Genomic DNA, 276,594 nt, shown 5'->3' with positions numbered 1-276,594 from the left:
GGTATTGCCAGCAAACTCTCATATTGACGAATATATATTATAGCGTCCTGCAGCCTCATTGACGCCTCATTCCCTGTGAAGGCTCATGTGGTTGTTGCACCATGACACCAGAGACTGCGGCTCCAATGTCGCCATGGCCCCACAGAATGATGTCGTATATATTATCCCTGGTTGTGAAATGCGATTTGTTAAAGACTATGGGATTATACACCGATCAGCCATAACATAATGACCACTGACAGGTGAAGTGAATAACACTGATAATCTAGTTATCATGGCACCTGTCAGTGGGTGGGATATATTAGGCAGCAAGTGAACATTTTGTCCTCAAAGTTGATGTGTTAGAAGCAGGAAAAATGGGCAGCGTAAGGATCTGAGCGACTTTGACAAGGGCCACATTGTGATGGCTAGACTGGGTCAGAGCATCTCCAAAACTGCAGCTCTTGTGGGGTGTTCCCGGTCTGCTGTGGTCAGTACCTATCAAAAGTGGTCCAAGTAAGGAAAAGCGGTGAACTGGCGACAGGTCATGGGCGGCCAAGGCTCATTGATGCATGCAACATGGGGGAGCATGCAACATGGGGAGCGAAGGCTGGCACGTGTGGTCAGATCCAACAGACGAGCTACTGTAGCTCAAATTGCTGAAAAGTTAATGCTGGTTCTGATAGAAAGGTGTCAGAACACACAGTGCATCACAGTTTGTGGCGTATGGGGCTGCGTAGCCGCAGACCAGTCAGGGTGCCCATGCTGACCCCTGTCCACTGCCGAAAGCACCTACAATGGGCACGTGAGCATCAGAACTGGACACGGAGCAATGGAAGAAGGTGGCCTGGTCTGATGAATCACGAGTTCAAGGTGTTGACTTGGCCTCCAAATTTCCCAGATCTCAATCCAATCGAGCATCTGTGGGATGTGCTGGACAAACAAGTCCGATCCATGGAGGCCCCACCTCGCAACTTACAGGACTTAAAGGATCTGCTGCTACCGTCTTGGTACCAGATACCACAGCACACCTTCAGAGGTCTAGTGGAGTCCATGCCTCGACGGGTCAGGGCTGTTTTGGCGGCAAAAGGGGAACCTACACAATAGTAGGCAGGTGGTCATAATGTTATGGCTGATCGGTGGATACCGCTCTGGAAAAAATTAAGAGACCACTCCAAGTTCAGAAATCAATGTTAAGTGATCTCTTCAATTTTTTCCAGAGCTGTATACACTTTTGATAGGTACTGACCACTGCAGACCGGGAACACCCCACAAGAGCTGCAGTTTTGGAGATGCTCTGACCCAGTCTAGCCATCACAATGTGGCCCTTGTCAAAGTCGCTCAGATCCTTACGCTGCCCATTTTTCCTGCTTCTAACACATCAACTTTGAGGACAAAATGTTCACTTGCTGCCTAATATATCCCACCCACTGACAGGTGCCATGATAACGAGATTATCAGTGTTACTCACTTCACCTGTCAGTGGTCATTATAGACATCAGAAATAGGCTGAAGAATTATTTGCTGTCCAGGATTATTTGTTCAAGATCTTTGTAAAATATTCTCATGATATAATTTGCCTTTGTTATAATGCTTTCATGCACATGGCAGACCTCTACCAGTCTCAAACAGGTGTAATCTGAGAAAGAATGGATGTTGGTAACAGACATTAACACTGATTAACTTTGTTATAACCATTAGTGAAATAGTTCTGAAACAACACGATTGAAATGTGAATTCATTATAGCTATTATAGCTTGGAAGCCACATAACTTTCAATTGAAATGTGTGTATCATATACTTTTTGGGTGATCCTATAGGTTTATATTGTTTATATATTTCTAATATGAAAAGTCAATGTTAATTTGTATAGATGGCAAAATAATAATATTTCTATTTCTGTGGTACGTATAAAATACAATTTTAATATGTTAGATTAGTAAAGCTAACAAATATATTTTACTGGTATGTACAGGTGCAAAATGTTCTCTGTAAGCTATAATGTCTTAATATGTATACATTAATTAATTAGGAAATGTTTAATTGTATTGTAATAATACACATTATTAACAAAGTAAATATTCTAACATTAACCCAAATTTATTACTTTGTCTTTGAATGGTTTATCTATTACTTGCTCTTAGGACACAGCAAGCACAATATATTACAGTATAGATTGTGTGTATTATAATATATTATATAATATACCAGGAAACAAATGCAATTTATTTTCATTATTTTGGTCTCTCAGTTGATTTATGTTTGTAAATCTGCAATTTAAAATGGATTATTTGATCTTTCAATACTGACGATGATTTTAAGACTAAGATTTTAAGCTTTATGTTGACCTACAAGTTCTACCTTGCTAACAAATAAATTAATGCCGTAAGCTAACACACAACGTTGCATAACATTGCTACAAAGTTGTGTGTTAGCTTATGGCATTAATGTATTCTTTTGTAAAACTGGCAACTTAAATTTTGTTAAGCTACCTGCTGACATTGTATTTGCGTTAAAATCGATTGTGCAGATCGCAAAAACTTGGGCGCAGGCGACGGTACTTGCGACGTGTTTTATGAAACGCCGCAAGCAGCTCCATAGCAAATCGCGATCACCCGTTTGGCAGCTGCTCGCGTCTGTGTCAGTCGAGAACAGGTCTTGTCGATGTCGGGTTTTGCATGGTTGCATGATTTATCAGTATTGTAGCGACGGTGGGGTTGAAGTAACAGCCTCTACCGGTGTATGGTTCAACAAGGATTTTATTTAAGGATAAGGTACCGCCTAATGGCACTTGAGAACCTCTGTGAAGTTGATTACTTATTTTAAAAAAAATAAGTAATGGTTCCTTATTCCTTATTTCTGTTTCCCTGTTTTTAATACATTTGAAGCATAACCCGGGACCCTGTAGCTGTGAGGCAGCAGCGCATCACTGCGGCAATTACGTGCTCTGCAAAGAATAACTGTTTAAATAATAATTATGACAAGTTTTTTATTCTGTATTGCTATTTTATCCAAGGCTAAAGAATAAGTAATGGATATGTACTGTGTGTAACTTTTTATCAGTGGCATACCTTCATCTCACTTGTTTAAACCTGTAAATAACACTTCTTATGAATGTATTAAAAACAGGGAAACAGAAACAAGTAACCAATCCTTATTTTTTGAGAAGCAGGAAACAGAAATAAGTAACCAATCCTTATTTTTTGAGACGCAGGAAACAGAAATCATTTTTTTTTTTTTTTTTACAAACCAGGACACAGCAATAGCTTATGGTTACTTCTCGTTTATCAATATTTCACTTTTTATAGTATTGCCAAATGCAATTTTATCGATGTATGAAAAATGATGAGAACTGTTGCCTTCGTTAGCCTATCATATCGATGTACTGAGTCGCACAATATAATATTTTTCATTGTATTTTTATTATGAAGGCAATGTAAAACAATACAGAATATCAGTGACAAAAAGCGCCAGGGGTCTGTGACAATACAGAGATTAAGTAAGCACCACTCATTGAAAACCGCATTACATTGTCATCGTATTGTCATGTTATTGTATCGATGTGTTTGTAATGGTGTTGTCCTATAAGTACTAACATTCAGAAACAATAGCTAAAATACGTCGCTACAGCCTTGTGGCAACGTTGTGTGTTAGCAGGGAGGGAAGTAAGAAATAAGTACCCATTACTTAATTCATGAAAAATAGGGAAACATAAATACCGTGAGACCGGGGGGGTGCAGGGGAGGTAAGAGCTTGCCAGAGCGGGGAGGTTGGGGGGCATTTTGCCGTCTTTTTGGAAAGATAATCTGCCATTTTTTTTTCTCGCGCACCCCTGGGAGAAAATTGACCTAACAAATTTAATACCATGCAATTAAGTAATTAAGAACAAAAAACTTGTCAAAACTTGTTTTGACAAGTCAGTGCAATTGCATTTAAATTAACTATATCATTTATATTTAGCCTATCCCACACAACATTTCTGACCGCTGTTTTAAGGTTGTATATTATTTATTTATCTGTTAAATGTATTGCTGGAAACCACTCTCAACTATTTTTAAAAACAAAATGTGATATAGTGTTGAACGCTGCATCGGTTTGATGCGCACAAAATGGTTTATTTTAGCAATACATTTTACATTGCTGAGCCACATTAAACTATTCAGTTAGTCCCCTCTATTGTCTAGACTTTATGCTCATAAAACTGAGAAAATAAATCGCATATACCATAAAAGTAAATTCCTGTATTAGAAAAACCGCGTACTACTATTATCATTTGATGTAATTTAAGGCAAGTCATCCTGTTCGTGCAAAGTGCATACAATTTCAGTCATCACCCTATATTTTTTTCCTTTTGTGATAAAAATACTTTTTGTTTTGTAGTCAAACTAGACAGCATGCAACATAACTCCCGCCTCACCGTCATGCATAACCTGTGGAAAAGTGCTTTAGGAAAACTCAGACCATTAGGTGCATGTCCAGTACATACAGTATGCTTACAAAAGTGAGATTCAAAACAGACAATAATCCCTACATTGACTCTCATCTCCTGCCATTCGCAAGTGAAACTTGAGATGCATCCATTCACAGTGCTTGGATAATGCATTCATGCAAAGCTAAGTGTGTGTGAGCAGGATCCCATGGATCCTGTTTCTCTTTCTAGTCATACATTTTCACAGTTCAGGTGTAAAGTTGTAGGGGTGGACATATTCATGTATAACTGGATGAGCATCTACATACTGAACTAAAAGGTTTGGTGTTGTGCATTCACAACAAACATTTCATATAATACATTATAATTAATTGCGCCATTACAATACTGGTGAAAAGCAGTTCAACAGGAATGAGGGGGAGGGGGAGGGATATATTGTATTAACAACGTGTGTGATTAAATTTAAAACAATACTCCTATATTATTTTGTATTTCAACATGTTTTGGTTTGTATTTTGACAGCTTCAATAGTCTAGCTATACATTTGTTTGGCATATTATTCAGTTCAGCGATCTTTTACCGCACCAACTCACACATAACTATTTTGTTATTTTATGGCACGCCTTGTGTTTTGAGTGCGTTACTACAAGTTTCAGGGATGTATCCAAAAGTATACAACGATATATTCCAATAAAAAGCACAGAGTTGCGTTTCTGTGTGAACTGGGATCTTTTGGAGAAGCGTCTATGGGGCGCTTGTAAAACAGCACACTCTTTTTTTAAATCTTGAATTAAAAAAAAACGAAATATTTATAAATGTGAAAAAAAAACCGTCTTAAGTATTTTCTAAATCTGAAAAAAACCCACAAGATATAAGTTAAATCTGTGGAAAAAAAAGACTCGAAAAACGTGTGCGCTGTTTTACTACAGTCAGGTAAACGTGAGACTTAACTTCTCTTCCGATCACATCTGCTAGCTATTTTTCATTCTGTATTCAAGTAAATTACATCTTTTTGAATATAACGTTAAAATGTACATGAATGTGGCAGACAACTGAAATGCACATACAGTATAGGGGAGACCGGGGATGAAAGGAACACCTTTTGTTTGAGCGTCAGTAACTCAGTGTTTTTTTGTGCTAGGTCTCCCAAACTTTGAAACATACTACCCACATCTGTCTCCTACAAATATAACTCACTTGGACATCTACTACACAATCACAGACTATGTGAGTTAGTGTCAAATACAAAGAGTTCCATTGTTACAACCTACCCCACAACTAGGGTGAGTTGTAACAGGGGATGGATGCAACAATGAGAGGTAATTTGCTAAAATAAGATCCACACTATACAATTTATACAAGAACTTTATTGAAGAATAAAGAAGATGCTGAACAATTTAAAGTGACAAAAACACTTATTTTTTAAAAACTTTACATTAACTGAAGAACTATTTGTGTGTGTTTGTTTGAGTGTGCGTTTGTGTGTGTGCGTTTGTGTGTGTGTGTGTGTGTGTGTGTGTGTGGACTGTATTCCTGAATGTGCCTGTGTCACAGGTTCAATCACTGTCACAATTGTGGCAAATGTAGATGCTGCCCCTGGAGTGCAGGCTTTGTGGGCCCAGAACTGACAGTTTACACACTTGACCCATATTTCTTTTGGCCCCAAGTTTGCCATGCACACAATGCAGAAATTCTCATCATCTGAGGTTTCAGAACCCTCTTGATCATTGGGCTTGGGCCTTTTGCTTGTTGGCAGATGGCAGGGTTATTATTTTTTTTTACACAATTTTATTAATTGTATGCAAACTTCCTGACCTAAAAGCAAGTGATCAGTAAACATGTTATCCCCATTAATGATGTACGACCCCTTGGGGCAATAATAAACAAGCCACAATTGTTGCTGAAAAGCTGTAAATAAATTATGTACCTCTTCATAATGGGGATAATAATTGTGGAGTGAAATATTTTCCTTAAATAAATGATGCACCCATATGTTTATCTCATTGTCACCTCTCGAGGTGTTAATCCATAGAACAGATCAGCTGCTTCCGTCAAATACTCTGTCAAGAGTTCCTCCTGTGCCTCACTGAAGACTTTCTGACTATGGTAGCCTACATGGGGCTTCTCACTTGAACCCTCCTCTCTTAGCTTCTGTGTGGCTTTACAATATCTGTACAATGTAACGTGGCAGATGGGATGGGCCTTGGCAACTGATCTCACAGATTTTCCCTGCCTGACTTCAATTGCAGCCTTTCTCAGAATGTCTGCAGGGACACCCCCGTCTGTCCTGCGCTTCCACTGCCTACGCATGCTAGAAAAAAGGTGAAAAGTACAAAAAACATTCTGAATCATCATAAGGGGATGGTTGTAACATTTTTTTTTTTTATGAACGGTTACAACCATCCCCAAAACAACCAGCCATTACATAGCTAACTGTTTAAGGTATATGGGTTTGAAATTAGCATGAATGCAAAGCATCACATTAAACTAGAGAAACGGCTACTTTAGGTGATACAAGCTGCAACATTGCATCTACAATAGAATGAACGATAGGATTGGTCAAACTGACAGGTCTCCCCTACTGGCATATATCCTTGCAGGCACTCGACGTCATTTCAACGTTGTTTCGTGGTTGAAATCGAGTGGATCAACAAAAATACAACTGCTATTCAACGTGGTTTTGGCAACGATTCATCAACGTCGAAATACACATTGCTTTTAGGTTGAACAGACGTCGTGAAAAGTGCAGATAACAAACACAATCCTTCAAACAATGTCATGTCTTCCCCAATCCCCAAACTTTAGTCATGCGCGTATTTTCAGTGACATGTTCAGAAAATGCGCAAATCTACCCCTTAAAGAGAGAAAAACAAGTTAATTGAAGCTGTTCATTAGTGAGTTTGTGTGTGTGTGTGTGTGGATTCACCACCCAAAACATCTAGGAGGAGCAGCAGCTTTTTAACACAGTGCAGGTGTATCAGGAAGGGTTATCGGGTAATCAGCCAATCAGATGCGAGAATGAACCTGTTCGCCCGGAGACGCTAGACAAGAACCTGCGTGTTACACTGGCTGTGTGGACAACATGTATTTCTAGTAAGACTTGTTTTGGTATAGGCTATTGAAAATGATGGGAATATGAATGTTTAGCTGCTATACTGTAAACATTTACAAACTATTTTGTAACTCCTCTAGGAGTTCGAAAAGCATTCGTTAATTTAAATAACAAAACACTATGACAAATGTAGTTACAGTTTATTAATAGAACATGATACTCCTTTAAATAAAGTGATTTCAACCAATAATCTGCTTGTTTGGGGGTTTCATTCTAGGTTCATCCAACACAATTGGTTGCATTTTGCTCATTAAATTGATGTTGAACCAAAGTTGACAATTCGACGTCGATTTAATTTGCAAATCCAATTAATTTTCAATGTTAATTCATATTTCTTTTTGCAATAAAAGTGTGACAGCAAGAAAACATGTAAGAGTTAGTCTAGGTTTATTCATACTCTCGCTAAAATGAAACAGTTGGATTAGCAATGCAATGCAGGGGGACGCCATTTATTCCGATATAGATAAATAAGGAGTAATTTATCTATCAACAGTATATGTATCCATACCATAGCTGTGGAAAAAGACATATAATGTAAATTGGTAAATATAAAATGTCAAAATGTTTTCATTACCTGATACTTGATACCCGACACCTGGTTTGCCACCACAGGGAGGCGCTTCTTATTACCCTCTGGTTTAGTCGCTCAGGTGTCATATTCGACCACTCCCTTACACAGATCTTCAGCTCCTGCGGGTTCTCTCATCTGCTACCCCTGCTTCAAAGCCCCTCGGAAGACACCTTTTAATGTCGCACGTAACCCTGGCTGAAGACCTGTGCACAAACTGGATCCCATAGTTCGACGAGAAAGGGCAAGAACCAGTGTCAACTCGGGATAATGGACTGTGACGCATTCAAAAGGTACCGCCCGACTCTGTTCTGTGTTAAAAAAAATCCTTACTAGAACCTATATTACAATACTGTACTATACAGTGGTTGATTTTTCTTCTAGGAACCTTTTTATGAATTATTTATTATGATTATGATTTTTATTATGATTATTATTATTAGTAGTAGTAGTAGTAGTATTGGAGTATTATATATTTTCATTTATTTGACTTGCTGGAGTGTGGGCAGGTGTATTTAGGCTCTACGTATATATTTCATTTAAACGAGCGAATTACCAAGTACATTAACAATAACAACGGATTATATTTGATGTTTATCACTGGAGGCTTCACCGTTCGATATTGTATCGCTTAACACATTAATTTTTGGTTTTGTTTGTTTTTTCTCACATTTAATACCCAGAAGATATTGTTTTCAATTAAAACAATTTGCTCGGGTAGACTACATAAAGCCGTGGCGCGACATTATTTACCTACATCATAGGATAACACCTCTTGTCAACCAGCTCCAGTAGGGGGAAGTATTTAAAAACTATCTATAAATTACGTTTTTAAATATTTAAATGATACTCCCATAACAGCTGGACATCGCATTTTGTAGGTTTGTTTACAGTAAATCTGTTGTAATCTTAAAGGTAAAAAGCAGCGGTTTTCTGTTCGTCACAAGCGTCCAGGTTGTTTGTGGATGTCGTTGTTTGGCGAAGTGAACCTGCACAGCGCCTAGTATTGGGAAAGTTAGTCTAATTAATACCCGTGGAAATGGTTTGCGGTTTACAATTTATTTTAATATTTGAATATATAGGTATGCGATAAAATGAAAACGAAAATCGAACAAACCGCATCCCATCAAACCGTGTTTTTTTGGCAACGATTCATCAACGTCGAAATACACGTTGCTTTTAGGTTGAACAGACGTCGTGAAAAGTGCAGATAACAAACACAATCCTTCAAACAATGTCATGTCTTCCCCAATCCCGAGAATGAACCTGTTCGCCCGGAGACCGCTAGACAAGAACCTGCGTGTTACACTGGCTGTGTGGACAACATGTATTTCTAGTAAGACTTTTATTTTGGTATAGGCTATTGAAAATGATGGGAATATGAATGTTTAGCTGCTATACTGTAAACATTTACAAACTATTTTGTAACTCCTCTAGGAGTTCGAAAAGCATTCGTTAATTTAAATAACAAAACACTCGTGGTGATGCAACATATCTTGAAACCGGAGTCTGGCTGCTGGCTGGCAATTCATATTTAGTATATTTTTTTTAGAGCGAAACGGCTCTACACTAAAGGATTGCCATTAAATTCGGTATTATCGAGCTTTTGAAAAAATGCAAATATTCAAATGCCACAATTCAGAGCAAACTGATTTGAAACGTGTGAATCCATTAAACGATTTGAAATAGGTTAAACTCACCGTATTATGGTTTTTTGAATTGCAGGTATTTTGTCTTTTGTTTGCAAAGATCAAAGGCAAATATACACTCACCTAAAGGATTATTAGGAACACCTGTTCAATTTCTCATTAATGCAATTATCTAACCAACCAATCACATGGCAGTTGCTTCAATGCATTTAGGGGTGTGGTCCTGGTCAAGACAATCTCCTGAACTCCAAACTGAATGTCTGAATGGGAAAGAAAGGTGATTTAAGCAATTTTGAGCGTGGCATGGTTGTTGGTGCCAGACGGGCCGGTCTGAGTATTTCACAATCTGCTCAGTTACTGGGATTTTCACGCACAACCATTTCTAGGGTTTACAAAGAATGGTGTGAAAAGGGAAAAACATCCAGTATGCGGCAGTCCTGTGGGCGAAAATGCCTTGTTGATGCTAGAGGTCAGAGGAGAATGGGCCGACTGATTCAAGCTGATAGAAGAGCAACTTTGACTGAAATAACCACTCGTTACAACCGAGGTATGCAGCAAAGCATTTGTGAAGCCACAACACGTACAACCTTGAGGCGGATGGGCTACAACAGCAGAAGACCCCACCGGGTACCACTCATCTCCACTACAAATAGGACAAAGAGGCTACAATTTGCACAAGCTCACCAAAATTGGACAGTTGAAGACTGGAAAAATGTTGCCTGGTCTGATGAGTCTCGATTTCTGTTGAGACATTCAGATGGTAGAGTCAGAATTTGGTGTAAACAGAATGAGAACATGGATCCATCATGCCTTGTTACCACTGTGCAGGCTGGTGGTGGTGGTGTAATGGTGTGGGGGATGTTTTCTTGGCACACTTTAGGCCCCTTAGTGCCAATTGGGCATCGTTTAAATGCCACGGCCTACCTGAGCATTGTTTCTGACCATGTCCATCCCTTTATGACCACCATGTACCCATCCTCTGATGGCTACTTCCAGCAGGATAATGCACCATGTCACAAAGGTCCAATCATTTCAAATTTGTTTCTTGAACATGACAATGAGTTCACTGTACTAAACTGGCCCCCACAGTCACCAGATCTCAACCCAATAGAGCATCTTTGGGATGTGGTGGAAAGGGAGCTTCGTGCCCTGGATGTGCATCCCACAAATCTCCATCAACTGCAAGATGCTATCCTATCAATATGGGCCAACCTTTCTAAAGAATGCTTTCAGCACCTTGTTGAATCAATGCCACGTAGAATTAAGGCAGTTCTGAAGGCGAAAGGGGGTCAAACACAGTATTAGTATGGTGTTCCTAATAATCCTTTAGGTGAGTGTATATCCTTTCTACATCACACGCTCGCGCGGTTCGCTTCAAAGGGCAAAATTAACCAGGTGTTACGACGAATTTAGAGACCACTATTGAGATGTGTACACATTAGTTACACTTACTATAGGATGTAAGTATATGTACTCTTACTATAGGTTATCGAACTTTATATGCATAGTGTAGCAGGTTGGGGGGCCTGTCACAAAAAGGGCTTGTTTGTAGACAGGGTGTGGTCTTGAAACACACAGTAGGGAGGCAGGGAGGAGGGTACAAAACAGGCATTGTGGTTCCCTCAATGGCAGGCACAGTGTCAAAACAAACAAAACCAAAACCTAGCTCTGTTGGAGCACTAACTAAACGGAAACCATTCCTATCTAACTAACACACAAACAAACGGTAATAACAATTATAACAGTAGGTGCCCGGGTCGGCAGAGCTGAACACCGGGCAGACAGAAGTATAACGGGTAAGGCAGGTTCATAATCAAAGTCCATAATCTAAGTTCGTTACTGGTGGGAGGTTGTCAGACAGTCCAGGGTTCAAGAGTGAGAATGGTCCAGGTCCAGAAAAAGGGTCTCACAACAGTGAATCAGTCACTCTGTCACTCTCCTGTGCACCCTACTACCCCAGCCAAAAATGCACACACTGGTCTGTTTCCGGCTTCCTTTTATAGAGGAAGTGGTGGGTGGGGCTCTGGCCATCAGGATTCCTGCTGGCTTCTGGGGTTTGGAGTCTTGGAGGAGAGGTTTTGTAGTCTCCTCCACTGAAAGATCCGCCCTGACCCCGGCCTTGCCTCTCACACTGCCACACATCCTCCCCTTCAAGAGTGAAGCCATGGGCGCACACGAAGACGGCCATACCAAGGCCAAGCCCCCTTCCAAAAGACACAAAGGGTGGGCGGGTGGGCTGAAGAGCCAAATGGCGTCTCCAGCTGTTGGATCATCCTCACGGTGGATGTGCTATTCCCCCATGTCCTGTCCTTCTCCGTTTGTCACCCATCTGATTCTCAGGTGGACTGGCAAGGTGGCTCCCACCCAGCGTCAAGTCCAGGGTAAGGACCCATTGATTCCTGGTCCTTCCAGGAACCAAGCTTGTCTGGCAGAGACCTCTCCGCTGCCACAGTATCACTTGGCTCCCCCCCAGTCTCCGGTCCAGCTTGGAGACACAGTGGGTCCTGGGCACTGTGAGGTGTCTCCATCTCCTTTGCTGTGGCCAGGAACTCGGGTCGAGGACAGGAACTCTGGTTGTCCAGGAGACCTGATGGAGGAAGCACAAGAGTCTCACCCTCTGGTTGCTGTGACTCCTCTGTCTTCCGTGTTCCCGACTGCGTTAACTGCAGCGTCTGTGGCTGCTGTTCCTGTTGTGGCTGCTCTGGCTCCTCTGGCAGCTCTCCAGATTCAGGGCCTGGTATGATCTTCATTTAGTGCAGGGGAAAACAGGTGATGCCATCTCCTGGGTTGTAGGCACCTCCTGTTCTGGTGTGGCCTCTGAGGAGACGGGCGGTGACTCCTGAAATCATCTTCTCCTGGTAGCTCCTCAGTGTTCAGGGGCAGATTCTCTTCTGCCAGACACAATGGCGGATACTCTTCCCTTGGAATGGGACGAGGAAGGCAGCACCTTTTTCTCATCTTCAGGACTCTTGAGTTCCTCCCTCCAGGACCAGGAACACCTTGGTCTTCTCCTGCTCTTCCACTCTCTCACTCTCCTTCTCACCCTCCTGTGCACCTTGCTGCCCTAGCCAAGACACGCAAGCACTTTTGTGACTCTAGTGTGTATTTTCTCTCACTAATGAAGGGGTCACCATTTTTTTCAATGGGCACAGTTTTTTATAGCCACTGGAAAATTTGGTGACTCCCCATTTAAATCAGCTGTAAGAAACTGTGCCCCTTGGAAAAATCCGGCCCCTGAAAAAAATACAATAATAATGAAAGCCCAAAGCACATTCCAAATAAAACAAGCCCAAAAAAACGCAGCCCACGACTCAAATTAAAGCATCTGCAAAAAACAAGAAGGCTAGTAAATACAAAGTGGCTGAATTTAAAAAGTCTTCAACTACAGCAAACCATGTTCAAAAGGGCAAAAACAGAGAGCGATGCTGCCGTCAAAGCGAGTTACGTCACATCCCAAGACATTGCCAAAATGTCAAGGTGTTTCTTTGAGTGTGCTTTTTTAAAGAACTGCATGCTTAAAGTCACAGCAATGTAGTGTCCAGACAAAAAGCATTTGTTTGCAAATGTCAGTCTCTCACGAAATACCATTGCTGAGAGAGTAGATGATTTAGCTGCTAATCTCAAAGACCAGCTAGCAGAAAAAGTAAGTCATTTCACTGGATACTCGCCTGCTGTTGACGAGAGCACTGACATAACAGACACAGCACAGGTATCTATTTATCTGAGTGGTAAATTCAGATCTAAATGTTACCGAAGAGCTTCTGGATGTTCCAGCAATGCACGGCACCACCACAGCAAATGATACATTTCAGCAAGTTGAGAGATGCGTGAACCGAATTAAGATGCCGTGGGAGAAATGAGTGGGCGCCTGTGCTGTGTGGTGAGAAAACAGGTCTGCTTGCTAGGATGCAAAAAAAACTACTTGAGGAAAAGTGTCCTGGGACACTGACAACTTATGATTGCAATCTACACCAGGAAGCCTTGTGTGGGAAGGTGCTGAATATGGATCATCTACAGATGCGCAGCTTGTGAACAGGCAAGGCAGAGGCCTCCCGAGGTTATTTCTAACATCGCCTAATGGTGATTAACCCTGGTTGGAGGGGCCCCCTGGGAATTTTTGCCTAGGGCCCCAACAGACTCTAGAATCGCCCCTGATCATGTAATGCACATGGTAACAAAAACTGTACATTTGATCAGGGCTAGAGGTTTAAATCGGCGCTGATTCCAGGCATCCCTTGAGGAGCTTAACGTTGAATGTGGCGATTTGCCTGATCACACAGTCTGGGCATAGTACTCAAAATGGTTTTTGAGCTATGGGGAGAAATCTGACTTTTTCTGCAAAACAAAAGGAGACAAATATTGGAGCTCTCAGATGAAAGCTGGCTGTGCGATCTTGCATTTCCATGTGATGTTACTGAGCATCTTAACACCTTAAAGTGAAGCTACAGGACAGTAAACAGGTCATAACAGAGATGTATGACCGTGTGAAAGCATTTCAGCTTAAATTACGTTTATGGGAGAAGCAAATGCAGTAAGGAAACCTTTTCTATTTCCCGACTTGCCAAGCCATCTCTAACTCTCTCAAATGTCGCCATTCCCAGCGCTGGATTCGCTGCAAAACTGAGCTTGTTGTGTAAAGAATCTGAGTGCCGCTTCTCGGATTTTGACAAACGGCAATTCAGTTTCCAGCTTTTCTCCAACCCGTTTGGTGTTGATGTGAACAATGCTCCAGAGCACATTCAAATGGAATTGATCGAATTGCAATGCAATGACACACTTTAGGCGAAGTTCAATTCCGTTGGCGCTACATTGTTTTATCCCTTATTACCAGTGACGTTACCACAGACCTCTCAGTGTGTGGAAGCGCATACCTGTGCGAAGAGCTGTTTTCATTGATGAAGCTCAACAAATCCCCCCAAACATCACGACTGAATGACAGACATCTACACTTCGAAGATCGCTTCAGCACAAACATTACACCAGACATTGACAAGCTAGTCTCACGAAAAAGGTGTCAGGTCTCCTACACAAATGAACCTCCTCCGAGCAGCATTTAGGTCAGATGTGTGTTTTGAATAATCCTAGGTGTTAAAGATGAAGTATAATTCTAACTAATTAAATTTAGAAACCACAGTGAATTATAAATAGGGACAAGCAAATATTTATGTTGCCCTCAAATGAAACTTGAAATGACCCGTGGTAAAATTGAGTTTGACACCCCTGATTCAGTCCTTTTGAGGAAGACTATTCTTATTGTTGTTTGGTTTTAGTTGGCATTAGTATGTTATGTTTCTGTATATCTTGTTGTTTGAAATACAGGAATTTACTTGTATGGTTTATGCGATAGATTTTCTCAGTTTTAAGACTATAAAGTCTGGACAATAAAGGTGACTAACTGAATCGTTTAATGTAGTGTTAAAATGAGTCGGAAGACCTTTCTAAAATAAACCATTTAAGCAACTCGTTTGCTATGCACATCCAAACACTATCACATTTTGTTTTTAAAAATAGTGGCTTCCAGCAATACATTCAACAGATGAATAAATAAATAATAATATACAAACTTAAAACAGGGATCAGAAATGTTGTGTGGGATAGGCTAAATATAAAATATATAGTTAATTAAATGTAATTGCACTGACTTTAATTGTCAAAACATAATACAAACACAACATCAACGTATTGTGAAGCAATAAGCCCTAACCCTAAGCCTAACTTGTTTCCAAGAAGACCTTGGCAGTCAACACCTCATGCTAATTGACATCCTATATGTTTTATTAAAAATAACATTTTTTTGTTTACTTATTCAACTCCACTCTGTGGATTTACCGCTCTGTTCAAGGCTAAGTTCCAACTTCCCTGTCCCTACATGACCTTACCATACAGGTTTTACAGATCCCCTGTTTAGACTGTAGTTCCATAATGTACCTTGCTGCCTGCTGTAGATTATGGCAAGACGCCACCATGCACAGTGATTCACTGTGATGTTGATCACATGTAGGCCTATAAGCCCAAACCTAGGGTTAGATCAAAACAAAACCAACCAAACAAACAAAAAACTTGTCATTATTCTGAATTACTGAGAGACATGATCTCACACAAGTTCTTCACTTTTGGTATCCTGTTTTTTCAGATCACATTACAGGTTGAAACTGAGCTACCTCGCCATCCTGTTATGTGGCATGGGCTCAGTTTATTACATCTATAACAGGGCCAGTGGCTTTCCTGAGCCAGAGGAGTATGATGATGACTCAGGGCTGTTCAATAAGCTAAATATATCTAACCAAGCTACCAGAAGGTAAGTTTGTTTTCTTATAATTGCCAGTCAGGTTAGGAGCAGATTCATTTATTTTTGAAGCCATATGTACATATACAGAATATAATCCCTAGGTCTGCTCAGGACTCTGGCTCTTGAGCACTTTCTTATTAAACTCTGCTTCCTTATGCTCCTGCCTATTTATATATTGTGAGCACTGACCTACTCCCTTCATTACCCACATGGGACTTAACTGTATTCTGTCTGCACTGGTTCATTGTACAGGCATCTATGCTCATAATATTTTGTCCTGATTTGTACTACTGCACTTTGTAAGGCTTAGAAATGTTTTTTTATGTAAACTGTGAATCACCCTGGTTAAGGGCATCTGCTAAGAAATGCATAATTATTACAATAAAATCACATACCTATTGGTCTATTCTGATATCTGTTCCAATAGTAATTTCTCAACATAGGCATATCATAGACCAATAAGGACAATTGAACAGTGTATTGGACTTAAAATTAGGAATCCAATAGTTAATGTATTCAACTTCAATTTCAAGTTATATTTGTATTTAATTGTCATATACAGACGGGTGACAAATTAAAGGAAAAACCAACATAAAGTGTCTCAGTAAAGTTTTGGGCACCACGAGCCTCCAGAACAGCTTCAGTGCTCTTGGCACAGATTCTATGATTCTCTGACTCTACTGGAGGGATGAACACCATTCTTCCAAAAGATATTCCCTCATTGGTGTTTTGATGATGGTGGTGGAGAGCGCTGCCTAACACGTCGGTCCAAAATCTCCCATAGGTGTTCAATTGGGTTGAGAAGGCCATAGCATATGATTCACATCATTTTCATACTCATCACACCATTCAGTGACCCCTCCTGCCCTGTGGATGGGGGCATTGTCATCCTGGAGAGACCACTCCCATCAGCATAGAAATGTTTCACCATAGGATAAAGGTGATCACTCGGAATAACTTTGTAATGATTTGCAGTGACCCTTCCATCTAAGGGAACAAGTGGACCCAAACCATGTCAGGAAAATGCCCCGATAGTATAACCGAGCCTCCGGACCCCCTCACTGTGGGGGTCAAGCAGTCAGGCACGTACCATTCTCTTGGTGTCGCCACACATGCACTCGCCCACTTGTCGAGCAGTCTTTATGTCTGAAGCACCTGGTATTTGTGCCCCAATAATGACCCATCTTTCGAAGTCACTTAGATCCTTTCCTCTTGCCATCTTGATCCAAAATCAATAGCATATTTATACATGCTACAGAACATGATAGGATGTTAATTGCTTAATTGTATCATGCAGTACACCTCTTTGGAGGCATCTGCATTCGATAGGTTCCTCCACTCATTTATTCAGGGTTTTCCTTTAATTTGTAAACCATTTGTATTTCTATATGTACATATGTCTTGTTTTGTTTTATTTATGTTGTTATAGTTATTCCATTGTTGTAACTTCTACAAACTGTTGCGTTTCCATAGCATGCAGTGCAGCTGCTTGAAGACATCGGAACTGTACAACCTGGAAGACTTTGTGGATGCGACAGAGCTGAGTGAAGTCAGACAAAGGAGGGAGGTGGAGTACCAAAAGCACCTGACCAGGTGAGAAAAGGTACCCCTGATCAGCAATGGAGACCCAGCATCACCAGACATAAAGCTGGCCTCCAATGGCTTGTCTGCTTTCGGTTGGGAAGGAAGACGACTCTGGCAGATGGGTTAACGGCAATCTTTAACTGCGTTCCCATTTTGCCTGAGGATTGTCTTGATAAATCTCGCAATGTCATAATTGCTGTAACTACTGCTCTACAGAAAAAGGAAGCTGTCTTTGTTTTTCACAGGGAACAGTCTCCTTTACAGCAACTCCTAGTTGCTCAGCCCAACTCCCCTCTGATGTACCCGATCCAAGGAGTTCACGCTGCTCCATTGCAGGAAACCTTTATACCAGGTACACCTTTCCTGAAATCCACACAAGCACGTTTCAGAGACATAGGAAGGGAAGCCAATGCCAGTGTACACTTTTGATGATGGCAATTATTATTATTGCAGAAGGTCCCCTTTTTAAAGAGCTTACTGAAACATTAGTTTACAGGGTGGGGGTGGGGTGAGGGTCCTCTTGACAGACATTGGTCAGCTTCTCCGGCACAAGCTAGAATTTCGGAAGTGGAACCAGAGGTGCTCTTTATATTGCATGCATTTCAATACAGACCTTAGAGCTGTACTTTAGTGTTGTGCATTAAACTAACAGGAGCCAGTAGCCAGTAAGTCCGGAGTAAAAGTAATATGACTTCCCATTTGGGATGCGTTTGTCACTCCTGGGACCAGTTGTACTAACAGGATCAGAAAACAGGATCGGATCCGGGCTCACTGGATCTGGATTATGAAAAATCGTTGTATGAAGCAGATCGTGATCCGGCTCTGCTGATCTGAGTGTTTGATCCGATTTATTAAGCAGTGTGTGCGGTGACTCAACAGTTTCCTATGGACATGAACCGGCTCGTCAGTCTCTGTGCGGCTGTTTGAACATCTACCGCTCTAATGACACAATGACAATCATAAACCTTTCAGAAAACTATACTATGCTATTGCTGATGAGAGTATTAATTAAATAAGCTTATTTGTTCACTACGTTTCCCAATGCATGTCAATGTCAGTGTGCTTGTCGTTGCCACTGGATCCGTCAAAACCCCACAAAGTACACAACCTTTCCAGTTTCTTGCACTGGTATGCGTTTCATTAACTCCTGAAATACAACAAATTCTCAAAGCCTTGTACAGCCGTGGAGCTGCTACAGAAGTGCTGAAATAAGAAATAAATACAACCCTAATCACACAAACTACAACTTACCGTTAGACACACACGCAGAATGCACAGTTCAACATTATATTGTTTATTTGAAAGTGCAAATCTTTGTAAATAATGTAAGTCATGTTTTCAGTGTTTATCGGTGCTTAACCAGACTTGTCTACATCGATAATGTTACCTACTATTTGCTGAAACCTGCCGGTTGTGAAATATCTCAACGCTAAACACAGCTTCAATTGTTTTGTATGAGGCGACATTAGGGACATAATTCACACTGTGGTACATACACTATAGTAAGATGTGCATACTGTACATACTGAAATGCATAGTGAGATTTGACTCCGCATACAGTGAGATGGGTCATCAGTCACATGCCCGCTCAGGTCCACCCATTAGCCACTAGGCCATTAAGATGTAGCGTTAGGTGTAGCCAGGGCAGGGTTTTATTTCTTTAAAAAAATCATACTTGTCTGGCAATATGTCCCACTAGAATAAGTGTATTGGTGTAGTCTGGTACAATCTCTTGTTGTTTATATTGACTTCCCCTGAGATCTAACTATGACTTCACATCTTGTCTGCAATGACTGGCTCACAAGGATGTAGGACCTGTATTAACTGTATTTTTACTTATGCACAGTATGTAGAGTATGCATCTCAGTATAGTGTATTTACCACGGGGTGAATTATATCCCTAATGGCGCCTCATATATTATCGGACTTTTACATCAATACAACAATAGCAATCCCAATTTGAATCAGGACTAGCACTGTGAGATGGTTTCAGCAGAATGCAAAACACGGAGAAACCTACAAGAACAGACACACATCTGCACTCCGATAATTAACCACTGGGTGTGATATTTGAAGTTTTCATTGGGGCGTCAACCCCAATCTTGTGCTTAACGTCCAGCATTCATCGCTTTGCGTTGCTCCTCCAAACACCAACTCTGCAGCAGCTCATTCCACCTGATGGATGGAGGATTTCTGATTGCCTTGTCATCATGGCCCAGTCATCGTTCCCTTATCCAAATGAGTCTAGGTCAAAATTAACTAAATTTACCTTCTACATACTTCTATTGGGGTTGTTTGAACTCCAGGAATAATACGCTGGGTGTCTACTAAGAAATAAAATAGCATGAATAGAGCTGCATTGCTGGAATTAGTTCATATAATGCTAATGTACAAATTAAAAACTGATTGGGTGTTTCAGGGAATGGTCAGGGCTTCTGCGAAAGTACAGTACGATACTCCACTGATACAGATGAGATCTCTTCGCAGATATTGTCTGAGGCAGGAACATCTATACTTCCTGTTGTCAGCAAATAGAGCAGTAAATTGGTCTAAAGAGGGGATGGGAACATTTAATTGTGTTTCACTACAGGAGGTGAACACATTTCACCACACAATTAAGCCTGAAAGGTTATCAAAACAATTATTGTGAATCTATGTGAGTTACTAAATACCAACTTATAAGCTTGTGTGAAGAAATAGTCCCTGGCACTTCATATATACACGAGTTTCAATATAAATGTAATTGTGTGTGTATATATAATACACACACCATACACAATCTCAAAAGGTAATTTTAGATTCAAATATGAAAAATGCTGCAATGACTAGGGGGTAGTTCTCACAACACAAAACTCATTGTTTGTTCAGCTTTGTCTGGCTAAACAAACAACTGCAATTACAAATTGTGCCAGCAGTCTTTGAAAATTGTTGGCTGAATTAAAGATCCTGTTAAATATGGTTATGTGCGGATGAAAAATATCCCTTTGATAGCCTTAATGAAAAGCAGATCAATAAATAATTATATATAAAAAAAGACAGTGTGTCAGATTGATTCTTTTCAAATTTGCACCCAGAATGTAGCTGCATTAGCCAATGCAAACACACACTGGTTTATCTCTGATCTGGTGAAGAATTAAGGTTTTGTATAATGTTATCAATTTTTTTTTCCCCTTGCCAGGTTACTCTTAGTGTCACCAACGGAGTCCTTGCCATTAAGAACTTAGACTCTGATGGCAAAGTAGAGGGGCAGAGAGAGAAGGTCCTGTCTTTGTCTGCCTCCAGGCTGGACACTCTCAATGGCCTGCTGAAGTCACTCACCTACACAAGCAGCCTGTACAGGATCAAGGGAGGTGACCTGGGTAGGCAAATTGAAGATATTAATGATGTTGGTCGGAACTGGAGACAATTACAAATGGCAAAATTAATGAAAAAGTGTTTGTAATGCATTAAGTTCCACCAAGTCAGAAACTGACTTTTAATAACACAACCTGAATGAGTTGTGCAGGAAGTGAGAAAATATTTGAATAACCTTCTTTTGCTACAGCAACGCACCTAGCCTTACATTTTATATTGTTTCCACAGTTCATGTCACATTTGAGCAGTATTCTGCTACCTTCCCTATTGTGATACAACAGACGCCCATCCCAAACCTGTCTGACCCTGGCCAAGGTAAGACTGCCTCCCTCAACAGAAATGAACTCGTATTAAAAATAAACCAACTAAGATGCACCAAATATAATTTACTTCCTGCAGGAGATGCTTAGGCATTATTTGCTGGATGACATGTTAAAAATGGCAAGCTTTTATTTAAGAGTCACGCCACATATACAAAATCTCAAGGCTGCCATGGAATCTTGCTACAGCTACATTATCTGAATTTAGATATATGCAGGATGTAGATCTTTCTTCTGTTTGCAGTAGTAAATGTAAACACTGCATCTATGTCCTTTTCCTTTACGGATGAAGTGGTGTGAAACTCCACTGTGTGTTTCGATTGCAAATATTAGATGAAGCCAAATACACAAATACTGCACTATTTTTTTATCAGAGATTTTGGTGGATGTTGAAGTGCTGATCCTTCATTTGGGCCCCTGACTGAGAATAGCATGTTGTCCAGAGATTCCAAGTTGGATTCTAGGAATAAATGTCCAGAACCTTACTTAAGCTTTTTACTCGTGTACAGTCTGATTGTTCTGTTGTAGTTTATTTGTTTAGTTATTGGTTTAGCTTTTAGAAGTACTCCACATATGAGGAAATAGAGTGGAATTTATGTTTTAGATTATAATAAGTTCCCCTGTATTTCCATAGCTGAACAAAACGAAATCTAGTTCTACAAAACTGCCTGAACACAGATCAGCACAAATATATGCTGCTACAAATGATTTCAAACTCTTTTGAAATTACTTTTTAAAATTAAAAAAATCTTTGACTAGATTGTACATGTATGTTCCATATTTTTTAGTGAACTGTTTGTCATTCCAGACATCAACTCGCAGGTGACGATCACCACCAAGACTTTCCTGAGATACGCACAGCTTGATCGCCTCATTGAGAGTATTCGAGCATTTTACAAGGATATCAAAATCATTGTTGCAGACGACAGCTTCAAACCACAGCCGATCAAAGGCTCGAACATTGAGCAATACATCATGCCCCCCGCTAAGGTAAGTCATCCTGTTCATGCCAAGTGCAGACGGTTTCAATCATCAACCTATACTTTTTTCTTTTGTGATCAAAATCCTTTTTTTTTTTTGAGTCAAACAAGATAGCATGCAACATAGCTGAACTTACTGGTGTTGTGCAATCTCAACAAACATTATGTTTGACTAAAGACACTTACATAGATTTAAATTTAGATTCTAAAAATCATGATTACCCCATGACAAACACAACTTTGTTGCAGGGCTGGTTTGCAGGCAGGAACCTGGTCGTGTCTCAGGTCTCCACCAAATACCTGCTGTGGGTGGATGATGACTTCCTGTTCACCGAGAGCACCAAGATCGAGAAGCTGGTGGAAGTTATGGAAGCCATGCCTGAGCTGGATGTGGTGAGTGAGGACTTAATTTCTGTCTTTCTTTCTCTTTCTTTCTTTCTCTTTCTTTCTGGACTGTTGAAATACTCTCTATTCCCCTCCCGGCAGGTGGGGGGCTCAGTGGAAGGCAATTTCTTCAATTTCAAGCTGGTGTATGAAGAGGGGGAGGACGGTGGCTGTCTGAGCCGGAGAATGGGCAACTACCAGAGCATTCCTGGCATCCCAGATTGCCACCTCACCGGGGGAGTGGTCAACTTCTTCCTCGCCCGGACAGACTCGGTCCGCAGGGTGGGCTTTGACCCCCGGCTCCAGAGAGTAGCTCACACAGGTAATGTGGCTACACAGCAGTATAATGACAGTGGATCAGTAACAAGGTGACAAAGTGGAGCTTCCTGCAGATCACTGGGTTTCCAACCCAGGTTCTGGGAGTCCCTGCATAGTTATGTTTTGTTATATTTATGAATTTGCTTTTCTGGAAACTTTTTGTTTTGTTTTCAAATCTCCAAACATTACATACATAAATGCAACTTTAATAAAAGCCAGGGGATGGGCAGACCATGCTGGACTGTATTACTGAAGACTGGCTTCCAAGGCTGTGATTGGTCCAGTTATGATCTTGTATGGTTAGTTGAATTTACATAGGGAAGGGACACTTTTTTTGTGGTTTTTGGTTGGTCACGGACCCCTGCTGTTCCTCACTGGCACTGTCACTCCATGTGTTTCACTAGAGTTCTTCGTGGACGGTCTGGGGAAACTACTCGTGGCTTCCTGCAGCACAGTCTCTGTGGGACACCAGCCTAAAGGACAGGCAACTGGAGAGGAGAAAAAGGTGCTGGACCAGTACTGGACATTTCGAATTGAAAAGCAGGAGGAAGTCAAAATGAAGATGGCACTATACTACTTTAAGAACAGACTGAAGTGTTTTTCACCATAGAATAAGAAAACAAAAATGATTCTGTATGATAGAAGAGATTGCTAATCCCGCCCCCACCAGTTTATGGGTTGTTCAGTACATATAAGTGTTCTTTTTTCCCTTTGTTTAAAATAATCATATAGTTTTCTTGTGCACTTAATATGGTTATATTATTCAAGGGACAAAAGGGAATGTAATGGAATCCTGTTGATGCCTTATTTTGATATGACAAGAATATCGCATGATATACACAATATGTATTGTTTTGTATTGTTGCCAGTTTTACACTTTAGACCAGTGGTGGAGAGCCAGAAGACTGAACACATCGTATAAGTTGCACACTGTTCCAAAGCTGTCATCTATATGAAAAACGCCTTGCCCCAGAAAAAAATAAAAACAAATTGTCATATACACAGAGTGAAGCTCAGGTATATTTCTGGTGCAAACTGAATTGTGCTGGTGACCGAGATGGTGTCAAACAGGTTGGACAATTTTTGTGAGACGAGCTGCTCACACTGGTAGATCAAACCACTTTGCTGCTATGGAAGTAGGATCTAAAACTTTTTTTTTTTTTTTACATTAAACAAAAGGAAATTAACTGGAATTATCTGACTTTTAATCTGGTAGGGACATGAGCCTTGTCCCATGTATGAATATATTTATTTTGGCTGTGTTGGGTTTTGTCAATTTGATTTAGTATGTGTTCAGATAAAGCATATTTTAATGTTGCAGTCTGATTTTTTTTTTTCAAGATTGCATGCTCTTTCATTGAATGCTCTTTTCAAACAAGTCAAAATCAGTGCAAGTTTCCAATGATTACCACTGGTGATCAAAATCAAGGGTGCACTAAACGTTTGTTTAAAATTAGAATTGAGTTAACTTCTGTAATCAATCAATCTGTGAAAATGTAAGCACAGAAAATAACTTTGTAATCATGTGCTGTGAAACTATGGTCAACATAGTTGTGATACAGCGTCTTGTGTGTTATACAGCAGTTTGTGCTATTATCTACTTGTATCATCCCCTTTATAAAGGCAGATTCAATATTGAAGCCGAACACCCTTTTACAAAAGCAACCAGTAGGTGGCGCTAATGCAAGTGACATTACAATCTGTCACCCACCGAATTGTAATGTAATTTGCATAATAATCATCCATCCATCTTTTCTGGCAAGACGCTATATAATTAATGAATATGTATTGGATGATAAAATGCTATCAATTTATTTACAGAATTTAAGCAATTGATCGTGTATCCATAGATATGAGAATCTTCGCGCTTTGCATTGTTTGGTAAAGTTGGAATAATATTTTATTTTGTTAGATTGACTATTGCATTTTTTAAACCAATATTCCAGGTTTCATTTAAAAACATAAATAACAAATAATACATAATAACATGTCACTTTTTAAATAAATAAAAAATCAATCCGGACTGGGAAAACAAACAAATAAATTATATATATATAATATAAAAATATAAATATAAAATGTTTACGTTTAGCAAGCAGAACTAGGCTAAGTTACCTTGATTAACTATTAGGCTAACAAGAAGGGGAAATAAGAGTTTATCACATTTTGTCGACCGTGACATATTGACGTTGTCTGGAAATAAAACCTGAAAACATGAATATTTTGCAGAACAAAGAGATGCATAAATGGAGTTATATGTGTGACAATATCATAGCAGCAGGTAACAGCCTCCTAACCCGACATATTTGCACCTGTTATTAAGGAGAATTTACCACATAAATAAACACTATTAATGCATCTTCTCGGATTGCGGGTTTTTGGCACAGGTTTTTAGCACAGGTCATATTATTATTATTGTTATTAATAATATTGTAAATTATATAAGGAGCATGTACAAAGTTACACATAGGCGCAGTACAGATGCGCAATTACTGTACAGTGGTTCGACGGAGAATCCAAAAGCACTGGGCTGCTATAAAGGGCGGATCGTGGAGCTAAAACTCAAAACACGCAAACGCACAGGCGACGCTGTTAGCGGACAGAATCAGGTCACTCTTCTGACTGTCATCATGTGTCAGATCGGTAGGCCTAATTCCCAGGATGGATACTATGGCTAATCCCAGAGTAGCCGGGTTCAAACTGTAATCCGCTGGATAAAATTGGCCAAAACCCCGAAATGGGATTACAAGATGACGCAAGAAGCAGAAGGAGATTGTTTTGGGGGTAAATAGGTTACTCGGATTTGTGAAGGAGACGTAGGGGATGCATTTCCAATATAAACTAAAGCGTTATACCCGTTGATTTGTCCACATTTGTTTGCGGTGCGATTATGATTTTTGTTCAGTGAGTTAACGTTTGTTTAGGTTGCTGATAATTTTGCAAAGCGAAACGTGTTTGTCTGAGGATGCAAAAATCCAATATATAGAGAAAATGCAGACATACGTGTGCGGGAGTTTTTATCTCGGTAACCATCACTGCAGGTGTTATCTTTACATGTGTAAACCCATTTATTTATGTGTTCAAAATATATAGTGAGAGAATTTCTACAAAACATTTTCAACATATAAAATAAATATATGGATTGCAGACACCACAATATATTTTAAATACATCCTGTGTATTTTAAATAAAAAGGTTCCACTTTTGGGAAAAAAAATAAAAAAATAAGAATCAAACCCCATCTGGCGAAAATTAACATGATTGTTTATTGCATGAGGGTTACCTGGTGACAATGTTTGTAGCACCAATAAAACTAGTTAGTTGCTGTTGTTGTCATGATGTAAAGTTAAAAGCTGATAGAGATCTTCCTCACAGCTGGTTAGGTTCCCCCCCCCCCCCCCCCCTTCTGTTTTCCAGGTACGGGATTTGAAAATCCCACAGGTCTGGTGGATGAGGAAATAATGAATGGTAGGTGACATTACAGGTGAAGTCTGACACCATTTACACTGTCAGTCTAGCCTAGCTTGGCCATCTACAGTCCAAGCCAAATGCCCTTCCGCCACACTGACTGCTGTGCCCAGTACGCACCAGGCCCTTCCTGCTCTACTTTCCAGGTTAATGGGCTTTCAGGTTGACATTTGGCCGTCTGATTACCCTGATTAGCTAATCTGATTTGTGGATTGATGAAATCAGGACCCCCAGCCCGCCCCACCTGCCATCTGGAGAAGTCCATGAAGTAGAGAGGGAACAACGCTGTCCAGTCAGACCCAGGAGCAGCAGCCGACTCGCTCACATGGTTCTATAGAAGGGACGCCGCCTCAATCCCTAGTCCTGAGCCCCCTGTACTCTAGGTAAGAGACCAGATTTTCTATTTCTTCTGTCAGTGCTGTGAGTGGTGGACTGAACTCTGATTTAGCCGGACGTTTTGACAGGGGTAAAAAATAAAGAAATAGTGGACTTACAGTAATTGATCTTTGAGTTGAGACAAGAAAAAAGACCGACCACACAAACAAAGCAGGTACATTTGACTCAGAGTTGGTGGTCTCTCGAAAAAAATGAAGAGACCACTGCAAAATGATCAGTTTCTCTGGTTTTACTATGTATACCATAGGTTTACCTATGTTTGGGTAAAATTAACATTTGTGTTTTATTCTATAAACTACTGACAACATTTCTCCAAAATTCCAAATAAAAATATGAATGGAATGGAATGGCTGCCATACATGTAGAGATGCTGATTATGCTGATATATACATTTTTTTTTTTTTTTTGGTGGGGGGAGCTCTTCTAGTTTGGTCCATAGATTTTCATCCTTTGTTGGTATTCTGTGAAAATTGCATGCTGGTGGCAGAACAGGATGTGCCTGAGAGGGAGTGATCCATGCCTTGCCAAAGAGATTATGGGAGAAGACTGAGCTCATGGACGGTGCAGAATCATTTTGCAGATCCAGCAGTCTGGTTGGGTCTGTGCGTTTCACCAGTGACTTATAACTTTGTCTGTGGAGAGTTTGTCTGGTTGTAAAAGTGGGACGGTATTCTACACTCCCTGCAATGGTTTGTCAGACTCTCCAGCCATGATCAAGTGAGCTATCGCATTTCCAAAATCAGTGAAGAGTTGCTGATATTCTGATCAGAACTTGTCTTCTGTGTTGGCGTTCTGCTGTAGTGCTGGTGCATATGTACTGTAGGCACTGGTGCATTGGAAATCAGTTTCCACATTTCTTGTTAGGTTCTTACATCAGCTGTATCGCTTGAGTGTCCCAGTCTAAATGATCCTTACATGACCTTTAGCAACATTAAAAGTGATTTCCACTGCACCTATTCTATTTACATTAAAAAGAAAACCTGGGACTTAAAGAAAAAACAAACACAGTGCCCCTAAACAAAGAGCTCGCCAGAAACATTAAGCAATACAGTAGCACTGTTCAAACCAGGAGCGCCCATGGCTGTCCACACCCTGTGTGAACTGATGGTACGACTGGGGAGTGGTTGAGATACCAGCTGCAGCAAAAGGTTGGTCTGGGAAAGTAAAGAGGAACATGATAAAAGGACAGGGAAGGTACAGGTGTGTATGTGCAGCACTGCATGAGGAACCAGAGACAGGAGGCCTGGCTGTATAAAGTGCAGAGAAATCCCCATGAGCAGCAACCGCTGTCAGGCGTCTGCGACCAAGTGCCCGGTCTGAACTCCTCAAACACACTCTGCAGGGGACTGGCCAGGAGAAGTTAAAAAAGGGGGTTTCTTTAATGATTCGAGTTTTTGCATGATTTATTTAATGATCTATTTCTTTTTTAACTCACTTTGTTATCAACGCATACATTCTGAGTTGGGGAAGGTCTTTTTGAAGAGGGGGAAATATGTTGGGATGAGACCACGTTAGCTTTCGGCTACAGCCAGTGAAGGTTTCGCATTTATTTCCTGTATTGTTGTCACTGAAGCAGAAAACAAGTTTGTTTTTGTGTCCTCGATTGGTATGTGTTGTATCATGCACGGGCTTTGGGGAAGGGGTGACACAGAATAATACTCCCATGGTGTCAGGGTGAGGCACCGAGAGTAACCAGAACTGGGGTGATATGTTTCTAATCAGCATAGTGAAGAAATGGACTGTCTTACAACATGTAATAGGCCTTGAAGTGCTTTTGGGAGACAGAACTGTGGACTAAAATCTGTACTTTGTTGAAAAAATGATTTGTCATCTTCTTCTCCTTATTGTTATCATGTGAATCGATAATTGTAAACATACAAAACTCCAGAGAGTCAAGATTTTTCCATTACAGGAATTTATGTGCTCGACCTGCATGCGCTGTTGCTCCTTTAGTGTGCCTGCGTGTGAAGCAGGTGGTGCCCAGCTTTGTTCTTTATATATATATACACTCACCTAAAGGATTATTAGGAACACCATACTAATACTGTGTTTGACCCCCTTTCGCCTTCAGAACTGCCTTAATTCTACGTGGCATTGATTCAACAAGGTGCTGAAAGCATTCTTTAGAAATGTTGGCCCATATTGATAGGATAGCATCTTGCAGTTGATGGAGATTTGTGGGATGCACATCCAGGGCACGAAGCTCCCGTTCCACCACATCCCAAAGATGCTCTATTGGGTTGAGATCTGGTGACTGTGGGGGCCAGTTTAGTACAGTGAACTCATTGTCATGTTCAAGAAACCAATTTGAAATGATTGGACCTTTGTGACATGGTGCATTATCCTGCTGGAAGTAGCCATCAGAGGATGGGTACATGGTGGTCATAAAGGGATGGACATGGTCAGAAACAATGCTCAGGTAGGCCGTGGCATTTAAACGATGCCCAATTGGCACTAAGGGGCCTAAAGTGTGGCAAGAAAACATCCCCCACACCATTACACCACCACCACCAGCCTGCACAGTGGTAACAAGGCATGATGGATCCATGTTCTCATTCTGTTTACGCCAAATTCTGACTCAACAGAAATCGAGACTCGTCAGACCAGGCAACATTTTTCCAGTCTTCAACTGTCCAATTTTGGTGAGCTTGTGCAAATTGTAGCCTCTTTTTTCTATTTGTAGTGGAGATGAGTGGTACCCGGTGGGGTGTTCTGCTGTTGTAGCCCATCCGCCTCAAGGTTGTACGTGTTGTGGCTTCACAAATGCTTTGCTGCATACCTCGGTTGTAACGAGTGGTTATTTCAGTCAAAGTTGCTCTTCTATCAGCTTGAATCAGTCGGCCCATTCTCCTCTGACCTCTAGCATCAACAAGGCATTTTCGCCCACAGGACTGCCGCATACTGGATGTTTTTCCCTTTTCACACCATTCTTTGTAAACCCTAGAAATGGTTGTGCGTGAAAATCCCAGTAACTGAGCAGATTGTGAAATACTCAGACCGGCCCGTCTGGCACCAACAACCATGCCACGCTCAAAATTGCTTAAATCACCTTTCTTTCCCATTCAGACATTCAGTTTGGAGTTCAGGAGATTGTCTTGACCAGGACCACACCCCTAAATGCATTGAAGCAACTGCCATGTGATTGGTTGGTTAGATAATTGCATTTATGAGAAATTGAACAGGTGTTCCTAATAATCCTTTAGGTGAGTGTATATATATATACATGCATACACTACCGGTCAAAGTTTTAGAACACCCCCATTTTTCTTCCAGCTCCTGTGCATAGAAGTCACATTGTATTCCTACAATGCACACATCGTTTGAAAGCTTATTATCTAGGCTACCAGCATGTTTCATTCTCAAATACATCCGATTTACAGTTTCCTGGAAGCTAATCTTTAGGGATTTTCTACCTTTCCACTGCATGCTGTGTCTTTACAATCACGTGCGCTACTCAAGAGGGGCTAAAGCAACATCATATGCTGTGCCTTGACTTCCTTCACAGAGTGTCTGGATGTGAAACTGTAGGCTTCTGTTGAGGAGGGTTGTTCTGATTATTTTCTTCTGGCCTTGGCACACATGCTATAGCCTCTCTGGCCAGCAGGGGTCTCTATCACAAGCTGTCACCCCTGCAGTTTCTTCTGTGTTGCTGATTTGATCTCTTCCCACCCCCCCCAGGGCAACATGGCTCGTGACCTGACAGATAAGGAGTTGGTCAAAATGGAACTGGAGCAGCTGCAGAAGGAGGTGAAAACCGAGAGGATGCTGGTAAGTGCCAGTTGGGGACGGCCCCATCTAACCCTCCTCGAGGTTCTCTGCTTCCCCACAAGCAGGAGACGCCAGTGCAGGATTTAAGTTGCGTAGATATGAATTCAAGTCTTCCCCGCTTTCTTTCTCACTCATGCACAGGGCTTACAGACACATTACTGTGATAGGTAAAGTGATCTGATAACAACCAGATATTGGGAAACCAATGCTGTGTGTTTAATTCCTGTATGCTTTCTCACATTCATTGTTCCATATATGTTTGGTTAGATGATGTGACTATCCAATCACCATCCAGATCTGCAAGTCTGTCTTCCAAATACAGTTTTAACTAAATGCCAGTCTCCTCTCTCTCCCTCTTCTGCTGCAGGTGTCCAAAACAGCCAAGGAGCTGGTAGAATATATGGAGTCCCAGGCTGCTGAGGACCCCCTCCTCAAAGGTGTTCCAGAAGACAAGAATCCCTACAAGGAGAAGGGGGGCTGCACAATAACCTAGCCCAGGGGGGAGCCCTGGGGATACACAAAACACACACACACAGGAACTGGCTCTGTTTCATGGTTTCTATCAGAGATGTACAAATAAAAGTAAAATTAATACAGTGTAAAAATATTAAGCAAAGCTGTTGCTTAAGTTAGAAGTGATGCATATCATAGGAGCTGTAAACGAGGAAAGCAACGCCTCACTGGAGCCTGAGGAGGATCACACCGGACGAGCTCGACACAGATTACCACACGTCTGCCTCTGAAATCAACCCCCTCTCCCCCGCCTCGGACCCTGGAGGTTTGACCCCCTGAGTTTCACATCATACTGCGTTCAGCGTATAAACATAAAACCAAATTTCCATCAGCTCCCCCCTCCCTATCTCCCCACACACCGTCTCCACAGCAAGGCTCCCAAAGTCAAAAGCTGTGAGGGTCATAATCAAGGTGCTTCCCTCTGACCCCCCCTTCTCCATTTCCCCAGCCCCCTCGCCCTCCACATCCCCTTGAGAACGAGAGCCGTGCGATAGCTCTGGGGCGGAGTGGCGCTGTCTGTGAGAGCTATTTGTTTCCAGTGTGTATCATTTGCATTTGCTGAAGATTTGTGTAAATAAAACAAACATTATCTAGCTATGCAAATTTATGCTGTCTTTTCTATTCTGATGCTGGTTCTGGGTTCTGACAAAGGGGAGGAAACCAGAAGCCAGAAGATTCTAGAAAATACCATTATCATGCTCGTCAGATCGCTGTTATTTCAGAGCATAGTTGCCCATGTATTTCACCCACACCTTCTCAGGCCTGACATTGTATGTTATGTGCATTCAATTAGACATCATCAGAGTCATTTTTTATTAGGGTTATTGCCTAGGAATCAATACAGGCTACATTTATGCTCCAGGTGCCTCCTCTTGGCTCTATTCTAAACCACAAGTTGTCTCCTGAGACCATGATCTCATAAACACACTGCCCTGCCAGGCCCCGCCCCTATACTATTGCAGGCAACCAGGCAGTTGGGGATTTGTTTAAGAAAACTGCCTTGACACAGTGTGAAAGCTGCTCACGGCCAGGTGTGCAGCGTGCAGGACACGGCAGTGAAGGACGCAGAGGGAAAATGACTTCCCCAGATTAAATCCATGCTGTTATATGGAGCTAACAAGGAGTGCGGGTCCTGTGGGTCAGTGACAGGCATGGGCACCATTCAGAGATTAAGCCCTCCGGGTCCCAAGCCAGGGCTCAGCTGCAGTGTGCTGTGCGACTCCAATCTCTTGAGCTCATTTCAGCTCATTAAATTCAGGATAGTCCTCAGCAGGTGATCCCATTAGCAAGTACATCTCTTTCAACTCTTTCTTTTCTTCTTTATCTTACTGTCTTAAACAAAAAGCTTTGAATACCCACCCACCCCACCTTAAGGTGAGGCAATGATTGGCAGTCATGGTGGATGAGAGGGTGATCCTGAACATCCAATAAGAAAGGCAAACAGGATGTTAGGGTATATTGACAAAAGTGTAGAATTGAGAACAAGGGCAGTGATGTTCAGACTGTACAATGCACTAGTTAGAGCTCATCTGGATACTGTGGACAGTTCTGGGCTCCACACTTCAAGAAAGATATCGCTGCTCTAGAGGCATTTCAGAGGAGAGCAACCAGACTTATTCCAGGTCTGAAGGGAATGTCCTACTGAGAGACTGAGCAACTGAACCTTTTCACCCTGGAACAGAGGAGACTACGTGGGGACTTGATCCAAGTCTTCAAAATCATGAAGGGCATTGACCACATCAAACCAGAGGAGCTTTTCCAGATCAGCAGGGACACACGCACCCGGGGACACAAATGGAAATTGGGCTCCAAGGCATTCAAGACAGAAGACAGGAGACACTTCTTCACAGAGAGAGTCATCACAATCTGAACAAACTCCCCAGCAATGTGGTTGAAGCTGAAATTTTGGGAACATTTAAAGTCAGACAGGATAGGATTCTTGGATCACTTAGTTATTAATGGACACCAAAACGAGCATGATGGGAGGAATGGCCTCCTCTCATTTGTAAACTTTCTTATGTTCTTATGTTCTTATCCCCCAGCAGGATGATGATTATTCCCATTGCTGACTGAGCTCTGGCCGCTAGATGTCAGTGCAGGACTGCTTTGTGTTAATGAATTGCTCAAAGGTAGGCTGAAGCTAGGCAGCAGCTGTGTCTGGGATCTGGCCCACTTTTATCCCCACAGCAGTGTGGGAGATACTCCTCACGCTGGTCCTTGTTTTTGAGGGCTGTGTCCAAACTTAGGTTTATAGTGCACTGCACACACAAAAGCACATTTTCAGTAACACCGTGGAATTAACACAAGCAGAGAAAAGTGTGCTCTGCCTTTTGTAAGATATCTGTCTAGTGTGAGGAGAGCTGTGTTTGTGTCTGAGCAGCTCTGGGACAGTCAGGGAAGTACTGTTCTGGCCCTGCACAGTGCAAACCTGTGTAAATTTGATGGTGGAAATGAAAAGAAAGAACCAACAAAAGCAGTTGACTGACCTGCACTGAGAGTGTTGCACAATGCTCTATCTTAATTACATTAGCTGATAATGATACAATCATGGTGCACTAATTGAAATGATCTTTTTTTATTGCTGGATAGACAATCATACACTAAAAACGTGGGGGAATAAAGATTAGCAATTTGTCCACCTGACATATTCCCAGTCCCCATGTACACCACTGTGTTACAGTTTCCCTCACAAACTGAACCTCTTGTTTTGTTTTTTACATTTCAGAGCATTGATAGGTTGATAACGAAGGGCAAAGTTTACAGTATCTGGAGAAAAAACAACTAACGCTAACAGATACAAATATAGATTTTAATGAAACAGCACCTGAGTGAAATTAGAAAATGTGTTCCTCAAACCATTGTGCGCTTCTTTTGGCCAGTGTGTCTCAGTCCATCTTACACAGGTGAAACAAATGCAGTACAGCATGAGGTAAACAAAGCCAAGTCAGGGCTGGAACACAGTATGGTTCAGTAGTGAGCCGCAGAACAAACATTTAACATAGTTGTTTGCGCTCTGATATTCAGGAATGGGTCATGTGAGATTGTGCTGCACTGCTGATATGGGAATAGAGGTTACAAAGCAGAAAGGTCCGGAGACACTGTCCTGACTTTTCTGCCTGGCTGCTTCCACCACTCAGGGCCAAAGCAGGAGGAGGGAGCGGTGGATGGGGTTCCCTAAGAGGGGACTAGTTTTGTAACAGTCTGATAGCAAACAGCTAAAGGTCAGAATAACCTGGTGACTGGAACGACTAATAAATCAATGACTTATCTAACCTGATTGCTTTCTGTATATTGCATGTGATAGACACTTTCCCCGCCTCACACCACCCCCTCCCCCCGTCACCCGAGCCCTTCACCTCACCCGATAAAAGGGCAACAATATATTTTTCTCCCTCAGACTCCTGGAACGTCTCCCTGGCTCCACCGATAGCCAAGTTCTCTGTGCTCTGCTGGAAGATGTGGCTCGTGCTGCTTCTGGGGGCTGGAGGCCTGGTCCTGGTCCTGGGCTTCACTGTTTACTACTGCATGATCGGCAGCAAAGTCAGCCCGTTCTCCCTGGACTCGGTGCGTCCGCCTGGGCCGCTGGTGACGGACCAGAGGCAGAGAGACAGAGTGCTGAAGCAAGGTGAGCGAGTGGCGCCTCAGAGGCCACTGATTGTGGACATTGTGCCTTTTGGCCAATCATTGATTTTTATGACACGTTACCTTATGCCAGAGATCTGCAGTCCTAGTGTTTTTCAGAGGCAGGGGAGGGTCTGGTCTTCCTTGCAACAGAGCTGCAGGTTTATGATGTGCATGATTTGTTACTGACACACTGATGTTTTCAAAGAATAAGTGTCTCGAGTGCCTGTGAACTAGAATAAACAGCCCAGATCACATGTCTCCATGGCAGATATTATTATTATTATTATTATTATTATTATTATTATTATTATTATTATTATTATTATTATTATTATTTATTTCTTAGCAGATGCCCTTATCCAGGTTGACTTACAAAATATAAGTGCAAAACAAAGAGCAAAAATATAGTGCAGTTCAAGGCATAAAACATTACCAATTCTAATTTACTGTGCAATTCAAAGAGAGAGAGAATACGAGTTGCAGTAGTCCAGGCGGGAGAGGACCAGGGACTGGACGAGCAGCTGAGTTGGGTAGTTGGTGAAGAAGTGTCGGATTCGGCGTATGTTGCTCAGAAAGAATCTGCAGGTGCAACATGCGCCGAAACCAACCCTTCATATTTTGCCACTCCTCGAGTCATAAAGTCCTTAGCGAGGAGAGTTTGTCTTTCGTGTTATCGGCAGTCCTATCTTATCTTAATTGGATTATGTACAAGCAACAGTCATAGAATCATTCACTGTCTTTGGGTGCCAGGAGTTTTCCACTGCTGAGGAAAAATGTAAATTATGCAAATGAAAAACAAAATAGCTCGACCCATTGCAAACCCCAATTGGCACTGAAGGGCAAAATGTTGCCAGCCTAAAATTCAATATCAAATTAATTTTGTTAGACTTATGCAGAATTAAGCATCTTCCTGCCATTGAATGAACCACATCCTGTTGTTAACTTTGAATTGATAAAACAGGATATCACTACAAAGGGGTTTACATGTCTGATTGAATAAGTCTTACAATGGTCTGCTGAAGACTGCTGATAGTATGAGGGTAACTTCTTGAGATTTCTTCTGCCTTTTTCCTGTGTTGCTCAGGATTCAGCATGGATCGGGTGCCATCAAACCTGAATGCCATTGTGATTGGCAGTGGAATTGGTGGGCTGACTGCAGCGGCGGTTTTGGCCAAGACTGGTAAACGGGTGCTGGTGCTGGAGCAACATGATCAGGCTGGGGGCTGTTGCCACTCCTATGCAGAGAAAGGCTTCGAGTTTGATGTCGGTAAGCAGTTTTAAATATTCGTGATGTATCCCAGATGCTGGAGTTTAGATTTTGGGTCATTTCCAACATTTGACACGTATCCATATAGATTCCAGATAGATTTGCCACATCCATGATTCTGGAATTAACTGTTTATTCTTGTTTATTTTTAACATTTAAAATATATCTGTATATATTTAGCGATAAATTATTGTTTTTACATCTTGCCAATCCGGAGAAGGCAGCTTAGGGGCCAACCTTGTCAGTATGTACAGATTTTATAGACCAGCGTGGTCAGTATATCACACATCTTGTGACTCAGAACAACTCAGAAGGTAGTATTGATTTGCATGTCTCCCCAGGGCTGCACTACCTGGGCCAGCTCCACGAGAACAGCCTGCTGCGCATCGCTGTGGACCAGATCACCGAGGGGCAGCTGCAGTTCGCACAGCTGGAGCAGCACTTTGACACCATCGTCATTGGGGACAAGCAGAACAGCCGCCACTACCACATCCACAGTGGCAAGACCGAGATGGCGGAGAACCTGAAGCGACAGTTCCCCGAGGACACTGAGGCCATTGACAAGTTCATGACGCTAATGAAGGTAAAAGGCACTAGGGCCCAGATGGGTCCACCACAGGAAGAACAGATCCCAAGCAGGTGAAGGTCTTACCCAATGCTTTTATTTGCAATATGTACAGTGATCCTGGCAGCTGCTGGACACCAATGACCTCAGGTCTTGTTTGGGGGTTATTTGAATGCTTTCCTGAGCTTACATTTTTCTATGAGATGTTGGCCTGGGTTTCTGGGACTGAGCTGGAGAAATATTGCATTTGCTACTGAAGCATGGCTTCAAGGAACTGTTTCATGGCAACAAGGAACAGCCAGAGATCTAAAACTTAGCGTTGCATTCAGAGACATCTGTACTCTGTTCTCCAGGTAGCAGCTCGAAAGACACACTACCTGGCCATGTTGAAGTTGATTCCCCTCTGGCTGGCTCTGTTCCTCATCAAGTCACGCCTCGTTCACTGCTTCTCCTCCATCTTTCGACTGTCCGGCTCCAGCCACACAGAGGTGCTAAATACACTGACCAGCAACAAAGACCTCCATGTCATCTTCTCATACTTCTTCTATGGTAAGCACCGGGATTCTTCGCATGTAGATTATTTTGTCATTTTACTTAAACTGTGCATTCAGTGTATTTAGATTTTGTCAATATTTTTCTCTTCAATATAGTTATATGTAAATGTATAATGCTGTTTAAGAATGATTTGATAACAACCCCTGGAGCCGACACATTTCTGTTACTGTTTCTTTTTTTTTCATTTTGACTCAGGTGTGCCCCCTAAAGATTCCAGCTGTGTAATTAACGCCCTGCTGCTGCACCACTACAAACGAGGGGCCTACTACCCCCGAGGAGGGGCCAGCGAAATACCCTTTCACATCATCCCAGTCATCCAGAAGGCAGGGGGTGCTGTGCTAGTCAGAGCTCCCGTCCAGCGCATCCTAGTGAACCAGCAGGGCACAGCATACGGTGAGTAAGTTATTGCATCAATATTAAAAGCCCGGGCTCCAGTCTACCTTGTTGTCTGGGGTGTCCTGTGCCAGATGTCTTTACTCATATTTGTATTGGTAAGTTCAAATAAAACCAACATTTCTCTCATCTAAACTTGGAGCACTGGTACTGTTGTCTTCTATTTACCCGTTCCCCCTCCTGGTCCCATGGACAGACCTCCTCTAAGCCATCATGGCCCACTAATCAAGCTGTGTGCAATAGTCCCTTCTTCACCAGTAGGACAGAGGCCTGATGACAGAATTGCAGTTTTTTTTAAAAGCAGACCCACAGAAAGTCAGACCAGTGCTTTCTTCTCCCTGTCTCCTTTGGCATCAGGTGTGACCGTGAAGAAGGGTCAGGAAGAGGTCAGCATCCTGGCCCCAGTGGTCATCTCCAACACTGGGATGTTCAACACCTTTGAGAAATTCCTGCCCCCTGAGGTCCAGGTCAAGCCAGGTGAGGTCATGTACCTGGGGCTCATAGTGTGTGAGCATCATCCCTCCCTAGGATCAGTAGAGCTTTCAACCCCCCTCTTTTTGTGTAGTGGGTTTGTTGCCCTGCTGGCGAAGCTGTACAGATCAGGTACTCAGAGGTGGGGGGGCTCACAGTAGGTAGAGTCAAAGAGTAACTTGATCTCGTTTGCTCACAGAGATTCGATCCCGGCTCAGCCTGGTTCGCCAGGGCATGGGCTCCTTCCTGGTGTTTGTGGGTCTGGATGGGACTCAGGAGGAACTTGGCATCGTCTCCACCAACTTCTGGCTGTTTAAGAACAACAACATGGATGAATCGTATGTAACGTGTTTGAACTGTCAACACAGTTTATACTGAAGAGCTAAGAAACACTCACATATACACAATCACACAAAAATACATATGTCAATATATACCTATATACCTAGAGGCAAGTTCAAACTCCCGTGTAGTAGAAAGGGGACAGAGTTGCTACATGGGATTACTGTGGGGGTGTCGCTTTAAAAGACGTCAGCCTCCTGGTGTTTCTTGTCCAGAGGTATCAAGCCACATTCCTGGGAATGCTGGCTCCTTCCACTCCAAAGAGCTAACGTATCTCCTTCAAATGGAAGTTGTTTCGAGGGCCACAATCCTCCTGTGTGTATCAGTCAGCGAACTCACACGTGTGCTAGGCAATCGCAGTCACGTTCACACTGATGTCACGATGCCTAAGGAATGAAATGCTGTTGTCACTCATATAAATGCGCATATGCAAACTCCTTTAAAGCTAAAATAAGTCGCAGTTGCATTTCATAGACAGTAGGTGTCAGTGATGGCTAAATTTGCCATCAAGAAAGCAAAGTCGGTGCTTGCCTGTTTGAATCCCATCAGCACCGACAGCCACACTCATGGAGAGTCAAATTTTTTGTAACATAATTAAAAAGTTATTTTGTATTAATACTCTCAAGGACATAGGAGTTTGTATTGCCCTGGATACTTCAAAGTCTTAAAATCCAGTGCTCTCACCACAATATGACCTTGGGCTTTGATGCATGTTTGTTCCCAGGATGGATCGCTTCTTCTCTCTGGACCGGGAAGAGGTGGCGGCCAACGTCCCCATGATGTTCATTACCTTCCCCTCAGCTAAAGACCCCACCTCCAGCATCAGACACCCAGGTACCCATGCACAGCCCTGCACACTGGCACACCTGCACGCACATATGTAAAAAACAACGTCTGTTTTGTATACTTTCCCTTTAACATCAATGGTAAATCCTCATCCCAATCCCACCACAATACTAGCAACACAAAAACACCTAACCATGAACAATCAGTCTCAGTCTGCTGTGACGATGGGTTATATTGAATATTGTATGGCAACTGTATGTATCTACAAATCAAATGCCGAAGAGAGATGTGTGTATGCATACCTGTAATATTGTGTGTGTCTGCCCCTGTGCTGCCAGTGAGTGTGTGCCAATGCCTCTGTGCCCCTCCAGGGAAGTCATGCATGACTCTGCTGACTATGGTTCGCTATGAGTGGTTTGAGGAGTGGAAGGACACCACTGTGAAAAAGAGAGGGCCTGACTATGAGAACCTCAAGATGGGCATCGCCAACGCACTCCTGGACTGGGCCTGCGAGATCCATCCCCAGATCAGGGAGAAGGTACGGTGTGAGCAGGCAAGGGCAGGGAGTCAGGGGGGCAACTGACCATGAAAGAAAGGGCACAGGTTTGACAGAGACTCAAGACTGTGAATCTTTTGCTCAGCCACTTTCTCTATCTCTCCATCTCTCTCTGTGCAGGTGGTGTTCATGGAAGCTGCCACCCCTCTCTCCAACATGCACTACCTGGGCGCACCGCGGGGAGAGATGTATGGGGCTGAGCACAACCTGGCCAGGTTCTTCCCTGAGACGGTGGCCAGGATCCGGGCAGAGACGCCAGTCAAGAACCTGTACATCTCAGGTAAGGGGTTGAACAGTGAATAAAATGTAGATCAGGCTATACAGCACACAGTGAAGGCTCTTGAATTGAAGGCAGCGGCGATGTGGGTTCAGACTCTGCACTGCCAGGACAATATCTTTGCTGCTCACTCTGAACTCCTATGCCGGTGTCTGTGCTGTATGTTGCAGGCCAGGATGTGTTCTGTAATGGTGTGGCGGGGGCTCTGCATGGGGGGCTGCTCTGTGCCGCGGCTGTGCTCGACCACATCATCTACATCGACCTGCTCCTGCTCAAGAAGAGACTCAAGAGGGAGAAGGCAAGAAAGCAAGCCTGAGCCCACAGCTCCATCTGCTGGACAGAGACAACATTACCGTTCTCCAGAAAAAATGATAAACACAATAGAACAGTGGCTACCGTCACACAATGTGGTTGGGAAGGTTAAAATGCAGACCTACGCAGAAATATATATTTGTTTTATTAAAATATATAGATAAAACTGTGGTGGAAAATAAAATGAAAGCAAATACTCTGTGAATGTGGCCATGGACAGGGCTGCTCTGTCCTGCCTGTGATCTGGAAGGAGACAGAGAGAAAATAATGGATCATAAGTTACCCCATTAGGAGCACAATGTTGCACTTAAGCAGCACATAACAACTCATGTTTAAACCTATATATACATATTTAAACACAAACACATTTTCACAAAGTCAACACACTGGCCAAACCACTGAATGCTACTAAGATAAACATTTATATTTTTTATTTGTCTCTTTAAATACACACACAATTCACACATACTCACAGTTTGTAGGAATGCATATAATGTTTCTTTTGTTTACTTGCCAGTCATTGTTTGTACATTGTTGTCTTCATTGTTCACTTCGTAGAGCAGAGGGACTTCAGTGATCTGAGCCAAAGTGTGGCCCCTGTGCCACAAGAAACAAAGGTGTTCAGTTCTGGTGTGTTTTGAGACATTGCATATAGTATTGGCCCAAGATGGAGTGGGCTCATTCAGGTTAATCCTACTGTATGAAATCATTGAAAAGGAAACTACTGTCATCCCTGTGTTAAAGTAGTCATAACAAATTAATATTGATGAGAAGCCATTGAAGAGACTGAAGGATTGATGGCCTGTAGTCACTCAGCCAGGTCCATTCTTGCTTCTCCAGTTCATGTTGCAAGACATATATTACTAATTGCTCCATTACTTAACACAGTTCATGCATGAGATTTAAAACACAAATATTGATTCATCATGCTAGAAATGTATACACTTAAAATAAAATAAATCCATCTATCTACTTATATATTTTGCTGTTCACCTATGTGTTTAGGGTGCCTCTCTGCATGGTTTAACCACAGGGTCTGAGCAGGCCTTGACCCCTTCAAAGATACGTGAATTTAATTTGGCATTCCTTCTTGTTGTTGCCTCAGGCCATTTTGGATTTCTTCCTGAAAATCCCTTAAAACACTGTGTGTCGGTGTGTTACATAGATGCCCAACACACTCCATCTTCACGTGTCTTGTGTGCAGCTGAGATTTTTGTAGTGCTGTGTTGGTGACCCCTAATTCTTACACGGGGAGACAGAGAGGTAACTGAGAGAAGTGGGGCGCTGTGTGCAGTGGGTGGGGGCTGCAGAACAGAGCTTCATTACAAAGGGCAGGTGCTGTGTACGTCTGAGCAAGAACAGACTTGTCTTTCCAGTGCATGGGCTGCTATAGGATTTCCAGCACAGCCCTTCAGCAAAATAACTCGACAGATTTGCTGGACTATCTTTCCATTACGGAGGAATATCTGCACATTACAGACAATTTGCACAAAGATGATTTACTGATTTATTCACTGCTGGGAACGGTGTCAAAGTGTATCATCATGTTCATTCTATTACTGTAGTAGTAAATTTACTGTGTCAAGAGGTCAAGGGACACAGAAATCAGGATCAAAGGGCTATAGAGACGGTTGCAAAATGACGTTTTAAGGTTCAGTTGGTCTGAGCTCGGTGCTAATATTGTCCACACCCTTGAACTGCTCAGATTGGACAGTGGGGGAAGTCCGGGCTGCTTTCCTCTGGGATGGATATGCATGTGTTAAGGATTATTTGAGAAAATTCATAGATTGTTTGGAAGTTGAAATAAACCTTGGATCAGCAGTAGACAATTGCTCATCCCCAAGCAGACTGTATTCTGCCAGAGGGAACAGTCACAGAGGGAACAAGGCTCTCGGGCACTTAGAACCCATCTATCAGACATTTCGATAAACCGATTTCCCTAAAGACACCTGTGAAGGGAAAAACCTAATTATGTCATTCTACCCCCTTCCCCTCTTTCCCTCCTCCCACCCCTCTACAGCCCTCCCAACAGACATGTGCACACACATATACACACACACAGACACACATGGCCCTACCTACCCTATAGAGAGAGACACACACAAATCTCTGTCTATCTAAGGAGAGTTTAAAACTGTTTTAAGGAAGACTTGGCATTCCTTTGCATGTATTTGTGCAATTTGGAGAAGAATCTGGATAAAATCAGACCAGCCCTGGCAGCCACAGTCTTAGGAGACTAAATTATACAGCCTCCTTTATTCTCTTTGACTTCCGAGGCACTGTTATCTTTTCCTTTCTTTCCATTTTTCCCATATCCAGTGTTGACTTTTTTTGGCATGTCAGAAAGCAGTGACAAAATGAGCAAACCTTGCCAATATATATACGCAATATACATGTGTATGTGTGTTTTTTTGTCTGACATGAAAATAAAACCATTGTTTATATATATGCTCCTATATCTTGGGCAAAAGCCTAAAGGCATCAGATTTCACAAGTTACCATAATACTGAAGAGAACAAGCTTTTATACTTTCTTTTTTCCAACTCTTTTTCACAAGCACAGGACAGAAAAATTGAATGCATTTTTAATATGTTCAATGCCATGTGGATCTATATATGGATGTCTGTCTTGATTGTGCTGGACTGCGCATGAACACATCCAAGTTACTGGCCTATGGACCTCCAATTCCTTTCAGATAGCTGACCTTGGGATTTCTGTACCAAACTCAATCCCTCTGCCGTGCTGAACAAAACACTGTGTCTTTGAGCTGTACAATGATGACCTTACAAACAGTCGGCTTTCTCTCCAAGTGCCACTGACATTGTGATCAGGGTCGGGTCTGAATTCAACCTTTTGTAACTGTCAGGACATTGCAGTTGTAAAGACTGTTCTCAGCCTCACATTGCCTGCTTACTTACTTACAAAACGCATTTCAATTTAATCGGATGTATGTATTATTTGTAACTTTCAACATCAACAATGTGCATATTCACTCTGTCCCCTATGAAAGACCTAAGCACATACACCTTCTGTTAAATTCAGTTCACTGTCTGACATATAACTGTGTACAAATCCACATTATTTAACAGTTGTGCAATAACAACAACAACAACAATAATATTAGCTATACAGACTCATTGTGTGATCCCCATGCTGTGATGACCTCTGGTTATTCAGGGTTGAGTGTAAACTGTTTAAATAACTCACAGACTCAAAGATGCGGTTGAAGCCTTACACTTCCCTGGTTAAGTGAACATTTCCTTACAAAATATGCAACAGATTGGCCATTCACTGTGGGGCCTTTAATCCTGGGAAGTTCAGGAGAATAATGTCTCCTCTGTGCAGCCAGCCAGTCCTGCCACCTCGAGCAGGCGAATAGGCAGGAGAGCGGCGCAGGGGGGAGAAAAGTGGGTTTTATGTGGGTAACCAACGTCTGCCAGTTTTTGTCACTTTTCGTTGCCTAGTCTTGCCAAAGTTAATCATTCCACCTGTGTGTCCTTAATAAGTTATTTCCTGCCAATATCTTGTGAGGTGGACATTAAAGTTGACATGTCGGAGTCCCTCTTATATTTACTCATAATTCATTAATTCATTGTGAGTGGCTCTAGGTGGCTATTCATTGTGAGTGGCTCTAGGTTTATAATGCTTCCATTTTTTTTTTTATTGATTTGTAACCAGATACACAATTCAAAATACAAAATGCAATGTAAGCATTACAAAAGTGCAGTACTATGGAAGACAAACCTAGAGCTCTCGTTCATGTGGTGTTTTCAGTTGTTAAGTGTTGAAATCGCAGCTACGATTCTGAGGTAAGACACTTTTAAATGACTAAAATGAGTATAAAGAATTAGAGAAATCACAGGAGTTAGGCCTATACTGATGCACCCGTACTGACACATGAATACACATGGACACGGTGAGCCAGCGCCTGACCCGGCAGACACCTGGCCAGTTCATCCTAGTGCTTTATTTATTACTATTATTGCCTTAAATGTAATTGACACCTGAGTATGAATGTTTGATTGCCAGCCCCAAAAACGTGTTAAACACACTGTGTCAATGGCTTGCAGCTCTCCCTGTCCCGGTGAGCAGCGGTATCCTTTTCCCATGATCTCGATGTCATGTCAGGGTTTTTGTTGCTGAAAACCGGGGCAGGCCAGCAGAAGAAAAAGGAGGAGACATTCATAATTACTATCTTTCCTTTTTTCTCCCCACTGTATGATTACCAATTTGGGCTACTGCAGATAACAACATCCCTGCATTAAACTCACAGTATGCAAACAAATCATTTTATTAACATAATATCAATGGCAAGCCGTTACAGAAATGCCAGGATAATAAAAAAGAGAGAGTGGTTACTTTGTTTCGTGGCAAGGAAGAGTATAATTAGCCAGTCTAAATAGTGTCTTATTCGTAGGCAGCTGCAGGCTGCAGTGGTTTGCATGGTTTTCCATTCAGAAGCTGCTTCCGCAATAGCAGAATCAAGACAAATGTGCAGCCGATTTTTATATCGTTTGACAGAAGATTAAGACAAACACATTGTCTACTGATCGTCAACTAATAGTTGAAAGAAGCCAGAAATATATTTATATATTATATATCCCTAACATGCATCAGATTCAGTTTCTAAAAATTGAAAAATAACACTACCTTTAAATAAATAAATTGAAAAGTGTAATCGAATCATTATTAAATGTGATGACTAAGATCTATATATAAATAAAACACACACACAAAACGAGTAGGAGAACAACAACAAACGAATACAATAAAATAACATACATGTGTTATAACATGTTTTGGGGCATTTCTTGTTTATTTGTTTTAGTTACTGAAATAAGATGTAGGCATTCAATAATTCAGACCAGAGTAATTACAACACTGCTCACATATTAAGATGGTTTATTTTTTGGTTTATTTTTGGTTAAACGTGTGTCTGTCTATATGTATGTGTATATATATACTAGAAAGTCGAAAGATTAGGAAAAAAACAATAGCATTTTCATTCAAATATCATCAATCTGTCCTCTTCCATTTCTGAAACGCAGTCTTCTTTATGAAAGGAGAGCTTGAATGTGCTCCACACGACAGTGAAACTGGGTGTGAGCAAACAAGCACGGTCTGGAAAGCAGAAATGTCATTATAATTCCCTGCCATTGTACCATGAGCTGCAGTACACCACAGCATGCAATTACCCGGGTTAGTGTGCACTGGTTTGCTATATATAGATGCCAAAAGTATATATAATACATAGTTTCCCTCTTTTTCTTGTCATACAGAGCAATGTTTGATGCAGAGAGGTTTTCTAAATAAAGTACCTATTTATGCGAGACATACAGAGGGAAAGGGTTATTTTATATGAACTAGCAAGACAACCCACAAGGTGAATTTCAGGTGTGCTGTCAGAATGGCCTTAACCTCTCAAGCAACTGTGAAAAGTGTTATCAGAAATGTGTTTAACTGCGTCTGGGATCATATTCTTTTGCTGCTGTTTATTTATTTTTTCTTGGCAATGTGAATCTTTATTATAATGTGTTTTTTGTTATTAACATACATCTTAATTTCTTTAAATTGCATATGAAATACTACCATCTCCTCATTTATTGATCAAATATGAGAGGTGTGCATTTTTAATATGCACAGTGAAGCACTGCAAATTGTGTAACGAGAGCTAGCAGATCTACAGTCGGGACTGGAGGGGAGGGGAGGGCTGCTGGGGACAGCACGTGTGCATATGACACACTTCCCAAAAACATTTGAATGTGTGTGCCACTCTGTAACTTTCTCGATTGAAGGGCTGATATGGATATATTCAATACAGTCACCTTTTGGAATCCAAGTATAATTGTTTTCAGTCCTTCACCGGCTGTGACAGATTTTGTTCTGCTTTTGTTCTGTTTGAACAGCAGTTCAGGTATTTATTTATTTATTTTACTGTCTCTAAATTACTAACATTTGAGCTCTAGAAGGCTATTTCTTTCAAAAGCATGTTAAGACAATGCAGGGATCCTTGGATTTAATATTCCCACTTCAAGCCTATGTAAGCCCTTTCAGAATTCATATTGGAGCTTTCATTTTAATTGCTTAAGAACTGACAGTGGATATGTGTTAACTATGCTCTGTGAGAAGATCCTCTAGTCTCCATGATCACATAAATAAATTAATAAGACCATCCTCCCATATTCTGTTTTAGCTACTGACATTGTTGTTGTCTCTGCAGTGGTAATTAGTGAGACATATTGCCCCATTGTTCATTATGCTCCTTGAAAGGATTAAGGCAGTTGAAAACGAAGAAAGAGAGAGAAAAAATAGGCATAAAAATTAGGCAGCTGTTAATGAAGACTTCTCAATGACTGAACAGCATACTTATGTCAAGCCATGCTCAGTACAAACACAACAGGAAAGAGAGCGGTGTTTGATCAAAAAAGAAGCCTCCATCCACGACTCCCCAGTTTTCCTGCGATGCCCCGTTGCAGTGCAGGGGCTCATCCACACATTAAGGAAAATATTTTCTGCACTGTGATGGGGGGAAGACTCATTTGTCCTTGCAGGCTCTTTCTCCAGATGTGCTTTTCTCCTGGGCCCTCCCTGGCCAAGTGCAAGACTCACAGCTGCACAGCCTGCCAGAAAACACAGCTGGTTTCAATTTACAAGCCTCCTTAGGAGAATCTGAGCCAACTGAGGGACTGAAGGAGGAAACGGTGTCTGAACAGTCTTAGATGGAACCTGCAGATTTTTTAAAACCATACACCCACAACCAAGTGGTTCAAATGCATTAATTGTATCAACAAATTCATAAGACAAAGAGTCTAGGGGACCTAGTGTTTTTAATTAGGAACCACCCTTAATGACTTTGTAATAAATCATTGTTCTTCATGAAAATCAGCCCTCTTTCTTTGTTCATATCAATGTACCTGTCAGCCATGGCTGATGGCCTGCTATGGGCATTTGTTGTTGTCTTGTTTCTGGGAAAAAAATATTATATTAAAAATGTAACATAGATGGTAAGAAATTTGAAGAAACCAGCTATTAAAATTATAAAGGACCAAGGAGTCTCAATATTGACATGGCATATCCACCTACAGTTCAAGACTAGTGGATAAAACAGCTTTCTACAACACTATGAGAGCAAAATGGTCCAGTCATAGTGATTCAAGCCCATTATTTCCCTGCCTGGCTGGGAACCTGCCCCCTGTTGCAGAAGCCATTCTCGAGGCCCGCTCAGCTGCACTGTCTTTTAAGATATGCAGTGTGTTTACCAAGAAGATCATGGCAGAGGCTGCTCTTGCTGTCCTTGGAGAGAAAGATGCCAGGAGTTATACAATCTAAGGAAAGAATAGGATTTCCACATGTGCTCAAGTCTGTCTGAGCCCTGTCCGCAGGGACAACCCTTTTATGTGTTAGTGTCTGTATGTTAAATATAGCTCAGAGGATTCAAGGGGGAGGAGGACTCTTATTAAAAATCTCAAAATGCTCAAAACTGCTTTAGTGTCATTAAGTATGCATTGTGATTAAAGCAGTGCTTAATTGCTCTGCTTGCTGCAATTAAATCCACTATGAAGTGTTAAATCCACTTTGCAGGATGCCCTCAATGGATAATCTTTGCTCTGGAATAACTATAGGCTTACGTCCTGTTGCGGTTGTCCATTAGGAGAACAAGAAATAGTGGTTCATGCCTTGCTAGTAAAATCTTTCAAATGGTGTGATGATTCAAGGTTATATTGACATCAGAGCCCTGGGAAATGGACCACACAACCCCAATCATCAGACTGTACCAGCTTTGAAAGACTCCTGAAAAACTGGAGCTTAAATAAATAAATAAACAAACAAACCAGCTTAAGGCTATAACACATTCACATCAAAAAGTACCAACATTTACCTTATTGTTGTGAGGTGTGGTGTGCTGAGGCCACTTTCTGCTATGGTGTACAAGCTTGTAATCTGAGATCTGCGAGCAGGTCATAGTTTTGATCTAGTCCAGGCCTAGACCTGGCAAGAAACTTTTTAACATCTTAGCGTTCAACAAGTTTGATAATGTTAGCAAAATAAAGGAGTGAATTCCGGTTCCCGACTAGAAAATGTCATGCAAATTCTGTTTGCACCCCCCCTTCTGCCAGTGTGACGATTTCTGGTTGACTTCTGGCTGTGGTTGAAGTATCAGAGGAAAACCCACCAAGATCTTGATTGTGTTGTTGTCTTGTTGCTGCGCTGAGATCTAGGCCTCGGCTGTCTGACTCAGCGCTGGGGAATGTCTTTTTGGCAGCTCCCAAGCTTTCCATTTTCAGCTGTGAATAATATTGCCTCGGACTGCGCTGCACATTTGCTTATAAATTATGTTAAGTGCTCTATCATGAGAGGAACAGCAGAGCTACAGTTTCTGAGGCCCCCGAAAAGGAAAACCAACTTTTTGTTCTCTTTCAGTGTTCTGAAGGAAAGCCTGCGAGAGGTGAAAACTAAACCAGGACACAAAAAGGAAAACATCCTCAGTGTCTAATTACCCCCAGGAGTGACTGCACACCACTGTCGTCAAAACGGAACATACACTTAGATATGCCACTCCAGCAAATGCATGTTTTTACTGATGTCATACTTAGCATTTGCAGTTGACGGGAGTCCGAATCTGTTCTTGTTAGGTTCAGACTGAAGCTTAAAGATGGTTGGAGACCCGTGTCTTCATCTGGTCTGTGTGCACCAGGAAAATGACCAGCGCAGAGGAACACAACAGCTCTGGGCTGTGGCTGATCTAACTCAGATCTGTGGCCGGCCCATTTGGATTCCCAGCTCATATTCCAGGCTTCATCCATGGCAGACTCATCAGTTCACGGGTCTATCACTTACCAGGCACTGCTGGGATCCTTTCATTTTTCACATATTCCAGAAAAAAGGAGGGGAAAAAAGTCTATTTGGTTTACTTGCAGAGATAAGATGTGCACTGTTCTGTAGACCTTTCCTGGAACCCTAGACTCTATAAGAGCTCTGTAAAGGGGCACTGCAGGTACAAATCTCTCAGCATTAAGCCGAATAAAGAAAAGCAAACCTAAGCCATAGCTTGGCCTTCTCTCCTGCAAGAATAGGGAAAATCAGCTCCACAAGCCGCTAATTGAGTACTTTGATACTGCAGGATGAGAGGGAGGCTTCAAGCTATATTAGGTCATTGGCAAATGTTTCAGACTGCTGCTCAGTATCAATATGAGAGCTTGCCAGTGCAAACAAGATCACTATCAAAAAGCTTGAGGCTCTAGGGATTTAGCCCAATGTTATTTACGTGAAGGCATGCTTTCATTTTTTCATTTTTTCTGTTGTTTTTTCTGCCAAGGTCCTTCAAATTAGACTTAATATAATTTTTCCGGCAGGGAGAGACTGAAAGGTAAGGCTTAATCCTTCGCATCAATGCTGTATTATGTGCTCTCACTGTGTGAAAACTGTGGAGGCTCTGCACAAAAACAATAGCACAGCAATGGCTGCCCTGACCAGATGCCAATCAGTTCATAACATGGTGACCACGTTGTCCAATTACCGTCTAATTCCTGTTGGCTTGTTACATGTGGCATTGAATTAGACCTTGAAAGTTAGTAAATAGTGCACTGTAAATAAATATATGTATCTATATCTATTTATTCCCTGTATGTATTTGTTTGTATGTAATAGATATATGGTTATATAAAAATAAATATATTTTTTGCCAATGCAAAAAATACATATACATATCTCTGTGACCAGGCTGGACAGAGTTGTAATCTGTCTCTCTAATTTCAGTGTGAGGCAACCGAGGCTACCAGTGTGATGCAACTGAGGGTACCAGAGCAGTATAAAATAACTGTGCAGTGCAGCATAAAATATCTGCAGTGCAGTGTAAAACTGCAGTGCAAAGTAACTGGGCAGTGCAGTATAAAATAACTGGGCAGTGCAGTATAAAATGACTAGGCAGTGCAGCGTTAAATAATGGGGCAGTGCAGTGTAAAATAACTGCAGTGCAGTGTAAGACTGCAGTGCAGTGCAAAGTAACTGGACAGTCTAATGTAAAATAACCGTATAGTGCAGCGTTAAATAACTGCAGTGCAGTGCAAAGTAACTGGGCAGTGCAGTATAAAATAACTGGGCAGTGCAGTGTAAAATAACTGCAGTACAGAGTAAAATAACTGGGCAGTGCAGTGTAAAATATCTGGGCTGTGCAGTGTAAAATGACTCTGTGTACAATAATTAAAGCCATGTGCCAATGATTGTATTAGCCCTGTGTACAGAGAGGGGTCAGTGATATACCATAGGAATAATGGTGGAAATGCTGGTCAGATGTTATCAGACTGCACACACACACACACACACACACACACACACACACAGAATGAATGAAAAAAGGAGGCCTCCAGATGTGGATATGGTATTCTGGCTGCTGTAACGGGGCTGGATTTATTTAAGTGTTTTGGACTCCAGCCCAGCTGATTTTGCTGTAGGTGTTCTTTCACTGAACCCGCCCTTTGTTGGGATATTTAACTCTAACAAGATACGGATCGCCTTCCAGCCTCCACAGACAGACAGACTGATAGCTACATGGGTGAATAAACACTGGTCTTAGTCACCTCTTTGTGGGGGGGGAGGGGCATTACTCTCACGGTGACACAAATGTTCCCATTTCTCAAGCATGAAGCTAATGCAGAGTTTTTCTTTATCTCCTATAGCATGCAGAGGTCATAAATGCATTATATATTTTGGGGTTTTGCAGATTTTACAGATTTGCCCCTATCCTAATTGCCAATATGTGAGCAACAGGAAGACCCACAAGGAGAAAAGAAAAATGGCTGAAGGGGGAAGGAAAGTCTAAAGAAAGAAAAGAAAAAAGAAAAAGGATGTTTTTCTTTGGGGGGGGGCTTAGGTAGTGATTTTTTCTTTCTTTCTTTAAGACATTAACAATTGTGTTTAATCTCCCAAATGACGGGCTGTATTTCTCACAGCTTTTTTTTTCTTTTTTTTTAAGTATCTCAGGGATCCATCCCCTCTCCATTAATCTACAACGCATTCCACGCTGGGCACTTTGGGCAAGAGCCCCGCCCTGCAACTATCACAACTGAACTGCCTGAGTTCAACAGCCTCCTTCCTACCTCCCTGCCAGCGTCAGAGGCCTCGTGTGTGTAGAGAGGGGCGTTTACATGCAAGCAGGAGGGCGAGCCGCTGGTCGGCATCCTTGCACACAAACTTTTCAGCAGATGAAGGCAATCCTGAGGGGAGGCGGGGCTTCTGCTGTGTTAGAGACAGGGGGTTGGGCTGTGGGTTCTTGCTCAGATTATGAAAGTTCAAAGGTGCAAATTCAGCGAGAAACATAACGGGATTTTCTTGTCAAATCAAACATACTGTAGATTAGTATTATAAGGCATTTAAGGACTGCATTGTCAAATACAACTGGTTTACTCGGAAGTCCTTATACTATGCACTGCAGTTCCTCTATAGTTTTCACATGGCAATAAATCCTTTTTTCCCCAAGGGGATCTGCTATAGGAGCTTTAACATTAGTACGTCTCTCTAACCACAGGTATGAAAAGGAATTACTTGCTCAATTTAGCACGACCAAAGAGGTGACCGTGGAGTCATTGATCTATCTGTACTTACATCCCTTTCCAGATTTTCAATCCAAGGGTGATTGTAGAGCACTGATGTTTGTCTGGGCAACTGGCCGGGGTGATTTCAACAAAGCTTTAAGGGGCTCCATTGCAAACCCTACTGCTAATGCCGACTAAACAAGCACAACGACTGTGGTTCTGCACGAAATAACACAGCCGGACAGACTGTCAATCCAGCTCTAATAGAACACTGTCCATGGTCATTTTTCTCCTCTGTAGAAGGGTGCTTGCATTTCTTCAAGACATACCAATTGCTCAGTTTCTCACTCTCTCAACTACAAAATGCACCCATGTACCCGAAGTTGATAGTGGAAAAAAGCGTGTGTTGAAGGGCCCGTGTTTAGGACCTCACTCCTCTCTCAACATTGACCCTGTGATTTGTCTACAGCTGATCACTGGTAATCTCCACCCCCTAAGTCTTCATTGAAGCAAGCAGAGAATTTACTTTTCTAGCAGGGCCTGTGTTTGCTTTGGCAAGTCTTCAGTTGCTCCAGATCCCCAGAGGAAGCCTAGCAGCTTGTTCCCCTGTGCAGCCTGAACATGTTTTTGCACAGGAAAGCTGGGTACTGACACAGTGTGGAGCTGACCCCGAAACACGCGGCTAGGCCTGCACAGTCAGTGATGTCACCCTCACTCAGGCTGTAATAGGAGAACTGCTTTCAGCCCCGAGAACAGAGTCTGAGTACTGCTTCTCTAGGGGGGTGGGGGAAGCTGAGAGAGAGTGTCTGCAGTTTTAAAAATCATTCTTAAAACATTTAGTGAAGGAGAACAAAAAATGGAACTTTTACTTTTCTATAGCAAGGAAACCAGGGTCAGGAAACATGTTAGGGTTAATTGGAGAGAGGGTTGTGGAGGGAGTAAACACAAACAAACAAATTAGATGAGTTTCGGAAACATTTGTATCCGTATTAACTCAGCCATCGGACTTGGACTGAACTTGGTGGTTCAGTAAACATTCACAGAAATACACAGCGGAGACTGTGGCTGAGATAGTCAATGTGACTGTTTGTGAAATTGAAGATTATTTACTTTCTTGTCAAGAATGAGGGGGAGGGTAAATAAAAAAAAATCACCTACATCAGTCCCTTTCATTCTTTCTTTCTTAGTTTCTTTCTTTCTCTTTGTTACTTTCTTTCCTTTCTTTTCTATCCCTTCTTTCTCATTTTAAGTAAAAATGTGCTTAATAAATAACTGAGCCGAGGCAGAGAAAGTTATTCTTGAACTGTGGCCAGGCTGAACTGACAAGAGTCTGGAGTCCAGCATGATTCATTCTTTCCACCCTGGATGTTTGGTCTTTATGAGGGATGGGAGTAATGCATCGGTCCTTCCCGAACAGAAAAGGCTGATCTTAAACTATATATCTTCAGCCTGCTTTTGCATTGCCGGTCTTTCAGAGCAGCAGAGTTCAATGGTTGGCATTTACCATTACAAAACACAGAGGACTTCAGAATTTCCACTGGGTGATGTACTGGCTCTGCGACTCACTGGCTTACGGCTATGAGAAACGTTCAGAGCTGAGAATGTGGCATTTGTATGATATTGTATACTGTATCTCAGTGAAGAGCATAGAGTTTTTAATCATTTTTATAATCAGAGGCAGTGCTGTATTTATATATGTGTTAATAATTAGTCTGCATGTGAGAACGTGCCCAGTCTTATTACAGACACTTACCTACCTGCTATTATCCTACATACTGGACTGTCACTGATGCAGATATTACTACTCCTAACCTGACATACGTGCTTTGACGTTAATTACGGTAATAATTAGCAACAGGACTTGTCCAGGGGTTAGCAATTGGCTACGACACAAAGCGATCGACAATAACACAAGGTCGATGTGTATTTAATATAGTCTGTAAGATATGTTGCTGTTACTCTAATATATTCTCCCCTATGACATGTTTTGCTCCGCGAAGACATGTTTTGGTTGTGTATGACACTTAAGGTCCTTCATGACAGTTTTAGTTTCCGTATGACACTTTGTGGCTATCTTGTAATTCACGTTGTCGGTCTATACCTTATTGGGCCCATATTTGCATATTGTAAAGGGGTTTTAAGGTACAAATAATGTAATACTCTTGGGAAACTGGCCCCATTATGTGCAGAACCCAAAGTGTGTGATTGCTAGTGCCTTTGGAAAAAAATAAAATAAAATCCACAACAAAATCCTCTGCATTCAGACTGGGTGACGCATTCTTGTTCAGAAGGGGGAAGTCGGGGGGTTACTCTGTTAGTGTTTGTAATGTGTTTATATTTGTGTTGCATGCACTGACCTACAATCTGTAGGTATCCTGTAAATATCTGCATTTTCTTCTGCAGGAAAGACATAAATAATCACCTGTAGCCATCTTAAACAGCCTGCCTGGTGTCTGTCTCCAGTTTAGAAGCAGCTGCCTCTGTGAGAAACCTGTTATTGCTTGTAATGCCTTTAGGCTATTAAAATTAATACATTTCCAAAGGCCTTTGAACAGACTGAATTACACTGGAGCTGGTGCTAGGCAAAATACATGTTTTAGTTTTAGTCTCCCCTCCCCTCCTGTGCAAGAGTGCGTCACCCAGTCTGAATGCGGAGGACTTGTGTTGTGGATTTATATATATATATATATATATATATATATATATATATATATATATTTTCAAAGGCCCTAGCAATCACAGACTCTGGATTCTGCACATAATTGGGGCCAGTGGTTTGGTGAAATTGTTAAGCTGACTTCCTTGAGCAGTCACTAGACGTTCCTGCGTTGTCAATGAATTCCCCTGAGGACGCTGGAAAACAAGGTAGAGTGCTTTCCACGTGGCGCACTCCACTGCAAGCCCCCCCCACTTTTAACCACTTCACAAGCTGCCTTGTATTTATTTTCTTTCTTCAGTCGCAGAGCTTTGCTGCAATTCAACAAACACACAGAAAACTTTTTTTTAACATTCGGGTTTCTCTGCGCTTGTTCGAGACAGCAGCCTTCTCCCCCCTGCAAAGGAATTGCACGGAATTTATGGAGAGAGCAAAAACAATTGTTATACCTCTTTCTTTTTATGCTTTGTTAATTGACCATGTTCTCTAGATGAATTACAATGGCAATGACAAAGCTGTAAGGCCTGATCATGTATGCCTTTTTGTCCCAGATGTTATGCTGCTAAAGCTGGAGATCTGAGTTCAAGTTAGCAATGGAAACGATTATTGTAGTCTCCAATTGAAATACATATTGATTGAAAATTCCCATAATGTTCCGTATGTTAAACATAAATGGGATGACCATACATTATCAGTGTAATCATAGCCCAGGCTGTGCATATAGTTTATCTCTTCCCCTGTGTTCAGAGTTGAGGTTTCTAATTTGTTGTGTATCCCTTCCTTCATCGTATTATTCTGGGATGTGTACAGGGAATGTGATTCAGGACAGATTCTGTATCAATATGGCAACACACACGGAAATGTTGCGCTTAAAATCACTGAGTCGTTTACTGAACATCCTTATCTAATGAAGAGACAATAAAGCTTCCCTGGGGATTATGTCTACAGTCCTGGAGTGTTTGATAACCAGAGTTGGTCTTTTATCGTGTGTTTGTTTTTCAAATGAAACCGACCATTTACCAGCATATATCCTGACTCAGATTTTGTCTTCACTTTTACAACACAAACAAACCTGCTATAACCAAAACAACAACCACAATAGTAGTAAAAAGTAATATAATATAAATTATGATTTCCCCCCCACACTTTATTATTATTATTATTATTATTATTATTATTATTATTATTATTATTATATATTTTTGTAATGATTCTATGCTACATTCTTAGTGGCAATATATATATATATATATATATATATATATATATATATATATATATATATATTTTTTCTATTCTGGAAAAAAAGACAGCAGGCATTACCATGCAGAAAAACACTGAGTGAATCGCACCAATTACATGTCCCTCCAGATTGCCTACAAACTAAACTAAGAGCCCCTGATTTGTTGTTGTTCAGCGAGAGCCTGCCGGTCCAGCATCTGTCTCCTTCAGAGGAATCCTGTAACACCCGGACAGGAGTGACTGCTGGCCGGTACTGGCTTCGCTCATGTGTTAAAGGTCTCACACATTCCGAGGATGCGTTAACGGAATAATTGTCCAAAAAAAAGGAAGAGAGAGAAGAAAAATGGAAGGAAGAAAGAGTGAAAGAAAAAGCAGCAAGACTTGTGTGCAAGAGATCGGGTTTCAGTAATATGAGATGGAAAAAGTAAGACTTGCAAAAGAAGCAATGTCTTTTCCAAACTGGATTTAAAACAAAGGATGTGCTGGTATAGGGGAGGAAGATCTGGAGGCTATGAATTTTCATTTTGCTACGTTATAATTTTTGGACGTTATAAGAGTGGGGACTTGCATTTTTTCTCCACTTCAACAATGTACATTTCCCGCTTTTAAACAGATGCAAACATTATTATTAATATTATTATAATAATTATTGTTGTTTTTACAAAATAAACCAGGAGAATGGGGAGGATGTTGGGTTTCATGCTCAGAGTTTATTAAAATAATTTGAAATAAATATGGAGACACTGTCTGATTATGAAATATTAAATAATTACTTTTCTGCAACCACAATATTATTATTATTATTATTATTATTATTATTATTATTATTATTATTATTATTATTATTATTTATTTCTTAGCAGATACCCTTATCCAGGGCGACTTACAAAATACAAGCGCAATACAAAGTGCAAAAAATAATGTGCAGTTCAAGGCACAAAACATTTCAAATGCAAATTTACATTCCAATTTACATTTTTACTTTTTACTTTTTACTTTCATCCAACAGAAGCGTGCAACTCGTTTCAATACAGCACTGTTGGGATAGCCAAATTTTGATGTTAGGTTAGTGTTAAATGAGGACAAGGGGGCACAAGAACACAAGAGGAAAATGAGAAAATAGAGACTGTATTACTGCATCTATGTGTCTATGTGAACCCTTCCCTCCTTTAACAATTGAACAAATATAGGGCAGCTCTCTCGCAAAATAGGAAACTCTGAAACCTTAGTTTAATAATAGAATATTCCTGTTTGGTCGATGAGACTTATAACTCAGTTTTAGCTGACTGTGAATTGTGAACAATTATGTACATGGGTATATGTGGAGGTATATATATACATATATATATATATATATATATATATATATATATATATATATATATATATATATATATACATATATATATATACATTATGTGTATATATATATATATATATATATATATATATATATATATATATATATATATATATATATATATATATATATATATATATATATATATACATACATATACAGCTCTCTGGAAAAAATAAGAGACCACAGCAAGTTTTTCTTAAATCAGCATCTCTACATGTATGGCAGCCATTCCATTCCATTAATATTTGTATTTGGAATTTGGGAGAAATGTTGTCAGTAGTTGATAGAATAAAACCAAAATGTTCATTTTACCCAAACACATACTTATACATAGTAAAACCAGAGAAACTGATCATTTTGCAGTGGTCTCTTACTTTTTTCCAGAGCTGTATATACACTCACCTAAAGGATTATTAGGAACACCTGTTCAATTTCTCATTAATGCAATTATCTAACCAACCAATCACATGGCAGTTGCTTCAATGCATTTAGGGGTGTGGTCCTGGTCAAGACAATCTCCTGAACTCCAAACTGAATGTCTGAATGGGAAAGAAAGGTGATTTAAGCAATTTTGAGCGTGGCATGGTTGTTGGTGCCAGACGGGCCGGTCTGAGTATTTCACAATCTGCTCAGTTACTGGGATTTTCACGCACAACCATTTCTAGGGTTTACAAAGAATGGTGTGAAAAGGGAAAAACATCCAGTATGCGGCAGTCCTGTGGGCGAAAATGCCTTGTTGATGCTAGAGGTCAGAGGAGAATGGGCCGACTGATTCAAGCTGATAGAAGAGCAACTTTGACTGAAATAACCACTCGTTACAACCGAGGTATGCAGCAAAGCATTTGTGAAGCCACAACACGTACAACCTTGAGGCGGATGGGCTACAACAGCAGAAGACCCCACCGGGTACCACTCATCTCCACTACAAATAGGAAAAAGTGAGTCTCGATTTTTGTTGAGACATTCAGATGGTAGAGTCAGAATTTGGCGTAAACAGAATGAGAACATGGATCCATCATGCCTTGTTACCACTGTGTAGGCTGCTGGTGGTGGTGTAATGGTGTGGGCGATGTTTTCTTGGCACACTTTAGGCCCCTTAGTGCCAATTGGGCATCGTTTAAATGCCACGGCCTACCTGAGCATTGTTTCTGACCATGTCCATCCCTTTATGACCACCATGTACCCATCCTCTGATGGCTACTTCCAGCAGGATAATGCACCATGTCACAAAGGTCCAATCATTTCAAATTGGTTTCTTGAACATGACAATGAGTTCACTGTACTAAACTGGCCCCCACAGTCACCAGATCTCAACCCAATAGAGCATCTTTGGGATGTGGTGGAACGGGAGCTTCGTGCCCTGGATGTGCATCCCACAAATCTCCATCAACTGCAAGATGCTATCCTATCAATATGGGCCAACATTTCTAAAGAATGCTTTCAGCACCTTGTTGAATCAATGCCACGTAGAATTAAGGCAGTTCTGAAGGCGAAAGGGGGTCAAACACAGTATTAGTATGGTGTTCCTAATAATCCTTTAGGTGAGTGTATATATATATATATATATATATATATAGAGAGAGAGAGAGACTGAGTGATCCAGTGATTGGATGAAACAACATAGAGGTCCAATTCCACTTTCTCTGCTGCCCACATGCCTCAATCCCAGCGTTTTCTGAGTAGAGCTTCACTTTGTTCCCAGAGACAGGCGTAGGAGGCAGACAAGGTATGAGAAGAAGGAAGGGATGTATTCGTTTCAACTCTGCCTCTTAGCATACACTCTTAGCACACACACGTGCCAGGCGGCTTTTGTGCGACTCTCTTGGTCTTGGCCTTGCCTACCCTGGTTCCATTTCCAAACTGGCAGGATGCCCATAAAACTCTGATAGGAGGTGCAGTGTGGGCCGAGAGATTATGCAGATTTCCCTGTGGCACACCTGACTGCTGACAGGACAGGACTGTAGGTTGGGAAGCACCTAGGGTTCCCCCTGCCTCCAAGACCAGGACAACAGTAAGGAAGCTTCAACAGCTTCACTGAATTATTTTGGAATTTAAAGTATGTTTGCTGGGGCACCACCACCTCAAAATGAAAACAATCACAAAACTGAGTGAGAAGAAAAACAACTATCCAGACATACTTGACTTGAAGTGAAAAGTTGCTCAAGTTTTACCTTGACCAGCATGAATAGGGAGAAGTCTGACTTGCAGGCTGTACCGATTTGTGCGGCAGCAGAGGTTTCTCTAAAATCCTGGCATCTCCAGTTCTCAGTGGTTGGGGAGGGGGGTGGGGGTGTGGTGGGGACGGGCGCCAGGGTGTGGGGTGTGGCCACCTGTGTGTGATTGTGTGCCAGACTCTCCGCAGTCTGGTCATGGTGTGCTGAGGGGTGGGGAGGGAAGGAGGGGAGTGCCAGGTGATTTGCTCAGCTCTTCAGACACAGGCACTCCAGCTATTTGCCAGGCAAGTACAGACAAGCAGACCAAGGGAAGGATTTCAGATGAAGGAACAGGGGCTTTGGGGAGCTTTGGGCAACTTGCCACCAGTGCCGGCTGAGACCCGGGGATGCATCCATCACAGATTATTCACCGCGGAGGTCAGGGAAGGTCAGAGATGGCCTACCTCCCTTTGGACCTTCCAGTGCTCTCAGGCAAGAGGTGCTCATTGAATGGACAGAGTGTGTGCGCTCCCAGTTAATTTAAATAATGCGTGTTGAACTGGGCAATTTCTCATTCTCATGTGGCCAAAAGTCTCTCTGCCTTGCAGCCTGTAAATTGTGGTCAGCAGCACTACGCTGCTGGCCTCTGTCCACTACAGAAGATCAGATCACAAGCCCTGTCTGCTCCATGCTCACCCTTCAAGCTGTATATGCTATGAATCTGCTGTATATTTTCCACTGCATTTTTCTTTCCCTCTATAAGACATTTTAGTACAACTCCCCGAATCATGAAAAGAAAGTTCTGTCAGCGTAAACTGTATACTCTGGTGATCCCAGTGTGAGCACAGCACTGTGTGGGGGAGGGGGGGCTGTAGTTTATGGGAAGGGTATCTGGAGAAGCTCTCTGTGAAAGGAATGCTCTCTGCTCAGTGTCTGAACATGTCAGGAGGAGAGACTAAGGCACTTCCATTGTCCACCAGCCCATTTGATTTTGCCATGAAATGTGAATACTCTACGGCTGCACAGACACACACACACTCGCACACCCACACCTACACACACAACTCTCCACATCTCTCTCTTATTAGTGTCCGAAACTTCTGTATTCCATTGCAGAGCGGTCTGCGGTGCACGATCTTATCAAGTCCAGCTGTGGGGATTTTTCACTGACAACGTTAATCAGAACTAATCCTGACAATCACAGACATGAATGGGGTTTGAAGGAATAGCCCAGGCCGACCTGAGCCTAGATCAGGCTCGTGATAGAGAGCCCATGCCGCGAGCCGTTTTCCTTCACCACAGCTTGTGTCTGTGTCCAGTTGCAGAAAGAAAAAAGTCTGGGCGTGGATGTTAGTGGACTTTCTGTTTTAAATGTCCTTACCTTCACAGCTTGTCTTCAAATCTCACTTGTTGGTCATTGAGACGCAACTGTATCCTAATATTGGGAAAATTCTTTGTAGTTATTGGTTTGGGAATGCAAACGCAAACTGACACGTTGGAAGGTAAATCAGGCAAAATGCCCAAGACAAATGCCGGCTAAAAGAGGATCAGATGCCGGGGAGTGATTCATGCGCTTGGACGAGGCACATGGTTAAACGTCAGCAACTGAGTTTGGTCACTAACAGCCTTTCCTTCATGTTTCAATCAGAAAGCAAATCAGCTCCAAATATGGGGAAGGGGGTTATCGCATAATCCAAAAAATATAACAAATCGAAAGCTTCAAGACCCAGTTGAGGTGCACTTCAATAAAACTTAGGGTGCATTTTAGTGCCCACTTTTCAGGATTAGTGTTGCTTTACCCAGGTGAATGAAACAAAACAGGGCCCCTCTCTCTCCTCCCCCTCACAGGGGCCCTGACACACGGAGAGTTAGTGGACCACCTCTCCCTGTCTGATCTCCATGTGTTCGCCAGACATCAGGTTAAGTATGGAGAGAGGTGGGGGCAAGGAGGGGGTGGGGGTCTCTCTCCCTCCACAGTTGTTTTTCTGGACAGCCAGCACTGCACTGCCTCTCAGACAGTGACTTGCATCTGGAAAAAACCTCATCCCCGACTTCTGATCCATTCAGTGAGCTCTAGGCGTCTCCCAGTGCACAGCTGATAGACTTAACAGACACTCTGTGAGCCACTACTTTATCTGGACCCAGCGACGAAATGAAAGCAAAAAATAACAGACACATAACCTTTTGGCATATCTCTCCCACCTCACTTATTTTCCTGTTGTTATTTAAACATGTCTTCTATAATTGTTTCTGTCAGCTATTTGTCCTTGGCATTGTTTTTAGGTAATCATTTTTCAACTTTCCACCAAAGTGAAAACTAGCAGCAATAAGCATATAAAGAATAGGGTAAGGTGTGTGTACTTTATTTGTTCATTTATTTATTTATTTGATCATGGGAACTGGAATATACTGATATAAGTAGAAAACTATAAAACTGTAATTGTGAAAAAATGTTGAACATATTTCAAAAAGTTTCTAAAATGTCTAAAAAGTGTATTAAAAAAATGTTAGCTAGAATAGCTATAGTGTCATAGAAATACACATTTTTAGAAAGAGACTGAACTTTTTCAATGAATATATTTGAATTGGTAAAAGACCTTGATATCCTCCGAGACAAAACCATGTTTATTTTCAGGTTCAGGGCTAAATAAGTATTTAGACGACGAAGCGCTGGGTGTCTGTGTGCTGCCGTGTTAATTGTACGAATCTCTGAGAGGAAAAGAAACACAGTTCCTTGAATGTATGAAATTATCCCAAGGTAAACATTATCATTCCAGTGTAAGTGTCTGTTAGGTTAATGATACTATTCACCTGTTCCTAGAGCCTCACTGAGGTTTGCCGCGACTCAGAAATTTGCTAGGCTGAAAATCTGCACATTCTCCGGTAGATTAGATACCTGCGCCAACTGTCCTTTTATATAGCTGTGGGCTGTGTGTTTGAGGATGCACATGTGTCTATGAAACACACACACACACACATACTAGAGGTGAATGTAGGCATAATCTGTGTTTTGTGTTCTTTTGTGGTGACACAATGGAAACGTGTCCTACGCATGTGACAGACTATGTATACAAATGTAGATCAACATATTCATGTGCTTCATTTGAAACAATATTGATTAAACTGTTCTGATTAATTACTAACTCAGCTTCATAATGACAATAAAGATTCCAGTTGATAGGACTGTGCTGAGATGGGAGGGCAAGCGAGGTTGTTAAATGTTTGACTCCTACTCCATAGCAGTCTGAGGATACACACACTGGGCATATATAGAGGGAAAATGGTTTGATATGGCTCAATGAATACTTTCCTTGGACTCTTGCAGGGATATTGTGTGTAATTGTTGAACTGTGTTGTTGTACAGCGGAGGGGGTGAGAGGGACACCTGTATGAGAGGAAGCTGCCACCTGCTTCCTGGGCCACACTGTAATCAGTCTGAGGGAGCCTTGGCACCTTGGCAAACACCTGGGGGAGCAGAGGGAAGCGCCGAGCAGGGCCATGTTTAAAAAAAACAAATGTGTCTCAAAGTAACAGAGGATTATGGGCCCTGATAGTAACTTCTGACAGAAAAGTGGGCTGGGACATTTCCTGCAGTACGTGGCTCCTCACAGACTGCTAGCCAGGCTTGCATGGGCTCTACCACAAAACACACAATGTCCAATTACATACACACCCTCGGTTGCAAGAGAGAAACAATCAGTACTTTTTAAAATCCCAACCTTCAAATTTCGGCTTGAATTATAATAAGACAATTTGGTTAAAAAAAAAATAAAGTATGCATATGTATAAAAAAAAAAAAGACTAAATCTGATAAATTTAGAATCCTTCCTCCAATATAGGATACTAAAAATAAAAGGGAAACTTGGATTTATTTATTTGTTTGCATTCACTCTGATGAAGGCACTTTAAAGTTTTCCAGGAATGTTGCCCATTGGGGAAAAAACTAACAAAACATACTTGATCCTTCACTTTCTAAAGTCCAAGCATGAGCATGCTCTTGTCGAGTATATCTTTCAATGCCTTTTTGTCATTTAGATCAATCCCATTTAGCTTCTGATTCTAATTAATTTGTTTCTAAGAAATACAGAGATTCAACTGCAGAGAAATGCAAAGAAAACAATACTGTACTGTATTTGTATTATTCAGACCTCTGTAGGATGGGGTTATGAGGGTGTAGTCTAAATGAAAGTTAAGATCACTGCAGAATGATTTTAATTCTCACTTGAGGAACAATACACAAGTATTTTTATTTTGTGTGGCATAAATACCTTACCCCCTTCAGGTAATTAAATATTAAGCACCTTTAAAATAACATATCATGGGTCCCTGCCCTGTACTACCCACCTCTTTATTTATATTTTTTTACAAATTAGGTTCTTTTACAACCTATTGACTTCAGTGAGGAGATAAGGTAGTTGGAAATCAGATGTGGTGTATTTCACTTTAAAAACGCCATGCTGCTTCTTTCAGCTGTGGTGCATATGTTTCTATTTTCCCCTCTCTGAGTTCGAGTTGAGGACGGTACTGTGTGTGTGTGTGCGTGCGTGCGTGCGTGTGTGTGTGTGTTTGTATGCTAGCCCAGTACACTCCCTCTGTTGATGTGGCAAACTGTAATGACGCAGAGACTCACTTAAGACTAGACTTAAGATTGAACTAAAATCACTGAAAGAAAAAAAAAAAAAGAAAAAGACCAGAAAAGATACCACAGAAAAGACAGTTCCTTTTCTGTTTTGAAATCCACACAGGTCTGGAGAGCCCGCTGATGCTGTATATATCTCATCATTCACCTACCTGTGACTGTCCCTTGATGTGAGAATTTGTCCATCTTGGCAGCCACTGCTGTCATATTACAGGCATTTGATGTGTCCTTCCAAATTGTGGAGCTCTCCATTTTGCCTCCGCAAAGAGTATAATTTTGATTATTTATTTTCGTGAAAGGCTGCTGACAAAACAAAACCACTCCCAAGCTGCAAGACATAAGACAACGATTTTAAAGACAATGCTGACACCATCAATTAGACTTCATATATTTGGGGGTGGGGGGGAACTACGTTAGGAAACTGAAACTGTTGTAGGTTCAGACATGTGGTGAAATTGCTCCCTCTGGTTATCTTTTGTTACTTTTATATCTATGTATACACTCACCTAAAGGATTATTAGGGACACCTGTTCAATTTCTCATTAATGCAATTTTCTAACCAACCAATCACATGGCAGTTGCTTCAATGCATTCAGGGGTGTGGTCCTGGTCAAGACAATCTCCTGAACTCCAAACTGAATGTCTGAATGGGAAAGAAAGGTGATTTAAGCAATTTTGAGCGTGGCATGGTTGTTGGTGCCAGACGGGCCGGTCTGAGTATTTCACAATCTGCTCAGTTACTGGGATTTTCACGCACAACCATTTCTAGGGTTTACAAAGAATGGTGTGAAAAGGGAAAAACATCCAGTATGCGGCAGTCCTGTGGGCGAAAATGCCATGTTGATGCTAGAGGTCAGAGGAGAATGGGCCGACTGATTCAAGCTGATAGAAGAGCAACTTTGACTGAAATAACCACTCATTACAACCGAGGTATGCAGCAAAGCATTTGTGAAGCCACAACACGTACAACCTTGAGGCGGATGGGCTACAACAGCAGAAGACCCCACCGGGTACCACTCATCTCCACTACAAATAGGAAAAAGAGGCTACAATTTGCACAAGCTCACCAAAATTGGACAGTTGAAGACTGGAAAAATGTTGCCTGGTCTGATGAGTCTCGATTTCTGTTGAGACATTCAGATGGTAGCGTCAGAATTTGGCGTAAACAGAATGAGAACATGGATCCATCATGCCTTGTTACCACTGTGCAGGCTGGTGGTGGTGGTGTAATGGTGTGGGGGATGTTTTCTTGGCACACTTTAGGCCCCTTAGTGCCAATTGGGCATCGTTTAAATGCCACAGCCTACCTGAGCATTGTTTCTGACCATGTCCATCCCTTTATGACCACCATGTACCCATCCTCTGATGGCTACTTCCAGCAGGATAATGCACCATGTCACAAAGGTCCAATCATTTCAAATTGGTTTCTTGAACATGACAATGAGTTCACTGTACTAAACTGGCCCCCACAGTCACCAGATCTCAACCCAATAGAGCATCTTTGGGATGTGGTGGAACGGGAGCTTCGTGCCCTGGATGTGCATCCCACAAATCTCCATCAACTGCAAGATTTCAGCACCTTGTTGAATCAATGCCACGTATTATTAAGGCAGTTCTGAAGGCGAAAGGGGATCAAACACAGTATTAGTATGGTGTTCCTAATAATCCTTTATGTGAGTGTATATTTTACATTCTGTATCTGCTAGAACTTGACTACAGGAGTCTGTGCTACAGCAGTTTCCAACTCTGTGCCCGCGTCCACGCAGGTCTCTGTTAGAGCTCGATGTTTGCCACACTGTTTCCCCTATTTCAGGTGAGGGATGGCAGTGAGAGCGCGGTGCGGGAAGAGGGCCCTGGAAGAGAGCGACCTGCGATTTATCTGTTACAGATGCACACAAGCAAGATGTGACTCATTAGAGCTGGAATGAACATCTAATGTATCCCAGATCTTGTATATGTCACTGCAGTCCCAGCCCACACTTGCTGCACACAGGCCATCTTTACTATCTTTCTATTTCTTTCTTTCTGCTTTCTCTTTTGTCGTCCTCCCTCTTGCTTTACTATATTCAGATGCCACTAATGTCCTCCAGGCACAGCTTCGGTCACTTCGGTCACTCCACTTTTACTGCCTTAGGACTGCTAGCCCTCTTACTGGTGCTACTGATGTCAATCAAGGATATTTGACCAGGAAAGCCACCGTATGTAACATGGTGTTGGGGGACACACAAACAGACCCCAAATAATAGAACCTGAAAAAAATGAATAAAGGGAAATATGGTTCACAGATTAGCAATCATCCGACCTGCGCAGCTGTCAAACACATATTCTCTGCACCTTTTGTCTGTGAAGTCACCTTGCAAACACCAGTTGTGGTTCACGTCTGTATACTGAGGTGTGGGGTTTCGGGTGGTGTTATAGGCCTATTTAGATCTTTTAGAGGTCCTCTGCAGACTGAGGGTGTAGGTGTGGCCTACTTGGCAGCCAGAGGTCAGAAGCTGCAGAAGGATTAGATCTGAGGTAAAGGTGAACACCAGGCATTCTTGGGTCCACTCTCAGCCAGGAATAACCCATCCTCCGGACTGCAAGGTCACTGCGCCTTTGACACTGAAGGTCAGAGGAGCCCTGGGGGTGTTAAGTTAGAGTTTCTGTCTGTTATGTGCAGGAGTTGGTGGAGCTAAGCAAAGGTTGTATTTGGGCCTCCTGAGTAGCTGAGTTGGTAAAAAGCACAGACTCAGCTCTATGAGCTGTGTTTTGCCGGTTCAATCCCAGCTCGTGTCATTTACTGATTGTGACTCGGAGGGCTCAGCAATGGTGCACAAATGGCCAGCACCGTCCAGGGTAGGGAGGGCTAAATGAGCCGGGTCTCTCATGAGCATGCCCTGCTGGCTACCTGGGCCCTGTCGGCTACCTGGGCATCTGCAGGTTTGCAATTCTGCCAAGAGTGATATGTTGTAACAATTGTAAGTCACCCTGGATATGGGTGTCTGATAAGAAATTGGCCAATAATAATAATGCTAGCTGTGGACAAAGCAGTTGAGTACATGACTTAAGTGAGGCTCACCCACTTACTACAGTCTGTTGTGTGGCTAAAATAGGCTGGTGGATCCTGGAAGAGGAAAACAAAACTGCAACAATAAGCCCAAAACTCTAAACATCCAGATGTGAGGGAACGTAGTGTCTACTTATTGACATGAACAGAAATCAGAAAACTGCAGACTGCTGTGTTTAAGACTCTCCATCGGAGTAGAATGAAATTCCACTGCAGTTCATACAAGGGGGGGAGGCTGTCAGAGACCTAGTCATCAGAGTATAGCACCCATCAATAGAGACCTTGGAAAAGAGGAGACTTTTTTATTTATTTTTGAACTGGTATTTTTGTGATGTGGACAAAAGAAATGGAAGCCCTTTGCAAGGGCTGGGCTCATTGTGTGACGGGGTGAGTATGGGTCTGAATATGGGCATATCACCTCCCCTTGGGAGAGAATTAAAGCACCAATCAGAAAAACTCAAAGCCTGTCTAAGAATTTCTTTTCTTTTCTCTCCCCTCCACTTATTTTTTTTTATAACAAAATATGTGAAGGGTTATATTGCAACTGTGGGGATGGTCAGAGGCTTCAGATCTTGACTATTGAAACTCAACTCAACAACCATTACCTACATTATTTTTAAATGTATTCACTGCTGCCTTGTATGGTACAGCTTATATAATGTGGCTGTACTTTGCCCAGCTTGTCCACTTAGTGACAAACAGATAAAGACTACCGTGGTGTTCCTCATCTCTTTTTCTTATGCCCCATCTTCCCTCTTTGTCTTTCCTCAGATACTGTATATGATCAACTTTTTCTACCAAAGAGGGTTAATTCAACCAAGCTGACACACAGGGATGCCAGAATGAGTCAACGGCGAAACCCTTAAAAAGAAAATTCCACATTTCCCTTATGATACTGAAAAACAAAATTGCCTGGCACAGTGTGTCCTGTACATGAACAGAACAAAAAGCTGCCCCAGAGATGCACACACTATTGCATTAACTGTGTGTGGGATTATGTCAAGAAAACCCTAAAACATTAAAACTCTTTTGCTCGGCAAACCAGCAAAAAATACACTGAAAGCCTCAAAAGCTAATTGTGACTTTGTCCGCTTTTATTTTCCCAAGCCTCGCCCTGCAGTGTTTTAGCCCTGTATTTCTTTGCAGTTTGCAGTGCAACCCTGTACAATGTGAGCCTCTCCCCTCTGTCAGAGTGTGTGTGTGTGTGTGTGTGTGTGTGTGTGTGTGTGTGTGTGTGTTTTCTATGGCATTTCCTCTCCAGATCTCGCCACAGAGGTCTGGTTCCCATATGAGACACAGGGCTGTTTCGCGCTCTCTGCAGCTCCACGGTTTGTCTGATGGTGGGGTATTGAGCTTTTCATCTCAGTGTTGAGGCGGAGAACACTGCAGTGCTGGAAATGACAAACAGCATGCTGGGAGTGCGCCAGGGTTAACTCTTTGAGTTGTTATGCATATTGTCCCAGTCCCATAAACTCCTGTTTACAAATGTGGTGATCAGTGATTGCTGATTGGCTTGATGTTCCACTGGAAATGTTATGGAGATGCACTAGCCCTGCTTTTATATATTGATTGGATTTTTAATAGAAAATCATAATACAACATAAATATCAGTATCTATACCTATATCTGTTTATCTATCTATCAATCTATTTATCTATGTACATACACACACAACACAAACTCATATGCAGTCACAACTACTACTGTGCTACATTTGAAACAATGTCATTTTTATCTTAATTATATTGTAGTATTTCTCTCTGTCTCTATCAAACTCTCTGTAAAACTGTTTTCTTATGGTGTGCTGGCTCGGTGGTTAATAAATCTCACCTGAAATACCAGGATGCCTCTTGAGTACATAGGCCCCCTCTACTCTCCTCCTGCTCACACGCCCTGCCCTTCCCCAAGACTGGCTCACATGGGAGCCAGATGAAAGAGGGATGTTCTTCATCACTGGTTCCACAGGGGGTGTGCTTCTGATTGGAGCTGTGAGGGGCTTACCGTTCTCAAGTCTTGAGTCAGCAGCAGCCCCTGAGATCCATAGAACTGCAATGCGCCTTCTCCTTAGTCAGTGTCTGTCCCCACCATTTCCATGCCCCATGTCTCCATTTGGGTCTTAGCTGCAGTTCCACATTCATGTTCCCTGGGGAAGTCTCCTCATACAGCCACAGGTTGGTAGGCATACTTCCTGTTCAATGATGTCAGGTGTTTCCCCCCCGCTTTCCCTCCCAAAAAGGCCATGTCATTGACTGAGGATGTCCAGGATGTCACCAGGATGTCCTGAGATAGTCAAATGGTCAACTATGGAATTGGAAGTAGAGCCTCACCTCCCAACCTGCTATTAGAGAAATGTGATGTGTGTATTGTTCTCTTTTATTGTTATTGCTTATTGTTTTAAGGTGCCCCAACAACAACAAAAATTACTGGCAAATGGCCCTGAAGGATAAATTAGTTAACTGGTCATTTTCAATTACATAAACAAGTTCCCATTGCAGTGATTGTGACACTTCAGACCGTGTACTTAAAAAACAAGTGAGTTCATCCCTGTTTTGCTGCATACATGCTGACAGTATAAAGACACATGTGGCATCAATTACAACTCTTACCCCCCAAAAAATTATGAATTGTCTTAAGGTAGAAGGAGTATTTGAGTCACATATCAAATTAACTGGCAAATTCAAAGAGTAATATTTGCATTTGTTTTCATTTTGATAACATTTTCTGTCCTGTAATTCTTCCTCTATTTCCCCACTTAACAGTTAACAGTTACTTGATATATGCTGCTCCTTTCATATTTAGATGATTCATTTGAAGATCACATCAATACTGTTGAATTGGTAGTTGCATTTTTGCAATTAGCCACTGCCATGCAAAACATTACACAGGAGACAACAGAGACTCTCATGTTGTCTTTATGAGGGAATAAATTCACACAGAATTTAAATCACAAAGCATTTGACAAAAGTTACTTAGCTGCGTTGGCTATTGCCTTGTTTGGTTTTCAGGGTGGGTGCAACAAAAGATCAGGACTAGTTTTGCTGTTAGGTTAGATAACTTGATGATGAAGAAGACACAACAACAGGAGCATCTGCAGAAAGCAGAATCAAAGAGAGAGAAAAGGAGAGAGAGAAAGAGAGGGAGAGAATGCAGCCATTAACAGTGAGACCAGCTGATTTATAACTCCAGGACAGATCTCTGGAACAATTGCAGTAACCCCCCTGGCACAACATCAGTGAAGCTCTCTCTCTGTTTTGACCTGGATCACATTAACATAATCTCTCTTTGTGCGGGCAGACATTCTGCGGCGCTACGATAATCATCACTTCCAATTAATGCCACTTAATCTCCCAGTGTTCCGCTGTCTGCATGGTGAAGAGGGGGCTACCAAAGGTAGGGTGGGCTCTCTTTTTATAGGTCTGAACGAAGATATTTGTTTTGTGACACAAATTATCTCTTTCCTGTACAGGTATAATAATAATAATAATACAAATAATATGAAATATATAATCATCATCATAGTCACCCTCATCATAGTCATAATAATAAAAAGTAGAGGTATACCATCAATTATGCTGCAGATTCACCGGAGCAGGTGTGAACGCTATGTAATGACTGTGTTTCAGTATCCAGCTCTAACCTAGTTTTGGACAACAGCATTGATGGAATATTAGTGCACCTCCTCACTCTATAGCATGACAATTCACAAAAACTGAGAGTGTACTGCAATGGTTCACGGAGATGTGTTGTGAAAGTCCTGGTCTCAGTGCTTTAGAATGGCCCTGTGAAGAATTGAGCTCCACCCAGAAATTATTTTATCAAAGCCCCTGTAGGACAAAATCATGGATACAGATACAGCCTTGTGCCAGCGCCAGTTCAGGCTCTTGGATATGGAGCAGTGTCAGCATGCTATAAAGCTTAATAGTAAGAAAAGGCTCCCTGTGATTTTTTTTTTTTTTTTTTTACAGTGGGGTCCCTCTTTGGTGATTCCTACAGGCTAGAGCTGTGGATTAATGCTCGTTTGCACATTTAAAGCACCTCACTTCTGAGCCTGGAAACCTATAAAACCAATCAAGACTCTCACAGCCCCCCTGTTGCTCTTTACCTGCCTTATGTTAACTATTAATACGTAAACTTTAATGGATGCTTTATTGAAGTCTATCACCAGGGCGCTAAACTCGGACATGTTTGATCTCCAAGGTTACCTGCTACGGCCCGAAGGCTGCAATGAACTCTAGAGGCTTTGTGTAATGAAGGCAAAGTTTTGTTGCTCTTGTATCTTTTGCTTGTAGAACAAATTTCCTGCCAGCATGAAGCACCAGCCGGACAAAACAGTTCTGACAGCTGCTTTGGATCACTGATCACTTGCTGAACGTGGCTGAGTATTACAGTCACAGACCTGGGACGTCAACGTGGTCAGTGACCATTGAGAACGTTGCCTCTGCTGTTTTGTGTGACCACAGCAAGAATAAGCATATCCTTTTCCAAAGGTGTACATGCAATGCTCATCTGTGGATTGAAGTTGTGTTCCTCACCTTAAGGTGAACCTGTAGTGATCGTACATGTATAGCCAATTCAATAGATTAGGTGTTCCTGATATATATTCAACCAATAACAGCCTACTATTTACTAACAATGCATAGTTTAAGCTGTTCAAAGTCCTTAAAATCCTGTACTGGAGCTTTAAAATGGTGCTGGTGCTGTGGCATATGTGATACATGTATATATGATGAATATGGAAACTAGTGTAAACAAAGTACTGGCAAGTACTGAGATTGTGATAAATTAAACAAAACTAGCGAAATATGCATGAGGAAATACATTCAGATTCAACAGCTGGATACTTGTATGAGCCTTTAAGGCACAGACTATTCAAATTTAGGAAATAATTAGAGTGACAGTGATAATTCGGTTGATTTTGATGTTGAATGTATACTGGCAGACATTAAACTAGGAGGGCTGAACAAAGCTGCTGGATATTCAGTGTACATGGGAATGTGTACTGCAAAAAAATGACCAAGAATGCATTTACTGCAAAGAGCATGAATTTATGTATGAGGATATTCAGCCACTAGACCTAACATGTTTCACAAACAAGCATGAGCTGGACAGTTACACAGCTCAAAAGACATCCCTAGAGATGGCGGTCATGGATGCAATGATTTAACAACTTAGTTTTGAAATATCCAATATGTCAAATTATATTAGCAGGCTTTATCACGTTCTGAATTGTGCATGCACACACGAATGGGAAACTAACTTTAATATCACTCATAGTAACCTGCATGGCGTTGTATTTAACCCTTGGAGGATGAATTGGGCGGATCTGCCCAAAATTAGGGCATCAATTACAAAGTGTTAATTCACGGGGAAACGATCTGTGATAGAGACATTAATTTTTGTAGCTGTGTAGCTGAGATTCTGCTGAAAGGGAACGTGTGGTTTTGTTTACATTGTGTACTTCCTGGCTTTTGAAATCAAATGCGCAACTGCAGAACATGGGCATAGAATGGGCATAGACCAATGCAAAGTACATTACTATGGTCTGGTGTGTCATCAGCCTAGATTTTTTACCCAATCACAGATCGTGACTTTACGGATATATCGGACAGCTATCCCGGCAGGCGTATCGTTTACTGAAGATTCCTCCTGAGGGTTGTCAGTGACAATACGTCATATTGACCTTTGAACTGGCTAAATAAATGGCAATATGGCGGCACCCTTGAGTATTACTTGACCTGAAAAGTTGACAAAGAAACTTGAACCATTGGGTTATATGTGCTTTGCTGACAATACCAGCACAATCAAAAGTAATAATTTGATCTGAATACAATGTCTAGAATTTTGTGACTACAGGTCAATGTTAAATGGTATTAACTGTTCTAGCAATGCCATTCATTCATTATTATGACCAATCCATCTTTATAAATGTAAACTGTGAGTTTTGAGGAATGTCCCTGGACAGAGAGGGTATCAGGGATCTCCCCAGGAATCCAGAATGAGAGGGTACTGTAGCGTTTGAAGTGATAGGAGTTTTCCATTGATGTGGAGAATATGTGGATCTTAGTGAATACTGATTGTCCCCTTCTCCTATGCTTGGATGCAACAGCATTGTGGTTTTCCAGCTACACAAAAAACCCTACGGTCTCACACAAGGTATGAAATCCAAGGTTGAAAACATATCAGGTGGTACAGCTTGTTCTATTGTTTGTGAAGAACCCACGATGCCTACACTGCTGGGCAAAAGTTTTAGCACACCCCCATTTTTCCAGTTTTTATTGAACTTTAAGCAGTTCAAGTCCACTGAATAACCTAAAATGGTACAAAGGTAAGCAGTAAACTGCCAGAGGTAAAAAAAAAAAAAAAAAGTTTAGGTTACCAAAAACGCACATCTCCTGTCCATAGAAGTTACAATGTATTCCAACAATGCGCACATCGTTTGACAGCTTATTCTCTTGGCTACCAGCACATTTCATTCTCAAACACATCCGATTTACAGTTTCCGTGTCGCCCGCTGTCATTCAGAGCCCGGGGGGTAAACATGCAGTCTGCTCCAGGGAGGGGGGGTCTCATTCAGACGGTCACAGATCACTCAGTTTCGATTGGATTTCTTTGCAAATTGGTTTGTTTTGTTCAGAACAACCTAATGAATAATCCACTATATATTATTTGATGTTCTATCAAACACAGAGTTCAGATGCAATTATGTAAAATCGTTGTGTATTAGTACACTGTGAGTTTTCCATCTTGACATTTTGAGCTCTCTACGGGTGTGTGTTGCTTCTACCAAAACATGGATGGTCTTATTTTGATCAGTAGACTGTCTGGTTCCATAATATGTAATAATTGTCAATATTTTCTGAGATTTTGTATTCCTACTCAGACCAAGTATCCCCCCACCCCCCCATTTCAGAATGTGGAGGTGGGGGGGATATGAAAACAAAATGTTTCATATCAGAGAATGCTTGATATCGTTATCAAGCTGAGAGTCTCAGCTTTCATGGGATACCAGATACCAACACAACAGTGAAGAGTACACATGGGATTAAAGAGAAGCACACCAATTTGGTGCCCTTTAAAGGGTACCAGAGGGGTTTGTCAGTTTAAGGAGTTAAATTTTGAGAAAGAAATGATTCCATTGTTTATTTTTTATCTCCAATTGTTTATTTGTTCAATGCTTTAATTTCAGAGTACATTGAAACTCCAGAAATGTCAATAAAAACTGGAAAAATGTAGGTGTTCTAAAACTTTTGACCGGTAGTGTATATATCTGTATGTTTTGGGGTAAGTAATGCAGCAGCATGATGTTGGGGTATTTTGCACAGAAATGCAGACCAGTTCAAAACCTCAACCCAGAACTTGATATTGAATACCCACTGGGTATTGGGTTTGTAATTTCAGATTGATGGGTGGCTCACAGATTAAGTTTGGTCTCTTTTAATTTTGCATGGAGCCTACCAGATCTGAAATGTGCAAAATACAAATGAAGACTTTGATTCAAGACTGTCTGATTAACATTGCTCAAACTGGTCCTTGTGCTATCTTTTCCAATCTGAAGGCCCGTGGAAACCTGGAGTATGTTACACACCAACGAACCACCACATGGACGACCAGAACCTCGCTTAATGAGAAAAGCTAACAAGACATTTTCCAAATTCGGGGGAAACGGGTCCCCTTTCAGTAAGTGTTCCCCTTGGTCTCTGGAACCTGTTCTAATTTCCAGAGCTAACAGGAATCATAATCATAACGGCACTGATCATGAAAATGGTGCTTACTCTCAAATTTTCCACAACCCCAAGGGATTATTAGGCCAGGCCTCAATGAATCATGGGAGCGATCAATGACCTCCTGCACATTTACAGTGCTCCCAAGCTGGGCCCTGGCTCCTCATCAAACCAGTACAACTCCCAGGGCCATTGTAAACTCACTGGGGAACCGATACACCTATTCTAAACTTGCCTTGATCTTCCAATGAATAAACCGGCGTGGGCACCAAAACACTACGCTTAATGGAAAGTCTGCTACTGTGCAGGCCTCTTTTCAGGACTTTAACCCGGACTCATTAACACTTGTGTAAAATGTCTTAGTTGCTATGAACAAAGTGCAACTTCTTTGATCTGGCAATGTTTGCTGGAGAAGGTGCCAGGAGACCTAATGCTTGATAAAGGTTAACAGATGTTTTGTTTACAAAATGTTAAGAAATAGAGAGCAAAAGAATACAAATACACAAAATACATTTCCCTTTTCTTTTCTCATGGTTTAAATTTTGGGATAAATGGTTATTCACGATTATTTGGATTATTAGGAATTTGTGTTATTCATATTAATTAAATCTCCATTACAGGCACTGAGAATTACGAGTTATAAAATAATGACTGCAAATTCATAGTGAATTCCCAAGGCACATTGCTGCCTTCCTGGAATACCCACAGGCCTCTACATTCAGGCACCGCTGATCTTCACAGAGATCTGAGTTATGGAGTTGGCACGGGTCTTTGTATATATTTTTCTGGTTTTACTTTAAGAGATTGAAGATTAAGGTGTATGACTGAAAAGGCTCCATTGATTGTCAGATATTAAACTATTGTGATGACAGCACAGACATATACCTACTCTTGCATGTCCCGAGGCTTAAATCAACAGTCACCTATCTGCTGTTTTATCAGACTTATCCACCCAACATCTGAAAATCGGCCATACTTGTTCTCACAATCACATTTGCAGAGAAATGGGCTGCCTTTCTCATTCTGGGGCTCAGTTGTAGTCATAACAGCAGCGCTCTATCAGACAGACAAACCATTTCCTCTTGGAGAAACACTTGGATTGTGTCCAGAAAATGCTGCTTTTGTCTTTTTCTTTTCCCTAGGACTTATATTTAAGAGAATCGAATTCCCAAATCATTTTTAACGTGGAGCAGGAAGACCATAAGAAAGATAGAGAAGGGGGAGGGGACAGTTTGGCATATCCCGCTCAGATGAATGCTGAGCCATTGACATGATCCAAACACATCAAGTCAACATTACAGGAAGCTGTGCAAGTGTAAGACAACAATGCTGAAATTCTCTGAAGTCACTGGAAAAGACCTGTGGACATCTGCTCTAATAATTTTGCTGTAAAATACCTCGCAGAGCGCAATAAATGAACTCAGGGGCTTGCTGCACAGAAACTGGGTTATTAAATTGTCCTCCACACCCTTTCAGGTTACAATTTCACTTACCTGTTAAAAACAAAGAACAGGTACAATTGTACAGAGTCAAAAAACAGAAGCAAACCAAATAAATAAAAAATGTACAACCCTCCTTAATATTATTATTAATATTATTATTATTATTATAATTTTTTAACATAACACCAGCAGCATCAGTAGGTAACACAGTAGGTAAATAACATTCTGCTGATTATTTGAATGCATGGTACATTGTGTGTTTTCTTTTTTCTTTTAGTTACAGTGGAATTAAATCCATTGTAAAATCTTTCGGAATAAAACCAGATGTGTCTGGTAGGCTTTTGGCTTTCCTGGCATTTAAAGAAATATTAATATGTATCAAAACAAGCAAAGCCAGTCTGGGGAATGTTTAAAATAGTTTAGTGATCGACACTTAGGCTTGCTTTGCAACAGAGGAAAGTCGATTGAAAGTTGCGTCTCCGTGTTCGAAGAGTCAGATTCAATTGGAAGCCTTAAAAGCAAACTCCCCTCACATCCCTGGAAAAACCTGAGCCCGGCACACACCCAACTCTCTCTACGAACCACGTTCCTCAGAGCACTGCAGTGCAAGGGTACGAACAAGCAGGAACCTGTCTCGCACACGTAACTGCTATGGGGCGCGTGTCAGGAATATCAAGAAGGCCTTGGAAACAGTCATCTTGGGGTACGTTCATGACCTCACTCTTAAAATGCCAGAAACGCCACCTACATACACAGTCTTGTCTCACGCATAACAAGACGTGTATTAGGAACACATGGGTAGGATCCGCCGACGTGAAGGGAATAAATCCATCTGGTTTGTGAAATTTAAGAGCTTAATTACCGATGCTTTAGTAAGTTATGTTTTGCATATTTCTGAGCTTTGATACTGCATTGCAGCACCTGATGGAAAGTCGTGACACTATGCATTAATGCATTACATCAATAATATACCTACCCCATTTGTTAGCCATACAGTAGCTAAAACCTCAGACTTGGACCACACCAAAATTTGAACCTAGGTCCAATCTGAAATGACCCGCGTCTAAGCAAATAAAACAATGCTCAAATAACACACCAATTCTTTATTCAGAACAGCAAACCCACATTGCAGTGTCACAAGAAAATCTCTGTGCAAAATGTGGGGATGATCGGTGTGGGGGTGGACTGGGGAGTCAGGGCTGCACAGTTACATCCAGCCACCTTCTGCTCTCTCTCTGGCAAGAGACCAGCAATAACAGAGGGAGGAAAGAGAGTCCAGCGGTTGTAGCGTTCAGGTCTAAACGCTGCAATCTGTGTGGGGCAAAACTGCAAGGCATTTTCTTCAGCCTGTAATTTGGGATTTATTTTGAGACGTTTATTGGGCTGGCTCCCCCCGCCAGGGAAGACGTAGAGTCGACAATTACATTTTCTGATTTGTGCTCTAGGATTTCTCTTTTAAGATTTTTTTATTTGTGTGTGAGTGTATGTGTGTATCTACCCTGCTCTTGGTTTAAGCAGACATAGGAAAGACAAGTTTTTTCTTTGTATTTCTAGAGATTGTCCCATGCTTTTGTAATCTTTTCTGCTATCCGGCAGGCTCAGTGTTGAACAATCACTCCCTGATTTACAGCAGCCATGGGTCTGATGGAGGATAAACTTTTGATTTTTAAAACTTACTAAAATTATAGGATGGAACAGAAAAATCACAAACTTTACTTATACACTCCTACTAACATAAGGGCACACACGTTAGAGACTGTGATAGTTCCCCTTCAATGCACCATGGTTACACGCTAAAAACTAGGATGTCTTTCAGATCTTTGTGCTTCACTTCCACCCCTAGGTTTATGTGGAGGAAACACCCCAATATTTATTTCATGCCCGTTTTCTACCTGTGCCTGGTCCTTTTTAGATATGGTGCTTTAAACATTTACAGTCACTTTGGAAAAATATAAGCCAAAGCAAATCCAACGCCCCCTTTAGTGTCACTACCCCCCCACAGACATACACACACAGGGCAGTCAGAGCCTTAGCATGCTTATCTGGGGGGCTCAAATTAGTACCCTTGTCCTTAATAAGGGATCAGAAGTAAACACACACTCTCTTCTGCATATCTGTGCACACCAGACAGAAATTACCACAGATACAACAGAATGGAAGGATCAGTCCTTCCTCACATACGGGTATTTTTACCTTCGTGGACATCCATCCTTTACAGAACAAATATATGTAATATATGGTAGTAATGTGTGTTTCTTCTTATATGTCAAAACTGGCCCATTGTTTTGTATATTTAAAAGATATGAGTTAAAGATATTTCAGTCAATGATCCATATATTTATTTTATAGTTTGAAAATGGATTGTAGATAGATAAGGATCAGGCTGTGGTACAGACCTGCCTAGTTCATTTGTTCTCTGGAGCATTTAGTACAGGAATGTGCTGTGAATATCTATAGTGAATAATGATATGTAGTGTTATGCAGAACTGATCCCAATTCTATAACCACTTCCCCTATCCAGGTACACTTATCTTGCTCTTCTTTAACTCACTTTTGCTCCACCTTTGAATATTTTTTGTATAATTTTGAACAATTAGTTTAATTTAATTGTTTTTGGGGTATAGCATCTGTCACAGCCTAGTGGGTAAATAGAAGTGACACTACAAGACCACGCCACCTCCTTTGATTTATACGAGAGGAACTCGTACCCACTCTCTCCCGGGCAGGCTTGACAGGACCCCGAGACAATCTCCACATGCACAGGTAAAAGGAATAACAAAGGCATCCTTACAGGTGACTGAATTTAAATGTTGGTAATCTACACAAAATCAGAGTGACCCAGCTTTTTTCTTCACTAGGATGACAGGGGCAGCCCTGGGACTGCTGTTTTCTGAGATCACGCCTTGGCTCCTCATCTGTTGGATCAATATATGGTATACAGCCTCTGTCCGACCAAAGTCTTCATTGTGAGCTGCAAAGACACAGCACCACCGTCGCAGTAGGGCCTCCAACTGTTCCCGTTGGTCCACCAATAACCTGTCAGCGCCTCTGGCCCATTCCACTGGTCCTCCCATCTCCGTAGAGTGGACCGGGCAAACGTCCACTTCAACAATATCCAGGTACTGGTATTGAAACACAACCTCCTATTCAGTGTGGATCTCCGCAGGGTCAGTGCAGTACAATCGAGTGGGTGGCCGGTGCTGGGGCACATCTATGGGGTAAGCACACACATTTAATATTTCAACGGGGACCTTACCCTGACAAACCCATGCCACCGTCCGCAACACCTGCCACTCCCGTACATCATCTAGGGCCTCGATTAATACAGAGTGAAGGGAAACTCGCTGACTTGGGCCCACAACACCATCTCACTACAGTGGGGGATTTGTACTGAGGCCTGTCGAGGCAGTCTGGCTGTCGCAAAAGCTTCTTCCCGGGTCTTCATTCTTCCAGCTGCCCCCCCGAAACTTGGCCCATTGGGTAGTTTGTCCTTCAAATAATTGTTTCCAGACCGTGCCGATCACATTCATCCATAGTATGCACTCCTGGGTATTAAAGTTCCCATCGGCTACAATGACGACCCCCTTCTGAGGCACGATCACTCCCCAGTTTCAAAGTCCAATAGGGCATAGCCAATATAAGGTATCTGGAGGCTATTAGCAGCCCGAAGCTTTAGCCGAGCTTTCTTTTGCTGGTCTCCCATAACATGGGATCCCCAAATAGTTTTTGAAAAATGTCTCACTAAATAGGGTCACTTGGGAGCCCATATCCAGAATACAAGGGAGTCAGACTCCCTCCACAATGGACCTCCACTCCCAGACAGTCTCGTACCAAATCGGGCTTGCGGACAGCAGAATTAACTCCCATCTGACCCCCTACCATGGTCAGGGATAGAAGTTTAGTGCTGGCTCAATGGTTTGTCGGGGAGGGCAATGCCTACGCAGATGCCCCTCTTGGCCACACTGCAGACAGATGTGCAGAGCCCCGCTGGATGAAGCAGGGTCAGCCCAAGGTCGATATCTCCCATCTCCACCTGGCCAGTTCTAGGGGTCACCCGTTGCTCTGGGACCTCTGCTGGACTCGTCCGCCCCAGTTCTTCCTTCAGTAGGTGACCCAGCTCAAGCACCTGCTGCCTAAGGTCCTCTCGCAGCTCTGCCCTCAATATGGCCCTCCACTATTGGGCTTAACGGGGGTTTGTTCTCTGGAACAGCAGAGGCCACAGCCTGAACCTTCACCTCTTCCATTTCCCCCCCGAGCCTTCTGTCTCCAAGGCCCACGCTTCCTGTCGTACCTGGTTAAAGGTCAATCATGAGAGCTCCTGTTTTAGAGGACCAGCGGTGAATCCAGCGACGTATTGATCACGTAGGGTTTCTTCTTCCTGGGTCGACATCTGTGGCTCCTCTTGGCACCACCTGGAAAACAATTCACGCAATCGTAAAGTGAAAGCCCCCAGAGTCTCCCCTTTATTCTGCCTGGTCTGAAAGAATAAGCCTTTGACCCGCGTGCACAATAGAGGTGGTCTAATGTCCCAAAAATCTGCTAACTAGTGGCTCTTTCCCCGAGAAATAAAGAAATGTCCCCATTTGCAAGTCATTCTAGTGCCCCATACAAAAACCCTGCCTTTTGTTGTTTGTTCAATTCCTGAGCTCTCAACATTGCCTGAACCTGCTCCTTCCAATCACTGTACTTTTCCCCCCTCTTTCCCTTTAAACTTTGGGATCCACTGGACCCCCATAAACCATGGTATCATAACGGTGCCTACTACTGTGGGAACTACAGGGGGAATCACTACCGAAGTTTGGGGAACCTGCCCATCCATGTGGAGTATCTGGGATCCTGCTGACGCTACGCCAAAAGCATGTCACCGCCTAGTGGGTAAATAGGGGCGACGTTCAGGTCGGAGAATGCCAGGGTGAGGAGGTAAAGAGGAGATCTAGGTTTCCTCACTGTAATGCAGACAAAGTTCAAAATAAAGCCAGTTCCAAAAAGTGCAAATGCCTGTGGCTCTTAATTGCTGTATTTAAAGTCTCTTAAATTTTACCTGAAGTGCTCCCACTTACTACTACCCCACTGCATACAAAAAAAAAAAAAAAAAAAAAAAAAAAAAAAAAAAACATTTACACCCTGAATGACTCGGTTTCTCAGCTTAAATACTGAAACAAAGAGCCAGAGGTGCAGGTGAAGGTAATTAGGAGAGAACGTGCAGGTGAGTCCAGGTGAAAATGTGGGCTGGTGGCGTGCACTTGACAAGAAAATCAATAAATCAATCTAAACCCAATAAACCAATTATACAAAAAGAAAGGTGATACAACAAAATAAGGAAGCAAAAAAACATACTTCATAAATAAAAAGACAACCGTGATCATAGCAAGAATCTAAATAAATAAGTGAAAGAATAATATAATAATTAATCAATTGAGTTATATATTGCCCGTCACGCCCCACCCATGACATATCTCCCAGTAGACTCTTGGGAATATATCTAAGGCCCATTTAAAATACATCCTGGTTTCTTTGCGTTGGTTGAAATAAAATGGAACATGCGGTCTTCCTTTTTCTTTCTTTCTTTATTGGATGGGAACATTCTGTTCCTAAAAACATATCAACTTTATTTCAAGAACATTTACATCTTAAGATTTGGAAATAATGCATCAATAAAGTATGTGTTTCATCTTTGTTGTCAGTATATCCTGCATTCAAAGACACAATGAGATTGTACTGTTGATGTGAGGTTGCAATATTTTCACAGAAACTACTGTTCCCAAGAAGCACTGCTTTGCACATGCCCAGATGGAACCCTTGACCAATCAGAGTTGTCTGAATGAATAAATGAAAAATCTTCTATCATTACCTCATGCAGCTTCAGTTTACTTTCTTGGGGGAAATGTAAACAGACTAAGCCTTAATCTTATCTATACAAATGTTGGTTATTAGTGCATTAATGAGTTTACATATCAAAAGAAATGGCAAATATTTCTGGGTGAACTTTACTGTTTTTTTAATTTTTTTAAAGGGCTCAGTTAAGGGCTTCAAGAGGGCAAAATAGCAAATAAGTGTTTTTACTAAAGATGAAAACAAAACTTTAAAAGTAACTTTGTAATATTTCATTGAGACACGATTGCCTGGTATTTGGCATCAGCTGTTTCTCAGTTAAAGCATCTGGTGGAGAGAGAGAGAGAGAGAGAGAGCACGCGCAGATGATATGTGAATCATTCTTTCCGATGTGGATTGCCACAATGCGCTCTGAGTTTATAAATGATCCAGAGCAGCGAGGGCCCGCACATCTTATAACACAGCTGGCCGACAGAGCGTGGGGGAGGATTTTTCAGCAGGGCAGCGTCTGTTTGCCTATAGGGGCTGTCGTCCCAAGTGCACAGACAGACTGTTGGGGTTGAGGCAGGGGGTGTTTTTCACCTGAATATCTACAGGTGGCTTTGTGCTTTAGGCCCCAGATTGAAAACAAACCCACCAATAACATATTTTCAACTGATGTCATTGTTGCTGTCTTTCTGTTTTGTTTAATCTATCTTCCCAGTGGAACCCCTGCCCTGCAGTTAAGAATTTGCAGTCATTTTTTGTTTTTCATGTACTCTGGGCCTTTATGTGAAGAATAAAAGGAAAACATCTTTATAGAAGGTACCTAAAATAATTGACTGTACTTTCTTCGTTGAAGGTTTTTAGTGCTAGTTTTCATCCTCTTGTTTAGTGTTTCAGAGCGAGACGGCCAGGCTGGACTGCAAGAGCACAGAAGAACGGTTGTACACATCAGCCTTGTGTTGTTCTGCTTCTCTTATCTGTTAAGGAAATAGCTTCTCTCCTTTTACATGCTCTCAGATTTCCACTGTCTTCTGGGACTTTTCTGAACCCCTTCTCTCTTGCTGCAGATGCCATTATGGGGCCAGCAAGGGACTGGGGCTAGGGTTTGGCCTTATCATACTTGTTTAGTTGCTGGCGTGATTTGGTCATCTTCTTTTCTGTTATTTTATGGAAGAGATCAGTAGTATTTCACTGTATTGTTACACAAGAAAGGATCTGCAACTAAAACCCTCCAAAGCATGTGCTAGCTGACTTTCAGAGCTGCGTGCCTGACTTGTGTGTTAAAAACAGCACATTATAGTCACTATCACACTCCATGAAGACTGCATTCAAATTCAGTTTGTTGTAGTGTAGTGTAGTATGGTTGTGTTATTTGTGAAAATATTTATCAGCATCGTGGCTTGAGATTCGAAGAGATAGGGGGAGAGAGATGGACAGAGGGATGGGCGTGTTGGCATGTTTATGAAGAAACATCTGGGTCTTAACCATTCCCTGGAGAAGCTGTACATGTTAACAATCCCCTCTCCTAAGCACTCATTATTTTGTGAACACTATTTATTTTTTCAAATAGATGAAAATTACAGGGCTCCTGCATTGCAGAGTTGTAGGTATTTGCTAATAAAAACACACATTGCAGACATACTTGATAATAGCATATTTAAAAAACAGAAGTCTTGTTGAATATTTGGCATGCTTTTGAGAAAATAACAAAAAAAAAACGCTTTCTATTTTGTATTGGCATCTTTTGCACACCTAAGGTGAACTGAAAATTAGGACTAGGGATAGGGATCTTTAAACATGACCAGACCATCGATGCAAGACAAATATACTGTAGCTGTATTGATTTATTTGCATGTTGTAAATGTACCTCTTTTATTATCCATTACACTTCAGATGTTATTTCTAGTTAACTTATTTTAGTGCTTTAATTTGGTGTCTCACACTAAGGAAGTAGGAAAACTGCTCCTTCGAATTCAGATTTCCATTGGAAAAGAATAAAGCTTGGTCAAGAAAGGGGAGGAAACAGCAACTTTGTTTTGACACACCTGCTTACAATCTTTGGAATGAGAACTGTGATGTTCAGACCAATCATGTCCAGCCATCACAGTCCCTAAAATGGGTGGTTTGTCAAAAACCCATTTTTCAGAGACATCATCTATTAGAACATAAGAACATAAAAAAGTTTACAAATGGGAGGAGGCCATTCTACCCATCGTGCTCGTTTGGTGTCCATTAATATCTGTGTGACCCAAGGGTCCTATCCAGTCTGTTTTTAAATGTTCCCAAGTTTTCAGCTTCACATCGTTGGGGAGTTTGTTCAGATTGTGACGACTCTCTGTGTGAAGAAGTGTCTCCTGTCTTCTGTCTTGAATGCCTTGAAGCCCAATTTCCATTTGTGTCCCCGGGTGCGTGTGTCCCTGCTGATCTGGAAAAGCTCCTCTGGTTTGATGTGGTCGATGCCCTTCATGATTTTGAAGACTTGGATCAAGTCCCCACGTAGTCTCCTCTGTTCCAGGGTGAAAAGGTTCAGGTCCCTCAGTCTCTCAGTAGGACATTCCCTTCAGACCTGGAATAAGTCTGGTTGCTCTCCTTTGAACTTCCTCTAGAGCAGCGATATCTTTCTTGTAGTGTGGTGCCCAGAACTGTACACAGTATCCAGGTGAGCTCTAACTAGTGCAGTACAGTCTGAACATTACTGCCCTTGTTCTCAATTCTACACTTTTGACAATATACCCTAAAATTCGGTTTGCCTTTTTTATTGCTTCCCCACATTGTTGCTATGTGGGTAGGCTGAGATTCTTGTCCCGGTCAAGTGGGGCGAGGGCCCTTCATCCCCCAACCCTGCATATTTGGTTTGCTGTTAGTTGGCCAGACGTGCTTTCTGTCACCACCCACCAAGAGTTTGGGTAAACATGCGGTTTGAACTTCAGCTAGAAGGAAAGCAGCTATCAAGCACTGCAGCTAATGAAAGTGGGCTGTCAAAGATTAAGTTTGTTGATTACTTGTTTTTTTGTTCTTCTGAAATTACATCTTGTTTTCCACAGTTTGAATATAGCAGCATGAGCTTGCCCACCCTCACCTGAGCAACTGATTATAGATTTTGAAATGTATAGCACAGATGGGATGAAAATGGAAAAACACAACCAACTGAGATTATCAGCTGTGACACGATTGCAACCTGAATGACACTTTGGTTGAGTCTAACAGTTGAGGGAAGATCTGTGATTTGTCATTTGTGATCAGGAGTCCTTGGAAGTGCACAGCAGGGGTGTGGTTGGAGTTTGAAGTTGATGCATGTGAGAATGCAGTGTGGCCAAGCTGGACGAACGAAGCTCTTGTCCTGACAGTGCACTGAGAATACGAATCTATCTATCCATCTATCCGTCTGTCCATTTTTACTGTGCAGGGAATAACCTTGTCCACTTGCAACAGCGGCTACCTTGGGCGTCTCGCAGCCTTCAGAGCACTTCAACTACACCTCCCAGCATGCCTTTGTTGTCCTCTCTGGGCTCTGGGCTCCAGGAGGTTGTCTTGGGAGCTGGGAGTTGGCAGGAAGAAGCAGGAAACATGTATGTGAGTCATGGCAAGGAACTTTGCAATGCAGACCGCGAACCAGACATCCCAAGTGTCTCAAAGCCCGGGGCTAAAGTGAAGTAGCAAGTCCTACATCTCTTAGAATACTGTTTTATTGTTGGAGTATTTTACATATTAATTCTCATGAATAAAATTGTTTTAAAATTAATTCTAAAAAACATTAAAAATCCTGATAAATCATACTCAGAACTGAAAACAAAACCAAGTGAATCAAGTGTAAAACAATAAATACTTAAAACTAAATCAGGTGCCAAAAGGTGAACACCAAAATTAAACTCCGTTCAATTAAAAAACAACTGGATGCATTGCAAAACTTAACGGCTAATGCATTGGATAAACAAAAACATAACAAAACCATCATGAACCAAACAAAACAATCCAATGCATTTAAAGAAAGAATAACAGTCAATGCACCAGATAAATCATAAAACAAAACCACCACAAAAAGGTATAGCTCTAACGGTTCCTGATCTGTACAGTGCTGCATGGGACAGGGCAACCTAGCTATCTGTTGTTGCTGATTGCTGCTATTTTCATAGAACTCCTCCCCCTACCCAGAATGCAGCCGTACAGCTCTTGGGCCATCCCTGTGATACGCATCCCACACCCTGTGATCACCAGCGCTCATTTCTACAGAAGATCCATTGACAGGCACCCCTAAATAGTTTATTTTGCCCCAGACTCTCATCACCCAGGGAATGATGACCTGTCCATGTAGATGGAGACCCCCACCCTTCCCACCTTGTGAGCCAAGGAGCTGCTACAAAAGCGGTGTGTGGGGTGGAGGAGGGAGGTAAAGCTGGGAATTTTTTGTTGTTGTCGGATACTTATGCTTGGCAAGGCAGAAGTCAGGCATTAGACTGGGGTTGTCCTCCTGTAGCAATTCAGTTTAAAACTCCATTAAGTATAATAATATTAATCAGATGTTGTGCTCTGTTGCTACAAACAAGGTGCCATTTGTTTGTCTGTGAAGCTGACTGATTGGTGGTTAATCTATATTAAAAAATAAATAAATTGCTGGTTTTGTTGCATTAGATAGAGGGAATGGAAATCCTTTTAAAGAAGCTGAAGCTCTGCTTTTTGTTAGGCCTGAAACAGCAGAGTGGTCCAACAGGCAGTTGAAAACCCTGACTTCAATGGAAAAGAATGCATACATTTTTTTTTCCTCCCCATTTTAATTCAAGCAGTATGTGCACTCCCTCCACTCCCCTGCCGTCACCAGTGGAGAATATATTTTTCTGATTTGGTCTGAATGGGGTGGGCAGTCCCTTCCCTCTCCTGTCCTCTCTTCTCTTACTTTCTGTCTTTCTCTTGTGCTCTATCCCTCTCTCCCCCCTCTCTATCACTCTCCCTTTCTCTACCCCTCTTTCTTCTTCTCTCTCTCTCTCTCTCTCTCCCTCTGTCTCCCTCTCTTTGTCTCCCTGCTCACAGATGGGCCTGTCTTCTCCAGGATGCGTCACAGTGCCACGTCTCACCCGCAAACCGAACCCTTCATCAGATTTTTGGTCAGAAACATTTTGGGAAACAAAAAAAAAATACTAAAGAGAAACTGGCTGGTGACTAGCACTTACAACTCTCAACTGGGTCAAATTTAAATAATAGGATCCCCCACACAGCAGCACTTACGGGTGTCCCTGTTAGTACCATGGATTGGACAAACAAGGAAGTTTCAGTGATATTCTGTTGCCAATGCATAAAACATACGCCGTCCCTGAAACCGCAAAACTCAATGACGAAATGCACCTTCATTCTCTAGCATTTGTGAGTGTTTGTATCATATCGGCACATACTTGCGATGCCTCATGCATGTTCAGAGCTCCTAACTGTGCTGCAAATAAAACAAAAAAACACATTAAAACACTATAGGATTCCATTCTAAGACTTCTGTGTTTTTTTTTGGGGGGGTTACATTTTTACCTTCTACACTCCCTACCCACACATTATCCCCCCATGACTCTTTCCATCGTAAATATCTTTTGACTTCAAAGGCTGATCTCCCAGGTCCTGAACTTTAAAACATTACACTTTTTTGTAGTGTTTGTTTTCCTGAAGCATTTTTTTCATTTGCCCCAAAAGAAGCAATCGAAGTTGAAGCATAGAGTTTACATTATGTAGATTGTGTGGTACTGGAGTTAATTGTTCATTTAGCTTTGAAACGTTCCCACAAGTTTAGGATTGGTAATGGTCCAATACAGGGGTCCTATGGCAATCTATTTGCTGGACTGGCCAAACTATGCAGTTTATTTTTGTAGACTATTTAGCCTCTTGGACAGGCTTGAGGTGTAGTCTTTTTACCCAGTAAAAGAGGTCTGATCCCTTTAATAGATTGTTTAAAAATATATCCTTCTTATTTAAAGTATTTTGAACCTGGCCTATTTCTGTTTGAATGGCACTGTGTTTAACAACCTCTGAAATGTTTATTTTCCTAACCTGCTCTGCTGTTTTGCCTGTTTGAACCTAGTCTGTTTAAAAAAGAAAAAAGTTAAAGTTAAAAAATTTAGAATAAACTACAACAAAGGCATATCCAGCGTTTGGGGCATTTCTGACACTTTTGTGTGGTTCTCACCAGTGCTTGTGTTAAGAAAAGTTGTCACAAAATGCGAGGAGTATCGTTTGCAAATACGTCCCTTATTTTTCTTCTGCTTTCTCTGCAGTCTGCCAGCATTGCACAGGTTTTTGCAAGTTTTTAATGCTTGAGGAATGAAGTTGAAGCCATTGCTGTCTGAGGTGTGGGACTGCATGTGTTCATGCACTTTAAAAATAACACATGCGCTCATTAAGGCCCACGTTTTGGTGGAGGCCTTTAGTCGAAGCCTGTTACAATGCTGGACACACTTCAGTACAGGGAGATTTTTTTCTTTACTTTTCAAGTAAAGTCAATATTATTGTTGGGATGGTGAGCGACAGCAGTTGACAAGTGGTCTCTGTATGTTTGGAGGTGCAATAATAACCTCAGAACCACAAACTTTCAACACCGCCTTTAAAGAGATGCTCAGAGTTTAAAAGCAGCTCAGAAGGAGGGGCTGGGAGCTGTCCAAAATACAGGTGGATTAGCTTCATTCAGTTTTCCTTTTACTATCGCTTGTAACCTATGTTTTCCCAGATGATTGCCCTGCCAATACCTTTCCCTTGCTACGGGCGGAGTCACATTTTGCACGTTTATCCAGAGCTGCTGTGGTGCAGAGCAGAGTAGGACTGTCTGTGCGGCCTGGTTCGAATCCCGTGCGGGGAGCTCCGACTGCGGCGGCTACACAGGGACGAAATGTGACACCCTTTAGAAAAGACAGGAGAGGAACCGCTTTGGAAAGCTGGTTCTCTTGTGTTTCTGAAAGCCTGCAAAGTGCAACACTGTTCACACCCTCTCGGTCAGGGGTCACGTGGGTATCTTCACCCTGAAACGTGTTACCTATAGGCCAGTGCATCGCAGTCCTGGTCCTTGATTTGTATTCTCAGCTGAATTATTAATATGCAATGTAAAACTTTGATTTAACTATTTGCTTGATTAAAAGCATTTTTCCCAAAACATTTTGTGGCTCCGAAGAAGTTGGATGGTGTCAAACAAACACATGAGCCAAGTTGTGTTTCTGCTCTCGGTCCATTTAGATCTTTATTTGCACGACCGGATGTCTTGGATATATATTGTTGGGCCCATACAAGAGTGTTGGTCAGAGTGCTTTGATGTGTTGGATGCTTTTATACATCACAGGCTGGTAACCCATGAAGAGCTGTTTAGACAGCTGCAGAGAAGCTGAAATGTATTAATCAAGTTAAGGACACTCTGTTTGGGAAATGTCTCAGCAACCGAACACCTAATACAGGAAGTTTGTTTCATACCATCACATTCTTAAATCTAGTCACAGAAATTAAGTAAGACCGATTACATCAATTGCAAACAAACCCAGACACACATTGCCCAAGGGATGGTTTTTTTTCATACACTACCACGGGCCCCTAGACACTGACCTAGGGTCTCGAACACATGACATTTCATTCCCCCACGTCAATTTGTTTAGGCAAGCTGTGTCTGACTGCCCGGCCCTTTCCAGGTCTCCTGCTGTTGAACGTATTTTCTGATCCGCAGCTAGGGGAAGAGTTAAGATTTATGCCACTTTTTTATTTTATTTTTTTATGTCAGGGGTGGGGGAGGAGGGCTCTCTGGTGTCGTCTTGGAAACTCAATGCTAAGAGCTTTCAGATGTTGGTGGAAAAAGAAAGAAAAAAGAAAACTGAAGGAATGGGCCACCGTCTCCCAGCCAATCCCCTATATATGTGTGAGCCTCAGCTCTCTGCAGTTGATTGGCTGCAAGATATCAGGAGCACAAAGACACGGAGCTGAATACACCGATTGGATTATGCCGAATCGGCTTCTTAGGAGGAGTTGAATGTGAAGTTGAAAGTGTTTAACGTTTACTGGTGAGAATGTGTGTTAGCGTTCAGATGAATCCAGTTCTGCAGCCAAGAGTGTCTCACTGTTTTAATTCCGACCTATAAGTAAATCCACAAAACATGGTTATATGAAGAATCCTTATCCTGGTTCTACCTGGAATCTGAGTGGGCAGATTTCCGATTTCACTGCTACAGCTTACCAGCTATAGCAATATACTTGGATAAATGTGTCTCTTTAGCAATGGATTCCCTCCTGAATAAATAGGAACAGGCAGGCAATGGGTGACGTGAGTGGATGTACTTACAATAGATCTTAATTACATTGGCCCAGTGAACTGAAACTGGCCAGGAAACTTCAAATTGGAGGCTGGTGTATTTATTCAAACTCTCTGGGATTTCCTTCCAGGGTCGAGCAGTGTCATGCCGACTTGCTATCCTGATTAGATATGGAAAATAAAGGAAACCCGAGTAGCTTCCCCATACAGAACACACATATATTTAATGTATGGTAGGAATGTACAATACTTATATTTTTCAAATGCCAGAATTGCCCCCTATATGGAATATATTTAAAATATATTTTAGGACTAGTGTTGGCATTGGTAAAAATAAGGATCACACATTTCTATTTCCGTATGGGTGTGACTGTGTGGCTTCCTAATACAGATATTTTTAAAAATATTATTTATTTTTCTTGGGATATGTGGCTTTAATCACCCAAAAAAAGTTGAGATATTAAATAAAATAAAAGGTCCCCATTCTCAAGTAGCACGCTGTGAACTAAAACATTTTCAAGTGTTGTTTTTAATCTAGCAAATGTGGAGACAGGAAATGCACATCGAGGACAGGGCAGAGCAATCAAAAGCAAAGCTCTGTGGTTCGTGTTGACAGACACACACTGAAGTTAAGAATGTGTTGCAAAATGCTTCCTTCTTATTACTACAACTCCCATTTGCGCGATTGTAAATCTCTTCCTTACATAATGTTATTCTTACCACAAGCTTGATGTCAAAGACACAATGTGGAATCACGAGAGCCCAGCTTCCTTTATTCTTCTCGCACCAAAATTAAAAAAAAAAAAAATGCAATTTGTACTTGTTATGGGGAAACATCTGAACCACTGTATGATTGCAGTAACAAAGGAGACAAAGGACTTTATTATAAATGCTAAAGGCAGGTGTAAATCAATAGACAGATCTGAAATTTATTAATTGGATGTGTGTCTTCAACTGTGGGTATTGTTCTTCATGTAATTTATATTTCAGTTAAATTTATTTATTTATATTTAATTCTCATTATGTGTACGTGTTGTAGACTCCAGAGCAGTCCATGTGTTTGATTTTATCCTTGAATCTGTTACATTGTTAAGGTCCACAGGAACTCGTGTAAGAGTCGAGGTCTCGGGACAGATGTGATGGTTATTTTTGTCACTGTGAAGATCGTTTTTACAAATTTGTTCCTTCTCTCCATCTGGGTCCTAAGCAGGCCATCTCTATGAGCCGAATGATTGACCCCCTGGAAACAGCCAGCCACAAAGTAGGGTACAGATAGCATGTGACACCCCCCTCCGTCTCCCTCTGAGAGAGAGCAATGTGATTTTTCTTCATTCTGCCTCTCACTATTCTCTCGTGCCAGTAGAAATACACAGGTATCTCTCTCACTGGGCTTCCAAACGGACATCTGAACACACTGCTCCCCTCCTGACCTGCTCTTGTAACAGTCCCTCTTCCTATTGGCCGCCCTCTGCCCGAAATGAGTGCAGTCATGGATCATTCCTGACTGTGCTTTCCTGCAGCTGAAACCAGCCCATCGGGGAATATGGCCTGTATATACACACAGACTGCTGGCTTTAATCCAGTCCCCCTCTGCAGTGATGTAAGGTCGTCCTATGGATATACTATGTTCCTGCTCAGGAAATGAGCTTGTGGTACACTGAGATCTGGAGATGCACACCTGGCAGCTGTGGACCCAGCGCAGGAATAACAGTTTGAACACATTGCATGCTTCTCCAGGAGTAGCAGCAGACATCACAACCCACTGTTTGGGAGGGTTGCTCTGAATTAACAGAGACTCCACGCCACCTGGATTTATGTGCCAATCTTAAACTGTGTGGAAAAAAGTCAGGTCAGTGCAGCTCACAGATCTATTCCATTAGATACAAAGTACCAGTGGTATATTCATAAATATGTGCAGATTTTTTTTATTGTTCTTTTTTTTTTCATTTGTATTTCAACATCGAAATGGACTTCCAATTTCCAATTTCAATTTCTGTACTGGCAAATTCCATCAACTAATTGTTTTGTGTATATATTGTGATACCATGCTGGGAGGGGTGCAGTGGCACCACCCCCGGAAGGCACTGTCACTCCCCAGATCCTGGCGGAGGTGAATTAATTAGGGGAGCACCTGATGTGCGGCACCCCTGTGAGTGGCTCCCCTTCTCGTTAAAACAGGAAGCAGGCTGCCTCCTAGGGGTCCTTGCCCCACTCTAGGACTCTGACATTTACACCAATTGGCAGAACCACACTGACCCTAACATTTATGAGAGTCAATTGGATGAAAGTCCACTAAGTCTACTTAATTGACTTGTCCAGTTGGCCTGCCAAAAATACCATGACATTTATGATGTAACACACTAACACTACAGTATATATACTTATTTTTGACAACACTGTTTAAAAAGTTAATTGAAGATTTTAACTGGATTGTGGATATAATCACACAAATTATTCTGCACAGTGGGTGTGTACTGTATCACTTCTCATTTTAAGAACAATTGAGCCAAACTGAGTGGGCCAGGAATGCAGGCTCCCAGTCCTGACGCATGATGAAAGAAGCTCAAAACGATCATCCCCGGGTCAGTGTTCACTGAACTTCTCCATCTTTACAGTGAACCCAGAGTTTGTTTGGAGATTGAACCAGGCTGAACCTGGCATTACTGTGATTGTAATGAAACTCACAGTGTGTCCCAGGCCTTCTTTGTTAAACAGGAGTTGCAATCCCGCTGTCTGTTTAAGAAGAAGTATTCTTGTTTATACAGTCAGCACTGGTGCGTCCCTAATGAACCTGAGGCTAATGTGAAGATGATTGCGCTTGGGCCAAACTTTGGCAGCACAGGAATATCGTTACATTCCTTACTATTTACTTCATGGATACTGAGGTAAAAGACAAAATGGCAGTTTATTTAATTACCTTTTAAGTATGCAAGAAATTACACATAAACAAACTTTGACCAGGTTTGTTTATCTTACCCTACTGCAATCCAACAGTTGTCGCAAAGATGACCCCAGAGGGAAAATCAAGCGCATTTCTGCAGACCTTTAAACATGTTTGTACTGTGGCACTGAAATGAACATGCTACTCCCTTGATGTGTTGGTGAGCAATTCTGTAATGCCAGAGAGGGGAGGAATAGTTATTTTCCAAAAACGAACAAGCCCTGTAATGACTGTTTGAAGATGAAAACATGTCTGGGAGAAAAAGAGGAGCACTTGAATCACTACAAAAAGGGCTTGGATTTTCCTTAAGAAAGTTCCAAAGGTTTGGCATGCAACCTCCAGACCCATGCATGCGCGCTCCTGGGGAACTCTTTAATGGCACTGCGCATCGATGTGAGCCTGGAGCATTTATTATTGTGAACAGCTCAGCGTCGAGGAACTAATGTGGTTTCCAGACAGGCTGCATAGCTCATTTTCTGAGTAATTTTCCCATATCTAAGTGGAGAGGGGGAGGGGCTGCACATGCTGCTGTATTGACACTTCAGTGTGTCGAGACGGCCGTCAATTTTCTTTTCATTTTGAATACATTTATTGCCTGTGTGTGTGCCAGGTGAAAGGTAACGCACCAAGCTTCAACAAGAAAAAAAGGATAACAGAAACTCTGTAGCTTTGAACTGAGAGGACTTAGTAGGGATTTGACTAAGGCATTCAAATTCCTGAGAGGAGTTATCCCAGATGTGTACTGCACACCCAAACAAGAAGCTATGAAATGAACAGAGGACGTGAAAGGGGGTGAAAGAGGAGCCATTTCTATACTTTCAGATGGGTGTGTTTGAGAATAAACTGGCCAATCATGCAGTGGAAGATGATTCACTGTGTTCCTCCAGCAAGCAGCTCAGAGCTCCTGGTTTCCTCTTAGTAGGAACATTTCTTATGTTCTCAGGTCTTTTTATATAGGTGCTGTTACAGTCGGATTCAAAGAATATGTATATACACTATATATACTTTTGACATGCCCCTTGTATTATAAGATCAACACGGATAGGGGCTATTGGAAGTCACAACAACAGAATTAAAGAAGGCTGTGCATCGGATGTAAACACCCAGTTCTTGAATATTATTTACATGGCCCCCTTGTCAGAAAACAGAGGCTGAAACCTATTTTCATTGTACATGGGTTCTTTCACAAAGGGTCATGCCAACCCCTTGAACTGGAAGCCAAGTCATGTCTAGCGTTGGCGTCTCTTAACATGCCAGCCTTGATCTTCACGCCTTGCCCAGCCCTGGAAACAGCCCTGTTTATACAGCATTCCTCACCTTCAGACCAGGCAGATAAAGATCCTTGAAGACTAAAGCCTTCCCTAACAGTCGTGTTTGTGGCCTGGAGACTTGAAAGGCTGGGGAGGAAAGGTAGACAGAGCTGAGAGCAGGCAGCCACCCCGAGCTCCAGCCCAGGCCACTGATTTGAGAGTAATTAATTACAGAGTGGCAGGCTCCCAGGCAGCCCATTGAGGGGATTTTCAACACAAAAACCTGTCTAATTAACACTCGCGAAGCAAGGCAGGCAGCTCCGCCTGGGGCCGTGCTTTTGCTGTGTGGTTTTTTGTTACTATTGTTTCCTCCCCAGTGTTACAGTGGAACTCAGCCAACAACGGAGGTAAAGGATAAATCACTGAGGTTCGCCAAGCTTTAGCAGTCAAGCAGTTGAGATGGAGTTTAGATAAACTGGCTGAACTTTGCAGTGCTAATGCGTAATATCTTCTGTTGGCAGCACTGCACACTGAAGCCAACTTCAGGTGTGATGTCAGAGAAATAATACAAGTTCTGATCACTGACTCAGTCGTACACCACTTATACCCGATGTGCTTTGGAAATGTTTGATTATAGTAAGATTTAAATAAAAAAAAGACATTTACAGATATTTGGGTGTGGTGTAGATTTGGAATGGTCAACCTTCATAATGATAACAGAAGTGTAGCAACAAGCCAATACAAATGTCCCATGATGACCTCACTCCCCAGGAGGAGTATGGGGGTCTGCTGACCAGTGACCACCCTGACAAGTGTTGTGTGCAGCTGTAGCGTCAGACAGATTGTGTGAGAAGATCATTCTCATTTGGGTGGCTTTATTTCTTCTCTGAAGGAATCCCTTTGGAATCCTATCGAGGGAGATTCATTTAAAAAAATGAATTAACAACAACAGCAACAACAACAACAACAACAAATGCAACATCAAATATGCTGACAAATCACTGACATTATGAAACCACAAAGCCTGAGTTGTAACCCAACATCACACGTCATATTTCCTTTTTTGTGTGTGCAAATATTCTAAACATTTCACATGCCATGCAGTTCAGGTACAGCATTGAGCCTGAAAAAAATCCCATGAAAATGTTGGATTTGTTTTTCCTCGATCTTCTCACACCATCAGTACCCTCCTCCCCCTCTCCCCCAAGCATTGGTGAGTATACAAATCATCCTCGGATTGGAGCAGCCTTAAAGGGGAACTCCTCATTTTTTGACTGCTGGTTGACATGCAGTTTTGGGTTTCCATTTGAATACCCTTTAGGGCTTCCCATAGTCCTTTGCACTGAATCACAAGAATGCATCTTTTACTAATGACAAAGAAAGACAAAAGAAAGTTTCACAAGTACAGGTTAGTTTGACCACCTTGCCTATTTTGTTGCAATTTGCTCATCCATGCTAGATTCTAGCACAGCTGTTTGGTGACCAAGGAAAAAATGAGAGAAAAAATCAGAAAAGAAACAAGAGACAATATTGTCATTCTGCCAACTGAGACTGCAGCCGCTAATCTAAACCCCAGGAGTTTCTCAAACTGAGCTGTGGACAAGATGGTGCTAATCTGTCCCCTTGCATAGGAGTGCAGAAGACATCCACTGTTTTAAAATCACCATGGTTTAGTGTTTGTAGGTGAGGTGTGTTAAAGCCCAGCCTGCGCAACAAGACTGTGACCTTATGGAAAAGCTTGCTTAGGAATCTACAGACGCATATGATTTCAGTTTAAAAACATGTGGACTCAAACATATGTCATCTGCTTTTCTCTCTCTCTCTCTCTCTCTCTCTCTCTCTCTCTGGCTCTCGCTCCCAGTTTTGGAATGTTCCATTGTAGCCTCTCCCTTTTTCTCCCTGCATATGTCACCCCCCCAACACACACACACAATCTGTTGGTCTGTCCCAAACCCCATCTCAGTCTATCCAGAACTGACTTGTGGTGCTTGAAATATGTCTCCTTAGAGAGTCCTTTTAGAAAACAGCAATTGAATCCATCACAACCCTTAATTTTGCTTTTGTAGATACATTGGATTGTACAGTGCACAGTTAAACCAGGCCAGTCTGTTTTAAGTTGCTTTAGACTGTTTTTTTAGGGTTATATGGATTATTTACTAGTGCTTAGAGTAGCACATGGGCTTCCTTAAATTGTACTTTTTTTTTTTCTGTGGACTGTAGATTACCATTCAGAAATGTCCTTGTTTAGATTGTCTAGGCCATTGCAAAGCCGAAATCTGGAGGAGCTTTGGCAATGTTGGAGAGGGTCCAGCGTGTTTGTTTATGAAGTTTAGGTAATGGAATTTTCATTATCTCTGTCTGAGGGGCTCCTTCTTAGACCGAGCAGGCGTTTTAGCCAGGGGACAGACACTCATCCACACAACTGTTGCATCCTTGCAAGCGACACATGGACAGAGATCACTCGCAAAAGAAAAAACTCCAAATAGGCTCCAGCTAGCAGTGAAGTGGAATGGATATATATATATATAATTTAGTATATATATAGTTTTTATATAACTTTTCAAACTATTTTCTCACAAACTTTCTCACAGTTTTAGTTAAAGATCAAAAAGTTTGAATTGCTCTTGCTCTTCCTCACAGCCTGTGAAAGGGCTTTGTGAGCCAAAAAAGATCATTCTTTAAATGTCTCAAGATATCCACAGCAGTGTATTTATAATTAATGGGAATTAAACTGTTTCACATGAATTTGCCTTGTCAAGACACAACTCAAGCAGACCCCTGACTGTAGTTCCCCTAAAACCACACCCCTTTCTCAACCTCCCTGCTGGCAGAGTGCTGCCGTGCTCCTAAACGGCCATTATTAAGCTCAGAGATTGCCCAGCTCTTATTTTCCCCAATTAGCTGATAATGACAGACACATCCACGCAGTGCAGGTTTAATGACAGAGGGGGTGGGGGCTGAACTGTCCAGGCAAGTCACAGTGACCTGTGCACAGTGCTCCCCAGAGAGCAGCCGCCTCTCCCAGCTGCAGGACGGCACATTCCAAACACGGGCATGTCAGTGTGCCGTACCGCTAATGTGTGTTTCGGGAAAGGTTTTGTGAAAAGGACCAGAGGCTGTGTGTGCAGCAGCCCTGGAGAAAAGCACGAGAGCGACCAATCTCTGGAGTCTGCTGTTATCTATACAAGCCTGCCTTTCTGTCTTGTCGACATTCCTGTTTTTTGTTTTTTTACATTATCCTGTAAAAGCTTCACTAAAGTAAGCTCTATGCTTTCCTGATCATTAACACAGGACTAGTATAATATTAAGGAGAGTCATCCATCCCTTTTTTTGTTTATGTATGTGTATATATATATATATATATATATATATACATAGTATTTCTTTCAGACAGCTCTGTCATCTTCCTTTCTAACCCCCCTCCGAATGCCTCTGTTCTTTTTCAACTAGTCTGTGGTTCACTGCAAGAAAACCAGCAAGCAAACGTGCAGTCATCAGTTTGCGAAAAAATGCGTTTGAGGATTGATTGTGTTCTGCTGTTTGCAAACAGCTCAATGGTGACAGAGTTAAAAAAAAAAAACGTCAACCCTCTTAAATGGTCCTGTTTCTTTAAAGGACAAGCAGCCAAGCCTTTTTCTTTTTTTCTTTTACTTTGGTGAGCTTGTGTTCTGCTACGCCAGCGGCACCCCACTTAATCTGAAGTTTGGAAAATTCAGTAATATTTTCCATCCGGTTTCTCTGGGTCTGAGCTGAAGAAGGAGGGCTAGGGACCAGCACATGCAAGGGGTGGATGTGGTTCTCTTGTATCATGGAGAAAGGAGAGAGAGCGAGAAAGAGAGACAGAAGGACAACAATTAAATCCAAGTATACACACAATAAACAGCAGGCTGTATACACTTGGGTTTAATTTTCAGACAGTTTATTCAAATGCATTAAGGGTCCAGAAACCCAAGCTCAAACATTTCTGTGGTAGCATAGAATTAAGTCATGCGTTTTTTGCTGTTTCTTTTATTTGGTAAGACTTCACATTAATGGCTGCAAAATTCACCTGAAACCAAACAGTACTGGGCATTGTTTTAATTGTGTATTAACAGCTATTTAAAAATAAATAGGCTTCCACCCCCACCTCCTATTCCACACACACACACATACACACAGTCATCTGCAGCACAATCCTTTCACAATCATCATATCTAACATTTTTTTGCTGTTTGAGGCCCTGTAAATCAGGGTAAAAGGGAGACGTCTCCATTTCTTAGAGGACACAGGGGGTCAACACAGGCAATTTTTTGAGGAAGGGAGGAGGTGCTAAAAACAGGGGGTTGTGCAGATTTGAAGAGTTTAATTTCAAGTCCTTTTTGCTGGAAAATGAAATCACCAGTGATGACATTGTCAGATTCTTTCTCGCCCAGCCTCGCTGTGCGTCGGCTCTGTAAGGGCTGCGACGGCCCATAGCAGTGACGTCAGCCCAGATGTTTTCCTTCTCCTTAACGTTCACTTTCCTGAGACCAAACTGTGTTCCCTGTGGGGTCTGACTCTCAAATGAGAAATTCTCATTCATAGAGTTCCTCAATCTGCTGTTCAGAGGTGATTGGTTATAGCCGGGGCCCAAGGAAGAACGATTTATTTATATTTGCTTTGTCTGCAATAAGACTCACTGCTTTTCTTTGGCAAGTGTCAGTGAATAAGAGTATTGTAACTGCATAAGCGACACAAAAACGACACAGACATAGGCCAGCTTTGCACTGGAGCACCAAGATTAAAGTGGAGACCAGCGCAGTGCTTGGTTGTGAGCCCTGGCCCTGCTGGAGACAGTGGAAAAACACACATAATTAAATGATTGAAGGCCACTCGCCCTGTGTTTCTGTTGCCAGCACCCGGATGAGGGCACCCACCCTGTAATTTAAGCTTGTTCCAGATGGGAAACGCTCCTTTCAATTCAAACCACTGCCTGTCTGTGTAATGGAGGGCTAATCCAGCTGAGTTTTATTACAGAGGCTTCTGGGTGCGGACCTGTTTGGCATTGTGCTCTGGGTAGCTTTTGCCATCTCTGTTTAGACACTTTGTATTGTGCTTATATTGCCCTGGATAAGGGCGTCTGCTAAGAAATAAATAGTAATAATAATAATAATAATAATAATAATAATAATAATAATAATAATAATAATAATAATAATAGATGCTACTAGAGTGTGAGATTTGTCTTCTTTTTTCATTGTTGTGGCAGGAAAGCGCTTGAGTTGCGCAGTAGTTGCTGTAGCTGGGGGCTGAGCCAGGTGTTTTGCCTGCTGCAAGACTCCACAACCTGATAGTACCACAACAGCCATCTGTAGTGCAAGATCTGCTGCAATCTGTATGTATTCTGTAATTATACATGTGCATCTTTTTAATTTAGTTGTGCTTCTCTTCCCATCAGCCTGCCTGTGTTCATTCAATTTAACATTTTTCAGTGGGTCCCTTCCCAGCCTGTCAATAATTCTAGGTTAGAAAACACTACTAATGGCATTATGTATTCAAATTGGTAAAAATCACAGGAAAGAATAATGTAATACCTGGAATACTTTGGTAAAAGATCTATCAAAAGCCCCCCCTGGAGTTCTGTGCAGCCACTGAAATCTGTAATGATCTGGGCTGGATTAAACTTGCCCTGCCCAGTGTAAATAGTGCGAGAGCCAGGGAACTGGGAATGGAGATCCAGCTTCTGTTTCTCTTGGATGCCTGCTAGGGTTTATATTAAGGATGTCCCTAGTCTTACAGTGCCAGCCGATGCAGTCTGGCCCCGTCTCTGCAATGCACCACACTTGCACACAGAACCCCACAGGAAAGATCCTCACCACTTGCATATGTCATAAGAATCGTGTAATTACAATGTTATAACAGGGCTGCTGTCCCTCAGGTCTGCTACGTGTAAGGGTGTAGCTGTACTGTTTCTGAGTGGTGTAGTGGCTTATTATGTTAATCCGATGATGCTTCCTGAGAGACCCGGAACAGCCAATTAGAGAAATAAATACGGTCTTACAGAGACGTTGCTCACTCTACCGCAGAAGGACAGAGAGGCATGGCCACATGCGTCTCTGAGATCAAGTATTACTTTTAGAGATCCTTCCACATGTCTCCGGGCTGGGGGTTCACGGGCTCCATGCAGAGCCTGACCCCCCTTGTCCGTATTCCTTAGAAATCTGCACCAAGGGAAAGTGAGTGAAAAGCCAGCCTCCGTTGGCCCTGGCTGCAGCAGTGTAAAGTGGAGAGATTTTTAAATGGCTGTGGAATTCAAACTTACAATACAAAGAAAGATAGGGCTCTCTGACCTTTTCCCCTTTGCTTTTTCAAGTCTGCCTGAGGATAGTCTTTTTCTTTTTTCCTTTTTTTCCAGAATGAGAGGAGGGAGAGAGGGAAGGGCTGACGTGTGAGGCAGCCACCCTGCAGAAATCTGTTAACAGCCACACAGCCAGACAGAAAGGAGCTGTGCGTTTTTGCTTCAGCCCCGTCTGTGTGCCGTCTAGGCAATCACTCTGTATAGTCAGTGATCGCCGACAAAAACCTTGTTTGTTTTTTTTAACATACATTTTCTCTATGCATAGCATGTTTGGGATGTGATAACATTTTTGCCTTTGCTTTCATGAAAAAAGAACATCAACAGGGAAAACATTCCAGAAGATTATGGTTTCAAATCTGATGATCTTTAAACGCAAACAGAGTTCCTCCACTGTGCAGTTTTGCGATATCTCCTCTGTCTGTTAGCTAGGGTTTGAGTCTCAGGGTCCTAGATTTGCAGAAGCGAAGTGACTCATCACAGGGAGCTTCCTATGTGGCAGTCTGTATCTGTGTGTGTGCGTGTGTGACTGTGAGTGTGTGTCGGTGCACATGTTTGGCTGGTGTGTGCATGTCTCTGTCTGTCTCTGAATTTGACATGGATGAGGAACACATATTATCAGGTAATAAAATAAAGTCTGTGAATTTTATGTGGAGAGTGCTTCTGTTCTGTCTGTCAGGACAACTCTAAAAAATAATTTTGAAATGATGGAGTCAGTACTATGAACTGAAATGAGATCGTCCATTCTTCAAGTTTCCCAACATATCTCTAAAACGACTTTTAAATATCTTGCAATGACATATGGAGGTTCATTATTTTCTTAATTCACTCTCAATCTCAGTTACATCCTTGGTGTTGTTGGTACATCCCAGGGAGATATATGAAACTGGTCTCAACTTGGCTGATTAATGATTTACAGGGACCTAAGGGAACTACACTGCATCAGACACTTGCATGATAATCATTAGTAATGTTTTTTGTTTGTTTGTTAATTAATTCCAGAGGTCTGTGAACTGAACTAAACCTAAATGGAGGAGTTTTCAAAGACTGTGTAATGTAAATATTCATTTCTGAACCTGTCCTTCTTAAAAGAAAAAAAAGCTCATGAGCTAAAATAAAAACAAGTTTTTCTTGTGTACAAATAATAGGTTAAATCAAGGGCTTAATTAGCCGAAGTGATGGCAATTACAATGTAGGGGACAGCAAGGACCAGGAATAAGACAGATAACTGTAGTGATCCTGGAACCGTGTCGCTGTGGTAAGACAGGCTGGAATACTATCAGGAAAGGATTACTCAGGCACATGGCTGTTCAAGAGCTGACAGTCCGTGGTGGAGAGAATGGGGATCTGGGATTGTGAAGTACATTTATTCTTTGTGGTATTTTAGCTGTGCTACTTCGTAAACCTGTTTTTGCATCACAGGTACAACTACTGATCTTTTTTTATTATTATAAAAGGTATAAATAAACAAAGGAACTGTTAATAGCTTGTTACACTTCATATACATTTTTTTCCCTGAACAAATACATTAAAAGACCATGAGCCAAGAGGGGCTGTTATGGGTTCACTGTTATTTTTTATTTCATTTTAATAACAGACACTTACAGTTTCAATTTGAGCAGCTTAAATACAATTTGCCCCTTTTGCAGTCTGTAATTTTCCAGGCACTTATGGAAGTAGCGAAGACAGGTACTCTTAGGTTAAAGACAAACTGACTGTCTACACTGGGAGACTCTTTTTTCTTTCTCTCTTCTTCATCAGCTTTTCTTTGTACCTCTGCCTTCGGGAAAGGAATGCAAGTTAGTTGTAACAACCGTGGTGTTAAAGCAGTATGGGCCTATTTCAGAATACCATATTTGTGGCACAAGCCATTATATACCACTGTATCTGCAATGCAAACCTATACTACCACTATAGGTGTATGCATTTCTCAAAACCCACACCACCTTTGTTAGTTTTGTCCATAAATACTGATTCAATCCCTCTGTGTGTCAATAGGCATCTGCAATGGCGTTCTGATTGAGTGTGGCTTCCACTGCATCCCTTGATACAGACTGCAGACAGACAGACCGCTTCAGTGTGAGTGCCACCCTTATGGGCTCTTCACCTGCACTACCACCTCTCTGACTGCGGGGCGGGGACGAGGGGCTGATGGGACAGGAAGGTGATCAGCACATGATCCAGATCTAAAACCAGCTATCACTTCTGCACTCTATGCAATTGTGGGCCTGGTCTGAGTCGGGAGAGCTCTGGCCAAGGCTGAGGTGACCACTGTCCTCTCAGCATCACATGACCCTGTGTACATTCATCTTCAAGTTGCATTCGAATAGAAATGCCTTAGCCAACTGCAGAGGACAGGAGAATTAAATAAAATAATCAAGGAAAACATATAGGGATGAGATTCACTTTTCCACTTTTGGGAGGATTTATTGATCCTTGTGTCACTGTTTAAGGTATCAGTCTTTCACCAGCACAGCACGTCAGCCTGATTGTCTCGGCGTACTTATCACACCTGACAGCTGGCCTGTCCAGCCCTGCCCCTGTAAGCTCCTGCAAACATGTAGAAACCCGCGGCGCAGTCCAGATGCTGTATGACTAGCCTAGGGGGGCTTCACTAAAAACATTCTCAATGCAGCTCATTGTCTTATCTCTTCATCTGACGCTTAGTGCGAGTCTGCATGTGTGCACTGATATTCCAGTCCCAGAGATGGATTTTTCGACACAGCACAGCACCTCAGCTCAACTCCTTCTCAATGACGTGTTTTAAATGTATATGTTCAGAATTTAACATTGTATCCTAATCCAGACATCTGAGTAAGGAGAGGAAAGCTTTCATAGTCCCATTACTGCCCAGTCTCTCTGTCTATTTTCCCAGGGGTAACAAAATGCTAAAGTAAGGATACGGTCCATTGAAGAGAGCCTAAACAATCACAACATTTCTATTTGTTTGTGCAGTTCTCTCTCTTATAGATGTGTTTGTGTGCTTTAATCCTTAGCCCATGCTGGCTCAAATGCAGCACAAGTTGCTGCTACAGAGTTGTGGGATCATCAGAATCTGTAAAAGCCCGGCTGTTTGAGCAGAGACCAGCTTACTGTGCAGCAGGAGCTCGCAGCCAATACAGCCAGCCGATGCCAACATCTCCCCAGCTCCTGACTTTCTCACGGTGCCATACTGCCATCCATGTCTGAGGGACCAGCCTAACTGCCTGAGAGCAAGTAATGGCCTGGGCCTCTGTGCCACTCCAGCCCCTGTCTTCTCTAAAGTGTCAACCACTGCTGCCCTGTAGAGGACAAAGCCATCATAGGAACACCTATGTGGTGACAGCAGAACTGCACCTCAGCAAATCACTCATCTGAGTCTGCTGATTAAACTGAGGGGCCAGTAGTGATGGATTCTTGATCAACAGTTGCAAAAGAGCATGTATGTAGTGCATCCTACATAAGGCAGTGGCGGACATGATACTTGTGTTCTTGTTATCCCAACTGCGGTCTTGATCGCAGAAGCAGCAGCACAGCTCCATGTTGCAACACCTTATGGGATTCAACTCAAGTTTTCAGAGTTCAAGAAAGGTTTTGACCGGGCCCCACCCCGGGGAGGCCTTCAAGCTCAACAAGGGAATGAGGCCCAGAGGTCACAAGAGCAAGAGGCAGAAGAGGTGCCTTTATCATTGTAAATTGGAAGCAGGCTTTAGCACACAGAGTTGTGGGGTTCTGGAACAAAAAACACAGCGTCCCGTGGTGGAGCTGAGTGAACAGGAAGTCCCTAATGGCCTCCTCTGGTGCATGACCATGTTTTTATGATGCTGATAGGAAAACTGTAAAGACACACAGGAGATACTGTGCTGCATATGAATGAGTCAACACTGCACCTTTAAGACGGTATGGGACCAAGCATCTTTATCTGGCGAGCAAACTGCAGTTTGGTTGAAGACTGTACATCTTCTGGACTGGGAAATTGGTTATCAGTGATTATTCACAGGTTTAGCATGGACTTCCACTAGCCAGTGCAATCGCGGCAACTTACAATAGACATGAATGTGCCCTGAAAGAGTGGGACAAACACCCCTCATCACATGTCATTGAAGTCCGGGGAACTGGCTGGCATTACAGGAGTTTGCGAGGCCCCAGAGTAATAGAGGTGTCCACTCAGCGCCTGTTCTGAACTCCCTGCCTGGTAATGTGTCTGCCATAGGGAATCACCTCAAGTTCAAACGATAGCTAACAAGGTAGAGCAAGTGCTGCGTGCCGGGGGATTTTTAATTGCCAGGTTTTATTAATTATTTGTTGGCGTTTTGTAGGGTATAACAAAAAAAATGCTTAAGACAGGTTATGAATTCTTTATGGAGCAGTTAGCATGGTAACTTTGGAAATGAACTATTCAGGGTGACAGTCCTCTTGTCTGCCCTCCCAGGTCCTCTTGGTCCATTTCAATTTCATACTTGAGGTACTATATTATCAAAGGTAATGAGACAATCCTCCCTAAACTAGTTGAAGACTGTACCAGATTTGCTAAGTAGTGGCTTGTTGGTTTTTCTGACATATCAGACATATCGTGATATTTTGGACAATAGTCTATTTCCAGCATTGATGGTATTTGATGTATTTAATGGATCTGCAGAGGTCCTCATGTCTAATACAGCCCTGGAAACTGTAGAAGGAAAAGCCTGATATCCCTCGAGACACCAGCCAAGAGGATCACAACAGTCACCTAGGCCAAGAGGGGCCTACGCTCTGTATTACACATTGCCAAACATCTTCCTCTTGCATTGTGTCTCTTGTCCCCATATTTGTGGGAAGACATTTCACTAAATAAAGCATGAGACACTACATAGATACATGAAATAATATGATCCTTACTTTAATACACATTACTTCCCCATAACCTTTCCAGTGAAGTACCAGGAAAACAAGAGTCTATGTCCTGATTGGCCACATTGTATCTAAGGGAAATCTGTGGCTCTGTTTGGAAAACACTAATGCCTTTCAAACGTCTGAATGATCAAAGCCATTCGGTAGTATGCGTGTCGAGTTTTACCTTCTGCACCCCCCTGACTGCCTCCCTACAGGACTACACATAGCCCCTATAAAGAGAAAACTCACAGGGTTTTCCAAGCTGAAGACATACACCCCAGGGTGAAATACACCTTGTTAAACTAGGCACTTTTTGTGTGTTTTTTTAAAGTCCAATTTAGCAGAACCCCTGTTCCTGCCCTACAGATGTGAGTAAACTACATGTTGTGAATTTAATGTATGATTATTAGCCTTCTGTACTTTGTTTTCCCCTTCTATTCTTTTAAATGTCCATACAGTGCTTTTGGCAAACATATGGCACCACAAACTTCAAACACTGCTTCCGTTCATTAAACAAGGTTTTTAAAAGAGGGATCTTTCGTTTCAGTGTGGAAAACTGTTACAGTGTATTCATTAAGGAATTCTTACTGCGTAATGAAAAAGGAGAAGCTAGCTTTTCATCACTTCGGACCGGGTGCTGATTGCCCTCTGACATCCACTCTTATGACTGTCTTGCCCATAAATCACCCTCACTCTATACCTTGTGGCTCCAGGGCCACAAACCTCCAGCTAATGGGGAATGTTTAGACGCAAGCAGTGTGACATCTGTTCTTGAGCTGACCTGCTGAAGGAGTAAGCTGCGGTTTGCCAACATGAATCTAATTAGCAGTCACCCGCATGCCCATAATAATAATTATAATAATCATCAAAATCATCATTCGAAAGCCATTTTCATTTTCTGGAGCTTACAGAAGAGTGAACTATGCATTAGAAAGTATGTTGCCAACCTTGCAACAGGTCCCCGGTTTTACCTCTCATACAAAAGGACAGGACGCTGTAGTCACCAGCTCAGAGGAATGCATACTGACAGAGCCTGACTTCGAGGGGGGGGAGGTGGTTCCTTTGAGTTCGAGCATCTCTCTCATGGCTGGGCATAAGGAGGTGTTATTTGTAAATACATTGACCTCCCATGGGGGTCTGATCCACCTTTAATGAACCCTCGTGGTGGTGTCTGTGCCCATCTCTTAAGGAATGCATTAGTGATTTGACCTATGAAAGTACCAATCAGAAGATGGATGAAACAGGAGTTAATCACTGGAGGAGCTTTTCCAGATCTGCATGGACACATGCAGCGCAAATGGAAATTGGGCTTAAAGCCATTCAAGACAGAAAACAGGAGACACTTCTTCTCACAGGTGAAGAAGAAGAATATACTTTTTGAAGTCTGTGCACTCCATAGCAGAAGCTGGGTCTGTAAATGACAGTTTCCCAGCGCACCATTAACTCTAGGGCTGACCAGTAGTGCTCCACCCAGCCTGTCAGACTGAACTCACGCAGTCTGACCACAGAATCACAGATTACAAAGCCTCCTCAAATAAAAGACACAAAATTACCAGTTCTATTTAAACACTACTCTGTACTGTACTCTTTGACAGAGCTTCTCTCCTCAGAGCATCCTACAGGAAACCGTGCAAGGTGAAGTTTATGCTTGTATTTCCGGAAACAATTAATAAATAATAACATACATATATATATATATATATATATATATATATATATTAGTATCTGCTCAAATAAAATGAATTCATCTTTTGCACCGCCCCCCCCTGCCCCGCCCCCCAACCACTCTCAGAGGTCGTGCACAATCCTGATCGTCTGTCTGACTCACGTTTTCATTCCAAGTGTATGCTCCTGGTTAGGGTTGCTGGCAATTGGCTCAGAAGCAGAATGGAACATTTTCTGTTGTCTGGCAATAGCACACATTTAAATCAACGCTAATAAAATTGCTCTATCTGGGGAAAGTGCTGGACCATACCTGCAGGTACCAGCAAATATCAATAGATCCTGCAATAAAATTATTTCATAATTACATAAATAGAGTACCAGGAGTCTGGGCCTGAATTGATTACAGACTCCTGCACATGCATCCTATACTAGCTATTCATCAATCCAGCAGCAATGATTCTGCAGGATTCGTTCACAGGAAAAATACAAAGATAATTCCAGGAATATTAACCCCCAGAAAACCAAAAGTTCCTGCAGGGTGTGTGCATGTATCCAAATTTTCCTCTTTTCTTTCAGAAGATCCATATTGGATATTGGGCAGTCTGCCTAATGTGACGATGCCCAACATATACGGTTGTATATAAAAGTATTCACACCCTGCAAAAGAAACAATAACTGATTCATATAGTTTGAAACAATAGTTCCTTAACCTGTACTCAGCTATGAATGTGTGCTTTGTAGCACTGGCTGAACACTTATTCAGCTAAGATTGCAGTTGATGTAACAAAAGTGGCAGCCAGATGTTTCACACCTCCCGTCTGAACTCGGCTCACTCTGCAGGGATGCAGGGTTGAAAGGTGTTTTTTTATTTGTTGCTGGCACAAACACCTTACAGGTAAAGTGGAAAGAAGTCATTACAAGCAGTTGCCATTCTTGACATAAATTGTCCTGAAAGAGATGACATAGCAGCCAACTCTGAAAAAATATTTCATACCACTAGTCTTCCTTTATGTTGATCTTAATTCTTCTGTTCATACACTATTTTTTTTCTAAAATGCTTGAAATACAGGTATTGCATTTATGGATGGATAGACGTGTATATCTGTCTCCAATCTCAGTGGAAGTGATGATTTATCTCTCCGATAATTGATGTAAACTGCTGTTTAGTTTGTGCAGAGTATTACCCTGCATTTTTCTCTTCCCGTCCAGGTTTGCTAAGACTCCTATCAATTTTTATGATGCAGCCAAGAAACCTGAAAGAATGCACAGTTTCCCAGAAAAAAGCAGCTGCAGAAACCGTTTAATTTTTCAAAGCTGATATTTTCTGTTCCCGTGCTGTCGGCCTTTATGAAAGCACAGGATCTCTTCTGAGCCGCTCCGCTCAACACCTGGTCTGCTGTGACACCTGTCTGTCCGCCATCCCCTCGATAGCGTTATGTAAGAAGAGTTGCTGTGGGTATTAACTATTACCTTCATGCCATGAGTGCTATTGCTGAAGTGTAAAGGTTAAGTATACTTTCCTTCACACATATATAATAAGTAGACTGCTGCATACTCCAATCAGCTGGCCATTCTTTGAGGACCCCAATCATTTATCCCCAGATGCCTCAGTGAATCGAAGGTCCGTACATTCTTTTAAACCATCAGCACAAAGTTGCAACCAAGTGAGTCACAATATTCAGAACACAAATCTGATTGAGTCCTTAAAATTATAGTTAATCTGCATTTGGTTTTGTTTGTTTTTTACATGTAAAGAAAACATATTTTTCCACATTGCTAAAGCACAAGTAACAATGGAGGAAAACTGCAGGTTTTGCAGATTTGTTTTCAATTGTGCCTTTTTGTTCTTTGGTGTGCCTGTCTTTCTAGAATGAAACTAATGGTGCCAAGCTGGACTGTTCAGGAGGAATTGGCTCCTCTGGATGTCAGTTTGATCTCTCAAAATGTATTTTCCGAGTTCTCCACATTAGCTGCCTTCGCTGTGTTGTACTTGGCTGCATCTCTTGCGTCTCCCATGCTGGTTACACTAAATCAAAGCGCTCCCCGAAGGCCTCACTCACAGACTGAAGCTCTTGAATTTCATTTTGCTCTTTCTATTTTTTTTCCACAGCCTCTGCTATCTTTTTCCTCCCCCCTTTATTTTCCTTTTTATTAAACTGTAATTGTAATTTCTTATTTTCTTTCCATCCTGGGATCACCCACCAGATGGCAGAGGCAGTGGCCATAGTAAGGCTTGAGTGTCTGGTAGCAAGATCAGTTCTAGTAATCTAGTAAAGTTGAATATGCAAAATAATAATAATAATAATAATAATAATAATAATAATAATAATAATAATAATAATAGCTGATGCCCTTGCCCAGTGAGACTTACAGTTTTCACAAACATTTCAAAACAGTACAAAGTGCAGCAATACAATTCAATTACAATAAGCACACGTCCTAGAACAATGAGCTAACATCTGCCAACGGTCATTTGTCTTGTCCCCAGTATGTTCTAGGGAGGGGTAGGCATAGGAGATGTGAAGTGATACAAGTGTGACCAAAACATAAGTAATTAGGAGCAAATTAAATGGGAAAGTGCAAAAGAGCAAGCGTGCTGAGCTGTTTAGGAGATGGATATATCATCATCAGAAGAAGAAGAATGGAGTTGCTTACTTTTACCATCGATTCTGAGAATGTCCCATTGCTGTCCGTTATGGGTGACACTGCACCATGTTAGTTCCCTATTTGAGGTCAGCAACGCAATTAACCTACAGTAGCCTCCATCTCTTATGGAGGGTGGAACCCACTTTACACATACAGTGAGGGAAAAAAGTATTTGATCCCCTGCTGATTTTGTACGTTTACCCACTGACAAAGAAATGATCAGTCTATAATTTTAATGGTAGGTGAATTTTAACAGTGAGAGACAGAATAACAGCAAAGAAATCCAGAAAAACGCATTTCAAAAAAGTTATAAATTGATTTGCATGTTAATGAGGGAAATAAGTATTTGATCCCCTATCAATCAGCAAGATTTCTGGCTCCCAGGTGTCTTTTATACAGGTAACGAGCTGAGATTAGGAGCACTCTCTTAAAGGGACTCTCCTAATCTCAGCTCGTTACCTGTATAAAAGACACCTGTCCACAGAAACAATCAATCAATCAGATTCCAAACTCTCCACCATGGCCAAGACCAAAGAGCTGTTCAAGGATGTCAGGGACAAGATTGTAGACCTACACAAGGCTGGAATGGGCTACAAGACCATCGCCAAGCAGCTTGGTGAGAAGGTGACAACAGTTGGTGCGATTATTCGCAAATGGAAGAAACAAAAAATAACTGTCAGTCTCCCTCGGTCTGGGGCTCCATGCAAGATCTCACCTCATGGAGTTTCAATGATCATGAGAACGGTGAGGAATCAGCCCAGAACTACACGGGAGGATCTTGTTAATGATCTTGTTAAGGCAGCTGGGACCATAGTCACCAAGAAAACAATTGGTAACACACTACGCCGTGAAGGACTGAAATCCTGCAGCGCCCGCAAGGTCCCCCTGCTCAAGAAAGCACATGTACAGGCCCGTCTGAAGTTTGCCAACATCTGAATGATTCAGAGGAGAACTGGGTGAAAGTGTTGTGGTCAGATGAGACCAAAATCGAGCTCTTTGGCATCAACCGTGTTTGGAGGAGGAGGAATGACCCCAAGAACACCATCCCCACCGTCAAACATGGAGGTGGAAACATTATGCTTTGGGGGTGTTTTTCTGCTAAGGGGACAGGACAACTGCACCGCATCAAAGGAACGATGGACGGGGCCATGTACCGTCAAATCTTGGGTGAGAACCTCCTTCCCTCAGCCAGGGCATTGAAAATGGGTTGTGGATGGGTATTCCAGCATGACAATGACCCAAATCACACAGCCAAGGCAACAAAGGAGTGGCTCAAGAAGAAGCACATTAATGTCCTGCAGTGGCCTAGCCAGTCTCCAGACCTTAATCCCATAGAAAATCTGTGGAGGGAGCTGAAGGTTCGAGTTGCCAAACGTCAGCCTCGAAACCTTAATGACTTGGAGAGGATCTGCAAAGAGGAGTGGGACAAAATCCCTCCTGAGATGTGTGCAAACCTGGTGGCCAACTACAAGAAACGTCTGACCTCTGTGATTGCCAACAAGGGTTTTGCCACCAAGTACTAAGTCAAAGGGGTCAAATACTTATTTCCCTCATTAACATGCAAATCAATTCATAACTTTTTTGAAATGCATTTTTCTGGATTTTGTTGTTGTTATTCTGTCTCTCACTGTTAAAATACACCTACCATTAAAATTATAGACTGATCATTTCTTTGTCAGTGGGCAAACATACAAAATCAGCAGGGGATCAAAGACTTTTTTCCCTCACTGTAGGTCTAGATTGCAATCCTAAAGCTATGCCTGCCACTCCCAAAGCACAAACCTGTTCCTACCATGTTTGAATTAATTGTCAGAAGTCACTTTCTATTAGGCTAGTTATAAATCAAAACGCAATAGGGTACAAGTTTGTAATTTGCCTTGCTTTGGTAGGCCAAACTTTGATTTGGTCTATCCCTGGGTGTTTTCAAAGGGCACAATTTGATTTCGGATGTGAAGCACTTTTTCTCAAAGACTTTGTTCAGTTTATAACCTGATTACTAATTACTGATTTCACTAAAGTGGGCCAGATCAATTGTCTGCGCCTTTCAACTTATAAATGAAGAGACTAAAATGGATCAAATACGCCCACGTGTATATGAGCATATTCATACAGGTACATACAAAGAGGTGCACAATTAAATCCGTGCTGCGACTAGTTCACTGTAACATTCACTATTTTATTTTAAGACCGTTTTGCTATTCGCTTAAAATTAGCTTGATATTGTTTGATATTTGTGGATTTTCTTTTCTTTTCTTTTTTTTTTTTAAGTAAAACCTAATAAGCACAATTACAGGCCCTGGAGCTTGGTTTCTCCATCGCATTTAGCGGTCGTTTTAAATATAACCGTGGCTCCGCAGGTAGCTATCACCTGGGAATGGTAATAATCCTCTCTTTCACTGTATCCAATCTTTATAATGCAGTCAAAGAATTTCCATACTCTTAATGGCTGTTATCATGCCTCATCATGTTATTATATGGTATAACACACCTTGGCAATGAGAGGCTTGTTCCCGGTCTGTTTTGATTAATTTGATACAGAATATATGTCTTTTTGTTCACCCTCAGACGGTGTTCTCTGCGTTTTCTTGGCAAGCACTGATCTAATTATAGATTTTATTTGTATTTTATTTTAATCATTTGATAGGAAGCTAAAAATACACCCTGGGCTTCCTCAATAATGAGAGCTGCCGTTGCCAGTCATTTGCCACAATGACAGCGTGAGCGCCGTGTGTCCTCTCCCCCAAACCTCGAGTAGAGGCTGGGACTCCAGAGAGGCACTGCGGAGGAGGAAGGGCGGCCAGGGCTTTGCGGGCCCTGCGGTCGGGACTTCACTTTCACAGCTAGATCGAGTTACAAGGCCAGAGCTCCGCTTTTAGGAACAACTCGGCATATTGAAGATTTTAGTTAAGTAAGTAAACGAAAGGGGTCCCCGGAGATGGAGCTCTACTGCAGTGGTCTCAAACTCACTTCCTGGAGGGCCACAGCTCTGCACAGTTTTGCTTCAACCCTAATCAAACACACCTGATCCAGCTAATCAAGGTCTTCAGGATTACTAGAAACTTCCAAGCAGGTGTGAGTTGGAGCTGGTTGGAGCTAAACTCTGCAGAGCTGTGGCCCTCCAGGAATTGAGTTTGAGACCACTGCTCTACTGCATATTAAACATAAGCACTGTAAACTGGAACAGGTACTACCAGAGTACCTAGAGGACAATGCACATGATCGATGCCATCATAACCACAGGCTAAGAAATCCAAAAAGCGCGCAATTGAGCGATTTCTACGGGCGCATGTATCTGAATTAAATTCGAGCTATATATATGAACACTGAAAACAGCCATATATCGCTGCAGATGCACATTAAGGATTTAGACTCTTATTTTGCCGCCTATACTTGAACGAGGTTCCCTTGGGTAGGAGTTAAGATTAAGGCAGAAAAATAATCTGATGGGCAATGCGTTGTATGGGTAACAGCTTGCAGATGTCAAGTGCCGGATCAAGATACACCTATGAATCGAATAAGAGCGATTGAATGTGCGCTACCATTGCGCAGATAATTACATTGACCAGGTTGTGCAACACAGAGCAAAAAGTAACGTCAAATGTAAAATAAGTAATAATGGTAGCATGTAGTTCAACCCACGTTGCGTCATCTGATGCCAAACGGGGATGCTTATTGTGAATTCCAGCGGAGTTGCGATGCAGTTTCGTTTCTGTTTTTGTCGGCCGTCATCTGTCCTGTGGCAACATAATTAGTTTTGTTTGGCATGCTCTCAAACAAGTGTCAGCTGTGAATCGCCATGCAGTCATTAGTTTCAAATAAGTTTTATTTTAAAGAAATACGTTTTCAGTCTAATACAGCTGCGTCCTTTAATTTGCCCAAAACGTATAATGCAGATATCACAGAATCGCGGGGTGTTTGGAAGCGAAAACACGATTTAATTGAAATGTAATACAAACAAATAGATAACGTTCTGCGTTCTAAACCTTAAACGTCAAGGCCTGACTCTTTACATTTGTATTGTTTAAGCTGATATTTGTATCAGTAAGAATATTAATACAATGTCACTTTTATTATTATGTAATTATGTTACATTCTTATAATAAACCCTAATGTAACTGTAGTAGTAACCTTAGTAATGTAATAGTAGTCTACTAAGAAATAATGTGAATATTTCACCGCATCCAAACATCCAATCATCCTTTATCCAGATAAACAAAACATCAATGATGAGTTTTCCAACGTAGATGCAAACATGTAACAATAGCATAAGCAATGATTCGGGTGATTTTACTGACAGAAGTGAAATGAGACTGATTTACAAATTGTGCATAAATCCCCACAAATTCTACATCAGCATTTTTCAGGTTTAAGGTTTAAACCCGCACGTAAGCCGTCTAGTTAATGAACAATAACTGGAAAATACAGCGTATCTTTCAAATGAATGCATTTTGCATAATTAGTTTTATTGCTTATCTTGGAAAGGGCGTCTGTAATATATTTTCTTTTAAACATATGGGTGTACAATGTCCAGATAAGCGCATCTTTGAAGGTGAGAGCAGTTGATGCGCAGGTGCGCAGGTGAGCGCTTTCCGCTGCTCCAGGGTGTGCCACGGAGCCCGGTCCCTGCGCTGGAGGTTTTGCAATGTTTGGGTGCAAGCTTTCTTTGAGGGAAGTTAGCAGACAGCAGTGCTCAGAAAGTGCAACGAACAAGTGCGTTTGAAACTCGCTCTGAGCTGAACTGCAGACTGAAGCGAACAGCCGAGATCTCTTGGGTTATATAGCGCCGGGCCGTTTCAGGTGCCTGTGACCGGCCTTTCTCTATTACAGAAGAATCTGGGCTTGTCTGAGTATTCCCACTGGGCGTGACTTAGGCAATTGTAGGAATGCCTACTTTTACTGCATACGTTGCCTTTTTTATTCCCCAGCCTTTTCTTCTTTCATAATTGTATTGCTTTTATTTAAAAAGAAGAAAGCTTTACACGGTTTTAAGATTAAACGAATTTCAATATTATAATTTGGTCGATTTCGCCACAAAGTAGGCTTAACATAAAACAAAAAAAAGCAATTTAATTGTCGAGAAGTAATCATTTTGGAGAATATTTTAGTCTGCACTTGATGGAGAATATTCGTGGCAATCACTATTATAATAGAAGTGTTAATTTCACAGTCCCTTGCATATTTTTTTGCACTCCCCCCCAAAAAATAAATAAATAAATAAATCATGTAAAGATACTTTGATTATTTAAACATCTCAATGGATCTCCTCTCTATTACACAAAATCAGTCTCCAAATGATGAGGTGGCATTTTCTTTTTTTTTAACATTGCATTCTTTTCTCTGTCATACTTGAAAAATTAAAGACACATTGCTTGGACAAATGCCAGGTATCAGGAATAAAGCAAAAATAGTGGGGGAGGGAGACAGAGACAGAGAAGAGAGTTGGGATTGGATATGTGTTCAAGTTGAAGTTGCAACGTGTCCATGGTGCATCGAAAGAGCTTTGAAACAATGCCAGTTTCTCGCTCTCTCTCCTTCCACAAGGAAGAACTCATAGACATCTACTTTGGTGGAGCTGGCTTTTGCGTTTAATTATAGTCCATAAAAAACTGCACGGGTCACCATGTGGTGCTGTATTCTCCAACGTGTCGCTTCCTTAACAGCGAAGATTTCAACTTTTTTTGTTTGTTTCTTACTATTATATATATATATATATATATATATATATATATATATATATATATATATATATATATCACTTTTTTGTGCATTTTCATAAAATATACATTTGTCCTTTATCACCAGCTATATTGTAGTATCATTACTGTGCAGTGCTGTGCAGGTCACTCCAGTGTCTCCTGATAATATATGCCAAATTAATTATTTCTGCAGCCAGCTGGCCTAGTCCAGTAAAGCCTGCTGTTGATTCAATTTTCATTTTTCTTGTTGATTTGTGCTATTTTGCCATTTGGTGTTAAATTCACTACATTTTGTTCCATACAATATTGTCGTTTTTTATTTTTTGTTTCTTTAGATAGAAAATTGCATACTGTATCCCTGTGTACCAAAGCGCACAATCAATATCCACTGAAATATATGTTTCCCCCAGGAAGAAAGAGCAGCTTATTACTTGGTAAATATATATTTTTGAATTCTGATTATAACCCTGCTTTAATTCTAACGTTTGTAGATCATTGGAATCATTTTCCCTTCCCCAACCTAGCAAGGGCCAATGCCAACGCAAAGATTAACCGAGAATTAGCCATTAATTGCATCACAAAATAAAATGAAAAACTGATCTAATGTATGCGTTTTCTTTGGCCATGTTAAGTTTGATATACTCAAGTTATGTGATCATGGGTGATTTGAATATACAGATGCATATTTCTTTGAACAAAAAAAACATAAAATAGTTTTTTAAAGCCAATGACAGTGCTACGATGCAAGAGCGCAGCATGATTTTAAACAATACAATTCAAATGTCTGTGCCAGTAAATAAATAATTAATGCTGGTGCAGATTGGTTCCCTATGACGTTTAACACGCAAGAGATTTTGAGTTTTCTCTCATGAAGTATTTTGCAAGAAGTTTCTTAAATAGTCAAATAATTTTAAAATTAAATTTTCACCAACATCTCTACATAATACGCCACCCATAATAATACATTAGAAAGAAAAGAAAATCAATCATATTTTAAGTTCAAGTGTTCTCCTATCTTGCCTCGTTGGATGTATCCTACTTTGGATTTAATTATAACCCAGCAAAATGCGCCCTGGAAAGAGACACCCCAAGCTCTGCCTATAGACTTTACCAGGATGACATGGCCTGCTCTCCTACAGAACAAAACGAGGATGGGCTTTCTTCTCTTTACACCCCCCTTCTTTTTCTCCCCCCCCCCCCCCCAAAAAAAAAAAAAAAAAAAGATCAAGTTGCTTGAGATTTTAGGGTGCAAAAAAAACTTTGAAGACGTCCCATCTGCCTTGGAGAAGGAGGGGCTTTCGAACATGAACATGTAGAAGTTAATGTGGAGCATCCAGGACCTCCCTAAAATCTTGAATATAAAAGCCAGGGCATTCGTTAGTTTAGGCAGTAGGGAGTTTCTGCTGGGGTCTGGATTGGAGATACAGAGACCGGACCCTCACTTGTATGACTGGAGTCTAAAGAAAGGATCAGGATTCCCCTTGCCTCAAAGAGTCTGTATGTCTAATATTTAGACATGCTCAGCTTTGTGGATTTTCGGTTAGCGCTGTTGCTCGCAGCAACAGTACTTTTGGCACGAGGTCAAGGCGAGGACGATCGTAAGTAAAACTTTTATTCATCGTTTGAGAGTCTCTCTTAAAATGCAAAGAAAGTGAGTGGCTATAGAGTGCGTGGAAACAATACAGCCATCACACGAATGTAGTCATCCTATTACTGTGCTTTAAAATGTGATTTCTAACCACGGGTGAGAGTTTTAAAAGTTCTGAAAAGTCTTCTTCTCTTATGATGGGTTCTGTTCCTCGATTTCTCATCACACGCCCTAGACGGGCAATTCAAGTGTATAGAGCTGTACAACATGCCTGCGATAGAAGGTTGGGATGCATGTTAGAACTGGTTCACTTCAGACTGGTAGTGCGCTTTTCAGTGTCCTGCAGCTAGAAACCCAAAAGAAACAAGTCGGTGCGATGGCTTATTGACATTATTTGTTTAAGCAACAGGGCTACACATTTAGCTATAGCCATTTCTTTCTCAATTCTAAGATTTGGGTCAACTGGCAAAAAAATAATAAAAAAAATCTCCCTTTCTTCTCCGAGGGTGTGTTCAGACCCCCCCCCCCCCACCCGAGAACTGGAGACGCGGCCAACCTAAGGCGTGCCAAGGACCCTTCAACAGAATTACAATACCCACTCGAATTGAATGCCATTGTTTCAATTTGATAACGGGCGTCTATCATCAGCAGTTGCTAGAATCCCGTTATAAAAGTAATCACTGGGTTTCAGCAGTAGCATCATGCCCAATGCTATACATCCTTCATCGTTTTAGCTAATAACCTTGCTAGGATTACCAGTGGCAATGATTGCAATATTGGAAATAGGCTTTAGTAAAGACTGGGACAACAATGGCTTTTTGACTGGGATAGCTTCAGTTGTTACGGTTGTTTTTAGTTCTTGTTTGATGAAGTAAAATAGTCTAGACATCACTTCATCGCCAAAGAGCTTTTGGATGTTGCGGTGTGATCCTGGACACTTTATTGCACGGTCCTGTAGCGCCTCTCACTGGCAGAGATGGGAGTTACATTAATGCTTGGCCAATATGGTCCAGTTTTTTTCTCAACATAATGAGAAACGCATGCAAGGAAAATAACAGTCGCTGCAAAAAAATAATGATAATACAAAAAAATACAGCAGTATCTGCCAAGGCAACTGCATTCAATTATTTTACAACATGATCCAAACCACAAGGGACGTGGACAGTTTCTGTGCTTGGATCGCTGTAACATGAGGAGAAATTAGGATGTGGTGCCCCCTGCTGTCTGATCTTGGTGAAGACAAATTTTGATTTAATTTTGGAATTGCTTTTTTCTTTTCTTTTCTGCACAGTCAGTTTTACAAACTTTGTGAATTTACTACACTTTTACAAAACAGTTAAACAAGTTAAACAAAATGTACAGTGAGCGAAGAGTTTAAAGTTCTCTTAAATTAAAATGAGATAATATAGGTATGTAGGTACAAACGGTATACACATTCATAGATTCATAGATACGTGGTATTGTGCACCAATACGTGTCATTTAAAATAGCAAAATATGAAATGCATCCATTGCTGAGAAGCCTTACTGGCCTGGTCGGTGCAAGATCGAGGTCTTATAACAACGGAATGAAGAACAAATATACAATTGCATTCACATAAACAATAAAACAAATATAATATTTGTATTCAATTTAAAAAATATATATAATTTTCATATTTTATATTTTATAGTACAAACACATTCACCATCTTTACTCTTTAAGCAATATGGTTTTTATAATCGGCCCAATCAAATAAGTCTTGTTTTATCTGATCCGCCAAAGAGCTGATTTAAAATGTATTGTGTTAAATATATTTTTTATTATGCAACTTTATTATTATAATTTTATGTTTGTTGGGAGTCACAACAGCAGCTCTTAAAATCTCCTCCCTCCCCATGCCTCCTAATACAGGTCCGGCCGGCAGCTGTACATTGGACGGTCAACTGTATAACGACAAAGATGTGTGGAAACCCGAGCCCTGCCAGATCTGCGTGTGCGACAGCGGCACCGTCATGTGCGACGAGGTGATCTGCGAAGACACATCTGACTGCCCCAATCCAGAAATCCCATTCGGAGAGTGCTGCCCCATCTGCCCCGACTCTGACGGTACATTGACCCCGCGTTCACACTGCACTCCCGCACAGCTGCCACACCCATTGGCCCTGCCGCAGTTACCTAGGCCTTTACTCAGCTGGCATATTTACACTTGATACATACTTATACTTATAATATTATCATTCGAAATTTGACTTTTTTATACATTGCATATATTTGAATTTATTTAATTTGAATCATTGTATCATGTGAGCTTAATATTTCAATTATTTTCTCTTTACAGGGCCTCCAGTGGACGGTGCCGTGGTATGGACCATCATTTATTATTTGTTTTATTTACATATTAGGCCTTTAGCTTCAGTGAAAATGTAGCCACCTTGTCCTAAGCAAAGAAAATGATTAAAACTGCAAATATGATGTATTCTAAACCCATTCATGACAACCAGAGAAGTATATAAGTATATAAATAAACAGTCGGCTGGAAGAAAGGGAGTACAGTATTCTACTGTAGCTCCAATAATAATGCATGCGACTATATTTGTATATTGCATTGATTTAATCAAAGTGATCATTTAAATTGTTCTTCTCCCCAAAGGGACCCAAAGGAGATCGTGGCCCCAAGGGTGATGCGGTAGGTTCTTGTTTTTCTCAAGTATCAGGCTGTTATAGCAGGAAATTCATTTTCAGTCTTTGGAAGTGTAGTCACTTCCACTGTAGCCAACAGATGCGTCTTTGTGTTGGGATAGAGGGTGTCAGCGATGGGTGACGAGGAGAGGCAGAGGTCAATGTGTGTCCCCTAGGAGGGCAGCAGAGAGCATGCCATACATACATCACCAACATGGGATAGATCAAGTCAGGGCTCTCAATACAAAGTGTACAACAACACAATATTTTTTCACTCATCCATTTTGGATTGTGGTTGTACATTTTGGTTGGAAGACTCTGAAAAATGTGATTTCCTTGTTTCTGACCATAGTATAGGCAGGCCCAACCAGTCCAGATCTATTGTTGTTAGAACTGAATTTTAACCAACAATAAATAAAAGTCAGAAATTATTAAAATAATCTTGGAAAATTTACTCAAGGAGCTTAAAGACTTAAACTATACCAATCCAAGAGGACATTAGTCCAAATGTGTTTGGACTGAAAGTTTCTGAGGAACTGAGTTGAAGTGCACTCTAGCCAAGGAGGGTGAAAGTTGTGTACAGCGTGCTCGACTTGTGTTTGCCTCACTGTGGCTATTGTCCCTCTGGGCTCAATGTAACCATGTGTGTCTGTCTATTCTGCAGGGACTCCCAGGCCTCCCTGGCAATGATGGTATCCCCGGCCAGCCTGGACTCCCTGGACCCCCTGGCCCCCCTGGACCCCCTGGCCTTGGCGGAGTGAGTACCAGTAGCAGCGAAAAACGGCACACGGAAAGAGTCTGACACATCAAGTGCTTCCTCATCCCTATTCCTCAGACTCACAGAGAGAACTGGGATCCCATGTTGCAAGGACTTGGGATGGGGGAGCATTTAGTTGTCAGTCCAGTAGCCCATTCCAGCTGCCCTCATTCTGGGCTCCTGAACAAATAAACCAAATAAACTCTTAGGTGCTCATCTGGGCCAGCCCGTGCCATGCACTCTCCAAGGAGAGACAGGTGTTATGACCCAGGGAAGGGTCTTTGTAGTACAGTCAAGAGGCAGCTTTTTCTTTGAGCCAGTGCCTTCCTTGTTGTTAGTACTAGGGCCTGGCTGCTGCTCTCTCTAGCCTTCAGGTCAAAAGCATAAGCCATCAATCTGATCCCAGGCCCTCAGGTTTCATTCTTTTTGACTACAGCTTATTCAAAAACCATGGAAGCTCTGCATTCAAGCTTGTAATGAACCAGTCCTCAAACAGAGCCTCCTGGGATCCATATCTGTCTTGCCCCTTGTCTTGCTGTCCACTGCACAGGAAGTCTCGCTAACATGTCACCCTCTCTTTCCCCTGCAGAACTTTTCTCCTCAAATGTCCCATGGCTACGATGAGAAGTCCGGCGGTGGAATGGCTGTCCCTGGCCCCATGGTACGCAACCTTCTCTATGTGTTTCTACCTCTCTTCTGCACATAGCCCTCAGTCTAGAGTAGACCTTGCTGTAGTCCTGATGTTATCCACTGTTCCCCCTTACGACTCACTCACTCAGTCTGGTTCAGTTCAGTGTTCTGGGCTGTTGAGCCGTGGAGCTGAACAGCAAAGCAGGATGGCCTGTTTCCACTTAGAAGAGACATGCCCAGAACAGGAATAATCAAATAGATGAGGAGAGTAGCCCACATCCACAGCCTAGGTGATATGACCAAGCTTATGATGACACTCGTGATAAATGTTTCTCACCTTATCTCTTCTCTTCTTGTTTCTTTTTTATTCCAATAGGGCCCAATGGGTCCCCGCGGTCCTCCTGGCCCCCCTGGCTCATCTGTAAGTTGAATTTTGGTTTCTACTTATATGAGAGATAATAAGTAAACAAAGGCAACTATTTATAACACAAAACAGAGCATGACTGCATGATTACAAAATGTGAAATACCTAAATAAAAACAACAATAATAATTTAATTTAAGCAAATCAAATAATCCACTTGGGTCTATTTATTACCATTTGCCTTGGGTGCACAACAGTCTTTCCCTTGATAGGTCTTTAGTTTGACAGTAGAGTTGGTATCATCTCTGCATGATATGATGAGGACCTGGATTGCCTGAGGCCCACGCCCTGATTGCCCTGTTGTTTTCTCCCTGTGATCCTCTAGGGTCCCCAAGGATTCACTGGACCCCCTGGTGAGCCCGGTGAGGCTGGTGCTGCTGTAAGTATATGACAATGCTTTTGTTCTCTGCCCTTATCCCATACACACCAAACATCTATATCCACATCCATAAGGCCAGTTTTGCAACCAGTTTTGACTTTCCTGGTGCACCTATTCTTTTCAGTCAACTTTTGCTGCTTTCAGGGCTCCTGCCAGGCACTGGCCCTGGAATCAATATGCAAAACTGATTAATTTTTCCATAAATACATACATAAGTAAATAAAACAAGCAGCTTCAGAGCATTATTTACATGCAGTGTAATTTGTCAAATGTTTATATCTGAACACTCAAATCAACAAAGTTAGCTAGTACACTAGCACACTATAACTAGTACACTATATGTTCTGGCCTTTGCTAAGCCTCCACACTTCACTGTGATGTTGATCTCACTTTTGTGGCCTACCTGATGAGATTCTACCCACTCAATGCACTGTGTTTCTCTTTTCTAGGGTCCCATGGGCCCCCGTGGTCCCCCTGGCCCCCCTGGCAAGAACGGAGAAGATGTAAGTATCCCAAGACACTGAATGATGTTCAGAAGCCCACACAGTTGAAGAAGGGAGATAGCAGAGCGGTGTCATCCTGTCTTACTATACTCCAGTGTGACATAAATCAGGATGTCTAAACCCCCGATCTTTTCCACTTTGTAGCCAAAACAACCCACCCCCCTAACAAAAATGGGGAAAATATGCTGAGAACATTAAATCTCCTGCTGCAGATATTAAAAGCAGTTCCAGCTATCAATTTGTTCAAAGCATGGCCTTTTGTGCCCTCCCTGCTTACCTAAAACTTACTGATTATCACAGGCTGAGGATAGAAGAGCTAAGCAAGGCGTTCACTCCCTGCTTCCCCGACACAACACCCTGCCCCTTTTTGTTAAGATGACCTTTGTGTTTGGACTCACTCTGTCTTATCTTCTTTCCTGCTCAGGGTGAATCTGGCAAGCCTGGTCGCCCTGGTGAGCGTGGTCCATCCGGCCCTCAGGTAAGAGACCGCCCCGTTCAAGTGACCGGTCCTACAGCAACTGGTGCTTCCCCCGATCCCCCGGTCCAGTTTCTGCTGCAGTCATGTGTTGCTCCCAAAGCCATGACAGGGTCCCTGCAAACTCCCATTTTGCAGGATAAGTTAGTCCATGCCACTAGACAATAGGCATGAAGGGACCCTAATTCAGTATACCATTTACTACAGATGGTGTACCTTGCTTTAAAAACAAAAGCACAATTGAAAGTTAATGGAGATTAATCATCAGTAACAATAGTAGGAACGTGATAGCATTAGTAGTGGATGTACTGTACTACAGGACGGACAAACTTGAGTGTTGGACAGCTTGACTGAAGGTGCTTGTTTTTTTTTATCAAGGGTGCTCGTGGATTCCCCGGAACCCCTGGACTCCCCGGCATCAAGGGACACAGAGTAAGTGATCCTGTGTTTTTATTTAAGCTGGAATTTGTATTTGATCAATGTACCATTACACATCCAGGCATAGATAGTGCACAGAAAATAACCTGAACTGCATCTAACCTCCCCTCTCTCTCTCTCTCTCTCTCTCCACCTCTCTCCTCATCTAGGGTTTCAGCGGTCTAGATGGTGCCAAGGGTGACAGTGGCCCTGCTGGTCCCAAGGTACATCCTGGAACACCAGCCAGTCTTCCTGTTTTATCTTGCTGCATGTTTCTCACTGCTTCAGATTGCTTTTCTAGACCAGCACATGGCCAACACTGACCTGTCTCTCTGTCCCTCCACATAGGGAGAGCCTGGTGCAGCTGGTGAGAACGGAACTCCTGGCGCAATGGTGAGTGTCTTCTCTCTTGATCACCTGAGCATAGTCCGCTCATAGCTTTGTGTGAAAGAGGCAGACTGTTAGTTTGTGTTTCAGCTGCCCTGCACAGTAGGAAGTAAAGAAACTAGTAGCAGGACATTGTTGTAGTCATTGTTGTAGTCTCAGTCACTGACTCTTCCATGACCCTTCCTGACGATGTTCTCCTCTCCCTTCTCTCTAACACAGGGTCCCCGTGGTCTGCCTGGTGAGAGAGGTCGCCCTGGTGCTCCTGGCCCTGCTGTGAGTACATCAGTCTCTTCCCTCCCCAGTGGGATAGATTTGATTCCCAGTTTCACCCCTGTCTCAGCTCTATACTGTAGCCCACAGTGCCATTCTTAACAGGCACACAGGCACAGTGAAAGCTCCAGTGTGTGTGGGCTTCCCTACACACTACAACATAGATTAGGGAGGAAAATGACCTTTGCAAACAGGTGGCAGAACACCTGTCCAGATAAATGTCTAAAAGTTGTGCCTAAAATAAGGGGCACTCCCAGTACACGGAGAACTGACAGCTATCTGAAAAAAAAAGATTTTCCATTTCTTCTCAGTCTTCTTCAGGACATGAATAAGTAACAGATTCAGTGGCAATTGTAACATAGCATATCTATATCCCAGTTGGGTCGTTTCCTTTCCTCTGCTTGTTCAAAGCCAAACCATGGTCGATCACTCATAGAACAGACTGAGAACAGTGTGCACTAGTGAAAAAACAGCACAGTTTTTGGCCTAGCTATGCCGAGCTCTGTAGACCATGCTGTTTTGCTTGTCTTTTCCCCAGGTATGTACTGATCTCTCTTTGTTCTCCTGTTGCCTCGCAGGGTGCTCGCGGAAACGATGGTGCTGCTGGTGCTGCTGGACCTCCTGTAAGTATCTAGGAGGAAATAGTTAAACCCACACCTGTCAGGAATCATACACTGTATCCCCATCAGTCTCCATGTAAAAAGCATCAGTCCCCAGTATCCCTTTGAAGGGAATCTGGGTGTCTGAGGTGTAGCAAAATTAAATACTGCACCTCTACATAACTGAGGTGTGATAGAGGATTATACAGACAGACCTAAACCTAAGAATATACCCTCACCTTGTTTTCTGTAGCCCTAAACATAGACAACACTGTCTAAGAAGTCAGTAGATAATAATCCCAACCAATCCCTTAAATATCCCTGAACTATCCCTAGTACTAACAACATATCCCACAGATTATTGTGCATCTCCATTTAATCGTCTTTCTCTTCTTCTCCTTGTGTTTTAGGGACCCACTGGCCCTGCTGGTCCCCCTGGATTCCCTGGTGGTCCTGGTGCTAAGGTAGGTGACCTCAACTTCTCTTCCAAACCTGACACCCAAAGAGAAACTGAGAGAGAAAGAGCAGACAGTAGGACCGAAGCTGCATAATGTCAAAATGTAGGCATTTATACTGAAGCACATATCTAGGTGTTCTGTTCACAAACCCCTTGCTTCAGTGACCTATTAGGAGAACATCCTGTCTCTAATACAAATCCAAACCAATAGCTTTCCACTTCTTATTAGCAAACAGACAAAAAACAAAAGAGACAGGTGGATTTGATGACTTTGCCATGATGTCTACAGTTTGTGCACATTCACTCCTATATGAGTGATACTAATGGCAAAGTGATGCCAAAAAATGGCAATGACTGGTCCTGATGAGCTGATTCTTTACTTCTCCTAAAACCATGTATATATATATATAATATTATTTAGACCTACACATTATGTAAACTGCTCTGTGTGGGAATCCAATTGAGTTGCACACCCAGTAAATACAAGACAAGAAAAGTTGGAAAAGAGAGAGGGTGTTAGTGTGGCCCTGTGTGGTGTCTGACTGCAATTCTGTGTCCTGCCACAGGGAGAGGCTGGTGCTCAGGGAGCTCGTGGAGGTGAAGGCCCCCAGGGTGCCCGTGGTGAGCCTGGTAACCCCGGACCTGCTGGTGCCCCCGGCCCATCTGTAAGTACACTTCCCACTAACCCTTTGTGTCTTTTCATACACTGTATTGTGCCCAAACATCCAGAGGCTTACCTTTACATATTCTTCTCCCCCCGTCTCCTTTAGGGAAACCCTGGTACTGATGGTGCCGCTGGTGCTAAAGGCGGACCTGTAAGTGAAGTCGTTTTATTGATCATAAACATTGTGAATTATTGTATTATTGATCTACTCCAGCGCAGTATGATTAACTCCTGTTATGTCTTCGTCTACCTCCTGTAGGGTGCTCCCGGAATTGCTGGTGCTCCTGGCTTCCCCGGACCCCGTGGCCCCCCCGGACCTCAGGGCCCAGGTGGAGCTCCCGGTGCTAAGGGAAACAACGTGAGTAACCTTTGTTTAAGAGTTGCTCTTCGCGAGGGAAGGGGCACTGGTCGATGCCGTTCGGACAGTGTCCTTCCTCGCTGTAGCCAGCTCAATAGTCAACAGGGATCTATCTCTTTAGTTTATTCTTATCTATTTATTTGTTGGTTTATGTTTGAATTAAAGAATTTCACTTGAGCACAACAGGCAACTGAGCTGCTGTCTGTTTTTATCCCCCCACAGGGTGATATTGGAGCCCCTGGTGCCAAGGGTGAGCCTGGTGCTAAAGGAGAGCCTGTAAGTATCCACTTTTCCTTCCCTCGCATACACCTGATCTTCTCATTAGAGCACAGCGCACACATGGAGTTAAACACACCCAACTGGACACATAAACATGACCCTGAAAACCACCCTAGGACTTCATTTTGGAGATCCTGACCACTAAAGATAGCTGATATTCTGAAAGGATGCCTACTATTATATATAATATAGCATCATCCATGTAATTTAATACGCTTTAAGCATACTTGTTTGTGTCAATGCTAATCTGTACTGATAAATGCAAATAACAGCAGTAAAGGACAGGTGTCCCGTATCTCTCCACAATAAGACTCACTCGCTCTGCTACTGTACTGCTCTCATGCACACCACTGCCCGCCTGACTGTTCCCTCACTGTCTCTATGTCTAGGGTGCTGCTGGTGTGCACGGTGCCCCCGGACCTGCTGGTGAGGAAGGAAAGAGAGGTAGCCGTGGAGAGCCTGGCCCTGCTGGCGCCCCCGGACCCGCTGGCGAGCGTGTAAGACTGTCCTTCTGTCTTTCTGTCCTTCTGTTCACCATTCCCTCTAACCCCACTCTTTCTCTGCTCTCAGGGGGTCATCAGGTTGTAAAACCTTCCCAGAGCTCAGAGGTCTTCTATCCTACCCTGACTTAGACCACTTTTAAATCCCACAATGCCTTTCTGCTCCTCTGGTTAATTTTTAGGATAAACCTAAACTTTTGTAAATAGGAGGAGAAAAAGTAATACTCTCTTAATGCATAGTCCTCAGAAATAACACCAGAAATTAATGTTTTGTAAAGCTGTAGGATAGTGGTACAATCTGGGGTAATTCCCATTATACCTTGTTATTGGAAGGCAAAATTACCTATGACTCATATTGGCAGTCCCAAAACTGATAAGCAATGATAAGCATCTTGAATGGCTGTTAATTGATTATATGAAAATGGCATTCAGTTGTTCAGTGTTAAGCTGTATGGGTGTCTGTGTCAGTGTATGTGATGATGTGTTTTTGTCTCCCATACAGGGTGCTCCTGGCAACCGTGGTTTCCCTGGTGCTGATGGTGCTGCTGGTCCCAAGGTGAGCTGGACAGATATGTGGGCACAGAACTCAGCATCCCCCAAAGCATCCGACCATAGCTACTGACTGCACTACATAAACAGACTTGCGAAGAAGTGGCAGAGGTTTCAAACCCTTCAAATGCGACAGAGCACAGTCCACACCAAATAATATCAGTATTGGCTGTGCTCAAGTTAGGTGCCTTTATCCTGCAGACAGTTTCCCTGCGCTCCCAGAAGCAGCACACAAGCACAGAGCAGTAAAACGCTGTCCATGGTGCTGACAGAGAGGAAGGCTCACTTGGCCTGGACAGTGCAGTGAGCCACAGCAAAGGTCATTCTATAGACCTAATACAGATCTAATATTGTTCTACTCAGGGATAACATGACACCGTTAATTTACTGAGATACAAAGTGCCCCCCCTTTTAGTTTATCATGTTAAAAGTGTTTCTGATGGATAGTGAGAACATGACCTGGTGTTCAGGAGACTTGGCCCTGTGTGACTCAGCCCTCTACCTTTCCACACAGGGTGCAACTGGTGAGCGTGGTGCCCCCGGCCCTGCTGGTCCCAAGGGATCAACTGGCGAGTCTGGCCGTCCTGGTGAGCCTGGCATGCCCGGTGCTAAGGTGAGTACCATGTGCCCCACCATCAGTGCACTACACCATTTGAACTGATCATAGGCAAGGCCTTGGACACATCAATGCTATATGTGCTCAACTGTGTTTCTTCTTTTCTCCTGTAGGGTCTGACTGGTAGCCCTGGTAGCCCTGGTCCCGATGGCAAGACTGGTCCTTCTGTAAGTATTGTGCACCTTGTTCAAATCATAGTCCCATACAAAGCCTATAGTTAATTTGCAGAACTTACTTTATAGAAGAAAAGGAGTTAAGGGGTAAAGAAAAGCTAACTAAAAGTCCAAACAATAATAATCAGGACAACTGTGGGTGCATGTCGAGAATAATTAAAGCCATCACACACTTTATATTGACTGTTACACTTTTAAAAATCTGCATTTTAGTTTTGGCTATATCAGACGAATGCCTCTTCTTGGTGTGAGAAATTCAAACCTACAGTGAATTTGGTCCAGCATCCTTATAGGCCAAATAGACAGTAACTGTATTGAACTGAACACAGTGATGGTAGCTGAATGGTACCCTTCAACATGAACTTTCCTTATCTTGCACAGGGACCCGCTGGACAAGATGGTCGCCCTGGACCCCCCGGCCCCGCTGGAGCCAGAGGTCAGCCTGGTGTCATGGGATTCCCTGGACCTAAGGGTGCTGCTGTGAGTGTTGCTCTCTCTCTGCACTTCACAATCCTGGTCCCAGAGCAGGATTATCGGGTTGTTCAGAAAAAACAACCTGGGTGGTTAAGATGAATGTGTAACCCCCCCCCCCCACACACACACACACACACATAATTGTGATATGGTATTTAGAAAAACATGCCCATTCTTTGGAACTGAAAGGCACTTTTAAATGATACCAAGAGTCATAAATTCATAGTTAAAAAGCAGATATACACACCTCCCTATGTTTGCCAGACTCAATCTGAGAACAACTGACTACCAAATCTGAAAGAAACATGAACACAGTCTTTGTCAAGTATTAATTGCCTTCATTTGTTGCATTAGCTTAACTAATTAGGAGGTAAACAGGAATACTTATTATATTATTGTTCTTCTGTACTAGGGTGATGCTGGCAAGCCCGGTGAGAGAGGTGTTGCTGGACCTGCTGGTGCTGTTGTAAGTATCTCATTATAATGTATTTTTCTAGCCCTGGATAGATATAGCACTCAGAGATAGTGTGGATGTTCCTCCATTTGTCTTACTTGGTAAAATAGGCCCAATATGTGGCCTGCACAGCCTGCTGCATTACAATGGCAACATCTGGCAAGCACAGGCCTAGGAACATCTATAGCAATGCCACAACCTTTTTGATTGGCAACATGCACTTAGTGTGTGCAGTGCCCGTTTGCAGCTGCTCACTGAGCTGTTTCTCTGGTGCTGCCATGTTTGGTGCATTTCACAGTACTGATGGTTGACCTTCTGTTCCCCTGCAGGGTGCTCCTGGCAAAGATGGTGATGCTGGTGCCCCTGGTGCCTCTGGCCCTGCTGTGAGTACACTGCCTTGTCCAAGGAACCTCCTCCGCTAATGTTACGATTCACCTGGCTGATGCAGTACAGTGCACGAGAACAGGCCTTTAGACGGTGGAACCATGGAGACCTGCAGAATAGCACATGCTCAGAATCCCTTTGCCTATTTACTGCAGTCACCACCTCACAGCTATTCCTGTGTTTATAGATACAGGAACAACTGATTAAAGCCTTCAAAGGCAACTGAGAATCTAGGCCCTGTTTGGCATTTTCTGTAACAGACTGATTGTAATGCATGTACAGTAACAAGTCACAGTCTAGTCCTGCTTGACACAGCTGTACGAGATAGACAGTGCAGCCCTCCTGTGGTCAGAGACAGGCTGTGGTTGCCAGACAGCACAGTAGCCAGACCCCTCCAGTAAACTCCTATTGGTAATGTGTGTTTTGATTTTATTTATTTCTCTCAATCCGCAGGGTCCCGCTGGAGAGAGAGGTGAACAAGGTCCCGCTGGTCCCCCTGGATTCCAGGTAGGTCTTCTTCACTGATGCTTTAGTTTTATCCACTCCAATTCCCCAAATCAGTCACCTTATGTTGTCTAGGAGTGGAGATACTAAGCTGTTGTATTGCTTTTCTCTTGCAGGGTCTGCCTGGTCCTCAGGGAGCAACTGGTGAGAGTGGCAAGCCCGGTGAGCAGGTAAGCACAGCATCCTCCTTGCCTGCACTGAAGCACTGAATGCACAGGAGATCATACAAAAGGCTTTACCCCATCCACTTTTCTCTACGGAAATCACTCCTGAAATTCATGGCTGACTGTGGCTGTGTTTGGAGGGTATATTAAGCTCCCCTTACTCCAGTTCCCACAGCCACCAAAGTCACAAAAACATGAACTGAATCTGCTGTATTTTCCCATTACAATGGCAGACTAAAATCCACTGTTTTCACCACCCTATAAATTGCCCTTCAGATGATGGTAGAAAACCAACCAAGATCCTGTAGTTTGAGGGCAATGAAGTGATAGATATGTGCCCTACAAATGCACAGGTAGGGCCCAGAGTACATGGCGCTAATGAATACACAGCACTGTCCGGTGTACTGCACCTTAGCTAATAAGTAATACAGTCGTTAGTTCGACCATTTCTCTCAATCTTATACTTCACATTCAGCAACTTTAGATCTGGTAGCCTTGGCTGTTGTTGATACTGCAGTGAAAAGGTGAAAAGGCAGAACTTACAATAATCATGGGAGGTTTATACACTGCCAGCTCGGATCACAGGTGCCCATTCTAAATTGTTTCGCCTCTTCTTTGTCTCCACACAGGGTGTCCCCGGTGAGGCTGGTGCTCCTGGACCCGCTGGATCTAGAGTGAGTATCTGTGCCTTTTCTCACCTACCTGGCCTACTCTTCTAGTGGACCTGCCCTGCCTCTGCAATGGCCTGTATCTAATGGACTGACTGTTGTGTCTTCCCCACTTCTAGGGCGAGAGAGGTTTCCCCGGTGAGCGTGGTGCCCCTGGCGCTATTGGACCCGCTGGTGCCCGTGGCTCTCCTGGTTCTTCTGGTAACGATGGTGCCAAGGTGAGGACATACTCGGGAATGGCAGCCTCTGTTTGGTGTTCAGTGCTAGTGCCCAGTCTCATCAGAGGGCAACTCTCCCAGTACAGCACACTATCCATTACATTAAAACAGAGGCCCTGTACACCACAGTGGTGGGCATTTACAATTCAACCCTTCCCTTCCCTTGCAAGGACAAAGCAAGACCTTAACAGTACCACCTATAGGGCTGTCTGCTCCTGGGAATGACTGTTTATTTTCAGAAGCTTGTTAACTGATTTTCTCTCTCTCTGTCTCTCTCTCCAGGGTGATGCTGGTGCTCCAGGTGCCCCCGGTGGTCAGGGTCCCCCTGGTCTGCAGGGAATGCCCGGTGAGCGCGGTGCTGCTGGACTCCCCGGCCTGAAGGGCGACAGAGTAAGTGCCCACTGTGATGACATACCATGGCTTACCAACACACCTGTGCTGTCTTCTTTAAATTCTCCATTAGACTGACCAGCAGTGACATCACTCGAGGTTGCAACTTAAAACCTGCTCACTGAAGCAATTGTAGAGAAAAATCCAGGGCTGTTGATGCCTTTCCCAAGAGGCACACAACAATGTGAGAAATAGAAAACACTAAAACCCAAATCCCCAGCATGCATAGACCAACAGGCCACCTCATGCCAGCAGCCAAGGATTGTTTCCAACTGTTAACATCAGCTTTCCCCCCAACAACACATTATATGTAATTTGAACACAAGTATACTCCAGCCCTCACAAACTTACACTGTAACAAGGCAAAATAACTGCAGTACTGATATTGTGTGTTACCCTCACAGGGTGATGGTGGCCCCAAAGGTGCTGATGGTGCCCCTGGCAAAGATGGCGTTCGTGGTTTGACTGGTCCCATTGGTCCTCCCGGCCCTGCTGGTGCCCCTGGAGATAAGGTGAGTCACCCTGCCCAAGGAGAGCAGGATCAGGAAAAATAAATGAAAGTCAGCAAGGTAGAGATTCTTAGTTTTGGCAGTCATGGCAGTCATCCTCACTTGTCCTTCTCTCTCTCTCTCTCTCTCTCTCTCTATCTCTCTCCTCCCTGCCCTGTCTTTAGGGTGAGGGTGGTGCCCCTGGACCTGCTGGACCTACTGGCTCCCGTGGTGCCCCTGTAAGTATTCTGTCAAAGCCCCATCCTTTTCTGACCCACTGCAGTGTATATCACAACACATAGGTCTCTATACAGTGCAGACCACGACCACCCTGAGCTTCACAGAGTACACCATGCCTTCCAGAGTAGAGGGGAGGTGTGCAGGAGATAGCTTCAGTGAGGCTGCACTCCCTTCTGAATGGAGTGAAATTTGATGATCCCAACACACACACTCCCAGCCTAAAGGAAGCCTCACAATTCTGTAACACATGAGATGACACCCTTATCTATAACCTTGCCCAAGTGGCAACATCCCCAGCTTGGCACATTTTAACCCTACACCCTCTATCCAGTGCATATCAGTAACACCCATCCTCTTCTCTCCCCCAGGGTGAGCGTGGTGAAAGCGGTGCTCCCGGACCCGCTGGATTTGCTGGTCCCCCTGTGAGTATAACATCTGTGACATAAACCTCTGATCTTCAGCTCAGATTAGTAAGCCATTGGCAACCATGCAAGTAAGACAGGCATGAAGCCCTCCTTTGGAGTGTGGAGCTTTTACTGTTATAGTTGTTGTTCAGCAGTAAACCAGGCTGAATGTTGCCTGGTCTCATTCGGTTCCTTATGCACTGAATTTACAGCAGTGCATAATTGTAATAAATGAAATTATGGGAACCTGAAAAAGCAATGTGTGTGGCAAATGCCCTCTTTATTGACTTATGTGGTGTATTAATACTATTCTGCTCCATAGATCCTTATACTTTGAATTGTGCAGAACATGTCTACAGCTTCTTCCTAAGCCCCTCTTCCTCTATTCCTGTGCAGGGTGCTGATGGCCAGCCTGGTGCTAAGGGAGAGGCTGGTGATACAGGTGCTAAAGGTGATGCTGGTGCCCCTGGCCCTGCTGGCCCCACTGGTGCTCCTGGACCTGCTGTGAGTGTCCCTTACCTGTTCCCCAAAACACAGTGCTTATTCCACAAATCTCAGCTAGACTCTAGGAGGGAGAGGGTGTGGGAACACTGAGCAGTGAAAACCACCTCCCTCTTGCACACTTGACTTGTGTCTGTAGTGGATGCAGTCTAACCACCCCCAACTTGAGTTGCATACCGATAGTTGTCTGCAGCAGAGACCAATCTCTGCCATCCCAGCAGTAAATCTGCAAGCTTCTCTGGGTGCCAAACCCAGGTACATATTTACATATATATTTATATATATTGGAAAAGGGGACAAAATCACATTGATATTGGTAACATTGCTTTTAAAAGATACAGTTAATATTGGCTGGACCTGGGAGATAACTTTAAAACTCTTCATGTCAGTAGATGTTAAGCCCTTACAGTCATAAGCTTAAAAATTGAAATAACCAGCTTCAAACAATCAGAGAGAGAGGCAGCTAGAAATATCAGCACATGAGTTCCATGGATGGAGAGGTGCAGACATTCTTATAGACCTTATAGTGTTTGCATGTTCAATTGTGGATTGGTGTAATTGTGTTTCTTTACCTCACCAGGGTCCCGTTGGTGCTACTGGTCCCAAAGGTGCTCGTGGTACTGCTGGACCCCCTGTAAGTATCCTTGTGTCACCCCACTGAACACATTGTACACAGTTGTGCACTGCATGAAAGTGCTCTGAGGAAAGGCACTTATTTAGTCCTGGATTTGATGTAGTTGTGCTATTGATTGTAATAGTAACAATAGTGGAGTTGTTTCTTCCCTGCATACCAGTGCAATGCAATGCAAAGCAGTTACAGACACACAAAAGTGGCTAGTGCTGATACTGCAGATCACACATCTGAGCTGGTAACCAGGAAGGGCAGGAGATGTTTGAGCAACAGAGCTTTCATTTGAAGGGAGCTGGTGATATCTGTAGCTTTTTAGCAGCAGTAGTAGTAGCAGTAGCAGCAGTAATAGTAGTTGTATTTGTAGGGGGCACTTGGTTGTGGTGTTCCCAGTCTTATCAGTGCCTTCTCTTCCCTTGTGTATTAGGGTGCTACTGGTTTCCCTGGCGCAGCTGGCAGAGTTGGACCCCCCGGCCCCGCTGTGAGTATCCCACTCCTCACTTGGTGCCATCTTTGCTTTTATTTTGCTTTTATTATTATCACCCTGTGATGCACTTGCATGTCCAAGACAACGCAACAACAGCACCTGCAGATTCTAGTATTGCCCTTGCTCCTATGGGCACACTCCGGCACGGAAGTTACCCGGCTTTTATTTTGAAATGGCCAACCTACATGTTCTGAGTCACAGTCCCTGTCATGCTATAACAGAGATCTACAACAGCAGCATGTAATTCAATGCACAAGATACTGGACTGTCATACATTGATTAGATGGCTACAATGATTATCTTATGAGACTTTTTCAAATATACTTTTGACATTATTCTTTTAAAATATCCTCTAGCCTACAACTATAGATATTATGTTTTATTCAATTCATAGTTGAGGTGTATTGTTATGTGTCCACACTGTGTCTAGTCTTAACCCCTGTCTCCACCTCCGCCCCCTCTCTCTCTCTCACAGGGTAACTCTGGCCCCCCTGGACCCCCTGGACCTGGTGGAAAGGAAGGACCCAAGGGTAACCGTGGTGACACCGGCCCTGCTGGTCGCCCTGGTGAGCCTGGCGCTGCTGGACCCCCCGGACCTTCTGGCGAGAAGGGATCTCCTGGTTCTGATGGTCCTTCTGTGAGTCCCCTTGTGCCGCCTACCTGCTCAGTGCACACCGTCACCAAATCTAGTGCATTTCTGGGGCCTAATAGTGGGCAGATCAGACCCAAAGTGCACCAATGAAGGTGAATCAGCTATGGGAGGTGTTTCAGTATGAACACTGATCAGAATGCTGTTATGCACCGATGTATTAATTCAGTGAGCATACAGTGGACACCAAAAATGACTTTTCTGACAAATAAGGCCCTCTTGTTTCACCCCTCAACTGCATTAAACAAAAGTAATGCCAAAATCTTTGAGCACTTGAAACACTGGCGCCCCCCGCTGCTGCTCCTGTGCTGACCCGTTCTTCCCTCTTATGTTGTGTCTCCAATAGGGTGCCCCCGGTATTCCCGGACCTCAAGGTATTGCTGGACAGCGTGGTATTGTGGGTCTCCCAGGACAGAGAGGCGAGCGTGGTTTCCCTGGACTTCCTGGACCCTCTGTGAGTATCCCATAACACCCTTCACCTGTTTGTATGTTTGTCTTGATTTTGTCGCTTAAAAGCTAATGTGTTTACTTACCACCAGACCAGGTTTAGGTTCACAGGACTCTATAGGATCATATGCGATGCACTTTTATTTATTTTTGGCATCCTGGAGCCTTATATTGAATAAAATATCTGTCTGTAAAGCTAATCATCTAGTAACATTACAAAAGCTCCAACAGAAAGACATACAACCGACTTCTAGGTAATACTTAATCATGATAGCAATGATATCAATCTACCTCTCCATTCCTCTTCTTCTGAGATGGACATCATATGTGGATGACAGTGGCTCTGCTTCAGTGCATTGCTTGTATCTTTGTCTGTATGTCTGAGGCCTAAACTAGCTGTCTCCCTCTCTGTCTCAAACAGGGAGAGCCTGGCAAACAAGGACCTGGTGGCCCCTCTGGTGAGCGTGGACCCCCTGGCCCCAGTGGACCCCCTGGACTGTCTGGTGCTCCTGGTGAAGCTGGTCGTGAGGTAAGATGACCTTCCGCTGGGTGGGAGAGGAAGGGCAGCATGCGATCACAGTAGAACAGCACAGTTTACAGTATCACATTGAAATGAGATTTATTTTACTTAAACCCACCTATTTAACTCCTGTTAATGGCTTTGCTAGACAAGACATTTATTGAGGTGCTGCTATAGGGATCAGGTCAGCCCATAGTCTGCCATGCCCTTTCTGCTGTAGTCCATCAGTAGGGAAGGACTGTAATGCTCTCCAATGAACCAGATGGCTGATTATTTCCCCTCTTCCCCCACTTTAGGGTGCTTCTGGTAACGAGGGTGCTCCTGGCCGTGATGGTGCTCCTGGCCCCAAGGTAAGCTGTCTGTCTCCTCTTCACCACACAGTCCCATTTCCTCCATACAGCTCACTGTGGCAAGGTGGTGATGTGCAAAACCTTGACTCAACTTTCTCCATCTTTCTCACTCTGTCCTGTAGGGTGACCGTGGTGAAACTGGCAGCGCTGGTGCCCCTGGTGCCCCCGGTGCTCCTGGCGCTCCTGGCCCTGTTGGCCCTGCTGGCAAATCTGGTGATCGTGGAGAGACTGTGAGTATTCCTTTCCATGATCAAAGGCCTTGGGAAGGATTCATTTATATTATTAACCAAACCTTTCAATGCATAGATTAAAAACAAACAAGAAGCAAGCGACCAAACAAACCAGTCTAGTACTGTATTCAACGCAACCTCTTCACTGAGGCATCCAGATGAAATTCCTGCATAATAAAGACCATTATTGATCAATGAATTTAGCAATGAATAAAGTTTCTTATGATAATATTATGATCAGAATTAATCAGGACAATATTCACTGATCTACCTGAATGCCAGTGAAGAGTTATTCTTATTCACACATTGTTTTCATTTTCTCTCTCTCTCTCCCTCTCCCTCTCTCCACTCTAGGGTCCTGCTGGCCCTGCCGGTCCTGCTGGTCCCGCTGGTGCTCGTGGTGCTGCTGTAAGTTCAAATCCTTTTTTGGTTTAACTTGAGTATGGGGAATCTGGATAAAAATATCAATGCATGCAGGTTTCATTCCAGCTGGCACTATAACTGGACACTTGTTTTCTCCTTACATCTCCTGCAGGGCCCTGCTGGTGCCCGTGGTGACAAGGGTGAGGCTGGCGAAGCTGGAGAGAGAGGCATGAAGGGACACAGAGGTTTCACTGGCCTGCAGGGTCTGCCCGGACCTGCTGTGAGTAAAATCACACACACTCACACACGCTCTTTGTATGAGATTACTCTTTCCATATTGAACAATTCCTGTATCACTTCCACTGAAAGGAAGGGTTGCACCACAGGTGATTAAAAGATCCATTGCATTCCAATGAAAGTAAACCTTGAAAAAAATAAAGTATAGACTGATTTCTTCCCCCAGTGTTTTATAGATCTTCATTTGGAGCTAATTCACACAGAGGGTTTCTCTAGCATCCAAATTCACAATATCTTAAAGCATATACAATATATGCTGTTATGCTTTCCATTCTCACTGTTGTTTTCCATAGAAAATAATAGTAAGATTGAAACACCATACAGATATAATACAAATCAATTTGCATTGGTCCACTGCCCTTCAACCTTTATTATAAGCCCATGGGTTTTCAGAGAAATGTGTGAGAAAGTGGGTGACTGGGATTTTGTTTATATCTCTCCTCATAGGGACCCACTGGAGAACAAGGACCTGCTGGAGCATCTGGCCCTGCTGGACCAAGAGTAAGTACATGGCTTCATACATAGATAAGTTTCCTCTCAGACAGCAGTGGGCACTAGCACTACCCCCCACTGAGAACAGAAGATCTGTTGGTGGTCCTGCACTGTTGGCTGACCTGTGTATCTCTCCTCCTCTGTGTAGGGTCCTTCCGGTTCTGCTGGTTCCCCTGGTAAGGATGGTGTGAGTGGACAGAATGGACCCATTGGACCCCCTGGCCCCCGTGGTCGCACTGGTGAAATTGGACCTGCTGTAAGTCGCCATCGCTGACCCCAGTGTTTCACAAAATTTGTATCTCTGTGCAAGCAGCGGACTGCGGTTCTGACTCAGCTCTCTCTGATCACTCCTGCTCTGTATCTAGGGACCCCCCGGACCTCCCGGACCCCCCGGACCCCCAGGCCCCCCTGGTGGTGGATTCGACTTCGGATTCGTGTCTCAGCCCGCTCAGGAGAAGGCCCCCGATCCCTTCCGTCACTACAGAGCTGATGATGCCAATGTTGCCCGTGACCGCGACCTCGAGGTTGACACCACCCTCAAGTCCCTGAGCCAGCAGATCGAGAACATCCGCAGCCCTGAGGGCACCAAGAAGAACCCCGCCCGCACCTGCAAGGACCTGAAGATGTGCCACCCTGAATGGAAGAGCGGTGAGTGCCCCCTCCATCACTTGGTGCCCCTGTTCCCAAGGGTGCCTCCTTAGACCGCACAGGCCAACACCACTATCCTGTAGCTGCACACCTCTTGTGCCCATGTTGCTCACTCCTAACCTCCCTTCTCTCTCCCCCAGGCGAGTACTGGATTGACCCCAACCAGGGATGCACTCTTGATGCCATCAAGGTCCACTGCAACATGGAGACTGGCGAGACCTGCGTCTACCCAACCCAGGCTAGCATCCCCCAGAAGAACTGGTACACAAGCAAGAACCCCAAGGACAAGAAGCACGTCTGGTTCGGCGAGGCAATGAGCGATGGATTCCAGGTAAGCGTGATTGTCTTGGATTGTCTCAATAGCTTTCCCAGAGCTCAGAGGTGGATATGTCACTCTGGGTTCTTTCAATGCCCCCTTTTACAAGCTTTTGATAGTATTACATAGCAATACTATGTGTCTCCATCCTGAACTCAATGAGTAAAGAACAAAAAACAGGCTTCTCTCATGCACTAAAAACCCTCCTTCTTCCTTTCCCCACAGTTCGAATATGGTAGCGAGGGCTCCAACGCCGATGATGTCAACATCCAGCTCACCTTCCTGCGTCTGATGTCCACCGAGAGCTCCCAGAACATCACATACCACTGCAAGAACAGCATTGCTTACATGGACCAGGAGGCAGGCAACCTGAAGAAGGCCCTGCTGCTGCAAGGCTCCAACGAGATCGAGATCAGAGCCGAGGGCAACAGCCGCTTCACCTACAGCGTCAGCGAGGATGGCTGCACGGTGAGTCCCACTCTCCTCCTGCTGCCTGCAGTCAGCCAATAGGCCTTAGACGGGAAAAAGAATCCTGCAGATATAACAATGCACAGCAGAATCCCAGAATGGAGCTAAGGAGCTAACTGCAGCAGTTGCTCTTGAAATGGAGATAACAATTTGAGAGGCAGTAGCATTTACTGGTCCATCATGCCTTAGCAGTTTCAAGTACATCTGAATACCCACAACTAAGTAGCATGCACTAGTTTTCTGATGCTGCTTCATAGAATTGGGGTATTAGGGGAAAGAGAAAAAGTCTAGAGGGATAGAGAAGTGCATAGAAATTTGAGTGGCATCCAGGGCGAGACACTGACCTGTTTCTATCTTCTCCTCCCCCCCCGCAGAGACACACTGGCTCATGGGGCAAGACAGTCATCGACTACAAGACAACGAAAACATCCCGTCTGCCCATCATTGACATCGCTCCTATGGACGTTGGTGCACCTGATCAGGAATTTGGCTTTGAAGTTGGCCCAGTCTGCTTCTTGTAAAAAAGAAATCTGGACTTGAAATTGTGTTTTTTTTTTTTCTAGCCGTCATCTCTCTAAACTCTTTTCTATGCATTAAAAAAAAAGTCTCATTCGGCCTCAAACGGTCCACTTGCTTAAATCTACACTCCTGAAGACGGTGGTTGTGTGTTATCAACTTTAAAAAAAAAAGAAAACCTTTTTTTTTTGGGACCACTACTTTTACCGACACCTACATCAAGGACACTTTAAAAAAAAAAAAATCTTTTGTTTCACTGGCATCAAGAAAATAATATATACTTGTAAAGTGTAAAATCCCCTGGAGTTTAAAAATAAGTAATTGATTACAGGTGACTTTTTTTGACGTTTTTTTTTTTTACCACTGCAGAAGGACAATGAAAAACCAAATGCTATGTACCGTTTTCAGGTGTTAAATAAATTTGAAAAACGACAGTGAAGTGTCTTGTTGTTCTAACCACAAGGAGAAAAAAAAAACAGGAAAAGAAAGCATTGTTCAGAAAGTCTCATCAGGACAGGGGTTCATCTTTATTATGAAATCTTAAGGCTACCTCAGAAACAATCCGTGTGTCCTAGAGTCGAGTAAACACCAGGACAGGTTTTACACTACAAAAAAAATCATTATATTAAACAAAATAATTAAATGCAAATAACAGCTGCAAAAGGTGCTATTTCTTCATGAGGTCCTGCAAGCAGTGTATAATAAAAATATTCTTTTTCAGATATATATTATTTTCACAGAAAGCTTACAGGATCTTTGGTGCTAAACTAATTAAACAGTGTCTTCCTGTCAGAGAGTGACAATTGTTTTTATTTTTTTAAGGTGTTAGACCAAAACCTCTACAGTTGAGTTTCAGGAACTGAGAGATTACTGTAGACTGTCTTCTGTGAATTAAGCAGGTGGATTTGTTTTTTAGTTCCATTTTTGTTTTTGTTTTTTTCCTTCCCCTGTTCTTTTTTCCCACCCCCCCCAATTCCCCCTTTTTAGTCGTCATCTCGCTCCTTTCAGCAGCACACCACTTTTCTCCCTTCTTCTGTTTGTTTGTTTTTATTTCCAGCGAAGGGTTTAAAAAAATATGAAAATAGGAAAAAAATTAAAAATTTAAAGAAAAAAGAACTCCAAGAAGCAGAAAAACACTTTCGGGGGGTTAAACAAGAGGATGTGTACCTATTTTGTATATGTATAATAATTTGAGATGTTTTTAATTATTTTGAATGCTGAAATAAAGCATGTTAAGTGGTCTACCTAATTCTTGTGAGGTCTTATCTTGCCTTATTCTTGGTTGCACACCTGGATCCCTGTCTATCACCAACCAGTGTCCCAGATCCAGCTAGCACTAGCATTAGGAAGAGTATGTGGACACTGTGGAGTGTGTGCAACTTTGATTGCATTACACAAACCCGCCCCTGCTTCCCAACACATTTCTAAGAAGCGCATTTGCTCTCAGCCCTTAGCTCTGATGAGGGAATTAACTTGTATATCTGCCTATAGGGCATGCTGAGTGTGGGTACTCATACTTGAACTGGTCGCCCTTGGGAAATTGTTCACTGCTCATCTTTCAGTGACCCACCTGGGCTGATTATTTGCTAAAGCAGGCCTCTCCACTCTCTATTGACTTCTGCCTGTAAAACCTAAAGGGATTTGGTTCTGACAGGTTAAGACTCTCAGACAGGGACATCTAAAGGAATCAATTCTCAGGGAAAGGAGATTCCCACTGTAGTGGGAAGTACTGTATTCTCACAGTCTGGCTGTTAAACTTGCCAGCAATGTACCTGTCTCTTGTGCAGGGTCTTAACTGATCTGACTGCCTGCCTGCCTACACTGAGCAGTGTAGTTGAGTGTTCAGGATGCTCTGGTCATAAGAGTATGTCTAGGGAGGTTTCAAAGATTACAGTGGTGTCTGTACTTTATTGTCCTGGTGCTTTCCACACTATAGTGTGGTTCTATTTAGAACCTTTGGGTTCTTCGTGAGTTTATTTTCATTAAAGGGTTCGTTTAAGAACAGCAAGGTCCGTCGTCAGCACAAGGGCTCATTTAAGAACCCTTTTAAATCATGATTGCAGTTGATTTAAGATCCATTTAAGATTCTTTAAGGATCCTTGTGTGCAGGGAGCCTTGGTAAAAGGTTCTAATAAGAACCTTTAAGGGTTCCTCCACAGTATCAACCCTTATAAGAACCTTTACTTCTTAGAGTGTACAACTGGTCAGGACTATATAGTGTGCCCCTGGCCCTGTTCCTTATAGCTGGATAAATGAGTTGGCCAGATAACTTTCAGGATAACTTGACTGAAGTCTGTCTTCTTCCATTCCTTAAAGCAAGCTTAAATTCCAGCTGAGTAGATTACCATAGAATCTGGCTGATTAGCCTGAATTAGTTAACCCAGGTACGAGGATCGGGGGCCTGGTCTTCTCAGTCATTGGGGTCTCTAAGCTTTAAATGATCTAATGGAACCCTTCATTGAGTTTACAGTGGACCTCATTAGACCTGTCTTTCAGATCCTATGCCATTTAGTTACTTTTCAAACATGAGAGGTAACTTCTTTCACATAACTGTTCTAAAAGATCTTAAAGCATTGCATGAGATCTAACAGAGAACATTCTTAGTCAATTAAGCAAATTAAGTGTAATTAGACGAGCTGATATTTCGAGGGACAAGAGCATTCAAGTCTAGAGGGATTTACACCAGTACTGGGTGTTGAATGTTTATAATGGGATTATAATATCTCCTTTCTTATGACTTCTCAGGTCGCCAGCAACAATCTCAAAGGTTGCTTTTGGAATAATGAGCTAGTGTCCGGCTGTTCACCGGTACTGTTGCGATGACCTAAAGGAGGAGGGGGAAAGATCGCGCCTATTTGATACTTTCTGTGTCTGCAGTACCGTTTTCTAACGTTCATATCGTTGCGTGTGTGAATGGGCAAGAGCAAACCGCGCACTGAGCTAATAAAATGGCATCCATGCGTCATTTGAACTATATTATGGCGTTGGTACTTTTGCGATAGTACTTTGCTCAGCATTACACAGAGATTACACAGCTGCTCCATCCTAGCGTGTTCACCTCGCGTCCCGCACGCGTCATCACACCCCGAACAAAGCGCCGCTTGTGCGCCTGCTGACGTCACCCGGAGAGCCCAGATAAGTAAAGGACTTTTTCCCAAACTTGCTGTAAAGTTCAGAATTCGACCGAGGACGAAGGATTCTAGGTTTTTCTTTGTAGGAAGCATGGACTTTCCCTTTTGAAAGAAAACCTGAACCAACCGTAGAGGACTGCAAAAGGTTCAGACTGGAGCGCTCGCTTTCTCTGTGTGGTGGAGGGAAGTGCGCGTCATATTCCGGGTTATATGCTTTCGTTTTCCTGTTCTGACAATGAAGTCCCTTTGGAAGACGTTTCGATGTTGATTATATAAAGATCCTGATTTTATGTATTTATTTACTTGCATTAACTGACATCAAGACAACAGTTCTACTTTTTCTTGTTTTACTTTCGTCTTATTTTCATCTCAGCTGCGCTGTTTGCACATCACAGTATTAGACATGCATGTCGGCTTGATTAACTTTCTTTTCAATGTTGTACTATGTTTTCGATAGTTATGCTAGGCCTACATGTTTTCATGAATGTGTTATTAATAATAAAAACTAAAAGAGTACAGTTATGCTTTCATTACAATTGAATGTATAAACAAGTTTCTGAGCGATATAGGATGGATTCTAGTGTATTTGTTAGGTTACTTAGCTGCGTTAACTGCCGTTATGTTGAAGTGAGCCATACATTAAACAATGTACTTTTAATAATTTTAGATAATGAATAGGCCTTTATGAAAGAGTTTCAAGTATAGTGGGTCAGTGGACTCTTCAGAGTATTATTTGAAACTGACAGGACAGCGTTTGTGTTTCAGGTCAGAGCAGAGTATTTGCATCGTGGACAGGAGCAGGCTGCAGCGACAATCCGATGAGAAGAGGTGTCGGGAGCTTCCAGTTTCACTATGTTTTACCTATAGAAAAAACAACAACATAGTAATGTATTGTTTAAGCTCACATTTGCAATTATCTGATTTAGAAAAGTCTGTGTGTAGATGATATAGATGGATACATCTAATTAGAATGCCAAACCTCAAGTGTATTTCCAGAAAGGATCTCTGGTACAGTCAATATAATTAGGTGAAGTTTAAAAGGAGCCCATTCTTATCCCAGCCTTTTCTATCCCCATCCTTCTGTCTTAACGGTCACATTGGCAGAGGGCTCCATCAGCTGGCTTTCATCAGCACTGCAGTCCTGGAGAGCGCACTTCGCAAAACGGCGCTTTCTGTCTGCTTGTTCTCTCTCTCTCTCTCTCTCTCTCTCTCTCTCTCTCTCTCTCTCTCTCTCTACGGCAGTAGTTTAAAGTCGGGTCTTCACAGTGTGACTGATGTTTGATTGAAAAAGAAATAACCAAAAGTGCAGCTTGAATGCCTTACCTGGGCAGGGTGTCAATGTTTGGGTCCCTGTAAGAAACGGAACAGCAGAGGTTAATTGTGAGTAGGGAACTCTATTGTTTTGTTGTTCTTGTTGCTGCTGAAGTCATTTGAAACGTATCAATTCTGTGGTTTCATGATGTCCTTAATTTTCACTGGTGCAATGTAGGTACTAGACTGTACTGTTCTGCTGTGGTCTTGGTGGCAAGACTGACACTCAATGTCATTTATTTCCAGATCTAGTATACTTCTGTTGACTTCTTCAATTGATCAAGGTGTTTGTTTGTTTGTTTGTTTGTTTGTTTATCAATGCTTAAACCAAACCATGAAAGGTGACAGCTGAAAGGGAGGGGGTAGTTAATGCGACACTGGCACTGGACAAGGAGCAGGGCTGCAGCTGTCAGTGGAGGAGGGACTCACTGCTGGGCCAGGATGAGGGGGATGTGGGCGCTGTCGGAGCGGAAGGGCCTCTGCAGGGGGGGCACCCTATCCCCGGTGCGGGCGTTGAACATGGGGAGCGTGGAGAGGGGCCGGGGGACCCCGCGGCTGCCAGCCATGATCCTCAGCTCATCTGTGTTGTCATGGATGGTGTGATGGTGGTGCAGCTGGATACTGAGGCCAAGAGGGAGGAGAAGTTTGTCAACAGGTTCTTAAAGGTATTTGCATTTATTTGAGGATATTAAAGGAGGAAGAGACGGAGACACAGAGAGGAAAGCTAGCTTACTCTGACGTCTTTGTGTCCCGTTCCTCCCTGCAAAGAAAGAAAGAAAGATTTGTAAGCAGATTTACAGCATATACAACTATTAGTAGGTTTTCTATACAATATGTATTTGTAAGGAGTGGTCTCTGTTTATAGATTTGTTTTGGAGGGGGGATGTGGTGGGGAGGATGTGTGTGGGGCAGTGGGCTCCCCAGACCCTGTGGGGGGGCAGTCCGTACGTACACCCCCTCTCTTCGGCAGCACATGATGTAGGCTAGAATGACACAGAGGATGAGGGCCAACGCGAAGGGCACAAGCACGGTCCCGATGTAGTCTGGGAAGAAGTCCCGGCTCTCGGGAGATTCCGGTGGGTCATACAGATCGTCATCCAGAAGGATCCCCGAGCCGGGCGTGGGGACTGGAGGAGGGGGCACCCTTCTGGACAGGTCGATCTGCGCAAGGGGAAAGAAAATGTAGTGGGAGCTGGGACTGGAAGAGGTGCCAGGGGGGAATAGGGGACACAGGAATGAGGTTTCACTTCCATTCTCTTTGATGCTCTCTGACTACCACTTGAAAAGACCTTTTTAAGCCATTCAATCATATATTTTTATTAGTTTGTTTTTGTCATCTATGGTGCTGTGTATATCCACTGTATAGACTGACAACCTATTTGTCACACCTTAATGCAAGCCTAACAATTTGTAGTTCAAAGGAAGCCAAAATGAGCTTTTAGCACGGGGTTAATTTTGTATTATTAACTTTATTTTTGTCTTCCTACCTGTCTGTCTTTTGTTCTGGTATAGTTTACATGCATGATACAGTATATTATATGTAAAGTATATTATTTTGCCACCAGATGGAGCTAAACTTCCATTTGGATAGGAGCTGATCCACTTTATTACGTGGTACCTTTCATACAGAGGTTGGTGAGGTTAATTTCTGACATATTTAAACAAATTAATATAAATGTGAGTTAGACTAAAATATATTTTCAATATATCCCATGTGATTTAAATAAACAAAATAAGAGACTAATTTTGCTAAAAAAATATAAGGATCTTACATCGGCCATACATTGAAAATAGTAGTTTGTTTCATAGGGGTCTCGCTGTCACCCTTGTGGTGAGGGTTGTGGGGGAGGGGTTCTTGACTCACCAGCATGGTATTGCACCAGTCAATCCGGTTGTGGGCACTGAGCCACACAGCACATGGCACGGGGTCCATGCCCTGCTCGCACTCCTGCTGGTGCTTGGGATTCTGGAGCTGCCTCAGGCATTCCGGAAAGGCCCGGTCAGAGCCCAGTTTGATGTACACCCTGAAACGCAGAGACCAAGGCTGTGAACCATCCCGTATCTCAAGGGTGCAATTTCAGCCCTTCACCCCACACTACTCCTGTGATCTCATCTCCTGTTTTTTCTCTCTCTGATATTTCAAACAAATTATATTTGCAGCAAAATATCAGCCCAATAGCATAGGGTACGACAGATTTTAGGACCTTGGAGGTGGTGGTAAACCCCTGCCCCCAGGTTGCTAGTTGCCTATCGGTCGCTGAAGCTCCTCCTCCTTCCTGCCTGTCCTGAAGCATCAGTTTCTCTGTAACACCAACCGGAATGGCTAGTTGGTTCCAGGCCCATCATGATTCTCACTGAATGGTACCTAACACCCACCCACCCACAAACACACACACACATTAATACCACTTGTCTGCATGTTTTGAGCACAGGAGATAAACCCCATTGCCATCCACTCTATGAGGGCAATCGCAACTCCTTGCATATCGTATCGTAATCCTGCACCCCTGCAGACTCTACACTTTCTGTGGTCAGTCGATCTGTATCTTGCACTGAATGTTTGGCTTTGTTGTGTATCTTACACTGTTAGGGTTTAGACCACATCTCTTCTGTGTATTGTCCTCGGTAACTCTATTATCCGCAGCTTGTGGGTTTTTCTCTTGGTATTTCACTGAGAAGGGCTCAGTTATTTTCTCATACCATATTAGGATGACATAGAATGGAATGCAGCAAAACAACCCTCCGACTTGGCATCTCTTAATGGACTGTCTGTGTGAGCAGTTCTGTCTTGCTCGGAGCAGCTGAGGGTCAGCTGTGTTGTCAGCCCCCCTATGGGAGGGGGCTTGAGGGACACCGGCGAGTCAGAGCGTGGAAATAAACACAATTGTTGGCCGCTCTGTTCCCGCTGCGGCATGAAATGGAGACCTTTCACTATTGCGCTGCTTGTTGCTTCTTTATTTGTAACAGGCAGGGGCTGTTGTGTCGGTGTCGATATATAATCGTAATAATAATCAATAATAATTGTGTATGGACGGCCTCTGTGAAGCTCTGTTCATCACTGTCGCAGGACGCTTTCTGTCTGCCAATCCTAGCCAGCCCGGGAGGAAAACAACAAGGACAGAAATGTGGGTCATCAGATGACCTGCACATCACAGGGGGTTGCCATGGAGACCATCCAACAGCTGGGTCGCACAAAGTCCCAGGCCTCTCACTCAGCTTACTGGCATTGCCATCCACTTTGAGCCGGAAGGCATTTGCAGCTCCGGGCACATTGTCTTGTAATCCTGTGCCCCTGGATCATGGATCATCGTTGTGTGCGGCTGGTTGTGTCTGCAAGCTTAAATGTGAGGCCCACTTAGCTGGCAGAGAGGCGTTTCTCCTGGGCTTGCGTTGCCATGACAATAACACCTCTGACCCCCCCCCAGCTTTCAGGAGGGTTTGATGGATTCCAGCACAGTGCCGCCACAGCACAATTACCAGCGGAGTCCTGCTGACAGCGCACAATGAAAAGAGACGAGATCCATCCCTGACTGGGCCACAGGGGCACTTTCTGCTCTTCATTGTTGTGGTTTGAAAGCAGCACTGGCTTGTAGCAACTGTTGTGTGAACATAACCAGAATTCACGATTTTCTCATTTGCGATATGAGGTGTTTTTGTTTTGTGTTCTGTCTTTGAGTAAAATGTTCCACGTCAACAGTTAATACAGGTATAACAGATCCTTCTCCCAACAACAGCAGCCAACATTCGTTTTTCTGGACAACCTAAATGTAACTTTAAAGCCATCGCTGCCTTTACCTGTATCCCTAATTCGACTTACCCTAATTCTGATTCTAATCTTATAGGTTCCACAGACCACTATGACAGACCATGAAAATAAGTATTTTTATCTGGTATAAAACTAAACGCACAGTCTGATAACAAGCAGCTCCCAACTCACCCCTCCTTGTGTCCTGGCAGAGGCAGGGGTACACGACCCCCCCTGTCCAGTGCAGAGGTGATGTTGACCACATCCAGGCGCTCGGTCTGCCACAGGACCTTGGCATACTGCACCACCTCATCCTGCACACCAGGGGGCAGCACTTCCTCAACATCTCTCAGAGGGAGGAAGAATTCCACCTGATAGGGCATCCTCTTCACTGCAAGACCAGAAGGAATCGAGCGGTATGAACCCGACAAACAGAAAACTGGGACATTTTCATACTTTTTCCATTTCTGATCAGTACACAGTACTAGGTTACAAGGCTCAAAACTAGGATGATCCCATTTTACTGGGACGTCAAGTAACCCTGCACATGTGTATGAATTAATTCTTACCTGGGGCACCCACCGAGATCATGATTTTCTGCCTGAAGGTGTCATATGTTTGCCGATTTGTAACCACGACCTGTCAATGGGAAAACAGAAACCGGTCCCTTAACTCGCCCAACACAATGAAATGAGGCACAAGTGAAAGGTTCAATTTGTACACATCATAGAAGAAGGCAATGGTAGTGAGATGCTCTAGATTGTCTGCAAAATGCTTCTGTCTTAGGGGAATGAAAAATCCTTCAGCTGAGATGGGCGTGGTGTTGTTTTAACTCAGTCCGGTTAATTGTACAGTTTTTAATGGATAAGCATGCAACTTTGACCTAGAAAGTGTGCTTAGATGTCAGTGACTAGATGTCATTAACGTAGAGAGAAGGTGGTGTCTCTGTACCTCGATGATGGCTTTGCCCTGGTCCTGGGGCATCGGCGTGCCGTACAGGAAGCCATTGTGGCGGGGGCTCCTCTGGGTGTAGCGCAGCCAGCGGGGCAGATCAGGGAAGTGCTGAAGGCTGCACTTGAACACCATGGAGTCATCATTGACTATCCCTGATCACCCAAACACAGCAGCATGGGACAACCTCACAGACTGGCATTGCACAATCAAAGTCACTTGTTGGTAGCAACCCAATGGCACCATATTAATTACTGATTATAATTAAACATGTTTTAGTTTTGAACCTTTTGTATATCATCTTGAAGGATCCCATAGTTCCTTAAATTATACAGGAGATGTTTCTTCCCTGATGGAAGTGAGCAGATATGCTGTAGAATGAACTGCTATTAAACTAGAGGAGGGTGGTTTAGGCAGGCTAGACTGGAAAAACCTTATTATTATTATTATTATTATTATTATTATTATTATTATTTTTATTTGTTGTCAGACACCCTTATCCAGGGTGACTTACAACATAAGTGCAAAACAAAGTGCAAAAATACAGTGAGGTACAAGGCATCAATCATTACAAATTCAATTAACTAAAACATAACAATTCAAAATACATTTTACAAATTCCAATTTACAATGTAAAGCTAAGTGCTGTCAAGATGTAGGGTCACAGTCAAGGGCTACAGGAAAGGGAGCAAGGAGGAAAACAATCAAGAACGCGAGAAGCATAATAAAAACTGTGAAGTGCTATCTAGCAGGGATAAAAGGACTCATATTACAAGTACTTAATGGAGATTAGCACTGTTCAATTGTGAAACTGTGATACTGAATCGCCACCTTCTACTACACACTCTCCCCTGCCACCATACTGGAGCATTGAGCTTTGGGTTGGAATTAATGTCACCCTCTGGTCCACCATCAGCGCTACAAGCAGTGACCTGAATTTCTTTAGTTGTCTGCCATCCCAGTACTGACCAGGGTGTGCATTGCTGAGCTCCTGAATTCTGTTGAGATCAGGGTTCAAACTGGTAGCACAGAACAGCATGGGAAATACATAAGAAAATAAATTAGCAAGGCAAAAGTTTCTTGGATGCATCTTGCTGCCTGAACATTTGCAGATAGCTTCTATGAGGAGCTATTTCAGAAGCTCTTTCCAGTTTGTCTGAATGTTTTCCTGTGGACTTACCATACTGCTGCAGGAAGGGGGGGAACTCGTTCTGGTAGACTTTCCTGTCCAGCTCGTACACAAACAACTGGCCCACCTGTGGATTAAGCTTGACGTCTGCATTGGCTGTCAGGACCCCGGCCAGACACACTGCTGACAACAGAAGGACAGGCATGCTGTAGAACCACTGGAACCAGCAGCTAAGCCAGCTTGGCCTGTAGACTACAGCACTGAAGTCTAATGTTGGTTGTCCCAGGGTTTATTCCTTAATCCAAGACAATGTAATTTGTGTGTAACACATTTAGTGCAACTCTCAAAAGTGCCACAGCAGAGGTTTTAACACAAATAAAAATTAGCAACACCGCAATGCAATGAGCTATGCAGTGAAACCTAAACAAATACAGAATGATAAACAGCAGAGAGATACTCATTAGTCCTGTGTGTGTGAACAGAGAGGTGGGGGACTAAGACTTCAGTAAAGAGGTGCTTGTATTAATGGATCCCAGCTCAAGTGCACAGGAATGGAACGTTGTGCTGTCCACCACAATTGGCAATAACACTTTTGTTTCCCAGTGATTGTGAGTGGCGTGTGTGAATGTCTGGACAAGGACTGCGTTCACAATTATCTGTTGGCAATCAACCTCCCCCCATGCACCCCTGCTGAGCCTGACAGCTGTACACACTGTTTTTATGGTTCTGGTTGAAGTAGAGAGTGCTGTGTCCCTCTGTGTGGGAGTAGCACAGCTCCCTTCACCACAGTTAAGACTATGGCTGGGCTGTACAGTAAGCAGGTTCCAGTCCACACTTGCACTGCCCTAACATACGATTACATATTTCATCTCAGGAAAGCTAGGGAGATTTATATATACTTCTGTTTCAGGTCAAAGTGAAATACGTTTCCAGATCACACAGAGCAAAAACAAACCAAGCAAACGCTAAAAAGCAGGCTTGTGATTGATCACAATTCCACACAACCAAGTGAAAATGTTGGCAGCATTTAAAGCCACAATGGATCTGTCTTGTATGAGGCAACAAAGGGTTTAAAGAGATCTACAAAAGCTTGATGAGCCCTCTACCTTCTCTGTCTAGGGCTTCTATTCCATGAGGCCCACACAATCATTGTTTCAACACAGGTTGTTGTAGAAATAATATAAAGGTATTGTGTAAGTTGTTAGTGTTGTCACGTTGGTCATGCATCACAGCAGAAAATGTGGATAAAACCAGTGAAAGGACTTGCCTGTGAGAAATGAAATCCAGCCTAGGTTGCCTGCCATGTTGTTATGAAGCTCTTGATTGACGGCACCATAAGGGTCTATGGGAGGAGGTGGAGGGAGGCGGGACAATTCTATGCGTGTCAGAAGGGTCTATTTTTATTCTCCTCACTCCACACACTTCCTAGCACCAGAGGACCAGAGCATAAATATAGAACCTGGCTCTGCACCACTAGGAATCTTACGTGCTGTTATTTGGTGTTACAGTTCTGTTTTTCATCAATCCATCTATTTTGTTCCCCATAATTAGTAAGTCCTTTTGGAAGCACTTCTAAACACCGAATATTCTTGTATGTTCGCACTTATCATTACGTACTTGTTTAACACGTTTGTCTTTTTTAGGCAACAGGTTTGCAGAGTCTTTGGTCTAGGCATCCTCGTGCCCAGAATCTGCCCTCAAGCGTGAGTGAATGAAAGTGGTAATTAAGGGTCTGTTCATTTGCAATGCTGAGACGTTGGCATCATTTGAACCACAGGGGCATCTCCATGACCTTTCTGGTGCTGTGCTAAATGTAGAATGACCAGTGACCTTACAAATATGTCCTATTCTTCAGCGCAGTCTCTGGCATACATTTGGATTTGTTCTTGGTTATATTTACAAGCAGACCACAACCTCGCTGTATGTGTGAGCTGGGCTGAATATCAGGGCCTGGGCACTTCAGGAATCCATAAATCCTGTAAATAGTTATTGTCTGTACCCTGTAAACAGAGCCAGAGTGACACCTAGTGGATGGGTGGTTACACTGTCTTCTAGGTTGCCTGGAGAACTCGAAAAGTATTCACTCTCAAAGAATTATATTAACAGTGGATAATGGATACTTTAATTGTGGCTTGTAGCACAACCTTGCACATCCTCCTTGGAACTGAATGTAAATACAAACTTCTGCTTCAGTTAATGAACTGCACAATTACCATCCCCCTACAGAACATGAAAATATAATTTATGTATTTATCTTTTTACCTTAAGATAAAGCATGAACCTGCAGAAACAGTCACATGTTTCCTAGATACTGAGTGAGTTGGGTCTATCATGAGACTCGCTGAAATATGGCTCTTGGTATTATGGAGCCATAATGGCAAGTTTCCTCTCTGTGAGGTGCAGATATAGTGTAAAGGCGATATAGAAACACACCCCAATGTACCCAGGCTTGCTTTGCTGTGCTCTGCGTCTCTCACGGACTTGACTCTCCCTCCCAGCCACAGACAGAGCGAGATCGAGATGGGCACAACTGTCAGATACGGTGCGGACACTGCAGTACAGACACGTCATCATGGCTTGATCGTCATGCGTTGTGACTCGCTCATCACTCATTAAATCAACCCTCACCAAGCTGTGAGCGGGTAGGGGGAGTGGGCTAGGGGCCGGGGGTTAGTGGGAGGATCACTGCAGGGAGATCATCTCTTGACAAAAGCATGGAAAAGGACACTTGGAAAGCAGGATTTGATTGCATCTGTTTGTTTGTTTTGTTCTGTTGTTTAAGTCATGGCTGAAAGTGTTTCCATGATGATACACATTGTGAAGACGACAACAACACACAAAAACAACAACTTATTCAGCTGTGCCTTGCTTCCCAGTTACATAAGATCTAGAGAGTGTGTGTGTGTGTGTGTGTGTATGTATATGCACAATGCGGGTCAATACTATCACTGTTACATCCCTTTAGTCTGGCTGTGGTTGTTGTACACAGATCCCTGCATGGTTTAGCCTGGTCTGCTGAAATGCAGAAGGGTGGGGCTTAGGGCTGGTATTGCTTTAACCAGATGTACAACAGACGGCAGGTGGCCAGGCTGGACAATGTATAAACCTCCAGAGCCCCGGGGGATTAATAGGTGGTCCTCACTCCTCACAAGCTTTTTGTTGTCTCCAAACATCAGCTGGGGCCTTTATTGAGTATGTGTGATACCTCAGAGCTCCTCCCAACCCCCACGCCACACAAGCAAACAATCAGGCAAAGGAACCAAACAATAATTCAAATCCATCGAATTAACCTCCTTCACACTGTTTCGATTACCTACATTACCAGTACTGTGTGTGTGTGTGTGTGTTGCCAATCAGACATTAAATGAGAGCATGCTTGCACTTAGCAGAAAGACAAATCTTGCATCAAACAAATCAATACATTTTCTTAATTATAAGTTTTTAATGAGTGGGTGGGTCAAAGTTGTGATTAATAAGGATATGGACCTTGGTGTCCATCATAATACAAACATCAAAAAACAAAACAACAACACAGAAATGCCCTAACAACTGCATGTACATAGCTAACATTTGCTGACTGTACAGTTTTACAGTTTATGACTCTGGGTCGGGAAAGGGTAAAGCTTAAGGAGACCAATAAATCGATAACATGACGTCGTGCAATTAAAAAGAAGTTGTTAATGAGGTTCGTTCAATTCGTAAATCAGTACATTGGTACATTAGTCCAGTACAGCGTTTTATTCCTGGAAGAAAATGGATTGAAATGTATGATTTTCTGAGATATGGCAATCGATAGGAATGCACAAATTCACAGCCACAGAGGGATGTTGTTTTGGTGGTGGTGCTTTTTGGCACGCATCACAACACGCACATGTACACGCACACGCATCACAACACACACACGTACACGCACACGCACGCATCCCCCAGTACGAGCACAATCCGCCGCGCGCCAGGGAATGTCCCCTGACGTCGCGCGCTCGGTGCACTCTCCTGCAGCATGCACACTCTCTGCACAGCGCCCAGGCCTCGAAATGGGTCAGTGTGTCTCGCAGCTGTCGGGGGCAGGGAGGGAGGGAGAGAGGGCATTGGGTGGCCGTGTATACCCGACCATCGCCACAGTAGAGCTGGGGTCCGACTTTTAATGAAAGGAGGAAAGAAAAACAATTGTCTGACGGATCTGAAGATGCTCTGTCTGCATGCGGCAGTTCATTTTGACTAATGTATATGCGATTGTATGCAGTGTAGTAGGCTATCAGTGAAAGTGTGTAAGTAATAGTAATGTATACTTTCATCTGATATGTTATTACAATCTATTAAAGTACAGGACTAAAAAGTATCCTGCACCCTAAATGACCAAAAAATGTAATTTGGGAGCAAATGTCAGTCGGGAGCAATAAGTGTCATACTGGACTGAAGAAGTGCCATTGGGGGCAGCCGGCATATATTGCATAGTTAGTTGGTGTCAATTTTGCGGAAACATGGCTTTGGCACACAAAAACACAATATACAAGTAACTGAATGCACTGTTCATACTTCATGTACATGTGAGAACCGAGGCACCACATTGGCTTTTGACATGATGTGAAATGTACATTTGGGAGACACAATCAACCCCCCCATTTGGATGGGAAGCAATACCTGCAGATAGGTTTGGATTGAACTCCCAGATCATGTGGGTTCCAGTGTGTGTGTATCATTTATATAGTTTGTATTATACACTTTGTTTTGCACTTATGTTGTAAGTCGCCCTGGATAAGGGCGTCTGCCAAGAAATAATAATAATAATAATATAATAATAATAATAATAATAATAATAGTTATAAACCTGTATCAATCATTATTGTCTTCCAAGACAGCAACGATTAAAGCACTCAAAGTCAACCCATTAAGTGTATTCAATCTTTTTATAATAAGAGCCAAGAAATGTCAGTCCTTTTGATGTTCAATTGCGTTTTCCTCAGAAACACTACAATAGACCGTTTATATCGATGGTTTAATAATGTTTTATGGGGTTTAATTAAGCGTCTGTTAATATTATATTGTATTTGATATTCGATGCTATGCAGTTAATACGTGTTGCCACGCAGCTCTAAAGTGTGACCCCATAATGAACAGTATGTGCGTGATTTGACCTGAATCTATTCTCTTCGGGCACCTTCATGCAAATTCAAAGATTTACCCCCAGAGGTCGCTCGCATTCACGTTTATATTTTAATAATTGCAGTGTTCTACCAAACAAATACTATATTATCTTGCAAAGTTTTGTTACATTTTAGAAAAAAGTACACACCTCGTTGGCGACATATACTTCATATTACAAAAAGCAGGAATATATTTACAAATAGCACTTTTATATCATTAACAGAATTTCTGGATTTTAAAATGTTATTATACAGTTGACGTTTTTTTTTTTTTAAATATCTTATCATGTGTAGGTGCACTTAGCCAAATGGTTTCCACTTAATATAAACATTCATAATTAAGTAGGACCCTTAGGAACTAGTGTTTGATAGAATATACATGGTTTAGAATTATTACACAAAACATTCTCACAGCACGTTCCTAACGTTCCTTCTTAATTCGAGTGAAAATGATGTGGACGGGTTGAGTTATACCTTATATACAATCAATTATATTAAAATATTTTATTTAGTATAATTTATTTCGATGTTGTGTATTTGATGCACACGCACAACGGACTTGTGCTTAAAAGTGCAGTTTCCTCTCCTCTTGAAGTGCGGAAAGGGTTAATGATCACAGTGATGCCATATGTTGGTGGTGATGCAGAGAGAGAGAGAGAGAGAGAGAGAGAGAGAGAGAGAGAGGGGGAGAGGGAGGCAGGGCAGGCGGCAGCAGCGCGGCGAGCTCGCAGGGGAGTCGGAGAGCAAACACGGCGTGGACACAATGGCTCAGCCCACGGACGGCCCGTAACACGCAGGGACTCTTATGCGCACTGGAATTAAGGTACTTACATGGGGCTGGAGGCGCTGTGGAGAGCTAGACTGAGCCGCCTGTGGATTAAACAGAAACAATCTATTCATTGTCCATTTTTTATTTCTGGTGTGAAAAGGGACTGTTATTATGGAAATTATAAGATGCAGGAAGCAACGTAGCAGCGCAGTCTGGGCATCAGCAGCAGGGAGGGCAGCGTCTTCCGCTGGGTCCTAAAAAACAGCCTCCCGATACCCGCACTAGGCCGACGCGATGGATGCTAGACAGTCAAACGGGTCTGGGATATTAAAATAAGACATGAACATCCCGCAGTGAGCCTACAGACCGCGGTCGTGGTGCGCAGGCATCGTGGCTGACATGTTTAGGTAACAGTCCGGTTTGGGTCCTTGTTATTCATGCGTCTGTGTGCTGCAGCTGCATCGCACAAATGTTGCAACGCGATTTATAACGCCGTGTCTTCCGGGGCGAGGAATCTATTTCTTGACACACAAAGCCTCCGCATCTGCTGCACTGGAGGCGCGATGCGTGCGAACAAGGCGCTATAAATGCCTCTGGAATGGTTTGGTTTGTATGTCCGGTGGATATGAATTCTCGTTATTTTAACTAGTATTGTGTGTATTTTGTGTTATTATTCTTATCTCGAAACCGCTGCATGGTGTGTAAACGACAGTTTCCCTAGCAGAAGAAGAAACGCATGCTTCGCTTGCGGAGGGGAGAACAATTGGTCACATAACGGTGATGAAATAGCCCAGATGTAGTTTGAATGCAGGCGTTTCAGCCGTGATTGAGCGGAGACGGCGGCGCATTGTCTGCCCGTGAGCGCGGCGCACGGCGGGGTAAGATTTGCAACAATGTATCAGTGCTGTCACAAACGCATTCACACTTCCGGGGAAATGCATAATATATGATTTTGGTCAGAGTTGCAACACCGGTAGTACACAGTTGTATTTACTGCTTTATTTTCCGATAACTTGTTACCAGCTAATAAACAACCACCCGTTTGTGTTCTGCACAGCCGGAGCGAAATGCGTGGCGTTGCTGATTAGCTGCTGAGATAGTGGATTGCAGTAGGAACTGCCGTGAAAAGCAGATTTTCGGAAGGAAAGCAAAAACTAAATACGATTTGAAGACAAGTTGAAAATACCGGTGACATTCATTTTTACGGCGTCTTGTATAATAAGATATGTACAGTGTGACATAGTGCATAATTGATGTGCCCGTGAAAATAATTGATGGGGGAAAAAAGAAAGCGAAAAAACCGTGCGGCGCTAAGACCTGGCAGAGTCCTCCCTCTTTGCAGCAGCTTTCGCCGTTGCAGGAGGACCAGAAATCTGCAATAAGGCATTTGAGAAAATTCAAGAGATCAAAATGATGTAATGAAAAAGGGATTAAAAACAAGCCATCCATATCCATCGCGAGTGGAATATCCAAGGATCACCGCTGTTCTCATTTATAATTCGGCTTATTCTTCGGTTCATGATTTTAGTTTTCGCATGTCTATTTATATGTATTTGCACACACGCAGACACAGATGCACAGAGCTTATTGTTCCTCCCGGTTTATCTCATTTGCAACGCATGCAAAATGCAACATTGTGTTATTTCTTTTTCTTTTTGACAAGCATAGTGTGTTTCCACTTGAAATGTTGGCTGCATATATCTGATCTTTCTCCCTCTCTCTCTCTGTCTGTTCCTTTCTCTCCCCCCCTCCTTCTGTCATCTGCCTGTGTGTGCGTGTGTCCTTCTTGCTGCCTGCCGCCTGGTGCATTTGCCCAACTTGCACTGCGCTGGTGTGTGTGTGTGTGTGTGTTGGGGGGGCATGGCTGGAGAAGGGGAGCAATGCCGTTACAGTCCAGCCTCGAAGACGCGTGATTAACCATGATGAAGACTGAATCCCCGTCCGCAGCCAGCGCCCCCAGCACCACCTCCAACCTGAGGAGCCCTTCCCCACACCGAAACGCGTACGAGGCTGGCATCCAGGCACTAAAGCAGGCGAAGGATGCCCTCAATGCTGCGAACGGGGATGAAACCCGGGAATGCAGACCCAAGCCCAACTCCCGCGGCCGGAGGTACGGCTCCAACGTCCACCGCATCAAGAACATGTTCCTGCAGATGGGCTCCTCTGTGCCGGGGGAGGGCGAGGACCCGGCGAAGATGAAGGACAGGTCGGTGCGCCTGTCTCTCCCCAGGGCCAGCAGCCTGAATGAGAATGTGGACCACAGTGCGCTGCTGAAGCTGGGTGCCACCGTCTCTGAGCGCGTCAGCCGCTTTGACTCCAAAGTGGAGGGTCAACCGCGGCAGCCGTCGGGTTTCTCCAAACTGCAGGAGACGCGCAAGATCTTTGAGCAGCGCCACTTACAGGAGAAGCAGGCGGCCACCAACCGCATCCTGCTCAAGAAAGAGCGGGCCTCAGGCTTTCAGGACAGCCGGCTGGACGTGGTGGTGCGTTTCAATGGCAGCACAGAGTCTCTGGACAGTTTGGACGCGGGGGGCACCGGGGAGGCAGTCTCCCCCACCGTCAGCCAACTGAGTGCCGTGTTTGAGAAGGCTGACCTCCGTAACAACCTGCACCGGCCCCCCACCTCCCCATTGCCCTCCCGGGGGGTCAGCCCACCACCAGGGAAGGTCGGGGTGCTGAACTCCAAAATCATCACCAAGAGGGCACGGGTCTTCCCCCCCGCCACGCAGGAGGAGGGCGGTAGCCCGGCGGCGCTGGGGCGAGTGAAGGATCAAGACGGCTCTCCCAGTGGCAGGGTCAGGGCAGCAGCCAGGAAGGAGGACGGCTTCTCCTCTGAGGGGGCGAGCCGAGCCTCGGCCGCAGAAGAGCTGCGCAAGATCAGACCGGTGGAAGTGGAAGAGAGCAGAGAGGAGTCTGAGGGGGTTGAGGCGGGGTCTGCAGGCGACACAGGAGCCACATCCGGGGACCAAGAGGAGAGCAGCGCCTCTGAGGGTGGGAGCCGGCTGGTGCAGGCGGAGGTGCACGCCTCCCTGGAAAACGGGGAGGCTGTCTCCGAGCGAGAGTCCTTCAAGACCCCGGGCTCCGAAGCCTCAGGAGGAGCAGAGGATGAGGAGGAGCAGCAGGAGCAAGGTGAGGAGGGAGGAAGGGGCAGAGACGGGGAGCTGTGCGAGGGCCTGGGGGACTCTCCTCAGGGGGAGGACATGTGCGAGGAGTCACGCAAGGAGGATTACTCCGAGGCCGACCTGGTGGATATCAGCGCCTACAGTGGGATCGGCGAGGACTCGGGCGGCAGCCAGCTGGACGAGGACGAGGAGGCTGAGGAGGAAGAGGATGAGCCCTACGAGCCGGAGTCCAGCTGTTCCGAGATGCCCGGGCTGCCTGCTGAGGAGGAGACGCCACCCAGCCGCAAGATCCGCTTCAGCACTGGGCCCATCAAGGTGAGTGCAGTTGCAGCCTGAGGGGGGCGGGCGAGGGTTTGGGCTAAGGGTGAGAATATTGCAGTAACTGTCGGGTGCAGATCTCCCCAGGCCCGGGTCAGGATTTGTAATCAACCACATTTTGTGTGTTTTTTTTTTTCTGGAATGCTTTAAGATGAAAGTCGTGTTATTGGGTCTTTGTCCTCCATCCGGGGGTGAGAGGTCAGGAAACGCTTCATGGGGATGACTTTTTTTAGTTTTTTTCTTTTGAGAAAGAGCTTGGAGCTGTCATTACTTTCTACCTGCTCTGTGTTTTGGAAAGCTTCCCAAGACTTGAAGCCAGTCAGATTTCATTACAGTGCTGTCCTTCGGGTTGCTTTTACATGTCAGCCTTTTTCCTGGATGGAGTTTCTCTAGGCAGGTGCTTGGGAAATCAGACACACTACCAGCCCACTGCTTTATTCATTTAACTGGTTGCCAAAGACTGAAATACCTGTATGAACTGTGCCATGGAGGACTCTCTGGTAAATAACAACGTCATCTTCCAGAGATGACCTCTTTGACACAGAGAAGCAGAAAAAGGACAGGGGTTCCAGATACAGTGATAGTTGCCAATTTGTTGATGTTAATACCTAGGTAGCTTTTAAAATATGCCATTGGACTTGTTTAATCTTTAGGGGAGCAGAAGAGAATCAGATCGTAGGCATGACCAGCATGGACCGGGTTTTCAGGGATTGCTTTAGTGTGTGTTGTGCATTTCAATAATGCACCAGCCACCTCCTGTCAGCGTGGCACAGGTGCAAGGCAAATTGCATGTTAGGTGTGCCACTGTCAGGCACACACCTTCGTAGACCCAGTTTAGGTGTTTTTTCGTAAGTTTCCCATCAGAAGGTAGGGCTTTTGAGGTTTAAAATGTGTTCAGCATCACGCTACGTTGCATGGAATTAGTATGTCAGGGAAATGGCCCGAGGTCTGTGCTACTGTAGTGCGATCCTCCTGGGCTATGCTGTCTCGCTGTCACCAAGACTCGCATCACAGGACTGCGATTCCCATCAGCCACTGGGAGGACAGCAGGGAGCCTGGAGGGGGGTGGGGAAGGGATGGGGGTGGGCATGTGTGTTTCGGTTTATTAAGGGGGACTAATTCTGCCGCATCCAGCGCAGCACGACGGTTTCCAGGAAAGGCAGTTTCCAGAGTTAAGAAAAGGTAACCAGGGCTGCCCAATATTAGGGAAATGCACGTATTATGTCCTCGTACACAGTTCTGAGAAGGATACAGATGGCGAGACATGCAGGCACGGCTCCTGGCATGGTGCCGCGCAAGGAGAACAAGACGGTGGAAAGGCAAAATCAAAGCGCGAGAGGGAGAGCTGATTTCGTCTAAGAGTACGAGAGTTATGTCTTTGAGAAGCACTTAATTGGGACCTGAACACTCTTCCGACTTCACAGGGGGGCCTGCGGGGCGCGTTTGCCTGAAAAAACAGCAGAGGTGTCGTGTGGGGTGCTGCAGGGATATGTGACTCCCATACGATCGATGCGATTTTATGATTTTGGTGTCGAGGGCAACCCCCCAATTCAGAAACGATTTTCAGGATTAGGTGGGCGCTCTGGATTGTGGAGAGAGCCAACACAAGAAGAGCAAACACTGGCCTTATGAAGGTTTTACCACAGTAAAGACATATAATAAATATATATAGGCTATATGCACAAATTTTCCTCCAGCATTTTCCTATGCATTTGCTTTTGCATTGCCAGGGTTTTGTACACTATCAGGCTTTACCAGGATCTCATTATGAACTGAGTTCCACCTTTCATCCACAAGTAGACTTTAATATGAGTGTTTCAAGGCAAACAAATTGCTGACCTTGAATTTCTTTATGTACCCTTATTTGAGCTTGAGAAATCTGTCCTCTTTTCCTCTCATCCACTCTGGTTCATGGTGACTCTGCTTTCAGGGGTTAAAGATTTAAGGATGAAATACCAGGGATCAATGACAGCACAGCTAATTGGTTTTAATCTGTGTGTTTATATGCATGATTGAGTTGCGTATATTTTCTCTGCAAGCATGCCCCCTTTGTTCCCTTGCAACCAAGATACCTCGGAAAAATGACTCTGCTGCAACTTAATACTCCTGACTTATTTATGAATGTATTTATTTAATGCACACTACATCATACTTGCTTCCTAAAGCACCTTAATGTAATGTGGCGGAGATGTTCTGTTTTGCCTCAGTTTGTCACAGTGTGCCATGGGCTTTTGCTCGAGCTGTCTGACGCGCTAGATCTCCCACTGCTGCACCTGGGAAGTGCTGAATAGATTGTTTTGTAGAAACTGGCTACGTTAACCACTGGCGTTATTTTGTTTTGTTTTGGTATGCATGTCATGAAATGGTGTGATGGGTCTTGGCAGGGTTGGGACGCTGGTGTTGTTGTTGTGTTGGGTTGAGTATGTGCATGGCTCTGCAGTAAAGTGGGCTCACGGCGCTGTAGTGTGTCCAGACACAGTAATGACCTGCTCTGTACAGGGAGCCTGCGTGATCAAGTTAGCCAAATTCAGGACTGAAAAGAAAAGCTCTTTAAAAAAAAAAAAAAAAACACACACTCTGAAACGCGTCCGGGAGGTTACCCGGCAACGGATTTCAGATCTGTGGAGCTGAGCACGGCCCAGGTCTCCTGCCAATGGGCGTTATCTCCCTCATCATAATGGGCTATTCTGGGAGAGAGGGTGTAACCTCCTAACTGCTGTACAGGAATTACAAAACCTCCCCCAGGCTTCATCCTGACATCAGGGTGGTTTAGTGCTGTGATATAGGTCCTAAAAGTGCTGGGCTTTAAACAGCACAGGATTGAGATTCTTGCTCTGTTATTGATTTTTAGGATTTGGGCTTTATTGTGCTATTTGATACGAGGCATCTGAAACCTGGTTTTCCCTCTGTGTGCCTGTTGTCGTATCGTTAGGCGCTGCGTTGCAATATTTGGTCGCTCTGGTCTGCCATTTTTCAATTAGCTATACCTTTTGGCCTCACCTTATGGAAAAAGGAGCAACCCTTTAAAGAAAGAATGATAACATCATGAAGCGCAGTCTTGGTGGTGCGTTCAAACCTCTGTTTTGTTAACACAGGCAAGCTGACAGCCAGGTTATAAAATGACCTCACTTCAGACTGTGAAGCGATTGATTTGCAGTTTAGGGGAAAGAAAAGCGTCAATGATGCTTTTAGCTGCCAGGATATAGCATATATAGATATATATATTAGATCTATCTATATATATATATATAGATAGATATAGATAGATCTATCTATCTATCTATCTATATATCTATATATCTATATATATATAGATATACAGATATAGATATATCCTGGCAGTGAAAAGCAACATTGATGAATCTTTTCTTGAAGGTTTATAATAATATAAGTATAATGGAAAAAGTAATTTCACAGATAATTTCATTCAAAACAACTGCAGAAATAAAGCCTTGAACCAGTTATCATGTACGCTCCGGGTTTACATCTGTATTTGAAGGAGCAATCGGAGTATTTTTCTCAGGGTAACATGATACAGATAGAGATGGGATTTGAACTGGGAATCTCCTTGTAATAGTTATTTTTCTGTAAACACTAGACCACCCTGCCTCCACACAGGGCTTCCGCTGATTGGTTGTCCGTCACAACACCATCCAGACTAATGGACTGTAAATTACGTGGCTGGGCTTGAGCAATCTGAAGTGTTTATTTTAATATAATGGATTTTCAGGTGTCAACTGGGCCTTTCACAATGAGTCGGCCACCAGAGGTAATGCTAGGTTACAGCTGCATGAGTCTCGCCAGTAGTGCTGAAGCTCCAAATGCATCCATCATGCTGACAAGAATCTCCATAGCCTTTCTGTGCCCTGCCCAAGATGGGGCTGTGTTTCTGACCTCAGAGGCAGCACAACATTGTGACCCAGGGATCAGCCCAACATAGAGATGGGTGATGGATATAGCCAGCATGGCAGGAGATTGTTTTTACAATAGTAGTTAATAGATAGTAATACCATTAGAGTGCTAGGCCCGGGAATCCCAGAGAAACCAACCAAAGGCCATCTGACCTCCCTGCAAGATTGTCCCTTCGCGCCGCTCCCTTCTCCTCCTTTGCACAGCATTCTTTTACATTTTATTTTTCTTCACATAAAGACGTTGCCCAAGCCACTGTCTGGATCTCTGACCTAATCGGGATGGATCTGGAGACCCGAGATGCGGTTGCATGTGAGAGCCCTCTATTGTGTTCTTTCTGATGGTAGCTAGACAGAGAGAAAAGGAAAGAAAGACAGAAAGCATGTTTGTGTGTGACACTGTTAGTAAGTGCTTTCTAGTGCCAGAGCAGTGTGGGTGTGTGGCCTCTCGCTGTCGGGGGAGGAAGCAGTCCAGAGAGAGGCTGTGGAATCGGGATATACCCGAGTTCCTCCTCAGAGAGAGCGTGTAGAAACATGTGGCTTGAGAAATACCCTGACATCTGTTTATTGTTGCACAACAGGCAGGGGTCTGCACAGGGCTCCCAGACAAGCGCAACAACAACAAGTGCATTAGAGTACAAACGGCAGCTTCTGAATCTGTAGGAATCCCTTTGTATCTGGAAAACAACAAGAAAACAATGCCTTTTGTGACCTTGAATCTTGTGGTTTACATAGATGCAAATAAATTATATTGTAATTAGTTATTCGGCCACATATTATTTCTTTTTTGGTCAGAGCTAACTTCAGTGACTAATGGGTGCACTGTGCCCTCAACAACCGCTGGAACCACTTACAACGAGGACTTGTTTTTCTCCGTCTCGTTAGAAGGTAACACAGTGGGCTGGAGTCAGTCAATTCCCTTTCGTGTCCAAGCCTAAAGGGATTTTTTGTCTTTAATCTGTCCATGAACTTTGAGGGTGGGAAACACTCCCACCTCTCTTCTTTGAGGTCCTTGCGGGGCAGTTTAGAACGAGGTGACCAAAATTAAAAAAAAGTGGTCTCCTGTGACTGAGGTGTCGCTCACCTCTTGTGTAGTTTTCAAAGAATCCTCCAAGCTGGCCACTTATCTGTCAGCTTTTAGTTTCCAGGATGAGTTGCCTTCCCCTGTTGAGCTGGCACAGGCTTGGAGTGACACTGAGTGGAGATGCATGGTGCGGTAATAGGGCCACTGTTTTTCTGCTGCTGGGATGAGCCCTCCCTATTGTGGAGTGGCGGCACGTTAATGGACACAATTAACCATCTCAGCCATGCAGTTAAGGGTGGCTTCTGTAGTACCCACGCGGCAGTCAATTAATCTGTCAGCGCAATTAATCAGGAATGCGGGTTGGACAATGCACAGCTTCAGGGGGAGGGTTGTGCTGCACGGAGCTGGGCAGAAGTAGTGTAAGGGTAGAAACCGCTTGGTTCCTGTGTGATTTTGCAGCCTCTTCCTCCTGAGAAGGGATTTCCACTGCATGCTTTTACATATGTATATATTTAGCTGTACAGGATGCCGTTTTTCAGCACGAAGGGTGGCCCAGAAATAGAGATCGATTGCTTCTGATGTGATGATAAAGCGAGGAAGTAGTGCCAAGGGGCAAGGTGACTTTGCTTCAGTAACACGTTGAGAGAGTTGTCAGCCGAGTTAGGAGCTGTGAACATTGGTCTGTGTTTTCTCCGTGTACTGCCTTTTCTGAACCGGATTCAAAAGAAGATTAATTGGTGGTGGGGGGGTGGGGGAGGGGGGGTCTTTCATAATATGACTTTACAGTGGAGTTTGTAAACTTTTGTTGATATCCTACAGTAAAGCAGTTCTTAGTTGACAAGGATTTATATTTCAGGGGAAGCACCGGGGTTGGAGTAATGCCTGAACGATGCCTACAAATGCATTTAAAATGTAAATCAGGGACCACGTGAAAACATTACGGGTTGACACTGACACGCATTTCTGCATAATAGAAGGTTTTAGTGCTTATGTAAAAACATTTCCCCGCATCGCACAGCTTTGGGTGAGATTATTATTCTTTATTTGGTGGTGTGATGGGGAGCTCCACTCTCTCTTTGATCCCTGCTTGTTCAAAAATATATTTGACTCCATTTGCAAGTTGGTTGTCGAGAGAATAAATGTTTCCCTGACAACCAATCAAACTGTTGTGTTACACTCTGGAAACTCCAGCTGCCCTTTACTCCTTTTCCTCCTATCTTTCTCTCCATTTGGAACAGCAGAAATATCCAATTTGTTCTTGTTTTGTCTCGTTTTTGGTCATATGTGAAATGAATGACTCCAGGCTGGGCACAGCTCCCGTGCTGAAACTCTATACACCTGCATTGGCACTGGCAATGCGTTTACCAGTGATAATATTTGAGTGCAGTACAAAGGAGCCAATTAGATTTTTTCCTGAAGTCTGCCTCAGAGTTAAGTGCCAGGAAACCATCTACCCTATACGTTTTTGTTTTTACTAAACTGGTACAATAGAGATTACATTATTGGCTTTTAATCTCACTAGACCAGTTCTGCACCTGCTTTTGTATTTATAGTTGTTATAGTTACTTCATCATGAAGAAGATAACTCGCATTTCGTTGGGTCCTTGTGTTGCCATCTGTGTGCACTATTGACACGGCGCTGAAGGTGTGTGTTATCCTGTGGGATTCACACGGCATCTAGGTGTTGCGTCTGAGCAGCCCGGCCCTGTCGTGATTAATTAAAGGCAGGAGCATTCACAAGTGGGCTGCCTAGAGAACAGACTGCATGTTTAATGTTAACCAGTCAGTAGATGCAGATGTTTTATTTGAGAGTGTGAGAGGCAAGTGTGAGTGAGTGAGTCTGTCTCTCTATCTCTGTCTCTGTGCAGAATTTCATTTATTATTCCCTTGTCCCCTTTTCCTACCCAAGTTGGAATGCCCGATGGAAATTTCAGCATCTCAGAGCAACATATGGTTGAGCCCAGCAGCCCTAAAGATGAATGAATGTCTTGTATCTTCCATATTCTGTCTGAATCGATCCTCTCTACATGCCTGATGTTTGCTTTTGTGTAGTGAATAAGGCTGTAGCAATTCATCAGTCCATCAATAGATCTTGTAGGTTGTTAGCTGAATCACTGTCAATAATCCAGACTGTATTCATTTGTGTTTTTATTTTGCTATGATGCGTATGCAGTCCGCTATTTAATTCTGTCAGCAGGTTGTTAGTGTGACAGTTTTGGAATGGGATCGAATCGATTGAAGTTTCAATGACCCCCAACTGGGCACAAATCGGCACTGATAAAAGCAGGAGGTGGTATATGTATTTGGAGCAGCTGTGTGCATGTACAGTAATCGAACCAATTATTTTAGTAGTCGACATACATTACGGTGTTGTCTAATTCTTTTATTTATTTCGTTAGGGGGGAAATCCCTTTGTTGCAGGTATGGCTTTGCTGTTACTCCTGGAAACTCCCCTATCACTGTCCATAGTCAAACTCCAAAATAGCCTGGGATAGTCGAAAACTCTTTTTAAGGGGAGTTCCTCTTTATGTCCATTATAAGGGAAACTCCAATCTTATCTTACAGCAGGTACCTTGGGAAGCCAAAACAAACACAAATAAATCAAAATCCATAAATTAGTTTACAGACATAAGACCGCGATGTAGGCGGTAACAATGACTTCCAATTTTCCATAATGAATTGTAATGGGTTTTGTCTCTGTGGACAGCTTTGCTCTGTATTGCTGGAGCATCTGTAAATAGCTGCCATGGGACAGCGCTGCTCTCATGGTCTCCCTCCCTCTCATTTTGAACGAGCACAACCCAGCCTCTGTCTCTGACCCACTGCTTACCACAAACCTTCTGGGAACATGCTTGAATTGTGGTACATATTGCTACTAGTTATTTATTTATTTGTGATGCTTTTTGCTTCCAAATCCCGCCCCCTTATGTATAAACCGTCCCTGTTCCTTAATGAGAGAGACTGGAGAGAAGAGGTTTCTCTGTCAGCGTGAGCTCAAATTTCTTTTAAGGAAATCAAACTGAAACAACAGAAAAATTACAACATTAAATGGAAAAAAACAATAGCCAGCATGCTGTGCAGTGAACAAGCAAAGGTGTGCGATTTTACAGCCCAGTGCACTGTTTGACCAAACCAGTCGCCATTTCAGTTCCCGGTTCTGCCTCAGTTGCCAAGTATACTGAGGTGTGGAGAAAGGTGCGTCCCCATTGGCTTTGAGGGTGTTCAGACAGGCAGCATCTGTAAGGCGAACTTGCTGGGCTCAACGTCTACGTAGCCACTTTGGTTACGTGTGCTGTGGTCGTTGATCTCGGCTGAATCGTATGAAGCTTAAGCACTCGCTTGCTAGAAACCGACTGCACTGAAAGGGTGATGAAGCCCCCCCCACAGTGCAAAACTGTCAGTCCCCCTGTGCTTCAGAGCTGCTGCACGGCAAAGCGAGACCTCTGTCTGTCCTGTAAGCGTCTAGTTGCAGCAGCAGCAGCAGCAGCACTGAAATGGCACTTCCTGGGGCTGAGGAGATGGAAACCCCAGCGCCTCTCAAGCCCTGCAGTTTTGGCCTTTGAGTCCGAAAGGTGAGATGGGCGGTGACAGTGTCTGCTGAGCTGTCAGATCATGTCGATTGCTTGTTTCTCCTATGGGTGATGTTTCTATGTGGTGCTGCTCCCGCCAAGCATCGCACAAGACTGATCGCAGGGCTTGAAAGCGCATGTTTCCGGAGGTGTGATCTGCGGTCAGCGTGTTGGAGAGTCTCTTGTTTCTCTGGGCCGTGCTGCAGTGCACTGCATTGGATGGGTTTTGGCTTGCATGACTATTTCAAATTTGTGTCCTGTGTCTTTTACCAGAGCACAGCTGCAGCACCCCTGCCAGAGATGCAGATTGTGTGCCAGTCTAGATGCCCCTTCTTTGTCATCAGTTTCTGTGGCTATCAGGGTTGCATGGCCACAAACAAACTTAAGATGGCTGATGCGTCTTGATAGATGACACATTTAAAGGCCTTACAGATGCTTGTTTTAATTGTGATATTCGCCTGCATATTTTTTTTCTGTCTTGAGCGTTTTTTGAGCACTCGGTTAGTGAGTCCTAGTAACCTTTAAAACTGATCCCTGCCAGTGTATTTTGAGATTCCCCAGAGAGGCGGAGTAGGAGATAGAAGGAGGTCATGTAATAAATAGACTGTGAAGCTGAGCAGGAAACGAGCATTACCCACCAACTCACACACACTCTCAGACAGGATTTGGCAACGTCCTATGAGGTGCGGGATGTAGCGGTCAATTGTATTTGTAATTGTTTCTGTTTGTGTTTTCATTACTCTTTATTTAGATGGTTCCACTAACCATTTTCCATCCCAGCTCTTTGTGATCCCAGGCAGCCACTCTTGAGCTTGAGTGTACATTTCTTGTCTAGGATTTAATATTGATTTATCATTGTACACTTTTGTCACTTCATTCTTTATCTCACACCGGATGTTTACTTATTAACAGGCCATGCCCTCCTGATACTTAAGTATTGTGTTTTTTTTGCATATTTTCCTGCATATGACATGCAGATGCAGATGCACTCAAACCTTAATTCCATTGCATTCTTTCTGTAGGAGGCAAAGTGGGTGATGGGGGAGGGGGACAATGCTGGTGTATTGAAACTGCATGCACTCAGTCATAGTTTATCACGAATTACCGTGCAATAATCAGAGACTACTGCCCCTGCTGCCATGCAGACATAGCAGAGCACAATGTTAATTGAAAGTGCCTTTTGGTGACCAGAAAGAGGCTTAGCCAACCAGATGCCTCAAGTGGAAGAACTTTCTCCTACAGACTCGCAGGGCAGAATTATTCAGCGTTTACCACTCTGCTCGCAAGATCCAATCTCTCAACACCCGGCTTCCTCACGCCTCTTTCTAGATAAACAAGCTGAGGAACCTGGTGTTCAGATCCCTGTCACTTCACTCTGTTCAAGCTCCAGTTGACGCAGATGTTGAAGAGGGTTTTGCAGCTGGCCCTCGAATCACAGGGTTTGTCTTTTTTTATGTTGTTCACCAGTTTGAAATGTCCTGTGAATACAGTAGTTTCTTTTCTTCTGAGCTGGCTTCTTTCATCCTGTTTCATTGCAGTTTTCCTGAGTGTCAACCCCCCTCGTGTTTCAGTGTGAAAGCAGGTAGCTTGCTTGCAACAGACAACATGGCTGTGTGCAACAGACAACATGGCTCACACATACACAGACCCCAAAATTGATATTGGCCCACTTGCTAGTTTTTGGGTAGTCTATGTTGCAGTGGATTTTACAATGTGAGTGTTTGAGGTTATGGGAGAGAATTAGTTTAGTTTGGTTTTTGTTTCCTTGCAGCGCCATCCAGATGTGGGTCAGCCTGGAGATGGGCTCTCTCAGTGTAAGCCGCCACATGGGTTTGTGGGGATTCGAGCGGAAGGCATGGATATGCACTCTATAGGTTATGAATAAGCACACTGGCAGGAAACCGACAAAACAATACACAGAAGTGCAGCTTCGTTAAAGCTATTCTGATAATGGAGTCTGAACATCATTCAGAGTGTGTTCAGAGGCTTTCAGAAGGGAATAGGGTGCAACTGTATCGGTTTCAATAATAACAAAACACTGTGGCTGGCGTTTCACAGGCTACATTAAGGTTTAAATCCATTGCGGTGTCATCTGATATTTTAACTGTAAAGCCCAACTAGAAAATTTCATATTTTCTGCCAGGGTTTTAAACTTTAATACTGTGTATATGTATGTGTGTGTATATATATAAATATATATAAAATATGACTTCATTGTTCAATTTCTTCTTCTTCTTTAATGCAAAAACATCCTTCAGTAGAACGTGCCCGAGTGCACTGCACTGTGCTGTTACCTTGTGAGCACGATTTAGGTAGAAGCTGCCAGTAGCTGCATTACAAATTCCAAACAACTGTTAAGAGGCGTCTCCTGTCTTTATTTGATAATCGTCGAGGTTGGCAGAGACCGTTTTCTGGGAAGAGTTTTATTTACCAGACCTCGCGTCTTTGAGTCTTCGCGTCTTTGGGTTTCTACAGGCCGTTTGTTTCAGGGCTCTTTGTCTTTCTGACGTTACTTTGAAAGCAGATGGAAAAAATATCTCTCTTTCACTCGCTCTCTGTGTGTTTCTAAACAGAGGCTCTTGGCCTTTAAGCAGACTCTTTATCAGAGACTGGCGCTGGCACAGGAAGAGATATGAGTGACTAGTTTTTCTCCACAAAGTGTTTTCATAAAAAAAAAATACCACTTTGTTTCTCTTAAGGTGAGAAGAGATGACTTAACTGTTGCAGCAGCTGGGCTGGACAGGGCTGGTGTCGTCTCGTGTGCAGTGTGTTTGGAGACGGGCAGGATTTGACCTCAGTGGAGCCACTCACAAGTCCTGCGTTCACACTAGCGGCTTTGTTCACTGCCCCACTCTCATCTCTCACCATCCCTTGCAACTCTCTACTCTTGTTTTTTATGCAGCCCGTTTTAAAAATAGACTCATTGTAATTGTTGTACACACTCTACCCCTCGGGGTTGGAAAACAGTCAGCTCACTGAACACAGGAAGCTGTTCTGTTCTTTCTGCATTTTTTTTTCTCCCCACAGTCCTTCCTCAATTTAAAAAAAAAAGTGAGCTTATGTGGCATTTTGTCTGATGTAGGACTCGAGATTCGTCCTTTGTCAGCGAGTGCACACCACGTGTACTACAGAAAATGGGTATTTATTTTTCCAAATCTTAAAACAAAAAACATTTAAAAGCACAGTTTGATTACTTGGGGGTCTGATGCCCCATTATCTCATTGTCAGGTGGAAGAAGTGTAGCGGGGTTCTTAGACTATGAGTTTAATAAGCAAAAAGTATCCGGTCACAAAACCTCTGAACATCTCAACATATTTTACTGCTTGTGATCATACATTGCTTTTTCACTTCCTATTTTACATGAAGTTCAGACTGGCATATAAAAGCCATTGATACAATTAAACAATCAGTTATTTTCACAAACAAATCCCAGGTGATCTAAATAAGAATGTATCTATATATTTATGTGAGTGTGTATACATATAATAACATATACTGTGGCCCCTGTGAGCTTTTGCACTGCGTTGGTCTACTTTAATATATTTGTTGAAAGGATTTCGAAGGCTGTCCTTTCATGTGCGCAATCTGTTTGGTCTGGGGCTGGCTGCACTGTTTAGTTCACTTTGTGTGTTAAAGTACCTCAGGAAAGGAGCACCTTGCCAGTGCTGGCTTCCTTCTCTCTTGTTACAGCCCAGACTCTCGGCCCCGTGCCATTTTAAACTTTTTCCATTTCTCCACGCTTGTCTGGTGAGTGTGTGATATGCCGTGCACAGGAGGTGGAGGATGGGTGTGGATGAAATAATTGGAGGTTGTCAGTAGGAGTTGGGGGGGCGGGGGGGTGGCTGTATTGCATCGCATGAGGATCTCTGTAAGGTCACCCCAAAACCACTATCTCCAAGGCAGGCCATCTCACAGCCCTGCAGTGAAGCAGCCAGAATCAGGACTCTGCTATTGAACTCAATCGATCCACTCTGTCTGAGTTTTAAAAAGATAAAATCTATAAAATAAAAACCTCAATCATGCAGAACACAGCGGGCAGTCCAGCGATGTAAGAGGTTAGTGTGAAAGCAGGCCTGCCCCCCTCCCTGTGGAAAGCCTTGGCAATGGACGGGAGAACACCTCAGCCCAGAATCCCAGAGCATGTTTGGACGAGGTCATCAGTGCACAAGCCCTTTCTGCATTTCACGCCCCCACCCAGGCCCTCAGAGGAGTGACCTGGAGGGATTCAATGAGATGTGGCTAGGCTATCTCCTCACCCCGCACCAGTGAGCTTCTGGTCTTTATCTAACACTGCTTCCTCCTGCAAGTCTGGGATTGGGCGCCCCTGGAAGACGTGCAAGGTCTCCTGTAGGCCCAAAGACAGTAACACACTCCTGCACCCTGTTATAATAGTTGTTAAAATGTGTGCTGCAATCTATGGCTTTGCACAGAGGTCAGGGAAACACCATCTCCACAGAGTTATATTCCTGGATGGGCCACTGTCCAGCAGGCTTTTTGGGTCATTTTAAATTACAGGAGAAGAAGGTAAAAACACTAGACTTAAGCAAATATTGACTCCAGTTATATAATGATCTCTGGTGCAGTAAAAACCAGCAGCCACTGCGTCCCTGGAGCATCAGAGCTCTGCCTGGACCAGGCAGCCGCTTCAAACTGTGGGAACGGGGTGCACTGTGAGGGGGTCCTACTTCCTCTTCCACCTGGAGCAGGGTGGGCGGAGGGGGCAGCTGCTGACCATGGCGGTCATGGTTCCCCCTTAATGAGCTGGCGAGCCGCCACAGATGAATGCAGCAACGCATAAGAGTCCTGCCCCTCAGACACTGACAGAGGCAGCCGCTCTGACCCAAGAGACGTGTGTGTGTTTGTTTATTTATTTATTTATTTATTTAGAAATCGCTCTGATCGTTTGAGTGACAGGGATTCCCACAGAGAAGCCTGGGCAGAGAGAGAGAGGGTAGGAGGGGTGCAGGATATTCTGTTGAGGACCGCCCCCCCTAGCGACCATGTTGATATGATTGCATTCTGTGATGCAAGCTTCATAAAGACTACCAGTCAGGCTTTCTAGGTTGCATCCCCACAGCTACTGGGGGCTAAATCACACAGCGTCAGGTTAGTGTCTCTGGGGAAATTGCATGCATGACTCGTTCTGCAGGAGGGAACGATTGCACACCCTCTGTTGGGACTCGAGACCATCACCTCCTGTTCTTCCAATCGCTGTGGTTCTGTCCATTGTGGTGGTGTTTTGGGAGTAATTTGCATGGAGGTCTGTGTGATAAGAAATGGAGTGATGTGATTTATATACTGGAGCAAAAGGTCACAGAAAGCCGTTAAACAGAGCTGTCTGATAGCCTTCCAATGCCATAACCGTGGCTGCTTCAGAAAGCCCCAACCGGCTCCCAACTGAAAAGCAGCTGTGACCGCCACACTGGAAAACCTACACCACGGGAAACGCACCCGGCACAGTGCAAACAGGCAGAAAGACTGAAGAGCCAAATGAAGAACACGTTTACGAGCATCTCCCCACATCTCTATGTGCAAACGTTTCTCCTCATTTGATGATCTGTTCAGTGAACTCACTCGAAAGTGAAGCTGAGAGATATTTGTTTTTCAGTTTAAACAACGTGTATGTGTGTGTGTGTTTATGTATATATACAATATGATGCTCTATATTATACAAAAATCAGTAAAAAGTGCTCTTGGGGTTTCGGTTTAATTCCTCTTGACGGAACACCACGCTTGTTTTTCACCGCCTCTGTGTGTAACTTGAACAGCAGCAGCAGCTCAGTGTTCAGTGAGTAGCGTGGCATGAGAAAACCGTGGGCAAGTCTGGTGGTATTAATCACGCAATGTAGTATATTTACTACACAAGTTGAGTGGAGCCTTATCTGATGGGGCAAAAGTCAGTTGCCATGAAAGTCAGTTGGCTGGATGCGTACAGTCATACATAGTGTTTAGCAACTGCAGGCAGGTTTCATCCAGTAGAGGCCATGAGTGGATTTCTTGTGTGGGGTAGAACAACTGACACCCAGCCACACTCATCACACTGTCCCTGCCTGCCTGTCTGCTTCTGTTAAACCCAATCAATGTCAATTATGGCTTTGTCAAGGATCTCGCTGTGGTTCTGTATTGTGGGTTTAAACCAGTCATGTATTCCATACATATTTTAAGGTCTTCCCTCTGTGGATATCAGTAAATCAAACCCCACATTGAAAGTGAGAGGGAGACTCCTGGGCTTGGAGCTCTACTGTGTGTAGGCACTAGCACCCTGTTGTGTTACAATAAGCATAAGCAGCCTTCACACAGAAATCTCAACCACTTCATCTCCAGTCAAGTGCGCAATTGGGCATCTGGTGTCCCAGGCCGCAGCCTCTTTGTTCTGGGCCGTTTGGAGACGGACGCTTTTACCCCGAGTGCAATCGGAGGGAGCAGGACAATTCAATTGTTGTGCTTTTTTCGATTTGTTTTTACTCCTTCCTTTCCTTGCGCCCTCCCTTGGTATCTGCTTGTGTACTTCAGACCAGCCGGGCTTTGACAGCCAGCTAGCATCGCGCCTTTTGAAGTAGCCTGCCTGAGAGTGCTTCCAGGCCACTGATTGGTGGAGGGGCTGCATCCTGTCCCACCAGGCCACCTGCTGGGAGACCGTGATGTCCGCATGGCTCGCTGGAGCAGAAGTGGGGTGGGTGGGTGAGAACCAGGGGAGGGGGGGTGGGGGTTTTGGCGGCCTCTGCTTGGTCACTACACCCATTCTCACAGAGGTGGGAGGGGAAGCGGATACGCTCGAGACAATTTCTCTCCTCCCTTTGTTTGGAGGAGGAAATGCAAAACCCAGTGGGAACCTCCACTGATATGGAGTTGGGAGGAGACAGTGAGGGCTAGTAGATCTAGAGAGATGGCAAAATAGCCTCTTCCAGGAATAAGAGAAGGGAATTATATTTGTTATGTATGTATTTATTTGATTTAATCTGAAAAGCAATCTCTGTTTGCTGTCTTCCCAAGCTTGCTAAGCAATACACCCCTTGTTGTAAGGAAAACGGACCATCAATAACTGCATTGAGCGACTGAATACAACCCCATTCATGATGTAGGTACCGTGGTACTAATGCCTTTCTCAGAAACACCTCACGCAGTTTGCTTTGAAAATTCTAAATCCAGCTGAAAATGGTTTTCTTTGTTGATGTTTCGTTTCATCTGCTGTCTTAAAATGGGGGGATGAAAAACCACACACCAAAAATAAAGCTTAGCATTCAATTTGTGGACCACAAGCCCTTACAACTAGATTCATCTGCATTACAGGATTGTCATCAAGGCGGCTGTGATTCTCTAGTCTTTGAATGAGCAAACTGGGTCATTTACTTTCAGCGTGGAAGTATGTCACAATTGGAGCAGGAAGATAGTCGGGGGGGAGAACGAAAATCATCATCAAAACCAAATCTGGAATTTGTCTCGGTTATGAATCGTGTTACTGTGGATGTCTGATCTTCACTGGAACCTTTCTTCCTCAAGAGCACAGGGCAAGGAAAACACGTCTCTCTCCAAGGATACCAATGCAATGGCCGTATGTGCATTTCAAAAAGGCCTCTATGTCTGCCTGCTTGTATTATGTCATCCCTGCACTGCACTGTATTCCCTCTGTGCTGCTTTGTGTTCCCTGCTCTGGCTCTCTGAGCATTTCCACTTCAGTTTACGTGCATCTGCAGGAGGGGTACCTTCTCTTTTTTTAGTCTTGGTGGAGAAAATAACGCTATTATTTCTGCTTCGGCATGTGGGTTTTCATAGTGTTCACTTTCTTTTTTAGTTTCTTGGTTGAACCATTACAACACACAGTGTGGGCGTGTTAAAATTGCACAACCCTTTTTAAGTTTTCACCGCGCTGCAGTTTCCTATTGTGCTGTAGGCTTGTGCCCTTTGGAGCCCAGGGCATATCCCATGATGGGTATTCTGCTTTTATTTGTGTGTTCATGTGTGTTCTGCAGAAAACTGGTGATTTATAAGGCAGTGCTTCATTCGGATTTCCTGCAAGGTTGGGAGAAGAAGCCGCATGGCTGATTCGATGCACCCGCGTGGGCGTCAGGTCGTGTCTATGCAGGGCACCGAGCGGTGACATTGAGAGATGCATGAATTCCCCTCCCCCTCCCCGCCTTCTTCACTCGGGTCAAAGACATTGTAGAGAAAAAGAAGAAGAACGTTTACTCTTGGGGGAGGGGGGGGGGTATTTTGTTTGTCAGCATCACCTCAGAACAGGATACAGAAATAGATATGCATGCATAAGCTCAGAAGACTCCATTGACACCATGCTAATACAGTTGGACTTGACCTGGTATCCTGAAACTGTCTGTCGCAGTGATTCTGCGGGGCCCCGTCAGACCCTCCAAATCGACGTCTTTGGGCAAGGTGGCCCTGTCCTACTTCAGCAGCCGTGCAGAACGCAGCAATGCTGAGACAGATCTGCCTGGGGCCCAGTCCAGGTCCTGTAGAGCCACACAACCAGCGTATATTTGTATAGGCCGCTCTTCAGCATCAGTTTCATAAAGGCATGTTTGCAAATATTGCTTTTTCCTGTGAATGCAGCAAATAGCCCCTCGAGGGCCAGCGTTGTCCAGCTCCAGTCTTCACACTCTGCACAAGGGGCTTCGTTCTGAATGAATTCCTTTAAGGGACCAATTACCTGCTTAAATGGATGAACTGAAAAGTGCTCCATGTCTGTGGAGACGGCGGATTTACTGGGTGACCTGCAGGGCCTGTGGGATGGCAGGTCGCTCCACCTGCTGCGGTGAATTACACTCCTGTGTGCAGTGAAGTCTCCCAGAGTGGCAGCCTCCCCTGACAGTGCCTGCAGCCCTGCCTCCTCATTTATCGCCAGTTCCCCTACCCCACCCCCCGCCCTGTCTGAATGAGGGCAATAGCTGTAGGTCTGCAATCAGAGCTTTAGCCCCCATTCACAGAAACGACTGACAGTATCGCTCTCACGTGCAGCCTTCATTTTGCTTTTCAACAATTTTGACATGTTATTTAAAAATTATACATTGTTATTATTAGCAACCATCATGTGGGAGCTGGACTGTGATGAAATGAGGCCTTGTGGTTTATATATACTTTTTATGAACTTCCTGTTTCCTCTCTGTGCTCTTGGGAATCTGTTTTAAAGCTACACTGCCCTGCTGCAGGTTTGAGGCCTCTTGTACGGTGAGTTGACAATCTCTTTCATTTCCCAGCCACAGAAGTGCTGGAATACAACGGAAAAAGGGTTGTGTGTGATACCGGCATCCTGAGCAGGGCAAGGATTTCACTGGGGTAACATCTTCCCTGACAGGACCCGGGTTGCCGTTTCTTAGGATCAGAAACCTTGTTAACGGCGGCCCTTTTGACACTGGAGTGCTCACCTGCTCTTCTGAGAGACTTTTATTTTTGTGTCAGCGGGCTTTGAGAAGTGCATGCACGTTCACCACAAAGCTCGCAAAGACTTGTTGTTTTGATAAGACCTTCACATCTTCACTGTGTATAGCAAGAAAGAGGAACTGTGTTCAATCAGTCATTCTGCCCTTCCTTCCCACATCTCTGTGTGGTTTTAATGCAGTCATGAGGCATTCTCTGCACTCCTACCTGGTGTGGGTCTCATAGTCTTAAGAATGACTTGTCAGAAAGGAAATGAGCATTGAAGTACCCTGTTCATTTCCTCTGGTCCCTGTCCTTTCTGCCAATGCCAAGCAGGTGCTCTGTAAACCTCTTTCCCTGCTACAAAACTGGACTGGAACTCTACACAACGGCAGTATGGCTGCATATCATATACATTATAATCTGCATCCATGTATATAATCTATAAAGTCCCTGCCAGCTCCCCCGCTGCCAATGATGCTACACAAAGTGTGTGGTGTGGCGCGTTAGCTGGGCTTCATCCACCGCTTATTTTCACTGCAGTGATGGGTTTTTGGCTGGCCTGGGAGATGGTAAAGCAATTAGCAATGTTTTCCTTCTCTGTGGATTGCAGATGTGAGCTGAATTATGATTGCAGCCTTTTTCACTTATTGGGAAAGGGGATTTCGGTCACTCCTATTCTTAAAAAAAAAACGAGAAAAATAAATAAGAATACCTGGGGATAGGTATAAAAAACCCTCCACATAACATAACTCTCTCCCTCTCATGTTCGTGGGCTATCTCTCTGTATGTTATACTGTATGGTTCCGGTTATTGCCCCTGTCTGAATGCTAGATCTTCTTTTGGCTGTTTACACCGACAGTACGGCACCACGTTGAGCATTTGTTGAAGTAATCAATGAGTGTCTTTGTAATCGAGAATGGTGTTGGTTGGCCATGTAGGTGGCATTTTTCCCTATAGACCAGAAGTCACTGACCCAGTATGGCGACGGTAGACCCTGTGCCCTGTTGCAGGCCTGTGCACAGCGCATCTTACAGATGATATTAAAACGCATCCCATGGCTCTAATTGTTCGAGAAGAGCTGCTGTGTGACACCACCTCGGATGGTCCCCCCCCCCCACCCACCTACCAAAGCTCTTCAGGCATTGGTGTTTCACACTTTATAGTAAACGTATTGATCGGGTTCAGTGCCAGATCTGACGTATAGGATGCGGCTCTGGGTCTGTGTTGCTTGAGACGCTGAATCCATTTCAGGAATTTGATTTGTGTGTGTGTGTGCGTGTGTGTTTATGTATTTATACATATATATTGTCAAGGTTTCCATAGCAACTAGGCTGGAAGTGTTAAACTGCACTTTGTCTGCATAATTTGTTTCCCTCGTGCCAGAGGCAACGAACCAGATGCTCAGGATCCCTGCAAAGAGATGTCTGCTCATCACTCCCCACTCCTGCAGCCGCTTGTATCGAAACTGCTGACGATTACCGACCTAGCATCTGCACCTAATTTAACTTCCATCTCGCTCTGTCAGGGAATGGTGACTGCAGAACGGTCCGTGTCTTCTCATTACTGCAAGGAGCACCCCTTCCCCCTCTCCCGGGCCCTCTACTGGAGGCAGCTCAAGCGATTGTAGCACTTCTGAGTTACCTGTCCGTGCACCGAAACAGTAGCGCAGCCCATGCAGCGTGTCAGCTCCCCGACCTCATCCAACCACATCGCCGTGCAGGAGAGGGAGGGAAATGCGGTGGCATCAGTGCACAGCCAGGGGATTCGCAGGAATGGCAGGAGTTGACAATTTTGGCCTCTAGCCTCGTGATATACAGGTCAGACCGATCAATGTTTGGCCGTCCTTTCTGACCTTTGGGTTTAATTTTCAATCTGTCTGCTGCTGAGCTCCGGTACTGCTGCCTGACCCACAATCCCCTGCATCTGGAGCCTTCTCATCTTAATCCAGTGAATCCACGGTTGCTGGGGTACGAAACCTCTCTCCTCTCGTGGGTTTTGACACTTGCAGACCATGTGCTCGACCCAGCATGCTTAGTGCTTTGGTGTGTGTGCTGCCCACAGTCCCATGACAACACCGGTGGCATTTTATTTTCAGTTTTTTTACTTACGCTTTGAGCTTAGGCTTCCTGTGGCTCTGGTCTGATTGAATTAGGCTACAAATCCTCCTCCAGCGATGGATGGAGGCAGCACTTGCCAGGAGAGGAGAGAAGGAGGTGATTTATAATTTGGTTTGTAAATCCGCCGTCGGAACGGCCTCCTCCCCATCCCCCGGCCCCACCCCCCACCCTTCCTCCTCACTTTCAATCTGCCCAGCATCGCTCCCTCTGCGCAGTAGGGACTACTGACAGCTGTCCTCTAGTCACCGGGGACAATGGTGCATGTCACTTGGGGAGACGAAATCATAATACTACTAATAAATATAATATTGATCATTACATTGAACGGAGGATGAGGCAGTGAGGTGTCAGTTGTGGCTTGTGAGTCCTCTGCTGTGTCTTCCTCAGTGTAAAGTACCTACCATTCGTTTTCTGCCATCATACATGACATTGTTCATATCAGCAGTCCCTTGTAATCGCAGTACGATTAGAATTTAATCCATGCATGGCAGTGGCTCCATATACTATGTAATAATAATAATATTAATAATAATAATAACAGCAACAAAAACAACAACAATGGCATTTAATCTCTCCTGCATTTGTAGCTGTGCCTCAGATGTGGGGGGTGTATGGTAGGAATCTTCAAATCTGTCTTGTATCTCGGGCCCCATTGCGTGTTTTGCAGTTTTCGTTTTTTGCCTTCTTTGAGATTTTGTGATTGTGATTTTGCAGAGCGCTGCTTTCACTTCCCCGTCTTGGTGGTTGACAGCCGGACTAAAATACGCGCTTCCTCTGGGACAACCCTCTCTCTGTCTTTTCTATCTTTTTTTTTACATTTTTGGCAAGAAAGTGGGGGAGAGAGCTGCTGACCACAGTGTAGTTTACCCACATATCCTAATTACTAATTAAACCCCAAAAAACAGATGATCCACACTGTCAGGGAGGCAGGAATTCTGCCATGGAGAGCCATGAGATGAAATATGAAATAAACACGGATGTCCTTCGGCTAACATATCAAATGACATACAGTGCTAGTGGTTTTAGTATTTTCCTATGGCTTTCCAGTGACAAGGCCAGCTCTGAATCCCAGGCGAGATGTGGCCTGTGCACAGACTGAGAGAGAGGTCCTCACTGCAGCAGATGTGCCACTGTTGAAATCAGCCATTATGAACGGCTGCTGTTGCCTTCCTGCCTGCCTGCCTGTGAAAGCTATTGTCTTTCCCCATTATTAGGAGGTCTGGGCCTAGGTCACAGTGCAGTCAGTGGCTCATGTGATAACAGACTCAATGAATAGAGGGGATGGTGGTGGTAGGGGGTGGGTCATGTCCTCATTTAAACTGCTGACTGCTGCCATTTTCTAGCAATTTCAGCACCGTCCTAATGCCGCAGTTTGGGACGCTGGTCGTGTCGGCACGGCCATCTATATTGTTTGCGAACGCGTTCTTTTCTGCACACAGTGAAGGTTAGATGTTCTCTGATCAAGTCGATAGGGTGCTGAATATTTGTTTACAGTATGTTTTTTTTTGTCATACACATGTAAGATCATGCTGCCTTGGTGTGTCATTGCCACATAAAAAGAAATCATGCTAAAAATTAATCTTGTAGCTTTGTGCCGGGGCACAGAAAATGGTGTTCAGTGGTTTGTATCTCAGCCTCTGCTCCATGTTGGCTGATGCTGTGTGGTCTGGCAAAATCCTCCTGGACAAATTCTGACTAAAATATCAGGCTCTGCTTTCCTGTACTTCATATAACCAGAGACGGCCAAACTCTAACTTTGCTTCAATGCTGATGTATTTCATGCTGGGTCAAATTTATATACCTATATTTTTCTGTAAATGGTTCATAGCATCTGTCATGCCAGGAAAAGAGAAGGAGCAGGGGGAGTGAAATAATTTGCACTTCATGTAAAATAAATGTATCTGTCAATCAGTATTTCACAATGACATAATAGGACTGTTTTTATATTAATTGATTAATTCCTTAGATTGACTTAGTTCTGTGTATTATTAACTGACTTTCCCTGAGCGAGGACAAACAAAAGAGATAGTAACATTTTGAGGTAAGAGTCTTGGTTAATTCCTTGTGTCCGTTCTTTAGAATCCACATAAACATCAGGGAGAATGCCACAGAATGTCGGCCGGCCAATCAGAGCTGGAGGAATGCGAGCCGCCGGAGTCAGTGCTCACAATTACGAGGCGGTGTGGTTACCATGGAGACGGACCCTGTGACGACAATGATGCTCTTCAGCGGGAGAAGAGCGAGAGAAAGGGAGAGAAAGAGGGGGGAGATATGGCTAATTATTGGCAGCTTAGATCTGTTTTCTCCTCGGAGAAGTGGAGATACACTGTGCTGATATGTTTGATGTAATATTTATTGAGGCAGGTGGGGGTGGGGGGGCGGCGGCTAGAGTCAGGCAGGAATTTGCTGTGAGGGGAGGAGACGGGCAAGCAGGGGTTGGTCAGCAGGGAAAAGGGTGAATTTCTTTTCAGGAGGGGTGTTTTTTATTCTCTCCTTCTTTCTATGAGCTATTTAATATCTCTTCGCTATTTAAAATACACAATTCACAGCCGAGTCATTAAGAGAGGAGTGCTGGAGGGGAAGAACAGAAACACAAAATCAATATTAGTTTTCAGTGTGTCTGTTATTATATATTTTATACTTCTACAATTTCACCGTTGAAGCTCCAATTAGCTGATATGGCCCCTCAACTGAGCCAAGGAGGAGGGGGCCCGACCCGGCCAATCTCTGCGGAGACCGATCCGTAGCCGGCTGATACTGTTTTTCTAAGCATTGCAATTCCTCGGGATCTGTGTGACTGCGTGTGATTGCGTGTATACGACTCTCCAGGCGAGATCCTCAGTGACGCTGACATGGCATTGGAACGGGACTGAGGTCTGGACACATGGCTCCGGTGCGGTGTCCCAGTTTGCTCGGGTCATCAGTGAGAGAGAGGGGTGTGGGGGAGTTAGGGGCAGCATAGGAAGCAGAAGCATATTGTCAGTAGTGTAGTGGCAGTCAGTGCTTTCCATATTATTTCCCTATCGGTTATAGGTAAACATTTGCATGTAGGAAAATAATAAAATAATCAATTTGTTACGCCTCTTCGCAGACTGAAAACCACATGGAAAAACAATCAAGACCTCTAATGAGGTCTTCCTTATCTTAATTACAGCACTTCTTCTCTGCTGCTTGGTTAGCATTTTTGTAAATCGTATCCTAACACTAGGCTCCATTTTTGTTTTTATGGTTTGGTCCTTCATCCATTCCCATTCGGTTGCCTGCTGCACAGTAAGCACACACCGGCTGCTGGCTTTCAGGCCTGTGTTGGCTATGAGCATCTGGGGAGCTCAGGAGAGTAAACTTCCACTGCAGTGCAAATGCAGTTTTATTTGTCTGGGTTTATTTAATTCTCCCTCCTGCGACTCTCATTGCGGAATATATTCCTGGTGCGGGGGACTTGAGAATCAGGGCTGAGCATTTTTATTTTTTTGGAGATTCAGAATCAATTATGAGGTTCTTTAAGAGGGACATGTGCAAAGGAAATATGTTATAATTATATATGTGTGTGTGATGTGTGGCGGAAACCAATCATTGTCTCTCAGGTGATTTCTAGTTGACATGAGCACCTGCATGTGTGCTTCAGAGTCGAGAGTAGGCACTTTTTGGGAGGGAGCAGGGATTTTAAACCTACAAAGAAATCACAATTTCTGTACTAAATCATTTCTAATAGATTTAACCTCTTCACCTCAGGTGTGCATGCATGTTCATTGTGTCATATCATATCAGTGTATGGCAAAGAAAACGACGCTGCACACTTTGATCATCATTGGACATAATAGATCCAATACAATGTAAAGGGAAATTAAGATAAACATACTGGAACCATCTGCACGGAGATGACACAGAATGAAATGGTTTAGTGTAATCTATAGGCACTGGTTTTTCATTGGTTAAGCACAAACTCATTTTAATAAGAAGCCCTTGAGTGATGGTGATTGGAAATTCAGGAGGATTCATTATTGGAATGTAAAAAAACAGAAGAGTATTTTTTAAAACAATGACAAACGTACCACATTCGTCCGATCATTATAAGTATTATAAACCAACCCTTTGTTCTGGAAGGAAGACACCTCTGCAATGACACCTCATCTCACGACCGAAAAATATTTACCCTAGCTGACAAATTGTTGTGAATAAAACTGATACAAATGTTTTTGAAATACATATTCAAAGACAAAATATAGCTATTTTATTCTCATATTTTTTTAATGGGCAACAGTAGGATGTTTTTCATTCAATTCATGTCATAATGATAGTAGTAATAATAATATTTCCTCTGTTAGCTCCCCCTGAGAGAGAGAGAGAGAGAGAGAGAGAGAGAGAGAGAGAGAGAGAGAGAGAGAGAGAGATGCATATTTTGTCACAATGGCCGCTGCTGAATTTCCCAGAAATACTAGGGCTGCTTCATGTTAGCGAGGACAGGGAGAGCTGCGACAAAACAGGCAGCTACCCCCACAGCTCATGGAAAATGCCTGGGAGAGAGTGGCTCTTCATTAAGGACACTGTCAAAACAAACCGCGTGCTATACTGGCATGTCACACCAAAGGCAAGGTAGACATCGGACTGAAAAAACAAAGGGCATTCAAGGTACATATTTGGCATAGTTTTGAATTTATTATGTTTATCTCAATCAATTCCCCCTTCTTTCCATCTGCCCCCCAGCCCCCTCCCTCTCTTTCTCTTTCTCGCAGCCAGAGCGAGATATAGACAGTATGCATCCATTCCTAGAAAAACAAGAGCACAACAATATTCTGAGATTAACCATTTCATTGCTTGCAAATACTGTGTCAAAACCACTGTACATCTTGCCATTTTAAAATGCTCATATACAAACACAGCCACCGTGGCCCAGTGGCTACTATGTAAAGGCCTGCCCTGGGGGTATAGGTTGAGACCTATTGTCCAGTGGTCGCTGGTCCCGATCTGTCATTAGTTAGATGTGAATGGCCAAATGCCACTTGGCCTGCCTCCAATGCCTGCTCACCTGTGACCCCTGCAAGCTTGCACAGAGATCAGTGAAGTCACATCAGTCGTTCGTCTGACATCCTGGCTGTTTGCATCATGAACTCACAGCCTGAACAAAAAAACAGTTTGCATTGCGTTTTTTCCATTATAAAATCAGTTCACCCATATACTAATTACCCCCACTGCTACATTTCAACAAGACAGACACATTCAGAATAATTAAAACCCTTTACCCACCTTTGTTAGAAAGAGAGGGAGCTTTACATTCACGCAGTAAACATGTATATACCTGCTGTCTTCATTCTAAACTTGCACCAGCCTGGGAAGTTTAGTTTCCTTGCATCTACGGTGTCCTACAGCAGCCTGTGGGCCTTCGGAAGCAGAGTGTGTCTAACTGCACACGGTAGCAATCCACTGTCATTCTGTTCTCGTTGTCCATAGCCTTGACCTTGCGAGATTGGGCAAACCCAGGGCAGATAACATCCCTTCATTTCCTGCCGCTCTGTAAGGATGGCGTGGTGACTTTGTCTGGCGCCAACAGCAGTCATTTCGACCCAGCTTTAACCCTTCAAATGCCAGCCTCCCTCTTGCCTGAGAAAGGGTCGGCTTCTTTTTAAAAGATTGAAAGATTTTCCTCCTTCTCATTCTTCTAACTTCGATAAATCATATTAACTGATCCTAATATTTACAGTTTACATACAACTCAGTACATTTTTTTTTTTTGTGTACATCTTACCTCCTTGTGTCTGTTTATGCAGTTTTACTCAAAGCAGGGTAACAAGCATACGATTTGCAGCAGATGGTGTTGGCTCGCCTACAACCTGAACCGAGCCCAAACCGCTGTGCAATTTGGAGACTCGTCTGCTGTCCCCGATCTCGGCCGTTCCCCATCCAGGCCTGTGTTACGTCGTGAGCACTCACGGCTCGTTTGGGGCTAAGTCTTGCAGGACAGCAGTCAGTCACGTTGTTGTGTTTAGAAGATGGCAGGCCTGTCAGACAGCTGTTCAGGGTTCGTTTCTGTGGCATGTGCTGAGGAAGTGATTCTGCATCCTGTCTTTGGACACACTGCTGGAAATAAAATTAAACGCCAGCAGCTGCATTTCCCAGCAACCCCAGAGATTTACACTACAGCTTGCAGGAGAAGAGTCCTGAAACATAATCACTGTTTCGGCATTGGTCTTCCTCAGTATGCACAAATAAAATAAAAAATCCCCAAAACTATTTGCCATCTGTACTAATTGCAGCACTTTTTTTAAATAATGGAACAATGCATCTGATTTTCTTTTCAAGAGTGATGCTGAATAGACAGTCGAGGGTTCTCTTGAGTTTATAAAGCTAATGCTTTTAAATGGAAAATCTCTTCCTCCAAGGAGTTTTGGGGAGAATTGATTGTTTTTTAGCTTCTTAAAATGCAGCTGTATGAATACAAGACTTTGTCAAGCATATCAGTAGTAGATGAGCTACTGCTGAAAACAGCCCTTACTCTCCGTGTGAGATCATTGTGGAAAACTGCTGGCAAGCTGGTTGTGTTTCAGACTGACGTAGCTCTTAGCCTTGGGAGCCACTGGTATCCAAACACAATAATTACTGTTTGCTAGTGGGAGTTGTTGGGCACTGAATTACAAGCCCGTAAATATCAGGACTCTCTGTGAAGGAGGCTGTTTGTGTCACTGCGAGCAGGTGAACCGAAAAGGTGTTGAGGACCAGTCAGCGTGACGGCCAGATGCACTGTGAAAGGTCAAATGACTACCCTGTGGAAACGTTTCAAGTCGGTGAACTGCCCACATGTGTGCTTCAACGTGCGTTTTGATCTCCTGTGTGGCTGTTGCTGTGTATTGCTTTCTGTATGCACCTTTGAAGGAATCACCGACGTGCACATGCATATATCTGCGTGCCGCACCACTGCCACTGAGCCAGCAGGAGGCACCAGGCCTGTATTGTCTCGGTAAGGGCCCTCTCTAGGACCTCTACCCGGGGATTCTGTCTCGGATAATGGTCACATGGCAGCAGCATTGTCAATTTCCCTTCCTTAAGAGCTCGGCAGGGGCACGGCCTGCTCTGCTGTCTTTGTTACTCCTAGTTTTTGGTGGGGATTGCCAGCCAGAACATAATAATCCACCTGCCTTTATCTCTAGTTATTCCTTGGGGTACTAAACCAACAAGGAAATGCATAAAAACAGAGGTGAGATATCTAAGAGATGATTCTTTCAGACTTTTGAAGTGGACAGATAAGCAACTCTGAAACAGGAGGCTCGTGTTTGGGAGTTGGGGGGGGGGGTTGTTTGCTTTTGAAGTTGCCAGGAAGTAGGATCAGCGAATCGGCTGCCAGAGAGACGAAGGGCAAGGCCCCGGCTGAACAGGAAGTGGAAGTGTTCTCGAGCTGTCTGAGGAGATGCCGGTTAACTAATCTGTGAAATTTGTTGTTTTGATGCGTGACATTAGTCCCCTGAGACGCAGCTCAGAAAGGCATTCAATCACTGCTTTTAATCTTCAGATTGTGCTGTGTTTGTGCGGCCATTCCTAATATGTGTCGGGGTGTAATCAAAGCATGGTGTTTAACATCAGTTAAACAACAACAGTCTAATGTCAGATATATACATGTGTGATGGAGAAACAAGGCTCTTACTGAAGCTAGGCTTTATAAGACTTCAGTATGATGAGTCTGTGGTGGTGAGAGGTAGAACAAGACCCCTGAGAGAGAGTCTGGTTTGTGTTTTGCTGATATGCCCAATCAAAGTGGTAAAAGCTAGTCCTTCATAGTGTGGAAGGTTATTTGTCTTGTTTTATTTTCCGAAATAAATGTGGATGTTTTTGTTGTGAAAAATGTCAGTTGTCTGAATCCCTGAAAGGCTACACCATCAAAGCAAAATCCCACAACATGCACGACATGTGCGACTGCTAAGACATCAGGCTATTCTTGGAGAGCATCAAGGGATTTCAATTTTTAACTTTGTTTCCAAGAAAATGAACAATCCAGATCACTTTTCATAAAACCCTCCTCAGCGACTTTGACCGTGGACTCAAATTTGCATGTTAAATAGTGGGCTTTTGTGACATGAAGACTTTATTTTATCTTTCTAATCAGTTTGTTTTTTCCTCCCCTCGGTTTTCACTTCAGTTTAAGTAATGACATGCCAGAAAATATTTCTACTATTCAGATTAGTGTCTGTAAAAAAACAAGAAAAAAAAGAGAACAGAAAATATTCTGCAGAGGTATTGACACTGTGATAGCAGCAGTTTGTGACACAATACTACATTAATTAATGCATCAGTACTTAACAGTGTGGGTAAATGGTGTTTTCGGTTTGTCATTACTAATATAGGCTAATCACCTCTTTTCAGCCGTAGAGTAAGGTCTGATGCCATCTCAATTGGTATTGAGTGGGTACTTTAGGATGGCTATAAAAAAATAACTGAGCACTTTTTTCCCAGTAGGTGATTTCAGGAATATGAATTAAGTAGCATTATCTTGTAGCTTCAAATGCTCACAATATATGTTTAAACATATTTATCAAAAGCAGATATTTCCCGAGGTTGTAATAGCAAGTGCAAGATGCGATGAGTACCTGTATTACGAACGAGAGACAGTACAGAATGAAAAGCCATATGCGATTGTTTGTTGTTGTCGTTCTGACTTCACTTTTCACGTGCAACAGCAAGATAAGTAGCATTGTTTGCTGAAAGGATCAAGGGCCCTGGAATGCAGAAAGTGAATGTATTTTCACATCTTACAAAATCCATTATCTCTCTCTACAGAGGCCAATTGGGTTGGCCCGCAGTGCTACGATATATAATGGACCTCTGTCAGTTCATCTGTCTCGCCCTCTTTACTTTTAATTTAGCAAATAGTCAGCGGTGGTTCTGCCCAAAGAGAGACCACCGCATTAAATCAGGGAACTGGCTTTGACGCCTTGTGAGTCGGACAGGGACAGGATAATTAAATTAAATTACATTTAAAATGCACTGCTTAACAATACAAGTGGCTGTTTTATAACCCATCACTTATTCACACTCTCTCTCTCTCTCTCTCACACACATGCACACACACACACTTACTGTCCCTCCGTCTCCAGAGACCTATTGATCTGATTGCAGCTGCATCAATGTTTCTCTCTCCAGCTGAGAGTGCAGTGAGTAAGAGGCGCACAGGCTGGGTTTAGATGTGCTAGTGCAGGACGTTATTAGTAGGTATGAGGGAAGCCTTTTCTTTTTTTTTTTTATAGCCATTCTTGATGGTGTGTGTGTGGGGAGCAGGTCCCATGATGCTGCCCCTGTGACACTTATGGTATACCTTCTCCCATTGGACTTCCTCTCCCTGGATAACAATCACATGGTACATCTCCCTTCTGCTGTTTTTTTTTTTTTTTTTTTTTTCTCCATAAGTGAAATATAATTGTTTTGTGTACTGGTCACAGCAGCGAGTGGTAGTTACACACCTTCATAACACCGTTCTGTCATTGCTCCTGTCAATGCTCGGCTGGTTCTCCTCCATGACCTCTCCCTGCTCACTTCTCTCTGTCCTCCAGGTGTTCACCACTTACTCCAACGAGGACTACGACCGGCGCAATGATGACGTGGATCCCATGGCTGCCTCAGCAGAGTACGAGTTGGAGAAGAGGGTGGAGAGACTGGACTTGTTCCCTGTGGAGCTGGAGAAAGGTGAGCGGTCGATTTCATGGTGTAAATTGTTAGAAATCACAGTGGTGGTTTAAAAAAAAAAAAAAAAAATCACCAGTCAATCGATAGGGATTTTCATGGTTGTCGAAAATAAACAAATCAAGTTGACCTTTAACCTTCAAGGTGGAATGGTCTTGGCGGCTAATTATTTTGTTGTCCCATACCTCCTTCACACACACAGATGGAGATGGCCTTGGAATCAGTATTATTGGGATGGGGGCAGGAGCGGACATGGGACTAGAGAAACTGGGCATCTTTGTGAAGACCGTCACCGAGGGAGGGGCAGCACACAGGGATGGCAGGTACGGGACCTTTTCTGTTATTTATTGGGGTTAAAATCTTATATGGGGGGAAAAAAGCCATTTTGCCATTCTTTTCTTTTTCTTTTTCTTTCTTTCCTCCTATTTTCTCATTACTTTCCCTCAGGTCTTTCTCTTAGATTTCTCCTCTACAGGAAGGACTTGAAAATCTTTTTTATTATTATTATTTATTTATTACAATGTGTGTGGATGCTCATATTTTCATAAACCTGCCCAGGCAGTTCCAAAGCTACACCTCCATCATAACCTTGTACCCGAGCCTGCAGCTCGTGAGGCTCAATCAGCTACACAGTATGGAGACCTGTCCCCACCTCTGTGACGCCAGTGTAAAGCGCTGACCCGGCCGAGAGCTATTCTTATCCCCAATGTGTAACCGGATGCGTTATCCTTATGAATTATGCAGCGATACACGGGGATACACGCTGGAGGTGTGGAGGTTTGTGTTGTCAGAGGCGAGGGCTGAGTTTGTGACAGGGTGTGTGCACTGTGCGAGGCAGTGGAGAGCTGCTGCTGTCTCCATGCCGGCTCTGCGAGAGCAAGAGAGTCGGGCTGCGTTACACTAGTGGGCCGGGTTCAACAAGGCAGCCATTTTTGTGGGCCTGCATAGGAAAGAGAATGTGGATACTGAAGCTTAGAGCTAGCCCAGATCAAAACTTGGACTCAACGTACAAACCTGTACCCTTTGACCTGCCCTCTGCCTACTTGATTTATAAGTAGTAGAAAGTGGCTTCTGACCAGAAATGAAACCTCAGGGTACAGGTTTAAACATGGCAATTTGTGGAAAGGTAAAAGTTCTTGACCTAGTCTAGCCCCCTAGTTATTCACATATTAAAGATCTTTTCCAAATCTCTAATTTGATGTTAATATACTAGGCTCTATCTTCCTCAGTACGAGAGAGAGTTTTACCTTTTTCTTATTCATGGGAATGACTGTATGTGCTGTGTACATCTCCACAATTGAGAGTCATGCCTCTGTCCTGAGGTGTTTCAATACTGCTCTGTATACTTTAGCACTAATTAAGGAGCTTTACTGAACCTGTGAGCTGATAATATCCCATTGTGTATAATGCAGCCACAGCCAACGGAAATAAGTAAAAGCCATAATACTGAGCTGCTAAACTGTTAGCCTTCAAGTTAGTCAACATCATGAATGAATGACACACCCTGTGAATCAGCCCAATTTTTTCTTCTTTCTAATTTTGTTTTCTCCTTCTTCCACTTCTTCCTTTCTTTCTTTTTGGTCCCTTGGGATTCAGTCCAGTATTTCCTCGATTGCCTACAAATGACCAATTCTCACCTGTTGCCCTTTGCAAACACCCTTTACAATAAACCAAAGCATTACAGTTTCCTAATTCTGCTGATTCACACTGTGCATCTCCCCCAGGATCCAGGTGAATGACCTCATCGTGGAAGTGGACGGGACCAGCCTGGTCGGGGTCACCCAGAGTTTCGCAGCCTCAGTGCTGAGGAACACCAAAGGCAAAGTCAGGTATGCACATACACGCCCACTCTACACTGGCTTGTTCCTTAGACCAAGTCTCTGTCCTCCCCTGAGACAACACTAGGAACCTGTAGGAACAAAAACGGGATGAATAAGGGCACTGTGAGAGAATCAACCCACTGGTTGATGCAGCAATAAAACCTCTTCACCTTGTGGAAGATATCCCAGATCCTGAGCTCTTTGCTTCTCTTCGCGCTCCCATCTCCGCACCCAGCTTCTGTCATCGTCCGCGTTTCTTTCATTATTCATTACTCAAGCCTCGCCTCTTCTCAGGGCTATTTGTTTAATTGTTGCTTTTATTTGACTGTCTCCCTGGTTTGCTGTGGCGCCCCAGGGCTCTGACACCTGCAGAAAAGAGGCAGTGCCTTAATAATAGATGATGGCTGGTGCAGAAGGAACCGTGCCTGTAAATAAAAATGCTTGGCTCCAATAGATCGCAGAAGTGCACAGGGTCACCAGTGTCCTGAAATATTAATTTGTTGTGTCGTGCTGATAGGCCGAGCTCCAATCCAGTCATAGCGGGGTTATGAGCTGGAGTGATGGGTGCGTTCATTTTGGCAGTACTGGCTCTCCAGGAGTCGAGGTAGCAGGTAAAATGAGGAAATTAACAACAGGGCTCTCTTACCAGCGGCGCAGTTGGTGTACCATCGCAGAGGAATGGAAATAATGGGCTTTCATCACCCCTCCCCCCAAATTAATGCATACCCATGTGGACTGGTGTGGTGTGGAGGCCTGGGTCGGCTCAGTTGCAGGAGCAGTAAGCCCTTCCTCCGCTCTCGGCTCAATCAACACTGCAACGGGGAAGGGTGGTGATTAACCGAATCTGTGATGGATGCCAGATTTAGAGTCGAGCGCTGTTTGTCGCTGTGTTCCCGACAACCGGCACAAGAAATGCCACACTCCCCGGTTTTCTTGCATGTAATTATCAGCCCTCGCCTGTGCACGGCTTTGTTACACAAGCACCGCGCTATTTCTGGAGCGTGCCCAGCCGTTCTCTCACACCGAGGGTGAGTCAGCCAGCCCTCTCTGTCTGGCAGTGCGGAGACGCCACCCCCCCACACCCTCCCATGTGCCACCCCAAGAGATGCCCACGAGAGGGACCCCACGAGTCCCTCCTCACCCCTCACCCTGAGTGAGTCAAACACAGTGAAGAAATCTACTCCCCTACAGTCTCCTGCGGTTTCATTCACAGTCAGTGCCAGGGAATACCAGTGATTTTGTATTGTCTTTTTTTTAATACCTTTTTCAAATCCAAACCCTTTTCCTTGTGCGGGACCCGTGACTGTTGCGTGGTGTGGTTTGCCGGTGATAATGAGCAGCTGTATCGGATCATTACCAAAACACCGTTTTGGGCTGTAGAGTGCCCTGTAATGCGTCTTCGCCGGGCTCTGTACTTCAAACACAAGAGTCCGTGCCCTAAAATGATAAAGTGTGAGGGATAGTTAAGGACAAACTGGTTTCAGCAGCTAGCATTCTCCATACAGTGCACTTGGTGAGCCCCTGAGTGTTTGGCAGGCTTCCTAAAAGAAATGCCCAGTTGTAAATTGTCAGCTAAAGTTTTTGGGAAAAGAAAATTCCATCTTGATAGCCAACATTCCTCTATTTCCAATGGCCCATTTCTTTCCTTCTCCGTGTGACACTGTAACAATGAACAAGGTAACTAAAAATGGCTTGTGTTTTGTGGGAATGTGTGCACGATGACTCGGCAGCATTTGTCACATGCTCCACATATATGAGACTGAAAGCTGACCAGAAACCCAGATCACAGGGCCCCCGTGACGTCCGTCAGTAAAAGGGAATGCGGAACCGATCGCAGCTGTAAAACGCTACTGTCTCTTTAAGCCAGGATAGGGAAGATCGCGAGGGGAAGCGGTGCTAAAGTTAGTCGAGGAGAAGGTAAAGTGAGGGAGGTGAAGAATGAATAAATAAAGTCCCCAAATCAGGACACGCAGGAAAAGACTTTGCCAATCGATCACCTGCTCTGTGTCCGTGGTGCTTCTAGTCACGTGAGTAACCCTTTGAAGTTCTGTGGGGAGAAGATTAGACTTCACTGTCCTTCTTCCTTCCTGGTAACGGCCTCACATTAATATGTGATCAGGTTGACTGTATGTACAATCCCCAGCCTATATTTCCCGATTAATTAATTTGACTACAGTCATTCTGAGGCTGATCAGTTTAAAAAACAAAAACAAAAAAAAACTACGGTTTTGCAATGAGATCCCTGTATTTGCCCTGTCTTACAAACAATTTAGTTCTGTTGTTGCCCCCAGATTGCACTATAGTATTTGACTGCAGAGTCTACTAAAATTCAAAATTCAATTTTGAATTTTAAAATGAATCAATTAATAAATAAATGCTAGTTTTTTAAATGCAGGCTGAAAGGAGTCCTGCTCTGCTATACCTCCTGTGTGATGCCTGTATCTTGAGAATCAGGCATGAACGACGGTTAGGAGATTCCAGTTGCGTTTGCTCGAAAAAAGGTGGTTGAGTTGACCTCGGGTTTCTCCCCACCTCTCGAACTTCTCCAGCCTCGTAAAGGTCCGTCTCTGTTTTGGCTGGGATTGTTGGTAATCTGTGTGTCGCATAATGGGGTCAGATCGAGATATGCAACACAGTCTCAGGCGCCCGAGCTGCACAGACCAACCAAGCAAACACACAAAACATCTTCGCCAAAATGCAGGGGCCCTGGAATTTGTACAGTCCTCACACTTCTGGAGGACAGGGTCACTGTAACAGACTATAACACACCAGTCCTCACTGCACTCTGGCCTTCTAATCTTCACTTTGTGATTAAAAACAAAAACAAAAAAACTGTTTGCTTGGTGACCCTGAGTTAGAGTTAGGTTGACCCATTCCCTCCCCATGCCCCCCACCTCCCACGATGCCCTGTTGCGTTGTGGCTTGAGCTGGCCACTCCCCTTTTGTCTGATTGGCTGTGTGGGGTGTTTGCAGATTCCTGATTGGCCGGGAGAAGCCGGGCGAGCAGAGTGAAGTGGCGCAGCTCATCCAGCAGACCCTGGAGCAGGAGCGTTGGCAGAGGGAGATGATGGAACAGCGCTATGCTCAGTACGTGGAGGACGAGGATGAGGTGAGCTCTACGACAATGTGACCCTCACCCCCCATGCTGATCTCCTCCTCCCCCTACAGTACTACACCTGGTCTGCCATCTCTTAACTCTCAGACCCCCACACAAATCTTCACCCAGGACCCAGGGCTTGTCTTTGGCCACCATCAGCAGTGTGAGGGGCCAAACCGAGAGGCAACGCTATATCTTAAACTTAACAAAAAACATATTTAAAGGAGGTTATATGAAACGCATCAAACATCTGCTTCCTGCACCTTTTAAAATATAAATAAGCATGACAATCGGGGTTTTCAATCTTGCTTTCCCCCCCTCTTGAAAATCACCAAGATTGTCTTCAGCTTTTTGTTCCAGGTCATCCACTCTGATTCAAACGCACTCCCTCTCCAGATCTCCACCCATTGGTGACAGAATAAGCAGCTTTCAGGCCTTTGAGGAAAGGATCTGGAAAGCTTTGCTGACCACCCCTGTGTTGTGCGACAGGGTCTTGTCTGTCCAGATGAACTCACTCTTCATTCCTTATTCTTTTCTTTTGTGCTCTTGTAAAAGTGCTCTTCACTCTCCACACTCTCCACTCTGTTGTCTGCTTTCTCTTGGGATTAATATCAGCACGCACCTGCTTTGTGCTTTCAAACCCGTTGAAAATGTCCAGGATAAATGTGAATTGTCTGAGTTACGGTCATTCTGCTTATACCCTATTGGCATTACCCCTTCGCCCAAACCACTGCCCCCTCCTCCTGTCCCTTCGCAATCAGGACCTAGAGCTGTTCTCCTATCCGTCTGACCCGGGGCTTCCACCATCCACCCTGCTCAACTTCAACCACAACAACAACAACAGCAACCACAGTGGGGCACTGGTTTGTCAGGTCGGAGGACAGAGGAGAGCTTCCTGTCCATGTTCCACAAAGTGCAGAGGGAGTCACTCAAAGCTTGCTTGGGGGTGCGGGGTAATCACAGTGTGTGCACAACTACTATTTAATTTGACAAGAGCTTTGTGTGTCTCTAAACATCTGGATACGTGTCTGAGTGATTTGGTGGGGGGGCATCTTCAAACCAACGCTAACCTGCGCTTTTAGAAGGGACACAGTTTTCACAGTTATTTTGAGCAGGCACGTACTGCCTGGTAAAAGGATATTGTCAAACAACAGGTTGCACTTTGTGGAACATGTTTAAGCTGTGTGTGTGTGTGCATGTGTGTCTGGAGTGGGTTTTTACTGAACTCTCTTGAACTTTGGGGTGGCAGGGATGGTCTTGTACTGGTTTCCAGTAGGGTTCACTTGGTTGGGTGGTTGGGAGCCATTCCTGGCTTTACAAAGTAAACATCTGATCCTAGAGACATCTGTCCATTCACCTCCAATTCCGTGACAGAGTTTCATCTTTTTTCAAGTCTCTGTGTCTGCTGTTTGCCCTGTAGAGCTCTTGGAACAGCAGGACAATGTGGTCAGTCTGGACAGAGGAAACAGAGGGACAGGCAGGGTCCCCAGGCATAGGAGACCGCTCCTAGGCCGGTTGGGAGCCGTCCATTCTTGCGCTGTTTCCTTGTTGTGCCGTGGGAGAAGGCACCTAATTTCAAATGGAAAAAAATCCAAATTATTTGCAAATCACTTTTTGAGGGGAGAAAAAATCAAAATAGGTATGCTTCAAGAAAATCTGTATAACTTGCGGTTAGCTACTGGGGGTGCCCATTTCGTCTTGTCTTAAAATGGGAAGCCAGGAATGACTCACAGGGCAGAGCTGGGAAAACCTTGTTTGCAAACCTGCTCTCCAGGCCTTGCTGGGGCTTGCCTTCTGCAGCCTGCTGTTGTGGTTTGCCCTGCAGGGGGGTGTGGGTAAGCATGCCAGTGACTGGGAGCAGCCCCTGCTGATGTGTTTTGGTTGGGTACATAGATGCAGCTACACACAAACAGACATTTTTTAAATTGCTATTATTATTTATCATTATTAGTGGTATTCATATTAATATTCATTATTGTTATTATGGACTTAGTTGTGTTTCCCATTTATGATTAGATTCAGTGTTGTTCAAATACAAAATGGTGGTAGAGAAGCAGAGCCCCCCCCCTTCCTTTTTATTTTTTGAACGTTTCGTTTTTGTCGGTATGGAGTTTTTTTTTTTAAAATTTTTCCCCCCATTTCTTAGATAAAAAGCGCCCTCTAGTGACTACTGATGGGGATTGCTGCAGGATCTGTGCCAGTGTGAAATTCAGGCCTCAGCCCAGGAGCCGTTTTTTGCATTCACAAATGAACACCTGCTAGTTCAGCTAGTGCGTTTACGTGCGGAGTAAGCGTGATGGGATTTGTTTACTCGTTCAACTTAAATGCACAAATGCCACAGCAGGTTTGAGTAAAAGCATTATTAGTGCACAGGATGCCACACCGGATATGCAAGCTTGCGCACTATTCCAGTGACGGCCTCTTTGCTGCTGAAGTGGCCTGTAGTCTTATTTCAATCTGATTTTGATTTCTGCATCAAATTGATCATCTGGGAAAAAAACCTTATTTCCTTTCACATCTCTTAAAGTGGGCTAAATGCTATTGATCATGACAAGTCCTGCCTGAGCTCGCAAGGGAGCAGTCGTCTGCGGTAATTGTTCCTGCACTTAACCGCTGGCCAGAGTGAGAGGGCCACTCCTCGCTCACGGCTCAACGATTACTCCTCTCACGACTGTCTGCGCATCGATTTCAGCTGGAGGCCCAAGAAACTGCAAAGCAAGGCTTTCTGCAGTGCTGTCGAGACCCTGTGCAGCGTGTGATCACGGGTCTGACAGGCGATCTGTTACACGGCAGGGGCCAAGAATCCAATGATGGTGTCAATTTTTGGTGCGGTTTCCCACAGTTCTCTTTTTCTTTCAGGATTCTGAGCTACGAGGATCTGCACGGGTTGAATAGGAGATCAGTCGTAGTTCAGACAAAGCCTATGTGTCGCGATTACCTTTCCTTTGCATGTTCTGTTTGTCAGTAACAAAGTAATGGATGCACTTAATGGATAAAGTGGTTCGCATTTAGTTGCTCAAAAGCTTTTTTTTTTTTCAGTACAGAGCTACAGTGAGCAAAACGCTCTAACTCGCATGTAATCCCAGTTACACATAAAAACGTCACGCGCAAATTAATAATAATCTCTTGAGTGGAAACCTCAGGAAAAACGCACAAAAGTTAAATTTTTAGGCTCCAGTTTCCAGGGTGGCTCCTGTGCATCACCCCACACCCTGACCCTCAGCCATTGTTGTAGTGACTAACCCTTAATCTGATCCTTCTTCTTGGCACTCAGTGGAGCTACACAAGATATTCCTCATCTTGTCTAATGGTATCCATCGGGAGGCTTCTTCTCAAATGGCAGCCGTTGTTTCAAGCTGATATTCCTGCCCTTGCTCAGAGATGCAGGCTATTCTCGCTCCCTTGTGTGGCAAAAGCCCTAGCTGGTTGCCATGCATCCGGATGTGGGCTGGTTTCAGGCCAGTTCCCTGTGCAGACCAGTTAGAACAACCACCTGAATACCCTCAGGCCCTTAAGAAGCAGATTGTCCTGCAACTGAATAGTAATAATATATGACTTACTCGATGGATCTCTAACCATCCAGCGTTCCCAGTCTTTAGAAATGTGGAATCTGGTGCTGGTGGCCTATAAAAACTAACCTGGAGTAGAGACTTGAGGAACAGGGTAGGAGAACACTCTGAAAGTCTTCAGTGGCAGCGTTGAAAAAGGTGTCTGCAATGTATACAGCATGTGGCTGGGTAGGACAAATTGCAGATCTGCGCCCCATGTGCAGTGTCAGGGCCTGCTCTTACATCAAGCCCCATGCTTGTGCCTCACAGACTGGCGAGTACGCCACGGACGAGGAGGAGGAGATGAGCCCCATGTTCCCCAACGCAGAGATGGCCATCGAGGTGTTCGACCTGGCCGAGAACGAGGACATGCTGTCCCCTGTCGAGATGGACCCGGAGAAGCTGGCTCACAAGTTCAAGGAGGTTGTATTACCAGTTTGTTCTTGTATGATTTCAGCATTTTTAGCCTTGTGAATTATTTTGTGTGTGTGTGGTGCGGGATATTTGTTGATGAGGGATCTGATGGTTAAGAGAGAGATTTCTGGAAACCTTCAGTGAAGTGAAGCAGCTCTTTAGTGTTCCTGTCCTTGCGCTTGTACAGGCCAACAGATCTCAGACGTGGCGTGACAAGTCGTGAAGTCATTCACACAATGACACAACCTTATAACAGATATTATATCTCCGATGGGTTCTTGGTCAGAAGTAAAGTAAATTTAAATGGGTCGGGAGTTCAGGTCGTTATGGGAGCACTCTCTTACTGTTGATTTCTTCCACAGCTCCAGATAAAGCATGCGGTCACAGAGGCTGAAATTCAGCAGCTGAAGAGGAAGGTAAGTGTGCAGATGCCAAACAATGTTTTTCAACATAAATTAAAAGAATGTCATTGAAACTGTTCGTTGGCATGGGCCGCACTTACTGCCGATTGCCACTTGGGGGAGCATTACATTAAAATCGTTTCATGGAGGTTTTCATTTTGTAGTGTCCGTATGTACGTGTGCAACCGTAGCAGTGTCAGTGTGTAGCTGCAAAACAGGATCAGTGTGCCAAGTCAGCACGTCGGATTGTTGAATTGTCGCCCGGTGTCCCCGCAGCTAACGCAGGCGGAGCAGGAGAAGCTGCGCTGGCGCATGGAGAAGGCACAGCTGGAGCAGAGCGTGCAGGAGAACAAGGAGCGCATGGAGAAGCTGGAGGGCTACTGGATGGAGGCGCAGAGTCTTTGCCAGGCCGTGGACGAGCACCTGAAGGAGACGCAGGCCCAGTACCAGACGCTGGAGCGCAAGTACAGCAAGGCCAAGCGCCTCATCAAGGAGTACCAGCAGAAGTAAGCACGCCCCTGCCAGTGGCCCTCTCTGTGTGCTCTTTGACCTCCTTTGCACTGGAGAGCTAGCACCATAGGAAAAACCAGTGCTCTGTATTTTGATGTTGTTAATAGCATCATGGGTTGGTAGAGGGATGAGGATTATATTTATAGGCTGTAGCAACTATTATAGATTTTAGATTTGTGTATTTATTTATTTATTTATTTATTTATTTATTTATTTTTAACCATTGTTCTTCTGAAAGGACACCCCAATGAGCCCAACACAGGCCCCTTACGAACAAAACATAAACGACAGGAGACATGTTGAAATGAGATGCAACTGATGCTTTTAAAAATAATAAATCAAGGATTATAAAATCCAGGTACATTGCTCAACCGTCTGCAGCAAACAAGACTGGGGGGGGGGGAGTATGATCCCCATAGCATGTTCTTTCATGTAACCCTGACCTTCGCCCTTTGCCCTCTCTAAGGGAGATCGAGTACCTGAAGAAGGAGACGGCCCAGCGCCGGGCCCTGGAGGAGTCTGAGGCTTCTCACAAGGAGGAGGCCGACCAGCTGCAGGACAAGGTAGTGCCGGACCCGCAGGTGAAGACTCAGAGGGGGGATGGGGGGGTGTGGGGGCAGGCTGGGGAAGTATGGCACCAATGTATCTGTCAATCACTTGGGCTCTGCAGCACAAATCTTCCCTGGCAGTTGACCATGCTGCTAGGGTACAAAGATTAGGATCTGTCATTTACTAATTTGATTTATTCATTCATTTGTGTTTTTCCTCTTCAGCTGTTGAGCATGTAGCTTATCAGAAAGCAGAACAAGTTCATGATTTTATACAAACTGTGCTTTAGGAATAATAATAAAGAAACTCCAGGGTGGAGATCCTTTTGTCATTTAACACTTAACGTGGTCTCCACTTACATGTTAAAAACGCAGATTCCTTGCTTAGTAGGGAAGTGTCTGGAACGCTTGTCTGAGGAGGGTGCTGACAGGTAAATGTTAATGATTGACGGGTACTATTTGTCAGCGTTTCATCAGCTTGTTCGAGGGGGAGGTGATGCATTGGAGGAATCGTCCAGTGCTTATGGTCCCCCTCATCTGAAAACCTCACACCCACAGGCATGAGTCAGTCCTGTGTCAGTACTTTTGAAAAATATATAATTACTGAGAACTCTTAGAAGATCCCGTGCTCTGTACTTGTAATGGCCGTGTGTTAAGAGAGGCTGTTGGTAAAATAAATCAGATATTTTTTTGTGTCACTAAAGGCCTAAGATACTAACGTCAACCAAGAAGGTCTAGACTCCCTGTAAACTCATTTGTGGGGGGAAAAAGAGGAAACAAATTCTGCAGTAGATCAAAGCCAGTGTCCTTTTTAATCTAAAGTTATTGTAACATTGTTTAACTTTTTTTATTTCTACACTTGTACAACTTTTAAGTGAGGCAGAGAACTGACACTGCACCTGTATTTCTGCATGTGTTTACATGCTGAACAATAGATAATGACAGTATAGGTTCGGTCATGACTTATTTAAGGTGGTTTCAAATCAAACAAAAATCAACATAGTGGCCCAATGTGTGAATAAAACACTGAAGTTGCAGTCTGGCCAGACTACCTTAAATGAAGTCATGATGCTGCTGCCTGTACTGCCATGACATTTAACCAGCCAATGAACACAGCCACAAGATCCCCTGAAGACATGCATGATCGTGTTGGTAAGAGTGTGTGGCGTTGGAGGCCTTCTCTCACGATGCAGTTCTGTCCTCCACAGATCACTGACCTGGAGACCCGTGTGGAGGCACTGAAGAGCTCAAATCCCTCCTAGAGGCTGCGGAGACAAGGAGAGCGAGCGTGTACCCCAGCCATTCTTTTATCTACATTTCCCCAGGTGGAAGGAAGAAAGGAAAAACAAATGAGAGAGAGAGAAAAGAAAGGAAAAAACAATCAAAAGACAGTCTTTTGGAAAGAGATATGGAAGGGGCTGCAAGAACGGGGGGTGTAAAAAATTTAAATGCAAGAGAGAAAAAAAAGAAAGGCTTAACATAGGGGGGAAAAAATATTATGTGTATATACCTGAAGTCCTTTATCCCTTTAGCAGTGTCACTGGACCCAGGTTTCCTTGTGTCCCCCCTCTGGCTCAGGCCAGGTGTGTTTTTGCAGGCTTCTGCTGGCTTGTGTAAGGAATGAGGGCCGTCTCTCTCTCTTTGCGTGTGCGTGCGTGTGTGCGTGTGTGTGTGTGAGCGAGTGTGTGCGTGCATGGTTTTACTAACTAGCTAGGAATACTGCCACCTGGTGCACAGGCTGTCGGCGGGCCTGCTTGTGTTATGGACGCAAGGATGCAGAGGTCTGGGGGTATAGTTTAAAATGAATGCTGTACTGTTGGAGTTGGTTTATTTATGTGACGTGCATATCTGGGTCATTTTTATGATTATTATCGTTATTTTATTTTTGAACTATTGGGAAGTTGTTCCATTCCAAAAGAAGAAGAAGAAAAAGAAAGAAATTCCCTCATTTCTAAATCCACTGTAAGATTCCAAGCTTTCAATGTGTTTGGGGTGGGGGTGGGGGGGTTGTTCAGATGTGCATATGGATACAGAGCAGATTTGGGTTGTATATATTTGTGATGTATTTAAAATTCCAGGACGCTTAGGACATCAGCAGGGGCTGAGCAGCTGAAGTGATTGTTGGTTTGGGGGAAAACCACCCGATAGCCTCCTTTGTTTTGCAAGAGGCATCTGATTGGGGAGCGAGTGCATGACTTATGAATTTGTCATTATGTGAGTGTCCCTGCTGCAAATTAAACTGTTGTAGGCAATTATTTTCAAAATGGTTAACAGGGTTAATACAACACAGCCATCAGCATTCAACGTAAATGCGTACCTTGTGTTCCAGTTTTAATTTTATTTATTTTTAATTTTCGATGCTCAGTAGTATTTTATTTGTGCTTACTTGTAAATACATTGATAACCCACAAAAAACGGGGTGGGGGACCAGCAAGATGTGAGGGTCCTGTCCATATCGGTGAGGAAGCAGTGTTGAAATGAGGCACTTTTGCCTGGAAGGTGGTTTTGTATCGAGTGCAATCAGCAGTCCTTGTATTGGGAACAAATACTTTGGTAGGTTTTTAAGGGAACTAAAGGGACGAAGGACTTCAGGTGTATGACAGTTTTTTATTATTATTATTATTATTATTATTATTATTATTATTATATTGTTTGCTTTCCAAAAAAAAAAAAAAAAAAAAAAAATGTTTGTTGGAGAAGCTCCTCAGAGATACCTTGGACACGACGTTCCTGCTTAGTGACCGACCCAGTCTCCTTGTACTGGGCGTGAGCTGCTGCCTTTCCTGCAGTATTGTTCGTCTCTGTATTATACGGAATTGCAGTGCCCACGCTACACCACAGTCCATTGGAAATCCTGTGGTAATATTTATTTTCCATTGTTGTGAGTCATGTTTTAGTAGTAAGCATCCATGGTGGATCGTATGGTGTGGTATACAAGGGGGAAGGCTTTTGAGGAGTGTGTTTTCTCCTGTCCTGCGTGTGTGTGTGAGTCAGAACCGCCACGCAGTGTAGTTTATGTGACCCCATTATCGCTACAGCCTTCCTCTGATTTCTATTGGCTTCTGGGCTTGCAGGAGGAGGGGCTACTGATGTCTCCGCTTTTCCTGTTACACGGTTGGCCCACCATACCACACCCATTTCTCAGAAACTTCTTATTGGTTTTCTAATGCAGCGCTGATCACGTTTTCATGAGACTTGTACATTTGGGGCGGGGCGGGGGAATGTAATTACAGCCGTGGGAAGAATAATCCTAATAATAATAGGGTTTGTGAATTCCTTTTAAAATGATCTGTCGAAATCGAAATAGCATCCAATGCTGCAAAAAGGAAGAAATCTATTCAGGATGATGTGTCGTAAGCTTCTTAGCTTCAGATGGTATTTTAGTTTACTCGTGCAGATTTATTTTTTTCTCATCTACTGCCCGTTTGTTTAACTAATCTGAGCTGTGCTCCAGGGTGTCCCTCTGATGTGTGACCGTGCGTCTCTTTGGGGAGGGTGGGAGAGGCCCCGGCCCCCCGCGTCTCCAGCCCTGCCTGCTGTCCACACGCTCCACTTCGATGTGACTCCAGTGCCTTTGTTGTTGTTGTTGTTGTTTTTCCAAACAAGGTCAGTCGCAGTCTTCAGCGGAGCCTTGGCCTTCTCTCTCATTTCTGCCCGTCTGTGGTGTATGACCCCGGTCCTGCAGAACCCCAGGCCTGCAGCTGTTCAGGCTGTCTTGCCCCCTCCCCCCATAGCTTTCCCTGTCCAAGCTGGGAGGCCCCTGCTGTATCCTCTCAAAAGCTTCAGCAGGAATCGGCCCTGACAAAACACTGGCCTGGAATCTGATGAGACCAAAGACATAAAACAAGTACAGGTCTCTCCAGCAGTGATTGTCATCCAGCGCCAGCAGTAGAGTTGAGCACACTCCCACGGGCTTTTAGAAATAGGGGGCGAGGTGTGTTTGGGACCGTTTGCTCATAAAGGTGCTTCAGCTGGTTGCCCCGGTGTTTGGAGATCCACAGTGTCTTCCTGATTCAAATTCAACTGAGCCCTGATTGACCTAGTCACACCCATGAGTTTACTCAATTAGCACGTGTTTTTCCAGGTAACATTTCCCACAGATACTTTTTTCCCCCAGTTATAACAACTTTTCCTCAGTTATATTTCTCTTCCCGTTCTCACCCGTCTTGCTCGAATGTGCTTTACTGTGTGTGGTCAGTTTTGGTGTTCATTATTGTTGTGTTGAAAGGTTACATTGCGAGAATATACATAACATAGTATATCATCAACATCAGATCTCTCTTTGCAAAATGTATTAATCTCTTGAGCAAACCTGTGTCATGAATCTTATGTTTTTAGTTTTATTCTCATTTTCATATTTTAAATAGTTATTATCATCTGAGGTGAACTTGTAATTTATTTGGCAAGCTGGCATTCTGATATCATACATCCAATTGCCTAAATCCTGCTCCATAAAACTGATGTAGACATAACTGTTATTTGTTACAGACTTCTGAAATGTGAAATTACAATTACAAGTAATAAACTGTCCATTTGTGAGTCCTAAAACAGACCGTTTCAATGCAGTATTGTGGGTTTTCAAACTTTCCTTAAATATCAGTGTTGGTCCTTTATTACAGAACTTCTAATCTCTTTTGTTGTTGTTGTTGTTGTAATTATTATTATTATTATTATTATTATTATTATTATTATTTACTAATGTCATAACCTGCTTGAAAGAAAACAAAGACAAAAAATGCTTATTTAATTTCATTTCAGTGTCTGTGTAAACACTGCTGCATGAACAGTGAGTAGTTTCAGATTCACTGTAATCATGTACATTTGACCAGACCAGAGGTCAGTTTTTAAAGCTGTCTCCTATATTAATTTAGTTATTGATGCATTTTGACGCAATTAACCTATAATAATAATAATAATAATAATAATAATAATAATAATATATATCTAACACCTCTGTGAAGATGTTTGCTGTTTCTGCAGTAAGGCAAGTTTAACCTGTAACCCTTACCTGTATATTTCCCATTGGAGTAGCATGGAACTGATATCCAAATTCTGCTTGTTAGCCCTTAATTTGGACAGCTTTCACTCCTGTTTTGTTTCTTGTTTTTTAATTGAATATATTATTGCTTCATTGCCTTCAAATCTGCTGTCTAATTAATCTGTAAACCACTGGACTCACTGATAGCTCAGTCTGGCTTGGCTGCCTTTGTGCTGCTGGCTGGCTCTCAATCAGGACAGAATAACTGCTTAACCTACTATGTGTTGAATAAAGGGGTGAGGACAACAAATTAAAAAGGGGTTGGTCTAAGTCTCATTGGACATTTCCGTTGAATGCAACATTAACATATCTGCTCAGCAGAGGGCGCTGTGTCCTATCCCCTCCACCAAGAATTTTTGCTGGTTTGATTGTTGAAAGTGGGCTGAATTTTCTCACTGGAACTGGTATTAACTGGAGTCCCCAGTGCAACTGTACTGCACATCTGTCACTGCAGGGGGGAAGGGTCTGGGGGAGTATGGGGGGTGGGGGGGGTGACTTCTGCCCTGTTTTCACCTGTCACTAAAACCGGAGTTCAGGAATTAGAATTTGTTTCCGTACTGACCTTGGCCATCCTCCACACATCGCTAGCAGTGTGCGGCACCTGCTCTTACACCTAAACTGCACATTCCATAGTTGTAATGCCCCAGGCAGCACCTTTACACCAACATTAACACCGGGACCATAAGTGCTTCCTCTATTTTGTTTGACCCCTAAATTCACTTGCTTGGTGCTCCTGGGTTCACAGGAGTGTTCATCTCTATCCCTCCACATCCAGTGTCAGGTGGAAACGGGTATGCAGCCAAGTATATATTCTGCCCATTGTGCATATTGTGTTCTGTCGTTGGGGGTTTTGCCACGTGGGACCGCGGCTCCCGCTACGGCTCCCACTACGGCTCCCACCACCTCCCTACAGCTGGCGAGTGTCTGTGTGTTAAGCGCTTCGTTTTGCTCTAACCATATAATTTTCCTTCAACTTACTTTTTGTATTAAAACTGGATGAATCCCGAAATTATCTGATTGTATTTTTTCTTCTTACCACCAAGACAGGTCATTTTCCAGGTGTCTTATTTCCCTGCTCCTGTGTGCAAAACGTTCAAGGGAAACACAAGTCAATAACAAATACAAAAATAATATGAATGGGGGAAAAAGAGAGAGAGAGACTCCTACATTATCACAAACCTAGCTTCCGCCATTGCTTTTAGGTTGACATCGACGGACCAGTAACTTTCGACAGGAACTCATCTGGAATGTTGTCCTGGACTGGATTTGTGTTCTAGAAAGCTCTTGCCAGTTTTCTACAGTGGCACGAACCCACTGCGTGAAAAACACTGAACTGGACGCTGTGCTTGAAATCTGCAGAATAAGGGGTTCTCTCTTATTCCATAATGTGGAAATACAAAACGGACTCGGTCGAGAAAGTCACCTAAAGTTCACTCGGCATACCTCTGCTACAGGCCAATCGCTGTATAGTATTAATCTCCCTCAACCTCATTTTGAAGTTCTGCAAACAAGCTTTACCGGATAGCGCATATTAATTATTATAATGGTTCTTTCATAACTTACTAAAACATGTATTATGTCATTGGAAACTGAGACAAACGAACATACCGAAAAGAAACCGTAACAAACGTGACCATCAGGAAGGAGACACGGGTGTGTGGAACATGCCTTCGGACGGAAGCTGCGAGTTTCTCGCAGGCCACAAGTCCGTGCTTGTAAAGTGTGATGGGGAACTTTTTCAAAGAAACCAACAAACGACAACAAAAAATGGATATAAAGAGTAGGATTACAGTGCTGTAATAGACTAGAATAAAAGCTACATTTCTTGTTCTCATTCCACACCGCTGTTTCTTAATGGTTCATCTTTGGATTGTAAAAAAAATATTGTTTTGATCTTGGTGAGGTGCGCAGCCATCTGATGTCTAGATTTCAAAAACGTGTTTCTGTTACCATGGTAGGAACTCACCCCTGATCTCTGCGAAAGTCCCAGCCATCTGTAAGTCCTCATTGATCATGGGTTGGTGATATGGCCATCCCATTTATATCTTCTGATTCCACATGCCTTGTGTATTTTGTTTTTTTTAATGCTTCTTCCCCCTGTTATTTCCTGCCACACATAGAAAAAATATATAAAAAAGGATAAAAAATACTACTATACATCCATTTGTTGAATTCTAAATTTCTTGATTTATTCTGAATTATTAAGTCATATGTCATCCTGCATAATTTACAGTCATTATTAATAAATAGGGTTGTGTTTAAATGAACATCCGAAATCTTTTATCCTGTTTTTTTTGTTCTTGTTGGTCTTTCATCTTTGATTTCCAGCTGTGTATGGTATCTTGAAATTGATTAATCTGGGTTGTAAACAGCACCACCTGCTGACTCTCCTTGCCTGATGTGTTGTCATAGTCCCTGTACATACGTGTTCAGATTGAATTGATAACTGGCATTCACAGAGTTGAAAACTTAAAAACACCTTTTGAGGTTGATGCACACTTTTAGGAAATCAGGAAAAACACTGTAGCTTCTATGTCTTTCAGAGCAAATACAACACAATTTCTTTGACCACAGAAGTGCATTTTAGTTGAGCAACATTCTGCAAATTCAGATTAGGAGGAATAAGAGACACAACTGCTTAAGCTTCCTGCAGACCAAGGCAGCGCTTAGCAGGGAGTACAAGCAGCGGGCAGGTCTTAATCTCACACACGACAGTAGCAGCGGCGCAGGAGTGTTTGGTTACTCGATTACTTCTTACTTTCTTGCATCTGTAATTGAAAGGGCCGTGTTGGACTCATTAGCCTGAAGGAGAGAAGTCGATTCTGGCAATCACGACAATCTCGTACAGGTACCTTTCGGGGCCCAGGGGGAAGATTGTGAAATGCCTGGAGAGGGAAATTAGCAGGAACATGCAGGGGGAACATAAGTGAAGTGTGGCAGACCGTTAGATTTCCACGTGACTAATTGCATGCAGGTGTGACTTTGATTTACAGCTACAGACCCTTCATTCTTCCATCCTGCAGCAAGGCATTACTGAAACATTTAAGTTCAGTTGTTAGGATTTCACATGTTCACAAAGCATAGCCCTACTGCCCACCCCAGCTCTTATTTTAATAATAATGATAATGGGGATAAAATGCCTTCTAGGCAAGGGATCCCCCCTTACCAACAGGGCAGCCTTTCAGTTCCTACCTGGCTCTGCCCACATACACTTGGTGTAATCCATGTATAGGTTCTGATGCATGTTTTATGGCCTACATGTTTCTACATATGTTCATTTACAGCTGTCCTCCTCCTCTGAGGAATAGCCATGCATATTGGTGGGCCTGAGGATCAGCATCTTTTTTGGGGGGTGGGGGTTCTGCAGTAATATGGCAATAAATTGTATTTGTTTCGTATGAATATGTTGTTTCTCCCCACCCTGAGCAGTCTGTTTGGCCCATTCCCTTTTCCATGAAAGGCAGTTTGCCTTTTTTTCTGTAGTTAATTGCATTCTCTCTCTACACTCAAGGAGGCGCCAGAAGCTACTCATCCGCAAGACTAGGGTAAAAGTGAATTATGCATTTGAATGAAGTTGCACGGGACACAATGCAGAAAGACAACTATGGCAAGCCAAATTTTCATTTCAAATATTTTGAGATATCTTCAAATAATTCCAGATATCTTCAAATATTTCAAAATATCTATAAATCATTTAAAAAAATCTGCAAACCATTTAGAGATATCTGCAAACCATTTAGAGATATCTGCAAAATAATTAGATATATCAGCAAATAATTTAAATATATCTCTAAATGATAATTTGGCTTGCCATAGACAATGGCTTTGAAACGCATCTAACAGCAGTTACTTGCTGGTCTTTCAGTTACATGTTATTTTCCGGTCTTCTCCGATTTGTTCCTATCTCCTCAATACCACTTAATGTTTTCAATATGTTAAGTATTTTTTCCAAACTGATTTTATCCACCAAGGAGGCTAGCATTAACTTGAAATAAAGATGTAATGTTTTATTTCTTGAGGGTGTAGTGGTATGGTGACAGGATTCTTAATCTTTTTTTTTTTAAATTATTCGCTTTCCACATTAAAATTCAGCGGTTGGCAGTCTGTGGGGGTGCCAAGCTTTGATTAGGATTCAATGGCATTTCCCATTAATCCATGTTCACTCAAAAGGGTACCGAGTGATTTATTGGTTTTTATTAGGTTTCCCTTTTGCACGCTTGCATTTACGCCCCCATTAGCAATTAAATCCCCTGCACAGACAAAGGGAGTGCGTCTGAAAAATCCTGTTTGCACTGTAGTCATCCTTGAGCAGCTGCAAGGCAGGGTTTGTTATAGTCAGTACAGTTTGCACCAGGACAGTGAACTAATATAGCTGCTGGCGCATTAAAAGCCATAATGAGTTGAGTTGAGGTTCTATTGTAGAATGATTAATCGTTCTGACCGATTTCTTTAATCATGTATAGTATGACCCTTGGTAGATTGTGATTCAGCAAACAAAACTGAAAACAACTATACATTCAGTGCAAACAAGTGCGTCTACATCAGTGACATCAGCACTCTGTGACGTAGATTTAAGCATCTGTCCGCTTTCCTGCGTTTGTACCCTGCCGCACTTGCGTTTTCGTGTCGTGTTTCTGGTGGCATTTGCTGACTCCACTTTAAGCTTCATGGCAATGCAAATGTGTGCACCCAACCTCCTAGGCCGACACACAGGAGCGCAATAAATAAAGCCCCCTGCTTGCCACGGGAGCTGCAGGGGAATGTTAATGTTGAGGATTTATCACCCGACTGTAAAAGAAGCCTATTCCCAATACGAGTGGCTTGGGCCTAATTTATGCTGCTTCTGCAATTAGATTTGATACAATGCACGGGGGAAAGATTGTTTTTATTAGTATGATTAACTCATGCATGTCTGCTGCAGTGAGAGGTTGCGTTCAATCCTCGTTCTGCGTTAATAATTAACCTCTTCACCTAAGGAAGATGACCCTGGAGGGGTATGCCAGTGGTTTGAGTATAGAGGATGTGCTTTGACGGAAGACGGCTCCTGAAATCTCATTATTGAACGAGAAAGCTACCTGGGGTGGAGACATTAGGACAGAAAGTGGTGTGATCAATGTGCCGGTCACGTATCGGTTATATTAATAAGACCAGTAGATCTGCAATAAATGGTGTCAAAATTCAGTTCCTATCAAGAACCTGTGTAATTAGAAAAACTAAATGTAATAAATTCTCTGTCAAAATGATGATTTGTTTTTTAAGTGAATTAATTCAGACTTAGTGACTCTGTAAGCATTTGTAAGTAATAAGGCCCAGCATCTCACAACGGGAATTATGTTAGTGTTGTCTGATGTTCTTTTCAGTGCACATAATTATGTCTTCATGCTCCTCTCTTCATCCATAATGGCATAACCTCACGTCCTTCCATGAACCTAAAAACTGAGTGACTGTTACCAAGAGCGTAAGCAGACAGGTCACAAGGTCATGCGAGTGTTTTTTTTTTTTTTTTTGTAAAGGGCACCATTATCTCCAGGATGAAATATTGTGATATTATATACAAGTGTAAAGTGCCAACAGTCAAAATTGAGGGTCGTTTAGTTTGACGGTCTTTAGGCCTACGAATATGAAAAAGCCAGGTCACAGTACAGTGATAGTCGAATTTATAACACAATCAACAGAACAGAGTCCTGCTCCCAATACCACAGAACACCACTGGGATGACCTGACATTTGGAAATCAGCCCCACAGCACTACACAGCTTTGATACAACATAAATTGGCACAGTATGCATCTAGATAATAATAAGAACAGCGGAGGTTGTCAAGGCCAAGGTATTAATAGTATTGTGATTTATTTGTAGTTAATTATTTTAACCTGCTTTCCGATCCCGACCTATTGAATCATTCAGGGCCGTGGCGGAACGGGAATCTTTTGCTGAGGGGGGGAGGAAAGGAGGTCAGTTATGATGAACCTGCCCTTTGAAAGATTGTCATAGCAACAGATGACGGCAGCTATACCTGCTCCCGGAGAAAAGAAAAGAGAAGGAAAAAAAATAACTGACTTAAAGACTCTTGACTGGAGTGAAGGAGAACTGCCAGGGGTAAAATGTTTGCAGATTCAGCTGGCAACCAGACTGATGTAATCGCGTTTCTTATGGCTTTTAAGTTCTGGTGCTGTTTCAGGGGGGCTGCTGTAGATGTTACAACACGGATGGAGACAACCAGATAAGAAGAACATTGGACTTGAAACACAAGGCCTCAAATAAATAAATAAAGGATTTCAACAAATAAACAAATAATTGACCGGCACACAATCACAGCATAGACTTCTAATATCACTGAGAAAAGTGGGTCTCCGTGCTACACAGACAGCAGACAGTCATAGCCCAGATCTGCCAGTTTTCATTGAGAGAGGAGGAGGCGAGCGAGACGGCGCTCCAGGCCAGCGATGGCAAAACAAAGCGGAGATGCACTGCCAGCCGGGGGACTGGCGCAGACTGTGTTTATTTACCAGTCTTATTAACGTTATTTGAGCAAGCTGGCGGACCGAGGTGTTCGCTTCTAGTTTGGGGACGTTGTCATTTCCAGCACATACGGACAAGTAGTGAGTAGAAGATGGTGGGGGAGTACAGGCCCTCTCTGGAGAGGTGGTTTCTAGTGTGGCTAAGGGCAGGAGTTAATGATGTGCCTCTGCTCAATCAGGATCTGGATAGACGGTGAGGGAGTTGAACAATACAGTCTTGAGCAGTACATTCCCTGACAAGAGACACCCCATCCCCCATGCCCAGAAAATATACCATTGCTCTACACAGCCCTCTGCATTTCTCCAGTCCTGTGAGAAAGGACCCATGGCTTCCAATAAAGGGATGGACTGGGCTTGCTTTGATCTTATTGGTCTTCTATTTTTATAACTTCTGTTTTGCTTTGTTGTCAGTTGCATCTCTAATCTGCGTAGATATACAATGATGTACAAACTGATCTTAATTGAGACTTCGATCTTACTCATTCAAAGTTGAAATTGTAAACCGGTCTTTATTTCCCACAAGCAGCGTGTTCGTGGCGGCCGATTAATTTAATGTCACAGTTTTAAAAAAGCTCATTTTTTAATGCTACACTTTCCACACATAAAGGCACTGCAATTGTAAGTAAACAAATAAATAAATAAAAGAAAATCAACTCCCCCCCGTGATCGCGGCTATAACGCTGCTCGCTGATTGGTTCAGCCCTAATTGATACCTTCTTCCTGTGAGCACCGGATGTTGACTCTCTCTCTCTCAATGAAACGTGGTCACCGAGACATCATTTTATATGACGTGGGAGCTTGTTATGGGAGGGGAAGGTTGAATAAAGCGGGAATTGAAATATTTCTGCTCCAGTATTGAGACTGTATTTGACGTTTGCTCATCCTCGATTTTTGCTCTTTTCCAAAATCTGTCATTGCGGACTCGAGTGGCGATCTAATCGTCGATGACGTCACATTTGCTTTGATGTTCGGAATGCCGAGGACCCAGCTGGAAGAAACTGACACACTTTACGGTACATTGCACCCCTTGCAGCTTGAACCCACAATAGTCTGAGAAGGATCCATAACAGCAGAGAACAAAATAATAATAATAACCTAATATTAAACACAACAAGCGACTTTTACTGTTCTGTTACCATCAATGTTTTGTTTCAAGGTAAAATAATAGTTTTCACCTAAGAAGATGATCACATTGGACTATGCCTTTCATTCCCATAGAGTGGACGCATGGCTCTATTAGATCTTGCAACAGAAATCACAGCTTTGCCTGAGTGCTTTCTTTTAATGCTGGTTTTAAAGTCCATTTCAAGTTTGCTTTGATCTTTATTGATGTATCCATTAATTCATTTGTTCATTCACCCATGCAATCACTTTAGTAAAAAAAGATGCACAGCCCTGTAGCCTATACCAGATATGCTGGCGCAGTTTCTCCACTGTACAAGGTGAAGGTATTTCAGCTGTTGTAGAAACAAATCAAGGGACGGCCTGCGGCAACTGGAGGTCTCTGGAGGTAAGAAAAGTCTGCTTCCATCACATATCTCCTTCAGTCAGGGGGAGCCTTGTGTGGCAGCTCTCTTCATCTTCACAGAACAACCCTTGGGGAGATTATATAATCAAGCTATACCCTTTTCAGTCAAGAAGCACCTATACAATCAGTTTTTACAGATGTGTGTTTGAAGTCACAGTAATATAGAATTCCCTGCCTATAGGATTGGTATTTACATTGTGGCTTTAATACCTAGGGTTAGATGGATCTGAAGCAAGTACACTAGTTGACATTCAAACTGAATATGCATAAAGGATTCTTTTTGATTATCTGTTCTTTCACTTGCAGCCAAATAGACCATGCTAATTGTGTGCATCTGAGTGCCTGTGTGTGTTTTTATGTCATCCATAAAAATCTACTAGGCTGTATGTAGCATGCAATCTGGTTTGCTTTGTCACTGCCTCCTAAAATAATGCATTGTTTACAAATGAATGAATGCAGTTGGAAGCATGATTGCAGAAAAATATGCTCCTGAGCCAGTTGATTACCGGGATATTTTATAATTTAAATGCAGGACATGTCCTTCTCAGTATGATGAACTTCACGCAGAATGACCCAAAGGGGTTGGATTGCCCTGTGAAATGTTTCTCCTGCACATCTGCAAATACCCAGGTCCTCAGCTGGCCAGATGCTTTATATTGCACAATAATCGTGTATATTGCAGATCCCACGAATGTATGATTTTGATGCTGTTGTTTTATTCCTCTAAGCAAGAGGGACCTCATTAAATCCTGATGTTTTGTTGCACAGCACAAGCCAGTGCTGTCCTCGTAATTGTGCCAATCACTATCATCTCCGTGCTTAGACTGGAGCTCGAATGCGAAACCCGATAATGTTTGCAGCAATTAACAACATCAGAATCCCACAGGAACGTGCTAGGAGACAGCATGTCCACATGCCAATGTACATTTTGAGTAAAACACTGTATGCATAATATAGAATGGTGAATCTAACTTTGATTTCCATCACTCAAGAGGGGACTCCTAACAGAAGTGCTGAGTGAATAGAGCAGGCTGGCGCAGCCTGCGATGTGTTGGACTCAATTGAATTACAATGCCCCTTCAGAATATCCTTCCAGATGGGCACAGGGAGAGAGAAAAGGGGGTGGGGGGGTTACTTTGTGGGTGTGAACGCCACATGTCAGAGTAAGATATTCTGGCCCCCCAGAGAGCGTGCACGGCCATAAGCATTCATCGGTCTGTGTCAGAGGGAAGAGCAGGGAGAGGAGGTGCAATGGGATTGGAATAGCCTGTTCTGTATGCGTGCAGTGATTAAGCCAGGGGGTCAGGTCAGCAGTGTGTTACTCCACTGTAGAGGCAGCTTGTAAATATTCCCAGAACCTCAGAAAAGGCCAATAGGACACTTCAGAGTAGTCAAGAGAATGTTAGGAACATAATTTCCCTAGTGATTTGTTTTTAATAACAATGAATACATTTTATTTTTATATATATATATATATATATATATGTATTCATTGTTATTAAAAACAAATCACTAGGGAAATGTAAAATCACAATGTGAACTACTTTTCTTGCGTGCATTCTCGTATATTATATATATATATATATATATAGAGAATGCACGCAAGAAAAGTAGTTCTCATTGTTCCTGTTGCAGTGACTTAAGCTGCTAAAGGGCTCCATCCTACACCTTATTTTTAATTTAAAATTAGACATGTTCATTTATTTCCCATTGCTTTGATGTAATATTTAACATTTTGGGCTGGAAGGCATCTTTCCAATGTCTCCACTGTAGCCAGAAAGCATTAACAAAAGTGTGTTTTTTTTTTTGTTTTTTTTTCTCTTTGGTTGTTTGAAGTTCAGAAAGGGGGGACTGTATCCTTTAAGTTGAAATTCACGTGGGGTTTGGAGAGACAATCGTGTCATCTCCAGTTTGTGTGTAGCCATGCTTGAAAAACTGCATCTCTGGTGTTGTCTGCTAACGGTTAAATATATACAAAGCTACAAATCGGATCAACTACTAAATAACACTCTTGAGAATACACTCCGGTGCAGAGGTAAGATACTAAGATACTAAGGGTTGTTTTTATGATCGGTGACTGTTTAAAACCCAAGGACACGAGTCCGTTACAAACTGGCTACATTGGCGTTGAAGGTTTTGTGGTTGCTGTGCAGAAACGTATTCAATATTGTTATCTACGTGCCATTTTCCAGGTGTTCTCACTCTCCGTCGGTATGCCAAGAAGCTCTTTACAGTTGCTCCCCTTGATTCATTGTAAGTGAATCACATACTAGCCAAGGGCAGCACCCCACTGGAGACCTTGAAAGAAGCATTAGGGGCCATTCAGGTCTGACTGTGGCTCTGCATCAGCCTATGTTTGGCTTTCCTTCAGCCGTTCTAACTTGTTAAACCTGATTTCGATCCTCTGCCCTTCTCATAGCTGACTCCTGTCGCGGCGCGTTCTCTTAACCCTAAACGCACTTCAGATCAGATTGATGCTGAGTCCCAGATGCGGTGGCCCAGATGTAACGTGCTGTGTCAGATGTCAGATGAGAGAATCATTATTTCGGATGAGTGCTGCGCTGCATGCAAGTCTTTACTGGGAGAGACGGTGGAAGTGGAACAACTTGCAAGGGCCATTGCTGTTATCCTCCAGTCACTGTACTTTCTAATACTTTGTCCTGGATTTCTTATCATACTTTTCAGGAATATCCTTCTCTCTCTCTCTCTCCTCATTTAAGCACACACACTTAATAGTTTTGACTTGTCTATTGAAATAGTAAATGCCAAACACATCCCCAGCTTGCCAGTGAAATTATCAAAAGATGCACTCCCCTGCTGAATTAATGAAAAGTTGTCTGTGTGATTATTCCTACAGCTGGTGTGCTCTTTTCTCAGACTAAAATGACTCTATGTTAAGAAACATAAATTAAAATGGATCAAATATTTTTGAGGCTTGTGAGGATTTTCAATTTGTGCTTCATGAACACTTTTTGTGCGTTAGTAATTACTCATTTAAGGGTTGTTTTCTCATTTTCTTTAGTAAGGAGGTAAATCAACTTATTGATAGGATTGCAGGACATATAAATGGAGCTACAACAACACAGGCATAGTAATGCAGCCATAAAATTTGTCTAATCTTCCCATCCAGGCTCCACTGTCTATTTTCTGATGGGGGTTGTGGGGATGTTATCTTGTTGGATCCAGAGGTGTGGCAATGAATCTTTAAAGTCAGGCAGTATTAATGTCACTCCTGGGACGGGTACATTCATAATGTGGCCGAGGGAACAGAGGTGTGTGTGTGAGAGAGACTGGTGGGGGTATTGAGAGATGAAATTGAGGTTGGGGGGGTTGGAAAAGAGGAGACTAGGATAATCAATATTTGTTTAATGATAGACTGAGGTCTGTTTTACGATACAGAGGGCAGGGAATCAAACGCTAGTGGGGCAAAGGATTGTGGGTTACACAATCAGTTACACAAACCCTAGAAAACAATACATGCAAGACTCTGCCTTTCATTCAATTTCTAATTTGTTTACTCTTTGTGTCGAGAAAAATCAAATTGCTTTAACCCCGTCGGTGGGGAAACCATTGGGGAACCTGTGGAACGAGTCTCTGAATTCTTGCCAAGGCAGCGTCGAAGTAGCTTCCCCAGCACGAAGACAGACACTGAACACAGATTACCCAGCAGACCTCACATATTTAACACTTTTTCTGTATGGCTGCAACGCTTGCCCTCATACCCATCTGATATTTATATTGTAAAATCTTGCAGTCTGAAGGTCAGGAAAATGTGTTTTTATTGTTAATTACTTTGTTTTACATTTTTAAGTCCTCTGTAGGTGCTAGTTCTGGTGTCAAAAGTCAATTTCTACTACATTCAAAAATAGGTTTTATGCTAAAACCCCAGATTAGGGGATTAGTAAAGGTCCAATGCTCCCAAAGATTATAATATTAAATATATATATACACACATGTCCAAAACCTTTTCTGGAAAGCATTCTGTTCTGTTACCTGTTAGACTGCAGAAAGAGAGTCTACTGAGGGGTCTGTGAGTCCTGAACCACAAAGCATTACAGTCATTCACTGCCTTTCACTGATGTATTTCAGTGTCTGCTGATCGCTATTGAGATAAGAGTCATAATCATCAGAGCGCGCAGAGTTAACGGCAACTGACCACTTCACTCGAACAGCTCGGCCTGTTTGAAAAATGGAGAGAAATATAGAACAGATATCAGCCTCTCTCCCAGACTGGAAAGTCAGCTGAAAAAAATCACCTGCTGCCTTGTCTACAGCACAGTCCTTCACCTCCCTCCCTCCTCCCCTCACCATCCACCTCAGCCCCCCCTTCATCTCAGCTATATCCTTCAGTCCCTCCCCCCCTCTAAAAATACTGCGATCTGCCTGCGATTGAGGTTTCAATGTTGGGTTTGTGGTGCAAGCTCAAATTAAGAGACTCGACTGTGCCCTCTCTCTCTCTTTCTCTCCCTCTCTCTCCCCCCCTCCCCTCCCCTTCCTCCCTCCCTCTCTTGCACACACTCTCTCTCTCTCTCTCTCTCACTCGCTCTCTCTCCTGTCCTTGGGTGAGATCCCAGGCACAGCTCGTCTGATTTCAGTGGCGCTGCAATACTGGCTTGTCTTGTGGATATACTACTACAGTGTATGTAGGATACCAGGAAGGACGGGCAAACTATGCCATCCCGGGATTCGGTTTGATCACGGACTGTGGCATGACTGTATATTAGGTGAGTTCATGTTTTGTGCAGTCTGTGTGTGTGTATGTGTTTGTAAATTTGTTTTTCTTCCCTCCCCTGCACACACTCTAATCTCTCCCTGTTTCTCTGACTCACTCTCTCTCTCTCCCTCATTTTTAAAATATTTGTATTTGTTTTTCATTCTGGTCTCTTCTTTCCCTGATGAATATTTGTTTCTGTTGTTGTTTATGTTTTTCTTCTGTCAGAGAAAGTGCAGATTTATTTTTAGCTGCTTGGCCTCGTTTTCTTTTTCGTTTTGGCCAAGATGCTCTCCCTCCACCCTGGGGATTCATTCATGCTTTCATTGACAAATTTCAAACCGTACCAATCGCAAAACAGACTAGAGTGTTCATCGTTTCAGTCAGCGTTCAAATCCTCCTGTTTCTATGCAGAGGGGAGATGCTCTATCCAGTCACAGCAGTGCAGAGACATCGTCCGTGTGTAGCAAGCCTGTCATCCCTCGGCCCCTAAGAATCAAGTCCCCTTAGCTGGCCAAACTTGCAGTCTTGAATGTCTACATTTGTTTCTTTCAAAATTTGTATTTCTTATCTTTAATCAGCTACCTCTTTGACAGCATGAGATGTAAACAAGACCTGCTGTATACATACATATACATATATATACACACACACACACACACACACATATATATATATATATATATATATGTGTGTGTGTGTGTATATATATATATGTATATGTATTTTTTAAATCTACTAAACCCCAGATGAGCTGTTACGAATGTAAGCAGTTGCCTTTATGGACTATTTTGTGGTGCTGCTGAGTGGGGTAACTTGTCAGCACCTTTTTCAGTTCATCCTAACTTGACTTCAGAAATGTCAATACCCAGCCTGTTAACCAACCTGAATTCTGGGGGGTGATCGACACTGCTGCCACTTATGTCCCAATTACCTGGGGGAGTTAAGTCATTGATCACAAAGTACGACACCTGTGGCGAGTGTATAAACTGGACCAGTGAGCACTGTGCCATGAGAGGAGATTTCTGCTGGATCGATCTCATTTTCTTTTATTGATTTATGCTCCCAATTCTCTCTCTCTTGTTGGCCCGTGCACTTCTATCTATATCTGCCTATTTCTCAGTCTGTTGATGTGCTTAATTATGTCTGTCTATATACAGCTCTGGAAAGACCACTGCAGATTTTTCTTAAGTCAGCATCTCTTCATGTATGGCAGCCATTCCATTCCATTCCATTCATATTTGTATTTGGAATTTGGGAGAAATGTTGTCGGTAGTTTATAGAATAAAACCAAAATGTTAATTTTACCCAAACGCATACGTATAAATAGTAAAACCAGAGAAACTGATAATTTTGCAGTGATCTCTTCATTTGTTCCAGAGCTATATATCAGTCTCTCTGTCTGTCTCGTCCACTATCTATCTATCTGTATATCTATATATCTATGTTTGTATCTATGTATCTTATCTATCGCATCAGCTGTACCCTGTGAGTCTTTATCAGTGTATCTGCCTCCTCCATGTTCAGGTGCTCCAGATACAATAGATGGAAGACAGGGAGAGACTAGACCGCCCCAGTGAGTGCTGTCATTTCACGCATGGTACATTTCTGTCAGCCAGGGTCAGGCGCCGGAGTCCGTGTCCCCATTTGTCACATATATTGAGCCAATTCCCCAGACGACAGGCTCACCATAATTCTGCTGTGGTTGTCCCCCTCTGCTCTCTCCCCAACACACTCGTAGCTCGGCCCTCAAGGCCTGGCCGCTGTGTGTTGCCTCCTGTGCTTTCATAGATGTTTAACCTCACCCGGGCCCCGCAAAGCCCGGCTACCACTGACTGTAACCAAGCCTATAATCGAACGGTGTGGCCCCTGGTGTGAATTCACTGTCTAACCCATGACAGACACATAGATTGTGATTTATCATTAGTCAGTCGGTGTGTGAAATGTAGTGCACATGGGCATCGGACTATTTATACATTTAATGTTCCATACTTGTTTGCTTAATGTATTTTTGTCTATCAGGCTCTCTCTATGTGGGTCTGTGTACAGCAAATATGCATTAAGACATCTGCCAAACTAATTACAAATCTACAGAATATTGATGCCTGTTTTTGTTTATATGTCTGTCTACACATCTTTATATCAGTCTGTCAGTCTATCTGTCTGACTTTGCTTGTCTATGTATCTTAAATCTGCCTATGTCGCTATCACTCTTTCCATCTACCCCTCCATTCCTCCTCCAGCAGGCCTGTTTGCAGTGCTGTGCCCACAGGCAGGTGTGGCAGATGGCAGGTCTCTTCTGTGTGGCCTGCATGCGCCTGGCACTGGGCACAATGTGTCTGCTGTGTGACAGTGTCTGTGGCCAGCAGGGGGCAGTGTGGCCGTTGCGTCACTGTGAGCCCAGTCCTGATGTTTGCTTGTCCTCTGTAGGGTCAGTAGGTAGTGGCGCCATTTTAAGGTTTTTGTAGACTCTCTCTTGTGTGTTTTCTTTGTGTGTAACAGGGCTTGGCGGTTCCCGATGCTCTCTGCAGCGCTCCCAGTAAAGCAGGATCTTGTCTTTTTTAGTTTGCCATTCATTATCTGTTTCTGTTTTTTAACAAAGGAGAAGTCCTTGAAATGCTGTGTTGTTGTGTGTGTAATATTGTTCTCTCTGAGCTCATCTGCTCCCATGTTTTATTCAGCTTTTGCTGCTCCCTAAATGGGTCAGCCAGTGGACAATCATCTGAATTTTCAAAATCAATATCAATGATGAGAGCACTAAAAAAGAGATGGCCATTAGTGATGGGTTTGGAGAAAGCAGTGGTCGTATGTATGCTTATGTAGTTATTCTTGCAGGGGAGGGTAATGTAACTTGCTGTTGACTATGTGCAGATAACCATCAATTTATATAATGTGGTCCCAAAAAAAAAAAAAATCCATTACCAAGCTGTTAGTCTAGTCCAGAGGATCCTGCAATTTCCCAATGGCTGGTGATTTCCCTTCCCACTGAAATCTTAATTGCACAGCATTATTGAATCCTAAATTTAAATGTATATACATATACAATATATTTTTTCTTAATTTAGACTGTTTTACTGACCCTGCTTTAGGCGATTTGCTGCCAGTAAGTTTAGTGTACACCGCTTTAATCAATCTGTCCTTGATTTTTAAAAATCCACATGGTTCCTATCCCAGTACCTCTTTGAATATCTCTTTGAGTGGTGGCTGAGCAATGATATATAGCAGGAATTTCTCTGCTCACAATTGTGTAGAGGGTACTCCTTGGTTTAAACCTTGGCATCAAAATAATACAGCTATTGAAGAGGTGAAACCCTTGCGCTCTGTAAGGTTCCTAAAGATGGTGAAAAAAGATCTAATCGAGTACAGAGCTCAGTGATAGGGGTTCAATAAAGAGAAATTAAAAGCTCAGCTGGAACTACAATCAGAAGAGACTGGGGTATTGCAGGTCTAACCTTCTCCTTAAGTTTGCAGAGGATTGCAAATCCACAGGACACCAGCACGCCTCTGTCTAGACATTACACTGCAAAAAATAAAATGAAAAAAGGGCAGGTAAACACATATCAACCACATTAAGAAATTATAAGGATATTACCCTCCCATGTGCCAAGAAAACGGTCCGAATTGTTTTTGTTTGAACAATATCAGCAAAAACATCTTCCAATATGACATTTCCCAGATCCACATCCAATTTTGTTTTGTTTTTGTGTTGCTAATTAAAAAAAAAGGTGTTTTTTTTTTCCTTTCAAAAATGATGTCCAATGTGCATAAACCTCTTATCCCAAACTTGCAATAAAAGCTGTGAGAATTAGGTCAGCAGTGATGGCTGCAGGTACAGAAGAGAGTGAAATTTTGAGCCTCTTTCATATGTTGGCGGCACCCTGCAACCCTAGTTCTTCTTGTAGTTTGTGTATAATTTATTTGACTGTATTTTATTTATTTATTGCAGGCATGGTTTAGCTGGGCATGTCCCCTGGCGCTGTGTGTTCCTGTCTGAGCAGCCATGTCTTCCTCACAGGCTGCAGAGTCCGAGAACGTCTTTGGTGAGGCTCCCGTCTCCTCCTCCTCCTCCTGCCTCTCCCGTTACTTTTCCTTCTCCTTCTCCTTCTCCTCTCCCTCTCCCTGTCCTTCGATTTAAAAAAAAAAAAAAAAATTCATTTTCTTACTCTCCTATCTCCTCCTCTTCCTCTCACATGGATTGCTGTAAAACTGCCTGCCCCAGCATTACAGAATAACCGTGTCCTCCCGATGGCAGCTCCTCTGGGTTGTGCTTCAAAATAGTCAGGGCAAATTAATTAATTAATAATAATAATACACCTTTTTCCTTGGTGACTTACAAGATTTATAGGAGTTCAATATAATCAGCATGGCATACTATATTGACACTATTACACCATGATACACAGGTGCTTTATGTCTTCAATACTTCATTTCAACCCTTTGATTTATATATAATTTAGCTGATCTACTAAGGAACTTGATCAGAAAACTTGGTTGTAAACAAAAAAAAAAACAGAAAAGATCTGAGTTTGGGGAAAGACTCTGGAGGCATCTCTGGAGTGGTCGTCTCAGATGATGCATCTCGTGAACGTGGCGGGTTGCCTTGTGTGTGAAGTGAGCCATCTGTGCTCAAGAACGCTGGGTTTTGGCCCGGGCAACAGCGCTGCAGATCTTGGCTGGCATCCTACAGGAAGCTGGGAGTGCCCAGACAGAAGTATTGCCTCTCCTGGCCAGCCTGCTGTGCTCCTCTGCTGAGCCTGCGCTGTGAGAGGCGGGGGCAGACATCGCCAGGGCTGAGCACCACCCTCCCGGGCACAGTATGGTCTCCCTGGCTCCGGCTGCCAATGTGCAATGAGGTGATATGTAGGGTACGAGAAGGCCGCTGACTGATACTGACTCTTAATGGGTGTGTTGGTTGCAGTGCCGGCGTGTGAAACAGTTGTTGTGAAGAAATGGAACTGAACAAAGTGAAAACCAGAACCATGGTTAGTGTGTGCCAATGAAAGCACATAACCTAATTAACAATGTCTGCGACAGACCCGTGGGCGCGGCTTGCCAGCCTCACCCCGCTGTTGGCCCTGCCGGTAACTTGGAGAATCAAGAGAGATTAAACAGCCACAGGGTGTTCTTTGGTCCACCTGGAGAAACAGAGATCACCCCTTCCCACCGCAATCTGTCGCTTGGCAGGGCTGTCTGTCATTCACTCTCTACCTCTCTCTCTCCCTCTCTCTATATATCTATCCCTCTCTCTCTGTTTTACTACCAATGTCCTGAGGGAGGGTAGGCCGGGATGGAGAAGGGGGTGGGGAAGGGTACATGGCAATGTGGAGGAAGGGCAGGAGGAGGAGGGGTGTTGGTTGGTGGGGGGGTTGTTTTCTTGGTTGCTTACCCCTCCTGATTTATGTATGAGCTGTATAAAATCCAATAAGGGGAAAAGGGAGCCACGAGGCCTGTCAATATTTAATAGAAATCGAGCCGCTGGATTGTTTTGTGTAGGCCCGTGGTCACTCGACGGCTCATGGACACTGACAGGAGACGATTACACGAGCGAGTGGGCGGCTTTATATGCCAGTGGAAGTTGAGGTTTGCTTGTGTGATGTCTGTGTATTTATCATGGTCAAGAAGGCAGATGCTTGGCATTCAGTTGGGGATGCAAGAGTTTAAATAAGCAAAACAGTATTTGTGTCAAAAAGATGCCCCTGCTGGCCTACAGGGCTAATGACGAGATGTATGGTTCTGCATATTTATCTCAAAGCATGCTGTGTGTTATTTCTCACCTGGACATCAAGTCTGCAGATTAAATTTGTAAAGGCCGTGCAAGCTTTTTACATTTATTTTTATTGATGTTGTTGTCTGTCTGCTTCCTGCTGTCCGTCTGGAGGTGTGGGCTGTGCAGTCACAGATCGCCGGGTCTCTCAGACATCACCCGGTCTGTGTGAGTAGACCGGCAAAGAGGACACTGCAGCCCTGTACGCCTCGCATGACTCAGGTTTTTTTTTTTTTCTGTTCGCTCCCTGTTTGTCGAGCGACGGGGTGGGGGAGGGGGGCTGAAAAGCTTGGCTGGCTAATTTGGATCTTGCGAGGTGCCTGGCGATATTGCTAAGGCAGAAGGCCTTGTGCTGGGAGTAATGCAATTCCCCTCGCCCTGGACTGCGAGGAAATCAGGAGAGCGAGGAGGTAAGAGGGAAACATAATCCTTTCCACTTTGGCGGATCCGCCTGTCTCCCTGTGTTAGTGAGCCTCTCGCTCATAATGAACTTGCCACACCACCCTGTGTTAATGGCTGGACTTCAGGGGGGATGGCTGGAGGGGGGGTTTAAGGGGCTAGGTGGCCTGGCAAATTTGAGCAGTAGCTGATTTTCATCTTAGCCTGGGGGTTCCAACCTGCTTTTAACGCAAGTGGTATGAGATGCTAACGTTTCCTAACTGAAATTGGGCTGTCATGTTCAGAGGTTTCGTCACCTGTGGTTAGGGCAGCAGCAGTGACCATTGAATACCCACAATGCCACTGCTGGCACTCTTAAAACCCGATACGGTATTCTGGGATGAGCAGTTTGGACTGATTCTTTCAGTCCTCTGTGAGTTCGCTGTGTTGTGTATTTAGTCTCTTAAGGCTTGTTAGTGGTCGATGCAAATGGTTGTGTTCTGTGTTTTGGATGGTTTTACACTGTTAAATACAACAGGACAATGCATTTTGTGCACCCAATAATAAATATTTCAAAAAATATAAGTAAATGTTTTATTCAGAGGTTTTTTAAGCCCTTGGAGAAGCTTATGTCTCCCCTGCTTTAAGTACACTCAAACACCTTTCAGGCAGATAATGTCAGGCAATTTATTTTAACATTTAACTTCCAACAACAGGGAAAGTAAGCTAGGTGATTACGATGGAAATTAATTTTCTTATCATGTGGGGGTAATTGGTCTGTGTAAGGGCAAGGATTTCATACAGTATCCTGGTGTCGGTGCCATATCTTTCACATTGTATACGTGGCTTTTGAATGAGAAGAGCTTTCCTGCCTGGCCTGCCTGCTCTTGCCTCCTGCGTCCCCTGAGACCCAGCCTGCCCTGGTATTACTATGGAGATGCTCCAGTCGGCCTGATGTTAATGAGACATTTGGAGAGAGGGGACGATCAATGATCTAAGAGATATGTGCTTTCCACACCCCGTCAATTAAAAACGAGATGGGTACCGCCAACAGCCAGAGGCCCCCTTGGACTCTGCTGCTGATTGGGGGCCCTGGACCTTAAATTATTCTGCATGTGATTGGTGTGTCTTTTGAGGGATTGGTGGAGAGGTGGGTGAGAGCTGTAACTGAGACGTCTTGCCCCCCCATCCCCCCTACAGCGGTGCACTTGATTCTGCTAGCAGCTCGCATCCCGGCTTCATCTTGGGATGATGAATGCCTTCTGGGTTTGAGAGAAGAAAGACATTGTGGGCTCCAGCCTGCTGCTGTTACTCCATCCTTGAATTTTCAAGATGCCTCCAGCTCCTCCATTCAGCAGACCATTGCGGCGCATCTCCAAAAGCCTGGATGGAAGGTCTATTTTCTTGCTCCATCTCGGCTGCAGTGAATGTCACATGGTATGCTAAATCTTCTCTGTCAAAGCTGAGGGAGGCTTCGAAGGGGAAGGAGCAGGGGACAATACGCCCTGAAGTATAGGCTGCTGGGAATCTGCCTCCATGGGACAAAGTCCTCTACAGTTTATTCTCTGCTCTGTATCCTGGGCATTAGTACTTAGATCCACGCACTGCTACAGTATTTAACTGAAACCCACCTAATAAGCCACATGGGACCATCCTGCATTCTTCAGTTTTGTAATCTCCATGTCTGGCGATACAGCCCTCAGACACCTAATCCTCCTGTGCAAACTGATCTTTTCTACAGGAGAGGGAAAAGCGTTTCATGTTCTGCAGTGGTACATGGGAGAGATGTTAGCAACCGTGTTCAGAAGGAGTTTCATTTAGAGGACTGTACAACAAAGAACACAAGACGGAGGCATTGCAATTTGCTTTGCCTCCAGGACAACATGAAGGAGAAAGTCTGGCAAAGCAGCCTAGGCACAGTGAGATAGATGGACACACACATACACTCAACCAAATGCACAGCTGGAAAACAGTATAATGCACTGATTAGCACAGCACGTAATGCCTGACCTCATGAATACTTAGAGGAAGAGACAGGTGCCCAACGTGCACATCTGAGATCCCAGAGACTTGCTGTGTGCTGGGGACGAATACGCTCTCACCATTTGAATGCAGCTGCAGAAGCCCTCCTCGCCTGGGTTTCAGGCAGGCTGAGCCATCCCAGCGGCTGTCCTATTCTGTTTCCTCCTCCGTTGCGGTTGCAGTCCTTCCCAGTGCTGCTGGACTTCCAGCAATGGTAACACTCTATGATGTGGGGGGAGAAAACACATGCCCTGCTGGTTTAAAAGGCTTCTTGCTTTAGCAGTGCAATGTAGAAAAAACTGAAAAATAACTACTTAGTGTCTTAGGCTACTCAGTGAATCCTTTTTCCATTTGCTAAATTTTTTTGGCATGACAGCTCCCACGGAGTGTGACATCCTCCCTGTGTTTCTGCCTGCTGGAGCAAATCCCCAGCAGGGTGAGCTATGCTGTGCCTGTGTGCATCTCCACCGCCCCATCGTGCAGATGCCTGGTCGGTCATCCTGAGCTCAGCCGGGGCAAGTTCCTTCATTCCTTGGGGTTGCGTTCAGTTGTCCATGGTGCCAAAAAAGGAACAGGATAACAAAAAAGTATTTTGACAGCCCCGGTTCTGTCCACGTACTATAAACTCTTTTCTGTATTCTATGGAATTTGGTCCCCTATGGAAAAAATGCAAATAATCACGCGGTATGTGTAGGTAGACTTGGGGGCTGTCGTTGTTGCTCTGTCTCGCACCCAGAGAGTGAGTGCCCGGGCAGAATTGTCCCTGAGTGACCCCAGAGTAGCACTGGCACATGACTACAGTTCTCTGCACTGGCATGGCATTTTCATCAGTCTTTAAGGAAGAAACAAACCAACAAACATACCCTGCAATGCAAGTATGGTGGCCCCATTATTTTAGATTGTAAGTCTGAATATCTGAGCTTTTTTTTACGGTGCAGGGACGTTTATAACCTTGAAAGAATAGCTAAGCGACTCAGGTTAAGGAGGAAGACGACCGAAGACGAGCAGTATGGTGATTGTCAAGGCCCCAGCCTGCTTGGCCTCAATTGCTGGCAGGCGTAAGGGCAGAATATTAAGAAGAGCCCCCGACCGTCTTGTGCTTGTACAGTCGGCACACGTGAGAAGCTCGTACAGAGGGTGCCAGGAACGATCCTCCCACCCTTTTGTCCCTGCTGAATAGCCTCCCATTATTCAGGGCTCTTGGCCAAGAATGCTGACGGCTTAATAGAATCTCACTTTGACTGTGCGGTGTCAGTGGTTTTACGGGCGGTAATGGTAGGTGTGGCGGTCCTGTCTCGGGGTAGGTCAGGAGAGGACGCGTGACTGTGTGGCTGCTAGCTACGTTTCTGTCAGATGCTGACGAGCTGAAGATGGTTTATGTTTCAGCGCTGTCACTGAGTTGACAGTTGTGGCTGTGATGTTGCTGGCGTCTCTAGCAGTTCCCTTAAAAGCCCTTGTCTACGATCCTGCTGCTGCCCGTCCCACGTCCTAATCAGATCTGCACCTTGCCCTCAGAAAAGACTTCCCTTTGTCCTCCTGTGTTTAAACAGTTTTAAAAGCTCTTCGTTCCCCAGCGGCTTGAAAAGGAAGGAATGTTGCAATCAGGAGTTTCATTGCGTTTGATGGATTGTGATACGATTTGCCGATTAGACATCCGCAAGAGCTGCTTCCCTTTTTTCCAGCGCCTTTCTCTGGAAATTACTACTTAAAAAAAAAAAAAAAAAAAAAGGCATAAAAATAGAAAAGGCCCTGACAAATGTCTGTTCTCAGTCTGCATTGCATCTGTAAGCTGCTTGACTCAGTGATAATAAGGAGACAGTGGATGAAAGAAGCTAGAGCAGCAGTAATTTGTACACGGCTAACTCAGTGTCATTTATCAAATTCAGTGCTGTGCCTTGGAAGGCGCACAATAAAACAGATCGGCATCTCCTGTTGGATGTGCTCGATGGATCCTGTCTAATGGCACCCAGAGTGGCCACCCAGATTGTAGGCCTATATTTAAAAAATAAAAGCATAGTTTGCCTTTTTACTCTTATTTTCGAGAGGCAGCAGTGGGAGGAGGGGGTGGGGGGTTTATGGTAGATGGTATTGCACAAAATATCTTAGATAATAATAAAATAAATAGATATGTTAATTTTGTTATTGCCCAAGGCAAATGTTATTGCTACTGGTGTTTTTGAACAAGCTCTGCACAGGTCCCCTCAGTGAGCGAAACGAAATGTGTGTTTGATATGTATTTGCCAACATTCGTTTTTATGTTGTGGTTGTTTTTATTGCTTTTTGTTTGTGTTTGCTTTTAAAGAATCCACTTTTGAGTCACACAAAGCTATTATCGCTGTAATACACATCTCTGCTACAGCTGTTCTTTGTTGACTTGGATTAGAGAGAAGTTGTCTTTTTTTTTTTTTTTTTTACCATTTTATTTGATTTTACTCCACAAAGAGAGAAGCCACCGAGCCACTCAAACGAACCCATGGCTTCCCACACTGCAGCGCTGCTATAGCTAAATCTCATTTGTCTGCACTGCACTGTAGTGGCTTCATTTATTATAAATCTGAGGCAGGTGCAGATAATACTATATGTACTAGGAAGAGCCTTGTCCCCTGGGCGTTCTTTTGGCTCTGAAGAATGTAACCGCTGCAGGCACTAGCACAATTGTATGCATTTTATTTATTTATTTTCCCCCTTCACTTGCTGTTCAATACTAACCAAATGACTTATGAACTAGAACCATTAAGTGCTACAAGCAGGAAGTCAAGACCGACGCACTGTAGTCATCTGCAGCAGGCTCTCATTAACACCGTATCAATCGTGTATTATGAAGAACAGAGGAATATTAAAACCATTTTTGTTTTTGTGATGAATGGCCTCTCAGCTGATTTCATTAGTGCTCAATGGAGGGGCTTTAGAAAAGGAATTGCACCCAGTCTTCTAGGCCGAGCGGCTAGGGATGTTTCTCGCTGTAAGCTGTAAACTGACCTGTCAGCATTTCGGCCACACAGAAAAACATGCCTGATTTTTATTGGTCTTTAAGGATGATGCCTTGTCCTTTCCTATAAGAGATCTTAAGTATTTTTCCCAGACTGTAAGAATAAGTCAATATATATATGGAGAGTGCTCACTCGAAAGCCTGTCCGGCCGATTGTCTAAAACCTTACATGAAGTTGTCAAGCCCTGCACTTGCACAAGGCCAAGATATACTGGACACTGGTGTTTGTGCTTGCTCTTTTTGGTGCCTGGTGTTGTGATTAACTGTTATTAACTGTGTGTCAAGGCTGCATAATATAAATGATCAATAACACTGGTTTCTTATCCTTCTGGGGTACTCTAAGTATTTAAAGTAGGAAAAACAGGGTTCAATACTATACCTTGGGATGTGTATGGTGGATAAAAAAGGGTTTATTTTGTATGCATCACTTGATTTCTCCTTAAAACCTCTATAGAGAGGAAGGTCTTAGCATCTCTTGTTTCCCCATTTCTCTTTGAGTAGTGACTAGGGAGAGTCCATTGTCTGTAATAATGAGGGTTAAATGTATGTGTAGTTGCATACTACTTAAGTCAATTGAGCCAGTGATGCAAAGGACCGCAAGGACACGATCATTGACTGGATTTCCACACTTTCAACCTATAGGGGGGGTGGGGGGTGAAACACAAGTTGTGGACTGCATCCAAATTAGGGTCAGCAGTTCAAATCCAGGTCAGACTCCAGTAGAAAATAAGCAGTGGTTTTCATGCACAATATTTGCGCTGATGGGTATTTCTCTCTTTTCTTCCCATGTTCCACAGTGTGCAGTAATTTCAGATGCACTTGTCACTTCAACTCTAACACAGCGGGTGACCACAGCCACACTGTGCCAATTGGTTACTTTCAAAATCCTCGCTTTCTGATTTATTTATTTTAAAACTATGTATATTTTTCCATTCAATTGACTGAATCAAAAATAAAATAAGCTTGCAGGGATCTGTAATATTTTATATCCCTCTCCCTCTCCCTCTCTTTCTCTCTCTCCCAGATTTTAATGAGGCCATCCCAGAGACGGAGCTCCTGGACAGCAGTCTGCAAAAGGCCCGAGCCCAACTGTCCGTCAAGGCTAGAAGGCACCGGCCCTCACGCTCTCGGCTGCGAGACAGCGTCAGCTCCACCGAGGGCGATGAGAGCCTGGAGAGGAAGGTGTGGTGCGCGCAGGGCCACGCAAGGCCACGCAGGGCCACGCAGGGCCATGCAGGGCCACGCAGGGCCGAACAGGCCAAGCTTCTGCTCTGGGTTGCCTTGTCTGAGGTCTGAAAACATATGCAGACAATGCACGTCTGAGTAAAAGCCACACTTTTTGCTTGGTTATTACAAATTAAGAAAAAACAAATTAAGTATATATCATTTTCTGACCTGGAAAGTTGTTTTTTTTGTGTGTCCCAAATGGAACCAGAGAGTCTGAAAACACATGTGGACCCTGACATTATAAATATCTTGGCTTTTTCCACAGAATTGCCCAGTGACCTATCCTGGATTATACATAACTCCTGTACTGTCTTCCTTACCCCCCTCCAGTCATCAGACAGCTACAGCAGCCCCCTGCACAGTATGCGCTCCCCGCTGCACTCAGCCCTTCGGGGGTCGTCTCCCTCCCCGGACTCGCTTCTCTCCTCCTCACCTGTGCTGAGGGGCACCGCCTTCTACTTTGACACGTCGATGGTGCGCCGCTCCCTGGAGGAGGGCGAGACGGCGCCCCCCGCCTCCCGAGCCCGTTACCACCAGCTCACCAACGCCTCATCGCAAGAAGCCCTGGGTTCCACGCCCACCAGCTCCCCGTCCAAGTCGTGCCCCAGCTCGGACAGCTCGCCCGTGTACCTGCGCCGAGACCGCCGGCCCGAGAGCGAAGGTGAGAGAAAGGACCCCTGCTTGGGAACCTCCTCAAACTCTGTAGTGTGTCAGTCCAGGACACACTATATAGATACCCAAAATGCTGAGTGGCTTAAGCAGGAGATGTAGAGGAGGATGTAAACAAGCAGCTGTAGCAGTTTAAGGACTGGAGTGGCTGCTTGGGTTTTCTAAAAGGAAAGGAATTAAATTTGCATACGTCGGGAGGAATAAAACAATCCTGCTGCATGTGTGTCATCTTTAGTGATTGGGACACGTGTTCGCTTGGTGAGCGCTGATGAGTAGAAGATACTGTGAAGGGTTGTGTGCTGGCAAAGTAAGTGCAGTGTCTCTGGGGGGCCGTTTGAGACCGTTGTCTGTGTTTCAGATGACAGCCAAGACACCAGCCCAGCTGAGCCCGGGAGTCCTACAGTCATCCTGGACAAGAAGACCAAGAGGAGGTTCCTGGACCTGGGGTGGGTGAGAGAGGGAGAGGGAGAGGGAGAGGGAGAGGTGTGGCCTCCATGAAAAGATGCACCAAAATCCAAATATTGATTTCATGTTTTCTTTCTTTCCTCTTTGCATTGTACTATACCAGCTAGACTGGAGTGCTGTGTTTTTATGTTTGCTTAACTAAAAAACATTTTAGGACCAATCCCCTGAACAGTTTATCTTTAAAAGGGTTAGAGGACTGTGATAGTCAGTCCAAGAACCAGTGAAATGTTGAAGTTCATGCTCAAGATGACTGAGCACTTTTATTTCCGCCTAAGTGGTCACTAACTGGTCTCCCTTCTGCTGGCAGGGTCACTCTGCGGCGCTCCTACGGGAAGGCCAGAAAGGAGAAGTCCAATAGGTTGTCCGTGGGAAGCCGGTAAGATGCCCTCAACATCAACTCACCTGCACAACTGACGAGAGCACTATGTAGCTGCACACACTGTCTCAATAGCAACTGCAAATGCTTCACAAAAAAAAGAATTAAGGTATTAGATCATATCATTGTTTTCTTGTGGGTTTGCCATGTACCCCTGAATTTGAACCCTGTAGGGAAACTGGACAGCCAGCTTCAATCATCTGTGGAGTAGCAGACTGGTTATATGAACCCCAGTACAATCCATGGCACTCAGTATCTCAAGTTGCCCCTCTTGAGCAGTGTGAGACAGACCCCCAGAAGCCCCCGTGCTAATGCGAGCGTCTCCCTGTCCACTTCTGCAGGGAGCCGTCAGAGAGCCCCTCCCGGTCCTCGGGGTCCCCGTTCGTGCCTTTCTCCTGGTTCACCGACAGCACGAAGGGGTCGGCCTCCTCCAGCAGCACCCCCTCCTGCTCCCCCAAGGCATCCCAGAGCTGCAGCCCCCGCAAGTCCAACTCTCAGGTACAGCACTGTGGGGGGGTGGGTTGCACACTGTTTGAATTTTGAAGTGGAGTAACAGCGAATCTGACCTCAGTGACCCTCCATCCCTTTTATTTTCTATTCCATGCAGAAAAAGAGAAAAAGAGAAAAATGCAGCCCTGTAATTGAAACTGGCAAGTTCCCTTGTGATGCTGGTGCTCTTTTGCCATTGCGCTGCCTTATCTGGAGGTGACAGGCGTGAGAAGACATTTTTTTATCGGGCCTCCCAAACTGTGGGGAAAGTAGAAAGAGAAAAATGATACTGGGCAAGATCAATTTCAAATAATACCCAAGTATATATGGAAAGGTAGAAAAGGCCACCCTGAAGTCAGGTCTTCGCAGATATCGCAATGGAAAATAGCCTCTCCCCCCCATCTCTGATATACAAGCAGCCTGTCAGCCTCACTGGCTGTCTGCCACTGGGGAAGAGCAGGTGTGGTGCTTTAAATGTGAGGGAAAAAGACAGAACAGACCTGATCTGGACTGGAGAGAAATGTCAGTTTTTTTTTTCCTTCTCAATTCTGCAACTGTTATTTTTTATATTCATTTAACAGCCACATGCGTAATTCAAGTGCTATGGGGATGGTTGGCAGTATAGAAGCCGATTACATAATTAGGTTTCTGTGTGAATGATCCTGCACTGTAGGAGCAGCCTGTGCTGGGCCCGTTTACGGTCCAATGAGATCTCACACACTGCTGGACCCGCCTTCAATCTGCCCCTTCTATGAACTGTACTAGCTCTGCAAGCGGGCAGTAGTTCTGCTGCCACCTTTTTGAATGAACTCTTTTAAATGTATTTGATATACCTCTTGCCTGGGTCTGACATTGTGCCTGGCCAGAGTTAATAATGAAAGGCTGACTGGGGAATTGTGTCGAAGCGGTTAATTCAATACTTCGACATCGATAGTGTCTTCACAGCTGTCACACACAATGTTGGACGCTCATAGATGGAGAGCTGAGCATAGCAGATTTAAAGTATTTCACTTTTAGGTCAATCAGTATAGATAACATACAATAAATATTATTTTTTTCCTGGATTTTAATACTTTTAAACAATCTTTCTCAGGATGGAAGTGACACAAGGTTTGTGTGGGTTGTGTTTGGGGGGATTACTGCACAACTTCAATAAATCCATTATTTAATAATGAGGCGGCAGTAAATATTTTGCAGTAGATGCGATAGAAGGCAGGAGCTTTACTGCATTATGGTTGTGTGCTGTTCATTTGTGGTCTAAAGGCAGCTCACACAACATCCCACTTGGTCATGGGAGGATGGGGTTGTGTTTTGTTTTAAGCTGACACAATGGCGAAGCTACCCCTCCAACCCCCGCGGCCATGAGCCCAAGATGCTCAAGGCAAAGGAGAAGCACGGGCTGTAAAGGTCTCCTTCTCCTCCTCTTTACCTCTGTATATGTTTTCCTCACTGCCAACACATATGGCAGGCCCAACGTGATTTTGGTTACGTATGTTTCTATTATTTATTCATCCAGTTCAGAAGTTACTTTTCTTGAAACGTGCCCAACCCTTGCTTGTGTCTTTGGACTTGAGGTTTGAGCTACAGTGTGAACCGGTGGTTCTGTCCTGTCTGCTGAGCTGGGCCCTGTAATGTAGACGTAAAGCGCTGTGTCTCATCATCCGATGCAGCCTCTTCCTGCAGCATCTCAATTAGCCCGTCCCTGGAAGAAAAGACACGGCCATTACACTTCTCCCAGTGAGTGAGGGATAATGGCTTTCTAATAAGCCTGGGTTAGGGAAAACGCTGCTTCCTGATTGTGAGTTGAAATGCAAGGCTTGGTTATACACTGGGGTGTTGTTAGTGCAGTGTGCAGTAAGGAGAAGTGTGCTGGTGAGGGGGGATGTGAACATGTGGCCTCGATTTGTTTTTATTTTTTAATATATATTTTTAAAGTCAGTGATGAATTATACAGGCATGGTCTGCTTGTGCAGAGTGCTTCTCCAGTGTGATTTGGGATTGCAGTCAGGATCGTATAAACGATCGTATAAATGTCTCCTGTTGCCTCTCTTATTTTAAATACCCGAGCGTCTCTGCTGAATCGAACAGCAGCTCTTATCCACCCACAGAAGTACTTCGCTCCGGCTCCTGATTGGTGGACACGTCGTGACTCACCCAGAGACGCTCGCAGGCTCCGCAGCACAGACTGCGCAGAGCGTTAATAGAAGCCTTCCCGTTGGAAATAATAATAAAAAATAAAAAAAACTCCTGCACTGACTCAATCAGTCCTCCAATTTTCCATTCTCTTCTGTTCTAATCAGATTGTCTTTTTGCTTCCCGACTGATGCGGCTGATTAAATACAACAGGGTAATGTGATATATAAGGTGAGCCACACATCTCGAGAGCCGGTTTCGTTTTGGACCCTGCTCTGTAACCCGCAGGAGCCGCCTGTGTGTGGGAGTGTGGGAGTGAGGAGCAACTACACGCCTCCTGACTGTCACGCTTTCCCTGCGGCCTCCCTTTGTTCCCAGTGGTCTCTGGGGTCCCATTCCAGTAGGACACTGTGGATGAGCAGGAGCAGCCAGTCCCTTTCTCCCTGTCTGTGATCTACAGTACAGTACTTTCCAGGAATTGCAGAAATGCAATTATAACTTTTTTTGTGTTGTGCTCTCTCTATCTCTGTGTGTGTGTGTCTCTCTCTCTCTCTCTTGTGTATGCACAGTACATGAACATATGCTGGGTGTTAGAAATCATTATTCTCTGATTAGAATTACAATTATTTATTTATTTATTTGTATTTAATCTCTCTCCTGATGCATAGCAAGGCGCATAACGTGGCATAATTATAGACTTTTAGCTAAATAAGATTGTATTGTACGGATTGTATTGTAGTATATTGTATATAGTATACTACAATATAATATTAGGTAGTAAGGTAAGGAATATTACATTTATATTTTGTATAATATTTCCACACTATAAATAGCACAGTTAAACAAAGTACAGTTTCTCACACAATTCTGTTGCTGTAGTGAAGCAGAAAAAAACAATCTTTTGCTTGACTGTCTGCACCACGCCCTTGCACAATTCACAATTCACTCTGTTTTGTGTCCCAGAATGTCAATGTCATGTCATTGACTGCTTATCTTAGTGTGGCGAGGCTCTGTCCTGTGCGTGGCATTGCCTTGCACTGTATTCATTAGTCCTTCTTGTCCCCAATCCCTCAAACCCCCCCCCCAGGAGTCTACACTGAGTGATGACTTTTCCCCTCGGAGTCCACGTGTGTCCAGCGGGTCAGCGGCGGAGTCCAAGTCCTCACACCCCTACCAGACCCTGTCCCAGTCCTCGGATGAGGTGAGCCGGAGCAGAGACGCACTGCCTTCTGCTAAACACAGCTGCATTTGGAAGTGAATATGAACACAGGAAGCAGCCGTGAGCCTTGTACAGTTCACTTAGCTGAGGAAAAAATATAATAAGAAAGGAGTCTGAATGCCTCCTTGGATTTCTATTGTTCAGGAAGTCTGCAACCTATTTAAATGTCTGCAGACATTCAGTCGTTTGACAGGTGCGTTTGGCCGTCTGTTGTTTACACACACCTCTTGGCTGGAAGGCGATGTGCAGCCGTTCCCAGAGTACTAAAGTTTCCAGGTTGATTGTGAAGGTTTTGGTTTGTTTTTTATAAAAACAGGGCTGACATAAATGTTAGCTCTGTGAATACCGCTTCTCTTTCCTTCTTAAATTAAGGCGAAAGTGTTTGAATTATTGTAAATGGGCTCTTATCTGTTGACTATCTGGCGCTTGTTGATGACATCACTTTTGTACTTGTTTTAGTTTAAACACTACATCTTCTACAAAGGTGTTCAGCTTTTAGCATGTTTGAGGATACCCCAATCAGATAATTGAAATACAGCTTTATTTTAATAACTAAATCAACCTGGGAAGTTATATATGCTGGGAACAATTGTATCTCACAACAGGATCATGTAGCAGGCAGCTTTCTCAAGGATCAAAATTAAACCTACATAAAAGCTTTTATCTTATACATACGCCTTTGTGTTAAATGATAAGGTAATTCATTTTTTGGTGATGAACAACCAAAATCACAACAGAGGAATTGTATTTTTCCTTGTGTCTGATTTAATTGACTTCTGATTTTCGTTAGTCAAGGGTTTGTGATGCCTTTGCATGTTTCTGTTATGCCCACCTCAAAGAACACCCCCCAAGTTGCAGGCGGCTCCCCATCGCCACTCTGTAACTCCCTTCTCCGCTCTGTCAGGCATCACTGCCCTGACCCAGACAATAAACACCACCACAGGTGTAGGCAATGATGGCAGATAACGCTTTGCAGTTTGTCAAGTCACATTTATTAAGATTATTATAAAATTTATATAGGATTCCACCTATCCATCCATTCATTCATTATTTCATTGTTTTCAGTGGGAAATAGTTTTGTCAACTCAGCTGTGGTATTTATCAACAACTTGATAAAATGCATTTATTTTTAAAACTATAAGAATTTAATACTTTTTGTATTAAAATAACTGCATATTTCTGTACTTCTAATGCAATCGGCAAAGAAAAAGACATGTAAATCAATTCAGTTGAATATACAATTGGGTCCATAACTATTTGGACAGTGACACAATTGACATCATTGTGGCTCTGTACGCCACCACAATGGATTTGAAAGGAAACAAACGCCCCAAGAACAAGCAGGAACTAAAGACAGCTGCAGTGCAGGCCTGGCAGAGCATCACCAGGGAAGAAACCCAGCATCTGGTGATGTCTATGGGTTCCAGACTTCAGGCAGTCATTGACTGTAAAGGATTTGCATCCATGTATTGAAACCCACAATTTAATTAATGGTTATGTTAATTTGTCCGATTACTTTTGAGCCCCTAAAATTGGGGGGACCCCCTATAAAAATGGGTGAAATTCCTACACCGTTCACCCAATTTGGATGTAACTACCCTCACATTAAAGATGGAGGCCTACACTTAAAGCACATCTAGATTGTTTCAAATACATTGTGGTGGCGTACAGAGCCAAAATTATGACAATTGAGTCACTGTCCAAATAGTTATGGACCTAACTGTATAAATGTGTGCATGTGTTTTGAAGTACTGAACAAGTATTTTGAGGTGGGGACTGTGATGTATCCCTGGAAATGTGACAGAGTGTTGAATCTGGAACAGCGCTGCAAGAGCCCAGAGCTGTGTTTGTGATCTCCCTGTCCTGCCCTGTTCCCCCCACCCCTCCCCTAGCTCTTGGACGAGCCCCTGTGCCTGGTGTCTACATGGAGCACCCAGCAGGTGTGTCAGTGGCTGAAGGGCCTGAACATGGAGCAGTACATCCCAGAATTCACTGCCAGGGACATTGATGGGGAGCAACTGCTGCAGCTGGATGGGAGCAAACTGAAGGTGAGTAGACTGGTCACTATGTATATGTATATGTATATAAATGTATGTGTATGTATATATACAGCTAAATGAAGAGACCACTGCAAATTGTTTTTAAATCAGCATCTCTACATGTATGGCAGCCATTCCATTCCATTCATATTTTTGTTTGGAATTTGGGAGAAATGTCAGTAGTTTATAGAATAAAACAAAAATGTTAATTTTACCCAAACACATACCTATACATAGTAAAACCAGAGAAATTGATAATTTTGCAGTGGTCTCTTAATTTTTTCCAGAGCTATATATATATAATATATAACATGTACTTATTTGAATGTATTGTGTGCACTTCTCTTTTCAATCCAATATCTAAGTATGTATGTATAGAGATAGATAAGATGTTGTGGAGCAGAATCTGTTCTCATACAGCAGTAATCCGAAGAATCGGTGAAGTGGCCATGCTGCATTTCTAAACGAATCATCTTATATTTAGTGCAATTACGGCCAGAGCAGAGCTCAGAAGTACTCCAGCTCTGCTCCAGTTTCTCCTAATGAAGGCACAGCTCCTCGCTCAGCACTTCAATCTTCAAACTCTCATGAGCCAGGAGCAAGACCATCTTTAGCAGTGACCTCAGCAGATAGAAAGCAGATCGCACCCACAATACAAGCAGAGCCATGGCCTCTGTGCTCGAGCAGGAGCAGTGAGATGAATGCCAGGCGCGTGGCGCAGTGCCAGGCTGAGCTTTACAGTGGTCGCTCTATTAGTTGCCACGCCGATTCTCGGGGAGAGGGCACCGGCAGCCCCGGGGCTCTGAGGCCTGTCCCTGGACACCGGAAGCAATTCATCAGTCTTAATTTATGCATTCGTCTGACGCCTTAATTCAAGGTGCTTTACAGGGAACACAGGCATAAAGCACAATGCGTTCTACACACAGGACAGCAGCTGCAGCATGGGACAGCAGTGCTGAGATACAGTGCAGGGAATGTCACTCATAGGGTGAACCATGCAATGCATATGAAGTTCAGTAGCACAGTGCAGGGCAGCCCGGAGAGGCAGGGACAGATTGCAGGGTCTACAGGTGCAGTCTGAACAGGTGAGACCACGGAGAGGCGGGAGGGTGTCCGTCTGCAGTTGAGCAGGGGATAAGGGACCCACTTCGAGTGGCCATCTGCTGCAGTAATCCTGCAGACTCTGAAATGGGACCGGATTGGGTTAATTTATCTCTTTCTGTGACAGGGGCAGGGTCTGCTTTTGTTTCACATTTTCAACATTTTCATCAGCAATGTACGGCACTCAGGTGTGTGCTTTGGTGAAGAAAAGCAATGGCATATATAAAATAATCATTAAAATAGCATTCAGTGAGTTTAGAAAGCATGATGTAACGGCATAAGGATTCGGATTGTGGAGCATCTGGTTCTGGTCTGTTTCCTCTAGTATTAATATAGTGACTTAGCACCATCTTGTGGAGAGAGATGTTCTCTGGTGGCCTGTTTATACTGCTTCCACAACCTGAGTCTTAATGCGTGTATAACTGTAGGATTTTCTATTTTTCTGTATGTATGTATGTATGTATGTATGTATGCATGTACTTATTTATTAATTTGGAAAAAACAAATGAACAGCCCACTGTGTTCCCTCATGCTCTCCCTCTCCCTCTCCCTCTCCCTCTCCCTCTCCCTTCGTGCCCAGGGTCTGGGGGTTAGCAGCTCCTCGGACCGCAGTGTGCTGAAGCGGAGGCTGAAGGAGATGCATGCCGCCACAGAGAAGGAGCGCAAAGCCCTGGACAAGCTGGAGAGGCAGAAGGACAAGCAGCGCAAGAGGGAGCAGGAGCAGCGCAAGAGCTAGGACCCCTGGTCAGCTGACCTGGACCCCCCCAGCACACTCAGCTCTCACGCACAAGCACATGGATGGATGGACGGACGAGCAGAGAGAAGGACAATCGGAGGGAGCAGGACATAACGCCCCCATCCCCAACCGCACCCCCTGCAAAACTGGTCAGAAGAGAAAACTGACCAAAAAGAATAGGAATTGGCATGAGCATCCTTGATTTACACCTTCTCTGGATAATTATATTTTTTGTTTGCTTTTTTAAATGCATTTATTTATTTATTTAAATTATTTAATTTAGCTGCCGATGCCGTTATAGGAGGCTGTTGTTTGCTTGATATCTCCTGTTGGTGAAAGTGTGATGGATAGGAACTTCTGGACTGGGGGAATTGTGCTCTGGCCATGTGTGTCCTGGTAGGACCATGTCTTCAGCATGACCCTCATGCTACAGCCAGTTCACCTGGACGGGCCACTGGGAGCTGAGAGAAGGCAAACTCGCCGAGAGCAAACGTTCCCAACCTGCTGCCCGTCAGAGACTAGTTTCCAGAGAAGCGCCGACAGGAAGTGCTGTCGTTTCCTGGCACACACAATCCCCCTCGAAGGTATGGCTACTCCCGAAAGTGTCCCGTCTTCTCTCTGTGACTCCTTCTTTTTCTATAATTGGAATACTTGTTCAAATATTCAAACGCAAGACCAGGCCGAATATGCATTAATGATAACGCAGACTCTTGTCTTGAGAACAAATGGGCCCCATTTTTCTTACAGCTTGAGTAGGTGGCAGTGACAGATGGCACAATCTACTTTGTTGTTTTGTTATACACGGGTAACATTTTTTGATATTGCTACGGTGGGTATTAGTTATATTATGTTGCCCCCCCTCCCCCCTGTGCTGTGCAATTCATGGACAGCAGAAGCACAAATACTGGTGAATGCTTTATGAAATGTGTGGGACCACAGACTGGATCAGTGGCCCCTGGGTGTAATGGTGGCCCTCAGTGCTAACCGCTGTGGCCCTTTCAGTCTGTTTTTAATTCCAAGAAAGTGACTTACACCTGCCTGAGAGTGCAGATACCAGGAGGAGAATGAATGAATAAATAAATAAATAAATAAATAAATAGTACTTAATAAATAGTACTGCTGATGTTCGTTTCAGTTGCACAGCACCAGATATTTGTTTATCTGCTTATTAAATACAGTATGCTGCATTTCTTTTGGCTTTATTTGTGGGTGGCCCAGGGGGGCATTTTCTCTTTCCAATCCTAAATGGGCCTAGACCAGACCTCCTTACAGAACAGATGTACAGTGAGAGCTGTAATCCAGGAAGGGCACCGCTGATGGACTGGGCCCAGAACTTGAGTACGGGTCTCATCAGAAGGTTAGAAGCACAACAGGATAATATGCAAATCTCCTGATGACTTGTGTGTCCCTGTAATGAGATGTCTAAAATGGAGCACAAGTTACAGCATGACATATTGGACAGATTACAATCCAGTTCACTGAAGTAGGAGGAAACGGGCTGCGTCCTGCATCTCGTTGTTTGTTGATCACAGTTTGGACTGAAACGTCCAGGAATCCCAGTTCGCAATGTGTGAATGTACTCGAGCCTCTGTGCTGTTGGCACTTCATCTTAGCCACAGGATGCTATCTGAGCTCCAGAGCAGGCGTTGCCAGTCCTTCTGTGTGAAGCAGCGCTGTCTGGCCCAGAGTCGTCTCTCTCCCTGTCCCTCTTTGAATCCGTCTCCTTCCCCTCTCTCTCTCTCAAATTCATTCTCCTGCCTCTTTGGTCTGAGAAGTCCGAGTGAGACCAAGACTTTTCTAACATTGTACTGCATTTCTGTGTATGAGATATTCTTGCTTTCATTGTATGCAACTCGGACAATGTACAAGAGCTGTTAGTCTACTAATAAGGATGATTATAGTATTATTAATTATTAAAAATAAAACTTATCAAAAAAACGGCTTGTTTTCACTATTGTGAAGATGCGTTGCAGAGTTGAACAACAGCAGTGTCTAAAACCTATAAACTGCCATTACAGGTGATCTTGCATTTTTCACTCCCCCCCCTTCCCCCACTAAATATCAATAAACCCTAAAGCACATGAACAAACCAAAAGTACACCTCAGAAGACTACCATTTAAGTACAAATTATTTTATTAAAAGACAAAATGCATCTTTTTGAGTCATTTGTTAAAGACATTTAAATCTCCCTCTGTATTTACAACAGGCTCCACCCACACGTCATCCTTTTGCAAACAACACATTTTGACGTCACCATGTTCTGTTATATTAATGCAAAATGAAATAAACTGTACAGCTCAAATCTGCCTCACTTTATATATGTATATTTAAAGTTCTGAAAATATTTTACAAAGCCACAGATACATATTTAACAATCTACCAATATTTTTTTCTGCCAAATACAAAATATCCTATATGGTGCAACTTATAATAATTATATATATATATATTTATATATTTTAATAAACTGTACAATTGTTATAGAAGCGAGTTATGTCCCTTTCACAGTAAGACCACGGCAGTAGCATTTCTTTTTAGCTCTTCCATATAAAAGGCACTGTTTAATAGCAAGTGCATTCCCCAAAGTAACATAAGCTTGTAGGTACAATTTGTGACAGTATTGCTTTTGTTTAGCTGCTGGTCAGTAACAAATCTGAACTTATTTGTTTAAATAGTCCCTTAAGGCCACTGCAGAAGATAACTTGTCGGTTGGAAAGGTAGCAGCAAGTGTGAGAATGGGAACGGGCCTGATCTGATACCAAGACTTACACAGGCAGGAGTGGCAGGTCAGTCCTTGGGAATTGTAGTTTTTTTTGTATTATTTATTTTCCCCCCACTGCAATGGGTGCAAGTCCAAGCCTAAGGAAGATAATCAATCCCCTGCATAGGAACATTGATCCAATCTTGACAGCTGCCTCTTCACCCTAGGGATGTCTCTGAGGAAATACAGCAGCTCAGCCACTGGTCCCATTTGAACCCCCTGCTTTGGAATCCTGTGCAGGAGGCCGGGGCGCTCGAGGGTCACTGGAGCGGTGGTGCACACACAGGTCACATGATGCCTTAACGCTTTGTACACAGGAATAGGGACTTTAAAAAAGTAATAAAATAAATCACCGGCAAACTACTTAGCACCAAATCTACACCCCTCGCCGACCCAAAGCACATGTCGCCTGGCGTTCCTGCGCCTACAGTCCTGTCCACATCCCCGTCTAACCAGAGGCTCAGCCACGGCCGAAGATGCGCTCGTACTCGTTCAGGATGTGTTCCACAATCTGGTTCTGGAAGACCATGTGCATGGTGATGTTGGCCGACTCTGTCTCGGGCTTGAGCAGCGTGGGTCCGAACACGATCGCCACACTCTGCACCGACATCCTGTTCTCCTCGCCGTAATCTATCACCCTGAGGCACAGGACACACAGACAGACAAACAAAAGAACCAAGAAGAAAAAAGGGTGTTAAAATAAAATTATTCTAGAACATTTCCAAACATTGCAAAACCAAGACTTTTCACATTTTTAAAAATCGAGCTTCCTGGAACTGTAGGACACTGCCCTACGTCATCAGTGTGTCAATCTACAGCGTCTTGTCCAGGCCACCCTGCAGAGACCCTCACCTGCGCAAGTGGCTGAACAGCAGCTTCATGGTGTCGTGGTTTGGTGGCGGCAGAGACCTCACCAAATCCCTCATGTATGTCACCTTCTGATTATAGTCACTAATTTCTACAGAGAGGAAGATGGGAATAGTGTCAGAGAAATACATTTCCATAACCAAAACACCACAGAGATGGTGTAAGAATAATGATAAATTATTAATAATTTCAGATGGTTGGATATTTCCTGTTAAATATAAAATTATATATGGCACATGAATTATCAAATTTTCTGTTTGTTACACCATTTTAAAAGGTCCATTTAAGCAAATTCTTAGTTCAATTAAGATTACAATTTAGAAATTGAGAGCTCATTTGGAACAAAAAGCAGCAGGACAGACCAGGGTTGGGACCCACTGCAGTAAAGCATGCTGGGTAGCAGCAACATTAAAATGTGGCTAAGTGGCTAATTACATGTAATAAGTGACAGGTAAAGCAATAAAGTATTGCATTGGTGGTTTCTCTCCAAGCTGTTTTTGCTGCTACTAGAATTATTATGCTACTACTGCTTTTACTGTGACTTCAGTTGCTACAATCACCAATGGAAAAGGGGGGGGTGGGGCACTCACTGATGCCAGCGATGAAGTTGTTGAAGACATTGTAGGGGAAGAGGGGCTCGGGCAGCTCCCGGAAGAAGAGCTTCAGGGCTCCGGTGATGACGTGGATATCCTCCCACTGCCCGTCCTCCAGGTCCAGGTTCTCCTCTGCAGAAAACAAGGAGGGGAGTGGTTTGGGCCACTGTGTTCTGCATCCCTTCATCAGTAACTTTCTAACTGGAGCCATTCCACGTCCAGGCTTGTAACTACTGCATCCGAAGGTTCAGCGTTCACATGCACTCAGCAACGCAGCGGAAGAATCATACAACTGAAACAAGGGGAGGTTAAAACAGGCCGTACCGTGATCCACTTTGAATCGCAGCTTCTGAATAACCGCCAAGTTCCCACTCACTCGGTACAGCCCGTCAATGTCCAGACCTTGTTCGCAGCAATCGAAACAAAACACACCTCAGTTACAGATTTTACAGATTCAGTGTCTTCACAGAAACCAGAGTGAGTTAAAATTGACCATCATGATGCTTAACGTGAAAGCTGCTCAAGCAAATTTAAAAAATGGCTTCAACAAAGACAACATCAAGAAGACCTCGTTGGAATGCATTTCATACAATTTTGATGGGGGGTGGGGAACCTCACCTCTTTTTTCCACTGCCTGAATGCACTTCTCAACAAAGCTGGGAACCGTAGTGCCCTCCCTCTCACACAGAGTCTGCAGGTAACACCCAAACACTTGATCTGGAAAGGAATCGAGATGGAGGGTGTGTGTAAGCAGACTAGATAAGCGTTGGGAGGTACAAAAGGCAAAATTCCTCGTGCATTACTGTACCAAGTTATTATCAGCAAGTGAATCTAACTCCCTAGTAGAGAGGAATGCAGCTGGACTTTATTTTCTGCCAGTACACAGCAACTGCAGGACCTTGGAAGGAGACTCAGTGTTTAGTTTTATGTGTTTAAATCTTAATCGGATTGGGTGCCAACTGATGCACAATACCAGGTTTTATGAGCACGGAAACCCAGGCTTCTGTTAATAGTAGCCCTTGAATAGGAAAGCAGTTGTGTAAAGTCTGTAAGTCTGTGTAAAACTTAGTCCAGGCCCTACCCCAGTGAGGGGGTGCCGGGACTGTGCCTCACCTCGGATGTAGCCCTTCTCCTTCACGGACTGTAGGGTGGGTCGGCGCTGCAGGAACTTCCGGAGCTTCGTTCGCACCTTCTTTTGATCGGCCTCACTGGTGGAAGATCCGGAGACGCTTTGCCTCGTGGCTGAATAAGGGAACAGAATCCACACTGAAGTCACAAACCAGCCACACAAAAGCTCACTTGGATAAAGATGCATACTGTGAGCAGAAACAGGGGTCCATAACAGTGACCAGGAATAGTTGGGACTAAAGAGCTCTTGGAAGGCGAACAGCCAGGAAGAGCCGTGTCTACATCTGTTTTTTTTATTTTAATATTCCAATATTTTTTTTATTTTAAGAATCGTCTGGCAACCAGAGCAGGGACTTGAGCACTAGAGTACTATAGCCATCGTTCACACCTCGACAGAACTTGCTGAGCTAAGAACTCTGGGAAATCTGCACAAACCGCCAAGCATGATCAGGGGACCAGAGAGAGGAGAGTGAATTCTGGGGAGGTGAGGGATACATACAGGCCCTCTTCTTGTCCTCCTTGTCTCCAGGCCCCGGGGATTTCTCGCTGCCACCTCCTTCGCTCTCCTCCCCTTCCGAGTGGTGTTCCCTGTCCTGGTGGAGTACCGGACGACAATGTGTTAATGCGTACGCCCAAATGATCAGGCGTGATTCAGGTTCGTTCCTCAAACCAGCCCAGAGCAGTGGAGCACAGATAGCTGCACATTCCTAGCCTGTGCCTCTGGGCATGAACAACATCTGGAAGTACAGTTTAACCATGCAGTCAAACAGAGGCTAACTACTTAAGCGACTGTAGGACAATCAAAATCAAGAATTCCACATTTAAGTCACAGCATTTCTCTGATCAAATAAACCAGTAAAGTACACGACTGCTTGGAAGCCTTGTGTGATTTGACAAATCAAATGTTTGCTGCTCACCAGCTGTCGAATGGTGTCATTGATCACTTTGAACCAGTCAGTGATGATACTCTCGGTGTCGTATTGCACCAGGTACTCCGAGCCGTGCCGTGTCTTCAACTAGATAAGGGCAGGAAAACAAGGTAAGGGCAGATATAGGGGAGGCTGTTGCTGGTCATGAACACCACAATATTTCAGAGAGGGTATATAATTTGTGCATTTACAAACAGAATAATACCACAAATGAAAAGTGAAAAATTAAACATTCAATCATTAAAATTCGGAGCACAGAGATGAAGAAGGAAGTGTGGTGCTGTCAGGATCTCATTCCCCAGGGCTAGATCTCTGTTCGATTCTTCCATGTAGTGCAGTAACAGTCCTCGTACCTCAAGCACATTCTTCTTGCTGGATTTATCTTTCATGGCCTTGGCAATCGATGCTCCCCGCAGCTCCACCGTGTACTCGGGCACGATCTGATTGGTCTTACTCTGAAAGGCAGACAACAACATTCACAGACTGGCCCCTACAGGATTCCTCAAGCATAGGGGTGGAGTGTAACTGTACCACCTTGCCCTAAAGGTACATCAACACTTATCAGTCAGTGGAATTCAATCTCCAATTTCATCGGTCATGATATTTTCTGAAAGGGAGCAATGCTTTAATTGGCTTTCCAGTTAGTATACATGTCTAGATAACATACTGCTGTTTTATAGCATGTGAGGGAATTGTTTCCATCACAGCCTGTAGTTCGTCAGCATTGATTGCTTTGAAAAGTGTAAAATCTCCACCTTTTGCCTGGCACAGTCAGCTGGGCATGCGCATTAACCTGTGCTGCTTTGATACAGGAAGTGGCTACTGCTCAACAAATGCCCCTCCCCCCCACTCACCGCTGTTGCCTGCTGGGACTTGGGATCTTTGTAAAACGTCAGGATTCCACCGTGCAGAACCGTCCACGACTGGGCCCAGTTTTTCCTGAGGGTTTGAATATTTTTGTGATACGTAAATCCCACAGACCTTTCCTTACAGTGAGGTAGCGAACAGAACGTTAAAAGGGTTTCTTGTTTCACTCTTGATATTTTAGGTACCAAACTATTTTATATATGTATATATGAAAATTAAAAAAAACACATGAAAATGGAAACTGGTTTCACAGTATAGCTCTTGCTGATCAGTCACAGATGCACATCAAAAGGATTTTCACATTTCAGAGTGCGAGTGGCAGTTTGGTTGGTCTCTGCTGGGTGAGATGTTGATAAACATAGAGAGCAGCCCACAGCACCAACACCAAACAACAGGAAATAACCTCCTCTGAGAACATCAGAAACTGTACCACAGACTGAGACAGTGTTTCTTTTGTATTCATTTACATTTGAAAAGTTGTCGAACGGCTTTTCAACCATGTTTATTTACCTGAGTCTTTTCCCATTCTCCAGCACCTTTGTTTTGTTGAGAATTCCCGCCTTTTCCAGAGTGTGTGTCTGGAAGGGAGGAATACGTTCATCACAAGATTTTAGTCATGAGAGACCTTTGCAGAAATGGACTTTCAAGATCCAGCAATACCCACACCCTCATTGCAGGAAAGAAAGCCAGTTCCCCCAGGAAAGGAAGTGGGATCATCCCTCCAATTTTCATTTTGTAACAGTTATCTGTATTTTGCTTTTTGGGCAAAATGTGTACACTGCAGCTTCACCGTGATTTTGTCAGAACAGGAAAAAGCTAGCAGCAGAGCATTTCTCCACCTGATCACTACATGCACGTCTCACAGTAAAAGACACATTGAATTGGATACATTATGGATGTGCATGAGAAGTATATCTGTAAAGCCAGGTTATTACTAACATGGTGTTGAACCATAAATAAAAATACTGCTTCTGCAGTTTTTTATTAAGGGAAATATAGAGACTATGATCACCTGTAGATGGTTCACAAAATTATCCAATTTAAAAAAAGCCACAAGGGGGCAGGGTGGGTTCAGGGGACAGAGAAGTACCCCCACCCGACCCCCATACATATTATATAGCCAGGTTAAAGATTTCAGTCAAGCACAGCTGTAATAATGTAATACAGAATTAATGTATCGTATATACACCACACAGACCTTATCTATTGCAACCTTAAGCCGCCAGAACTGACAGAAAGCGGTTATTGTAGATGTTGGGGCAGTCTCATTTTCACAAGTTCAGTCTGGTGTCGGACTGCACTGTGTGCTGCACTAACTGCGGCTTCAAAGGAGTGTGCGGTGTGTGCTTCTGGCCACAGAGTGTTTTTTCTGTGTTCTGTGTCCACTTTACAACTGTCATTACGGGAGGGGCGTTGTCAGGGGCTTGGGGCTATGAAAAGCACTTTATCATATAGACCATGTCGAAGATTTAAAAATGGTACAGATTAAGAAAGGAAAAACACAATATAAATAAGTAAAAACATGTACAATGATACTCAGTGAGGATGATTTATCAAGACTTATTTCCTTTTTTTCTGGTGTTAACTTCACTTTTCTTTGTTTTGTTTTTATTCCTCAAATCAAACACATAACTAGTTTTTCCAGTCTGAGTGCCAATATTCACCTCCAGCTGTCTCTAAAGAGTATGGGGTTAAAAATAGATGTGAGTTCAAAGGAAAATACAGTAGAATGTAATTTTGGCAGAACAAAGATTTGAACCTAAATGATGGGTGACGGATTGTTTCTGCAACTTATTTCTGGAGGTGAATAATTGCCATGATAGTTAGACTTAACGGAAAATTGTAATTACACCATTGCACTTCTGGAGCAGAAATCTTGATAAATCTCACCCGATTACACCAAGTAGGTAAGTAGGCCCTTGTGATTTGCTATTTCACCATCCCTGCCCTCAGAAAACCCTCTTTAGCCCAAAGCACCCATGTAAACCGCAGATGCACCAAGCAAGGCCTTTTTAGAAAACATTGTGTATAAAACCACTGCAAAGGCTACTGACATGAAGCGTGACAAAATCTCCACTTTGATTCGATGGGCTTCTCTTGTGTTTGAACCGATCAGCCTTTGGGGAGAAATGAAACACTGGATGAAGAGTTGTGAAACAGAAACAGAGTCTGTACTGCAAGGGGTTAACTGAACTAATACTGCGGCTCTGGGGTGGTTTCCATCGGTACACACTTCATGTACACACGTATTAAACACGGGTGGTTTCAACACAGGGATTGGGAAACTCTCCTGCACTGTGGGTTGGGTTGTATTTAAACAGCAATGACAGCAATCTGAGAGCATGTAATCCACGCATCATACTGAATAAAGACCATTTCCTCGGACCTTCCCCCCATTTGCTTTGAGCTACTCATCATGGGGGACCTGCCATGGGCAAACACTTTAATTTCATTGTTTTAGAAGGACTACCTAGACACAGATTTTCCACAGATGATTAAATCAATGCCTCCATTTGAAATTGTGACCGCCGTTGCTAAAAATAGTTTTCCAGTAACTTTAGTTTTTTTTATGGGCGTTTCCTAGACACCGTGGCTTCCTCTTGGTCAATCATTTTTGACTTATGAAAACGTTAGGAGTGGAATGTTATTTTGTCCTCTGTTATATATTGATACACAGTAAATATATATTATATATTTATGCTCACCTGGTGCTGCAGTTCGGGCGAGCTCGAGATGTCACTCCCGAAGTCGGAAACGTTCCGCCGATGAGATGGGAAAAACTTCTGAGTCTGAGGGAAAAGGAAAAGCGCTGTCAACAGCTGCCTCGGCATATATCAATGGAACAACTCAGGCGCCTTTTGTAGCGATTTGCTTCTCAAAGCCAACTGTTGGAGTCGGTAGGAAGTGTTTGTGCCCATTGTCATAATTTGCAGTTAAAAAGGTGCAATTTGTTTATGCTTAGGGATCTTTGGGCTCATGGCACAAGTGCAGAAGTAGAGTACGGAAGACCCTTGGAGACTCTGGAGCCAGTGGCAGCTGCGTTAGGGCCATGTCTGAAGTGGTGGGATATAATTGGGGCTTTCTGACGACCACAGCAGCTTTCTTTCTACCTCCTTCATGTCTCCTGTCACTCACCGCGTCCTCCTGTCCCAGGCCGAATTGGGACGGCACCATCGTGTGTCTCCAGTTCTTTATCACCGGCACTCCTGCCATGTCAAACCCGTTCCCTACTTTAGGTTGGCCAAAAGCTACTGGTAGCTAAGGAGATCAAATGGAAATGAAAGTAAGAATTCAATGAAAAACAAGTAAAACTGCAACTAAAAACAACAAGCACCAGGATTCATCAGGAATTCAAAGGAGCAACACCAGGCCATACCTCAGGCAAATTCCACTGGGATTTGGACCCGTCAGCTGTGTAGTAGTAAGTCTGTCCGTGCTCATCCACCGACTGGATCCACTGGCACATACAGAGAAGGGGGTCAGTGACAAACGACCACAAGCTCAGTGTGTCTGAGGCAAGAGCTCCTCACGCCTGACCATGTTCATACTGCTTTCGTTGTTTTTCTTCTCTTATGGAAGATTAAAATATACAACATATGCAAATTAGATCATATATTTATTATAAACTATACATATTTAAATGTACACAGATCAGCCATAACATTATGACCACCTGCCTAATATTGTGTAGGTCCCAAAACAGCCATCACCCATCAAGACATGGACTCCACTAGACCTCTGCAGGTGTGCTTTGGTATCTGGCACCAAGACGTTAGCAGCAGATCCTTTAAGTCCTGTAAGTTGCGAGGTGGGGCCTCCATGGATCAGAATTGTTTGTCCAGCACATCCCACAGATGTTCGATTGGATTGAGATCTGGGGAATTTGGAGGCTCGTGATTCAACAGACCAGGCCACCTTCTTCCATTGACACCTTTCCATCAGAACCAGCATTAACTTTTTCAGCAATTTGAGCTACAGTAGCTCGTCTTTGGATCGGACCACACGGGCCAGCCTTCGCTCCCCACGTGCATCAATGAGCCTTGGCCGCCCATGACCCTGTCACCGGTTCAGCGCTTTTCCTTCTTTGGACCACTTTTGATAAGTACTTACCACTGCAGACCAGGAACACCCCACAAGAGCTGCAGTTTTGGAGATGCTCTGTTGTCAGTTGTCTAGTCATCACAATGTGGCCCTTTTCAAAGTCGCTCAGATCCTTACGCTGCCCATTTTTCCTGCTTCTAACACATCAACTTTGAGGACAAAATGTTCACTTGCTGCCTAATATATCCCACCCACTGACAGGTGCCATGATAACGACATTATCAGTGTCATTCACTTCACCTGTCAGTGGTCATAATGTTATGGCTGATCAGTGTATATTATAAGTGTATTCCTTGTGGGCTAGAACAAGAAAAAACTAATGTGTGTGTATATATATATATATGTGTATATATACACATATACATAAACATACACACACACACATTCACATACATACACACACACACAGTACTGTGCAAAAGTTTTAGGCAGGTGTAAAAAAATGCTGTAAAGTAAGAATGCTTTCAAAAATAGACATGTTAATACATTATATTTATCAATTAACTAAATGCAAAGTGAGGGAACAGAAGATAAATCTACATCAAATCCATATTTGGTGTGACCACTCTTTGCCTTCAAAACAGCATCAATTCTTCTAGGTGCACTTGCACACAGTTTTTGAAGGAACTTGGCAGGTAGGTTGGCCCAATAAGTATCTGCCCGAACTTCTCAGCATTGAAGAGACCATTAATTCTGACCAAATCCCCAACTCCATTTGCAGAAATGCAGCTCCAAACGTGCAAGGAACCTCCAGTATTCTTCACTGTTGCCTGCAGACACTCATTCGTGTACTGCTCTCCAGCCCTTCGACAACAAACTGCCTTCTGCTACAGCCAGATATTTCAGATTTTGACTCATCAGTCCAGATCACCTGCTGCCATTTTTCTGCACCTGTGTTTTCATGCATAGTTGAGTCACTTGGCCTTGTTGTCACGTCGGAGGTATGGCTTTTTGACCCCAAGTCTTCCATGAAGGCCACTTCTGACCAGACTTCTCTGGAGAGTAGATGGGTGTACCAGGGTTACACTGTTTTCTGCCAATTCTCAGCTGATGGCACTGCTGGACATCTTCTAATAATGAAGGGTAGTAAGCATGATGCATCTCTCATCTGCTGCAGTAAGTTTCCTTGGCCGACCACTGTGTCTACGGTCCTCAACGTTGCCCGTTTCTTTGTGCTTCTTCAAAAGAGCTTGGACAGCACATCTGGAAACCCCTGTCTGCCTTGAAATGTGTGCCTGGGAGAGACCTTGCTGATGCAGTTTAACTACCTTGTGTCTTCAGCAACCTCACCTTGTTAGCTGAGTTTGGCTGTTCCTCCTACACAGTTTCAGTTAATGGATGTGTTTCAACCTACATATTGAATTGATGATCATTAGCACCTGTTTGGTATAATTGTTTAATCATACACCTGACTATACGCCTACAAAATCCCTGGCTTTGTGCAAGTGTATCTAGAAGAATTGATGCTGTTTTGAAGGCAAAGGGTTGTCACACCAAATATGGATTTGATGTAGATTTTTCTTCTGTTCACTCACTTTGCATTTAGTTAATAGATAAATATAATCTTTGAACATGTCTATTTTTGAAAGCATTCTTACTTTACAGCATTTCTTCACACCTGCCTAAAACGTTTGCACAGTACTGTATATATGTATGTAACATATGAGGAGGAAATGCCCTGCTGTGAACTTCGAACACACTGTAGGTCAGTTTCCAGTATTTGAACAGGTGTTAAAACACAGACAATAGCAGGCCACAGAGCCCATGGAAAACTGCTTTATAAAAGAAGAACCTGGTGAAACGCCTCTCTGCGTTCTTTAAATAGCACTGGAGAGGGCACGAAGCGGCTGTGTGGCGCAGTATGTAATTGCATATGGAAACAGCACAAGCGGTGTGATCTGGCAGGAAGCAAGTGTCACTCTGCTCCCCCTCCTCCTCCCAACCCTGTCAACCACGCACACAAGCCGAGAGCGACTGTCACAAGGGTTACGAGTTACTGCCGGGCCCAGGAAAAACAAAAACAAAAAAACATATTGGTATGAAAGGGGGCCTAGCTAAGCAAACTAAAAAGAGAAGATCGACTTTTTTATTTCCTTTATTTCTGCTTTGGCGTCTAACCCGCAGGGCTATTTTAATTTAGCAGGTGTGCTGAAGAAAAAGAACGCACTTAGAGATTTCAGAAACTTCCCCCTCTTTTGCACCCTCTTGAAAGTTTACAAGCTTGACAGGGATGTGGGAATTAAAACAGCAGGAAGCGACTAAAACCTTTGCCCCTGGTGACGGTCAAGGCTGTATTTTTCTGCTACCTTTCCGTTCTCTCTTACAGACGCAAAGAAGGAAGACGCCGGGTCTCACCTGTTCCTGGGAGTGGTCACAGGTGAACAGCGTGTTCCCCTCAGAGTCCACGGAGCTCGACCAGCCTGCTGGTGCCTCCGAGTCGATATTCACCCTGGGCATGATGGCCTTTTTGATTGGGGCGTAGCTGAAGTCTTTTTGAAGCATCACAGGGGAAGCTTCCACTTCTGAAGGGTAGTCCTCCTCAGGCAGGGGGGGCTGTGGTCAATGTAGCATTTTGTTTGGTATTGCATACACAATATCAAGGTTTCTTATTTTATTATTATTATTGTTACTATTATTATCATTTGTATGATTAACATAGCTATTTTTGCATTTGGCAGAAATAATGCTAAACCTAATACAATCTGAGCATCTCTAATGCACAGTGTTAATTAGCACAATGTGGATGACAGCAGTCTTTAAATTGTGGTGGGCTCTGCATTCTCTCCATAAACCCCCCACCACACTCACCCAAAAACAAAAAAAAATGATAATCTGAAAGGCAGAAAGCTTTACCGGCCCATGGTCTCGATTGTTGTTCTCTGGCTCCATATCTGTCTCGGAAGGGGAGTGCAGCTCGGGGGGCTCCCAGGACGTGTCTCCAGTGACAGAGTTGTAGAAGTAGTAACGGCCGCTGGCCTCGTCCAGGTGCTGCTCCCAGTCAGAGCCCAGCTCGAAGGGGGCGGGAAGAGTGGGGACGATGGCGGCGGGAGAGGGGGAAGGGGAGGGGGAGGGAGATGGGGATGGCAGCTCCTCCAGAGTCGCCTCTTGGTCCTCAAAGGGACTCTCCCAGGTGGTCTGTCCTGTGAGCGTGTTGTAGAAGAACTCCTGGCCGCTATCCTTGTCAACGTGCACCTCCCAATCCACAGAGCTGGTGGACAGGGTTCGACGGGCAGGGGGCGGGGCTGGGGTGGTGTCGGGCTCCGCCCTGCCTTTCTTCAGCTCAGCTACGTTGACGTACACTGCAGAGCTGGGGTTCTCACTCTCCACCTGTGCCAGGAGTGGGAAACACGACAGGGATGAAGAGTGAACAATAAAACACAATGAAATCCAACACTGCTTCCCCCAGGAGCACAGACTGTTGATTCTGACTGACAGAAGTAATGGGGGGGGACAACATGCACTAACTTTTGGAAAACGGGAAGCAGACTTTTCTCAGAAAACTTTTTTTGTTTGATTTGTGTTCAGGAAAACACTCTCTGATACTCCCCCCCCCGAATCTGATTTCCACTTCCGACAAAATCCAGGAACACAGAACAATAGCCAGAGCTCCTGGGAGCTGTTGATGCACTTCGGTTGGTTTCCTGCCCAATGTCACAGCCCTGTCATCCCTGTATCTACACATCTGATTCAGAGTGGCAACCCCCCACCACCTATGTACTCCATCTGACTCAGAATTTGGGGAATTTGCAAAAGAGACCATTTATATCATGACCGCTGGGCAATATGTTTATTAAGAGCTTTTAAATCTGCATCAGAGGATGTCCGATTCATTCCTCATCATTCGGAAAAGCAGATGGATTCTCCCGAGAATCCAAATGGCTCTCAAAAACACGGGACACATTACAGAGTAGGTCAGGTGTTTCTACAAATTAAAGTAGATGTCTGGCAAGACTGAGCAAAATCAGGCCTGGATCAAAATCGAAACATTAACCATTTAACCAGGTGTATTCACTAAAAGATCTGTGGAGTGATCTGTAGATGCTTTGACATTGTGGAACGTACTTCATTTTGTACTGCCAACATTGTCTGGCATCTGAAGAGACCCACTGCTAAAAAATAGGACTGGCAAAATAAACACACATTTCTGCTGACTTCTGCTAACATGTCATGTCTCTCCCCCTCGCTACCTCCACAAATAACCAGTTGTTGACCTTGTGTTTATTTTTATATAATGCAAGATGCTCTTTCACTCTGTAGACTGTCAGAACACGCCTTCCGGTGCTACGCTGATGCAGGAAACACAGAGAGCACACAGCTACAAACCACACCTGGCCTTAATAGGCATAGGGCTTGACACAGGCCGCTCCATGGCTCCCATTTGTCCTGAATGGATCTGCCAGATCTGGCCGGGTCTGAGGCACACAGGCTAAGACCTAGCCCTCACACATGCACACTTAGTCTAGTTATCCCCCTTTATTCTGACCTCCTCAAAAGTCCATGATTTTCCAGTGTTTACCAGTGAGTATTAACCCACACACTTCAACAGGAGTCTTAGTACTGAATGCTCTACTTTAGCCCCTGGATGGCAGGAATATGAAGTACAGCCCCCGTTACACAAAAAATGAAATTGCATAAAAGTGTCCTGTGTTACCTCGTACCTGGCGCACACCTACCCCGTATCTATATTTACCATCGCTAGACCAGGTGGGTGTTTTCACAGACATACATGGTTTTACAGTACGGTAACAAACAACTGGTGCTGAGCTGAGTGGGCTGAGAGACAGGGTGTACGGAGGCTGGAGCTGAAGAAGACATTGGGGGACTATAATGATTTCGAAAGCAAAAGTAGGGTCATTGTTTATCACCTAAATAACTGGCAAAACATGACCTACCATATCACCAGAACAGATATTAGGTTAATCAACCGGAAAAAAAAAATACAGTATGATCAAACTATAGAAATCTCCCAGATCAACTACACCCAAAAGGGTCCTTAAAGGGGACCCTTCTTATTTTGCTTTACATGCTTCCTGGTAATGCGATTTTACAAGGAAACTTTTTATTTATTTTAATTTGTTAAATAGTCCTCCACAGAGGTAAGGTGCACAGGCGTGCCAAAATCTTCAACCAGTCTGTGACAAACCCAAAACAACAAGCACAAAAATACTAATAGAAAATCGCTAGCAGGGAAGGGGACCAACAAATAGAGCTCTGGGACGGACTTTTCTTTAAGTTTACACACATCTCTTAAAAGGAAGGAAGTTACACTATAAATCTTTACAACATATATAAAACCAGACACTTAAAAAAAAAAAAAAACAGTCCCTCTCTATTGATGCTGTATTGACACCGGAAAAACATAAACATGTCTCTAGAAAGTTTCTGGATTCATTTAATTTACCTCCGAGTCACTGATATCATGACAGCAAAATAACTTAAGATGGGTAGTGTTCAGTTAACTAATGAAGCATCCATGACAAGTTCAGCTTAAGGCAGACAGGAGAAAGATACGTGTTCAAGCATTGACCTACCTGAGACGCCACTGGGAGAGTCATGGCTCTGTGTCTGAAGCTCCTATGAGCCATTGAAATGATATCAACCATGGGAATCCTTGGAGGTGGCCATACACTTCACAAGAGGAGCAAACGACACGAGCGCCACAACACAGGACATGCAACGCATTCAACCTGACAACACACAGGCACAGCGACAGCACAGCCCAGCCCAGAGAGAGCAGCGACCAATGGCAGCACAGCTTCAACTCTAATACACACAAAAAATAACTGCCTACACAGAGCGAGCGAGAGAGAGAGAGAGAGAAAGAGAAAGAGTGAAACAGAGAGAGGGTGAGAGAGCGAGAGAAAGAGGATGGGTCATGGCATTTCAACCACTTCCTCTCGCCTTTGAAAAAGGAAGTGTAGGCATGGAAACAGATCTTTCAAAGTAATGCCACTCACACCAGATTGCAAATTAAGGCTAATTAGCTTAAGGCCTGAGGCAAAACAACAACAATAACAGCAAAAAAAGAAGTTTAACTGCAGTTAAGGGTTTCAATACAGCTTTTTTGGAAAGCGGTAGCCTATTATTATGTACAGAACTTGTGGTTGGTCTGTTTTCGATGTAATCACCTTGTTCTGTCAAAGGTGCTCACTATTGTTCTTCTCTCCCTCACGGTGCTAGGGGTAGGCCGAGTCTCTCATCCGATGTATGAACGGACTGACAGACCAAGCAACAAAAAGAAGAAGCATTGGTGTGAATGAGGTATTAATAATTTCTCATAACTCAAACAAAGAGTTATATAAAGACCATGTGGGGAGGGGGGAAAAAAACTGCAACACACAGCCCAGGTCCCAAGCCTTGATGCATTTTGAAATACACAGGATTAAGTATACCCTCCGGCCCGCAAGCAGAGGAGCGTTTCAAAAAGTTAGCTCCAATGCCTGGCCCTAAAGATGCATAATCCTCCATGTTTATGTTTTACAGTCATTGGCTAGAGTTGGATTGTTCTCTTCCTGACATCACACACGAATAAGAAAACGTGTGTGTGTGTGTGTGTGTGTGTGTGTGTGTGTGTGTGTGTGTGTGTGCCGACTGTCCCTGCCCCTTCAACAGCGTGGCCTTCTTCAGAAAATAGGAAGTGCACCCTGAGCTGAACGCTCGCCTGACCGCAATTGTATATTGTCATGTCTCTTCCTTTTTCTGACCAGCTAGAAAATTGATGGGTTCCTGTTTGAGTTTTTTTTTTTTGGTCATTTAGTTTTATTCAAAACAACAAGCATAAAGTAGATCTTCCCTGGTCATTTTCTGGAATCTGGACGTGAATGGGAACGCTAGGCCAGGGAAGATGCACAGAACACTGATAATGTGGTCTGCTTTGGGACAGGGACGAGAGCAGCCAAAAACAGACCAAAAAAAAGCAGCACTAATGACATGATAAAATAAATAAATGAAGACTTCTATGAACGGACTATGATCGAAGCAGGGATGGAGTTCTGTCACTCAAATTATTTCCCCTTCACAATCTTTAGCTGCATCAGATTTATCATCATGATTTATCATCAAAACCATGTTGCCACAGATATTAAAGTACAGCTGCTGGCATCAGCCATTGCTTTTGTTCACACTACCATTTTGCTGCAGCAGCAGGCCCCAATTAAGCAAATATACACTAATTAAGAAATTGCACAGCAAGAATTGGATTGGAAGTCTTACAAAAGTATGGGCTGGTAGAGCCACTGTGGCCATTGCACCTGCTGTAGCTGCAACTCAAGTATGAAAACCGCTCGCACTGACACACCACAGAAGGAGAACAAGGACTGGTTTCAAGTTAAATCACTTTCACCTGAACCCACTCGAGAAGTGAAGTTTGTTTAAAGGATCGGGTCTGCTCTAGGGACGTTTTCTTTAATCCGAAATCTGACTTCTCTCCATGAAAGGGGTTGTGAAAAGACTGCTATAAGCGAATACGGCAAAGAGTCTGTTTTAATGACCTTTTAGCTGCCTGCTTCTTCCCAAAATCATTCTGAACAACTGTTCTCATCATCACACTGACAAAGACCGAAACTGAAGTCACGGTGAGCATGTCCGATGTGCAAGGCTCAAGAGCAGACTGAAAGGACCCTCAATGGAATAAAATAAATAAATACATTTCTCCCGCAGGCCACATTCCTGTGTTTCCTGTTTACAACACTCCTCATTTGCTTGTCTCTCTTGCTCTTGGAATTTATTGTGACGCAAAGATACTTCATGTCATGAATCAAATGACAGCCAGTCTTGTATTGATTTACATGTCCACAGGCAAACAGGGCTCGGGTTTCACTATGTTTTCTCTTTTCCATTCACGAACCTAGAACACGCACACAAACTGCCATCAACAAAGTTTTATGCAATACAAATCCTGCTTCCTTATACGTTGATGTACCTGAACAGGCTGCAGATACATCCTAAACTACAACAACAGCTAGACAAATGCTTGGAAAGTAACTCAGCCAACAACACCTGTATCCAAGAACCAGGAAGGGATCGCTGATGCATGGAGATCCCTGCTGTATTAAAATCAGCTTGCGGTGACAGAGATTATATGTAGGGGGCAAAGACGCCAAACAGGAAAAGGAGTGACACAATGAGAGCATTATTATTGTATCTCCATCATCTTTGGTTCAGAAGGTAAATCAACAATATATATATATATATATATATATATATATATATATAAATACACACACACACACACACACACACACACACATACATACATACATACATATAGTCTATACTTAAATGGTAATACCGGTCTGCTCAGATTGTGTACCAAATATCTCATTCAGCAGCAATGTCTTTTACAAAAAGCTTCTTACAAAGTCATATAAAGAGGAGGAGTTGCCTGTGCATACTGTATTTATCTCCCATGTGGTTTTGTTCTCACAGAGAAAAGACCAAAGGAACAATATGGGATTGTCTGTGGGCTTCCAGACCTGCTTGAGATGATTTGGCCGGTGAAAACATCCCAATCACAACAGAAGAAATCAAAGCACTTGTTGAAGGTTAGATAGAGGACAAATCAAGACATCATCGTCATCTCTCATAATCACACACAAACACATCTGCACAGCTCATGTAATTGGACAAGACTGTAATCGTAATCTACCTATTAAAATCTCCCCATTGTTTTTAAGCCGTATTACAGAACAAAGCTGTGGTCTTTGTTACCTTACTATTCTTGTTTTCTGTGAGAGAAATGACAGAGACTGACAAACGGCAGTCTATAGCAAGCCGTTAATGACACAGAAGGGACAAGTTAGTAAAGTGCCTAATATAACCATGACGATGCAAATGTGAAGAAGGAGCACCACATCTGATAATGACAGCAATATATATATATATATATATATATATACACTCACCTAAAGGATTATTAGGAACACCTGTTCAATTTCTCATTAATGCAATTATCTAACCAGTTGCTTCAATGCATTTAGGGGTGTGGTCCTGGTCAAGACAATCTCCTGAACTCCAAACTGAATGTCTGAATGGGAAAGAAAGGTGATTTAAGCAATTTTGAGCGTGGCATGGTTGTTGGTGCCAGACGGGCCGGTCTGAGTATTTCACAATCTGCTCAGTTACTGGGATTTTCACGCACAACCATTTCTAGGGTTTACAAAGAATGGTGTGAAAAGGGAAAAACATCCAGTATGCGGCAGTCCTGTGGGCGAAAATGCCTTGTTGATGCTAGAGGTCAGAGGAGAATGGGCCGACTGATTCATGCTGATAGAAGAGCAACTTTGACTGAAATAACCACTCGTTACAACCGAGGTATGCAGCAAAGCATTTGTGAAGCCACAACACGTACAACCTTGAGGCGGATGGGCTACAACAGCAGAAGACCCCACCGGGTACCACTCATCTCCACTACAAATAGGAAAAAGAGGCTACAATTTGCACAAGCTCACCAAAATTGGACAGTTGAAGACTGGAAAAATGTTGCCTGGTCTGATGAGTCTCGATTTCTGTTGAGACATTCAGATGGTAGAGTCAGAATTTGGCGTAAACAGAATGAGAACATGGATCCATCATGCCTTGTTACCACTGTGCAGGCTGGTGGTGGTGGTGTAATGGTGTGGGGGATGTTTTCTTGGCACACTTTAGGCCCCTTAGTGCCAATTGGGCTTCGTTTAAATGCCACGGCCTACCTGAGCATTGTTTCTGACCATGTCCATCCCTTTATGACCACCATGTACCCATCCTCTGATGGCTACTTCCAGCAGGATAATGCACCATGTCACAAAGGTCCAATCATTTCAAATTGGTTTCTTGAACATGACAATGAGTTCACTGTACTAAACTGGCCCCCCCAGTCACCAGATCTCAACCCAATAGAGCATCTTTGGGATGTGGTGGAACGGGAGCTTCGTGCCCTGGATGTGCATCCCACAAATCTCCATCAACTGCAAGATGCTATCCTATCAATATGGGCCAACATTTCTAAAGAATGCTTTCAGCACCTTGTTGAATCAATGCCACGTAGAATTAAGGCAGTTCTGAAGGCGAAAGGGGGTCAAACACAGTATTAGTATGGTGTTCCTAATAATCCTTTAGGTGAGTGTATATATATATATATATATATATACACACACACACACACACATTTTATTTATTTTTTAATGCCATGCCAGTCACGGACATATTGCTTTATAAACTGAGGGGCTCCCTGACATTGTTAAGTCTTGAAGACAAGCCCTCTACCCAGTTACAATAGGGGACTCTTACTGAAACAAAGGGTGGTGACAACTACCAAGACAGAGGGCTGCTCATGCCAACCCCTAGTGGCACGGGAACTGCATCATAAACTGGTGCAGCCTCTCATGATGACACCAGGGTAAGCGAGTGGGTCAACAGGTGCCTTTAAACCCTGTGCTGCATGACCTTCGACGGGTCACTGCACAACCGGGAGGTGAAAACTCAGACTTTCCTCTCATTTAGATGGCAGCACCTCAGTAAGGTAGGATAGGTCTTGTCTAGATTCACTCTTGGGTGGGGGAATGAGCACAGGGACCCAGCCCCCAATCTGCTCCTGCACAGTTCAGTCAGTCTTAGCTCAGCTACATCATCACAGCTGAAAACCGTGCTTGTGACAGCGGATGTTATATGTTCATGAAAACAAGATGCGCAAATGCTATATTGAGCAACTGTTGCAGTAAAAAAAAAAAAATAGAAGAAAAATATCATAGATTAGCTTCAAATATTTGCCAAGAGTTGCTAGCACTCTTCTTATATGGCTGATATAAGGGCATTTTCCATAGCTGAGATGCACCTCAAGCCATCATGCAGAATTAATAAGGGCAGTCCCAACACAATCACTAATTCTAAGAAAAAATGCATTGATCTACTGCACCTCTGTAATGATTAAGGTGTTATATATTGTATGGTTTGGTTTGTTTTCCATGTACAGTGACAATTAAGAACTTCCTATTTCACCATTCAAATTATAACTTCAATGTAGCCAGGAAAGCAATCACTGTAGAAGTAGAGGGGGAAAAAAACACCAACCAAAAACCAGTACAGCATTGAGGGTGGGATATATATAGTTAACAATTAATTCAAGTTGCCCCGACAGGGAAAGCTGCAAGCACCAAGGCTTATGTTACACAAAAGAGGAATCTGCAGCCAACTATGGCCTGGGTATATCACTTTAATACATAACCTACATTGCTCCGGCGTGTACATTACAAGTTAAACAGAGATAACTGCATTGCACGTCATAGTTAAACAATAAAAACAAAACCAGGGCTACCAGATCCAAAGTCTCCTCCCTGAAGTCAAGTCTGGCCGTCCTGGGATTTACATGGGAAAAGTAGTAAACCGGCACAGGTTGAAAATGTAAGTTAGCCTACCTTTCTTCACTCAAATACAGGAGCGGGTGCAGTTTTTATGTCGGCTGTCAAAAGCTGTTAGGACACAGGGGCAGACTGAGCCATTTTAACGCACACCGAGGAAGGGGGCAGCGACTCCCCAGGCCCTATTCCCTGCCCGCCGCCCGGCGCACTGGCTCACGCCCTTTCGCGCAGGTAACCAGGTAGTCGCTAGGAATGAGTGTTTTTTGGGGAGTGGTTTGTTGAGTTCACCTTAACCCCTTCTCCGCCTGCGCTGGGACACGGAAACAAAAGTGCAAAATGTCTGTACTCAAAGTACAAACTAGTTACTTTGTTGTTGTTTTTACGTCGGCTCAGCATTAATAAAGTCGGTACCTATTTGAGCGTCTGGGCTAGAGAGAGACGTAAGATCAAATATAACAGTATAAGCCCTCCACTTATTCGTGTCTGTATTTTAATGCGCAGAAACAAGTGACAATAATATATAATAATGGACACAGATATGCTCCGTGTTGTTCGTGCATCAGGCTGAGGTGGATACTGTAGCCAAACGATGATATCAGCTCCAGAAGTGTAACGCTGCACCAGAGCCGCAGATCAGACCCGTTTGCACTCGACGCGACCGTTTTCGTCTTTGTAGGACGCTGTTGCTGTGACTCCATTTCACTGGTATCCACAACTAAATCAGGGGGATATGAATAGACTGCGTTTTCACAGACGTGTCGGGACGGGGTGGGAATACAAACGCTAGCTGCAGCTTCAACCGAGACTGTGGTTTAGAGACACTGCTTAGTGAAATGAGAAAGAAAGCTGCACATCACATCTCGGTCATCTGCCGGAATTCACACCACAGTTTCCAAGCAGAGGAGGTTACCTGCACCAGATAACTAAGCAAGAAGAAATTAAATGGAAAGATTTGGGTGTGAGAAAGCTGGCTGACCATGCCAACCACAAAAAAGACAGACTCCCATTAGTCTTACCATACTAACAGACAATTCATTATTTTCAGAAATACTTCAGAGTTCTTCTTCATAATAATAATATACATCACTGAAGTAAACATGGATATGTTTATCTCCTTCAGATGTGTCATACTCACAGTGTGTTGTTATCAGTGTGGCAGGCAGTTTTTCAGTGGTTTACAAGCCCCAATTTACAAATCAATCCGTTATCTGAACCTCGTCGGGACGAGATCAGTCAGTCTCCGGACAGAGGTGAGCTCTGACAGGTTAAACGCCTTGTCCTTGTTCTTGTTCTTGACTAACAGTGATACCACTTAAACCATCACTCTACATTAAAAAGGACTACAACAATAAAACTAAATAATAAAACTCCTCAATTCAGATGCAGCGACCTTGGATGCGTGCCTAGGATTGTTTTCCTCTTTGGAGATCAAAAGAACAGGGAAAGATGAAGTACTTCATAGGAAGCTGCTCCTCCTCTGTTGTGTAAACACTACATGTGTGACAGAGCTCCACCCTGGCAGGAAGGGAACCCAGTCCAAGTGGAGAAGATCAAGGGCCCTATCAGTGCCGGCTGCCCCAGAGTCCCTGAGTGCAGCCTGCATCAACTTAGACTGGTGGCTGGAGATGTTGCTGGATAAGCAGTGGCAGTGGGGGATGGGAAGAAACAGCACTGTACATTTGCACAGAAACCAGTATGTATTTTCAGTCTTCACCTATACAGTCTGACAGACTCACTTTGGAGACGTCGGCTTACACCGGCCTACTTTTTGGCTGTGTGGGGCACCATAACTTCCATGACATCTGACAACAAACAAAACTGCTGGAGAAAGCACCCTGGATCTGAAAGCCGCCGTCCAGCACTTCCAGCAACTATAGGAGCTTCAAACCTATACTTCCATTCCAGTATCCCACTTAGCCTCCCTAGCAGACTCCAGGACACAGCACTCAGCCAGTGGACTTTATAACTTCATAACTTTAAAAAGGAGCCACAGGTTGAGAACAGTGAGAAGAAAAATGACCAGCATGTCCCCCCTAAGAGCCATAGAAACAGATGGGAATGTGTAATGAAAATGTTTCTTATGAAAGCTGCAAGTTGTCCTGGGTATGGGTGTCTGCTAATAAAGAAATACATAGATATATAAATAATAACTACAAAAATACTTAATTTTTCAGAAACCTGCTGAACTGAATGGCACATAAATATGCTTTTACAAGTTAAAAAGTCACGAAAGGAATTCAACAACAGGAATTTATATTTCTTTGGGCGTGTCTATAGTTATTATTTGTATTAATGTTTGTTCTATCATTATTTAAGTTTGAAATATATATAAGTCTTTTTTGTCTTACGCAGCAACAGTTTTAAGTTTGAATAGTCTGAATCACATTCACTGCTGGGGGCTGAGGAGCCATCCCACCACGCTTTCTTGTGTTTCAGGGTTACATTGCCATTAAACTCTGAGTATATCCTGTACACAATTGTCTGAGACACACCAGGCAGACAGACAGACAGTCAGCAGCTGTGGCTCTCCATAGTTCAGAAGCTTCACATTAAGAAAAAAATGGCGCAGCAGTTCTGACAGAGGAAGTTCAGCAAAGGAAGTAATTTGAATACAGATTTTTAAAAAAAGAGTCTAGCTTAAGGTCAGATGCACCCAATTCTATAATATAGTTCAGGGAAGTGAATATGTATGTAATTGAATTCACTTTGTACGATTTTATCACAAGAAAGGGTTACTTAAATCAAGTAGCACACCTTTAAAACGTAATTCAGTTTAGCATCCATGAGAGAGCAGCGTGTGTATTTTAACTAGAACATTTGTCTATTTTGGTGTCATGCACTCTTCTCTATAATTTCAATTCGTTCTTCTTGATAGGTCTTGGGTTCAGATGAAGCTGCCAAAGGACTGCATTGTGTTTAATCTTAGTTGAACTCCACAGGTTTGGACCTCGGGTTTTACCATTGCCCCATGCTTGTGTGTACGTGTCCTTCTATGAAGTGCTCTGCGAATTAACCGTTGAGACAGGGAGCAGATATAGCCCTGGTTAGTGGAATTAAATGAGGTACAGAGAGTCACAAAAAGAGGAAGCTTGTAAGGATAAAACTGAAAACAAGTGAAGTATAGTGGAAACAAAATGTGAGGTGTGATAATATCTTGTGTTTGTCATTTGCGTAATATATTTGTTTGGGTGTTGTTGTTGTTTTCACATTCATTATATTACGTTCATTTTTTTCCACAGGTGCTTTAATTCAGAAGCACTTCACAGAGACAATGGCGGGAATAAAGCCTCCAGAAATAATTGCTTCCGAGTTCCCAATCTACCATCTCATCTGCAGGAATGCAGCACAAGGAGGTACTGAGTAAGTGAGGGTGACATGCAGTGAGTCAGTGGAAAAGCCAGGAACTGAACCTCCTGGCAACCACCCCCTAAACACTGGCCCACAAACAAAGAGCCCTGAGCCAGTGCCTACGGATTCTCTCTCATGCATATGCATATTGGTGGGTGTTTGCATGGACATTTGTTTTAAAAAAGAAAACCTTAAGAAAGTCCTGTACTTATTTAGTGACCCATGTAACAGTGGCGTCAGCTGTGACAGGCAACCTACACACTGCTTATGGGTGTCTGAAATAACTTGAAAACATGCATTGTCTGGAGAGAGAACTCAAAATTAATCATTAACACCGGGCGAGGTAGGAGGAGAAAAAGGGCAATCCAGGATTCCTGTAACGCGTCACTGTCATAATATCCCAGCTAATCCAACAGTCATACACCCAAGTACAAAACACTGTGAATACCTTTTATTTGTGTTGTTTACTACTGAGTGATCAACGGGATTGAGTTCAAGGCTGAAAAATCCACACGACTGCCGAACCTTTTATGAGCGTGGCACGTGTTCAATTGTACTGCTGTCAAGTGAAACAGGCTTGTGTTTCTGAATCACCTACAGCGGAGACTTGGACCTCTGAGAATTTTGGGAGTGAACATTCCATAAGATCCCAGCCTCGGCTTTACGAGATACTTTCCTGTGATAAGAAACCCCACTGAGACTTTGGAACACAAGTGTTTTCCCTGAAGGAAAGGAAACTATCACTACATCATAATTGATGTTCCTTGAGTCTAGATTATTACAATCCTGCGAATAAAACCTGCCAGGTGCCCCCTGTATCCCTCCCTATCCTGATACCTGATAAATTGCTTCAGAATACCGACCAGTGCAGTCACCTTTGCACAGTCTTTGTTTTGCCACTCCCCTGGAGAGAGGATGACCAATGTTTACTCGGAAAGGCACTCTTATCATGACTCGCATTTGGGAACCTGGGCACGAGTACCCAATAAATATTATGTTGCTGCAACATGTGAGTCAAAGTAGTGTGGAAACCAAGCACTTCTGTATGAGAAAGCGAGGCTGCGACCTGCCTGGCAACTTTCTTCCCGGCCCACATTAACCGTTTGCACTGGGCAGCGCCCACTGAATACACAGCGCGTCGCAAGGAGTGCCGCTTCTGAGTGTGATGTCAACAAACAAACACTGATTCACTCGCATTCCACAGCGTCGGGCAACGTCCAGGCACTGGAAATATGTGAATAAACAACAACAACACACATGCAAGGCTTCTTTCACACGTCATAAATCATAACAAAAACGTAATCCATGCAGACATCTAAAACTCATTCCAAACTTAAGCCCTTCTATCATTATCAATGATTGTGTATTTGCTTCACTTCACAAACCAAAAAATAATGTTCACTGTGAGTTCTCTGCGTCCTGCATTTGTTTAGTTTTTTCTTTTGGAAAATACAGAAGCCACTATCGCCCCCCAGTGTCACAACAAGAATATTGGCATAGAGGATTGTGAATTAAATATTTGAACTGGATTTGAATTGTAGACCTCCATTTTTCCTCAGATTTGGAGTCATTCTCTACAAATGAGACTGTCACCTTAAAACTCATATAATACAGTGATATTAACATATTTTAAATTTTGATTGACTTCACCATAAAGAACCTTAAATCTCTTCACCTTATGTTTGCTTCCATCATCTGCTGTCACCTACGTCACTATGTAAAGGCTTTCTTTACCAAAATATCTTAGCCCCAATATCCAGTTCTAGAATAAGCAGTAACAATGCAAAAATACTAAATAGTGCACTGTGTTATTTATCCGCACCTTTCCAGTCATATTTATCTCCAGTAGGTTACCTGGGGTGGCGGAGGAAGTGCTGTTTCCTTCTCTGCTATGTCTTGTAGTCCAGGAAGTTCAGGAATAGATTCATAAATATTTTCACAATCCGGTGAGTTTCCAGAATTTACACGAGGACGCCCTTCCGGTTCAGCAGCAGGCGGGGGCTCGCTTTCTGTGGGCCTGCAGGGCGCTGGCTCGTCTTTGACGGCCGGAGTTTCCAGGGTGGGCGGTGGGATCTTCTTTGACGGGACAGGGTCGGCCGGGCTAAAGCTGGGGACCCTGGGTTTCATGAGCTGGTTGTCATCCCCTAGTCCCTTGTTGACCAGCAACACGTTAGGTCCCAGGCTATACCTTTTAAGATGCAATAATCTTGCATCCCGTGTGGACACATCTTTAGCTTCTTCGGGAAGGGGCTTCAGGGTGATGAGTGACTCCGTGGACTCCGTGAACCCCATGCCCAGAAAGCCCTGGTCATGGTGGAGGTCTTGTGGGGTCCCGAACGTCGACATCCGGTACTCATTCTTCCTGTAGTTGGCAGTGGCCCGGGGGCTGATCGTCACTTCTTCCCTTTTCACGGGCAGCACATCCAGTGTCTTTTTTTCAGGCTCGGCCGCAGGGAACAGTCCATTGGGCTCAATAAAGTCCAGCGGTGATGGCAGCACCGAGGGCAGCTCCTTGACGTACTTGGCGGGGATGTAAAAGGGCTTGGTGTGCTCGTCCTTCCGAACGTGCCACCAGTGGTCGTTCGTCTTGGACAGCAGGATGTACCTCTCGTTGGGCTTGATGCACACCTGCCCCCCGTCCCTGCCCGTGTACTCGTACTCGAACTCCACCAGCACCAGCTCCTTCTTGGATGGAGCAGCCATCTCTCTGGACGGGCGACAGTCCTTCTCTGCAGATGGTCAAGATAACAGAGCCTTCCTCCAGGAGCTGAAAATCAACCAAACAAAGCTGTAGTTATTATTATTATCGAGCAAGAGTTTAATTCAGATAATACTGCAGGTACAATCGATGGAACTTTCTTTCACTCATCTGTAGTAGCTGACTTAAACCAGTAGATGCTGCTCATTTTCTTGAGTATAGATATAGATATAAATATATATATTAAAAATAAAATAAAATAATTCAGCCATAATTATTTATGAATGGTATCTTTTCAGATAATTGGGTTACGAAGGGTATGTATATTTCCCTGGGACTGATTCAGTCTTTACTTTGCAGGAAGTCATCACACCGCTGCAGTCACACACCCTAACCCTTAACCAGAGACCGAGTGAGTGTCACACTGAAAGAAGCATGTGAAACAGGAAGTCTCTCTTCCCCAAAAGCTACCTAACTCATCATCAAATCAGCAAAATGTATGCCATATATGGCACTTTGAGACCCACTCATCTCCTGGGTACCTTCAGTGCATGGTGTTAGTCATCACATAGCTAACCTTAATTCCACACACACTGCTCAATGTATATATTCAGGGGTGATGTGAAATGTGGAAACATTCAGCAGTGGTTTGGAAATAGGCTGATGATGATGATGATGATATATACACACACACTAGTTTAAAACTTGGAAATAATTGGAATGGACTAATGCATGAAATGTAATCAGTTATTCCTGGCAGATAAAGGAGAAGCCCGTCATTGTGTGTTTTGCAATTCAGAAATGCTGTAACAAGAACACCTGTCAAGTGTGGACACCAAATGCACAACAGCACAGTACTGGTAGTTCTAGTATAACCAGAACGTTTAATGTGGTGAGTGTACAGCCAGCAACGTTTCGCAGCATTATTTCCGAGAGGGATTAAAGACATAAGACATAAAGGAGGTGAATTAGGAGGAGGTGAATTAAGAGGCACAGAAATGAAGGAGAAAATACATAATGAAATCCTTTTAATTATAGGTTTGACAGTGATCATGAAAAACAGACAGCTAAGCTTTTCCATTTATATTCTCTCAGCCTTGTACATAAACCTCACCTTGTCCACAGAAGAGATTAAAAAAAAAGTTAATTGTGTAATTTGATAAAACGTGAGTATACAGTAGTGTTACACGGGGTGTTTTTGTTTTGTTTTGGTTACTGTAGTAGCATTTGTACCAGTTGCAGGGTAATATTTTTCAGTACCAATGCAGAAGAAGAGCTTTCTAATTATCACCTGACGGGACTGAATTTTCACGGTCGCTATCCGTGCCTCCCTCTTAAACCCTTTCAAACCATGGCCTGGCCACTGTGCTGCATGCATTGCCTTGCAAGTGTTTCTGACTGCAACAACAAACAGCTGTCCCATAACCACCGTTCTCACTGTGTCATCATGTCTGTGCCGCCCCAAACCGTTTTGTGCCTGATCTACAGCAGCTGACAGACTTGTTTCGCGAGTCGTCCCAGAGCAGCCAACATTCTGTGGCGCGGAAGAGAAGAATGTACTGCAGGCTGGTTTCACATATGGAATGCCAAAGCAATGCAGGCAAATCATAAACAAACAAATACTAATTAGCCTATTTAGTGGCAAAGTCTCAAGCATTTTGACTTGAATTCATGGTGTAGAAAATCTTTCCTTAAGCACATTAGTGGCAGTACTGGTAATATATAATAGATATGTCTACTCTTGCTTTTGTCTTCATTTGCATCTGTATCATACTGAGCAATTAAGAGAACCAGTTGCTGTCGTCTTCGTCGTTTTGTTTGTCCTGCACTCAATCTGTTCCTCTTCTATAGAGGTCTTGACATAAAGTATTTATCAGTGCTTTTGCAGATGTGTGAAACTGAAATTAAAGAAATGCTTGTGTCTTTGCCTACTAGACCACCCTGCCCCCACACACACCCTCCTTAAAAGCTGTCTCAGTACAAGAACAATTGAAGGAGACGTGTCCCATTCTTGTGCTGCATAAATAAGGAAACGGTTTTCCTTCTGGATCCTTTCAACCTCAATGTCTGTGATCCTGACAGCAAATCCATCTGAAGGAATGAGCTGCACTGGCCAAGCCCCTACTGACTCATATTGAAATACATAAACTAATACACGGCCTGTCTCTTCATTTTAAAGGTGTATTTAACAAATACAATAATGTGACAACCCTAAAAGAAAATTAAACCTATAATAATAAAATGCAGCCCAGTGTTATGCTTGGATGACAGACTGCAGCATCCTGTCATTCTAACAGCTTGTGAAACCAAGGGTAACTGTGGAAGTAAATTAAAGTTCTCTGTTTGAACTTGTTATGATATATACATATATGAACATTTTCTCATCATTCAAAATGCACAGAGCAGTGACATGCCTATAAAGTTTCTCTCTCTCTCTTTCCAAGGATGAGAAAAGTCCAACAACACAGAAGAAAGCAGCTTTTACAAATATATCTCTGTTGTTGTTTTTGTCATTGTTTTTTTAAGTCTGCCAAGTCTACTGGAATGTACATATTCTGCATTGTCACGTCACAGACTCTCTCCACTCCCTCCACCTCAAAGGGTTTGTCTCTGTAATGCAAGCAAGGGTACAAAGCAAACAAACACACACACACACACACAAAATATTAACTTTAACCATAAGCGCTAGTTTAAATCAAATGGTCACATTTATCAAGATGACTAACACCGGTCAATGTGTAAAACCTCAGAGACATTGTTCAGGTATATGATAGACCAGGATCAACACTCACTACAGAATTAAATGAACACCACAATGACAATCAAATATTTGGTTTGTTACAGAAATTAGTTCTCTTTAATTTCCCAAATAAGGAAACATAAAACATTTTAGGGCCTGTTTGAAAACAATGAATACTTTTGTGTACCCAGTGCTGTTGTGTTTCCCAGGCCTTTTGTAAAGCATAGTTTTCCATTGTCGTTGTGCCATAAACACAATTACAGCTCACATAAACCTTTCGCAAATGTGGCCCCTTATTCTCTCACAGCTTCAGGAAGTTTGTTTCTTAAAAACAGCAACACCGTCTTGGTGAAAGCCAGCGAATCTCAGTTTGCCACAGAAATAAGAATAGCAACCCAGAAGATTTAGCAAAACAAACACACACAGCCTATATCTGTGTATATATTATTTTAACAAAATACTAAAATAAATAACAGATTTTCTCACGAGACATCTATCGAAAAGACATGTCATTAAACTGTTTGAAAGCACCACCTTCAATCTTACAGATTCCTGGCTCCTAACACTGTGTGGCACGGCTTTCTTTTTCTTAAACAAATACACCTACCTGGACAGTAACAGCAAGAATGCAAAGTATGAGACCAATTACCTTATCTGGGAAGGCAGCAGGCACATCCTAGCTTCTTTTCCCAATTATTGATTCCTTGAATCAAACAAATACAGCTTTTCCAGGAACAGATTTTTCGTCTTGGTTATTTGGGTTCCTTCCCAGGATCCTTCCCAAGGTGCTCCTCCTGGGTATTTCTTCAGGTTTCCCCACCTCAAAGGTCGCAAATCCTTTCCCAAATGGAGCCTGAAAGCTGGGCGTCTGTGTGCGTCTTCTGTGCACACCGGTCTCAACTTGCCTGCCTCTGTCTCTCCCTCATTTCCTGTTCTGCACTGCTGAGAACAAGTTCACAGAAGTGAGAGCGGAGAGTCAGACTGGCTTCCTCGCAGTGCGCAGGAAGGCAAGTGGGGCACAGACTGAAGCTGATGAGCAGGAGGTGGGGGTGGGGGTTAAAAGACACACTCAGAGTACAATACAGGAGCCCTTAAAAAGTAGACCTGCTGTCATTTTGCCTCAATTACAGCCTAGTTAAACACTAAGATTGTGCATTGAAGAAAGACTCACAAAGTATTTTCTTGTGTGGTTAGTAGTGAAATAAAAATAAAAATGGTTCTGCTACTTGCAGACTTTGACTCCCAGATGTTTCTTACTTTTCTTCTTCTTCCCTAAAATAGTTTATTGTATTATGGTCAACAGAGGTCCAAAGCTCATTCAGTGACTGAGAAACAAATGCATAGCATTGAGTGCTTTCATAGAAAACACACTGAAGAAAAAAAAACATTTTCTTGCCTGCAAAGGTGGTCTGAAAAAGACACAGAAAAAGACAGATGGGAGAAATGCCTGTCAAAGCCAGTTGGGACAAATTCGCCACGTGCTCCCTGGGCATCAAGGTTCAATGTGTGTCACCTGGCGGTACCAAAGAAACAATGTTCAGCGGAGCAGCACAGAGACAGAGGGAAACTGAGTACAGTCATCTGTGCCTGTCAGGTCACTCAGCCACGCAGTGATGAAGCAGATATTTCAAAACACCAAACACAAAATCACCCTCCACATATTGACCAAAATATTCCAAGTTCCCAAGGTTACGAGGCTGTCTCTATTTATAATACTTGTGCCTGGTTCACACCCCTATGAGTCTCAGCCTTTTTTTTTCCCCAGCCATCACAATTCTGGTTCATTCCATTTCCCATACTTCCTTGTTGCAGGGCTAGATAACAGTGAGCCAGGGACCTGGAGACACAGTGTGACTGGGGATTTGGGAATCCCCTTCACTGACCTCTAGCAGGGGCTGCACTGTAATGTGGTGTTGCCCGCATTGTGGAAGGCTCCTGTCTTATATTGTGTTGTAATTTTACCTACAAAACTCGGAGAACCGCCCCACCCTGAAGTGTCAGCATCAGAATATGGGTGAGGAAGGCAATGATCATTCTTTCTACGTCTTCCAGGAGAAGGGAACTTGCCTGGGTCGAGGGAACCCCTTCTGAATGAACAAGGCGAGGCATGACGTGTACACAACAATAGCGCTGAAAGAAAGAAGACTTGATTTCTATGGAATTAAGGACTGTTGCTCAGATTTCAAATTCTACCAGGATAAAATTAGGCTTCTTAAATCATTCAACTATTTTCTAGACTAGACCCAGGTGTTTAAGTCTTTCAAATTATACATATCCTCCTCCCAGTAATCAATTTACAGAACTGTTTCGATGACTGGGTTTCTGGAATTCAAGCAACCGGGCTCATTCAGGAATAGCGATGCTTGTTATGGGAGTGTTGGATACCACATGATTCCCACATGGGGGTCTATGCACCATTAATTGTTCACCTATTAAGAATTGCTTAGGCAGCTGTATGAGCAATCTCTTGTGCAGGATTAGTTGGTTGAGGTCAAATCCACCTAACGTACTGAATTTCTGAACCCAAAAACTGAGGGCAGGAAATGGTAAAAAAAAAAAAAAACGATCTAATTATGAATCGATTTAAGCTTACATATGTCTTAACCATTAAGAGTTTGAGCTGGAACATAAACCAGAAGGCCCAGGGGTGCTCCAGAACCAGGGCCGAAAAGTGCTCTTGAAAAACCACCGACTTACAGGAAACTGCAGAGAAATCCAAATGAAACTCAGAGGAAATCTATCAACCTGTACCACCTCTATATACTGGGTATTTATACGTTTATTAGCAATCCATTTGGGAAAGTGGACAGAACAATTTAAAACAAGAAACATGTTTTTGCATAAATTTGCAAAGCAGCGAGTCAAATGATGAGGAACATATGAAAGAGGTATCAACAGTGTGTTCCTGTGTATAGCCATGGTATTCCTCAAAAAGTCTCCTTGACTTTAAAGTGTGACATCACAATAATAATACTGCACCTAATTGGCACCCCCACTGAAGTAATCACAAGCTTTACCAGACTTCTTTCATTGATTTCAGCTGCACAATAATTCTAACGAGAGTCTGTGCAGCAAACGGGAGAGTCAATTCAGTAATTGAGAGCATAAATCAGAAGACATAGAGGCCTTCTGGGATCTGATCTGAAACCTTCTGGATTGCAGGATAACTCTCCCCATTTTTTTCAAAAATAAATAAATAGGAACAAACTCGCTGTGCCAAGATACTTCACATTTCTCTGAGTTCAGGAACAGCATTTTATGAGCTGTGGTGGTGTCCAGAACAAATCCTAACTTGCCAAGCTAAACTGAGAACCCCCTGAAGGGAAATGTTTAAACATCAAGACAAATCAGCCTTTCCAAGGCAGAGGAGAGGAGGAGCGAAAGGAGAGCCCTGCTACGTTCCTGCACAAGTCAGAGACAGGCCGCCCATGATCATTAACTTCGTTAGCCCTCCTCGGTAAACTATCATGCATTGATTAAACCAGTTTTTCACGTGCTGTGCGCTGTTTAACTGACAAACAGAAGACGGGGCAGGTGTGGCCATGTGGAAGATAAAAAAAAACACCACTACTCACGCTCTTTGAGGAAAGTAGTGCTTTAAAGGTGAAGCTGTAAATTATTTCACACATACGTCCATGTATGTATCTTTGTAGTGAATCTTTTTTTTTATTTATATTTTTGTTTTGTTTCAGGAGTGTTTCCATTGCTGTGTTCTGCAAATGATTTATGGCCTCCTCTGCTATCTTGGGTCTTGGGTTCAAATGCAGGTCACCAGGGAGAAGGAATCTGTGATCTCCGCCAAGCCAACCAGTGGACATTGGCTTCAACAAACCCAAAACAGTGCAAAGTTGGCACATGTCTGTGATCCGACATGCAGGGAGCCTGCGACTTACTTATATTACAGGAAGAAGAAATTCCCAATGTTTATGCCGAGTATGACTGGAGGAATGGACCAGAATTAGGTGTAGGTTATTCCTTGTTAAAACACACACAAACTGTAGAAACAGCAGGACATACATCAACAACTCTCGATTTTAACACAAGGCTGTTAAAGTTACTTTTGCCAGTCTACACATGTTGATTTCCTGAACCTAGAAATAGTTAAAGAAAAGCCACTCCTTGCTGCCATTGCTGTGGAAACACGAGTGGATCCAAAAGCTATGAATACCATCAGAAGAGAATAACAGCAGTCTGACAGGGTTATAAGTAGGAGCCTCTCCCCATTTTTCTCACAAGAATAACTGATTGCTTGTCAGCAGCATTTTGGATTTTTATTATAGCAGCACAGCACAGAAATACAAAGGCATGTTACATTTGAGGCCCTCCCTGAACATCCTGAATATATACATCTATTTCATTTTTTCATTTATTTAAATCCTGGTCTAGACAGTTTTGTCTTCCGCTTGTCTCGTAGCTTAAGCAGCTTTAAAGGCGAGAGGGTTGCAATGCATTTACATCAGACCGCACACGTCACGATTTGTCTTTGCCGGAAAGAATAAAATAAAACAAAACAAAACAAAAGAAAGAAAAAAAGAAAAAGGTTTGTCAAACACAGGAAACCGAGCATGCAGTCATCAATGCAATGCTGATAACAAAGGAGGTCATGTGTGGTTTGGTTTGGACCAGTCCCACACAACAGAATTACCTTCTATTACTGAATGTACCATCTTAACCCCCCCAACGTCATCTCCAGATAACTAGATCATGCCATGCCATGCTGTGTGACTAGGATCGGCCACAAGTTGACACCTTGAAACCCAGACTTTTGCACCTCTCAATTATGTATCAACACGTTTTCCAGCAGCTCTATTTCATGTGGTGCCAGTTGCAAGGAGAGGTGCACAAGCAAACGAGGTCTGGCAGCCCCGTGGCTCTGGAACGACCCCAAGATGAATCCTGGTCTCCATTCGGAAAAGCGCTGATAGCCCGTAAAATCCCAAGGCTGCGCAGTTTGGAGGAAACGTGCTCTTCCCTCCTAAAAAGGCCAGCTGCTCAGTTTTCCTGCACACCAGCTACCTCATTTCCCTCTCACACATCCTGAAGAGATAGGCCTCGGCAGCCCAGTCACCCCCAGTTTCACACGAAAATACCACCCCGTTCACCAACAGGCCTGCAAAATGTGTCAGACTGTGGTGAATTTTTAAAAAGTGTGGTGGAAAAAAAAAGGAAGATCAAGGGGCATTTTCTTGTAACCCTATTTCCAACCTCTCTAGGTTTTTTTTTTTTTTTTTCCACAAATGCTAAGAATAACATGTCACATAAAATATTTCCAGATGCTCATCTCAAAGTTAAGGAAAGGTAATGCAATGATTGTTTTTATTTGGGATTACTAGATGTTTATTTTTAATCCTATTTTTATTTTTAAAGGGCAGCAAACCCAACATGACGTCTCAATGTTTATAAATATGCGCTCAAGATACACCTGAAGAGCTGCCTCCCCTTAGGTTGACACACCACCTATCTGCATAACATAGTATAATAGGGCTGCTGTGATGTAATAAACTCATACAGATAAGCTGCTGTGCGTCAACCCAAGAAAACTCCCAAGACTGCGAAACTCCAGAATACCTGCAGACAGCAAAAAAAGCGCAACAGCAGGCTTGAATGGCGACCATGAAGTGGAACGAAGACAAAACGAAGGCAAAAAGAAACATGATTGTATTTCATGCCCGCAAAAAAACACCGCCACCACAACCCAACATTCTGGTAGCGATACAGATCTGATGGACCAGTGTATGACAAGATGAGAGAGGAGTGCTTTCAGAACAACCCATTGCAAGTTATGGAAATGGTTATTTTTGTGTTGTAGAATGCGTGTCAAAAACAGCCATAAAACGAAAGTATGAGACAGAACTGATCAACTTCTGTTTTTACAGTGGTTCCATATATTTCAAGTTATTTTTCATTATTGTTGTCATTTTTTGGCATTCCTCCCAATCACGCCATCAACAGCCGAGCGATTGTGAGACAATTGTGATCATGCAACTGCAGGAAACTTGCAGCTCTGTGTGCGCTACTGCGTGCCTCTGCATGCAGTCTGACCACAAGCCATGCACAGCCACAGATGTCTCATGGGCTTGTAGTGTTTCACAATGCTCTGTCTAAAAGGAACTTCACATCTGGTTTTCAAGGCCCTCTTCCAAAACTTTTGCGATTGTTGTCGTTCTGGCGGTTGCTTTTATCAGTTTTATGCAGGCAGGAAATCTGCGTCACCTTCACAAAGACGGAAATAAAGCACATATAGCACCAGCATAGCCCTACTCTACCAAAAATAGCATTAGATAATCCACGACTAGTGCTAATCTTGGTCTGTGAAACCATTTCATAATCTCATCTGAACATAATTGAAGAATATATATTGACTCACACACACACACATATATACATAAATACACACATACATACATATAGTTCAACCTTCAAATGTTAAGCCTCTGCACAATCTTCCTCCCACAGTGCATCAGGAATGGCCACAGACATAGAGAGAAAGAAATACACACATAAATACACAATATTTGACTGGATGCAGCAGTCATCCAATTTCCTTAATTTCTTTAATAAAAAAAAAGGAAGAGGCTGCAAGCTTTAGCTCTTGTATGCTTACATAGCTTTCACCTTGTGGTTTCTCTTGAGGCAACATCCTGTTTCTCAGATATATCTTCAATGGATACAGTAATAACTAATATAAGTTTTGGTTTTTAAACTTACATTTCAGTCTAGAACATTTTTTATAACCAAATT

The 276,594-nt window shown here is 43.4% G+C and overlaps 8 protein-coding genes and 1 long non-coding RNA gene across 16 annotated transcripts; 6 read left to right on the top strand and 3 right to left on the bottom strand.

Moving 5' to 3' along the window:
• Positions 1-8,116: 8,116 nt before the first annotated feature.
• LOC136747030 (beta-1,4 N-acetylgalactosaminyltransferase 2) lies at positions 8,117-24,284 on the top strand. The gene is made up of 10 exons (XM_066699984.1): positions 8,117-8,381; positions 15,871-16,035; positions 17,500-17,619; positions 17,856-18,027; positions 20,789-20,969; positions 21,193-21,279; positions 22,093-22,274; positions 22,514-22,657; positions 22,751-22,970; positions 23,371-24,284. Exons 1-10 carry the CDS (start codon positions 8,359-8,361, stop codon positions 23,574-23,576), a joined length of 1,500 nt encoding a protein of 499 aa, XP_066556081.1. The 5' UTR covers positions 8,117-8,358; the 3' UTR covers positions 23,577-24,284.
• A 2,402-nt stretch (positions 24,285-26,686) lies between these two features.
• On the top strand, positions 26,687-31,708 carry gngt2b (guanine nucleotide binding protein (G protein), gamma transducing activity polypeptide 2b). Its single transcript, XM_066698755.1, has 3 exons — positions 26,687-26,817; positions 30,509-30,598; positions 30,966-31,708. Exons 2-3 carry the CDS (start codon positions 30,515-30,517, stop codon positions 31,089-31,091), a joined length of 210 nt encoding a protein of 69 aa, XP_066554852.1. The 5' UTR covers positions 26,687-26,817; positions 30,509-30,514; the 3' UTR covers positions 31,092-31,708.
• A 2,779-nt stretch (positions 31,709-34,487) lies between these two features.
• LOC136744419 (inactive all-trans-retinol 13,14-reductase) lies at positions 34,488-41,235 on the top strand. The gene is made up of 11 exons (XM_066698754.1): positions 34,488-34,736; positions 35,820-36,002; positions 36,344-36,585; positions 36,921-37,116; positions 37,318-37,515; positions 37,873-37,992; positions 38,186-38,324; positions 39,053-39,162; positions 39,486-39,652; positions 39,791-39,950; positions 40,118-41,235. The coding sequence occupies exons 1-11, from the start codon at positions 34,568-34,570 to the stop codon at positions 40,261-40,263; spliced, it is 1,830 nt and encodes a 609-aa protein (XP_066554851.1). The 5' UTR covers positions 34,488-34,567; the 3' UTR covers positions 40,264-41,235.
• A 36,493-nt stretch (positions 41,236-77,728) lies between these two features.
• LOC136747298 (uncharacterized) lies at positions 77,729-81,270 on the bottom strand. 3 transcript variants are annotated; one of them, XR_010816472.1, is made up of 4 exons: positions 81,097-81,270; positions 80,848-80,923; positions 80,347-80,467; positions 77,729-79,266 (listed from the first exon to the last, which is right to left on the bottom strand). It is a non-coding gene; the product is annotated as an uncharacterized LOC136747298 (long non-coding RNA). The 3 variants fall into 3 exon arrangements; XR_010816471.1 differs by having other exon boundaries at positions 80,848-81,001; positions 81,097-81,148; XR_010816473.1 differs by lacking the exon at positions 80,848-80,923 and having other exon boundaries at positions 81,097-81,263.
• Positions 81,271-116,893: 35,623 nt separating this feature from the next.
• On the top strand, positions 116,894-140,722 carry col1a1b (collagen, type I, alpha 1b). Its single transcript, XM_066698743.1, has 51 exons — positions 116,894-117,086; positions 118,970-119,164; positions 119,397-119,419; positions 119,709-119,744; positions 120,402-120,494; positions 121,084-121,155; positions 121,501-121,545; positions 121,873-121,926; positions 122,376-122,429; positions 122,854-122,907; positions 123,283-123,336; positions 123,492-123,545; positions 123,670-123,714; positions 123,928-123,981; positions 124,557-124,601; positions 124,988-125,041; positions 125,601-125,699; positions 125,805-125,849; positions 125,958-126,056; positions 126,279-126,332; positions 126,725-126,832; positions 127,338-127,391; positions 127,899-127,997; positions 128,114-128,167; positions 128,555-128,653; positions 129,060-129,113; positions 129,431-129,484; positions 129,939-129,992; positions 130,106-130,159; positions 130,783-130,827; positions 130,941-131,039; positions 131,322-131,429; positions 131,834-131,941; positions 132,103-132,156; positions 132,526-132,579; positions 132,958-133,065; positions 133,643-133,696; positions 134,118-134,171; positions 134,653-134,814; positions 135,173-135,280; positions 135,695-135,802; positions 136,090-136,143; positions 136,266-136,373; positions 136,728-136,781; positions 136,909-137,016; positions 137,481-137,534; positions 137,674-137,781; positions 137,891-138,173; positions 138,314-138,504; positions 138,715-138,957; positions 139,332-140,722. The coding sequence occupies exons 1-51, from the start codon at positions 117,005-117,007 to the stop codon at positions 139,476-139,478; spliced, it is 4,353 nt and encodes a 1,450-aa protein (XP_066554840.1). The 5' UTR covers positions 116,894-117,004; the 3' UTR covers positions 139,479-140,722.
• Positions 139,702-151,083, bottom strand: sgca (sarcoglycan, alpha). The gene is made up of 11 exons (XM_066698752.1): positions 151,008-151,083; positions 149,792-149,923; positions 148,612-148,766; positions 148,230-148,299; positions 147,853-148,051; positions 145,780-145,939; positions 144,868-145,076; positions 144,649-144,675; positions 144,345-144,536; positions 143,928-143,954; positions 139,702-143,465 (listed from the first exon to the last, which is right to left on the bottom strand). The coding sequence occupies exons 1-11, from the start codon at positions 151,042-151,044 to the stop codon at positions 143,462-143,464; spliced, it is 1,212 nt and encodes a 403-aa protein (XP_066554849.1). The 5' UTR covers positions 151,045-151,083; the 3' UTR covers positions 139,702-143,461.
• A 4,472-nt stretch (positions 151,084-155,555) lies between these two features.
• On the top strand, positions 155,556-205,134 carry ppp1r9ba (protein phosphatase 1, regulatory subunit 9Ba). Of its 4 annotated transcripts, none has more exons than XM_066698750.1 (11): positions 155,556-155,707; positions 157,527-159,090; positions 188,617-188,749; positions 188,949-189,069; positions 190,471-190,575; positions 193,540-193,675; positions 197,482-197,634; positions 197,988-198,041; positions 198,303-198,532; positions 199,003-199,099; positions 200,293-205,134. In XM_066698750.1, the coding sequence occupies exons 2-11, from the start codon at positions 157,573-157,575 to the stop codon at positions 200,344-200,346; spliced, it is 2,601 nt and encodes an 866-aa protein (XP_066554847.1). In that variant the 5' UTR covers positions 155,556-155,707; positions 157,527-157,572; the 3' UTR covers positions 200,347-205,134. The 4 variants fall into 4 exon arrangements, with proteins under 4 accessions (XP_066554847.1, XP_066554844.1, XP_066554845.1 ...); XM_066698747.1 differs by having other exon boundaries at positions 199,003-199,117; XM_066698748.1 differs by lacking the exon at positions 155,556-155,707 and adding an exon at positions 155,910-156,060 and having other exon boundaries at positions 199,003-199,117.
• An 11,588-nt stretch (positions 205,135-216,722) lies between these two features.
• samd14 (sterile alpha motif domain containing 14) lies at positions 216,723-240,610 on the top strand. The gene is made up of 10 exons (XM_066698751.1): positions 216,723-216,893; positions 220,827-220,920; positions 229,058-229,215; positions 229,591-229,921; positions 230,288-230,375; positions 230,702-230,770; positions 231,112-231,268; positions 234,480-234,593; positions 236,504-236,659; positions 238,332-240,610. Exons 2-10 carry the CDS (start codon positions 220,881-220,883, stop codon positions 238,485-238,487), a joined length of 1,269 nt encoding a protein of 422 aa, XP_066554848.1. The 5' UTR covers positions 216,723-216,893; positions 220,827-220,880; the 3' UTR covers positions 238,488-240,610.
• Positions 240,599-271,454, bottom strand: LOC136744289 (rho GTPase-activating protein 15). Of its 3 annotated transcripts, XM_066698744.1 has the most exons (19): positions 270,503-271,454; positions 266,270-267,182; positions 252,588-253,061; positions 252,090-252,287; positions 249,010-249,090; positions 248,769-248,891; positions 248,339-248,422; positions 247,688-247,750; positions 246,144-246,211; positions 245,621-245,705; positions 245,120-245,221; positions 244,755-244,853; positions 244,337-244,430; positions 243,823-243,951; positions 243,328-243,426; positions 243,034-243,111; positions 242,707-242,841; positions 242,102-242,207; positions 240,599-241,887 (listed from the first exon to the last, which is right to left on the bottom strand). In XM_066698744.1, the coding sequence occupies exons 2-19, from the start codon at positions 267,116-267,118 to the stop codon at positions 241,710-241,712; spliced, it is 3,045 nt and encodes a 1,014-aa protein (XP_066554841.1). In that variant the 5' UTR covers positions 267,119-267,182; positions 270,503-271,454; the 3' UTR covers positions 240,599-241,709. The 3 variants fall into 3 exon arrangements, with proteins under 3 accessions (XP_066554841.1, XP_066554842.1, XP_066554843.1); XM_066698745.1 differs by lacking the exon at positions 247,688-247,750; XM_066698746.1 differs by lacking the exons at positions 266,270-267,182; positions 270,503-271,454 and adding an exon at positions 255,266-255,494.
• Positions 271,455-276,594: the final 5,140 nt, after the last annotated feature.

Source organism: Amia ocellicauda, chromosome 3 (assembly GCF_036373705.1).
Source record: "Amia ocellicauda isolate fAmiCal2 chromosome 3, fAmiCal2.hap1, whole genome shotgun sequence".
NCBI classification, from domain to species: domain Eukaryota; kingdom Metazoa; phylum Chordata; class Actinopteri; order Amiiformes; family Amiidae; genus Amia; species Amia ocellicauda.
Note: the sequence above shows the minus strand (reverse complement) of the source record. Positions and strands in the feature narration are given on the sequence as shown.

Excerpts from the sequence above, each read along its gene's own strand:
- LOC136747030 (XM_066699984.1), top strand. The coding sequence starts at position 8,359 with ATGGACTGTGACGCATTCAAAAG. Across the intron at positions 18,028-20,788 it reads GAAGGGAAGCCAATGCCAGT|GTTACTCTTAGTGTCACCAA; the intron begins GTACACTTTTGA and ends TCCCCTTGCCAG. Across the intron at positions 22,658-22,750 it reads CCATGCCTGAGCTGGATGTG|GTGGGGGGCTCAGTGGAAGG; the intron begins GTGAGTGAGGAC and ends CCCTCCCGGCAG.
- gngt2b (XM_066698755.1), top strand. The coding sequence starts at position 30,515 with ATGGCTCGTGACCTGACAGATAAGGAGTTGGTCAAAATGGAACTGGAG. Across the intron at positions 30,599-30,965 it reads TGAAAACCGAGAGGATGCTG|GTGTCCAAAACAGCCAAGGA; the intron begins GTAAGTGCCAGT and ends CTTCTGCTGCAG.
- LOC136744419 (XM_066698754.1), top strand. The coding sequence starts at position 34,568 with ATGTGGCTCGTGCTGCTTCTGGGGGCTGGAGGCCTGGTCCTGGTCCTG. Across the intron at positions 34,737-35,819 it reads AGACAGAGTGCTGAAGCAAG|GATTCAGCATGGATCGGGTG; the intron begins GTGAGCGAGTGG and ends TGTGTTGCTCAG. Across the intron at positions 37,117-37,317 it reads CTTCTCATACTTCTTCTATG|GTGTGCCCCCTAAAGATTCC; the intron begins GTAAGCACCGGG and ends ATTTTGACTCAG.
- col1a1b (XM_066698743.1), top strand. The coding sequence starts at position 117,005 with ATGCTCAGCTTTGTGGATTTTCGGTTAGCGCTGTTGCTCGCAGCAACA. Across the intron at positions 123,337-123,491 it reads CCGGCATCAAGGGACACAGA|GGTTTCAGCGGTCTAGATGG; the intron begins GTAAGTGATCCT and ends CTCCTCATCTAG. Across the intron at positions 134,815-135,172 it reads CTGGTTCTGATGGTCCTTCT|GGTGCCCCCGGTATTCCCGG; the intron begins GTGAGTCCCCTT and ends TGTCTCCAATAG.
- sgca (XM_066698752.1), bottom strand. The coding sequence starts at position 151,044 with ATGGCAGGCAACCTAGGCTGGATTTCATTTCTCACAG. Across the intron at positions 148,300-148,611 it reads AGGGCAAAGCCATCATCGAG|GTCGTGGTTACAAATCGGCA; the intron begins GTACAGAGACAC and ends TCCCATTGACAG. Across the intron at positions 145,077-145,779 it reads ACTGGTGCAATACCATGCTG|ATCGACCTGTCCAGAAGGGT; the intron begins GTGAGTCAAGAA and ends CCCCTTGCGCAG.
- ppp1r9ba (XM_066698747.1), top strand. The coding sequence starts at position 157,573 with ATGATGAAGACTGAATCCCCGTCCGCAGCCAGCGCCCCCAGCACCACC. Across the intron at positions 188,750-188,948 it reads CCCTGTGGAGCTGGAGAAAG|ATGGAGATGGCCTTGGAATC; the intron begins GTGAGCGGTCGA and ends TCACACACACAG. Across the intron at positions 190,576-193,539 it reads AACACCAAAGGCAAAGTCAG|ATTCCTGATTGGCCGGGAGA; the intron begins GTATGCACATAC and ends GGGTGTTTGCAG.
- samd14 (XM_066698751.1), top strand. The coding sequence starts at position 220,881 with ATGTCTTCCTCACAGGCTGCAGAGTCCGAGAACGTCTTTG. Across the intron at positions 229,216-229,590 it reads ATGAGAGCCTGGAGAGGAAG|TCATCAGACAGCTACAGCAG; the intron begins GTGTGGTGCGCG and ends ACCCCCCTCCAG. Across the intron at positions 236,660-238,331 it reads TGGATGGGAGCAAACTGAAG|GGTCTGGGGGTTAGCAGCTC; the intron begins GTGAGTAGACTG and ends CTTCGTGCCCAG.
- LOC136744289 (XM_066698744.1), bottom strand. The coding sequence starts at position 267,118 with ATGGCTGCTCCATCCAAGAAGGAGCTGGTGCTGGTGGAGTTCGAGTAC. Across the intron at positions 245,706-246,143 it reads GAGAATGGGAAAAGACTCAG|GAAAAACTGGGCCCAGTCGT; the intron begins GTAAATAAACAT and ends TCAAACCCTCAG. Across the intron at positions 243,112-243,327 it reads TCAGGCAGTGGAAAAAAGAG|GTCTGGACATTGACGGGCTG; the intron begins GTGAGGTTCCCC and ends GCTGCGAACAAG.